The sequence below is a fragment of the Amphibalanus amphitrite genome, unplaced genomic scaffold (assembly GCF_019059575.1).
Source record: "Amphibalanus amphitrite isolate SeventyFive unplaced genomic scaffold, NRLGWU_Aamphi_draft 000134F_arrow, whole genome shotgun sequence".
In the NCBI taxonomy this organism is placed as follows: domain Eukaryota; kingdom Metazoa; phylum Arthropoda; class Thecostraca; order Balanomorpha; family Balanidae; genus Amphibalanus; species Amphibalanus amphitrite.
Window position 1 is genome coordinate 359,611 of NW_024881629.1, and position 234,376 is coordinate 593,986.

Genomic DNA, 234,376 nt, shown 5'->3' on the forward strand with positions numbered 1-234,376 from the left:
TGACATTTATGGGCCTCCTGACAGGTATGGTTGCGGGGTATCGGTAACCCTGGCGTCACCGGTAGCGTTTTCGTTCAAAATTAAGGTTTCCTGTATTAGGCCGCCGTGCCAAGCCGAAGCATGCTGTGACGTCACTGGGTAAGAGAAGATAACTTACCACGCTATCAGTATCGACTGAGACTCAGATAGACTCAGACCGACTCAGGCAGACTCAAACTGACTCGACCGACTCAAACCGATTCAGATTGACTCAGTCCGACTCAGAACGACTCAAATTGACTCAGGCCGACTCAACCGACTTAAATCGATTCCGATCGACTCGGACAGACTCAGAACGACTCAGGCAGACTCAAACTGACTCGACCGACTCAAACCGATTCAGATCGAATCAGACCGACCCAAACTAAGTCAGACTGACTCAACCGACTCAAATCGATTCCGATCGACTCAGACAGACTCATAACGACTCAGACAGACTCAGGCAGACTCAGACCGATTCAGATCGACTCAGACCGACTGAGACAAACTCAGAACGACTCAAACTGACTAAGAACGACTCAACCGACTAAAATCGTTCCGATCGACTCAGACAGACTCAGAACGACTCAGAGAGACTCAGGCAGACTCAAACCAACTCGGGCAGACTCAAATCGACGCAGCAGACTCAGACCGATTCAGATCGACTCAGACCGACTCAGATAGACTCAGAACGACTCAAACTGACTCAGAGCGACTCAACCGACTCAAATTGATTCCGATCGACTCAGACAGACTCAGGCAGACTCAGACACACTCAGGCAGACTCATGCAGACTCAAACCGACTCGGCACACTCAAACTGACTCGACCGACTCAAACCGATTCAGGTCTGATGATTTAGGTCACTGCTGGGTCTGTCTGAGTGGGTCTAAATCGGTTTGAGTCGGTTGAGTCGGTTAGAGTCTGACTGAGTCTGTCTGAGTCTGAATCGTTCTGAGTCTGTCTGAGTCGATCGGAATCGATTTGAGTCGGTTGATTCGGTCTGAGTCAGGTTGAGTCGTTCTGAGTCTAGCTGAGTCGGATTGAGTCGATATGAATCGGTTTGAGTCGGTCGAGTCAGTTTGAGTGTGCCTGAGTCGGTTTGAGTCTGCCTGAGTATTTCCGAGTCTGTCTGAGTCGATCGGAATCGATTTGAGTCTATCTGAGTCGATCTGAATCGGTTTGAGTCGGTCGAGTCAGTGAGAGTCTGCCTGAGTCGGTTTGAGTCGTTCTGAGTCTGTCTGAGTCGATTGGAATCTATTTGAGTTAGTTGAGTCGGTCTGAGTCATTTTGAGGCGTTCTGAGTCTATCTGAGTCTGTCTGAGTCTACCTGAATCGGTTTGAGTTGGTCGAGTCAGTGAGTCTGCCTGAGTCGGTTTGAATAGTTCTGAGCCTTACTGAGTCGATCGGAATCGATTTGAGTCGGCTGAGTCGGTCTGAGTCAGTTTGAGTCGTTCTGAGTCTATCTGAGTCGGCCTGAATCGATCTGAATCGGTCTGAGTCTGCCTAAGTCGGTTTGAGTCGTTCTGAGTCTGACTGAGTCGATCGGAATCGATTTGAGTCAATCGGAATCGATTTGAGTCAATCGGAATCGATTTAAGTCGGTTGAGTCGGTCTGAGTTAGTTTGAGTCGGTCTGAGTCGATCTGAATCGGTTTGAGTCTGTCGAGTCATCTTGAGTCTGCCTGAGTCGTTTAGAGTCTGCCTGAATCGTTTTGAGTCTGTCCGAGTCGATCGGAATCGATTTAAGTCGGTTGAGTCGGTGTGAGTCAGTTTGAGTCGTTCTGAGTCGGTCGATACTGAGCGTGGCACGTTATCATCTCTTACCCAGTGACGTCACAGCATGCTTCGGCTTGGCACGACGGCCTAATACAGGAAACCTTAGCCTTGCACGAAAACACTACCGGTGACGCCAGGGTTACCGATACCGGTTGCGGTTGGTGGCAGGCCGTAGCCAGGTGAAGTCAGTGAGGGGACCGGCCGTGCGCGGCTATGTGCGCACGTTAAACTTTGGACTCTAAATTCTGCCATAGAACTGGAATTGCGCGATCGGAGGGTAGAGGGCAGGGTCACCGCAACAAGCTTCGCTTAGCGGTGGCTCTGTCCTTGTGAATCCTTCCCATCAAAAGGTTCGGACTAAATTTATAAAAAAAAAAACTAAGGGCCTTTCAAGACAGGCATCAGCGTGAGAGCCAGAGGGCTGGAGGAAAGCTTAGCCCGTCCCACTTCTTGGCACTTGGGGCTTGGCACGTCCCGTCCCGTAGGGGGGGGGGGGGGGGCATAGGCGGCGGAACGGGGAGGGCACCGGGGCACCGTGCAGTAGCGGCGGAACACCTTCAATTAAGGATGGGGGGGGGGCACTGCCAACTTTTGGTCCCATTCTTCCCATGCAACGCCCATAGGGCTAATGTTAAAATGCCAAAATCAAAGGGGGGCACGGTGCCCCGGTGCCCTCCCCGTTCCGCCGCCTATGGCACCGTGCCCCCCCCCCCCTTTTGATTTTGGCATTTTAACATTAGCCCCATAGCCCTATGGGCGTTGCATGGAAAGAATGAGAGTTGGGACCAAAAGTCGGCAGTGCCCCCCCCCCCCTTAATTGAAGGTGTTCCGCCGCTACTGGGGGCGGGGGAGGGGGGAGAAGGTGAAACGGCTCATGTTCTTTTCCGTGGATATCTCCTAAAATACTGCAGATATCGCCGCTTAACTTTCAGGAAACCTCTGGGCATCAATTTAACATGCCGTGGCCTAATTTTTTTCTAAAGGTTTGTTTGATAGGTTGGCCACAAATGACGTCAGTGGCGGATCCAGAGGGAGGCCATGGGGGCCATGCCCCCCCCCCCGGGCCTCCGGGGGGCACCATCACGGAGGTTTTTTTAATTCACGGAGATCACCGACAGGAGCTTCAGCCTTCAACCCAGAGGTCTCCTAAGGGGGCACCATCCAGAAGGTCTATCGGAATAGGGTACCGTAATTTCGGGGTCTCCCGGAGGCCCATTTCTGTCCCTCGCCTCGGGTGGGGCTATTTCCATCCCGAGGTCCGCGGGGACACCATCTCTAGTTCTCCGGGGTCACTATCCTGAGTTCTGCGTGGGCACCATCCCAAGGTCGGAGGGGGCACTATCTCGAGGGTCCGGGGGCACCATCTCGAGGTGGCTCTGAGGGCCTTACACCGGTGATTCTGAGGGTCCTACCGAAGGGTCCACACAGGTCCTTTATAGTCTCGCTGAGCATAAATCCCAAACCGGCCTTCTGAGGGCTCCACGCCAGTGCTCTCATTGCCCCATGCAGCGGCTTCACTTTGACTTCTCTAAGAAGAGTCTCACACTGGTGCCTTTCTCTGAGGGTCTCATACCGGCTCATTGGCCACGACCACTGATTTGTGACGCTGACGGTCCTCACCGGCGACTCTGGGGGTCCTACACCTATACACTGGCGACTCTGGAAGCGCCCACAGACCTCTAAGACGCCGGCATCTGATGGGCCCTATACACTGAAAGAAAAAATGACACCCTGTACGGGGTATTGACGGTCATGTCAAAAATAACACCCGAGTGGGGTGTTTTGAGGGGAGTCGCTGAGCTATTAAAAATGGGGTGTTTGGCGTACACCCCAGGAGGGTTTCGACGCATAGTGGGGAGTCGCAGCCGCTAAAGGGGGTCAGCGCCGGCCCACATGGGGTTCCGTTAGACTGCAGGTGACACCCCTCAAATATCAGCCGAACACCCCTTTTTGGTCCCTAAGCACCCGACAGGGTGTCAAACTACCAAATTAGGGTGTAAAATTTACCAGCTCGACTCCCCTGTTCTTCTGATACATCTCCCCATATTGTTCCTGACCCCCACGCGGGGAACCCCGTGCCTTCAGCAGGGAATCGCTCAGAGCATCTCTACTCCCCTATTCTTCCGAAAATTTCCCGTCGAGAGTTAAATGTCTTTCGGAATTTTTACATTTAGTTGAGTAGGTGCTTCGGCCCTTACAGGCCATTGCGCACCGTGTGTGTTCATATTATATTAGAAGTAGAGAGAGAAAGAGTGAATCAAAATAAGAAGACCAGCCTACAATCGATGGAGTAGACCTATTTGAACGAGAAAAGAGAAGAGAAGTTGAAGTAACCCAGGATGATCGTCGCCTAAGACAACGTGTAATGACAATGTGATATCATGTGTTTGACAGTAATCTTGTATGTGTTGACGTTCTGTGATATATTTCCTACAATCTAGCAAGATGTGTTTGATGTCCAATACCACTCTGCATTGATGGCAAGTAGGTCTTGGTTGGTGAGCAAATATAAAGTTATGAGTGAGATGGGTGTGTCCGATACGCATCCTTGTTAATACCTTTTCTTCTTTTCTGGAATGACGATTTGATGATGACCAATTACTTATGAGTGGCTTAATTCTATGTAATTGTGTACCAGCTCCGTCTATGTCCCAAATGCGTTGCCAGTAGCTGTAGCAATGGTACGTAATGGAGGCACGAATGGAACAGTAGTCATATGGAGTTTCAGTTATGTGTTGCAGTGCTAGGGCCTGCTTGGCAAAGCGGTCTGCTGTCTCATTGCCGCTAATTCCACTATGTCCAGGCACCCATAAAAATCTAATTTCGGCTTCTCTCTCGATGAGTTGTTGATGTATATCCAGTATTTTTAGGTGTATGTGCTGTGTGATATCTGGTCGTTGAAGACTTAATATTGCTGACTTTGAGTCAGAGCAAATACATGCTTTTTGAATATTGTGCTGCTTAACAAGCTGAAGAGCATGGGATATTCCGTACAACTCTGCATAGTGTACGGTTAAATCGTTCTGTAGTCTCAACTTTGTTTCTGGAAGTGTGGAAGCAAAAATGCCGACGCCGACCGTGTTGTTTAACTTGGAGCCGTCCGTAAAAACAAACTGGAAGTGAGGAAAAGCCGCCTGGTACTCGAGAAATGTTTGCTGTATCTCATCTGCAGAAAAGGTGTGTTTTTTATTTGCGAGCAGAAAAGAAGTACTAAGAGGCCGAGCCGTCCAGGGGGATATGAAGAATTGGGGGAGGGGTGTAATGCTGGGTAACACATATCCAATGTCATCCTGGTACTTTTTAACCCTGGAGGCGATGGTGAGTCCCGTTCGTCTTTCGCATCTGCCAAGATAACTAAAGTGCAGCCTTGGCAGAACAGATGTTGATGCATAAGCGGCATGAGCTGGATGTTGTTTGATCTTTGTGTAATATCTGAGTGTAAGTTCTATCCTTCTGATGTGTAGTGGAAGAATGTGTGCCTCAACTTGCAATGAGTGGATGGGTGAGGTTCTCATTGCACCTAACGCTAATCTAATAAAGTTGTTTTGGACTGTCTCTAATTTGAGCAGGTTCGTTCGACTTCCTCCGGCGTAAACGACGGACCCGTACTCTATTATTGGTAAGACTATTGCTTTGTATAGGCGGAGCAGCGTAGACCGGTCGGCACCAGAAGCCGCACCGGTAAGACAGCGAAAAAGATTAAGTCTTTTCTTGCATTTTATTTGTATGTGTTTTATGTGGTGAGTCATAGACAGCCTCCTGTCTAGAACTACTCCTAAAAACTTGAAGCTCGAGACAAGCGGGATAGGCACATCATTGAGCTGTGGATGATGCGTGAGTTCGAGTCTATTGTTTTTTGTGAATATCATAAACGCCGATTTTGGTGCAGAAAATTCTAGGCCATTTGTTCTGGACCAGCGTTCGATTACATTTAGGGCACCCTGCAGCCGCTCCACGCCTATATCAGGGTCCCTAGATGTGCACCAAATAGCGCTATCGTCTGCAAATAAAGAGAAAGAAATATCGGAAGGAATGCCATCAAATAAATCGTCGATCATGATGTTGAATAGCGTTGGTGAGAGGCAACTGCCTTGAGGGAGGCCGTTTTCTAATTCGTGGTAAGTAGAAAAAATGGAACGGTGCTTGACTTGAAATCGCCTGTTTTGAGAAAGAAAGTTAAACAAGTAATGTGCCAGATGGCCCTTGATGCCAAGTCTTTGAAGTTTGGACAACAAAGCTGGCTTGTGGACCATATCAAAAGCATTCTTGATATCGAGAAATATTGCTGTGGTGTGTTCCTTATTTTTATATCCTTTTCGAATAGCACTTTCGAGTCGAACTAAATGATCTACTGGAGAATGTTGTTTACGAAAACCGCATTGGTACTTGGAGAGTTTGCTGTGCTTTTCGAGGAAGTACATGAGTCGTTTGGAAACCATTCTTTCTAACAGTTTTCCCAAACAACTACTCATGGCGATCGGACGATAACTATTAGGATCATAGCGAGCCTTTCCTGGTTTCAAGAGAGCGACAATTATACTGTTCTTCCAATCTTCTGGAAATAAGTGGCCAGAGAAGAGGTCATTAAATGTTTGAAGAATATAAAGCCTTGAATGTTCTGAAAGATGGCGAAAAAATGAGTAGTGTAGTTTGTCGGGTCCAACAGACGTGTTCCCGGCTGAGTGTATCGCATCATTGAATTCATGCATTGTGAAAGGAGCATTATACTCTTCGTTGTTTTGAGAATTAAACATAGTAGGGTCAACTTCGAAAAGTTGACGTGCAGTGTTAAGAAAATCAGGACGGTATTTTGCGTTAGAACTGGTATGTGCAATGGTTTCTGCTAGACAATTAACCACATCTTGAGGATCACTAATCGTATGCCCAGTTCCCGGTAGCCTGAGCATAGGGAATGTTGCACTGGAATGTTTTCCGGAGAGGCGACGAACTAAAGTCCAAATCCTACTCAGTGGAGTAGAAGAAGTAAAAGACGAAAGAAAACGTTGCCAGGAGTCTCGCTTTGCTGTTTTAATAACTCTCTTTGCGTTTGCGCGTTCCCGATTTCGTCTTATCAATGCATCATCTGTGCGATGTCGCAGATAGGCGCGAAAAGCTCTTTTCCTTTTAGCTATGGCTTGACGGACAGCAGAGGTCCACCACGGCACAGCTTTACCTGTAGTGGGTGGTTTCGTAAGAGGAATGCATTGTTGTGCAGCTGATATGAGAGTTTCTGTTATATATGAAATTCCATCCTCCGGATGAGCAAAGCGTTCTTGGTGTTGGAACTCGCATAACTCAGTGAATTTGAGCCAGTCTGCTCTGTCCAAATTCCACCGAGGAACGAACGAACCTATTCCAGGAACTGGAAAACAGAATCGAAGAGAAATGGGATAGTGATCACTATCATGTATGTCACTATCAACAGTCCATTCGAACCAAGTGGCCAGGGACGGAGAAGAAATGGTCAAGTCAATGGCAGATTCGGTGTTGTGTGATAAGTGAAAGTGTGTTGGCTGATTGCAGTTTAACGTTACTAATCTATTCATGTCCAAGAAGTCTTCGACTATTTTCCCTCTGTGATCTAATGCCTGTTCATCCCACCATTCTGGACTGTGGGCATTAAAATCACCAAGTAGAAGAAATGGATTCTGAAACTGGTTGATGAGATGGTTAAGCTGTCTAAGAAGATCCGTGTCATCCAGATCCGGAGGAAGATAAAGACTACAAATATCGATGTTCCTGTCGTTGATATACATGGTACATGCAACGGCCTGTAAATCTGTTTGGATATCAAGTAAACTGTGTGTGTAATCATTTTGAATGTAAAGCGCCACACCACCGTGTCGGCGCTCTCCATAGAGCTCATCGTGTCTGTATAATGTGTAATTAGAAAGTTGAAAATTATACTGATCGGTTGGTAAAAACCAAGTTTCTTGGAGAGCAATAAGTACCGGAGTAAGTACCGAGAAGAAGTTTTTTATTTCGGCCCACTTAGAAAGCAGGCCACGACAATTCCATTGCAGCATGGTGTGCGGATTCATGATTGTGGACGCGAAGATCTTCCACGGCTGGGCGAGGCCCAGCTCGACGCGCGGTTACGCCCCATCGCCATCCGAACCGGTGGTCGTGGCTGGCGATCTTTGGACTGTTCATCCGTGTGATGGGAGGGTTTTGGGCGAGCGCCATTCGACCTCTGGACTTTTATCCAGCCAGTGGAGCGGCTTGCTCCAACAGACTTTGGCTTCTGCGCAATCTCGGGAGAGACAGCTGGCTGAGAGTCAGGAGGGGGCGGCATCTGTTCATCAGGGACCTCAGACGTCTGAGTCGTGCTCGTGGTGGCGATCGGTTCGGGGCTCAGAGGCCGCAGCAGCTCCAGAGGAGGTAGCGCGGCGATCGGCTCGGTCTGTGTGCTGGAAGAGGTTGTCTGGGTGCTGGCAGCCTTAGCGTAAGTCCTACCGGGTGTTGGTGTTGTGGTTTGGGCTTCCACACGACGGCGGGCCTCGGGGTAGGAGATGTCAGCTTTGGCTTTGAGTTCACAAATGCTTTTTTCTTTTTTCCAGGTCGGGCATTGAGAGGATGAGACTGTGTGGTCTGGGCTTCCGCAGTTGAGGCACGAGACAGGGGAAGTGCAGGGAGAACCCTCGTGAGGAGCCTCACCACACTTGGGGCAGCGAGCAGTCTGCCGGCAGGAGGAGCTACCGTGTCCAAAGCGTTGGCATTTGTAGCAGCGAAGCGGGTTTGGGACGAAAACTCGGACATCCTTTTTCAGCCAGCCAATCACGATACTTTCCGGCAGAGTGGTGAAGTCGAAAGTAAGGACTAAGAGACTCGTGTCACGCCGTTGGCCATCACGGAACGTGGTCAGACGTCGGATGTGGGTCACTCCGTCCCCTCTGAGTTCGGCCAGGATCTCGTCTTCGGTCATGTGGCGGAGTTCGGGAGCGAAAATAGTTCCTTTGCAGGAGTTGCGAGCGTGGTGGAGTGAAACGGTGACTTTCTTGCCGCAGAAAGTTGTAGTCTTCAGGAGTGCCTTTGTGTGTTTGCGTGAGTTCGTTTTGATGATCAGAGTGCCGTTCGCCGGTGCCTCTATGTCTACAGAGCATGGACCGCATATGGCGTCTACCTGTTTTTGTGGCCAGAACACGTTGATCTTCCGGAAAGAAACTTCACTATCGCAAGGCTTTACGACCAGGTAAGAACCGTTCGAAGCTAAGTAAGGCTCGTCAGAAGAGCGATCAGCGGTGGCACAGGCAGGTGCGTAATCAAAGTTCGTGCGCGGGTCAGAGCTCCGGGAGTGGTCGGTGGACGGGCGAGGGTCAGAGATCCGGGCGTGGTCGGCAGACAAGCGAGGGTCGGAGTCCAGGGCGGGGTCAGAGGTCGAGCAAAGGTCAGAGGTCCGGGCGTGGTCGGAGGACGAGCGAGGGTCAGTACCAGGTAGGGCAGCCGAGGGGTGGGTAGAGGAGGGAGGGGTAACGGTTGGGCGGGAGTCGGTTTCCATGGAGGCAGGAGCAGGGTCAGGAGAAGGATTCGAGATGGGAGGAGAGTCGGAGTCAGAGTCGGAGCAGGAATCAGAAAGCGGGCGCTGACGGCGCCGCTTCCCCATGTTGGGGCAAACGGAAGTTGGGTGTAGGCAGTGAAGGGTCAAGGGTGGGGACGGTTGGTATCAACGGGGAAGATGGGAGTGCGTGCGCGAGGAAAGAGCTCAAACAGTACCCGTGAAATGCCAGCAATAGCAATATGCTAACGATCACCTTAGCCTGTGTCTTTCGGAATTTGTTTGTTTTGTTTTGTTGGGTTAGGCCCTTTCGGTCCAATTAGACCATTTCAGAGCCGGAAGGATATTAGGAATTAGGGGGAGACATTGGTCTGGGCAGGCACCCTAGTGAGTCACCGGGGCTGAGCCCATCCCGTAGGACAGGCCGACCAGCCCCAAGGTACTCACTGCACCCGGCTACGGGGTGCGCTCCCTCGGGAGCAGCGGTGCCGCTCCAAGGGAGCAGCCCGCATGAGATAAAGTTGCCTGTCCAGCCCGGAAGGGGGTTGCGGCGTGGAGGAGAAGGATTTCTGTATCCTGAGGATAGAAGCACGGAACGGTGTTGTCTTTCGGATTTTTTTTTTTTTTTTTTTTTTTTTTTTTTTGTTGGGTTAGGCCCTTTCGGTCGACAAGACCATTGCAGAGCCGGAAGGATGATAGGAATTAGGGGGAGACATTGGTCTGGGCAGGCACCCTAGTGAGTCGCCGGGGCTGAGCCCGTCCAGAGGACAGGCCACCCAGCCCCAAGGCACTCACTGCACCCGGCTACGGGGTGCGCTCCCTCAGGAGCAGCGGTGCCGCTCCAAGGGAGCAGCCCGCATGAGATAAAGTTGCCTGTCCAGCCCGGAGGGGGGTTGCGGCTTGGAGGAGAAGGATTTCAGTATCCTGAGGATAGAAGCACGGATAGGTGTCTTTCGGAACTTTTTTGTTTGTTTTGTTGGGTTAGGCCCTTTCGGTCGTCAAGACCATTGCAGAGCCGGAAGGATGGTAGGAATTAGGGGGAGACATTGGTCTGGGCAGGCACCCTAGTGAGTCGCCGGGGCTGAGCCCGTCCAGAGGACAGGCCACCCAGCCCCAAGGCACTCACTGCACCCGGCTACGGGGTGCGCTCCCTCGGGAGCAGCGGTGCCGCTCCAAGGGAGCAGCCCGCATGAGATAAAGTTGCCTGTCCAGCCCGGAGGGGGGTTGCGGCGTGGAGGAGAAGGATTTCCGTTTCCTGAGGATAGAAGCACGGATAGGTCTCTTTCGGAATTGATTGATTGATTGTTGAGTAGGTGCTTCGGTCCGCGTGGACCATTTCGCACCATAATAAGTTACCTATTTAAGATGGGAACGTGAAGATAGTTATTTCTAGAGTCTGTCGAGGAGGTCTATTGTGGAGAGAAAAGAGAAAAGAAGCTTGAGCAAAGCGGAATGTTCGTCTCCTAAAATAACAGACATTGTCATTGGTACGCCTTGTGCCCGACAGTAGTCTTCCATTGGTTTCCTTTTTCTAGCGTGATTTAAACAGTGTAAGACAATGTGTTCGATGGTGAGTGTTGTCCTGCATCGTAAACATACAGGTCTTGGTTGTCGAGAAAAAATGAATGCATGAGTGAGATATGTATGACCTATGCGCAACCTTGTCAAGACCTTTTCTTCTCTTCGGGACGGACGAGTTGATGATTCCCAGCGAGCTATAAGTGGTTTAATGCGATGAAGGTGTGTACCTGGACCATCCGTGTCCCAGATGCGCTGCCAAAGTTGATGACAATGACGTTTTATTGAAGACTGAATACTACTAATATCAATGGAAGTTTCAGTTACGATAGGGAGATCCAGAGATTGCTTAGCATATCTATCTGCTTCCTCATTTCCGTTGATACCACAGTGGCCTGGTACCCATAAGAAATGTAGTTGTACCCCTTTTTTCCTTAATGCTTCATGAAGGTTTAGAATGTTGATTTTGATGTGCTGGGTCAATTCTGGATTTTTTAAGTATTGAATGACTGATTTTGAATCGGTGCAAATGCATGCATGCTGAATACTGTTTTGCTCAATGAGTTTAAGTGCATGCAAAACCGCATGCATTTCCGCCGCGAATACTGATGACTCATCAGGTAGCCTCAGCTTTGCATGTGGGAGGCCTGGAGAATAAATGCCAAAGCCTACCTTATTGTTTTGTTTCGATCCATCCGTATACAGAAAATGGAAGCGAGTGTGTGCTGCTCGGAATTTCATAAACGTTTGCTGTATTTCAGTCGGAGAGTATGAGTCCTTTTTCTCGGTGATCAAAAACGAAATAACTAATGGTTGCATCATCCATGGCGCCACTCCCAAGGGCGGTAGTGGAGTAACTTCAGGTAAGTTATATTCTATATCTTGCTGGTATTTTGTAACTCTGGAAGCGATTGTGAGGCCAGTTCTTCGTTCACATCTCCCAATGTAGCTAAAGTGTAACCGAGGAAGAATCGATATTGCTTGGTAAGCTGCGTGAGATGGGAACTGTTTTATTTTTGTATAATATCGTAAGTTCAAGTTTATTCGTCTAATATGCAGGGGAGGTATATTCGCCTCCACCTGTAGGGACAGTACTGGCGATGTCCTCATGGCACCCAAAGCTAGACGAATAAAGTTGTTTTGTATGACCTCTAGCTTCTGTAAGGAGCAACGGCTTCCTCCAGAATACATAATTGATCCATATTCTATTACTGGTAATACTATGCTTCGGTATAAACGGAGTAAAGTTGAACGATCAGCACCAGCTGGAGTACTTGTGAGGCATCGGAAAAGGTTCAGTCTTCTTTTGCATTTTGTTTGTACATGTTTGATGTGCCTATTCATTGTTAGCTGGGAGTCCAAAACGACCCCCAGAAACTTGAAACTTGAAACCCGTGGAATATCGGAACCATGTAATCCTGGAAGCTTCAAGGGTGAAATCCTGGTGTTTCTGGAAAAAATCATAAGTGCCGATTTCGCTGCCGAAAATTCTAAGCCGTATGTTTCTGACCACCTTTCTACTTTATGGAGAGCGAATTGCAAGCGTTGAATACCATAATCATAATCAGAGTCGGTACACCAAAGTGCGCTGTCATCCGCAAACAAAGAGAAGGAAATGCCGTCTGGGATGTTGCTGAACAAATCATTAATCATAATATTGAAAAGAATTGGAGAGAGGCAGCTACCCTGAGGAAGACCATTCTGTGTCTCGTGAACATTTGAAAAAATAGAGCGAATCTTCAAGCGGAAACGTCTGGTTCCAGACAGAAAGTTGTAGAGATAGAATGCCATATGTCCTCTGATGCCAAGTTGTGCTATTTTGTGTATTAATGCAGGCTTATGGACCATATCAAAAGCGTTTTTGATGTCCAAAAAAATTGCTAAAGTGTGATGTTTCTTTTTGTATCCTTTCCTTATATCACTTTCAAGGCGAACTATGTGGTCAATCGCAGAATGATTGTTTCGAAAACCACATTGAAACTTGGAAAGCATATCCTGTTGTTGACTTATAAATGAAAGACGTGATGCAACCATCCTTTCAAGCAGTTTTCCCAAACAGCTTGACATTGCGATAGGTCGATAACTTTTCGGGTCGTATCGGGCTTTACCAGGTTTCAATAATGCCACTACTATGCTTTCTTTCCAATCTTCAGGAAAAAGATGTCCGCTGAAGAGATCGTTGAATGTTTGTAGAATTAAGTGCTTGGAGTGATCTGAAATATGGCGAAAGAAGGAATAATGCAGTTTGTCTGGTCCTGTTGATGTGTTACCAGAAGAGTTTATGGCCTTGTTAAATTCTTGCATCGTAAAAGGAACGTTGTGGTCTTCACTGTTATCAGAGATAAAAACATTGTGATCGAAAACAAATTGCTGACGGGCAGTGTCGATAAACCCGGGACGATATCTTGCGTTTGAGCTTGTGTGGGAGATTGTCTCAGCCAGACAGTTCGCGACGTCGTTCGGCTCGCTCACTGTTTCCCCCGTTCCTGGGAGCTTCAGAATAGGGAAGGTTGCGCTCACACGTTTCCCTGACAACCGTCGAACTAAATCCCAAATCTTAGAAAGTGGTGTTGAAGAAGTGAAAGACGATAAGAAATGTTGCCAGGATTGACGCTTAGCCGTTCTTATAGTACGTTGTGCATTTGCACGTTCTCTATTTCGGATGATTAATGCGTCATCTGTACGGTGTCGTAAATATGCTCGAAAAGCTCGCTTTCTCTTTGCCACAGCTTGTCGGACAGCAGGAGTCCACCATGGTACAGGGTTTGCTTTCCGGCATGGCTTGGTTAATGGGATACAGCGGTTTGCCACTGAGATAATTGTTTCAGTAATGTAAGAAATATTGTCTACTGGATGATCTAGGTGTTCATTGAGCTCAAGTTCACACAACTCAGTAAACTTGACCCAATCCGCTTTATTCAGATTCCACCTAGGTGAAAAGGAAGAGACCCCGGCGACTGGAAAATTAAAACGAAGAGAAATCGGATAATGGTCGCTGTCGTGGATGTCGCCGTCTACCGACCACTGGAACCAAGTGGCTAAGCATGGAGAAGAAATAGATAAGTCGATGGAAGACTCAGTATTATGTGACAAATTGAAATGTGTGGGCTGGCTAAGATTAAGTGTCACCAGCCTATGAATGTCAAGAAAGTCTTCGATTATTTTGCCTCTACCATCCAACAGTTGTTCATCCCACCAAGCTGGACTGTGGGCGTTAAAGTCACCGAGAAGAAGAAATGGATGTTCGAATTGCTGAACAAGATGGTTGAGCTGCCGAAGGAGTTCGGAGTTATCGAAATCTGGAGGAATGTAAATACTGCATACGTCTACGTCCCTGCCATTGATATACATCGTACATGCGACGGCTTGTAATTCTGTTTGGATATCAAGTAAACTATGTGTGTAATCATTTTGTATGTAAAGCGCCACACCACCGTGTCGGCGCTCTCCGTAGAGTTCATCGTGTCTGTATAATGTGTAATTAGAAAGTTGAAAATTATACTGGTCGGTTGGTAAAAACCAAGTTTCTTGGAGAGCAATCAGTACCGGAGTAAGTACCGAGAAGAAGTTTTTTATTTCGGCCCACTTAGAAAGCAGGCCACGACAATTCCATTGCAGCATGGTGTGCGGATTCATGATTGTGGACGCGAAGATCTTCCACGGCTGGGCGAGGCCCAGCTCGACGCGCGGTTACGCCCCATCGCCACCCGAATCGGTGGTCGTGGCTGGCGATCTTTGGACTGTTCATCCGTGTGATGGGAGGGTTTTGGGCGAGCGCCACTCGACCTCTGGACTTTTATCCAGCCAGTGGAGCGGCTTGCTCCAACAGACTTGGGCTTCTGCGCAATCTCGGGAGAGACAGCTGGCTGGGAGTCAGGAGGGGACGGCATCTGTTCATCAGGGACTTCAGACGTCTGAGTCGTGCTCGTGGTGGCGATCGGTTCGGGGCTCAGAGGCCGCAGCAGCTCCAGAGGAGGTAGCGCGGCGATCGGCTCAGTCTGTGTGCTGGAAGAGGTTGTCTGGGTGCTGGCAGCCTTAGCGTAAGTCCTACCTGGTGTTGGTGTTGTGGTTTGGGCTTCCACGCGACGGCGGGCCTCGGGGTAAGAGATGTCAGCTTTGGCTTTGAGTTCACAGATGCTTTTTTCTTTTTTCCAGGTCGGGCACAGAGAGGATGAGACGGTGTGGTCTGTGCTTCCGCAGTTGAGGCACGAGACAGGGGAAGTGCAGGGAGAACCCTCGTGGGGAGCCTCACCACACTTGGGGCAGCGAGCAGTCTGCCGGCAGGAGGAGCTACCGTGTCCAAAGCGTTGACATTTGTAGCAGCGAAGCGGGTTCGGAACAAAGACTCTGACATCCTTTTTTAACCAGCCAATCACGATGCTTTCCGGCAGAGTGGTGAAGTCGAAAGTGAGGACTAACAGACTCGTGTCGCGTCGTTGGCCATCACGGAACGTGGTCAGACGTCGGATGTGGGTCACCCCATCCCCTCTGAGTTCGGACAGGATCTCGTCTTCGGTCATGTGGCGGAGTTCGGGAGCGAAAATAGTTCCTTTGCAAGAGTTCCGAGCGTGGTGGAGCGAAACGGTGACCTTCTTGCCGCAGAAAGAAGTTGTCTTCAGGAGGGCCTTTGTGTGTTTGCGTGAGTTCGTTTTAATGATCAAAGTACCGTTCGCCGGTGCCTCGATGTCTACATCGCATGGACCGCATATGGCGTCTACCTGTTTTTGTGGCCAGAACACGTTGATCTTTCGGAAAGAAACTTCACTATCGCAAGGCTTTACGACCAGGTAAGAACCGTTCGAAGCTAAGTAAGGCTCGTCAGAAGAGCGATCAGCGGTGGCACAGGCAGGTGAGTAATCAAAGTTCGTGCGCGGGTCAGAGCTCCGGGAGTGGTCAGTGGACGGGCGAGGGTCAGAGATCCGGGCGTGGTCGGCAGACAAGCGAGGGTCGGAGTCCAGGGCGGGGTCAGAGGTCGAGCAAAGGTCAGAGGTCCGGGCGTGGTCGGAGGACGAGCGAGGGTCAGTACCAGGTAGGGCAGCCGAGGGGTGGGTAGAGGAGGGAGGGGTAACGGTTGGGCGGGAGTCGGTTTCCATGGAGGCAGGAGCAGGGTCAGGAGAAGGATTCGAGATGGGAGGAGAGTCGGAGTCAGAGTCGGAGCAGGAATCAGAAAGCGGGCGCTGACGGCGCCGCTTCCCCATGTTGGGGCAAACGGAAGTTGGGTGTAGGCAGTGAAGGGTCAAGGGTGGGGACGGTTGGTATCAACGGGGAAGATGGGAGTGCGTGCGCGAGGAAAGAGCTCAAACAGTACCCGTGAAATGCCAGCAATAGCAATATGCTAACGATCACCTTAGCCTGTGTCTTTCGGAATTTGTTTGTTTTGTTTTGTTGGGTTAGGCCCTTTCGGTCCAATTAGACCATTTCAGAGCCGGAAGGATATTAGGAATTAGGGGGAGACATTGGTCTGGGCAGGCACCCTAGTGAGTCACCGGGGCTGAGCCCATCCCGTAGGACAGGCCGACCAGCCCCAAGGTACTCACTGCACCCGGCTACGGGGTGCGCTCCCTCGGGAGCAGCGGTGCCGCTCCAAGGGAGCAGCCCGCATGAGATAAAGTTGCCTGTCCAGCCCGGAAGGGGGTTGCGGCGTGGAGGAGAAGGATTTCTGTATCCTGAGGATAGAAGCACGGAACGGTGTTGTCTTTCGGATTTTTTTTTTTTTTTTTTTTTTTGTTGGGTTAGGCCCTTTCGGTCGACAAGACCATTGCAGAGCCGGAAGGATGATAGGAATTAGGGGGAGACATTGGTCTGGGCAGGCACCCTAGTGAGTCGCCGGGGCTGAGCCCGTCCAGAGGACAGGCCACCCAGCCCCAAGGCACTCACTGCACCCGGCTACGGGGTGCGCTCCCTCAGGAGCAGCGGTGCCGCTCCAAGGGAGCAGCCCGCATGAGATAAAGTTGCCTGTCCAGCCCGGAGGGGGGTTGCGGCTTGGAGGAGAAGGATTTCAGTATCCTGAGGATAGAAGCACGGATAGGTGTCTTTCGGAACTTTTTTGTTTGTTTTGTTGGGTTAGGCCCTTTCGGTCGTCAAGACCATTGCAGAGCCGGAAGGATGGTAGGAATTAGGGGGAGACATTGGTCTGGGCAGGCACCCAAGTGAGTCGCCGGGGCTGAGCCCGTCCAGAGGACAGGCCACCCAGCCCCAAGGCACTCACTGCACCCGGCTACGGGGTGCGCTCCCTCGGGAGCAGCGGTGCCGCTCCAAGGGAGCAGCCCGCATGAGATAAAGTTGCCTGTCCAGCCCGGAGGGGGGTTGCGGCGTGGAGGAGAAGGATTTCCGTTTCCTGAGGATAGAAGCACGGATAGGTCTCTTTCGGAACGAGAATCTCAGACTATATTTATAACCGGGTGAGGAGTTACTCTTTCCGTTCGCGGCCTTGCGGCGCCCTGTAGTGTGCACGACCAACGTATGACACGGTAATCAGTCTAGATATCATCGTGATATAGTTGGCCACTCTACGCTATGCACGCTTTTGCCTTAGCTCCAAACATGCACCAGCCATTCGCGAAAAACAGGTCCCGATTTTACCAACTTTAGTTTGCGCCATCTATCGGTAGGATTTGAAGCTCTACCTTCGGCCTACCGATATTATCCTTCGATACGGCGCACACAAAGCACGTTAATGAACACGAATGATGCTGCGAGAAAGGGCGTCTTCAACACCTTCGGTGAGGCTAAAAAACATTCGCAGTTTACGCGTCCCGAAAGAAATATAGCCGAGAACTCAAATATCAGCCGAGCACCCCTTTTTGGTCCCTAAGCACCCGACAGGGTGTCAAACTCCCAAATTAGGGTGTAAAATACAGCAGCTCGACTCCCCTGTTCTTCTGATATAACTCCCCACATTGTTCCTGACCCCCACGCGGGGAACCGCGGGCCTTCAGCAGGGAGTCGCTCAGAGCAGCTCTACTCCCCATACTTCCGAAAACCTCCCGTCGAGGGTTTAATGTCTTTCGGAATTGATTGATTGATTGATTGTTGTTTAGGTGCTTCGGTCCGCTTGGACCATTGCGCACCATGGGTATTTAGCTACTTAAGTGTATCGAAGATATATGTATAATGACAATGTTTATATGCGATGGAGTCTTTCGGAACGAGAATCTCAGACTATATTTATAACCGGGTGAGGAGTTACTCTTTCCGTTCGCGGCCTTGCGGCGCCCTGTGTGCACGACCAACGTATGACACGGTAGCTTTTTTAACCAAGAACTTTTGTAGGTTGGAACAGATTTTTTGCGTATATCTCAACTTCTAGACGTCCAATCGGCTCAGGCAAAACACCACGCGAATTCAAGTTTTTTCGCCAACCATATATATCATTTCGATGCGTAGCGATAGCGAGCAAAGATTCCCTAGCGGGCCTTCGGCCCGCGAGGGCACTTTCCATGTTTTTATTTTTGCCCAAGGGGGCCCCCTGGGCACGTCGCCGCCAGCCATACCGCATTTGCGGTATTTGCGGTATGGGCGGTACGCCCCTGACTGAGGGTCGCAGCGACACTTTGGAATGCAACACGGGGTGTCACTCCAGGATAATGACACCCCAGAGGGGTTTCAACGGGGGTGTCTCAACGACACTCCAATTTTTTGGCCTGCAATTTTTGGGGAGTTCGCTAGCCGAACCTCTCCCAAGGGGGTCATGTACATTTTTGGGGCGTCAAAAGGTAATGGGGCTCCCGTGTCGGGTGTCACAACACCCATGACATCCTAAAATCATGAAAACGGAGCCTAATTTAGGAGTATTTTGGAGTATGGGGTGTCAGATTGTAAGTAATGGGGTTCCCCGATTTTTTTCAGTGTAACAGTGGCGTAGCCAGAGTTCAGCGAAAGGGGTGCCATGGTGCTCGAGGGGGCGACTTTTTCCCTTGAGAGGGGCGCCATTGTCAGCTAGTGACAGGGGCGTCAGTCTAAAATGTAACGTCATGTTCATGCATGATTTATTAGGTGTTGCAAAATACGAGTATAAGAACCAGCTTTCGCCGATTTTTCATAAAATCCAATTAATGCAATTTGCAGCACAGTGTTGTCTTATCAAAAAACCTTGATCTTGATGAATTTTAAGCATGATATACATAGGAAGTGAGCTCAGGCTACAGACATTTTATTCTCAAAATACGCATCCATGCGAATTCGAAGCGGTACCTAAAATATACGTTGATCGATAGGCACAATCTATATTCTTTGCAAAAAAAAAAATACAGGCTTACTCACTGATCCAAAGTGACCTGTGGGCTGCAGCCTGTGGTCGACCGGGATGGCCGTGCTTAGGCTGGGGGGATCCGTGCTATCGTAAGTTATATCGGACGTGGCTGCGAAACTTCTCTCGGTACGAAACTTCTCTTGATCGGAAGAAAATCGGAGGGATGAAAAAGAAAGAGCGGCCCATCGGAGCTACGTTGTACGTAAGTTGTTTCGCAGCGTTTAAATGCCAGTTTTACTACGATTTAAATGCCAAGCAGCTCAGCTGACCTCGTAGTACCATGTCGATAAGGTCGAATTCCCCATACGTCTATAGTGTAAAAGTGACCCCTATTGCAAATGGGCTGTCAGGGACATCTCCTCCTCTGTAAATTTGGAGGGATCATGTGTCGGCATTCCCACGTCCGTTTCGGAGTCCATCTGTTCCATTTGGAGCCCGTCAGTTGGCGTCAAGAGTTGGCGCAGCGAGCGCCCCGAAGACTGCGTCTGCGCACGAGGCTTCGCGATGGAGGAGTATTTTGACGAAATCGCCCTCGCTGCAGAAGAAATAGAGGGACTTGTTGAGAAAGAGGAGGCCGCAGTGTGCCGACGATTTAAACTGTACGCCAACGCCAAGACCAAGGCAATCAGGGGGCGCTCAGATGATCGGGAGGTTTCAATTGATCAGGGACCCACCAGGTGACCAGGGAACCCTCTGATAACCAGGGGCCCTTCCAGGAACCAGGGACTCCTTCAATAACCAGGGGCCCCTCAGTAAACGTGGGCCACTCAGGTTACTGCAAGAGACAGGAGTCCCTTATAACCAGGGACCGGCAAGGTCTCTCAGGTCCGTTTTTGACAAAGCTGTTATTGAATGGTTCTGGGCGGCGCGCTAGACGGGCGACCCCCACCTCGCTCCTCAATTTTTTTTCGTTTCTCTCCGGGTTTTTATACCTTTGCCAGTGATTTTTACCACCGACGCGATCGCAAACTTGAAGTGCATATCTTGGAAGTGTTCTTTGAACAGAAGTCGCAAGTATTAACGAGAAAATCAACGAAAAGCGTAAGCAACATTTCTAGCAGCGCCTACCGTGCCGGCCGCGAGCTTGGGCCCACCATCAACTAAATCTCGGAGTAAACTAAAGATACTAGTCCAGTGTATATAGATTTCCAGTGGTGTGTTGGTGATGAATGTTTTTTTCGAAATAACAAACACTATACTGAAGTTCTGCTCGATTTTACAAGAACTACTTTCTCGCCCACGAATATTTCCAAGACGACGCGGAGGAATTCGTCACCTCTCCCCTTCGTCGCCATGACAACGAAACTGGACGGCCGAGCTCCCCCTCTCCCGGGGCCGCTCGAGGGCTCACCGTCCGGCTAAAGTCAACAATGCCGGACGGTGAAACGGTCGCCGGGGCACGTCCCCGGCGGCCGGCCAGGCGGGGGTGCCGAGGCGGGTGGCGGGTACGCCGCGCCAAGGCACGAGGGAGCGGCGACCAGCCGACCGCTCCCGGCGTTGGGGTCCCAGCCGGACCTCTCCGTGTAGGGCGCCACTCATCCCCACCCCGACCGCACCCGGACCGGCCTGCAGCTCGCTGTCTGCTGGAACCACCCCGTCTGACCACGCACCAAACCCGCCAGCTGCTACAGCAACAGACGGAGACATACTATCAACATAAAGTTACCAACATAACGCTGGAACTACTCAACATTCAGTCTCTTCTCCCCAAAATTACCAGATGTTCGACAAGAGCTCACCCGGAGAAACGCTGACATTCTATGCTTTACCGAAACAAACCTGAAAAGTGGCACGCCCGACCGTCTTGTCAGCCTCCCCGGCTATAATATCTTCCGACGGGACCGGATTGTCGGGCGGAAGAAATCTGGTGGAGGAGTCGCCGTCTTCACCAGAGAATCGATACAGGCAACCAGAGTGGAATCCCGTCTATCTACCTGCTCAAAATCACACGCCGAAACCTTATGGCTCAATGTCAAACTCAACAAAAAACGATCAATCATCTTAGGCGTTATATATCGGCTCCCTTCCTCCAAAGTATCGCAGACCAACAGCGACTTCGACCACATCGAGGACCAGCTGCAGTCCATCATCGCGGCTAATCCCTCCAAAAGGATTATGCTAGCAGGGGACCTTAACGCAGACGCCCACAACGAACCCAGCGGCTCATCAGCGCATGGCGGAACTACAAAAATACGGACTGCGAAACCTAGTCAAAGAGCCCACCTTCTACCGAGGCGACACCAGGTCCATACTGGATGTCGTTATGGTGTCCGACCAGTCGATTGAAGGACCCAACCCACCCAAGTGCACTGTACAACCATGTGACTACTCGTCTCATCACCATCGGGTGACAGTCACCACCGACATGCCACGCATCAGGGCACAATCCACATACAGAACAGGGCGGGCATGGCACCGTATGGACAAGGTGGCATTTATGGCCGATGTTTCCAATGTGGACTGGAGAGTGCTAATTCCGAGATCAGACACGTGCGAACAACAGTGGAACCTGTTCATTCAAGAAATGAGCCAGATTATCGATCGCCACGCCCCCCGCCCGCAGATATCGTGTTCGCAATCCGTCTCCACCGGTGGTTAGCGACGACACACTGCATCTCATGAGGCAACGCAGAGCTGCCAGCAACCAAAAGGACGAGACTTACCACCGTCTCAATGCTCAAGTGAAGCGAGCCATCAGGAGAGACACACGTCAAAGCATAGCCGAACGGATCGCAAACACACCGCCCTCCGCACTTTATCGACAGCTGCAGCCTGTGATCGCGCCGAAACGCGGGCCGCCCGTTCAGCCCGAGGGACTAACACCGGACCAGCTCAATTCGTATTTCACCAGAGTGGGAACTGAAACTAGGGATGAAGTTATTGATCGATTTGAAACGTCTAACCGAGAAAAATTAGGAGTGCGTCAACCTCGTGTGCACACAGGGAAACTGAACATTGTACCGGTAACTATGGATCAGCTAAAACGAATATTGTTCTCAATGCCTAACAAAGATTCTAAAATGGAGGGCGACATTCCCGTGCACATTCTCAAGCTCTGCTTCGATTTTATCGGGCCAGTATTGCTACAAATTATTAATACTAGCATTGTTACAGAGACCGTGCCTTCCAGCTGGAAGTGTGCAACTGTCATCCCCATTCACAAAAAGGGTGATCCGTCAAACGCTTCAAATTTCAGACCAGTCACGACGGTTCCAGCGATCTGTAAAATAGTCGAGAAATTGGTTCATGATCAAATAATCAATTATCTCAAGCATTATCATCTTTTTAGTACAGACCAACATGGATTCAGAGAAAATCACTCTACCCGTACGGCGCTCATATCAATCACTGATGAAATATTAAAAGGAATGGACCGATCTGAAGTAACTTTATTAACATTGATTGATCTTAGTCGCTGTTTTGATGTTATTGACCACAGCATGCTGATAACAAAATTGAAACAGCTTCAAATTTCGACCGGATGGATCCAGAGTTACCTTGAGGGGCACACACAACGCGTCAGAATAGACCAAACACTGTCTTCATCTCAAAATATCGGTATTGGAACGTTCCAGGGATCATGCTTGGGACCGCTTCTGTTCAATATTTTCAGCAACGATTTCTCATGTTTTATCCCAACGCACATGAATGGCTTTTGTGTCACTTTAGTTCGATACGCTGACGATGCCCAGATAGCTATCACAGGACCCTCGCAACAAACTGTCTGAGATGCGGGCTTCACTTGAAACAGTGCTTGATATCGCTTGTACATGGTTTATGCAACATGGTATGAAGGTGAACGCAGGCAAAACCGAGATGATTCTGTGTGGAGACAGTCGACAGCTTCGGCAGGTTGACTCTCCATCAATAGAGTTTATGGGCGAAACGCTGAGATGTTCGCAAACAGTGAAAAACCTAGGAGTTGTTATGGACCCGTTACTGTCTTACAATTGTCACATCGATCGAATTGTTAAAAAGTGCATCGGCATCCTTATCGGTATACTAAATGTTAAATATGCCCTACCTCAAGCATTGCTTCCGAAAATAATCGACGCCCTCGTTTCTCTCATGTAAGGTACTGTGCACAAGTGTATGGCAGCGCAAATCAGTCAAATGTGTCCAAAATCCAAAAAATATTTAACTTCGCTGCAAGGGTGATTTCAGGCCGTAGAAAATATGATCATATTAGTAGCGTTTTAAGCGAATTAGGCTGGCTATCCGCCCACCAGTTAGTTATTTATTCAGATATCTGTTTGATCCATGACATTATCAGAACCGGCAGACCTCACATGATCCGATCATCACTGGTGTTTAACCGCGAGAGAGCTGCCCGCGACACCAGACAGTCAACTCAACTTAGCTTACCGCGCGTTAAAACAAACTATGGAAAGAGGCAATTCAGGTACCGTGCAGCTCAAAAGTATAACAAATTTATAATTTCGAAGGGCTTGTCCAGTACATCCAGGCGAACGGTGCGCAGAAACGCACGTATATCGATTCAGGCAGATGCAAGGTGATCGGTCCGCATGTTGTGATCTGGCAGGCTTACGTGTGTACCTAATTGAGTGTGCTTTATGACCTGAGTGTGAATACTCTTATTTTACTGTATCTTGTCTAGGAACTGTGCCTCGACTGAAAAGCCCTCTTTGAGTGGATGTCGTTGTATGTTTAAATAAATAAATAAATAAATAAATATGCGAGCCCTTTGCCACCAGCAGAGGGCCCTTTCAAGCCTTTTTAGGGCCGTTTAACGTCTCTTGAGTTTCCTTTGAGGCTAAGGGCCTCTTCAGCAGCCGAGGGGTCTTTGAGGCCTTTTGAGGGCCTCTTAACGTCAGCTGAGGACCGTTGGACGCCATCTGAGGACCGTTTGGGGCCTTCTGATGGCCAGTAGATGCCAACTGAGGGCTCTCTGACACCAGCTGAGGGCACGCTGACACCAACTGGGGGGCCTCCTGACACCAGCTAAGGGCGCTTTTATATTTGACACGAGCTCAGGGCCCTTTGACGCCCTTCTGACCTGACCTTCTGAGGTCCGTTTGACGCCAGCAGAGGACCCTTTGGGGTCATATGAGGGCCCTTTGCTGCCTTCTAAGCGGCCTTTGAGGCTTTTTGAGGGCCGCTTGACGCCACCTGAGGACCGTTGCGGTTGGACTCCAGTTACGGACCGTTTGAGGCCTTCTGATGGCCATTTTGCGCCAACTGAGGGCCCTCTGACACTAGCGACACCAGATAAGGGCCCTTTGAGGCCTTCTGAAGTCCGGTTAACGCTAGCGGAGGGCCTTTTGAGGTCAAATGAGGGCCCTTTGAGACCTTATAAGGGCTCCTTGAGGCTTTTGAGGGCCGCGTGACGGCATCTGAGGACCGTTGTACTCCAGCTGACGACCGTTTGATGCCTTCAGATGGACTTTTGGCGCCAGCTGAGGAGGGCTCACTGACACCAGCTGGGGGCCCTCTGACACAAGCTAAGGACTCTTTAAGGCCTTCGGAGGGTCGTTTGACGCGAGCTCAGGGCCCTCTGACGCAGGTTTAGGGCCCTTTGACGCCCTTTAAGGTCTTCTGAGGTAGGTTTAACGTTGGCTGAGAGCCCTTTGAACCCATCTGAGGGCCCTTTGAGCCCATCTTGTGGCCCTTCATTTGGCCATCTGAGGGCCCTTTGACACCAGATGAGGGCCATTTGACGCTAACCGAGGGCCCTTCGAGACCATCTGAGGACCCGGTGACCCCATCTGTGGGCCCTTTGAGGTCTTTTGAGGGCCATTGAAATTTCACCACAATACCCCTGGCTGCGCTACTGGGCATTTATGGACTCGTATGGGCCTGCTGGGGAACGAGATGGGCCCTCCCGGTCTTTTCAATCATTATTTCAGTTCATTTTACATGGTCTTCGGCGGTCTAAAGATTAGGGGCCCCAACTCGAATGGGGGGGGGGGCGTGTGCCCTCTCCTGTGTGCGGCCTTGCCGACACTACACCGCTTCCCCTCCCTTCGCCATACACGCACCGCTGCACTGTTAGGCGCCGACAAATACGGACCGGCGCCGCAACCGGCTCCCCCGCGGCCTGCCTCGCGTTGACATAGCCCTTCCCGAACACCAATGTAACTCCCACGCGGCCTAGGTATCGCCGCGCCCACCTGTCCGCGGCGCGGCCTCTGATGGCGTATCGGATCATTGATGGTGCGATACATGTTTTGGTCAGATTTTCGCAATTAACGCGAAAAAATTGCCCAAAACACTTTTTAAATTTCAAAATTGAAAAAAAAATTACAAAAATGACGTGAAAGTGACCGTTTTCAACGTGTAAATTTAAAACGCTCTAGCGCAGCCATTTTTGAAGAAATCGACTTCAAATTTTGCACACGTGTTCATCAACCATATTTGTTTAACATATATTTCGGTTTTGTGAAAATTTTGAAAATTTCTTATATTTTTCTCTTGAGAAAGAGGTAAAGCTTCGCTACGATCGGCCTTCCGATCGACCGAGAAGATTCGTAAAGTTAGTTCGTATCTTCACCATTTGCGATACAACTTGCGTATCTACTTAGCCTACGATGTGATGGATCCCTCCAATATCTGTTCCGATTCAACTTACGTTTGATCGCAACTGCGAGGTGCCTTGCGATCACATGGATCCCCCCAGCTTAGAATCTCAAACCGCACATGTAGGATTCACGCTGCAACTCATTGCCTAAATTGGGATCAAGGAAAGACTTGAACATTTAAGACCATGAGATCCACCATGAGATCCCAACTCATTGTCATACCAGCAGCGACTGCAGTCAGAGGCGACCGAACGCTGACATACGTTTTGGATTTTTTTCTCCACAAATCACCTTTACAATTCGATGTCTAGTGCGTGCAGCCCCTACTTGTGGACATGCATGACTGCCTCCAGTGACTGACTCACTAGCCTCCAGAGGGCAAAAACTAAAAAAATGCAGTTTTAATTAAAAACATTTTTCTGAAATAACTTTTGACTCAAGACAGTGGCGACATTTATTTTGCAAGCATCGTCTTCCTCTCGTCGAAACGCGTCGAATGAACTATTCGTTGACCTTGAAAGATCATTTTGAAAATTTGACCTCAGGTCAAGGTCATGACCTGACCGGAAACGGTCATGCTGTATTATATCAGTCGATCCGTATCGTCGAACTGAACACATCTGACGTGTTTTCACCGCTCTAGCACGTCTCTATCAAAATTTATAGCCAAAGAACTGCTGGTGACCGTTCATGACCTGAGATGACCTCAGAGGCACACAGAAGGGTCACAGGTGCATTTTTACGATTCAGTGTGTTGTGTTTACCTGTGAACCGATGTTTGAGAGGGATTTGAACCACATTCGTTCAAAAGAGGCGCATTTCAATTTTCTCCAATTGACTTATGATGGCGAGGTTGCAAAATTGACCTGACCTTATGTCATAGATATCAAAAGTCCGAGATAAACATTTTATACATATTTTTGTTCTTATCAATCTCTGAAAGTTTGAAAAGTGATCGTTCAGTCGGTGTAGCTATAGCGAGCCTTTAAACTTTTTCTGAGGTAAGGTCACTTGACGTGACCTGACCTTGAACGATCCGGGTCTGAAATTTTCACAAGATGTGTGGAAAAGATGTATAAACAGGTGTACCAAAAACGGCGGCGCTGCGCGACGCCGTTTTGGAGATATTCGCAAAAAACCTAAGGGGGGGGGGCGTAAAAACGCCCCCCTCCCCCAGCATGGCGCGGGTTAATGGGAGAAAATTGAAATGCTCTTCTTTTGAACGAAAACACCCTCACACATCTGGGTACAGGTAAATATGACACATGTAATCGGAAAATTTCACTCGTGATGTGACCCCTTTTATGTTACTGAGGTCATATCAGGCCATGAAAGGTCTCCAGTAGTTTTTGGACAATAACTTTTGATATAAGAGATATGGTAGAGCAATGAAAGACCTTATATAATTATTTTCCTTCTCAACAATACGGATCGACTAATATGCAATATGACCATTCCCGGTTAGGTGATGACCTTCACCTTTGGTCAAATTCTCAAAATGCCCTTTTAATGTCAAATACTAATTCATTTGATTCGTGTCGAAAATGAAACACGATGCCGGTTAAACTATTCTCGTGCAGGTCTGAGTCAAAAGGTATTACAGATAAACGTCCTCCGCGAAAACGTACCTATATTTTGAGGCTAAAACGTTTAGGTACCTTAGGTCAAATCTGAGATAATTAATAAGAAAGAGCTATCGAATGCGCTTTGCTGCGGGGCATGTAGCTCAATCTCTTTCTGAATCCTGACTTACGCGCCGCTTTGTTGAAAAATGTCAAAATCGGCGAAATTTGATTTTCGGTTGTCTCTGGTGACCTGACCTTCGACCAGTTCGACCTAACCTTAAAAATGGTTTAAGTAGTTTTGCAAAAGTTTTTGACGCTCTTTCGAACACCGCCTATTGCGGGTCTCAACGTGGCCCACAAGCTGAGTTAGAAGTGGGTGTTCAAACACCCCCAGCAGGTTCAATTTAAAAAAAACGCATACGCTGGAGGCGGCACCGCACTGCTAGGCGGGGGTGGTATCGCAATAATGGGCGGCACTGTGCTGAGACGCACCACTTGCATTGAGGGGTGGCATTGTACGGTGAAGGGGCGGCGTCGCATTGAGGGGCGATATCGCAACGAGGGGTGGCACTAGAGGCTGCCTTATAAGAAACGCTTGGCACATCCTAGCCCAGCTCGGCGCCGCCTGGCTGCTGCATCTTCAAAAGGGCCCTTGGTGTCGATGAGAGAGCCCCACTGTCAAATAATTACCTAGCGTCAGTGGTTTCTGAGCGGGGGGGGGGGGGCGCTAAGATCTTGAATGGGGCGGGGCGACTGAAGTCTCCATTCAGATGGGCGTCAGTGACTACTGGAGGGCGTCAACGAACTCGGATAGGGCGAATGTGATCTTCAGAAGGCCACCGGGTGATCTAGAGGGGTGTAATGCTTGGATGGGGTCACTGCTGCCTTCAGTAGGGCGTCGGACGCTCTGAAGGGGCGCCATTGATCTCGGATGGTCCGACTGTTATTTTCAAAGGGACACCAGTGGTTTCAGAGGGGCACCATTGATCTAGGATGGGGCGAATGAAGTCCCGGTTCCGGTGGGCGCCAGTGGCTATTGAGGGGCGCCAGCGACCATGGATTGATGGGGCGATTGTGATCTTTAGAAGAGCGTTGATGGGCGCCATTGGGCATGGATGGGCATGGACTGTAGTCTCAAGGGGCGTTGTCTCGGATGGGGCGAATATGATTTTCAGAGGGGCGCCGGGTACGAAGGGCGCCATTGGTTTCAGAGGGTTGCCATCGATCTTAAGATGGGGCAGCTGTGATCTCCGTTTAGATGGGCGCCAGTGACTTTTGAGGGGCGCCAGCAACCTCGGATGAGGACGACTGTGATCTTCAGAAGCGCACCGGACGCTCTGGAGGGGCGTCATTGGGCTTGAATGGGGCGACTTCAGTCTCAAGGGGGGGGGGGGGCGCTAGTGGCTCTCTTGAGGGCGCTATTGATCTTGGATAGGGCGACTGTGATCTTGAGAAGAATGTAGGTGCTTTAGAGGGGCGCCAGTGGTTTCAGGGGGCGCCATCGATCTTGGATGGGGCCGAATGGGGCAACTGTGATATTCAGAGGGGCGCCATCAACCTTTAATGGGGCGACTGTTCCGTTCAGGTGCTGCTCCCTTCAGGGGCGCCATTGACCCTGGGGGTTCGGAATATTCTTGTTTCCGGAGGGGCGCCCTTCAACATTGGGGGGGGGCTCAGGTCCTATTTGGGGGTGCCCTGGAGGACATAGGGGTGTCCAGGCACCCCCAAAGAGATATTGAGTTTGATCCCTGCCTGCACATCACTTTTTAATTTATGTTCCCTCTGTAAAACAGCATCAGCCTAGTCGGCACTAATTGTATGTATGTATTGTATGCATGTATTTACGATCATGGGCGATCCACACATGGCGTGGCGATTACTGCCCAGGCGCCATCTGGGCGGCTGGGCGGAAAGGGGGGGCCATGGCCCCCATGCCCCCCCCCCTGAATACGCCACTGGGCCCTAAGCTTTCGACTTTCGAACGTGCCTAAAGAGGGCCCATTCCAGGCGTGAGCCTGCAAGACGGGATCCAGCCAGAGGCCTCTCATCCACTCAAGGGCCCTACAGTAAACCAATGACTCTTTCAAGTCACTCAGTTTCAGATTTTGCGCGTTCAGGGTACTACTCGTTGTCTCGGTACGCTCACATCAAGCGGTCGCACAGGGCCATTTCGGGGCTTCGATGGTCGTTTGCGATCAGAGCGTCTCACCTGGCGCTCTCATTGGCTGAATTCGCTAGGCGAGTCCCTTTGACTTATCGAGCCCAAAATGTAACACTTTGTGTTGGGCAGCGTACAAAGTCCGCCAAAACATGCGCACGTCCCCTTCACTTTCGCACATTCAGAGTAGCAACCAAACTATGATGGCCATGACAATGCATCCCCCCGTCCACACGATGTTCACCTATCGGACACGTTTCAGCGCATGATTCGCCACGTCAATGCGTAGTTATTGTAAGTGCAACAATTTAAGCAGTAAGCACCCCTTACTTGACACACGGCTTGTGTCGTGTCGGTCACACACATGCATCAACGGTAGTTTATTAGATCATGATTGAAGAGTGTGCACACTCCTCAGGCAAAAACATCAAATTTGTACAACCAATTTTCCACTTGTTCAAACTCAATTTTTTGCTGTTGTAGACCAAGTGGCGCAAAACAATGACCACCATTAGATTCCCCGTGACGAGCTGCATCGAATAGATACCCTTTTTATGCAAAAATATAAACTTCAAAATTTGACCCTTTTGACCTGACCTTGACCTGACCTGCATCAGAACGTAACATATACTGGCCCTGATGGTCTCCTTACCTGCATAATCGCATTTGCCGTGTAAAATGGACCATAAAACATCACACGACCGTAGTTCATATGACCCTCAATGACCTGATCTCTGTGACCTGACCTGGTCATGGTAGGTATCAGTGACCTCATTTAGCAAGATATGTGTTAGACAAAGTACAAACATTTCTCTATCGACGATTTTCAATAAAATGCCGTTTACTTGATTTTACAACATGCCTGGTGGGTCAGGCAGTTTGCAAACTGCCTAGGCATTTTGCAAAATGCCTGGCCGGTCAGGCATTTTGCAAACTGCCTGGGCATTTTGCAAAATGCCTAGCCGGTCAGGCATTTTGCAAATTGCCTAGGCATTTTGCAAAATGCCCGAGTTTTCACTTTGCCTGTAACATACACATCGAAAAACCGATAAACTTTTAGGCAAAAAAGGCACTATTACAGGTCCATTTTTGATTTTTTTTTTGCGATATTAGGTAAAAACAGAAGCTTCTTATCCTAGGAAAAATAAAATGGGAAATCATTGGAAGGTGGCACACTACCTTTAAAAAACGAATGCGTGTTAAAACACTTGAGGCTGACCGGCCGCGAGCCAGCCACCTTTAGATTACGAGGTGGGTACACTCGGCACACTAACTACTAATCCACGAAGATAGCTGGTCATCGCGGAGATGTAAGCCAGTTTTTGTAATGATGCAATGGGGCATTCTCCGGGCAGCGCCTCTCTTTGGTTGGAAAAAGGAAATACGCCTGACTCTCCCAGCGCTAGGAGGTTTAGCCAAAAAAGGTATTAAAAAACGGAATTTGAGTTGTAGGTGGGGCGGTGGGAAACTTCACCGTGTGCCTATTTCATGGCCCTAGATCAATATCTTCAAGATCAAATGAGGTTAAACGTGATCAAATTTGCTATAGTGACTATTTTGCGTTTATACGCCCATAGCTCTAAGAGCTACCGGTCGATTTTCCTATTTCTTCCTTTATACGACATTTGTAGTGTTATGGGAATCTCTAGTTAATCTAACCATAAATTTGGCAGTTAGTGGCAGAGGCGGATCCAGCTCAGAGTTTTTTTTTTGGGGGGGGGGCAAACCATAACAATTTATCGATTCTTTACATGCCTCGTCCATAGGCGTAATGTTAAAATTATGCCGTTTGGGAGGGGCAAATGCCCATTTTGCCCCCCCCCCTGGATCCGCCACTGGTTAGTGGCCTGCCAAGAGTAAGATGTCACCGGCAGAGGCGGGGATCGGCCGACGCGGAAAACGTTTCAGCAGGGGCCCGGAAACAATTTTCAAGTTGGGGGGGGGGGGGGGCGAGCCAAAAATACCTGACATGATGCATATGAAACAGTGGCGTAGCTAGAGGTCTAAGGGGACACGTACCCCCCCCCCCCCCCCACCGGGTTCAAAGGGACCCTCGGGTCCGAGAGGCCCTGCGGCGCCATTTGACCGCTGAGGGTTAACGATGGCCATATTTCGACTCAGAAGGGCCCCATGGGGCTCGTTAGAGCACCTCATGGGCCCTAAATAGCCACAATAAGATCTCCACATGGGCCCCACGCCGGCTTCTGAGGGCCTCTTGCGGCTTTTAAGGGCCCCTCGGTGGTCTCCAAAGGCCCGTTACTGGCCTCTGAGAGTTCTTACCCGCCTATGAGGGGCCAGTTCTAGGGGCATTTCCCGCCTGTGATGGTCCCACACTTACTTTTCTGAGGGCGTCATAACGGCAACTGTGGGACCCTCATCGGCGCCTATGAGGGCCCACACCGGTGTCTCTGAGGGTTTCACACCCCAACTCTGAGTGCCTACACCAGTGGCCAGTGCCTAGCCCTATATCGGCGGCCCTGAGGACCCTACCAACACCTGTGCATCTAAAGGCCACCCACTGGTGACTTTTGAGGGCCCCACACCGGTGACTCTGAGGGCCCCACCGGCGTCTGACAGTAGGTACCATGCCGGTCTCTAAGGACCTCACAGGACTTTTTCTGCCGGCCTAAGGGCCCCTTGCTGGTCACTGAGACCTCCTGCCGGCTTATAGAGGGTTCGCGTCAGCAGCTCTAAGGGCCCCACATCCGTCTGCAACGGCTCCACAGCAGCGTCTATGAGGGCCCACAGCAACGCCTGTAAGGACCCTCACCGGCGCCTCTGAGGGAATCACACTAGCACCTCTGAGCGCCCACACCGGCACCTGCATGCGCGGCCCCACACCAGTGCCTCTAAAGGATATTTGCCGGCGGCTCTGAGGGCCCTACGCTGGTGATTCTGAGGGTGCTACCGATAACCGAAGGCACCACACAAGCCCTTAGTGTCGCTGTGCTTTAAACCCATACCGGCCCTCCAAGGGCGCCACGTCAGTGCACTCATTGCCCCACACCCCTCCCTCACACCCGGAGAACTGTGACATACCATAGCAACGATTTTACCACCGTTGTGCGTTACGTATTTCTCAAAGTTGACTCAAAATGGTCGAGTATAACTAATCTGGGCTGCCAAACTTATGGCCAAGGTCAGGCCCAAACCAAAGCGGGATGACAATAGCATGTGTCAAATCGATACTGTATCAGCAGAAACCATTCAGATGGCAAGGTAAAATGCCGTGTGTTGGTGTTTAGATGTATAAAGGAAACAAGAAGGAAAGAAGTCCGGAAAAGGGAGGAAAGATCCTTTCTCGCTGCCTCAATGTTGAGGGGGCGCCACCCCTCGGCTCTCAAGTTGGGGGGGGGGGGCAAGCGCCCCCGCTGCCCCCCCCCCTGTTCCCGGGTCTATGCGTTTCAGTCACAGATTGCGTTTGCACCCTAATAATTCAATTTTTACTAGTTGATTTTCATATTTATTCGACCATTGGATTGCCTGTAAATTTTTGAGCCTTCACACAAAATTTGACACGAATCGATGATAATCAGCAGTAAGAAGCGCAGTGCAAAGATGGAACCGTCCCGCGCCGACACAGTCTACCATTCAGGCGGCAACGGCCGGCGCCGGCCGCCGCGCCGCTCCGGCAAGATGTTTGACTTTACACCGCTATTACTAGAAAAGTTGTGGACCGATTTACCTATTGTTTGCACGGGAGGATTTGAAATTCAATTCTGGACAGATTCTGAAAGTTTGACGTTAATATAATAATTATGGCGTGAGTTATTGGCGAAAAACAGGTGGGGTTGGCGAAATCCGCCACATCCACCACCCGTGCTACGTTGCACTACTTGTTGCTATATCATCCAAAGTTATCGTTGGCCCACTCTAATTTTCTCAGCACGTGTGCCTTACGTGTAGTGGAGGACAATATCTAAATTTGAGCAAAATCGAAGGGTACCCGTTTTTTACAAATTAGATTTTAAGAAATTAATTCAAAATAAAATAAATTCAAAATCACCAAAAAATGTAAAAATTGCCAAATTTAACTAGCAAAACTCTTTATGTACACGTTTCAGTTTGTTTGAAATTAATAGCTTCAAAAATGTTGAAGCTATAGATCTTTCAAGATTGCAATACACGTCCAATTCTGCTAAAAAAGCAGAAGTTTAGCGGCTTATATCTCTGTAGCCCGAGGGTATATGACAAAACCCTTTCACCCTTAGAGGTTTCGCCCAATAGCCAATAAGTATACCAAGTTTGAACAAAATCGCAGAGGTGGCCGATTTTGGCTGTCCCGGTTGACATGGAATGCCCCGGATGCTCCCAAAGCGACAAGTAGTACCTAAATGTCCTCAAAACGTTCAAAAGTCATATGAAAGCTAAGAAATTTTTTCATTTCTATTTATCACTAAGCACGACACTTCACGACACGACACGTCACGCTATCAGCCGACGTCAAATCACCGAACGTCACATCATTCGGCTACCGTCAAAGTGTCACATCATCAGTCAGACGACATAGCTGGCAACGTCACATGAGCCGACCTCACATCATCAGAAGCCAACCATATTATTAGCCGACCTTACATATGTACTGTATGTGACATTAGCCCCGTTTACATAGGGATTGTTGCAAACTTAGGGCTCCGCCCGTTATGTTGCTTGCAAAAGATGCCAATGATACTTTACGATTTACAAAATTGTCTCCTCTAAATATGCAAAGATCACTGCATCGAAAATATCGCAAAATAGATTAGCTAAAACCTCGTCAAAAATGCTACGTAAACGCGACTATAAAAGGAAATAGTTCACTTTTAACCCTTGCCGGACCTATTGGTTTTCTACATACGCGCCGGCCGAGGGGGGGGGGGGGCGGGTACGACCCCCCCCCCCCTCGCCGTTTCGCCCCTGGTGGAGCTAGCGCGTCGCGGAAAAACGAACGTGTGCGCATTTACGAGACGCAGAGATTGGTACCCGATTTTAAGGTCCTAGGTCAACCGGTGACCTCTGAGGTCAGGTCAAGTGCCCCAAGGTACGGTTCCGTTTTTGGTGAATAACTTCACCAAAAACGGCCGCAGAGCCGCGATTTTGGCAGCGTCGTGTTCGCCTCGCTCAGGCGCGTCGAATGATATACTTTTTGTTTGGGTCAGGTCAACTTAGGGTGTTGACCTCAGGTCAAGGTCAGGTCAGCACCCCCAGGTCACGAAGTTGGTGGAAAGAGGTCATGTCGCATATCATTCGATTCAGCAGGTCTTCCTGAGTCCATTAGTGGCTTTCCCGACTCGCTAGCTTAATTTGATCGGGAGTTATTGACGAAAAACTAATATGACCTTGATGACGTCATAAATGACGTCACGCAAGGTCAACATTGTAAAAGTGACGCATCTAACCTTGCAAGGAGTGCATCAAATCACGATTCTGTGTGCTTGAGATAGTTGGAGATCGTTCCCGGCGCCAGAATAGCAGTTTTCATTTTTCCCCATTGACTTATAATGGTGAGGTCACGAAAATGACCTGACCTCATATGACCTTTAGGAAAAATCCGAGATATACAAATTGTGAGACTCATAATGGATACTAGATCCTGCAAGTTTCATTTCCCTGTGACATCTCCTCTGGCAGTGAGGGCGTTGCGAAGTTGCGACATCTGACGACCGTGCAGAGGTTCACTTATGACGTCATAGGTCAGTGACCTGACCTGACCTGAAAATGCGGTTGGTGTCAAAAGATCCGGCTTGAATCAAAAGTCAGGTATGCCAAGTTTCAGCTCTCTATCACCAGCGTCTTCGGAGCTATCGCGAAAAAACCCTTTGGGGGCGGCACTCCTCGGCCGGCGAGGGTTAACATAGGGTTTTGAACTGGAATAGCAGTTCCGTAGCTTGAGCTGAGACAAGCACAAGTCAGGAGCTTTTACGGCCCAACGATCGCCCTAGGCAAACATATTCCATTTCTGGTCCCGAAAAAGTTCCTTGCTGAGGAATGTGTGCCTTGCAGGGGGGTCATTTCCCTATTTAAAAACTGAAAAGTTCTTCCAATATAAAAATATAGAAAATAATATTTTTTATAAAGAGCTTTTATTCTCTTCGCTGATCATTTTGAGCAAAAAAGTCATAAATTCATTGCAAAAAAACTAATATCGTGAAAGTGAACTATTCCCTTTAACCCTCGCCAGTATAGGGGGGGGGGGGGGGGGTCAAACGGACCCCCCTCGGTTTTTCGCGGATAACTCGCGTAAAAAGCGGCCGATCGCGACGAAACTTTCAGTACCCTCGCGTTAATCAATTTTACACCTACTCTGAAATTATCATGACCCTGACCCTAATGACCTATGACCTGTGACCTACTTTTCGAGACCATGTTTGGCCGGAATCGCGATTCGGCGTATGTCGGCTCGCATTAGCCGCGCGTTTGCAGTCTTTTCGTGGTTTTAAGCGTTCAAACATGGGATATGATGTTGCTCCCATGCATTAGGGTGGGTGTCAAGGTCACCGGAAGGTCAGGTCAGGTCATTGACCTTTGATGACCTCGGTTCACTTTTTCGAGTTTTACATGTTTCTAGGCCAGTTTTTGGAGCTAAATTCGAATTTAGCAACCATATGAACATTTACGTAGTAGTTTTGGCACCTTCGTAACATGTTACGAAGCTGTCAGAGGCAGTTGCCACCTACTACGAATACCCTTACTGGCTGACCTGACCTGACCTGACCCGACCCGGCCTAAATGCATGAAGACATCATCTGTGATCAAAACTAACATGATACTCGTGATCAGCACCCCGAAAAACCCCATAGCAGCCACGCTTTACGACTTTCTAACAGGTCCCGATTTTCCCGACTTTTGGTTCATTGACCTGACCTGGAAGGTCAACCGATGACCTAGGACCTTAAAATTGGGTATCATCGGCTTCCTCTCGTGACGGGCAACACGCTCGTTTTTTCCGCGAAGCTCTAGCTCGATCAGGGGCGAAACGGCAAAGGGGGGTCCAACGGACCCCCCCCCCCCCCCTTATACGTTCGCGGCTGGAAAAACACCAATACGGGCGAGGGTTAAGCGCCGCCGGTCGCAACGTTTAAAACCACCCAGACCGAGCGATAGAGTGATAGACCCGTGAGCTGTCTCGCCTGACTGCTCCTGCACCGCCGCAACGGCGCACAGGCGCGGCGGTATGCATGCGCGCGTGCGTTGATTGGCTGCCGCTTAGCACGCACTAGGAGCAGGTCGTCGAGATAACATCCGTGCTGGTGAGTAGGGTCACATGAGTGTTTGTTGTCAGAAATACACGGACGCCGCAGAGACGGGTGTGTTAGTGCAGTAGCGAGTTGACGGGGACGGGCAGTAACTACTATTATATCATCAGCCGACGTGGAACCATGAGCCGACGTCGCGTCAGCCGACGACGCTGGTCAGTCCTCAGCGTCGGTCACGCATAAAAGACGCCGGCCACCGGACATGCGGTGGAGATACGGCGACGATTGCAGCTGGCGGCCGTCGTCCTCCACCTGCTCCGCTAAACATCGGTCCGCGGCGCATTAGCGTAGTAACTATATCAACTCGTCACTGAAAACTGAACAACGAGGGATTAAAATGTGAGTATACCCGTTGGTCGTCATTTTAAGTGTTTTCGCCGAGTTTCGCTGAGTTACGCGCCGTCGATTTTATACACAATTTAAAAGAGAGATTGTGACCCATTACGCCCCCCCCCCCCCCACACACACACGCTGCCAGAGGCTTCTCTAGGCAGGCACCTATAAGCCAGGATTTTGCTCAGGGAGGGGCCACAGATTGCGGCCTAGTTTCGTATCCCCTCCAAAAAAGGAAAACTCAGAAGATTTTGCCCACTATTTTTGGGAAGTGGTGCAGCTGTTGCTATTCATTTTTTTGTTAATTTTTTTTATTTTTCGCCTTCAGGGGGGGGGGGGCATGGCTCCCATGACCACCCACCCTTGGCTACGTATACTTGTATCTAGGTATGCATTATGATATCGTTCTTAATTATCGTGTTAAGACGATTCGGACTTCAGATGTGTTGATACATACCTACCGTGTAGGCATTCGGTCTATTGTCCTGATAGACATGATATGGATTATATGCAATACGGCGACTTGAAAGCAAAATCGATTCCAATAGCCGTTTTCACGACGGGCTATCCGGCGAATGTACCTGATTTGACCAAATCTGCACTTAATTTCTTTTGCAGCAAATATCTTCATTTTATGAATTTATTTCAGTGTTTTAATCGATGATGCTCTCTGAAAATATGACAAAGCAGGCATATAAGCAATTAGTGCAACCCTAGCTGATAGCTGCTAAGAGACACACTGAACCTGATTTGACCAAATCTGCACCTGATCTGTACCAGATGTGCACCAAATGTGTACCAGATGGCCAGCCGTTTTCACGACGGCCATCTGGTACACATTTGGTACACATCTGGTGCAGATCAGGTGCAGATTTGGTCAAATCAGGTTCAGTGCGTCTGTTAGCTAACCCGCGCCCCGTAGGGCTACCGGCGGACCCTACCACCCGTAGGGGGGGGGGGGGGGGACCGTTTCGGCCCCCCCTAAGATCTCGGAAAGTTACCGGCCGATTTTCAAAATTCAAACGGCGTTCGATAGCCCTACCCGGGAACTACCTTGTGACCAAATTTCATTGACCTAGGTCAAACCGATGACGTCACAGGTCAGGTCAAAGGTGAGATTTTCACCGTTCACAGGCATTTCAAGAAATGTGTTGTGAAATCGAGCAAATTGGTAATTTATTGAAAACCATCGATGGTACATTGTTCGACAAACACATACTTTGCTATCTGAGGTCACTGATACCAGGTCAGGTCACAGCGAGGTCAGGTCACCGGGGGTCACATTATGAAAGTGTCGTGTGATACATGTTTTATGGTCCATTTTACATGACAAATGCGATTATGTGGGTCAGGCAGCCTTTGGGGCCAGCCTAGGTCACGTTTTGGTGAAGGTCAGGTCAAGGTCAGGTCATATCAGGTCAAATTTCAAAGTTGATATTTTTGCATAAAATGGGTATCGATTCGATGCAGCTCGTCACGGGGAGTCCGATGGTGGTCTTTGTTTTGCCCTACGTGGTCTAAAATTGCCAAAAATTGAGTTTGAAAATTTGACGTCATCATTTTTTAACAGTTTTTTCGCTATAACTTGGCCAAAAAACAAGGTATCGATCTGAAATTTGGTATGTAGATAGAAGATGGTAGGTACTATCACATATATTCCGGTTTTTTTGGAACTCAAAAAACCTTTTGGATTTTTTTTGCTAATATATCCAAAAAAATGCTTTTTTGATTTTTGGGGGTCAAAACTCAAAAATTTCAAAAATCCGAGATGGCAGTTTTGTAGCCCTGTTAATTCTACACCTTTTATGTCTGATCATTTTTCTGTATCTTCAAAGCTGTAGGCCTGACAGGTCTTCTCGCGAAGGTCTTTTTTCGGTCGAAAATGACAGAACATGACGTCATTCTGACGTCATTTGTGGCCAACCTATCATAGCCTCTGCAAAATTTTTTGGTCACAATGTGTAAAATTGATGCCCAGAGGGGTCCTGAAAGTTTGGTGGCGATATCTCCAGCCGTTTAGGAGATATCGACCGAAAAGGACAGGGGGGGCCGTTTCGGCCCCCCCCCCTACGGGGCGCGGGCTTTAGTAGCTATCAGCTAGAATTGCACTAACTGCTTATATGCCTGCTTAGTGCTTTGTCATATTATCAGAGAGCATCATCGATTAAAACACTGAAATAAATTCATAAAATAAAGATATTTGCTGTAAAAGAGATTAGGTGCAGATTTGGTCAAATCAGGTGCACTCGCCGGAAAGCCCGTCGTGAAAACGGCTAATACCTACTTTTTTTTAATCGGCTGATGCGTCCCCCATTTTAAAAATCCACGGCGACACCCCCGTCTGGATATTTCATGACCCTGACCCCAATGACCTTTGACCTCAGGCCTACGACTTCCTTCTAGAGACCATGTCATGCCATATTCCAAAATGCTGAATCGGCGCGCGCACATTATCCGTGATCCGTCCGTTTCCAGTCATATGAAAATATGTCTGTCACATGCATTATGGTGCTTGTTAAAATCACTGCCTTTTGGGTGACCTCGGGTGAATTTTCTAGGTGTTCGACTTTTTAGGACAATCTTCTAGAGCTCTTTCTGAATTTAATGCCCATTTGAACGTTTGGGAACTATAATTTAATTTCAGTCCTTATGTAACATATTTCGAAGCTTTCACTCGTGTTTAAAACCTTAGGTACGTATTACACTATGCAACAAAAAATGAAACATTTTCTGTTCCTGGAAAGCGACCGAATTTTTCTTATTCATTGGGTCCTATTATAACCGAAATGGGCATTAGTTTTGATCTGAAAATGTTTTTCCGGTTTTCAGAGACGATTTTCGATTTTTGGCCCCGAAATTCGGTTTTTGGCCCACCGTGTCCGATGTAATTGAGTAATCGACTCGTGGTAACTTTCATCGCCTTTCCTATGCCACAAGCTTTCGAATGATATCTGGTTTTGCATATTTGCGTGCAAAAATAACGGCATAAATCTATGTTAAAGTAAGAAAATGTTGAAATTTTGTAAAAATTTGACTTTTTTTCGATTTCATTTCAAAATAGAGGAAAAACTAAAGGCCCTATCCAAATTCTGAGCCCAGTTCCTTGAAGAGCATTCCATTTCCGTTCGGAAGGTACCTTTTTAGTGCATTTTATCGGATTCCTGTGGCGTCCAGATTGAGTTAACCTAAACACATATCCTATGTCATATCACATAGCATTAACCTGATAACGTATGTTAACGCCATAGGATCAACGAGGGGTCAACTGAGGTCATGTTGTTGACCCCTTGTGACCTCGGGTCACACGCAGGAACTTACTTTTGAGCAGTCCTGTCGCTCAGAATCTTGATCTGTACCTCCATTTGTTAGAATGATCAGGGGCGGATCCAGGAAAACTCCAAGGGGAGGGTCATGAATCGAAGTGGTGCCCCTACCTATACCCAAAATTAAAAACTCATCGGATTTCGGCCACTTCATTTTGGTGGTGCCCTATTTTCGTTTTTTTGTTTTTTTATATATTATATTTTGTGTGTGTTGCCCCTGGCGGGCCTGTGGTGCCCCTGCTAGGCCTCTGGTGTCCCTGACAGGCCTGTGGTGCCCCTGGAAGGACTGTGGTGCCCCCTGACAAGCCTGAAGTGCCAACGACAGGCCCGTGGTATCCCCGACAAGCCTGTGGTGCCCCTGACAGGCCTGTGGTGCCCCTGGCGGGCCTGTGGTGCCCCTGCTAGGCCACTGCTGCCCCTGGGCCCTGACAGGACTGTGGTGCCCCTGACAAGCATGAAGTGCCCCCACAGGCCCGTGGTGCCCCTGACAGGCCCAAGGTGCCCCTGCGAGATCGGTGGTGCCCCTGGCAGGCCTGCGGTGCCCCTGGCGGGCCTGTGGTGCCTCTGCTTGGCCGCTGGTGCCCCTGGGCTCTTACGGGACTGTGGTGCCCCTGACAACCCTGAAGTGCCTCCGACAGGCCCGTGGTGCCCCTGACAGACTCAAGGTGCCCCTGCGAGGCCTGTGGTGCCCCTGACAGGCCTGTGGTGCCCCTGCAAGGCCTCTGGTGCCCCTGGAAAGACTGTGGTGCCCCTGGGTCCTGACAAGCCTGACGTGTCCCTGCCAGGCCTTTGGTGCCCCCGACAGACCCGTGGTGCCCTTGCTAGGCCTTTGGTGCCCCTGACAGGCCTGTGGTGCCCCTGGCGGGCCTGTGGTGCCCCTGCTACGCCACTGCTGCCCCTGGGCCCTGACAGGACTGTGGTGCCCCTGACAAGCCTGAAGTGCCCCCACAGGCCCAAGGTGCTCCTGCGAGGCCGGCGGTGCCCCTGGCAGGCCTCTGGTGCCCCTGGCAGGTCTGTGGTGGTCCTGGCAGACCTGTGGTGCTTTTGCTAGGCCGATGGTGCTCCTGACAGGCCTGTGGTGCCCCTGACAGGTCCGTGGTGCCCCTGCTAGGCCTGTGGTGCCCCTGGTGGGCCTGTGGTGCCCCCGAGCCCCAAGGAGGGGGTCATGACCCATGTGACCCCCCCTTGGATCCGCCACTGAGAATGATTCTTCATGCACTGAACACATATTGTCATGGAAATGGCTGGGGGCCCGTTTTTCAAGTGACTCAATCTGGACGTCACAGTAAACCGATAAAATGCACTAAAATAGCACCTTCCGAACGGAAATTGAATGCTCTTCAAGGAACTGGGCTCAGAATTTGGATAGGGCCTTAAGTTTTTTCTCTATTTTGAAATGAAATCGAAAAAAATGTCAAATTTTTACAAAGTTTCAATATTTTCTTACTTTAACATAGATTTATGACGTTATTTTTACACGCAAATATGCAAAACCGGATATCATTCGAAAGCTTGTGGCATAGGAAGGGCGATGAAAGTTACCGCGAGTCGATTACTCAATTACACCGGACACAGTGGGCCAAAAACCGAATTTCGGGGCCAAAAATCGAAAATCGTCTCTGAAAACCGGAAAAACATTTTCAGATCAAAACAAATGCCCATTTCGGTTATAATGGGACCCAATGAGTCCAAAAAAATCGGTCGTTACTCAGGAACAAAATGACTGTTGCATAGTGTTATTGATAGCCGATGGAACGCAAAATGGTTTACTTGACCTGACCTGACCTGACCTACCTCAAGTACATGATACATTGTCTTTGAACAAAACAACGACAATACTAGAAATCAGGAGCCCCAAATCAGCACATCGCTTCGTGAAGCTCTAGCAGTTCCCGTTTTCCCCGACATTTGGGTCATTGACCTGCCGTGGAAAGTCAGCCAATGGCCTTGATGACCTTAGAATTGGGTACATCGGCCATTTTGGTCGTGGGCAAAACGCTCGTGTTTTTGCAAAGCTTGATCGCTGATCAGGGGCCAAACGGCTGGGGGGGGGGGGGTCCTATAGATAGATATCGACCCCATACGCATTTGTCGTTAGACACTGTACCTAAAAAGGCCAGGGCGGGGCCTAATTCTGATGCTCATTAACTGATCACTTAGCACCCACAGTGGCTGGATGAGTCGTTTTACGGTTCTCAAGGATTTTCGAGAATACATTGCACCAGTCACCACCGTTTTCGTTTTGGCACTCGTGATATTTTCCGCAAAGGTTGCGAAATTTTCAAATCTAGGTCATCCAAGGTCAGAGCAAAAGGTTACAATCAGAGACCTTTCCCCAAGGTAGCTATACCAACTGAATGATTGCTATGCAACTTTCAACCAGTGATTATGGCGACAGGATGCACAAGTTTACTTATCGGATATTTTTGATGTTTGCCTAGGGTCAGCTCATTTTGTGATCTATCCACTGCTGCTAATTCACTGGGGTAAAATTAAACTGCACCTCTTTGAACAAAAGTTGTGTTCAAAATGCATGTTTTTTGCGATTTTCGGCGCTCTTTGGAACGCCTCTTACCGGGTGTCGCCCCGCCCGATGTCGCCCCGAATCCCCAACGGTGTATCAGTCCGATTGGGCCATCCAAGCCTAAATTAAAAACTTATAATTGCCGTAGAAAGGAATTGGCAGTAGCGGCTAAATTCAGTTAAAGAAAACTGTTATAAAACGTAACGTTGTCTTGAAGCGTTTCGGTCCATCGTATGTCTATGTATTGACGTTCCCCGGAATCGTTTCGTTGAATCGGATACGAACCCCGTTATCGTGATGCATGTTACCAAAGCCGTAAATATATAGAATAGTCCGGCAATTTATAGGTTGAGCTCTAAACAGGTCGCACAGGGACCGGCACAATGACCTTCCTGGAGAGCTTAGTCATGTATTAGATTGTTTCCGCATTCGGGTTAAGGCGTGCACATTTTATGTTTATACTTATTTAGCAGCCATGATGGACCAAAATACGGCTTGCTTAAAGTGACCATCCTACCTTAACATAAGTTTTGAGTTGAGATAGCCAAAATGGGGTCCCTGGCTTGCACTTACCGGTTTGAGCAGTCACAACATCGGAAATGCCTCAAATCGAATATATCTAATTTCAAAGCTGCAGGACTTTGGATTCAGAGGAGCTAAATGCATTTGAATGCCTCCTCTGAATGTGTGACGTCAGCGCGGATCTAACGATTTTAAATATTTTATTAAAACGTTTGGTAGCACGCGGTGGTATATGCGGTAGGCAGACAACTGAACCAGGGACAACTGAACCAGTAAAACTGAACCAGGGACAACTGAACCCCCAGTAAACATGCCGACGTCGGCCCGACGTCGGGCCGAGGCTAGGCCCGACGTCGGCCCAACGTCGGTTCAACCTCGGCCCGACATCGGCTGGACGTCGGATATGCCCGCATGTTCCGACGTCCAGCCGAAGTCCAGCCGACGTCGAGCCGACGTCGGGCCGAGGTCGTTTGCCGAGGTTGACGAGATCGTTTGTCGTTGGACCGACGGGGCCGACGTCGGCATGTTTATTGGGACAACGTGCCAAAAATATCAACCGGCGGCGGGATTCGAGCCCCCCAGTCGCCGACGTCGGCATGTTTACTGGGACAACACGCCAAAAACATCATCCGGCCATGGGATTCGAACCCCGTGTCATTTGAACGCGAGGTTAGTGCGCTAACCACTACACCACGCATCCAGATAGCGAATTTAGTTTGTTTTGTTGGGTTATGCCCTTTCGGTCTAACAAGACCATTTCAGAGCCGGAAGGATGATGGGATGGAGCCATTGGTCTTCTTGGCGAGCACCCTGGGTCCAGTTCATATAGAGTCCCTGGTCCCATTGCTGTTCCGTGACACTTATTGGAAAGGGCGACCCCACAATGGATTCATATAGCCACTCTTACACACCTGCACCAACGTTTCCCAAAGTGTCCCTTTGATAAGTGGCACTTTGGCAAAGTGACACTTGCCGACTGGCCTTTCTATATGAACTGGGCCCGGCCCTGGTGAGTTGCCGGGGCTGAGCCTGACCAAAGGATAGGCCGAGCAGCCCCCAAGCACTCACCGCACCCGGCTACGGGCGAGCTCGGCTTACGGGCAATCCCAAATGGGATGAAGTTTCCCGTCCAGTCCGGATCAGGGGGTTGCGGCGTGGAGGAAGATTTGAGTTTCCTGAGGATATTTTGAATACAGAAGCTCTTTATGAAACATGAAACATGTATTTTATATTATTTTAACGGTCAAAACAGCGGCCGATGTCGGTCCGACGTCGCCCCGACGTCGGCCCGACGTCGGCTGGCCCTCAGCAATTGATCTCGGTCCGACGTCGGCCCGACGTCGGCTGGACCTCGGCTGGACGTCGGTACATGCGGGCATATCCGACATCCAGCCGACGTCGTGCCGATGTTGGACCGACGTCGGGCCGACGTCGGCATGCCGATGCCGAGTTGCCGACGTCACCCCGACGTCGGCCGTCGGCCCCGACGTCGGCATGTTTACTGGGCCAGTGACAACTGAGCCAGTGACAACTGAACCAGCGACAACTGAACCAGTGACAACTGAACCAGCGACAACTGAACCAGCGACAACTGAACCAGTGACAACTGAACCAGGGACAACTGAACCAGTGACAACTGAACCAGTGGACAACTGAACCAGTGGACAACTGAACCAGTGGACAACTGAACCAGTAGACAACTGAACCAGTGACAACTGAACCAGTGACAACTGAACCAGTGACAACTGAGTCAGTGACAACTGAACCAGTGACAACTGAACCAGTGACAACTGAACCAGTGTCCAGTGGACAACTGAACCAGTATGGCAACTGAACCAGTGGACGGCCAAACCAGTGGACAACTGAACCAGCGGACAACTGAACCAGCGGACAACTGAGCCAGCGGACAACTGAACCAGTGGACAACTAATGTCGTACTGCGCGCGCTGTATACGTATAAGGTAGCGCGTGGCTGGACGGACTATCTGTGCCAATCTGCCGGTCTGCCAATTGATCTGTGTCCGATCTATTAGAGTGTCCGTCCGAGAGCCGTACGACGGCTGACAGGGCTGACAGCTAGCCTGGTGGTCGCGAACTGGTGTGGCAAGGCAACCGTTACGCCCACCTGGGACGCCCGAATAGTTAGCAACGTATAAATGATATTCACTTTGATGGCCTAACTCGGGACAGACAGGGCACGCAACGTGGGCTTGGCAGAGTTCAGCTCGCCTGGGCCCAGAGGAATCTCCGGTATATAAATGGATTCACTGCTCGGGCTTACATCGGGCTTACGCCAAACGTCGCACAACTAGGGCTAAACAACGGCTGTCCTGAGCTCGCCGAGAGGCCCAGAGGGCATACCTCCGGCAGAGCATGGGCTTTAGTCGGCGTTTTTGTGTCATACGCCGACTTTAGTCTTTAGCCCCAAGCGCTAGCCGACTTTAGTCCAAGCGCTAGCCGACTTTAGCCCGACTAAAAATCTCGGGCAAGCCGCACTTCAGCCTGCTTGGGCCCGGAGTAAAATTGCTTGCTGGGCTGCTGGTTAGTGGTTCAGTTGTCACTGGTTCAGTTGTCACTGGAGTCAGTTGTCACTGGTTCAGTTGTCACTGGTTCAGTTGTCACTGGTTCAGTTGTCATACTGGTTCACTTGTCACTGGTTCAGTTGTCACTGGTTCAGCTGTCACTGGTTCAGTTGTCACTGGTTCAGTTGTCCCTGGTTCAGTTGTCACTGGTTCAGTTGTCCTGGTTCAGTTGTCACTGGTTCAGTTGTCATGGAACCGGTATATGCTGCTTTGCGCGCAACAAGTGCCGCACTTTCAGCTGCCAGACTATTGCTTCCAAATAAAGTCGCTGGGAACAGCGGAGATCCCAAAAAGTAAACAAATGTAAAAGTCTAATATCTCAAAAACCAGTGAATATTTTTCGGTTAAATTTGATAGATATTCACTTTTGCTTTTTCTGAACCGAGCGACATCACTTTCATGCCAATTCATTAACTTTTTGGAAGGTGGGAGGGTCCCTTTAAAGGGGCTATCCCACCTTTACATTAGGTTTGAGTTGAGGTAGCCAAGTTTGCGGCGAGGTCCAGAAACCACTATCTATCTTGGTTGCAACCCCCGCGGCCTCGTGGTGTTGAAGAAATTCGTTCCCTTCATTTGAAAATGAGCCCTGCGCAAGGCCCAATCTCTTAACCATTAACGGTAATCTGATGACGTCATTTGCCTTTTGAACGCCTGTTCAAGTGAAGTATCACTTGATTTACGAATAAGCCAATCAGAGACACTTTTGTTATTGTATGAGCCGAGTCATATTTGAGAGCAAATACCTATATTTGCTGCCAATTTTCCCCCACACTGACATGAAGTAAATCCTTCATTACGTCACAGATCCGATCTAAATGACGTCACGATGAAATATAAAAATCGCAATATCTCAAAAAGTATACGATGAAAACGCGTAAAAACTTGCAGAATTCGTCACAATATCATGAGTAACATTTCCGAATCCTAAACGGGACTTTTTTGAAGGTGGGATAGTCCCTTTAATACAACTTCTTCTTATCACAACAGCAGTAGGAATGTGCTCTAAATCATTGTTTGACCATCTGTCAAGTGATGTAACCGCCAGTCTGTCCAAACTTCATTCACGGTTTTGGAGTAGCTTCTGCTTCGAAAAAGATCCTCGAAGACCTCGAATAGGTATACCTTTTATCAAGTATAGTTTATGAGTATAGTTTACCTGAAAACGTCAAAAAACTTTTTATGCGATTGTGCGACTTACTTCGATTTAGCCAATGCACACGTGGGTTAAGGTCAGAAATACAATTTGACAGCCTCCCGGGTGTCGCCAGCTCTGCCGTCCAGCCATCGCCAGCATGCTGAACGTCTCGTGCCCCGACACGTCCTCCGCGGATGTTGTGAACGTCAGCTGCGAGCCGGCCGAGCCGCCGGCCGACTGGGCCTCCAGCCTGGAGCGCCAGGAGATCTCGCGCATACTCAGCGGCCTCGTGCTCTCGGTGGTGATCGTGGCGTTCTCGGCGCCACCGGCGGCCGTCATCTGGCGCACGCCGTCGCTGCACCGGGTCTCCTACCTGTACGTGATGGTGCTGAGCCTGCTGGACTGCCTGCTGGGCGCCTTCTCGCTCAGCATGGCCTGCGCCGCGCTGCTGCTGGGCCTGCTGGTCGGCGGCATCCCCTGCTGGCTCTGCGTCGTCCTGGAGGCGGCCACCAACGGCTGCATGAACGCCGTCAACGTGGTGATGCTGGCGCTGGGCCGCGACCGCTACCTGTCGGTAGCGCACGCGCTCAGCTACCCACTGCTGGCCACATCGGCCGACGTCAGGAGACACGTCAAGATGGCGGCCGCCTACGGCGCGCTGCACGCCGCCATCTTTATCGGGGCTCGAGTGTACTATGGCTGCGTGAACGCCGTGCAGAAGAGCTGTCTGCCGCTCAATTGGCTACTGATGCCCGAGTACCGCTTTGTTGCCGCCTTCACGGTCTCTTTCAATATCTTCCTGGATGTCGGCACTATCACCTACAACGGCTTCGTCATGTACTGCGCCTGGAAGGTAAGACTGCCAGTCTATGCTCGGTCGCCGAATGTCTGGCATGATGTGCAGTCACCAGCGCCTGTGCTGTCCCTCTTATGACCAACGCATCCATTGCCATGTTAACCCGCGCCGGGCCGGGGGGGTGTTTGAACACCCCCCTGCGGTTTTTCGCAGATATCTCAAAAACGGCGGCGCGGAGCGCCGCCGTTTTTGGCACACCTGTTCGTGCATCTTTTCCGCACATATTGTGAAAATTTCAGACCCAGGTCACCTTAGGTCAGGTCACCAGGTCACGCCAAGTGACCTCACCTCAGAAAAAATAAGAATGCTCGTCATAGCTACACCGATTGATCGATTGCCTTGAAACCTTCAGCGATTGATTAGAGCAACATTATCTATTAAATGTATATCTCGGAATTTTTTATATCGGTGACCTAAGGTCAGGTCAATTTTGCGACCTCTCCATTATAAGTCAATGGGAGAAAATTGAAAAGCGTTTGTTTTGCACGAACGCTATTCTAGACACTCTCAAACATCGAGATGTAGGTAAAATGGACACACTGAACCAGAAAATGGCAACTGTGACCCCTCATTATGTCCCCGAGGTCATCTCAGGTCACGAACAGAATCTAACAGTTTTTCGCTAATAACTTCTGATAGAGACGTGCTAGAGCGCTGAAAACGCCTTGGATGTGTTCGGCTCGACGTTGCGGATCGACTGATATGCAACATGACCTTTTCCGGTCAGGTCATGACCTTGACCTGAGGTCAAATTTTCAAGTTGACCTTTCAAGGTCAAATTATAGTTCATTCGACGCGTCTCGACGAGAGGAACACGATGGTGGCAAAAGTAATGTCATGGCTCTTTTGAGTCAAAAGTTATTGCCGAAAAAACGTCTTTCGTAAAAACGGCTATTTTTGGAGTTTTTGCCCTCTGGAGGATAAACCGTTGACCTGAGGTCAAATCTGAGAACATTACTCAGAAAGGTCTGTAAAAGGGCTATCGAATGCGCTTTTCTGCGGCGCTGTAGCTCTATCGGTTCCCGAGATAGCCGTTGGCAGTTTCCAAAATGTTGAAATAGTGAACATTTGACCTTTGGTGACCTCTGGTGACCTGACCTTTGACCTGACCCAAAAAATGACCGAAGTGTTTTCGTCCTTATTTTGGACGTTCTTTCGATTGCCGCTTACCGCGTGTCGCTACGTGGCCCAGGAGCCGAGTTAGAAGGGGGGGGGGTGTTCAGACACCCCCCCCCCCGGCCCGGCGCGGAATCTCAGAGCACCGGCCCGGCGCGGGTTAACTTACTTTTGGGGTCCCAAAAGCCGCTCCGTAGGTATAAGCCGTTCCGAATCACTGGTCTTGCCGTTATTAGTTCGTGCCACCTCAGACCCATAGGGAACTTTGCGCACTGTCAGCGTCCATGCTACGCTGACGTCCCACTGGCCTATGTGACGGGCACCTGACAGGCCCTCCCGTTTGGTTTCAGCTGAGGAGAAAACAGGTTCATCCCCAGTGTCTGGACCAGGAGCAGGGCCAGCCGAATCAGCGCTCCACCACGAACGCTGTTCGCCACCACATGCGCATATTCGTCTTCACGTTCAAGCTGGCCTGCCTGTTCCTGGTGTGCTCGCTGCCTTACAAGCTGGCCATTGTGCTCTTCTGCCTGGGAGCACACTCGTCCGTAAACCTGATCCGTGTGCTCGCCCTGATCCGAATGATGTACTTCATCCTGGACGGATGGACGTTCTGTTCCAACAGAGAGCTCCTCGATGCCGTCAAAGCTATGTTCAAAATTAAAAACTCTGGTGAATGTCTGTCCGACCGAAACATTGTGCTGACAACAAACTCTGGTCCTGGATAAGGCTAGATGGGACCCGAAGTCTTGAAAACCTAGTGGCGAATGATGCTTAGCAAAACCAAACCAAAGAAATAGAAACCTCCGGCAATAAAATGCCGTGCTGTTATTGCCGAGTTCACTTATCCTAGATTAGAAACTGAACGGCCCTGGCGATGAGGTTGGAGATATTCGATGCCTTGTTACTATTGACGGGACATAAAAACAGTACGAGCACTAGTTCCTTGTAACTGTGACTGTACTTAGCTCAAAGATAGACCCGATCAAGATACGCATAGACAGCATAGGCGGCGGAACGGGGAGGGCACCGGGGCACCGTGCCCCCTTTGATTTTGGCATTTTAACATGAGCCCTATGGGCGTTGCATGGAAAGAATGGGACCAAAAGTCGGCAATGATTAACTGAAGGTGTTCCGCCGCTACTGATAGACAGGACAGGGACCCTAACAGCTAGTTTGTAGTATTGGCTCCTTGAAACCTGATGCGACCATAGGTACATAAAACAAATGATCTCAAGTATCCGTCCGATAGAAATAATGTACTTTATTATGATGTGGAGTGTTTAAAATGGGAAGCCTCCAGCTTCTGATGATGGTACACTGTAGAACGCTTCAACATCTCGTGCAGATGTTACAGATGACATTTGGCTTGAAGCTAAATGTTTATATAGGTTATGGTACCGAGTAATTCACTCAATTTCGGGGACACCTGAATTGATTTACCCATACATTGTGCACTTCAAAAAAAAACTTTGTCAATATATGTATTCTCAGGTAAGGCGTCCGGTCACGTCAACTGTGCGAGTTTTGTGTGAAAAAAGTTCGTGTCATATAGTGGATAGGTATAGGTGAACACAGATCACAGTAGGCGGATGAAGGTCTTAGTTCAGGAATGTCTGGAATTCTGGAATGTGTTTTATGTGCTTGATATTCTGGAAAGTGTTGTCTTATGAAATGTCATAAAATCCGAATATCATATTATCATATCATATCATGATCATCAATGTTCCTGACCTGTTTGCTCACTTGGCGTGTGTGTGACCCTTGTCACATGGATGTCATAAGCTGATATAACTGCACGGCACGCCTCACTTGCTGTCTGTTCACTGTGCTGTTGGCAGGCCGTGGTTTGCCGATTAACTCCGTGCTGTTATCAACAACCGGTATGTCAATGTAAAGAGGCCCATTGACAGCATTGTGTTCTGTTGTGGGAGACTTCTGTGTGTGATTGCAGATTCCTGTCATTGAGGCAGGCAGAGATGGTTTGCATATGTGATTTGGCGCGAATGCATAGTGATTATTTGCTTTCCATTATTTATAAGCTGGATGATATGCTGAGCAGACGTACTCACCAGAAATGTCTGCATTAGCACACACGCAAATAACACAGTGTTCCCAAATCCCATATATGTAGCCAGGTAACGCACATTTTTCATTGAAGTACCCAACTTATATTTGGAAACACTTATTTGGAAACACAAATAATTTTAGAATCTGAAAGCGTCTACGTGTCTAACCAGCAGGAGCTAAAAGTTATGAGACGTCTCGCCCGTCGCCTTCAGGTCGACGCTGCCTGCAGACGTTGTAACAAGTCGTCCTAAATAGGTAGCAACCAGTCCGCAGGTCAATAAAACATAACGGATTTGAACACAAGTATGTTTTTTGCTCACAAATGTCAACTTCTAGCGTATCATTTTGGGTGATGACAGAGTGTCGACGACACTGGCAGATCCAGAAAGGCAGTCTTGGACGTTGAGGGGGGTGGGGAACTACCTCCCCGAAGAAGTTTCCCCAAATTCCAAAAACTCATCGGATTTCGATTCCTTACGAATTGCTTTGCAGTTAAAACAAACGAACTTTTCCTAATAAAAGTTTAGTTTTTGTTTTATATTCTTGTAAAAAACGCAAATTTGTGTCACTTTTGGGCGCTCTGGTGAGGGACATTTTCCCCAAATGCCTCCCCGCCGGATTCGCCAGTGATCGACGATTTATCCAAGTGGATTTATATAGCTAGTGTGCATATCGCTAAGATTATTGGCTATGTTACGCTATATTATTGTTCTGCTTTATATTATATTATAAATATTTATATTGGTAGTGTGCACTGTGCGTATCAACGATTATTAGGTATGTGCATACCTATGTTAGTACCACACATAAGATCTTTGCGGTGTTTCTCTATCTGAAGCGTTTCTTACAATCGAAGTTGATTTACGGGATGCCAAACGTTTCTGTCGATTACAATCCTTACAGCTTAACACGCGCACCGACGGGGGGCAGATATCCGCCCCCCCCCTGAGGTTTTTCGCGAATAGCGGGAAAACCGGCGGCGCTGCGCCACGAAATTTGGTACGACTATTCTCTCATCAATTTTACACATGGTGTGCAAGTTTGAACCTCCTAACTTTTTTAGGTCAGGTCACCAGGTCACTTTGAATGACCCAGCCTCAAGTCACTTTTTTGCAACTTTGTCACCGTGCCAGAGCTACAGTAGATGTCGGAGGCCTTTGAAATTCGCAGGATGTTATTAGGTCATTAGTAGCTACAATTTGTTTACCTCGGAATTTTGATATCGGTGACCTAAGGTCAGGTCAATTTCGCGACCTCCCCATTATAAGTCAATGGGGGAAAAATCCACTCCCTGTTTTTACCACTAAAACGGGTCGGAATGGCCCCATATACCATACATGATTTCATATACGATCAACCTTCACTACCTTGAGGACTGTTTTGCTGTTGGGCGGCTGTAAGGTCATGTGACGTCATCAAAGGTCACAAAAGGTTTTTGCCAATAACTCCGTACAGGAACAAGATACAGCCGCGCGGATGGTCTCATTGTGTTCAGCTCGTCAAGACGCATCGAATGATATACATGATGACCTCGAGGTCACGTGACCTGAGGTCAACCTTTGACCTTGACCTTTCGAGGCCAACATATATATATCATTCGATGCGGATTGACAAGAGGATCACGATGATGCACTTAGTTTGTTTCTATCTTGACTAATTCGAAAGTTATTCGAGAAAAAAATCTCTCCATATCTAGCGCCGCCATTTTGACTTTTTCGACCCCTGTGACGTCATCTTTGACCTGACCTGAAAATGACCTAAGTAAAATTTTTTAGACCTTGTCCGTGCGTATCCGATGCTTTTTACCGCTTGTCGCTATCTTGCTTCGTTATCGAGATTTCAGGGGGGCGGTCATCCGCCCCCCCCCCGTCAGTACTAAGTTGGCGCAGACCCCCGTCGGTGCGCGTGTTAAAGGCTAATGGGCACTATTGAGAAGAGAACCGCTAATAAGTCCCAAATCATAGAAGAACAAAAATAATTCGTTTTTCTCTGCACATTATATAGGGAAAAATTTGCATTGGTCAAATTTAATAGGTATATGAGTAAGTTGATCGAAACATCTATTTTTTGAACTACCAATCAATATCAATGGTGATTGACAACTTTTCGTAAGCGTAAGAGTTCCATGCATGCAAGACTTCAAGGTGAGGAGTTATACTATTGATTGCGTGCGGGTAGGTAGGTACTCATTTCCGTGAATTGCTATATATCTACATAATTTTTCCGACGGAAGGCACTTATTACCGAAAATCGAAGATGTCCAGTGAGGTAGACAGAATCACAACAAAAATTCGTGTCTTCGTAAAAATATGTATTTCGGTATTGTGAAAACCATTTGTCTGGTTACAAAGACAAATCACCTATAAAATACGAAACATACTCGTATCGATCCATTCACCATACTTTCAGTAATGAAACAATGAAATTCTATGAATGCATAAAGATGAGGGATATGGACGACCCACACCGTTTTGCAAATAATGAGAAACGCTCGTACCTGCGTAGTCAGAGTATAGGTAGCTTCAACCGCTTACCAGCGACTACATAAATAACAACAGGCACTCTGGTGAAGTGGTCCCGCCACGCACACTATTTGCGCATAACACCCCGACCTAGCCCAGTGCTGTTCACGCAGCACTTACATTCACACATTCACACACTGCACTTCGCGCACATACTCGTCGTTTATTTTTTTATTCTGGCTTATTTCTGAGTGGGCTGTTTTGAGCAATAACAACGCGGCGTCAGCCAGTGGCCGGGAGCCGCCGCCCCGCCACCGGCAGACGCCATAACAAGCTTATGGAGACGCTGGCGGTGAGCCGTTTCTCCCTGCGCCATCCCCGGGGGGCGGTGTGCTGGTGGTGGTGCCCGTGCGGCAGCGGCCCGGCGCGGGGGCAGTCCGCTCCGGTCCGCCGCCGGCGGCCGCACGGGCACGGGTCGGCAGCGCCGTGCACGCTGCCGATCCTGGTAAACATTAACAACAGTCAGCCGGTTGAAGGCTGAACAGGAGCGGCTGGGCGGCCGCGCGGTGGTGATGCTGGTATCCGGCGGGCTCGGAGTCTGGGATCGGCTCGCTGTTAGGTGCCGTGTCACAGCTCGGGTGCGGCACCGCGGCTCCGTCGGCGGTGGTCGGTCGAGCGGTGTCGAGCGCCATCTGTGGCTGCCGTGGTCGGTGCTGCCTCCACTCGTCAGCCTGGTGGGGACCTCAGGTGGGAATCGGCCGCGCGGCGGGAGACTGCACCGAAGCGGTGGTGTCTGACCGGCCGGACACCAGGCCCAGTTAAAGCTTCGGATGTGTCTCCTGTTGTAGCTTAGTGGTGCCCGGATGGCCTGCCTGCCCATCAGGACATCCAGACTGTCCTCATTCAAATCTGAAACAATAGAGACCTGTGTTAATCGTTAGACATGAAGCTAAGTTGAAAATAAATGCTTTTCTGACCGAACCTTTTTTTACACACGGAGCAGGGAGACATTGTGAAACAAAACAGGGTATCTATTTAAATTAATGCTCGTTCAGTTGCAAAACCTGTCTGTCCCTACAGCGAACATTTCCCGAGAAATAAAACCGTTTCGACAGCGATAGGAAACCGAAACGGCACGCAGTACGCACACCAGTTGCATTCCAATACGACGGAGAAACAGAGCAAATTACCGATCAGCACGACGATGTCTCGAATGTAGAGCACTCTGCACACCAGCGCAGAGCGCTGCGGCCCGAGATACCGATCGAGCTGCGCCACCTGTGCACCGGGTGGCGTGCACGGTGCACCGCTCGGCGTGCACGGCGCACCCTGGGGGCGGCCCCGTCCGCTGCGCCCGCCCGGAGACGGCAGTTAGGAAGGGGAGGGGAATAATGAGGGTTGCTGGGACCGGCACTGACGCTCCTCCATTCGCCGGGTACACGGCGGTAGGGGGAGGGTGGACCGGTGTCATTATGTTGTGCGAACCGACGTGCATTGAGAACGAAGCTGCAGCCGCCATGACAGTGGCGGATAGCCTTCGGAAGGCGTTGGATTTGGAAGTGCGTGACTTTCAATATTTCAAGACAAACCTGTTGCCCACGCAAAGCATCCTGCTGCAGGCTTTGACAAGGGTCGATCGATGACCTTTGATCCGAGACAGGGCTTATCAGGTTTGCCATTGGGTGTATGAAACGCACAGCGAAGCCAACGCAAGGTTATCGCAAGCGGGCTTATTTTGGTGTTGACATTGAATGACATCTATTCATCAGTCTACGAAAGGCTTTGACCTTTACCTAGGTGCAGTATCCAACGATAGTCATCGTCCTTTTGTAAAGGCTATTGCCAATCTTTCACGCTGGGTCATAGTCTTGAAGACGGTAGGTACTGCGTAGCACAAGTGTATTGTATACCGCTACCAATTTCGGCATTTTGTTGACACGACTGCTGTGTGACGATTTACGTCAACACGGTAACCTTTGTGATGCTTTCATCGAAAAACATGCCCGGAAGTAAAAAAAAAAAAATACTCACCATTATCATAAAGCTGAAGGCGAGGAGGACTTCAGTTGAACTCCAGATAATATTTTCATCGCCGTTTTTTTTTTCTTCAAAGAGCGGCGATCAGTTGAGGAGTGCCCCCTCCCCAGAAGGGGGAGGGGGCACAGCAACCGCAACAGTCGCCGAGCAGACCAGTCTGGAAATAGACGAAGCAGGGTTAGTATTCATCTTTATCATCCTACGTATATCTAGCTGATATCTACAAGTGATGAACATATGCACTTCACAGACATGGTAGGAGGAATACTTGCTATGAGTACTGCAAAAGTAGGGAAGGTGAATGGCAATTTATTGCATAGCAGTGTGCATATTGCATAGTCAGGGTTGTCTGGTATTTAATGTCTTTGGGCGTTGATGCCGCAAACGTAATAATAATGTTTCCCACTCTGACCCAATAAAATGTTCAGTTGGAGACAATGTCCCCAATAAACCCGTCCCATCGCCCTCGCGAGAGATTTAGAGCCCTTCAGTCCCCGCTCCAAAGTGGGGCATTTACACCGTGCGGTAATCCCCCTCCCCCCTCCGTCCCGTCCGGCCCGATCCCTTCTGTCCCGTTACCGGGTGGTTTATCCCCTCCCCACTGTACCACGGCGCCGCCCTGTAATGGATTACCACGGGCCGTCCCCATGGGTACCTGTCAATCTGTCGATGATAGCAGGGCGAAAACAGAGCTGGGGCGAAAACAGGGCCGCTTGTTATGATGGTAAGGTAAGTTGTTCGCATATGGGAAAGAGGGAAAGTTTTTACAAGAACGAGGGCTGAATGGAATTATAAATAGAAGAATGGGCTTTAAATGGTAATTATTTTTTTTGTTACTTGTTAGCTGTCAAAATGTAAAGAGAGGTAAAATCCGTGCACAACTCAACAACTTCACATATCTAACCATTAAACTCCGGCAGACTCATGGCAGATTCACTGGCAGATTGCGAGCTACCGCCCTTTTTTACCAACGTTGCGACTAAATCATTAGTTTTTGTGCCCAATGAATCAGTGCCCAAAGAATATGAAACCAACTAAAGCAGGATTGTGTTTAATGACTTCATAAGGGTAGGCCCAGTGCCTATAGGCAATGGCCGGAAACCGACAATTTTGACTCGATATTGAAATTGCAACCAAATTTGTGTAGTAGGTACCTAATGCGTTTGATATAATAAATCGGGCATCAAATTCAAATGCACAAGGAAGAACTTCATTCAAGTTCCGCTTTAGAAATTGATGATTTAGTTCGCTTCATATCGTAAAAAAATACAGTTCTTTATGACACCGCTCGCAAGTCATGCGCGGAGTTCATGATTTCGCTGGTCTCTGCCCCGCCCCGCCCTGGCCGACGCCATGCCGCGAGTCATCATCGGCCGCTCATCTGTATTCTGTTGTGCGGTGGCGCCGACCTCGTCCGGCGCCACGGAGCGGTCCTCGGGCAAAAACGGCCCATCGCGGCCACTGACCTCACGAAGTGGCCGACCCGGCCGCCGCGCGCCGACCCAGACTCGGCCGACGCGGAAGTTATCAAAACGCCGGGCCAGGAGCAGCCAGCGTGATGCTGTTTTTTATACATAGTTTTAAGCGTTCGTAACAAGAATTTAGCTCAATTTTGATTTCAGCTCAGTAACAAATAAGTAAATACAATAAATCTCACTTTGCCAGAAGAAGAAGTATTTGAAATATTGCTTATAGCGTACATTAGGTATCAAAAATTTAGAGCAACTAAACTAACTTCTTCATTTCTATCAACGCCACGCGAAATGAAACATTGCATTTGACATGCATTAAATGTTGCCATGAAATGCAGTAAAACATTGTGGGCCATTCTAAATTTTATAAGCTGTGAACGACAACATCTACACTACACTACACTATACATCGATCACTACACTATAGTGATCCCTAAACGTCATTTTAAATACCTATTCGAATTCGAGCTTTTGTAGAAAAACATTTGATGATTTTGATGCATCAAATCGATGTGCTGGGATATTTGAATTGGACAATAAGCGGTACATGGAAAATGATTTTTTTCTCGTTTCATCCAATAACATTTACGTTGAAACGTGCGCTATAGGTATACCTTAAAAAATAAAGACACTATTAAAAACGTAGCTATACCTACACGTAAGCGCTCTGACTTTATGAAACATAACTTAAAAAATGAACTTACTTAATGGCATTTAACATAGCAAGGATTCTATCAGATTATCTATTGAATACCGAAACATGCGCGCAACCGAAACGATCAAAATATCCATTACGCGATCGTGACCTGACTTCAAATTAAAAGTGTCCCCTTAATAGAGAAGAGGAAGTCTATAACAGTGAATGATGGACACCTAATAATCCACCATATAATAAAACACAGTACATTTACAACCTAACCGTCTATGTCGGAAGTAAAATACTGTGAAAAATAAAGCATTGTATGATGATTGGGCCAGCTTAACAAAACATTACGTCTAGTAACGCTTACTCACACTTCTTTTGCATAACAATTTCATTTTGATTAATTTGCCAATGTTCTAAGGATCATAAAAAGTAGGACGGTCGTTACCTGTCCCAAATCTCGGCAGTGGTAACACCCGTCTCGGCCCTATACTGGCGGTCACCGGTCAGCGGTCCGGTCCGTTCGCTCACCTGTCGTCGGCGGATGTTGTGTCCGAGGCGTCGGCAGGTGTAGTGGCCGCCGCTCGGGCCCGGACGACGGCCGCACCAGCCGCCCTCCAGTGCACCGCCGCTGTGCAGGAGGTGCGCACGGTCCGGCGCACCCGCCCGACGCTGGCCGTCACCCCCGGCGGAATCGGGTAGGAGGATACCTCGAGAGAGCGTGAATAGTCATAAGGTATCAAATATCAGAGCAAGGGATTGGATGTAGATTCGTTTGCTGACATCTCGGCAGTCGCACTGTTCTCATATAGCTCCGCCGCTAAGTGTTGGGGAGCGCGTCGTTGTCGGGCGGGTTGGTGGCGGCCCGTGCGCGGCTCGTCGTTTCCACCTGCGGCCAGGCCACGCCGCAGCGTTCGCTCCGGAGTCATGGACCCCAACAGGTGTCTGACCTTTAAACTCGTCTCTGGAGGCCGACGCCGCCGGCAACAGCGTCGAGCCGGCTCCCAGATGGCCGGCCGGTGGGGGGTTCGTTTGGACCATGCGGAAGCGATGGGACCGTGACGCCACGACTCTGCGCTTCGGTACACAGGGAAGGGAAGGGCCGGTGCTAGGGAGACGGGAGTCAGCCGGCTGTTGGCTAACGGTCGGCGCCACGGTACACAGACACAAACAACACCACAGACAGGCAAGGGTGTCGGCTGGTGGATCATGGTACCGAATTTCTTCGTAAGAAATGGCTCTTTCCAAACATTTCAAACCTCATCTCGTGGGGCAGATAAAGATGCAAATAAGGACAAAGATCAAAGCTGACAGAAGTCTTCTCGGACTCGGCTTCCCTCCATGAACGCAAATATCTTGAACCTCGACTAGGATATTTGAGTGCGTCAACGGAGACTGCATTGACGCACACGAACGTATCACCAGAAGACTTCAATAGGCAGCTTGCTTCTAACACACACGGCTAGACGGCGAAACACCCACAGAGTTGTCGAACTGTGCTCAGTGCTGGTGAAGTGCACGCAAGATAGAATGCTTCAAGATAAATCATGCATGAATATTGGCAGCATGTTTGTGTACTGCTCGCTATCAGTAATCGATATTTCTGCCATAGGTCCGTAGGACTACGCCTCCTTTATCAACTGCCGTTCATCACGGGCTAGGTTACATTCATGTGAGCAGCTGCAGTCTCCAGCGAAGGGCCTGACTACGCCGCAGCGAGAGAGTTATGACGTTTATGTTATTCACTTTTCTGTTGCGTACTTCCACATTTCAACATGTCCGATTGATTTGTCCATGTCATCGGCATGAATGCGTCCGTCCTAGCCCTCGGGGCATTCCACGATAGATCGTACCACTTTTTTTCCAATTTGACACCCTCATCTCTCGGAATTTGACGAGAATTGGTCTCAGGGGTAATCAGGGGCTCTGAATCCACCTGTAACAATTTCAGGCTTATCAGATAAGTATTTTTTTAGTTATGGTGTATAAAAAATTTTGGATCCTGCTTTGCAGCGCTAAGTTTGGCGGGCTATAACTCTAAGATGGATTATTCAAATGCCAAATGTTATATAACATTGAACTTGCAATGAAACAGAGATTAATATGTATTTTTGAAATTTCAAAAAATACACTATTTTTGATATATGACATATCGAGTTTTCTTTCATTTGAAGAAAACTCGATATATAAAAAAAATCAATTTTTGTTTTGGACTTTGGGACCAAATTTTTTTGAATTTTTATTTCTTTAAAAAAAATATTTGGGTCATTGTTAAGATGTATGCAAAAAATTAGGAAGGTGTTCTTTCTATAAATGTATTTATTTTACGTCACGATAACGGTTCCGAATAGTGATTTCGGGAGGGGAGCTTACAAATGGCGTGGTAAAGCTGCCTAGTGACATCACGGGTTACTGAAATTTCAGTTGAAGTCTGAGTCATCTGAAAAAATGAAAAGAGGGCTCATCCAACCCTCTTTCTTATAAGCGCGAGAGTGAAAAAGGCTGTTTGGTTCTGACATTGTTTTGGACGCCAATGACCATAGCCGTCCGAGATGAAAGTTACAGGACGCATACATGGTGTCCTCCAGAGGTCTCACAACTTGTATATCTGGGAATTTTTGAAGGTCACATGAGATCAGGTCGGTCACGTGACATCACTGTTATAAGTCAATGGGCAAATATAAAAACTGTTATTTTGGCGCCGAGAATGATCTAAAACTATCTCACGTACATGGTATCGTGATTTCATGCACTCCTTGCAAAGTCCAGTACTTCACTTTTGCATTGTTGACCTTGCGTGACGTCATTTATGACGTCACTAGGGTCGTACGAGTTTTTCGTCAATAACTCCCAATCAAATTGAGCTAGAGAGTCGGGAAATCCACCAATGGACTCGGGAAGACCTTCCGAATCGAATGATATGCCATATGATACCCCTTGCCCAGCTTCGTAACCTGAGAGGCTCTGACCTGACCTTGTCCCGAGGTCAATTACTTAAGTTGACCTCACCCTAACAAAAAGTATACCATTCGACGCACCTGAGCTAGGCGAGCACAATGATGCCAAAATCGCGGTTCTTCGGCCATTTTTGCGAAGTTATTTACTAAAAACCGAACCCGTAACTTCAGTCACTTGACCTGACCTCAGACGCTACCGGTTAACCTGAGACCTTAAAATCGGGTACCAATCGCTGAGACTTGTAACGGCACACAAGGCTCGTTTTTTCCGCGAGGCTCTAGCTCTATTAGAAGCAAAACGGCGTGCTGGGGTCGTATCAACCCCCCCGAAACCCATTTTGTTTGCGGGAAAATGAGGAACTTATAGAAAGAACACCTTTCTAATTTTTTGCATGTCGATTTGCAATGACATGAAGTCTATTTTGAAAAAATGAAAATGTGAAAAATTTTGGCCCCAAAAGTCATTAGAGGCAAATGAAAAAAGATTAAGGTTTTTGTTCAACAATCAAAATTTTTCTTTGGAACTTTTAAAAAATAATATTAATTTTTAATTCATCGCAAGCTTAGTGTTGTTTACCGTTTGTTGGTTGCTTAACCCGTTCTTGAGTTATAGGCCATCAAACTCACCGTTACAAACCGAAGTTAAAAAAATGTAATGCAATATAACTCCAAAAGTTTTGATTTGAGAAGTCTGATGTTTTGCCAGGCGTCTTTGGGGCCTATGATTACCCCTAGGACCGATTTTCATTAAAATCTGAAAGATGAGGGTGACGGGCCTGGTACGATCTATCGTGGGCCCCCCTTATCAACCGCTAAACTTTATGATCGTCAAACATCGTCATACAACTGCCCGCGTTTCACAATTCCACAGACGCTGCAAAACGCGCAGTATCTTCGCATCAGTGGCATATTCGTTGACCTCCGAGGCTTCGGGCCATTGTGACAGATGCAATTGCGTGGTCAAGACTAGGCAGAACAATAGCAGAACAATAGACTAGGAGCTGTGCACAAGAGTAGCTAGAGATAGATTTGTTCTTAAAGTCCAAGACATTTCGCAAAACGTATGACCTTAACCCGCGCCCCACTGGGGTCTGCGTATAACGCGCCCTCCTGGAGGGAGGGGGGGGGGGGGCTCTTCGTCTCCATATCCCCCCTCCTAACTCCGAAACTATTGGGCCGATCGTCAAAATTCAAACGGCGTCTGATAGCCCTGGAAAAATGTCGGTGAAACCTAGTTTCATTGACCTTGAGATCACCGATGACGTTACAGGTCAGGTCAAAGTAAACATTATTAGCATTTTGGCTTCTTCACATTTTGGGCTGTGGCCGCCGTCTTACAAGTCAGATCAGGCTCATTTTTTGTTTACATACTCGTGAACAGATGCTTTAGATATCCTGAGGGTACCAAACTTGTACTTTAATTTTCAGGTCAGGGTCAGGTCATCACAGGTCACGGAAATATCATATCATGCGACGGTCACGTGACACATGTTTTATGGCCGATTTAGGCCATAGATTTCGAATTTGATGTCGTTTATGCCATTTGAGGTCATTTCGAGTTGAATTCAGCTTAGTTCAGGTCACTTTCAGGTCAAATAGGTCAATTTTGAAGCTAAATTTTTTCCAACAAAAAGATGCGCATTGGATTTAGTTTGAGCTCAGAAACACGATAGTGCTATTTATATTGGTGCACGATGTCAAATACGTACTGAAAAACTGATTTGAAAAATTAATCATTGTGATTTTTTTTTGCAATAATGCGTATAACTTAGCCATTTTTGACGATATTTAGCTAAAACTTGCTAAAGTAAGTTATAAGCATGTGTTCTATATTCTGTTTTTTTTTCTTTCGAAAAGTCAAAAAGTTCTTGAAAAAAATAAGAATAAATATTTTGAGTTTTGTTATATATAATTTTCAAAATTTCGAACATTTTGAAAATACGAGATAGCAGTTTCACAGCGCAGTCTGTTCTGAGTCCTCTCATGCAAAGAAATTGGATCCAGCTTAAAAACTGAGCTCTTGGGAGCGATTTCCGTAGTTCAATGTTTTGCGTCTATGGTAGCTACGAAGTTCATATTTTGACACAAGGTGTCAAATTGATGCAGCCAAAGGCACTAAGAGTTTGGCGTCGATACGTCAAGCGGTTAAGAAGTTATTGCAGAAAAACGGGAGGAGGGCTATGAATAGCACCCCCCCCCCCCCTCAGTGGGGCGCGGGTTAACCCGCGCCGGGCCGGGGGTGTTTGAACACCCCCCCCCCTGCGGTTTTTGTTCGTGCATCTTTTCCGCACATGTTGTGAAAATTTCAGACCCAGGTCGCCTTAGGTCAGGTCACCAGGTCACGCCAAGTGACCTCACCTCAGAAAAAAATAAGAATGCTCGTCATAGCTACACCGACTGAACGATTGCCTTGAAACTTTGGAATCTCGGAGCACCGGCCCGGCGTGGGTTAATAGTGACTTGAGCTTTCATGTAATCGTTCAATAATACACTGAAACACGGGACAAACATGCAAAACTGTGTAGGAACAGTATGTACCATCGGCACGAACAGTTTTGAGGATATGGTTTTAACTAACATCTTTTTTCTCGATCCGTTGGTAAGAGGCTCCTTGAACGGAGCACCAATCTTTCACCTCACGGCATCTGAGAAGCACATAACGCCCTAGAAGCACGGTAGGCTTTCACTAAAATAAAACAATCAATCGTGGACTTATGAGAGCGCGACCTATTCGGGCCGGTGAATATGGAAACAGAAACGTCTCACCAAGTTACCGTCTTCTTTCACTCGGCCATTATTTCATCTTTTAATTTAGCTTCTCTATCAAGACATTAAACAAAACCACATACACCCTTCGAACCAGTTGTTTTTTGGTAATCTTATATTTCAAATTTCAAATTTCAAAATTCAAAATGAAAGAAATCGAACCATTTTCCACGTAATTGATGGCAAATGTAGGTAACCAAAGGGTTGTGTTAAATAGTCAAAACACATTGGCGTGAGAATTGTATTTTTCTATCGAGAAAGCAAGCCTGAATTCTTCGATTTATTTTGGCAAAAATGCCCGAGATTATATGTGTGTACAAAAATACGGCCAATTGCACATAACACATGTCGGCGCAATGCATACGCAACACCTACGACCGACGAGATTAACGGTTATCGATGGACTTCTTTTCCCCCGAGCAATACTTGACAAACTTCGCAGGCTTTTCTTTCATCAAGCATAATTTGGCTACCATTACTTTAACATTTAGTTTAAAAGCTTAAGCCTTAAATATCTAGGAACATCCCTATACCACCTACTTCAGTTTGAAACCACGATGACCCGATTGTTATTTGGAAATCATCGCCAAACTATTAACCCGGCAGGCGGTGGGCCTACCAGCCACCTTCCGCGCGGTGGGGGGGGGGGGGCACTTTTTTGCCCCCCCCCCCCGTATCTCCGAAACTACTGGACGGATCCGGAAAATTCAAACGGCGTTCGATAGCCCTGTCAAATTTGTCGAGGGAAACCAAATTTCATTGACCTCGGGGTCACCGATGACGTCACAGGTCAGGTCAAAGATAAAATGTTTCACCGTTCACGGGGCTTCTAGGGAAAGCGCTATAACACCGAGTAAAACGCATTTTGTCGAAAATCAGCGATAAGGCGTCAGTTGCCTAGTACATATGTTGCTATTAGAGGTCACTGGTCATACCAGGTCAGGTCACAGGTCAGGTCACCAAAGGTCACCAAGGGTCACCACATGAGCCCAACTTTACTAAGGTTATGCGATGCATGTTCTATGGCCAGTTTTTCATTTCCAACTCAATGGTGTTGGTTATAAGACCATCAGGTACGGTTTAGGTCACTTTCTGGTGGAGGTCAGGTCAAGGTCAGGTCAAAAAAGGTCAAATTTCAAAGTTGATATTTTTGCATAAAATGGGTATCGATTCGATGCAGCTCGTCACGGGGAGTCTAATGGTGGTCTTTGTTTTGCGCTACGAGGTCTAGAGTTGCTAAAAATTGAGTTTGAACATTTGACGTCATCAATTTTGAACAGTTTTTTCGCTATAACTTGGCCAAAAAAAGAGGTATCGATCTCAAATTTGGTATGTAGATAGAAGGCGGTAGGGACTATCACATATATTCCGGTTTTTTTCGAAGTTCAAAAAACTTTTTGGATTTTTAGGCTATTATATTCAAAAAATCTATTTTTTGATTTTTGGGGGTCAAAATCCAAAAATCGAAAAACCGAAATAGCAGTTTTGTAGTCCTCTTAATTCCACACCTTTTATGTCTGAAACATTTTTCTGTATCTCTAAAGCTGTAGGCCTGACAGCTCTTCCCGCGAAACCTTATTTTGGGTCGAAAATGGCAAAAATGACGTCACTCTGACGTCATAAGCGGTCAACCTATCATAGCCTTTGGAAAAATGTTTGGTCACCATGTGCGCTAGCTGCTCCCGGGAGGGTACTGAAAGTTTGGTGACGATCGGCGCAGCGGTTCTCGAGATATGTCGAAAAAACTAAAGGGGGGGCAAAAAAATGCCCCCCCCCACCGCCTGGAAGGTTAATACCTAAATTGTGGCTGATGCCCACTGTTGAACCTAAGTATTGATTTGAGCTGAAATATCGCTGTCAAATAGTATTCTTTATATATCCTGTGATAATTATCTAATATGTGTGGGAGGCAGACCTTCACAGGATCGCAGCTCAGCCCGGAGACAGGTGGCGTCCCCTGGCGTGAGGCTGGTGAGCTGCCGGCGCCACCTGGGTCCAGGCAGGCGGTAAATAAATACCGAGGACCGGTATCGGCCTGGGGTGCTGGCGAGACCAAGATTGGGCGAGACCATCACCTGGGCCGGCTGCCATTTACCAACGCATATGCGAATAACTATAGAAAGTATGATAGTCTTAGCGATTCAAGTGATTTATTTAACATGTGTGTACAATGTAGGTCTATGTACGCTTCGCTCGCTTGGAGATAGGTAATGACGTTTTTCATGAAATATCTGAAAATGACGTTCATGACATCTCAACCGCACCAAGTACAGATAACACTATGCAACAAAAAAGGAAACATTTTCTGTTCCTGGAAAGCGACCGAATTTTTCTTATTCATTGGGTCCTATTATAACCGAAATTGGCATTAGTTTTGATCTGAAAATGTTTTTCCGGTTTTCAGAGACGATTTTCGATTTTTGGCCCCGAAATTCGGTTTTTGGCCCACCGTGTCCGATGTAATTGAGTAATCGACTCGTGGTAACTTTCATCGCCTTTCCTATGCCACAAGCTTTCGAATGATATCTGGTTTTGCATATTTGCGTGCAAAAATAACGGCATAAATCTATGTTAAAGTAAGAAAATGTTGAAATTTTGTAAAAATTTGATTTTTTTTTCGATTTCATTTCAAAATAGAGGAAAAACTAAAGGCCCTATCCAAATTCTGAGCCCAGTTCCTCGAAGAGCATTCCATTTCCGTTCGGAAGGTACCTTTTTAGTGCATTTTATCGGATTCCTGTGGCGTCCAGATTGAGTTAACCTAAACACATATCCTATGTCATATCACATAGCATTAACCTGATAACGTATGTTAACGCCATAGGATCAACGAGGGGTCAACTGAGGTCATGTTGTTGACCCCTTGTGACCTCGGGTCACACGCAGGAACTTACTTTTGAGCAGTCCTGTCGCTCAGAATCTTGATCTGTACCTCCATTTGTTAGAATGATTCTTCATGCACTGAACACATATTGTCATGGAAATGGCTGGGGGCCCGTTTTTCAAGTGACTCAATCTGGACGTCACAGTAAACCGATAAAATGCACTAAAATAGTACCTTCCGAACGGAAATTGAATGCTCTTCAAGGAACTGGGCTCAGAATTTGGATAGGGCCTTTAGTTTTTTCTCTATTTTGAAATGAAATCGAAAAAAATGTCAAATTTTTACAAAGTTTCAATATTTTCTTACTTTAACATAGATTTATGACGTTATTTTTACACGCAAATATGCAAAACCGGATATCATTCGAAAGCTTGTGGCATAGGAAGGGCGATGAAAGTTACCGCGAGTCGATTACTCAATTACACCGGACACAGTGGGCCAAAAACCGAATTTCGGGGCCAAAAATCGAAAATCGTCTCTGAAAACCGGAAAAACATTTTCAGATCAAAACAAATGCCCATTTCGGTTATAATGGGACCCAATGAGTCCAAAAAAATCGGTCGTTACTCAGGAACAAAATGACTGTTGCATAGTGTAATTAAAACCTTCATTCCCTCATTTCCATCCTCAGGACATTCAAATCCTTCTCCTCCACACCCCAGATCCCTACTCCGGGCTGGAGGAGGGGCAACTCCATCACATGCGGGAATGCCCGGCAGAGAACGTCCGTAGCCGGGTGCGGTGCAGGGCCTCGTCTAAGGAATTTTCACTGGGGGGGGGGGGCAGAGACTGAAGGAGCCAAACCTAGGGTACCCCCAAATCCTGTTTTCTCGCCGGATTTAGGCCACTTGTTTTTCGTCACAGCCCTGAGACCATGATTTTTCTTTTTAACAAAAGAAAAACAAAAACAAAAACAGGCGATCTGAGCCATACCGTAACCCTCGCCCGTACACATAGCGGAGGGGTGCGCGGGGGAGGGTCGAACGGACTCCTCTCGGTTTTTCGCAAATAAGTCGCGCAAATAGCGACCGATTGCGACACAACTTTCAGTACCCTCGCGTTTATCAATTTCACACCAACTCTGAAAATTTCATGACCCTGACCCTAATGACCTTTGACCTGTGAGTTACTTTTCGAGACCAGGTTTAGCCGGAATCGCAATTCGGCCTACGTCGGCTCGCATTAGCCGAGCGTTTGCAGTCTTTTCGTGGTTTCAAGCGTTTAAACATGGGATATGATGTTGCTCCCATGCATTAGGGTGGGTGTCAAGGTCTCCAAAAGGTCATGTCAGGTCATTGACCTTTGATGACCTCGGTTCACTTCTTAGAGTTTTACACGCTTCAAGACTAGTTTTTGGAGCTGATTTCGAATTTAGCAACCATTTGAACAATTACGAAGAAGTTTTGGCGCCTTCGCAACATGTTACGAAGCTGTCAGAGGTAGTTGCCACTTACTACGAATACCCGGCAAAACCCTTACTGGTTGATCTGACCTGATCTGACCCGACCTGGCCTAAATGCATGGAGACATTATCTATGATCATAACGAACATGATATTCGTGATCAGCACCCCGAAAAACCCATAACAGCCAACCTTTACGACGTTCTAACAGGTCCCGATTTCCCCGACTTTTGGGTCATTGACCTGACCTGGAAGGTCAACTGATGACTAAGGATCTTGAAATTGGGTATCATCGTTTTCCACTCGTCACGGGCAACACGGTCGTTTGTTCCGCGAAGCTCTAGCTCGATCAGGGGTGAAACGGCAAGGGGCCGTCCAACGGACCCCCCCCCCCCCCTTATACGTTCGCGACTGGAAAACACCAATACGGGCGAGGGTTAACATTAGTGTGCTACCCCTTCACATTGACCCACCAGACAGTGATAAACATACTATCTGTGTTGGGCGTTTCATTGAGTTTGTGTGTTTGTGGGGGGGGGGGGGGGGGGCAAACACGAGCTGGGTCGCTGGCCAGCTGCCATTTTACAATTTGCTACTCGGCGCTCTCTGGGCCCTGTTTCACGGCACGCCGCTTCACATCGCTTCAGCGCGTTTCACTGAAGCGGTGAGGTAAACGGAACCTCCGATGCTAAGGTAAGACGTCATCACTAAACGCCAGCGCGCTGTATTAGGTATATTGCTTGCAGTGTTGCTTCGCATTGAGATAGGGTGAATAGGTCAAAAACGCCCCCCTTAACCCGCGACCTGGTGGGGGGGGGGCTATTTTTTGCCCCCCCTCCAGACTTTTCGATATATCTCCAGAACCGCTGCGCCGATCGTCACCAAACTTTCAGTACCCTCCCGGACATCAATTTTACACATTGTGACCAAAAATTTTTCCAAAGGCTATGATAGGTTGGCCGGAAATGACGTCAGAGTGACGTCATGTTCTGCCGTTTTCGACCCAAAAAAGGGTTTCGCGGGAAGAGCTGTCAGGCCTATAGCTTTGCAAATACAGAAAAATGATTACGACATAAAAGCTGTAGAATCAACAGGGCTACAAAACTGCTATCTCGGATTTTTGAAATGTTTGGATTTTGACCCCCAAAAATCAAAAAATAATTTTTTTGGATATAATAATCGAAAAATCAAAAAAGTTTTTTGAATTTCGCAAAAACCGGAATATATGTGATAGTCCTTACCGCCTTCCATCCACATACCAAATTTGAGATTGATACCTCTTTTTTTGGCGAAGTTATAGCGAAAAAACTGTTCAAAATTGATGACGTCAAATTTTCAAACTCAATTTTTAGCAATTCTAGACCCCGTAGCGCAAAACAAAGACCACCATTAGACTCTCCGTGACGAGCTGCATCGAATCAATACCCATTTAATGCAAAACTATCAACTTTAAAATTTGACCTTTTTTGGCCTGACCTTGACCTGACCTTGACCTGAACTTCACCAGAAAGTGACCTAAGCCGTACCTGATAGTCTTATAACCAACACCATTGAGTTGGAAATGAAAAATTGGCCATAAAACATGCATCACACAACCCTAGTAAAGTTGGGCTCATGTGACCTGACCTGTGACCCTTGGTGACCTGACCTGTGACCTGACCTGGTATTGTCAGTGACCTCTAATAGCAACATATCTACTAGGCAACTGACGCCCTATCGCTGATTCTCGACAAAATGCGTTTTCCTCGGTGTTATAGCGCATTCCCTAGAAGACCCGTGAACGGTGAAACATTTCATCTTTGACCTGACCTGTGACGTCATCGGTGACCCCGAGGTCAATGAAATTTGGTTTCCTTCGACAAATTTGACAGGCCTTTCGAACGCCGTTTGAATTTTGTGGATCCGTCCAGTAGTTTCGGAGATATGAGGGGGGGCAAAAAATAGCCCCCCCCCACCAGGTCGCGTTATAAACAGACCCCACCAGGGCGCGGGTTAAGCGCGAAACCTTCTGACAATCAACCCAACACAGATTACTTAAACCTTTGGGCACCATCATGTAGCTCATTCTTTTTACTACGCTTTGAGACCAAGAAAAGACACCTGCGTGTGGTATTTAACCCCCCCAAAAGGTTTTCGCATACCCTTACAAAAGGGCGTTTTGCCCCATACCCTGGGTAATACGCCCACACCCATGTGCAAAGCGCCCCCACCCCATCCATTAACAGAAAATGATGAACATGGCAGAACTTGACGTCATTCTGACGTCATTTGTGGTCAACCTATCATAGCCTTTGGAATAAAATTTTGTTGCAATGTGTAAAATGGATGCCCGGAGGAGTCCTGAAAGTTTGGTGACGATATCTGCAGTCGTTTAGGATATATCAGCAAAAAAGGACAGGGAGAGGCCTTTTCGGCCCCGACCTACAGGGCGCTACCCTGCACTCTCACCACCGTGCAAAACGCCCCCCTTTCAGAAAACTGGGGGCGTCTTGCCCCATGCATCGAGTAGGCGTCTTGCCCCATCCACTCCATTTCCGGTCAACAAAATATTGACAAAAAACGCGCCACTAACGCCGCAGCATAATACATTCAACAGAATGACAATAAAACGCAGTTTTGAGTGATGTGCACAATAGCAAGTTTTGTGATATAAAGAGGGCATCAAAATATTAGGAATCTTCTGTAAAAACAACAAAAACCACACCAAAACCAACATCAGGACCTACCCACGCTGCTCCTCAAGACGCAGAACCGGAAATAGAGACCTACGTAAACAAGCAGCTGACTGTTCTGAAAGACAGGATAAAACACCTATCCGTCGATAAGAAATACGATTTTTTTAGGGGAGGCGTTTAAATGCCAGTTAATGGTAACGCCGCATCCTTGCTCAAACGCGTATCCGCGGTTGGCCTCTAGAGCCGCGCCGGCCGGCACTGTCGAGCGGTGTTCCGACCTGACCTCGCCGGAGGGTTCGTGACGTCACCGCGGGCCGCCGTGAGCGGGACGGCTGAGGTCCACTCAACGCGGCCCGGGCGAGTGAAGCGGACCAGCAGCGGTCGCTGCCGAGCACGTTTTCTTGCAGTGCAGTGATTATCAACGCCGGAGGTGACGGGACGATGGATAGAATCTGCTGCCGTCACAGGTATCGTGCGTGCTTCACCTATCGCACCGCTACGGGTGTCTGGAGCGAGGAAACGGCTGATGGACTCTGCTGCCATAAAGGTACCGTCCCCGGCTGGCCGATCCGCCGGCCCGACCGTTAGTGTTGCTATGCTGTGAGTCAACCTGGCGACCCGGTTGACTGCAGCGTGTTGAACAGCTGCAGATGCTACGATCGAGCATGAGGTACTCATATGCAGGGTTGTGCTTGACTCATGAGTCGAGTCAGAGATTTGACTCAACTCTGACTCAGATGAGTCAGGTTTGAGTCAAGTCGGATAAAATGTTGAGCTGTTGAGTTGAGTCAGAGTTGAGTCAGACAAAAATATTAAGGTGTTGAGTTGAGTCAGAGTTGAGTCAGTAAAATAATTTTTGACATTGAGTTGAGTCAAAAACATTTAGGAACATGAGTCAGCTGACTCATCTTTCTAGAAACAATATATAAGCTTTTCATTCTCCCCCCGCTTAACCCGCGCCCCACTGGGGTCTGTGTATAACACGCCCTACTGGGGGGGGGCTATTCATAGCCCCCCCTCCTAACTCCGAAACTACTGGGCCGATCGTCAAAATTCAAACGGCGTCTGATAGCCCCGGAAAAACTGTCGAGCGAAACCTAATTTCATTGACCTCGAGGTCACCGATGACGTCACAGGTCAGGTCAAAGTAAAAATTATTAGCACTTTGGTTTGTTCACATTTTGGGCTCTGGCCGCCGTCTTACAAGTCAGATCAGGCTCATTTTTGGTTTCCACACTCGTGAACAGATGCTCTAGATACCTTGAGGGTACCAAACTTGTACTTTGATTTTCAGGTCAGGGTCAGGTCATCACAGGTCACGAAAATATTATATCATGCGTCGGTCACGTGACACATGTTTTATGGTCCATTTAGGCCATAGATTTCGAATTTGATGTCGTCTGTGTCATTCAAGGTCATTTTGAGTCGAAATTAGCTTAGGTCAGGTCACTTTCAGGTCAAAAAAGGTCAAATTTTGAAGTTGAAATTTTTCAAGGAAAAAGGTGTCTATTGGATGCAGTTTGAGCTCAGGAACACGATGGTGCCATTTATATTGGTGTACGATGCCAAATACGTACTGAAAAATTGATTTGAAAAATTAATAATTGTGAATTTTTTGCAATAATGCGTATAACTTGGCCATTTTTGAAGATATTTAGCTAAAACTTGCTAGAGTTAGTCATAATCATGCGTTCTGTCACATATATTCCGGTTTTTTTGAAAAGTCAAAAACTTTTTGAAAAAATATAAAAATATAAATTTTGAATATTATTATATAAAATTTTCGAAATTTTCAAAATTTTGAAAATCCGAGATAGCAGTTTGATAGCGCGGTCAATTCTGAGTTCTTTCATGCAAAGAAATTGGATCTAGCTTAAAAACTGAGCTCTTGGGAGCGATTGCCGTGGTTCAATGTTTTGCGTCGAAATCGGACGAACATGACGTCACTCTGACGTCATTTCCGGCCGACCTATAGTAGCTACGAAGTTCAAATTTTGACACAAGGTGTCAAATTGATGCAGCCGAAGGTACTGAAAGTTTGGCGTCGATTCGTCAAGCGGTTTGGAAGTTATTGCAGAAAAACGGGAGGGGGGGCTATAAATAGCCCCCCCCCAGTGGGGCGCGGGTTAACACCTTAGGCCTGGCCCTGCTGCCGGAATTTTTTTTCACCCCCCCCCCCCGCTCAACAACTTTTTTATCTGAGTCAATTTTGAGTCAACACACTTGACTCAACAAAAAATTGGAGTCAAGTTTGAGTCAACCCATATTTTCATTGGGCCGCTTGAGTCATGAGTCGAGTCAAGGGAAAAAAATCAGCTCCGTGTTTGAGTCAGAGTTGAGTCAGGGCTTTCTGAAGTTGAATGATGAGTCGAGTCGGCAAATTTTTTTGAGTCGAGCACAACCCTGCTCATATGTATCGTGGGATGCCCCTTAACGCACCGACTTGCGAACCGTACGAACGCTGCTACACGATGACTACACGATCAGGATGGTACCGCCTTTAGGCAGCGCCAAGGGTCCAGCGCACCGCGGTGGCAAGCGTCATTCTTTATTACGAGCGAGTGCGAAACGAGTCTTTCAACATGACGGAAATCTCAGTATGAGCGATCCGGCTGGCCCGGCCCGGCCTGTAACGATTCTGAGAGGCCTATCTCGGCAGCCGCTGGGGCGATTGACATGCGGTAATTCTGTCAGGAAGTTCCGTACTTTCTGCCAAAGATCGGACACTCTCGATGCGTGTGGGTCCCCCACTGCACGTGCAAAATGCAAAGAACAAGTGTCAGATTTGTTCCCATACAATAACTCGGAATCACCGGCGCGGTCTCGCTTAAACTTGGCATGTAGGTAGGCAGTAGGCACCCACCAGGCAATGTTTTCCCATGGGTTCCGGACCGGTCGGTAGGGTGCCGCTTCCAGATCTCTAGAACACGGCTGAGCCGATTGCCAACAAATTTGGCACACTGCTAGTGACTGGTTAGTAGGGTGCAGTGCACAAGCCAGGTAGAAGTACCCGCTCGCCATTCCGCACGTGCAGGGCTCACTCTCTCATACGCTCGTTATTCGCCCAAAAAGGCGTTTTGGTGATAATGGGCTAAGTTGTACCTTGTACCTATCTCGGCCGGCACTTTGTCTGCCGTATCACTAATGATCACACGGTATTCACAGCAGCAATCGTCTATCTCGATAGTTCGGTTGCTGAATCGGTGCGTGTTTCAGTAAGTGACGGTGGTTCCTTACTCGTCGGTAATGCCGCTCGGGAGACCTTTAGTCCGTAACTGATCCCATGTGCATGATCCTGCTGTCGGGCAGCTTTTGGACGGCGAACGCGATCGCGACTACCCGGACAGCAGAGGCGATGCTGGAAGTTGGATCCATTTTCCAGTTCGGCGTCTTAGATGGCTAGGCCAACGCGTCTTAGCTGCTTGAACGCTTAGGCCGAGTGTCGCCCGCACGGGTCAGTCGGATGCCTCGCATCGTACTTTCGCGCGTGTATTTGTATTTGTATTTGTATTTAACATCTGGGGGGCATCCACAGGTAGTTGTGGCTATTACGCTCCCGCGTCATATGAGAAGGGAACAAAAAGACATCACACTCAACATATCACACAAAACTCACCAAAACGCATGGCTATGCCTGAATATATACAGCTGATATACATGTAACCAATATGCATAAGCCTAAATCAGTGTTGAAAGCGACGTTTGAGCGATGATTTGAACTTGTTTGTTGACATGTCCGGAAAATCACTGGGCAGAGCGTTGTACTGCATGGCTGCACGGTAGCTGAACCTTCGCCGCCCCGCCTCTGTGTGGATGCCAGGTAGCCACAGCCTGCTATCCCGTCTAGTCGCTCGCTCGCGCATCTCCTCATTTCGGCGAAACATAGCGGCAATGTCTGCTGGCTCGCCCGTTCGGATAACCTTGTGCAGTAGCACCAGCGTATCGTACGACGATAGGTCACCAGTCGAGAGCCACCCCAGCGCGTCCCTTACATCAGCCACGTGTTCATACTTGCGACGGCCAGACACAACCCTTGCGGCAAAATTAATGACCTTATCAAGTCGTGCGAGGTTCCCTTTCGAGCAGTTCCCGTAAACGGGCAGGCAGTACCGCACATGTGAGAGAACAAGGGCAGTCACAAGCGTCACAATCGTATCCTCGGGTATGTAGTGGCGCACCTGGCTCAATCCTATCAGCGCTCCGAAACATTTACCCACAATGGCAGCAACATGGTCATCCCAGGTGAGGTAAGAATCGAAGGTCACGCCCAGATTCTTGACCTTTTGACACGGTTTCAAGACGGCATCTCTAAATCTTACATTTATGTCAGGCAGGTTACGCATGCTCTGCCGGCTGCCAAACGCAATCAATTCAGTCTTGGTGGCATTGACTTTCAACCCATTGGCCGCAAACCAGTCACTGAGGGTTGCCAGGGTCGTCTCCATTCTAGTCACTGTGTCGCTCACCGCTGTCCTACGTCCACTGACGAGCACCTGCGTATCGTCAGCGTACTGAACGATACGCGCATCAAGGGCATGCAGGCTCATGTCGTTCGCAAAGCAAGTGAACAACAAAGGCCCGAGGGCCGAGCCTTGGAACACACCAACATGGTTTGGCAGTGACTTGGAGAGTACGCGGTGACCCCTACCATCACTGATACATACACTCTGTGTGTGGCCCTCAAGATATGAGCGGAACCACCCAGCGTCAATCCCAAGTAGTTGGAGCTTGTCAAGTAATTTAGAATGGTTGATGATATCAAAGCATTTACTTAGGTCAATGAGACACAGGAGAGAAATTTCGCTGTTGTCCATGGCTGAGAGTATACTATCGGAGACGTTAATAAGAGCGGAAGCAGTCGAATGGTTGGGCCGAAATCCATGTTGACTGTCCGAGAGAAGAAAGTTGCTAGAGAGGTAATAATGGAGCTGACGCTGGACGATCCGCTCAGTGATCTTGGCGATGACGGGCACAAGCGATATCGGCCTATAATTGGCCGGCAAAGTCGGGTCACCTGACTTGAAAATGGGTCGCACCACAGAATGCTTCCAAGAGCCAGGGAAGTCGTTTCGGGTCAGACAGTTGTTAATAACATGTTGTAAGATCGGACCAATCACATCAAAACACAGCTTAACTATCTTGATCGACACCCCGTCGAGTCCACATGCAGAGGTGCCTCGCATGGAGAACACCACCCTGCGCAGCATATCGATGTCCACAGGCCGGACCGCGAACCCGCACGAGCCCACACGCGGCAGCCGGCACGGTACTACGCGGTCACCGTCTCGCTCCCGCACCTCACGCGCCACCCGCGGCCCGACCTGGACAAAGTACGAGTTCATCTCGTCTGCCCCAACAGACGGGAGCACTGCCTGTGATTTCTTGCCAGCGACCACTGACCGTAAGTTGCGCCACGTAGAGCGGGGGCCTTGTTCCCTGATCTTGTTGTTCCCTGATCTTGTGTAGGGCTTAATGTACGTTCGCTCGTTGTCATTCAAATCGGCCGTTTACTGGCTTGGTATCTTGCGCTTCTAAGAGTACATGAAAGGAATGCCGTAATGATGTCAAGTCTCATTCTCGTCAACGCGGATATCCGGCTGAATGCGGCCTGGCCACCCAACCGCTGCCGTTCCAAATCGCCGTCCGTATTGTGACTGCTATACTAACGTTTCCATCACCGTCCGGGCGTACTTAATCGTTTCCCACAGTCTGGCTCCCGACCCATGCCGTTTAGCGACAAGACTATGATCGTTTCACCGTCTGGGTGAGCTCAATCGTCGTCGTCTCATCAGGCTATGCCACGGGGTGCAGTCTTGCGACGCGGCCGCTTACGTTTCCGATCGACCGCTTCGACGTGTTTAATTACGGAGCGAGCGAAGCGAGCGTAGTCTTTCCTTAGATTAACGGAAATTTCTGAGTATGAGCGGCCGGCCGGCCGGCCGTGCGGACGCTTTTGCGAGGCTTATATCTCAGCAACCACTTGACCGATTTACACGCGGCAATTTTTGTAGGGTAGCTTCATTCCTTCTACCAAGTATTGGACTATTCCCGATGCATGTGGGTGACCCCTTATGCACGTGTCACGTGCAAAACGAAGAGGTGTCAGTTTTGTAATTGTTGCAATATCTCGGTAACTACTTGGCCGATTGCGCTGAAAGTTGGCATGTAGGTAGGCACCTACTAGGCACTGCATATCCATGTGCCAGAGTTGGGGTGCTGCTGCACGTGCGCACGTGCAGGGGTCGGTTCCAGATCTGGAGAACGGCTGGACCGATGGCGCTCAAATTTGGTACACGGTTAGGGACCAGTTAGTAGGGTGCCGTGCACAAGTCAGTTGGGACCCATTTTGCACGTGCGCACGTGCAGGGTGCCGCTTCCAGATCTCGAGAACGGCTGGGCCGATTGTGCTCAAATTTGGCACATCGCTAGAGACCAGTTAGTAATGTGCCGTGCACAAGTCAGTTGGAGGTACCCCCTCGAAATTTCGCACGTGCAAGGCCCACCCTCTCGCTCGCTCCGTTAGTCGCCCCAAAAGGCGTTATACTGGTGTAGTCTAGTTTAGTTTATTGATAAAACATCTACGGGCATGGTCACACAATGACGGACACAGTCTTAATTAAAGATGGTAGGCATGGTACGGATGAAATCATGGGCTAAGGCAAACCAAGGTTTATAAGTACAATAAAGGTGACACAGATATGGATATATGTGTTGTGACACAGGTATAAAAAGGAGGATTTAATTATACGACGGACCAAGTGACGTTCGAGTGGATATACGCAGCTACCCGGTTTCGTCAATCTGCACAGCAACTGAGGCGGTCTGCTAGCCCCACTGCTAAGTTTCTAGCGCCCGCAAAACGCTTATCGTTTAGTCAGTCTGGCTGTTCGACTGGTAAACTCTGTCCATCCGATTGTTAGCGTTTTCGACCACCGCCTCTGGCTGCGTCTCATTGTCCTCGGTAGTCCAGCTATGCCACGGGATGGCCGAACCAGCGCGGGCTGGCGGCCCGGCGGCGCTGCCGGAAGCGGGTTTTGTCTGAGTGCGTGGACGGAGGTGACAACAATGGATTCAGCAGCAATCCCCATGCTGCCATAACAGGTGCCGTTTCCGTCAGGGTATTCCGGACGTACCGTGAGTATCAGACTGGCTACTCCGCTTCGCAGTCCTGGCGAACCGGCTGTCGACGTTTCTAACCGGCCAGAATGTATATCCGACCGACAGCACTGCGCCCCAATCGTGAGTCTTGTCAGACCGGCTACTCAGCATTGCAGTCCTAGCGAACCGGCTGCCGACGTTTCTTACAGACCACACTGTTTATCCGACAGACAGAACTGTCTCAATCGTGAGTCTATCAGACTGGCTACCCAGCATTGCAGTCCTGGCGAACCGGCTGCCGACGTTTCTTACCGACCACATTGTATATCCGACCGACAGCACTGCGCCTCAATCGCGATTATCAGACCGGCTACTCAGCATTGCAGTCCTAGCGAACCGGCTGCCGACGTTTCTTACAGACCACACTGGTTCCGACCGACAGAACTGCGCCTCAATCATGAGTATCAGACTGGCTACCCAGCATTGCAGTCCTGGCGAACCGGCTGCCGACGTTTCTTACCGACCACATTGTATATCCGACCGACAGAACTGTGCCTCAATCATGAGTATCAGACTGGCTACCCAGCATTGCAGTCCTGGCGACCCGGCTGCCGACGTTTTCTTACCGACCACATTGTATATCCGACCGACAGAACTGCGCCTCAATCGTGAGTATCAGACTGGCTACTCAGTGTTGCAGTCCTGGCGACCCGGCTGCCGACGTTTTTACCGACCACACTGTTTATCCGACCGACAGTACTGCGCCTCAATCATGAGCATCAGACTGGCTACCCAGCATTGCAGTCTTGGCGAACCGGCTGCCGACGTTTCTTACCGACCACATTGTATATCCGACCGACAGAACTGCGCCTCGTGAGTCGATCAGAATGGCTACCCAGCATTGGGTCGTGGCGAACCGGCTGCTGATGTTTCCGATCGAACCCATTGCGTACGACCGGCCGCACTGTGTGTCAACTAGTACGGTCAGCCGTTGGGGTGGTGGCTGTCTTGTAAGCCGTTATGACCGATCGTAGACGGTCGTTCCTGTAACCGCATTTGGCTCAGACCTCCATCGTTCATCTTCCCGATGGACCGGCAGCACCAGACTGCCGTTTCCATGATGCTGGTAGTGGTCGAACAGAGTGGTCCAGTCAGCTGCGCTGCAGTGACTGGCGATAGATCGTGGCCCGTCCCTACAGGCGTTTATCAGTAGAGCCGGTGGTGGCGACATCTCGTTCTCTACGATGCGTTCCGACCGCCTACCCTGCACATACTTAATCGCTCCGTTAGTCTGGCTATGTGGCTGATTACGCTCTCGGATGACCTGACTGCACGTTCCCGGAGCGTACATGCATGTTTTCTGGGTGTTCACAATGTATGTGCAGGTGTCCCGACGAATACGCAACAATGTGATCCAGCTGTCGCGTCCACAAATGCGTGGCTGTTGTTTTGATAGTGCCTAATAGTTTTACCACCCAAATACTAGCATTTTGTCTCGACCGCCCGTGCTGGTAGTTGGATGCTCCGACGACTAATATTATGGACCGACCGCCGAGTCCGACCGATAATCCGGCCTTCGCATGACCACTACCTATCGTTATATACAGCTTACGATACCTGTGTGCAACTGCGCGGGGGATGTTTAACCATCCAATGCAGTCCAGATCTCTTACTGACTACAGTTTCTTTAGTCGCTGTTGTCAGTCCGGCTCCAACTAGCCCAGTCCGGCACCGAGACCTGGCTACTCTTCCGACCACTCCCATGGAGTGTTTCACAGACTGTTTCATCGGTCTCGACAGGCGGAATCTTCGACTCAACAGTTTGGCTATTTGACTGCTAATGTTGGCCCGACCGACGTGTTTACTCGCCCAGTATTTTAGCCTTCCGGCTGCTATACGATCCCCGCCGACCGCTGAGTGCGTCAAACTGTCCCCCCTGGCTCTCCGTGTGGTCGCAGCCTGGTTTGCCCACTTCTGTTCTGTTTCCAACAGACCAGAACAAATATGCATTAATCGTTCATGCAGTCTGGCTCTGCTACTATCACGTGTAGGCCGCCCACATTGTGCGTTTCATTGGTTTCAGACGTTTGAGAACAACGACTGACGACGCCGTCGATCGACTACGGTGTGATCAACTGTATCATTGTCCGGCTCGCAGCGGCTTGTGCTTCCCCCTATGATTATTTTACGATCGATCGTGGTGGATTCACAGTTGCCGGCACCCTGCATCCATCTCACTGCAGTCTGGCTCATCATCGACCACTGATGCCGGTGTACCTTAACCGGTCTTCAACGCCTGAACCTCAGACTGCCCACAGTTTTGCGTTTGTCTGCTCGTGCCTGACACCTGCACGGCTTCGAATTGTCGGCTCGTCTGTCTGCAATCTAGTAACCCACTGCACCGTTATTGACCGATCGTTGTGTGTTGCACCGTTCTCGGCAAGCTGGTTTCGACCGATCGCAGTGTAGCCAGCCGACTTCTAGGCCGGACGACCGTAACTGGTGTTAATTCAGTCTATGCAGTTGTGTGATCTTGACTGACGAACAGTCTGCTCTCCGACTGCTAACGTTCCCGACTAACCACAATGGGTGGTGACCGTTCCCGGCCGCCCAGCTCTTCAACTTAAAACAGTCTGACCATCCCACAGCCACCACAGCGGAGTAACACAAATCGACGCGCCACTACGACGCCATCTGCTTGTACCCGCGCGGCAATGTGACATGCGTATCTATGACAGAAATGTTCCCGACTTCGTCACGCGGCGACTCGCGTTGGTTCCACCTCCTGCAACTGAGCACTCAGGTCTGATGGCCAATATCCGGCGTGGTTTCTTCTACCATGTTTCGTCGTGAAACAGGCGGCCCCAATCGGGTCCGAAGAAGAATGTGGAACGGACGAAATGGCTTATACGGTACGTACCATTGGCTTATAACATACGCGTTTATATGCCTACATATATACCCGCACACAGTCTCGCAAACATTCTGTCCTGTCGGGTGTCATTGGCGCCTGGAAGGTGAATAGGATATAAGGGAGAGAGAGACGGCCGGCCGATAAACAGCCAACACATGAGTATGCTATGGAGCATACGATGCCGAAGCGTTACGGGATTAACTAAAGATAACGCCAGTTATATGCCAGTTAATGGTAACGCCGCATCCTTGCTCAAACGCGTATCCGCGGTTGGCCTCTAGAGCCGCGCCGGCCGGCACTGTCGAGCGGTGTTCCGACCTGACCTCGCCGGAGGGTTCGTGACGTCACCGCGGGCCGCCGTGAGCGGGACGGCTGAGGTCCACTCAACGCGGCCCGGGCGAGTGAAGCGGACCAGCAGCGGTCGCTGCCGAGCACGTTTTCCTCCACCCACCCCTCCAACCATCTGCGTTGGTTTTACTTACCTTCATTTCCTTACCTCGTCGACCGTCTCCTCTCTCTCTTAACGATCGCCTGGAAGGTGAATAGGATATAAGGGAGAGAGAGACGGCCGGCCGATAAACAGCCAACACATGAGTATGCTATGGAGCATACGATGCCGAAGCGTTACGGGATTAACTAAAGATAACGCCAGTTATCCCAGGGGTGCGTTTTCCCCACAGTTACCCTATGCCGCGGAATACAAACAGAAAATGTAGCGGCCATATTTCTGATTTCAATGCGAAACAATACTGCAAGCACTATAATATAGCGCGCTGGCGTTTAGTGATGACGTCTTACCTTAGCATCGGAGATTCCGTTTAACTCGCCGCTTCAGTGAAGCGCGCTGAAGCGGAGTGAAGGGCGTAGGTACCGTGAAACAGGGCCCAGCTCTGAAAAGCACAAAACCCTGTCTTTTCCCGTAGCCATGAACACTGAACAGTTATTGAACAAATTATTTAATGTTTCTCGTTAAATCCATGTAAGATTCCTAACAAAAACGTATTGCGGAGAAGGTAATTTTGTGAGAAGTTCACGTTTTGACTGGGTGGCAAATGTTGGCCACGGGGGGCAATCCGCTCCACTGGGGAGGCAATTGCCCCCCCCCCCCCAGTTAACATGTTAGACGAGGCCCTGGTGCGGTGAGTGCTTGGGGGGGGGGGCTGGTTGGCCTGTCCTACGGACGGGCTCAGCCTCGGTGACTCACCAGGGTGCTCGCCCAGACCAATGTCTCCCCCCCCCCCTAATTCCTATCATCCGTCTGGCCCTGAAATGGTTTCGTCAGACCGAAAGGGCCTTACCCAACAAAACAAACAAATAAATCAGTAAAAAGAAGAAAAAAACAAAGAAATGAGTTCCGATTTCGCTTACAATTCATATTTATGACTTATCGGTTATGCCTACCTAATACATCTACCAGACCAGACGCAGATAGATACCAACAAATCTAACAAGAATATCAAATCGTTTAAATCATAACTTAGCTTATTGCTGAAAAGAGCCTATTGCGAATGAAATCCGGTAATCAGTGTCCGATCCTGTTCGCGCCCGGTTCCCGGTTTTTAATATACTCGCTCCAAGGCGGTAGTATGATTGTGTCCCTCGAGGGGCGGAGGGGAGGGGGCGATTTCATGCCCTCTAACCCCTCTAATTCGGCTCGTAGTTTTAGAGTAGTGACACGGCACGAAGTGACACGCCGTGAGCGTTCATGAAGAACATGCCTATCAGTCAATTTGTTAGACAAAGTCAAATACCAGGTCATTAAAGGTCATTAAAAGTCACACCATCAGAGACCATTAAAAATAAGGTCATCAGAGGTAATCAAAGGTAATCAAAGGTCAAATTTTCCCGCTAGGTATTGACGTCTGGGATAAGAGGGCTCATAGCTGATGAAATAATTATGAAGCTAGAGCATCGACGGAAAAAGTATTCGTCCCTGGACTTCACCTAAGGTCGACGGCTCAGCCTCCAGAGAACAAAAACTGTCCAAATTGACGTTTTTAAAAATGTTTTTCTGCAATAACTTTGGCACAAAAATTGTTTGATATTGATCTTTGCGGCATCGTGCTTCTATCGCTGTGATGCGATGAATGAACTATGAGTTGACCTTAAGAGGTCAACTCTAATACTTAACCTGAGAAAAAAGTCAAATATTTAGCCAGACAAGATCTTGTTGCGCAACAGACCTCTTTTCACCGCGTTTCGATAAAAATATTGTCATAAATTTTGGTGAACTTTCATGACCTAAGATGACTTTAGAGGTGTAAGGTTGTCTCCCAGGTGCAATTACTCGAATTATGCAGAATTAAATACCTATTAATGCTTTGCACGACGTTTGAGAGTGTTGAGTGTGACTAGGTCGCTCCGTCCGTAAACGACGCAGTCTAACTTCTTCCATTGACTAACAATGGAGAGGCTGCAATAATTGACATGTTCTTAGGTTCCCGTGAAGATCTGAGATGGACATTTTAGGTATTACACCCAGTGCCGCTGGGCGGCTGAAAATTTCAAAGAACCAACATTTTTTATACCTATTTGTTAGAGAACAACAAAATAGTGGAAGACGTGAAAACCCTTCGCCCCAGTGCAGGTTTATTACAAAGTTTAGCGTTAAGTTACACAAATGGAGATCACCTCTTCTTCCTCTTTCCTGCCATGCATAGTAACTCTTTTTCAAACAGCGTTCTACATTTGGCGATATATTTGCAACATAAATACACCATACAATACAAATAATTTTGAAATACGGCACACCGGTGCATTCATATTCATGTGTGCCGTCTTTATCACAACTCGTAGTTAACTAAATGTCGAAGAATGGTGCACATGGCCAAAATACGACCCAAACGGAAAATATACATTATTAAATTACTTCATGCTGCCGTGTGGCTTTAAGTACCTTTTGAATGACGCTATAGTTGTGACATCAGACTTGCTTACATTGTCATAAAAAACTGCTGTAGCTAAGCAGCTTCACTTAATCTAAGAAGTTCTTATCTAAACCAAGCAGCACCCATGCATCACTATCTCGCAAAAAAACTTATGATTAAGCTAAAACCCTTCGCTTTGTCGGGTTCGATTGAATTGCGCTCTTGGACGCTTGGTCACAAATAATTGTAGCCAGATTCACATGTATTTCCACTACATATACATGCAACTATCAAAATGCCTCCATTGTCGCCAGATGAACACCGAGCTGAAACTCGTATCCGCGAAATAGCCATAACAAAGCTTGCTATGGCCAAGCACACAACTAGCGAGGCTGATCCCCGTACTTTGGGTAATGCCGCAGAACTATCAGTAGTAAAACAGGTGAGCCATGCTGCCGGCAGGTGCTATAAATAGTCTCTCGATGGCCTCAACATGGCAATGTGACGCGTCCTAACCCCTTAGGCTCGAATAAATCCGAGAAGTGCCGCAGCACACACTCATACACCGAACTGCCCGTCCCCGAGCACAGCATTATATCAAACGCCAAGTCCCAGTGAGGACTACCGGCAATGCTCGTAAGTGGTTGGATCACCAATTATAAAACTACCTCACACAAGGCCATGGAAAGTCGCATGTCAAAAATAAAACGTCTGAAGAAAATGACACCACGACACCGTCAATGCCAATCAAGCCAACAGTTGATTTTTGTGATTGTTGGCTAGTCCTTCAAACATTTTAGCATTACCGTGTCTCAGTGGCACGATGACACGCTTGCAATCCCCTGGCTCAGAGTTCCTGCGCTAGTTACACCAGAACGTCTCTCCCTCCTCGCACTCCGAGCCTCCTCACAGGGAGAGCCTGAGCGCCGTGAAACTCAGCCAGGAGGAGAGTAGTACAGTCAGCACGGAAACCACCACCGACTGGGCGCCGGAGCGAACCGGCAGCAGCACCTCACCCCGCGCCGCGCCCGACTCCTGCTCGCTCTCGCTGCCCAGAGTCAGCTTTTCGGCGTGTCGCTCGTCGTCGATGCCATTGAAGCCGTCGAAGGGCCGCGCGGGCTCCGGTCGACGCGTGGGCCGACGCGACGGCTTCCGGGTGGTGGTCGGAGGGGCCTCTGTCAGACTGACTGAGTTGTCCTGTTTGGGGCCGAACCGAGTGTCAGGACGCACACTCTCGAGGATGTCGTCGAGCGTCCACTGGCCCCTGCTTGTGGTGGGCTCTGTGACTGGTGCACGAGTGGTCGGCTGGCGGTAAGTCGTCGGGATAGGACTCAGAGGATCGGTGTCCTGTGCCATTTTCTGGTCATGACGTTCTCCGTCGTCAGCTGAGATGCTGGGACGGTGGGGCGGGGTTGGAACCTGGGTCAGGTCAAGGCCAGGCTGTTGGGTGCCGCCGAGTCGCGCTGAATCGTCAGATACCGTGACTTCCGAGAGAGGACCGGGAGTGGTCGGCTGGGGCAGGTAGCTAACCGCGTGCAAGCCATCGTGATCTCCGCCACCTGCGCTCATGGTGGGCGTTGCACCAACACGGTTCACCGAGGACTTGAAGCTCGCAATGACCGCCGGCGTCGGCACGGTGGTGCCGAGGCTCTGGACGTGTAGAGCAAACAGTTTCTGCAGGTCGGCAGCGCTGGTGGTCGAGCTCGGGTCGGCCGTGGTCGTGGCCTTGGTGTACTGGGCGAACAGAGCCTGCAGCTTGGCTTCCCGGCTGCTGGGGTCCAGGGTGGTCGGCTGAGGGAACGGAGGATCGGTGGTGGTGGACGTCGAGGGTGGCTGGGTCGCCTTCGTGTACTGCGCAAACAGGGCCTTAATCCTGGCCTCCCGGCTTGCCGCATCGTCGAGAGAATCGTGGGCAGCATCGTCATTGACAGTCATAGGTGCCTTAGTGGTAGTTGGCGGAGCAGCGTCGGCAGAGCTCAGCCTTTCCTCCAGCCGGCGATTGAACAAGGATCGGAAGTCTTCGTCGGTCAGATTATCTTCGGAGGTTTGCTCCTTGCTTGCTGCCAGGTTGCGATCGAACTGAGCTCGGAGCCAGTCCTCGCGGGCCTGTGCGACGCTGAGACGATCCTCCTTGTAGCGGTCCATCAGTGACCGCGGGCGAGCTGTGGTGGGTACGGTGGTCACGCCTGGCTCCGTGCTCGGCAGGTAGGCCGGACCCTGCGCGGTGCTGATGCCGTACTCCTGGCCAGACCCGGTGGTCGGCAGGTAGCCCGGAGACTGCGAGGTGCTGGTTGGGTAGTCGTCTGCTGTGGTGGGGAGATAACCCTGCACACTGCTTGTCCGGTAGGCATCTTCCGAGGGCGTAGTTGGCAGGTAGCCTTGGTCAGAAGCCGTCGTTGGCTCGCTAGGCTGGCTCGGCGAAGTGCTGGGCTCAACCTGATCCTCACTTTCGTCATTGTTCGTCCTCAAGCGGCGCCCTCCAGGCCGTCCGGGCCGCCGCAGTCGGGACGCGCCGCGACGTCTGGCCGGCTCCTCGGTTGGCGCAGCCGCTACCGTCGCGAAGGGTGTCTCGCCGTCGTCAGATACACCCGACGACGTGGTGACATCCAACTCTGGGATCTCCGGGGCCGGCGTTGTGTAGCGACTAGGCCTGACTATCCCAGGACCACGCTGGGGTCGCCCACGGCGCAAGGGGCGTGGCCGTCTCCCCCGACTTGCTTCTGAAGGGCCTTGCTCCTCGTTGTCATCTAGAGGACCGTTTTCAACTTCGACATTCTCATTGTTCCTGCCTGGAAATCCGCGTCGGTTCGATGGTCTGCGACGATTAGCGATTCGTGCGGCCTTACGTTGTTCTAGAAGGGAAATTCTGTCCGTGGGAGGACGAGCCAGTACAGAGTCTGAGTCGCTTCCTTCTCCGATCGCGACCGGCGTCTCCTCACCCTCAGACTGCTGGCCACTTAACACGTCGTCCTCTCGTATCTGAGAACGCTCCTTCTCCAGGCGCGATCTCGGTCTGTACCGTCTTGTAGGAGGCGCCTCTACTGGATGGACATCTTTGAGAGTATCATCGGTACCTGGTGTCTCCGTGGTCGTCGCATCATTTCTCCTTGGTTGCAGCCTGTGCCGCCTGCGCCCGACAGCCAGAACTCGAGGTCGAGGGCCTTGGTGGCGATCCGGGATGAAGGACAGACTGTCGCCGCCCGCAATGTCTCCATCATCTATGACTTTGTCATCCAGAGACGCTTCCGATGCAGTCGGTGCTATCGTGTCGCCCTCACTGGTCGCGGATGGCTCAGTGGTGTCATCTTTCGACACTCGCGGGACCTTCTTCAGTCTCCTCCGAATGACAATACGGGTACCGTTCAGAGGATCAATGAACTCTCCCACAGGTGTCCTGATGAGATCCTGACGTGACGGCGCATCGTCCTGGTACACGCTGGCCGCCGTCAGGAGGATAGCCTTCGAGGGCCGTCTGCGGAATCCTGCTCCGGACTCCGTCTCGTCATTGGTTGCGGGCGATTCCGGGGCGGCAAACACCTTGTCGTCGGCGTTGTCTGGGGTTTGACTGGCGCTCAGAAGAGGGTCTGGCTCAGGCGTCGGCCGCTGCCTCCTCCGGTGACCAGGACGCCGACCGCCGCTGCGAATGCGCTTACGTCTGGTGGTCGACTGGGTGCCTCCGAGCCGACCTCGGTCGCCGTCTCGGTAGCGCCGACGCTCGTCGTCCGGATGGGTCTGCGACTCGGTAGTAGGAGAAGAGGCTTCATTGGTTTCCGAGGGCACTTCGGAATTCGACGAGGGGTTTGGGCTTGCTTCCTTGTCATCCTGGCGGAGAGGAGAAGGCGTAGGGGATGGGACATCTGGGATTTGTTGAAGACCGTCAAACTGATCTTCGGGAAATCTTTCATTGGGCTGGAACTGGTTGGATGTGCGGAAGTTGTCATTATTGCCCAGCTGAGCGCTGTTTCCGCTTGCGAAGCTTGGGTGAGGGGTGCCGGTGAAGTCGTTACTAAAGAACCTGTTGTTCTGGGGTACTTGATTTACATTTCCAAAGAAGTCATTTCCGGGGAAGCCGTTAAACACAGGCGTTGGGCCGACTGGGAAATTCCCACCGAACGCGGGGGCCTGCTGTCCGAATCCGAAGGGCGCGCCACCACCAGACGGGAACACGCCAGGGAAAGGAGGTCCGGAAGGGAACGGCCCAGGCTGGAACCGTGGGTCAGGCCCAGGCAGGGCGCCGCGGAACTCTGAGACAGGCTGCGCGGCTGCCGCCACCTGCGTCACGTGGATGGGGGCCGAGGGTGCGCTCTGGTCGGCGCCGGGAGCACTGGCCGGCTCCTCCAGCGTCGCCGTGGCAGCCAGCGTGGGCCGCACGCTGGGCCGGTAGGTGGTGACCGGAGGGTCCTCCTGCTGTCCAGAGGGGAACACCTCCGGCTCCGGCTGCTGCTCAGACGGGAACAGAGCCGGCTGCTGCTGCTCCGGCTGCCGCGGGCGGATCACCTGGCGCCGTCGGAAGCCGCCGCTCGGCAGCTGAGCTCTCCAGCGCGGCACAGACTCGTCCGGCCGCAGTCGACGGGACAGCCGAGCGCCAAAGTCACCGTGGAACGGCACCACCTGCTGGATCTTCTCCGAGCCGAGCAGCAGGTGGCCGTCCAGCGGGTCAAACTGCGGCGGCGCCGGCTCGCCGCGGCGCACGTACACCGGCCGCAGACCACCGGACGCCTGGAACAGCCCCGGTCGGACGGCCGGCAGCTGCTCCTGACTGTGGGCCGCCTCCCTGGGACCGCTCGGACGCACCGTCAGGACCGACCGCTCGGCGGAGGGGGCAGCAGAAGGTGAAGCTGAGCGAGCCGAGTCCTGCACGCTCGGCCCAGACTCCTGGAGCGCCGAGGCCGGCAGGGGGCCGCTGCCGATGGCGTAACCCCAGCTCTGTGAGCCGTCGTCGTGCCGGTGGTGGCGCACGCCGAACGACATGCCCGTAGAGAGGTCCTGCGCCTTGGGCTTGTTCATCGGTTCCACCTCGAACCCGTATGAAAACATGCCTGTAACATAAGGACATGACGGTTAGGTCGTTGGCGTGAAAAGAGAATGGATACAGGGTCATCTGCTCTGGCATATTATCCATCATTGAGCAGGGAACGGTTCAAGAACCAAACCGACTGATGAACCGACGACGGACATCAGGCGTCTGACAGTGCGGCGTAGTGAGTAACACCGGCATCCGACGCGACGTTGCACACTGCACAGAGCACAGTCAGTCTCGTGGTATGTCAGGCGGCTGCGGTCAGTGTGTGTCCAACACCGCCTGATCGCATTGGCACGACTGAGCCGATAATTCGCCACTTCCGGATCATGTGTAAGACATTTTCTGATCCTTCTCAAGGCCAGATGTGTAAGATACGGCATAGAACTGAGTTAAATGAGTCGAAGTGATTGGGTCGCTGGAGTAATTTTGAATAGTTTCGAAATTCTTGGTCCTACCCAGGCCAATTTGTAGAAAATGTATAGCTCGACAAAATACCGTCGAATGGCTGATTACCCGGTTGGTAACGCCATGAATATAGAATACAAAGACATGACATTTAATCGTGGAACAATTGTATTACTCGTGTACGGAACGCAGCTGATTTAACGTGCTCATTTTGGATATTTTGGCTAGAAGCACGGATTGGGAAATGTCCCAATAATCAGGCATCGCCACAAAATTCCTTAAGAACTGTTAATTGTTATTACATCACCATTCAAATGGACAAGATCACAACATCCACGCATCGAGGGTGAGGTCCGCTCCAAGTTTGGTCGTTTTACTACGATGAGCACGCACTGTGTGTACGTCATTATCGAATTAGCCGACACCGCACGGCCGTTCGAGAGATTAGTGAACAGATTATTCCGACTGGGTGCACGGCCTGTCTCTACACATCTGACAGTTTCATGGAACGCTGGGAGCAGGGACACGCCCAGCGCCAGTTCGGACGGCATTTCCAGAGCCACTTTCCTGTCCCTGTCTAGCTCTCGAGTTCGACTCACACGACCAACACGAGATCGTGCAGCGCCGCGGAGGTGAAGGTTATCAGCAGAGTTTATCGGAGTTCTGTACGCAGGATATGTGATCCGGACGGACGTGACGAATAACATCCGTGGAATATCATGAGACGTTAAGTTACTACTAGCTCAGAATGATGCAGACCAGGAAGAATATTGGGATTAACGTTAATGTCAAATGTAAACGTTCAAAAAGCTCTGGATAAAGCTCTTAAAAAATTAATTGGGAATTTGGGTGCTGATAAGATAAGCCACACCTGCTTACACAATTGTGCACCAATTTTATAGCGCATTACGCCAGTGTTTTGATATTTACGGTAATTCTTGGTCGGTGATAATTTTGCAGGGCTGTAAAACAACGCCTAGCACATCATGTACTGGACATAGCTAAACTAAGCCAGCACTCAAACCAGACAAAACAGATTCCTTTGAACTAAGTATTTACTCTCTCTTTTCTGCAGATACGTACTATGCAGGCGTGACGTAACTATTCGTGAGAAAATCCTATTTGCAGCAATGTTGCATGTCGACTAGTCTGCTCCGATGGCGTGTTAGAGACCACGGTAGCGCCACTTCTCCCTCTCAGAAGGATGTTCCTCTGGGCTTCCAGTCCGGAAGCTGTGCTCTGTACCTAAATCAGGAACACCCAATATGTTGGGAGGTGAAAAGATTCACAACTTTCTAAATGCCTGGTCGGCCTGAGAGCAGTGGCAGAAATACTTGGTGTTATTTAGGGCGATAGCAGCGTGAGCACACTGCCCACATAATCGTTGTTCCTTTAGGTATGAGAGCCTCCTGAGAAGCATTGTTCACTGGTCTTCGCGACTGCCGAAAACGTTTTCGCTTCACGACTCCACGAATCCACGAGAACGTCACCGTCCCTTTGTGATCCTTTGGGCTAGCAACGATCCACGGAGGGATGGAAAAAGAGCCGATGAGAGGGAGAGAGAGAGAGAGAGAGAGAGAGAGAGAGAGAGAGAGAGAGAGAGAGAGAGAGAGAGAGAGAGAGAGAGAGAGAGAGGGAAGGGAGATAGATAGCATGCGCACCGGTCGAGAGGAAAATTAGCCAGCAGCAGTGAACAGTGAGCTTAAGGTTCCCAAACCAACAGATCAAGGCAAGAATGTCAGGCTCAGGGCAGTGCACACCAGAACAGAAAGGAAAATGATATAATAGTGCAGCGAATAGAACAAGCGCATTGACAAACTACAGGACGTGCATATTACTGAGAGGACAGCGTTATTGATCAGATTAGACAGGACAAGGCTGATCAGAGGAATCAGGACAGGACCGACCAGTTCCACTCGGAACAGTGCAAACCGTTTGGACAGAATTCTACACAGGAGGAAACTCCGCTGCAGCTGGCACGGTTCTGTCGCCAAGAACAGGTCTCGTGTCCCAGAGCCATTCCGGCCAGATGCCCGCGACTCCCACCGCCCCAGTCACGTCTCCGGCGACCCCGACGGAAAATCAGTACTTTCCTGTCTGAGACTGATTATAAATTATTAACGAAGTTATCTGGTTCACACTCGCATACGATCTTTCAGATTTGGAAATGATGGTTTGCTGGACTACGCAGTTTATAACGCCGTTGAAACTTAGCGCTAAAATTTACGGTAGTTCCCATTTGTGTAGGGGAGAGTGGGGCAAAGCGGCCACACGGGGCAAAGCGGCCACCCATCGTTTTAGCCCTTCATAGCTGGCGTCAGTTCCAATTTATGGTTTCCAATTATACTTCTCTTCACGGTCGTTCGAATGAGCCAGACTGGGGTTTCAGGCCCATCACCATTGTTCTGTGAAACACGGAAAAGCATTTCTTGCCAGGTTACCAACTATGTTTACAATTTTTAAATGTTATGTTATTCCATAACCGTTTGGAATTTTTATAAGCGTTCTTGTCCATGCATTGCATGGTTATCGTACATGCATTCTACCAATTTTAATGTTTTTTACCCCACTAATAGCTAAGCTGGAATATTTTTGTCTCGGACGGTATGCGCGGGGCAAAGTGGCCGGGGCAAAGTGGCCACCCCCCAATTGGCCATAAGTTGCTTCCATCTGGATAAAAAACATTATTTATATTCAAATGTGTCGTCATGCATTCATCTTGGCCACTTTTCAGTTGCATGAGTTACCAAATAATGCAATTAAATGTTTATTTTCATGAAAATCCTTTCTTTGTTTACCTACAGGTGGAAGATGATAAAGTAAACATCCATCCTCGCCATCAAATTGTCACCATCACCATTGTCACCATCAAATACCCTAGTCGTACAAGAGGCAACTATTTTGTTTCTCACATCGGGACTTGAGAAGACGCCGGTGGCCGCTTTGCCCCAGGGTATGGGGCAAAGTGGCCAATATGCATAGGTTTAAAGTTTTGTCAATATCTTTCATATGTGAACCCCTTTGGAAATAAAACGCAGTTGAAATAAAAGGCAACTTAATAGGGATCACATTGGTATAGAAAGAATCTTTCCAAGTTTAAAAATCAAGCGTTGGCATCGTGAGAAGCGTTAGGGTGGCCGCTTTGCCCCACTCTCCTCTACTATTGTTTGTAGGTTCTGGAGTTTATTTGAGTGTTTAAAGAAGTTTCTGGAGTTAATTTCGAGTGTTAGTTGGGCACATCCGCTCGGCTCAGCGCTGCTTGATTCAATACTTTTAAACAAGGCGTCAAACAGAGTTGGTGTTATTGTGATGTGTTGAGTTGAAGTTTGCCTTTCACCAGTACGCAGTGAACAACTACTTCTACTTTTGACTGCTCCAGAATGAAATTAATCGAACGCCTAGACGGTCAGTGGCTTTGTTGAAGACAGTTAGCTTTATTGTTTTCGTCGGTTGACTTTCATGAGTTTCCGATACGTTTCCAAATAGAATGGCTCGGGATGGCAGAATTTACACATCGGAGCAGCATGCTCATAAAATGCTACATATTTCACCGAGTGTTTGGTATGCCAGACCGCGCCGGTTGCAATAGTAACTTATCTGTTTACGGCAGTCTTATGTTCCGCACCGTCCCTGTGGTTCAATACCGTGTCGTACCGTCTCCGGGAACAACAATGGTGTGGCGCGGCTGTGAGGTCGCCGTGTTGTGCTGCAGACCGGCTTCCGGTCACGGCATGTCACGACAATTGACCTGTCTCGGCCTATCACGAAACGTCGCTGGGTGTTTCAGCGGCGAAGAGAATGGTTACCGGTGAAGGTGGGTTGTTTAATTGAGAATTGATACTGATATGGGATATCTTATGTTTGCAAATAGTGGGAGATCATGTGTGTTTTCAAACATCAACAAATCACAGCTTAAGGCGTTCCTGGTCTTGTGGAATTTGTCTCATAACATTATCAATAACAGGGCAAGTTTGTATTGCCTGAAAAGGTTGCCATGAAATTTCCACCCTTCACATTTCAGAAGTCGGTTTTCTATGCATTATTTTGACAAAAGGTTAGATAAATCATACTCGGTATGGAACACACACGATGTTGGTTCGAAATCCGTAAATTTAGTAGGCAGCCTCCGCGTATAGGCCCGCTTCGACGCACCGTCAGGACCGAGGGCTCGGCGGAGTGGGAGACGGCCGGCCGGACAAGACGAGTCCTCATCTCCCGTGCTGCACTCATCTCCCGTGCTGCACTCATCTCCCGTGCTGCACTCTTACTCCATTGATGGATCGGTTCTGGAGCGCGTTTCCGAAGTGCGTGATTTAGGAGTGATTGTAGATTCAAAATTAACGTTTTCGGCCCACATCAACCAAACAGTTGCTAAAGCGATTCTCATCACTCTCGGCATTCTCATCAGGTCATTTCAAACTGGCCTTAGACGTCAAAATTTCTGCCAGAAAACCTTGCAGGCCACGTACTTCGCGAACGTCCGGTCTATTCTGGAGTATGGGTGTGTCATTTGGGGCGGCGCGGCGAAGTCACACGTGGAGCGGCTAGAACGTGTGCAGCACAAGTTCCTCATGTGGATGGCATCTAAATCCAACAGCACTGTGACCCATTCCCTCACCTACGAGCACCTGCGGCAAGCGTTTCGGTTTCCCACTTTAAAGGCAAGACGTCTGCAATATGACATCATGTTTGTGCGCAATGTTTACCGCGGTCAGGTGGATTCGCCATACCTGCTTGGCTGTTTCCCGCTCCACATACCTGGACGCGTCACCCGCAGGCTTTCGCTTTTCGAGACGGCATTAGCTCGTGTGAACACTGTGAAGTGTGGGATTTTTAGCCGGCTCCCTGAGGAGACCAACTGTTTTTTACGTCAGGTTCCGGAGGCCGATGTGTTTAGCATGACCCTATGTTCTTTTAAAAGCCATGTGAAGAAGTATATCAACGCGTCGTCATAGTCTTTTATCCATTTTATGTTTACATGCCGTTTTCGGTCTCGTTTTCTGATGTGTTAATAGTGTTTACCTTTAACGCGCATTCATCATTGTATTGTATTCATACATTTTATTATACTTGTTCATTTTGTATACTTTTACCGCACTTTTACCATTTTATATTTCCATCTTGTGCACATTTGTATTTATTGCGTATTTTCTTATTAAGTGTTTTTATTTTATTCATAGTGTGTATGTATGTGTCATTGGACTTCGCCTATCAATGGGCATTGCCTGTTGGCGATTATATGAATAAATAAATAAATAAATAAATAAATAAATAAATAAATAAATAAATAAATAAATAAATAAATAGAAGAAATATGCAAATTGAGGATTGCTGAATAGCGGAAAAGACACAAATGAGCACACCAAAGGAACCAAAGCGTTCACACACGGTTAAGCCCGGCTAGAGCAGCGCCACGCAAACCCACCTTTCTCCATATCCTTGTCGTAGTAGAAGTTCTCCAATCGCCCGTCGTGAACTGACGTAACTAGTGGTGCCAAAAGGCACACCACTAGGCATGTGAGGCAGTGCATTCGCGTCATCTGAAACAGGGAAATGTCATCATCATCATCATTTATTTCGTTTGGAACTCCATATTCACGGCTATTCTGTCCAAGTGTCAATACATATGTAAATACATAGGTATACGATGAATGGTAAAGATGTTAAACGAAAAAAAGTACAGCACGTATGACGTGGTATCACACAATATAAGCGCCTAAAGCGCCTTCCTAAAATGATACAATTATATAATTATATGGCCCCGTAAACCGTTAAAATTGAGTATTGACCGGCACAGCTGACTCGAATAACAGCGTTCTTAACCTCCTAGTTCAATGAGTTTATGAGTTACATTGCCAAATAGCGTCACGAGTCACGACGGCATTTAGATAAGAAAGTTTAGCCTTATCTAAGCGGAAGGAGGGTTCTTCCTAATTTGACATAAACTAAAATGTGAGCAAGTTGTCAAACGCAAGTCAAGCACGTTTTGGTGCATTGTTGTCATCATTCGATAGAAATGCCTTTTTTTTTTGCTGCGAGAAGCAAACCCGGCGTTATATCGAGAAGACAAAATTTCACACTCGTGCAAAGCCGGCAAGAGCTCGGTCTGCCCCGGTCACGCGTCAGGCGCTAGAGACTTAGAGAGGTCTTGCAAAATTCAAAGCCCATCTTGCGTTTCATTCCAGATCGATTGACTGAAGGAACGGGAAAAAATATCGATTGAAAGCGACAGTTTTCGCTTCTACCGATGGAACGTAGTGGAATAATGGTTTTGCTGTTTGGACTTCTGGTCAATACCAACTTTATTTCGCTCAAGTTTGAATTGAACAAGAGATAATGAGCTACCCCAACATTGCATGGGTGACATAAATATTCAGCAGAATTCCGTATGATAACAGATCACTGATATTTAAACGGACAGATTGACGATGCCGGAGCCCAAGCCGTGTGCACGGGTACAGAACTCTATAGCCCGATTGGCCTATTCCGGGAAATTTGGTGAATTACGATGCTAAAGTTTAACGTACTTATCAGAGCCGGACACGGTCCGTCGCATCCATTGACTTCAACCGGCTAGTGGCTACAGCTGCTCCCACCAAACGCGGGTCAAAGGATACGCATAATAATTGATCTTTCTTCTCCTAATTACTTGCACCGAAAAATGAGTTCACCATGCATAACCTCACCCTTGTTGTACACAATAACACATGCCAACAAATAAACACGGATAAACCAAGGATTAGCAAATGCACGGATAAGATAGTGAATAACCTAAGCGCAAAGTCCCGACTCTGACAACTCACCTTTGTGTTATTGGACGCAGAGCTGACGTCACTCCATGAAGTCGTGTCACGGGTAAACCGAAACGTTCTCGTCCCCCGCAGAGGACGCTCCCGACGAACCGTTTCTGGTCCGAGCACGGTCCAAGTGCTCGGTGTCTGGCGGACAGACAGTGGTCTTCGTTTGTCCCCGGAGGACCGGATGTGGTCCTCAGATCACCAGGGGATCGTATCTGTCCAAAGTACGACACCAGCAGTGGTGCGTCTCGGGCACCAGCCGTGGTCACCAGTGGTGTAAGGCAATCCCTCAGCCTGGACTGTGCTGCCAGTCGCAGCCGCAGTGGGCTCCTCGCCCTGGGAGCAGTTCACCTCTTTGCACGGTTCGGGTCGCTGCTGACGGGGGTGACACGACCTCGGAGGCGGCGCGGGAGATACTGGCCGGGCGGGGCCGGCCGCCGGCCTCTCCAGCTTCACTTTCCTGCCAGCCACCCGGGGGGGGGGGGAGGGGGACAGGCCCTCCCCCCCCCCCCCCACCGGCACGGAGAGGCACGGAAGCTGAGACTGCTCCGGCGGGAGGAAGGAAATCGGCAGTTCTCACCGGTCGTGACCATCAGATGACGACCAACGCTTGGTCATTGGTCTGGCAGCTGATGATTGGTCAACACCTCTTGGCACTGAGCGTGGCTTTACACGCGTTTTACGGATCGAGCACACAAGCGTGATCATAAGATGGAAAAAGAAGGGAAGCAAAAGTATGCAACAACGCTGTGTTGCATGGAGTTCCGAGAGGTCTTGCGTTTGGCTCATTAGTCACGTCGGCTGTAAATACCTATGTGACTGATTTATCATGAATTCAATATAATTGCTCATGACACGCCACGCATTCGAACTAAGTTCGAGAATGAGAAGAAGCCTAAAAATTAAAGCAAATAATGTTTGTGTTGTATCAGAGATTATGCAAAATACCTAGCACCGCCATTTTATTTATCACATTTTCAATTCCAGAATCAAGATCATCTGCAGTGGTGAGCCTAGTCGATCGACAATAGCTGAAGGGAGAAGGAACATCGAAATTATTATTTTTTAATCCACGCATTTAGTCAGTTTTGGGGGTCAGGTCAAATGCGAGTATGTACCTACACCAGAGGTGACCAAAAGCAAACAATTTCCCGAGTTTGACGCCGATTTCCCGAAAATCGTCCATAATTCGTGAACTACTATAAGAATTAGAATTATATCTAGAATTATAGAATTATATCTCGTTAAACATTCCGGTGGCTTTTCTAAGACGTTCGGCAAATATACAATCGGATTTGACCGGTCAACGGTTTATCTTCCAGTGCGCAAACTCATCCAGGTATACAGAACTTTTGCAAAACGCTTTTTAGCTAAAAAATAGAGATATATAAGATTTCACGAAATCCATTTTACCAGCGACCCATTTCAGACGCATCGAATGGTTTATAATCTAAGTTCTGACCTTGTATGGTCAACTCGAAAATCCCTATGCAAAATGATACCTGACCGGTAAAGGTCATGCTGCAAGTAGCATAGGTATCTCTCAATAACTTACCTGTATAACGGAGAGGTCACAATATTGCCCCTTGGTTACCAACATCAAAAATGAAAAATACCAAACATAGTTTTCTTAACCCGCGCCCCAGTGCGGTCTCAGCCAACTTCGCCCTAGTGGGGGGGGGGGGGGGGGCATATGTTACCACCCACCTCTAACTCAAAAACTAAGAGGGCTAGAAAGACGCGGTAAACAGCAGTCGATAGCTCTCAATGCGTACGTTTGAAAGTATTTCGGTAATTTTTCATCTTAGAGCAATATTGGGGTCACTGGAGGTCATCAAAGGTCAAAATTTGCCAAATGTCATTATATTTTTCAGAAAACATGCATTTATCTCAGGAACTATGATAGCTAGAAAAACGCACGGAAAAGCAATCGATAGCTTTTGAACTCTTTTTTTGATAAGGTTACTATCAAAATTGACCTCATGTCAACGGTTAAGCCTCCAGAGGGCAAAAACTCCAAAAATAGCTGTTTTTACGAAAAGTGTTTTTCGACAATAACTTTTGACTGAAAAAAGCCACGACATTTCTATTGCCAGAATCGTGTTCCTCTCGCCGAGACGCGTCGAATGAACTATAATTTGACCTTGAAAGGTCAACTTGAAAATTTGACCTCAGGTCAAGGTCATGACCTGAACGGAAAAGGTCATGTTGCATATCAGTCGATGCATCTCGACAAGACAAACACAATGAAGCCATCCCCAGCGTCCTACCTCTTTCCAATCGAGAGTTATTGGCAAAAATCTGTTTGTAGCCTCAAATGACCTCGGATGACCTTTCTAGAGGCTATCAGCAAAAAAGACACCTTGGTCGTCACGGATGGTACAAATCATTGTGATTATGAGATATTTGGACTGTTCCTATGCGTACACACGGATCTAGAGACATTTTCATTTTTCTCTGTTGACTTATAATGGTAAGGTCACGCCACTGACCTAACCTCAGGTCACGGATATAAAAAATCCGAGATATACAAATTATAGGTGCCCATATCATCATGCAATCCACCAAGTTTAAAACCTTTCTGACAAACACTGTAGGCTGGACATGATTGCAAACTTTTTTAGGCATGGTCAGTTAACTTGACCTGGTGACCTGACCTGACATGACCTGGGGTTAAAAATTTCACACATTGTCCAAAATTGATGTACAAAAAGCTACCCCAAGCGGCGCGGCGCTATGCGCCGCGGTTTTTTATTCACACGCAAAAAACGCGACAGGGTGGTAACATATGCCCCCCCCCCCCCACTGCCTGGGGCGAAGGTTAAAGTAGGTTTGCTCGATGCGAAATGGTGACCTGACCTAAGACTGCATTTTAATGTGTGTGAAAGATGCCTTTGTAAGTTCTTAATAAACAATGCAAAAACGGGGAGGGGCGTAAAGCCACCCTCCCTCAGCCACGGTACCTACGGATAAAAACTTCTTAACCCTCGACAGGCGAGGGCCTTTTCCATAACACGGACGGCGAGGGTGGTTGGTTGGTACGACCCTCTCCCCCCATAGAGATCTTATAATATTATAAGATCTCTATGTCTATATTATAAGATCTCTATGCTCCCCCGCCCACTGGCGATTGGCTCCTATGGCACTTAGAAACGCCAAATTTACAAGGTAGGTAAGTCCATAGGAGATCTCGCCCCCGTGAAAATTTGCTGAATCTAAGTTTATACTTAGGGGGTTGGGGAGGGGGGGGGGGTATAAGTGCAAAAATTTCGCTAAAACATGTCAAAAGTTTTTCGGTGATAGCTTTTTACATAGTAAAGATAGAGCAAAAATCAAAGCAACAGTGAGCTCAACACGTCCGTGCGCATCAAATGATGTAGGTACCTTGTTACCAATTTAAGTGAACTTAAATTTTTTTTTTTAAATAAGTGGAATAAGTAAAAAATGACCACCGCAGTCAACGCGCCCGTAAACCCTAATAAACAAGCAGTATTAAGTAATTAAGTTAACTTAATCAAAATGTATCATATCACATATCATTCGAACCGTCTATTCACAAGGAACATAATGACATCATTGTTGAAGCTCTAGCCTCTTTCCGTGCCAAATTATTAATAAAAACGTAGCTTGATCTTAGTTGACCTAAGTTGACCCGACCCTAGCGTTCTTGCAGCTTGGAAACACCAAGCAGATGTAAATCAATGTAGTACAACGCAAAAACGCTACAATAGAGCACAAATCCCTTATCTTTATACATTCGGGCAAATTTCCTTAAAAATTGTCATGATCTCTAGATGACCTCAGGTCAACTGAATTTGAAAAAATTGGCTGCATATGATAGCACTCGGTGACCTAAGCATATCCTGCAAGATTGAATCAAATCGATGGATAACTCTAGTTTCCATGAACAAAATAGTGCATTTTTAGTGCCATTTTTATAACGTACCGGTTTTTGTGACCTTGTGACCTGACCTCAGGTCACTAGAATCTAAAACTCCCAGGTCATGTGACGAATAGATGCCTCAAGTCGTTTCTGAAATTTGGTAGCGCTACGTGCCATAACACCCACGCTATCAACGAAGAACTCTGGCATTCAGTTGCCGCTAAATTAGTCCAACTTTCCCCTGACCTTGTACCGGTTTTTGTGCCCTGGTGACCTGACCTGAAAAAACTGGGACCTGAAACTTTCAGTTTAGGTGCAAAAAGGTTACCCTAGAGGGTATGCCAAATTTAGCGGCGCTGTGCGCCGCCGTTTTTACGTTATTTGCGAAAAACCTTAAGGGGGTTGCATCAACCCCCCTCGCCGGGCGAGGGTTAACCCTCGCCGGCCGAGGGGGGGGGGGCGGGTGCCGCCCCCCCCCCATAGGTTTTTTTCGCAATAGCTCCGAACACGCTGGCGATAGAGAGCTGAAACTTGGCATACCTGACCTTTGATTCAAGCCGGATCTTATGACACCAACCGCATTTTTGGGTCAGGTCAGGTCACTGACCTATGACGTCATAAGTGAACCTCTGCACGGTCTTCAGATGTCGCAACTTCGCAACGCCCTCACTGCCAGAGGAGATGTCACAGGGAAATGAAACTTGCAGGATCTAGTATCCATTATGAGTCTCACAATTTGTATATCTCGGATTTTTCCTAAAGGTCATATGAGGTCAGGTCATTTTCGTGACCTCACCATTATAAGTCAATGGGGAAAAATGAAAACTGCTATCCTGGCGCCGGAAACGATCTCCAACTATCTCAAGCACACAGAATCGTGATTTGATGCACTCCTTGCAAGGTTAGATGCGTCACTTTTGCAATGTTGACCCTGCGTGACGTCATTTATGACGTCATCAAGGTCATATTAGTTTTTCGTCAATAACTCTTGATCAAATTGAGCTAGCGAGTCGCGGAAGCCACCAATGGACTCAGGAAGACCTGCCGAATCGAATGATATGCGACATGACCTCTTTCAACCAACTTCGTGACCTGGGGTGCTGACCTGACCTTGACCTGAGGTCAACACCCCGAGTTGACCTGACCCGAACAAAAAGTATATCATTCGACGCGCCTGAGCGAGGCGAACACGATGCTGCCAAAATCGCGGCTCTGCGGCCGTTTTTTGCGAAGTTATTCACCAAAAACTGAACCGTACCTTGGGGCACTTGACCTGACCTCAGAGGTCACCAGTTGACCTAGGACCTTAAAATCGGGTACCAATCTCTGCGTCTCGTAACGGCGCACACGCTCGTTTTTTCCGCGACGCGCTAGCTCGACCAGGGGCGAAACGGCGGGGGGGGTCGTACCCGCCCCCCCCCCCCCCTCGGCCGGCGCGTATGTAGAAAACCAATACGTCCGGCGAGGGTTAAAACGCCTCAGTGACAAATCTGACAATACAGGGCTGATCCGGAAGCGGATTTCCTTGATGTGTGTCATACACTGCATTACTCTCCTGTCGTTCCCGCGTGGGCAGCGTCGTGCTCATGTTTCAGCATTGCAAAACGTGTAAAGTGTGTCACACACATCATTGCCCAACATATACCTAGGCAAATTCCGTTATATAACTTTTTGAATACGTGCCACTAGCCAGCAAACATCACGCATAACTTTGTCACATGGATGTTTTCATGAGAACCGTGCCTGTCCTAATTAGTCAGATTCGATGGATAAACATTAGTGGTGTCATTTTCCAAAAAATGGCTGACCGATACCGACCGAAACCGAATTTTGGGAAACATTTCCGACCGAATACCGACCGATAACATCCCAAGCCAAAATTTGACCGAAATTTGACCGAAATTCTATTTGCTATTATTTTAACCCCAAATTAAATAATTTGGTAAATTCTGATGGAAAATAATGGGAAATAGCATTTCAGTCCAAGTTCAGTCAATTCTTAGCCACTGCAAAATACATTTTTTTGTGGTAGAAGTTACATTGCTAAGGGTAGATTGCATGGTAAATTGGCTAAGGGTACATTGCATTTAACTAGGTAAAAATGGAATGCTTTCTCTTTTTGAAAATGGTTTTACTGACAGGGTGACCGAAAATGTCCGATATTTGGGGGGCCTGACCGACCGATTACCGAATCGGTCAGCACATCTTTTCGGTAACCGAATTTTTCGGTAACCGATTGACAGCACTAATAAACATACAAAGGGATAAATAAGGATAAACATACAAAGGGAAAATGTTCACAATAAAGTGTGTCAGATTTGTAATTGGAGCCATCAGTTTTACGCTATATTTGCGAAAAACTTAGGGCCTGAAACCAACACAAACCTATGCTCCAACTGGACTGCCATATCGAGATCTTTGGTTCCATATTGTTCGACGGCCGACGAAACCGTCAAGTGAATCTCAATCCTCAAACTTCTCCAGAGGCCTGTTTCACTAAAAACTTGCAATTGCAAGTGTTTGAACTTTACAATTCATAAGTATTTTTGCAAACTATGTAAAATCGGATTTCACTAAACTTCATCACCAGCGGCACCTCCGATAAAAAGAGTTTGCAAATAAACTTGTAAACAGTAAAAATGTTTTTAATCAAGAACTATAACATGTTACAGATATTGCTTCTTTTTATCGGATTATGTCTAGTAGCCATGTCAAAAAATGCATGAATAAATTATAAATACTGATGCTGTTTCTGAATGGTATAAATGATAGTTCACAATATCTTATTATTGAAAGGAAACAACATGTAAAACATGTGACAGCAGAAGACTGTTGAATGCAATTATGGCGCGCGAATGACAAAACATGACGATATTTATTTATTGCTCGTAGCTGGTTCGTAGGGATTGTGCAAAGTTAAAAAGAGCATATAATGACTCAGCATAGCATACTTGTTTAAAATAATTGATTGCTTTGCATCATTGCACAAAAAGCAAGGGCGCACACAAGGGGGGGCACACGGGCCCGTGCCCCCCCCCCCATTCGAGTTGGGGGGCCCAGCTCGAAGGAAGAGGGGCCCATTTGAGGCGGCCGAAGGCCGCCTCAAATGGGCCTCTAACTAATCCTTAGACCACCGAAGACCGTGTACAAAGGGCCCTCAAATGGCCTTAAAGGGTCCTCAGATAGTCTCAAAAGGCCCTCAGATGGCCTCGAAGGGCCCTCAGATTACCTCAAAGGGCCCTCAGTTAGCGTCATAGGGCCCTCATCTGGTGTCAAAGGGCCCTTAGATGGTGTCAAAGGGCCCTCAGATAGCCTCGAAGGGCCCCAGATGGCCTTAAGGGGCCCTCAGATGACTTCAAAGGGCTCTCAGATGGCCTTAAAGGGCCCTTAGATGGCCTCAAAGGGCCCTCAGCTAACGTCAAACGCCAGATGGTGCCAAATGGCCCTCAGCTGGCGCCAAATGGCCATCAGAAGGCCTCAAACGGTCCTCAGCTGGAGTCCAGCGGTCCTCAGTTGGCGTCAAGCGGCCCTCAAAAAGCCTCAAGGGGCCCTCAGAAGGCCTTAAAGAGCATCAAAGGGTCTTGAGCTAGCGTCAGAGGGCCCCCAGCTGATGTCAGAGGGCCCTGAGCTAGCGTCAAACTTAAAGGGCCCTTAGCTGGTGTCAGAGGGCCCCAGTTGGTGTCAGGTGGTCATCCATTGGCGTCTAATGGCCATCAGAAGGCCCAAAAACGGTCCTCAGCTGGCGTCCAACGGTCCTCAGCTGACGTCAAGAGGCCCTCAAAAGGCCTCAAAGACCCCTCGACTGCTCAAAGGGCCCTTAGAAGGCCTCAATGGGAGCTCAAGAGACGTTAAACGGCCCTCAAAAAGGCTTGAAAGGGCCCTCTGCTGATGGCAAAGGGCTCGCACCTGAGTCAATAAGAGCCTTGTCAAAAAACGGACCTGAGAAACCTTGCCGCCCCTGGTTATCTGCGGGACTCCTACAGTTACCTGAGTGGCCCCCGTTTACTGAGGGACCCTGGTTATTGATGGGGTCCCTGGTTACTTGAGGCCATCTGAGGGCCCTTTAAGGCCATTTGAGAGCCCTTTGAGGTCATCTGAGGGCCCCTTAAGGCCTGGTTACCAGAGGGGCCCATGGTCACCTGGTGGCCCCTGATCAATTGAAACCCCTGGTCATCTGAAACGCCCCTGATTACCTAAAGGATCCCTGATCACTTGAATTCAGTGACATAGCAAGGGAGCGAGGGGGTACGTGCCCGTTCTCGGGTTTAGGGTTTCTTCGAAACCGAGGGGCCCTGCGGCGCCAGTTGGCAGCAGAGGGTTCGCGCTGGCCGCACTTCAACTCGGAAGGACACCACAGGCTTGTGGGGGCACGTTATTGGCTCCTATGTAGCCACAATTATCTTCATAAAGGCCCAATGCCGGTTTCTGAGAGACCTCGCCGGCCGCTCAGGGCCCTAGTAACGGCCAACGAGGGATTGGCTGCTATGGCTCCACATCCGTATGTGATAGACACACGGCCCACACCAGTGTTTCTAAAGGCACCCACAACGGCAACTGCGAGGCCCCTCGCGCCACCTCCAAGGGACCCCCCACCAGCGCATCTTAAGGGCCTACATCGGCGGCTCTGAGAGTCCCCACACCGGCGCCTCTGAGGGCCACGTACCAGTGACTCTGAGGGCCTCTTACTAGCCTCTGAGTGTCCTTGCCAGCCTATGAAGGGCCACTTTCCACTTGCAGGCCATTTTGCAGGGCCACACACATGCCAATGATGGCCCCACCAGTGTCTCTAAACCCTAAGACCCCACAACGGCGCCTGTGACGACCAAACACCAGCGCATCTGACGGCCTTTCACTGGCACCTCTGAGCGCGCCACACACCGGTGACTCTGAGGAGCTCGCTCGCTTCGCTCGCTCGTAAAATACCATGTACATTAGGCATTAGTGTACATTAGGCACACTCCTCGGGCATAAATGATACTTTTACTTGCCAATTTTCCACATTTTCTCATGCAAAGACCGTTTTAAAGAGACCCGTCTGCCACTGAGACTGGACCCACCGTGCCTCCCTCCTCCCATCGAAAGGTCCTGGATACATCCTTGCCTGAGCTGACCCCCGGGCGACTCGCGGGCCCGGGGTCAGGTGACCAGCAGGTGACCCCCTCTTGGGCGAAATTCTGGGTACGTGTCCGACATGCATCGTACATAGTCCTGTTGATTTGATTCATCGGTTAAACATTAAATATAAGTTATAAGCTGGCATGGGCGTAGGAACCTCACGAAAAGTGGGGGGGCCAGCGAAACTTCAATGTCACTTTGTGGGAGCCCCAATACCCCTATGAAGAAATTCTTTGCAGTTTTGTGCTCATCTCACCTTGCTGAATCATTTCCTGCTCTTAGTTTTGTATTTAAATAAAAAATAAAGATTTTACTTTAAAAAATGGCTAAAAAGTGGGGGGGGGGGCCATGGCCCCCCCGGCCCCCCCTGTTCCTACGCCTGTGTAAGCTGGATCTCTAGTCTGTGATCCCACATCGTATCAGATACCTAATGACATTTCATGTCGATGTGCCTAAAAAAATATGCGAATATACGTGAAAAAGGAGTGTTGCTACCGCTCCTACACATCCGGGCCAAACAGTGACCGGCCCCTGCTTCCAGCCACCCGGGGCCGGTCGGCCGGCCGGCAGTTATAGTCGCTGCCCGGGGCTGATTTCTGAGGGACTTGCAACAATGTTTATTAATGAAATGTTTGACTTTACGGAATAAATTAGATGATTAGGTATACCTATGTACCGGCTCTGAGTCGCATTTGAGAAAAAAAAAAACATGCTAGCGTAAAAATATAAATGTTTTGAAAATTAAGCTGGTTCCGAAATAATTGTTTTACCATGCATTGACAAAAGCTCGAGCCTCAAACCAACCGAAATATAACCCCATGGGCCGTATTTTTTTTTTTTGGGGGGGGGCCCTTCGGCATGGGGGGCCCAGTTCGAAGGTCGTGCCCCCCCCCCCCCATTCAAAAATCCTGTGTGCGCGCCTGACAAAAAGTAATAAAATTCCGAACGTAAGAGCCACTGGAATTTCGGGTTTGTAAGTACAACGTTTTCTTTCAAGTTTTTGGTCTTCGTGAAACAGAAAGTTTGCGATTTCGATGTTTCTTACAAACTTTTTTCTTGTAAAAAAGTTGGTAAATTTTAAACTCAAAATTCATGCTCGGAGGTTTCGTGAAATCCAAATTTCAAATGTTGGTAATTATTTCTTTTAAACTCAAGTTTTTTCTTTGTAATTACACACTTTATTTGTTAGTGAAACAGGCCTCAGACTTGAAACAGCTGTTTTATAATAATCAAAGTTTCTCAGCTGGGAAGCTCACACGAATCTAGCAGCTTTGTAAGGAAGCATTATGCCTACTGCCTATGTCAGTTACGGTACCGTAATACCTTCGACCAGGTGTGATCGCAACATCTTGGTCGCAACCGCCCAATGTTTTTGAGCCGGAAATTGTACGGCTATTGGACGAAAAAAGCTCAGCTCAGCCCAACTACCTGTTTTTCTCATGGAGTTACCGGCCATGCCCATAGCAGGCATTCCTCATGCAGGTCGGTTAGTTATGCTTTGCCTCCGGTTGTGTACCACCGTTACACAGTTACAGTTGTCCTCAGGTCTAGCAAACCCGCGAGGAATGTGGCGCCGCACGTGTGCACGTGCCCAACTGAGAGGACATGCCTGGTGCCACAATGCGCTCCGAGCGGGCAGACAGACCCAGCTGAGAGGAAAGAGGCTGCGAGGGACGAGGAAACTCGCACAGGCGTGGTCCGGCCGGCATGCGTGTTGAGATACCAATACACACCAAACACGATCAATAACCGCAGACAAAGGCAGGCGATGTGATCACCGATTGGTCTGCAGAGGCGCATAGGTGCGCTCGGCCGGCAGCAGCCGTATCGTGTCCGACACCATCCCGAAATATTTCAATATCGGCAGATCAGAACGGTCCCCGGCCGATGGGGGCCGTTTTCCGCCGGCGGGTGTCGCGGCCGGTCACGGCGCAGACGGGGGACCGGACCCCCGGCGGCCGAGCGGCGGTTCACACCCTGTCAGAGGCGGGTGCGCAGAAATCACGCCTTTTAGTGTCCGTTAGCAAGGAGTCATTTTTGCTCGAGTCGCTACTCGCTGGGCTTGGCGAGCAGGAAGTAGGCACGGTAGGTGCTTAATCACAGTGTCGTGACACCGCTCCACATATTTCGAGAATGAACGGAACAGCGGTTTTGAATTTTGAGCATCTTCCAAATTGGGCTGCGGGTCTCAGAGAGTCAAAAATGTATACATTTATCAATCCATGATAAAATCATTATTGTTTTCACAATCCGTGAATGTTCCTTTGTTATATGAAATTTATAACCACCAATAACATCAGCTTTGATCAAGTGGCGAAATAGGACAGACATTTTTTTCGAAAGCATTTGTTGAGGATATTGTCGAGTGCCTTTTTGGCGGCTTTCCTGCTTTCGTAGTTTCGAATTAAGGTCTGGCTACACTATGCGTTTTCTGCGTGCGTTTTTTGCGGGTTTGCGGGTTTTGCGTGATGTCGTTCTAGAAGAATAAACGATATTACGTTTTTGTGATGTTTTTTATCTTAAATTTTTGTTAAAATAAGAGTTAAATTAACTTTTGTTTGTAAATAATGTAAAACTTGTATTATTTATAACTTCTTTCTAGAACGATATGACGCAAAAAACGCAAACCCGCAAAAAAAAACGCACGCAGAAAACGCGTAGTGTAGCCAGGCCTTAGAAGGTCCTTTCTAGTTTCCCATCGTTGAAGAAGTTGGTTGGGATCCCATCCCCCCCCCCCCACTTGAAGGTTAGTATATATCCGCGAGTAGGTAGAACAAATCTTTTAAACGTCGAGCCGATAAGCAAGACGTTAAAAAAAAATCTGCCTACCAGCGGCTCAACAATTTGATCCCGTACCGCCGATATTTTCCGGGCGCTTAAAGGTGAAAAAATACATTATATATATATATATATATATATATATATATATATATATATATATATATATATATATATATATATATAATATTTTAAGCGCTTCGCCTACCGGCTCGACGCTTAAAAGATTTGTTCTACCTACTCGCGGTTTAATATGCCTATAATAAACCAAACGGATGTGATGCACTATGCATTCATGAGACAGCATTCACCCGTTGTACTCCGTTCCTGACTACTTCCGTCGACAGTAAAGTCGTGCTACGCCGAAGAGGCAGCGGCGAATGATACAATGCTTGTGAGTTACACCATTTATAGTTCATGTTATATCTATTATCTACATCTATATCTATCTATGGTTTTATGTATATAGCAGTGGAACCTGGAAGATACGAATTGAGCTAAATGTTTTGGAGAAAAATAATACCTCCAAAAACATTTACCTGTGACAATTCGAATGATATCCATTCAGCAAACGGCAGTGGGATATCAAATGTCTAGTAACCAATGTAAAATTGAGACCTTCGCAAATGCAGATAAAAATAGGCTACCAGCACCCACATCTTTTTTCATCGATAAAGCAGCATCAGTGAACGTTTTATTGGAAAGCAATGAACAAATGCCATGAACTTCAGAAACGAAAATTATCTGACAAAACAATGAATATTCTGAGTTAACAAACAACAAACGAAGCAACATGGAAGCGAAGGAAGTGGAAAAAACTACGAACAAAACACAACTTTTCACTATCCAGACGGCTTCATGCTCCTCACCGTCGGGTTCACGTGACATGATTGGACTATCACTGAGATCATAACACTTTTCATACTAATATTACAATCACAGCCAATATTAGCAGATCACATCACACTATTTGCAGTAACTCTTAGCACATACGAGTAGGCCATGATCAATACTAACTTCCTACGCAAGAAACAACGAATGACAGACAAGTACGTGAAACAAGTTACACGTAAAACAAAATAAGACTTCATTCAAATAACAATGACTAGCTTCCGAATGAAATAATTTGATGCGGTAACTATAATCTGGAGCTATCTTCATGATCTTTACCGGTCTATTCGGTTCAGAGACATTGCTGGACTCCCATCGCATTCAGGCTCCGCATGAGCAGCGCATTGCGAGTACCGACTTAGGTGCACTAATTAGTTCACTCGATCCTTACTGGCCTTATTTCAACTGGCCTAGTGCAGTACCTAAAGCCCGGCTTCCGTGGCCTCAACAAATCGCACATTAGAGCAATGTAAGCGCAAACATTCTCCCCTGTCATTTAAGAACAGCCTTACTTTCTAAGCTAGTTCGTTCTTCCAACGATGGTTCAGCACAGCCGCTCACCCTACGCCAGTTCAATAAAGCCGTTCTACTCTGCGCCCATACACTACATACAGCCGTTCTTGCACCGGTTCACAGCCAGCCAGTCGCGCTGACGGCCGCGGTGCGCTGATTGCGCTGATCTTCGCCAGACAGTTGCACTAGCTGCGGCGGCTCATAGACAGTTGCACTAGCTGCGCCGGCTCACAGCTCGTCGCGTTAGCTGCGCCGGCTCACAGCCAGTTGCACTAGCTGCGCCGGCTCACAGCTCGTCGCGCTAGCTGCGGCAGCTCGCGTCAGCTGCGCCAGTTCACAGCCAGTGGCGCTCTCTGCGCTCCGGCGCCGGCCCGGCGCTGGGCACGCGGCACGGCCGGCTCACGCTGCGTCGGATCGTCTCGGGGGAGAATCCGGCCGGCAGTGCCGCCGCCAGGGGTGTCCGCTGCGGGGTGCGGCTGTAGGTTCGGACGGCCGGCTGACGCGGCCACGGCAGCGCCTCTGTAACGCGCCGAGACGCGGTCAGAGCGACCGACTGCGGCACCGATTTGCAATCACCTTACTAGTCTGTGCAGCAAAAACATGATGAATATATCTAACTTGACTTCACTTTGAGCCCCCAGCTCCAAAGCGCTGCTGCAGCACTGGCCACTGATATCATAGGCAGAATTTTTGCGCGTTATGTGAACGAGCGGTGACCGACTAGTCTGGATTGCGGTGGAGCCACGCCCGTTTTCTCTCCGGAGCCGACCCCCTCAGAGCAATGCGCAGGCCATTCCTATTCCTGGGAATCCGGGCCGCCTTCCGGACTCAGTGGTCTAGCGTGCACGGTGAACAATGAACATACGTCGCATGCCTCCGGGAAGGGTCGCACGCCAGCGCGCGCACAACAACATACCTAACTTTTATTCGGGTTAATGCTGCAACACACAGCTCCCTGTCTATGAGATAATTGACTCATGCTTATCCCAGGATGCACGGGTTATATTGAAAGTGCATTCCCGTGAACAGATTACACGAATGCATTGCTCATTGCTTTCTCAGCTAGGCGTGCTAGAGATTTTGTTAAACTAAACTAAACCATCAAAGCATCTAAAGCGTCTTTGTTCAAACATCTACCGAGGTATGAGCCGACTAGTACATACATACCAAAAGAACACCATTAGTCCTTCCCATAGTTTGCACCACAAAGGACCACGTAACTTTATTATTGAGGTCACGCCGATTTTAGCATTACCCTGAAATACGATTAGGCAGTTTGGTTAGTAAACAATGCAGGAAAATTTTGAAGCGTGCGGAGGAGATCAAAGTACTATAGCCCACTCACCGTCCGTTTCCCATGTGAAGTTGTACAGGCTCGAGCCGGCCTCGGCGGCAGCGCTGTGCCGACCCGTCAGTTGAGACAGGGAAGTCACCTCACTCTCTGGTGAGTACACGGTCTTCCGCCGAGCCGCTGCTCGCTCCGGTCTTTGGGGGGCGACCGGAGGCGGCGGGGGCGGCGGCGGCGGCGGGGGCGGCGGCGGAGGCGGGGGCGGGGGCGGAGGGTCGCGCTGTCTGCGGCCCGCCGAGCCCGGCCGGCGCCTGCCGTGATTAGGTGTGGAGCGGACGGTGCGGGCTGGGTACCGGGGTAGGGCCGCCACCGCCGCCTGCCGCACGCACACACAGAAGCACACACCCAGAAATACGAGCACGGTCAGATCGTGTGGCGTGGGAAATCACATGGACTTCTGCAGCTACAATTGGTTTGGCCTGATTCAACGTGATACTTTCTCACTTCTCAGCTTTCATGAATAGGATATGGGGGTCATGCTTTTTACGCTTAACGTTACGTGTTTGATACGCTTCGACGCTATGTGTAGTCTACAAGAATTGGCGAGAGTGTAAAGCAGGGAAAAAATCGACACAGTCAGGATTCAGAAGTTTGGACACCGGAACCAGGAGGCCCGCACAAGCCCCTGTCTCCCCGATAGGACTAACCTGTTTGGGCGGCACGGGGGCGGCTCGCGCGGTCTGTCGCGGGGTAGCACCCACTGGAGGTGGCGGCGGGAGGTCTCCCGCTCGAGGCTGCTTGGAAGGTGGGGACGCACCGTCAGTGGCGCAGTTCTGAAAGAGACAACACGCTCGTCTGAGGTGGAACAGGATGCCGCACCGGCCGCTACCATCTGTATGAGGCTCACATGTAAGTTCAAGTCAAAAGTAACCATCGCGGGCCTCCATTATCGCATTTATGCCTCAAAGATGCACAGGAGGGGAATCCTCGTAAACCACACCGAAACTAATAAGTTAAATGCATAAAATTCGTCAGTGATAGAGGCATTTTTAGCATTTTTAGCATTTGTAGCATTTTTAATATGATCTTTACGCGACCCTCAATGTATAATACCGGGGTAAGGGCCAGCTTTACTGACCTGTCTGCGCTGCGCCTGTGCCGCCGGAGTCGCGCACGGCTGCGGTCGTACTGTCCCCACAGGTGAGGTCAGACGGTTGGCCCGGGCAGCCAGGGGCGGCACACAGGGAGCCGCCAGAGCCGGCGGCCGGCTCGCCTGTCCGCACACACACACACACAGACTCGGTTCACCGGAATGAGGATCAGCCGGGACAAAGGCGGATCACAGTGGCTCATCACTCACATCAGTGAGGAAGACAGGCTGATAACCATCTAGGGAGTCTCAGATAAAAAGTGTTTGATGATCAGCCTAGCAGATATCAATTCATGGCTAATTGTGTAAATATTCAAATTGAGCGTGAACTAGCTCAAAATAAATGTATATAAATATGGCATACCAAATTAAACGGATTGACGGTTACGGATGTTTCTTTCTAGAAAGTTTCATGCCTTCTGGGACATGATCCTTTCATTTCAGGTCAGCTGGGCGATTCGCAACACATTGCCAATTGCTATCAAATACCGGGAAGTGGGTGGCACCGTTCACCGTAAAACTCCCACGCTTAATAATAACCACCGCCTTATCAGCGCCACCGCTACTGTATCACACGTAGGATCGCTAAACTCCATCGGCACCTACTATTCACTGATAGCAACGACAAGGGACGCGGAAATCGGCCGCGGTAGAACTCCAGACGGCACGACACAGACGAGTTCCCACCCAGCCGCCATCGGAAGGCGCACAACCTCTCATATCCTATTGCAGCGTAAAAAATGACAGATATTTCCAGTGGGTGAGATACACGCCAATGACTATAATAGGCCCGACGGTATCCCGTAGTAGGTAGTGAGTCGTGACGCCCGACACATGAAATCACGACCGTGCCCGCACACTGGCCACGATATGCGTTGTCAAAATGCCAACAAATAACATGGGAGCTACAAAATATGCTGAGCGCCGTTCAAAGTGTATCATGACCAGTCAGCGTCACCCCCGCGCCGGCGACCGAGTGTTATTACTATACACACATTTTTGAAACGATCTCATTTTTCCATATCGCACGAGAAAAGCTCAATCACCTGCCTATGCAATGAAATAACATGACATTTCCGGCGAGCCCTATCCCGCTAATCCCACGGAACCCCTCCACCCTCCCCCCCCCCCCCCCACCCCCTCCCGTGATAAAAAAATCATGGACGCATCTGTAGCCTTTATCACACGTAATTCAATCACTCTCCTATGCCACCCAATCATCTAGGTTTACAGTTATCCTCCTCTAAAATTCCCAAAACAAATAAAAATCATGCACTCACTATAACAAACACTTCAGCAAACAGCTGCGATTCGATGAAAGGTGAGTGGGGACGGGTACATCTTTTCGCAAGTTACAAGCAAACAATTATGACGAAGAGAATTAGGCGACACATCGGGTGAATCATGTCACATAACACGACATAGAACGGTTGCGGGTGCCCGCTGTGCCGGCGGGCGTTCTGACTGACCTGCTGGTCGAGCTGACGCTGATGGCTGCTGAGCTGCTCCGTCAGCCGGTCACCGAGCCGGCGCACCTCGCTGACCGCGGCGCTGACCTGAGCGGCCGCCGAGCTCAGCTGGAGCGCCGCCTCCCGGTCAGCCGGGTCACCGGCCGCCGGCGCCGCCACCGACCTGTCGCGCCGGCCGGGGGCCGGGTCACCACAGGAGGGGTGCCCGAGTGCCGCGGGGAGGGGGGAGAGCAGTCTGACAGCTCTGCGACTGGCGGCTTTTATAGCATTTACTGATGGCTGTTATAGCATGGACTGTGGAGGTGATCAAGTGGAGCAGTGTCCGGTATCGGATATCTGAGCCTCCCGCCGGTATTCGTTCGAGCCGCAGCGTCGTATTGAGTCAGGTCGTTTCGGGTGTCAAGTTTACCGAACCAGCCGCATTAATTGTCTGTCTGTCTGTCTGTCTGTCTGCCTGTCTGTCTCTGTGTCTGTCTGTCTGTCTGCCTGTCTGTTCGTCCTCTGACGCTCTGTCCTCACCTCTCGATGTCATACAGCTGACCCCGCAGCTGGTGAATGCTCTCGGCGCTGTGTCTGTCTGTCTGTCTGTCTGTCTGTCTGTCTGTCTGTCTGTTCGCCCCGTCCGTTGCTCTGTCCTCACCTCTCGATGTCGTCCAGTTGACCCCGCAGCTGGTGGATGCTCTCGGCCGTGTCTCCGGCGCGGTGGTTGGCCGCCGATACGGCCTCGCGCAGTCCGTTCAGCGCTAACAGCACCTCTTGACCCGACTGGAGCACGAATCGTTACAGTCAGATAGGGCGAAATCGCTGCCTTTTTGGCATTACAATCGAGAATCCTGAGATGGAGGGAGCACTCCTGGTCATCTGATAATGGCGGCATACAAAACAATAAAAAAAGCACAATACGAATATGATGAATGCGTAATCGGGAACCAGAACTTGTGATATTTTTACTTTTGGTGATCTCCAGTGACCTCAGCGATGACCTGATCGAAAAATGACCTTTGTAGCGCGCAATTGTTTTGCTCGTGCCTGTTAGGAGGGTACCTGCCTACTGTTAACGCCAGACGCCTTGAGACCCTAATTTTTCGCGATTATTTTTAAATGCGTGGAAGAATTTCAACCAAGCTCAGGACATGGCCGTTTCAAGACCTGCCGAAACTTTTACAATTAAGATATTTTATCGCCATTTCAATATTTCAGGCACTTCTCATTGACTCGTAATGTTAAATTTCGAGCAAGATTTTCACCCGGTGTGTAGAGGCTATCACCAGTCAGTCTGTGATACGTTATGACGTCACAGCTAAGCCCCGCCTCTGTGGTCTTGGCCTGCGGCGGTTTCGGGCCGGCGCGCGGTCACTCTCGCTGTGGCGGGGAGCAGGGACGGTCGAGCGGTGCCGAAAGCCGGCGGAGTTGTGCGTAACGTCTTGGCTGACAGTGCCCAAAGAGCGACATGATGACTGAGGAGCCATAAATGCTCAATGCGCATTGTTTGTACAATGCTGATATGTTCGCTGATATTTGCTTCATTTTTTTTTTTTTTATAAGCTGCAAATGACAGGCAGATGGCATATAACTGACATAAGGTTAGGAAATATTCACCTGTATTTAAAGCCTATGGCGTTGCAGATAATGCGATAATGGGATGTCGGATGTTACCAAGTAGCTGCCGATTTGTACACGCTATGCAACCATCGAACAACGCAATAATAAGTTATTGCCTTCGCTTCACATCATAAGGCTCGCTCGTATTTCAAACAGATATCCTACATCGAAAATCGTATTTGTTAGGAATCGTTAACGTTTGTTCGAAGCACGTGTGAGTAGTAGGTTGAGGAGTGATTGTCCTCTTGGTCCTATATACAAGAGTCAACAAGAACCTAACATTTACTTGACCGTCTGCTGCAATTGATTCATAGCACGTGAAGCGTCAGCGAAATTCATAGTCCTTTACAGATGGCAGGGGTGTCGTTTGTACAGAGGTCGCTGATGGGCACGGGTCAATGCCGCAGTCGTGGGCGGAGCCTAATGTCATATGACGTATGAAAGCCTCTATCCAGGATGGAAAAAGTTAACATTACGAGTCAATGACAAGTGCCACAAACATTTAAGTGACAACAAAATGTATTTTAAGAAAAAGTTTCGGCAGGTCTTGAAACAGCTATTTCCTAAACATGGTTGAAATTATTCCACGCATTTAAAAATAATCGCGAAAAATTAGGGTCTCAAGGGGTCTGGCGTTAACAGTAGTCTAATGATAGTGGCCTCCTCTATATTGGAGCAGGTCCCTAGAATGTTATTTCGTGCTTCGTGAAACATTCAGGGGAAAACCGATGACAGAAAAACGAACTGTGCTACATCGAAATATCGTCCTCGACCCGGCTCAGTATTTCTACATATGTATATCCCGAGGATAACAGCGACTACGATAGGCGTTTGAGTTTGTCGCAAGGGGCGTGACTGTATCCCGCTGTGAGCAGCATATGGTGCAAGTCCGGCCTCAGTCACAAAGCCACTTTCTCAGACGTCGTGTGCGACTTAAGTGGCTAAGAATGTGGCTGCATGATACAATGCTTAACGAACTTTGAGTACATTTTCCCCATCACCGATTCATGACTGGCCACAAGGGTTTACAGTCGACGCATGCGCGATCGGCCGGATATCCCGCTATCAGAGATGGGGAACACGGTTAATTGAACGTTTCCATTGTGAAACGACGATAAATGTCTGGAGGAAGCCTAGCGCGACTGTTGCAGTACTTAAAACGGGACCTACGCGACCTTCAGAATGCTACCACTTGCACTGCTGGAAATACATCTCTCTGAGAGCCGGAGTTCGCAAACCACTCGGTTTCGGTAGACAATTACGAGTATTGCCGTTGTCATCCATGACCGGTAAAGGATCCGTATAACGTCTGTCTGGCAGTCTCCTGGTCAGTAACAGCATTTCTAATAGCGGTACATTGGGATAAGCCAGTGCCTAAATTCAGGTAAAAAGGAAAATATACCGATCTTTGCGAAGCATTAAGCTTTTTAGATCAGCAGGGTTAAAATACCAGCAACCGTTAATGATTTGAAACTGAAGTTTTGCAAGAGGCGTTTACCTACAGGACCAAATAAATTTCTGACATTCTTTCCACCGAACGTTTATAAATCCAGCGGCCTTTTTCCTGGCTACGAGGGAAAATTTCTAAAAAAATGTCCCTGTGCATTGACAGCGGTAGAGCCTTGTACCGGGTGGGCGGCACTGACCTGTCGACAGCCGTCCTGCACGGCCCGCCTCAGCGCCGCGTCCAGGCCGTCGAGCCGCTCCTCGACGCGGCGCACCCGCTCGCCGGCCTGTCGGTGCGCGCGCTCGGCCTCCGCCTGGACGGCGCGCTCAACGCCGGCCAGCAGGCGCGGCAGCAGCGCGTGCCACAGCTCGGGTAGCGCCTGCACGTGCGCGGCCACCACGGTGACCGCCTCGCGCACGTCTCGCTCCAGCTGGCGGCGCTGCTGGCGCTCGTGGTCGATGCGCTGCTCGAGCGCGGCGCTCTTGGTGCGCAGTGCGCCGCCGGCCGGGCCCGGCGCCGACTCCTGGCTCAGTCCCGACACGGCAGAGTCCTGGCTGGGCTCGGCGGTGCCCGAGGCGCGCGCCGCCGCCCCGCTCGGCGGGTCCGTCAGCCATCGACTCATCGGGTGGGGTGACACCTGGGGGGACACGGTGACAGCGGATATTGTCCGAGTCCGACATAGAAATGATAAAATTTTGATGGAAACTGAAAAGACGAGACGTGGTCTGACACAGTTGAAATGAATATTTGCGGAACTCACTCGCCTCAACGTGATGCTGAAATTGAAAGATTAGCCTTAACATATGAGAATTTGCATTATGCACGCCGAGTGAGCTGGCGTTTTTTCGACAATAGGCTGGTGCCGAGCCGGCTGTGCACGTCCATCCGTTTTACCTGCGACGGTGGCGCCTGTGAGAAATAGGTGCTCTGGGTGTCCTGGGAGGGCGGCGGCGGGTCACCGTGCTGTACCCGCTGCAGCAGCATGGCCAGCGGCGGCTCCGGCGGCGGCGGCTGGCCGTACAGAGGCGCGCCGCCCAGCCGCCCGGCCGCCATCGGCCTATCCATCGCCGCTGCCGGCCGCGCCAACACGCTGCCAGGCAGTGCAGCACGCGACGACTCCTGTGCGCTCTGCAACGACACACATAAATAGTACCCAATCAGCGTGCAAACTTATGCAATCATGCATGCTCTGTGTACGCTTGTGTGTACGTGCATGCATTCTACAATGTAAGTACAACCCTCGACTCACTGCGTGGAAGCCATCAGGCATTTAACCCTCGCCGGCCGAGGGGGGGCGGACGGGTGCCGCCCCCCATAGGGTTTTTTCGCGATAGCTCCGAACACGTTGGCGATAGAGAGCTGAAACTTGGCATATCTGACTTTTGATCCAAGCCGCATCTTTTGACACCAACCGCATTTTTGGGTCAGGTCAGGTCACTGACCTATGGCGTCATAAGTGAACCTCTGCACGGTCTTCAGATGTCGCAACTTCGCAACGCCCTCACTGCCAGAGGGGATGTCACAGGGAAATGAAACTTGCAGGATCTAGTATCCATTATGAGTCTCACAACTTGTATATCTCGGATTTTTCCTAAAGGTCATATGAGGTCAGGTCATTTTCGTGACCTCTCCAATCACCATTATAAGTCAATGGGGAAAAATGAAAACTGCTATTCTGGCGCCGGGAACGATCTCCAACTATCTCAAGCACACAGAATCGTGATTTGATGCACTCCTTGCAAGGTTAGATGCGTCACTTTTGCAATGTTGACCTTCCGTGACGTCATTTATGACGTCATCAAGGTCATATTAGTTTTTCGTCAATAACTCCCGATCAAATTGAGCTAGCGAGTCGAGAAAGCCACCAATGGACTCAGGAAGACCTGCCGAATCGAATGATATGCGACATGACCTCTTTCGACCAGCTTCGTGACCTTGGGGTGCTGACCTGACCTTGACCTGAGGTCAACACCCTAAATTGACCTGACTCGAACAAAAATTATATCATTCGACGCGCCTGAGCGAGGCGAACACGATGCTGCCAAAATCGCGGCTCTGCGGCCGTTTTTTGCGAAGTTATTCACCAAAAACTAAACCGTACCCTGGGGCACTTGACCTGACCTCAGAGGTCACCGGTTGACCTAGGACCTTAAAGTCGGGTACCAATCTCTGCGTCTCGTAACGGCGCACACGCTCGTTTTTTCCGCGACGCGCTAGCTCCACCAGGGGCGAAACGGCGAGGGGGGGGGGTCGTACCCGCCCCCCCCCCCCCCTCGGCCGGCGCGTATGTAGAAAACCAATAGGTCCGGCGAGGGTTAAGATAGACCTGAGAATTGTAAAATGCTATCAATGTTATCATTTTCAAGGAGGCCATACTACACTGGAACAACGGATAAATTGCTGCCCGGAGGGAAGAAACGGAAAAATTGAGGTGTAGCGCCGTAGGTATCATTTGTTCAAAATGCTTTTCTTAATAACTTTTGACAAAAAACTTGTATGATATTGATTTTACCAGCATCGTATTCCGAAACGCGATGCACGCGCCGATGCACTTTTCCGAGGTCAAAGTGTAGCTTTATTTGCTCCTGAGTGAGTCCTAAGCTTATTTGTCAAAGCGCTGGAATAGGTGAAATTTGACCTTTCACGACGTTTTGTGTCTGTCGGCCTGACCTTTGAATTTTAACCGTGCCTAAAAAGTGACAAAATCGAATTTATGCATGATTTCTTTCTCTCTCGAATGTCACCACGTACCGCTACGTGGCCCAGTGGCCAGTAGGCAGTAGGTATACCTAAATTTGAGTTAGGCGGGGCCCGGGGGGTGTTTTGGTCATGCACCCTCGTCTGTCCCTCGGGCCCTCGGCCAGGCGAAGGTGGCGTGTAGCCAGGCCAGAGTATATTGAGGGTACATAATACATATATTGCAGGGGCGGCGGATTCGAGGGGGCAGGGGGGGGGGGGCAGCTGCCTCCCCTGGCAAACTCGTGGGGGGTGGGGCAAAAGTATCTTTTTGCCCCCCCCCCAAAAAAAAATTGTGACATAACTTAGACAAGAAACCATATAGGTACCTGATTATTCTGTTCGATCATCTGAAGATGTAACCAGATGAGCTATACCTTATCATACACAAGCGTTCGCGTTCAATTAAAGTTTTCCTCTCTTCAACCTAGTTTTGGAGGCATTATAAGCGTCAACGTGACGCAGCGCGGCAACCCAAGCCTTCAGTGACCGCTTACACGGGCGACGGATACGGGGCGGCAGAGGCATCGTTCCCTAAGAAACTTTTGGAGGAGGGGCAAACGTAGTATTCTTGCCCCTCCATAATTTGTGCCCTAAACATGAAAATTTCCATAGCCTGATATTGCAGCTGCCAGCTATGCGCTCCTACAGTTTGTCCAACGGTGCCTTTTGAATATCTGTAAATGCTAACCATTTCCGCTTTATAGCTTTTTTTTTGTCTTTTCAGATTCGATTTAGAGATATTTTAAGTGTGCAAGAGACGCAACTCATACCTTCAGTGGTCGTTAGCCGCTATTTTGTACCTATGTAAGTACATAAATGCCAAATCGCAAGCGAGCGGAGACGGAAGGGCTAGCCATTCGCTTGCGGGTGGTTGACTGATGAGTGATGAGCGCTCGTAATAAGCCACTTCCCTGATTTTTTTTCGAGCGCAACAGTTTCCAGTGCATAAAATGGTAAACGCCGAGGTCGTACGCATTGACCACATTGACCAATGCACGGTATGACACCCAAAGGCCAGTCATCAGAGATCTGCTTTGGGCATTCGGAGGCTTGTGTGGGGCCAGTGTAAAAACTGGATGTTCACAGTTCGGTATCCGCTTTATTTCAGTTTTCACTATTAAATAAGTAAAAATTAATGTTGGAAACTTTTGAGGGTTAGGGCACTGATCATTAGTGGGCCCCCTCTGGCTAAAGGCTGGCTAAAGAATACAGAGCATCGAACACGAAAGCAAAATCTAAGGCATTTTGGAAAAATGAGTATGCCCCGCAGCGTCCGATAACTACCACCTTCCAGTGGATCAAGCCAGCGTAACGATAGCATAACGATCAAGCTTAACGATAGCACTAACCTTGTCTCACTTTTCGTTGAAGTCTGTTCCGAATGGTTTCGGCTACAGACTGGCTGCACTGAGGTCGTCTGGTATGTGCATGCTGTAATTAAAGCCACCTGAGGCGCCCTGACACCATGGCTGAAGCTGGTTTGGAAATGCTTCGTCTTTGCAGATATCACTGGCCGCTGATTCTCGAGTGCCTGAACCGGTAGATGTCGTGGCAAAATTTGGTGTGATAATTTGGACCTTACCGCAGTCAGCGCACCCTAAAGCCCTAATAAAGAAACGCCCCAGCCAGAGCTTCTGGATTCTCGTTCCAGTCCACCGTTCCTTCACCCTAGCCCGCCGCCGCGCTCCCTCACCTCAGCCCTCCGTTCCCAGCTTGACGAGCGTTTGGCCCTTAGTTAATAGGCTTACTGCATAAACCCATCGAGACAGCCCGTCTTGGTGAGCTTAGTTGGCGAACTACTGCCTTGGGGTGGGTTTCTGTCGGATCGCTGTCCCAATAGGTTTAGATGCGACCGACTGTCTCTGAATGTTTGAGCGGTCTCCTCCTGCTGTGAGCTAGTTTCAGTTGATATCTGTCTCAGAAATACTTTTTAAAGGAAGGTTAAACGGAAATCGAACGTAAAATGAACAGAGGAAATGGTAACGAGTTACCTCATTGAAGAATAGCGCTCGCCTACTTCAAAAGGTTTGGCACCGTTCTTCAACATCTGATATGCGATCGGGTTATGGCACAATTTTTCCCATTGGAGCTTTTTTCTAATACAGCAATACGAAAATCGTTACATCGTCCACTGGCGGATCCAGGGAGCGGACATTTAAAGCAAATATTTACTCCCCCTCCCCCTCCATCGCCCGAAATAGACAAAACGTACCTTATATTTCCTAATAATAAAACTTTTATCAGGAATTTTTTGCTTTATACTGCACAGCAGTATAAAGGAATCGAAATCCGAGGATTTTTTTTATTACGGAGCGAGCGAAGCGAGCGGAGTCTTTCCTTAGATTAACGGAAATTTCTGAGTATGAGCGGCCGGCCGCTTTTGCGAGGCTTATATCTCAGCAACCACTTGACCGATTTACATGCGGTAATTTTTGTAGGGTAGCTTCATTCCTTCTACCAAGTATTGGACTATTCCCGATGCATGTGGGTGACCCCTTATGCACGTGCCACGTGCAAAACGAATAGGTGTCAGTTTTGTAATTGTTGCAATATCTCGGTAACTACTTGGCCGATTGCGCTGAAAGTTGGCATGTAGGTAGGCACCCACTAAGCACTGCATATCCATGTGCCAGAGTTGGGGTGCTGCTGCACGTGCGCACGTGCAGGGGTCGTTTCCAGATCTCGAGAACGGCTCGACCGATTGCGCTCAAATTTGGTACACAGGTAGGGACCGGTTAGTAGGGTGCCGTGCATAAGTCAGTTGGGACCCATTTTGCACGTGCGCACGTGCAGGTTGCCGCTTCCAGATCTCGAGAACGGCTGGGCCGATTGTACTCAAATTTGGCACATCGCTAGAGACCGGTTAGTAGGGTGCCGTGCGCAAGTCATTTGGAGGTACCCCCTCGAAATTTCGCACGTGCAAGGCTCACCCTCTCGCCCGCTCCGTTAGTCGCCACAAAAGGCGTTATACTGGTTTTAGATACTTGGGGGGGGGGGGTATACCCCCTGGCCCCTACAGCGTCGAAAACGCCTTTCTGGATCCGTCTATGACATTATCTCGACTGGGATCTTGCCCCCCCCCCCCCCCCACGCCAAAATCGAATCCGCCGCCACTGATATATTGAGTATGTAGCCAGGCGCCACGGCTTTCTCCTCGCAGTCACGCTCAGAGACCAGTGTGGCAGCGACATATGGCCTTGGCGACAGCCACGGTCCCCGGCCACGGACGTCGGACCGTAGGTCTCCAGCCTGGTCACTGGTGTCTAACCAAAATGCATGCTTTATCCATACGTAGCCTTGCCCATGCGGTATTTATCGCCCTGCTATATGCACATAGGGGAAAGAGGGTGAATTGCGCCACCTTAAGGAAAAACGCTAATTGTAAGAAAACCGCTGGAGATATAAGCATGCACTAGTAACCATTTCAAAGAGGAACTCATTGGCTACGATTTAAGAGCCTCCCGATCAATTAAGAATGTTTCGTTTGCTTCTGATAGCTGCTTTTTCAGAAACATGCAAAAGGGCGCATTTGCCAACAACTGCTGTAAATTGCGCCAGGGGAATGGCGCAATTAGAACCCAATTGCGCCCTATACTTTAACATGGCTAAGCGAATGAGACGGAATGCATACAACCCCGGCAGTCTAATGTCATTGCGGCTTACTTAAACATTTATAATGTTATTCAGGCTGGATAAATAATAAATGTAGATATAAATCGCGATGTTTTTTGCCCAGGTAGATAACTTTACATGTGTCCGTACGCTTGTAAAAGTGCAACGAAAACGTTTACTGTAACCGACTAGATACAGGGTGGAAAGTAATTACGCGAACATGTATTTTCTTACAATTTTGACCGTCAGTGGAGCATTTTTATGAGTACGGGCTGTCATGGAACATAATTGGTCGTGTTTGTTGTCGCCTCATCTACCAAAAGTGACCTAACTTTGAACAATGACCTGGAAGGTCTTAAACAACCTCTCGACTTAAAATGGTGCAGACACCATACGCTGCACAAGACCGAAATGGGCAAAGAGCTCAATTTGGAGCTGCCAGGGAAAGCGTTTGTGATTATTTTCGCTGGACTGGCGGAGAAGGGATTCGTAGCGGTCTCAGCACCAGCATTGCACAATTATACGTTTTTCTTTTTAACATAATAACACTTGAGAGGACTTAAAAAGCAAAGCCGTCCGCGGCAGCAACCCCTCGGCGAATTCTGTCGCCGGATGGGTGGTCACCATGTCGGCGACAAAACGACGCCAGTCGACCCGAAAACTGGCAAAATAGCTTACTCTGGCCAGGTACCCGATCTAGGATATCACGATTCGCACATTAATACGCAAAAATTCGAAAATTAAGTCGTACAAGCCCTCGGGATGACCAAAATTCACGAATTAACAGCAGAATTGTTAATTAAAGCTTTTCAAAGACCATCAAAGATGGACAGAGGACAGGCAGCTGGATTTGTGGTTGGGTGAGACATCTGTGAAACTGTTTCATCCGTCAAACCTGCAGAACAACTGCTCTGAGGGCAGCTGTTGCGTCCTATGTCCCGTCCGTCCCAACCTTCAAACATCCGGCAAAGGTTGTTAATAAACTCCAATAAACTCCATCCGGCAAAGGAACACATCAGTGGGTCACGAGCCCCCGGGTGGTGTCAGAATTGCGTGTAGCGCTAAAAAAGGTCACTAAAAATAAAGTATACAACCGGTGGAACATCCTCCAAGACGAGTGTCTCTGTCTAATCCACCGTGCAACGAAAGGGGCAAAATGATTGAGCGCACTTTTGTGCCCGACGCAAAGAAACTGCTCTTCGTGATTGGTGAAATCCTTACTTTCACGGCCAACAAAACGCAATACTGGTGCTGTGAGAACCTGTTTTTCTTCAGGACATACAAAAGCTGATCTGGGAAACGCCTGGGCCTCAATTCGACTAAAAATCTCCAGATGACTCCTCAGGAGACCGTCTAAAAGCTGCAAGGAGCCACCAATACCGATTACCTCACTGGACAGCTCTATAAGGTGTGGGCTGAGCTTTGGCCGACAGATCTTCACAGTTCACATGCTGATGTAAATCATGCCGGAACGCCTATGTCAATGCATCGCAACTAGATAAGGATAAAATAAAGTAAAACATATATTGTTTATGTCACCGCCGTTTTTTTCATTACTAGAAGACGAAAAAGTATGTTCGCGTACCTAATTACTTTCCACCCTGTATATGTGAACGTATGCGCCTATACGGTTAAATTTTCAATCGTTTCTATCAAAATCAATAATTTTTTATCGTTTCGACAACTTTATGACATCAGTTTTTACTTTTTTTATCATAGCTGTCACCTCTCACGCCTGATTCCATGTTGAAAATGTCGTATTTTGTCAATTACACCACAAGTTCGTAGCCTAAATGCACGGAATATATAGTCTACGACATATATACTGTCGAATATATATACTGAATATACTGTCGTAGACTATATATTCCGTGCTAAATGGCTGCTGCATTATAAGTTTGACGAGAGAAATAATTTGCGGACTGACGACAGCGGGTTGCTCCCCTGCCTGACATTAAACTCCTTCTTATAATTGCAATCAGTTACTGATGCATTCATTCATATGGTTATATAGCCTTGATTCATACTATAGCTACACCATTATTACATTTGCGCCCCCCTGGCGCAATTGCCATGGGCGCAATTAAAATTGAGGTACTTTTTATAAAAGCGTAGAAGTTATCATAAAGATGCTGAAGGAAGTTTACTGTTTCAGTGAAATATAATGAAAAAAAGGTTTTTCTTTCTAAATATCACTCTGAAAATCACACAAATATCGCAAATTTCTATAGCCAACGGTTTAAAATGCTGCAAAAAAACTAAGAAAATGCCGTAACATCTTTGATGGCGTAATGAGCCTTGCTGATTGGCTTCATCGGAGAGCTTGGACCATAAAATGAACTATCCAGTGGTGAAAATAATGTTTTTGAACACAAAATTCTAAACATGCCATTGATTCCGTGGGAATGTTGGTGGGCGCAATCGGCGCAATTGGTTAGGAGGGCGCAATACACCCACTTTCCCCTACCTATATTGTAAATTGCCAGACTGGCCGAAGAGTTAAATAATAAATGTGCTCCATCAAATTTCTCAATGGGGCATGGATTTCATTCCTAGTCTGAGTCCTACATACAGGTCCTATATCAATATCAATATGCTACTGATTTACTGGTCGATAAAATATTAGACGAAACACTCCCAATCCATACCTTTCTCCACGGCTCCGCCGAGAAGGTATTCACAATCAATAGCAAAATCGTACGCAATTTTTTGATATTTTGTAAAAATAAGACAATTCAGTGAAAGCACGAACCAACGAACTGCTAAACGCTTACATTTTGATTTTGCCAATCACTTCGCAATTTTGCACAAATTTTGCACAAGTTTTCAAGCTGTCTTCTGCTTGAGTTCTCGGATTATAATAACTATTTTTCATTTTGTGTTATTTATTTACACTGTGAGAGAACCAAAGTTATTTTGTTGTAAATGATGCTTAAAAACAAAAGATTTGCAAGGTAAAAAAATTTAAACAAGTAACAAAAAGTTATAAAATTCAATTATATTGGATCAAGTAATCAAAGTTCTAGAAATTGCGTCTGTTTCGTCGATAAGGAATTTAATATACACAGTCTGTATAGCGTATTTGGAATTTCCGACCTCGACGAGCGTCTGTGGTAGAAAACCACCACTTTGGTAGGGGAAATTACTGCTGTCTGCTACCGTTTGCACTGCATGTCTCGCTGTAGTTGCGACCGATTGCGACATCTATGCAAGTCAGCAAGGGTACGTACCTTAGCGATATACGTACTTTATAATTTACGTACTTTTTCGATGCGTATTTTCTTCTTTGACGTACTTTTGTCTAGGTAGGGTAGGGTGGGGCAAAGCGCCCACCCTAACTTTCCAGCCCCAGTATCTCTTTATCTTACAAATTTGAAAGACAACTAGGTAGCTGATCTGGTAGCTCATTACCTTGGCTTTCTTCGAATAACACATCAGAAACAAGTGGCATGCATGGTTTTTGAGATATGCCATCCGAATTGAGAGGACTACAAATCGGGCGTTTTGCCCCACCCATGGGGCATAACGCCCATATGAGTGGGGCATAACGCCCAGTCCTGAACGTTTCATTACACGCTCGGTACTCTGACAAAAGAATGCAGTATTTATCCATTCTCATTTCGTTTGACTTTAAATCGATAGATTACACCACTAAACACATCTTGAACACTGTTGTTACCACCCCACTCCTCATTCAGTCAACGGGCTGTCACCGCCTTGGAGAGCGGAGATTAGTTCGTGCGAATAAATTGTTCCAGGCGATACTAACCAGTATATTGCATATTTCATAAGAATCCTGAGCATTAGAAACGTATCCCGACACTCACTTTCAGCCAAAAATGTTCGCAAATACCCGTACTGTATAACTCCCATTAGGGGTAAAACGCCCATGATGGGCGTTTTGCCCCACACCAAAGTGGGCGTATTACCCCAACAGCACATTCAAAACGAAGTCCACCAAAATTAAGCGTGTGACGATTGTGTTGCAAACCAGTAAATGCTCAAAACATAGCTTAAATCCGCAGGTTCTGCGTAGCTAAATTTCATTGCCTACTTTAATCTCTATCAGACAAAGTTTTAGTAGTATGAAAACATGTAGGGTAGCCTGGGGCAAGACGCCCCAGATAATTTATTTTGCTACATAACTTTTGTCTCACATCACCTGGAAGGCCAAATTTGTGCTCAATGCGTTCTTTGGACATTTTACTTTAAATTCCATCCCTCAAATTCATTCACTTATGATCGGACTCCTAGCTAGGAAGTGATTTGTGAAGCAACTGCAAATGGGGCATTTTGCCCCAACCCCAGGGCAAAACGCCCCACGGCCTGGGGCAAGAAGCCCCACACTCTAGATTAAAGATTAAACATGCTAGCTGACTAAATCTTATATGAGAGGTCGGTTAGACCTTGGGAAGCACGGCACTGAAGTTAGCACCTTCCATCCTGTCATGTGTTCAGCTATGGCACTATTGAATGTACAGGTTTTTCACCTGCCTCATAAGGCCAAATAATAAATTATTGCAATGGAAATGTTAACAAAATACTTCCTTTGCCATCCAGTTACTGAGAAAAGTGCATATAAATGCATAGAAACTTACTGTTAGCAAGCTACCGAACATTAGGAAGTGGGTAGTCCGAACAACACATGAGGTAAAACGCCCCATGGGGCGTTTTGCCCCGCGACCTACTGGGGCGTTTTACCCCATCACGTAGTTCGGTCAGAGAACAACGCCTTGCACTCCAGCAAGGCATAATTTAACACGAACCAACCCGGCATTATAAGCGTTAGATAAAGTTGTTCAAAATACATAAAAGTCGTTAACCTGATGTGGACCATAAAAGAACGCCATGATGCATAAGCTGACAACAAAACATAAAAATCACTCCAAAAACACATTTTTAGCTATATCTCCCTAAAGAGTCATCACAATTTATTTCCAGTCTGCTGATATAATGATCGTATAGTGCACGTTTTATAGAAGAGATGATGTTTCTCCAGAACCTTGCCAGTTCCGAGAAACATCGGTGAGGCGTTTTACCTCGGCGGGGCGACTTGCCCCGGTCTACCCTAATTTCTAAAAATTGTCTGAAATAAACTAATCTTTATCTTACGTCCAGAACAACCCACTTGTAGAACCGAAAAAGGGGGCAAAAGTAGATTCCTGCTCGTTCTTGAAAATGGCTATCGAGGATTCTTCGAAAAGTCGAGCACTTCATAAAAAAGAGGGGTGGGCGTTTGACCCGCCCTGGGCGCTTTGCCCCACTCTACCAAACTCTACCCCCCACTCTACCTATGCGTACTTTGTACTGTACGTACCTACCTCTGCGATACGCCTACTTCTGTCCTTGACGTACTTATTCCATACGTACTTTATACTCGACGTAGGTACTTTTGCGATACGTACTTTTGCCCTTGACGTACTCTTGTCCATACGTACTTTATGCTGTACGCACTTTTACGATATGTGCTTTTGTCCTTGACGTACTTTTGTCCATGCGTACTTAATAATGCACCTATATACGTACTTCTTCGATACGTACTTTTGTCCTTGACGTACTTTTATCCATTCGTGCTTTATACTGTACGTACTTTTGCCACTATGCGTACTTTTGTCCTTGACGTAGTTTTGTCCATGCATACTTTATACTGTACGAACATTTGCGATACGTACTTTTGTCCTACGTGCCAGGGGCGTCGCCACATATTTTCGACAGGGGGGACGCGGATCGGCCGACTAAAAACCCAAAATAAGGTATCGTTACCGTACTTTTTCAGGCCGATGCACTATCAGTTCAACGATACTGGGCTGAATTCCTTATTCCTACGCGGTACGCGTCTGAAGTATTCATTTTTACACGGGTAACCATAGCCTCCGGTCTTCTATCAGGGTATAATTGTTGACACATGCCGTCAATCTGATAGTTAACTGTTAATGTATACATCATACGTGGTGGTTGCTTTAGGTATTTGTCACAACTCTGAACTCATAATCTCTTTTGGTCTCCAGTATGAATGGGCGGCGCGGGTCGGCGCGAAGCGCCGCGAGATTTTCGTCGAGGTCGGAAATGTATATGCATAGATGTCGCTACAATAGCTTGACATGCAGTGCAAATTGTAGCAGACAGCAGTAGTTTCCCCTACCAAAGTGGTGGTTTTCTACCACAGACGCTCGTCGAGGTCGGAAATTCCAAATACGCGTCTGTATATCTATGGTTGGCCTCATATTGCGTAATCGTTTTGCGTCTTTTTCCCTTTTTTCGTTGGTGCATAAATCCTTACTGGAAAATAAATTATTAAGCAAGTATTTTAATCGATATAAATGTGTTCTCTATGATATGTAGAATAAAAAATATACGGACAAAATTTCGGTTCTGTGACCGATTTTTCTTTCTGTTTTCTTTAAAACTATAGTAAAAACTAAACCTTGAATATCTTGACAAATGTGCTATACACGTAAATTCAAAACAACACAGCACGGTCGCCACTGTCGCGATTTTACATTATATTGAACAATTTAGAGGAGAAGTCTAACATCTCTCACTAGACTCCATAATAAGGTAAGAGGACCATAAATCAGCAATTCCAATTCACAGGTAGTGCACTGTGCTTGTCAGCGATGCTGTTGTTGAAGTCTTCATGTCAATTTAGCGTAAAAAGTGCTGTGAGTATTCAGCTCTTGTGTCACTTTTCCAGGCTATAAATAGGACGACGGTGAAAACAGGGCGCCTGGGGCGATTTGATCAAGGTTCGTGAAATTCACAGGTGACGTTTAGCATGTAGAAGGCCCACCCAGAGGGGGAGAAGTTCCAAATATCACGTGACTAATATGCCCTCCGGCGCCCTGTTTTCACCGGCGTCCTATAAATAGTGTTTTCTTACCTTTCATGTTTTTATTTTGCAAATCCCTGCAGTCCTTAGAGTGTGCTGAAGGCTTGTGCTACTAGCAGGTCTTAGTAGGTAACCCAGGCTGCAAACCAGAATTCAGAATGGAAAAATCCATGTTACTGTTGACATGCCCGGCGTAACGGTAGATTACAGCAAAACTTCAGTGTGGCGTCGAGCGTAACTGTGCATGCCAAAATTAACATTAAATCAGTTGGGCAAACTGCAGGGAGGTAATCTAAATATAGATTGATCAGAATTTAGATTATTCTATGCCCATATTTGGGCATTTGTGCAGTCCTCTGCAGAAACAGCTGTGTAGTGGCCAAGGAGTAACAGAATCACACCACTCTTTCACAAAGCACAGTTAACATCTCAAACTGCCTCTGAAGCACCAAAACAGCTCTGAGAAAAAAATTGGGGTTCCTGAAATATGATGGGGAACATGATCTAAATTAAGATTAAAAATCCAGCCTCAATGGGCGAATAATCTATATTCAGATTATGTCATCAGCTGACTAATCTTTATTTAGATTACACAATCAGCTGACTAATCTTAAATTAGATTACATTCAGCTGGCCTAATCTAAATTAAGATTACATATCTAGCATCCAAGAGGGTAGGCATAAAGGTTAAACCCTAGCATTATAATCTGACAGTGTAAGGCACTGGAATGTCACGTCCTGTGCAGGGAAATAGAGCCAGTCTAACGTAGAATAGAAAAATACAGCACATTACCTGGCTTTCTGTAAGTATATTTAAGCTATTTTAGAAAATAAAACACAGAAATATGCAATCAATATTTGTTTTTATTTAAGCTCAAAAGTCTACTCAAGGTATATAATGCCATGTGAATGTGGAATACCAATGACCTGGCCTAACAATGATATCATCTCACAACTTTTCCTGTAACACTTCCCGTAACTACGGAGGGACCTACGGCACTTTATAAAGATAAAACTACCTAACTTGTTTGATTTCCGCAATGATGTCATGTATTGCAGCCCTGTTGGGCTCTGACTGGGGTTCCGGGCATGCAACTTTGAATAATTCATACTTCTGAGTTTCGGGTTAAAATACCCATATAGCATTAAAGGCATTGAAAATATAAGCCAAAACTGCACCCCAAACCACAAACACACAGACTGTCATTTCAAGGAAAAATATAAATAATCAAAATTCAGAATTATTTCTGGAAATATGACACCATAATACAATGTTTACATTTTCAGAGAAGTGTCCCAGCAACTCATTTCAACTCTCTCAGACAAAGGTTTATAATGAATTGGCACCAACTATTCAGGATGTGTTGATTGATGTCCTAAGTTGTCAAAATTAACAAAAACATGCCATGCCTGACAATATTTTGTCAAAAAAACTAGGTTGAAATGAATGGGGGTGCAGCTGAGTCACCTTCATAACAACACACTCACCGGTTTTGTACGCCAATAACGCATTAACGCCACACTTCTACCACCAAAATTTAATTTTGCTGGGTAAATAAGATGTTACCATTATTTTGGTACCACTTTGGCACCATTCCATCGAAAAATACGGGCGGGAAAAAATTATTACCGAGAGGATACACAACGCCACGGACAGAGCTAGATCGCGGCCGTAAATCGCCGTAGCCGAAATGAAATAAATGCGTTGTATTATACGCATTTTTTCATAGTGAGATTGAATAATTGAATATTTCATATCTCAGAACTGCCGAAAAACCTTTCTTAACTTTTAATGACTACGATAAAAAGGAGTAAAAATAGATTAATGTATTTGCCCGTTCAGCGGTGACCTTGACTATTCACCACAGTATATAGGGCCTTGCTATTCACGTCATAACTCCCAAAGTCCAATCTCAAATGTGCTGGCCAGTTCGCAATCTGTAGGATCGAGTTTTGTCTGTCACTCAACAAAAAAGATATCGTGGTTATGAGCAGTTCTTCGATGGTTATGGGGGGTTTGAATGAGGACATGTCGGAAATATAATCTAAATATTGATTATCGCTCCTTATATGGTCATCGCTCCGCCCATTTTGGTGACGTCATAATCTCAAATTAGATTAATCTTAGTTTAGATTACCTCCCTGCAGTTTGCCCGACTGAAATGATAAAGACGAAGAAGTTTCGGTGCAAACTCTAAACGGACAATTTCAGGAATTTTAATGCAAGATGGCAAGACCAATCTTAGCTACCATCACTCACCACTTACTGCACAGTGCTCTCTGCATTCAAATCATAAACCGTTGGGCACACTGTGGTATATGTGGTTCGTTTATTGAAATGCTTCCGTTTTTGGAATGTTTTTCCAAAAATAGAAATGCTGGAAACCAATTACTATCAAAAATAAAAACACTCAGTTTCCATTTTTGGAAACACAACTTTACAGTAACCTGAGGGGTGTTCACGGGCACCGCACACTGCTGCGTGCGGTGTGTGCGGTGCGTCCAGCAGGCGTGGGGGTAGGGGATGGGTAGGCGGTTCTGACGTCACGGCTGCATGCGGTGGACGGTCCGCTGTGGCCAGTCCCGACCGGCCACAGCGGTCGCTGTGTGCGGTGACGGAAGGCTGACGTAGGGACGAAGTGGGCGGAGCTTCGAGGCTGTGTGCGGTCCGACCGCACACAGGGCCCGTGAACAGCCCTCTGTTTGGCATTGTGCACACTTTGCTGCTTAAATGAGCAGAAAAGAAAGCCCAAAAATATTCAAATGAGATCTTTCACTCTAGAGTATCTAATATATTTACAAATGCTAATGGAAATGTGGTAGCAATGGGTGGTGACTGGTGACACTGTGCAATATGTGAAATCCTGGGACATCAATGCTGGCAAAAATAGCAAATTTTAATGCCAAAGCTTTATTTGATTTGATTTTCATGTCTGCTGACACCCACAACAAAAGTTTGTTGCAATCTGCGTTGAAAGTGCCGCTCATGCAAATTGCAAGCATGAATAGAAAAGAATAAAAAATAAGGAAGAGCTTATTAAAAACTATAGCTCAGAATGTCTTACCAAAATTATTCTATCATATTCATAAGTGTTGGCAATTACATTTGATGGTGATGACCGCTATGCTTATTGCTTATTAGTCCCACCGTGCTGCAGTTACCCCAAGGCCCAAGGGTTGAGGGGGCGGGGGCAGAATGACATCTGTCACGTGATCGACACCGGCACGTGATGGACCCGTGTTCTTTGAGTCCACTCCGTGGTCGTGTCGGCTACCGCGCTGACAGACCGACGTAAAGGTCACTCAGGCTAGAGACGGCTTCTATTAGCAATCGCTATCGATAGATTACCTGCATGAAGTGTGGTGTGGGGGCGAATGGTATTTTAGAGGTGTCGAACTGTAAAACCAACGAAGATCATTAGTAAGAATAGGATAGATAGCAAGCAAGCTAGCATTTGTGCTTGCTCCCAAAAACGATAATGCCTGTGATTTTTAGCAGTGTTGACACTTCAACCAAACAGTACTGATTCGCTTTCACTGTGTTTGAAAGGAACATAAACCTGTGACGCTCTTCCCAATCTCGGAACTCGGAGGCTCCCTAGTAGTGTAGAAGTTATCGGAACAACATCCCATTTATAGTCGCATTCCTGAGCAATAAAATATGCAGCGTCATTTTATTTCGGACTGCATCAGCTCCCTATGTAAATAACGCCCGCAGGGCGTGACACGCTGACACATTCCTCGAACCCCAGGCCCTCGAATCTCCGCCGCCGCTGACCTGTGCCCATTTTCTTCGGCAGAACTCCGCCCGCCGCGCGCCGCGCCAGCTGGTCGTGGCAGCGATGGAGGTGTCGGCGCCCTCCTCACTCACCTACCGGGTGTTTTTCGCGGCGCGAGACGGCCTCACGATCACGCTGTACGCCCTGCTGGCCGATAAGCCGCCGGACGCGGTGCGACGCGCGCTGAGTCAGGCCGTGGAGGACGGCGGCCAGCGCTGCGCCGCCCTCCTGATCGCCGCTCGCAACGGACACAACAAGACGGTGAAGATGCTGCTGGAGAAGTTCCGGGCCGACTTGGAGCAGGAGGGGCGCGTCAAGTTTGACGACTTCACCATTGATGGTGCCAGCCCGCTGTGGTGTGCGGCCGGTAAGTAGGAGAGCTGTACCGGAGGGGGGAGGGGAGATGCGGCATAAGGTTGTCAATGGTCAGTGATAGGTCGAATAGTCTGAAGCGCTTCGGTATTTGATATAGATTGAACCCGAGCGCTATAAAACAGCATTGTCATTATCGAAAAAAAAAATAATGGTGGGTTGAAGAAGATAATTCTTGCATGTCAAGTTTACAAAGAGGCTTCCAGCCTCTCCAATGTCTTGTTGTGTGATATATTGCTGTGCTGTGTTTCTGTCTGTCTGCTGTGTGCTGTGACCGCCTCAATAATGACGTCGGTGGGGTTGACCTCTCCTCCCGTTCCCTTCCCCGCCGCTCTGTCAGGCGCCGGTCATTTCGCCGTGGTGCAGACGCTGGTATCGGCCGGCGCGGACGTCAACCACCCGACGGCCACGTTATCGACGCCGCTGCGGGCCGCCTGTTTCGACGGCCGGCTGGACATTGTCCAGTACCTGGTGGAGCACGGCGCCGACATCCACCTGGCCAACAAGTACAACAACACCTGTCTGGTGAGGGGCTGCACAGGGCGGGGCTGGGGGCTCGCCACCGTTGGGTACTAAAATGATCGCAGTGTTGGCGATGAAAAAATGTTTGTTTCGACGGGTTCGTTTCTTACATCATGTCACATTTCGGCATATTGTTACGGAGCGAGCGAAGCGAGCGTAGTCTTTCCTTAGATTAACGGAAATTTCTGAGTATGAGCGGCCGGCCGGCCGTGGTCACGCTTTTGCGAAGCTTATATCTCAGCAACCACTTGACCGATTTACATGCGGTAATTTTTGTAGGGTAGCTTCATTCCTTCTACCAAGTATTGGACTATTCCCGATGCATGTGGGTGACCCCTTATGCACGTGCCACGTGCAAAACCAAGAGGTGTCACTTTTGTAATTGTTGCAATATCTCGGTAACTACTGGACCGATTGCGCTGAGAGTTGGCATGTAGGTAGGCACCCACTAGGCAATGCATATCCATGTGCCAGAGTTGGGGTGCTGCTGCACGTGCGCACGTGCAGGGGTCGATTCCAGATCTCGAGAACGGCTGGACCGATTGCGCTCAAATTTGGTACACGGTTACGGAGCAGTTAGTAGGGTGCCGTGCACAAGTCAGTTGGGACCCATTTTGCACGTGCGCACGTGCAGGGTGCCGCTTCCAGATCTCGAGAACGGCTGGGCCGATTGTGCTCAAATTTGGCACATCGCTAGAGACCGGTTAGTAAGGTGCCGTGCACAAGTCAGTTGGAGGTACCCCCTCGCAATTTCGCACGTGCAAGGCTCACCCTCTCGCTCGCTCCGTTAGTCGCCACAAAAGGCGTTATACTGGTAATATTGGATCGATTTAATGCAACCTTCTTACATATACCAGGATTGTGTGATTTCTAAATAAGTCACTGAAATATCGACCCAGCTCAGGCACTCAGTCACGCGTTGTGTGCTGGACCTATTTCACACAGTTTCCGGTATTGCGACGCACCCCTGTTCCTCCGTCAGATGATATCGGCTTTCAAGGGTCACGACGACATCGTCGAGTACCTGGTGTCGCGCGGCGCCGAGCTGGACCGTCGGACCAACTGCGGCGCCACGGCGCTGCACTTTGCCGCCGAGAGCGGGCACGTGTCTATCGTGCGCCTGCTACTGGCGCGCGGCGCCTCGCTGCTGCCCAACGAGCTGGGCCTGACGCCGCCGCTGGCAGCCGCCGAGCGCACCCAGGAGGCCGCCGTCCGGCTGCTGCTCGAACACTGCCCGCTCACCGTCGCCGAGCGCATCGACGTGCTCGAGCTGATGGGAGCCACGTTCGCCAACGACAAGGACAACTACAGTCTGGAGCGGTCCTACGAGCTGCTGCGGGAAGCGATGGTGCTGCGCGAGGCGCACGGCGTGCCCAAGCGGCCCGGCTCGCCGGTGGCCGCCTACCAGAACCACCGCGAGTGCACCAGTCTGACGGAGCTGGAGGCGGCACGCGCCCAGCCCGACCTCCTGCACATGGAGAGCCTGGTGATCCGCGAGCGCGTGCTGGGCACCGCCAACCCGGAGATCCCGCACTCGATCATATACCGCGGCGCCGTGTTCGCTGACAGCGCGCGATTCGACCGCTGCCTGGAGCTGTGGCAGCGAGCGCTCACGCTCAAACAGGCCACACGCACCTCGGCTGCTAAAGATCTGCTTCGGTTCGCACAGGTGAGCGTTACAGGGACTGTGGAGTCACTGGGCAGGAATGCTAGCCTACCAGCCTGGAATAACTGATTTTCTTGCGTGTTTTTAGATAAACATTTTCCGTTGGTGTATTTTATCAACGTGTGAATGTGAAGGCTGTTTTCGAAATCGTGTTTCTTGTTTTGGACATTTTTCGTCGTTCTTAGGTATTTGTGTTGCACGTGTTTTCCTAACCCCGTGTTTGTGTTGTTGCAGGTGTTCTCTCAAATGGTGTTTGTGGGCGTGTCGTTTTCGTTCAGCTGTCTGGTGCAGGTGCTGGCCTCCTGTGTCCAAGAGATCGAGTTGAATCTCAGCAAGATCGCCAGTCCCGGACCCAAGGATGATCCCGCCGCGCTGCAGGTGGGTCCCGATAGATCATCAAGGCTTCAGCTTTGTTTGCCTGGTCTCACGTTACTTAGTTTGTGCTCAAACAGCTCTCATTTAATTGCTCTAGAATTCCGGACTCTTAATCGTCTTAAGTGTCGTTTCGTTTCTGCCCCTCACGGTCTGCCGTCTCCCCCATATTCTCAGGACGAGCTGGAGGGCAACATGACCACGGTGTTGTACATGCTGATGATTGCCAACCGGCTGCTGCCGTCCGCCACCGCCGACCAGGAGCTGGACGTGTGCCGAGCAGGATACAGGTCAGTCTGCGCTGGGACAGGGAATCAGAATGACCCTGGCGGTTGAAACTCCCTGAAATCTATAAAAAAAAAAACAGGTGCCGCTGACAGTGCTTGGCGAGCCAAATCAGGTCTTTGACGGTAACCGAAGGTTTGTTGTCAATAGTTAAAACACTATTCTTTAGAATTGTGTTTTTCTATTGAAAAACAAATCTGAGTTCCCTGACAATTTGGCAAAAGCTGCCTGAGATCAGTACAACTTGATGCTCTAGAAAACGGCTGCTCCAAAAATTCTGATTTTTTTCAGGATTTCTAGTGGGCCAGGTGATCTACGTTCTGGTATGGGTCTCCCCTCCGCGGACCATCTGGTGCACGTGTGTTAAGCCAATGGGCAAAATGAAAAAATGCGTTCCACGGCAGATTGCTCGAAAACGATCCAAACGACCCCCCATTTTCTTCCATGCGGATCAACCACCATTCGGTGCACTACCCATGGGTATGTCGCAAAGTGGCCGGAAAAGTCCAGAACCACGTGCCACGTGCCTTTGAAAATGACCCTGCACACCGGAAATTGGGACTTTTGGTCATTTCGGCGCACCCATGATGCATAGTATGGCGTGGGTGACCAAACAATGGGTGTCATCCGGTCGGCAACTGTTTAAAGGGACAGTATCACCATTTTGATGAAATTTGACATTGCATAGGCCCCACCTTTCTGGTCCTTGAACTGAAGACCGATCCTCGAAGCTCCACACCGTTATCCCGCTATCGCCGCTCAAAGTACGAAAGGTGTACCACACTTTGAATCGTGCTTCACTATCTTCACTGTTTAAATGTTTGCGCCGTTTTGAATTGACCGCCAGTAATAAAACTTTTACCCTGGTCATTTCATCAAATTTTATAAAGCCAAAACGTTTTTCGCACTTATTCATCACCGTTAAATTCATTAAATAGTCGTAGGCAATTTCCGCTGTTTCCTTCGGATTCTAGCGGCTCAACAAAGGAATTCCTCCAGCTTGAATCACAATCTCCCTCCAATGTATGACGTTTATCACGTGATTGTCACGTGATATTTTCTCCCATTGTCAATTGTCACGTCCAATTGTCACTCCCTCCAATTTTCACGTTATATTTTTATAGGCAATACCTAAGGCTACCTCTCCCTAAGGACAACTCAATCAGAAGAACGACCGCGTAAGCGTAGCGTCAATAATGTATTATCTGCGCCAGTTCTGTAGTAATTTTGCATGCTTCCAACCTGGCGGCCATGCTTGTATAGTGGTGGTTCGCTCATGAAAATGAATCATGAAAATGAAATGTGGTTGCAATATTTTTCACCGAGTTCGGTCCTCAAACTATGTTTTTCTGATTCAGAAAAATAAAAATGCTAGTAAAAAAAAATCAGCTCCATACATGGATTTTTTTTTCGATGATACTGTCCCTTGGTGTCGTCCAGTGGGTCAAAGTGGTAGTTTCAAACTTTTGGGATCCACCATTCTGGGGATTCTTTTTGACAATATACTTACGTTTCTTGGCGCAATGTTCATTCCACCCAGCCGGTCGTCAATGCGTTAGGTGACCCAAATGACGATTGACCTGAAGGAAGTTGGGGGCGAGGAACACGCACGTGCCATCCGTTTTTTACTCGGGCGCTTTCATCTAGGAGATTTTTGCAGATATCTTTTTGATTTGCGAAAATGACCAACCTAACGGTATGCCAGTCGTTGATAAATTATCTTGCTGCGGCCGGGCGCTTATTTGCGGTGTTTGCGTTTGGCGGCTGGCGGGCGACTTTTAGTCGTTTTCGGTTAGCAGTTAGCGTCGGTGCGGTGCGGGCGGTTTTATTTTTTTCGGCGTTTCGGCGTTTTTTTTTTGTGTGGTTTGCGGCGGTCGGGCGATTTTTTTCGCCGTTTGCGTTGGCGTTTCGGGCGTGCGTTTAGCACGTTTTGCGGTGTTTACGTTTTGCGGCGGGCGGGCGTTTTGTGTTTTTTTTTGCGGTGTTTGTCTTTGGCGGCGGGTGGGCGGGCGGTTGATGCGGGCGGTTTTCTTTTTTTTTGCGTCGTTTGCGGTGTTTAATTTGTTTGCGGTTGGCGGCCGCTTTTTCGTTTTTTGCGGTGTTTGCTTTTGGCGGCGGGCGGGCGATTTTTAGGCGTTTTCGGTTGGCGGTTAGCGGGCGTGCGATGCGGGCGATTTTATTGTTTTGCGGCGTTTTTTTTATTTGCGGTTTGCGGCGGGCGGGCGTTTGTTTATTTTTTGCGACCTTTGCGTTGGCGTTTCGGGCGTGCGTTTTGCGCGTTTTGCGGTGTTTGCGTTTTGCGGCGGGCGGGCGTTTTTCACAATTCAAAGTCCAAACCTTCGGGCCACAGTGCTCCTCGAAAAGCGCTGCCCTCGAGTATTTGACTTTCATCTCAGCGAGAACTTGTGTTGCCTATTTTATCGATTGTGTCCCATGGTGGCTCATTGTGTTCATGTGTTGTGACCAGATGTGACCGCAGGCTGTGTCAGATGGGCCAGGTGACACGGCGCGGTCGTAGCGTGCCTGTGACCTATTGTGACCCGGTGTGACCTGTTGTGACCCGTTGTGACCTGTTGTGACCCGATCTGGCCGCAGGCTGTGTCAGATGGGCCAGGTGACGCGGCGCGGTCGCAGCCTGCTCCACATGGCCACGTTTGCTGATACGCCGGTGGACGACTTCCACACCAGCAACATCTGCAAGTGAGTTACCACCGGCTGCCCGCTCGGTGGTGGCAACGGTACCGCGGGATGGATCGGGGAGATGAATCTCGCTGAATTGGCTAATACCACGGTGTGAAAGTTTCACAATGACTGTTAGAAACACTGAACATTTCGTCTATCAGGAACATTGTATGTTTTATCCATCCCTGATACAACTTTCCCATCACATACGAATGTGTGCTACTTATTTCTTCCTCCATTTTTTTTCACATGGTCCAGTTTCCTCCAGCGGTCTTTCGTCAGCGTTTTCCTCCTGCTTGTCTTCCCTCCGACGCCGCCACCGTTCTAGCCGCCCCTCTGACCACCCCGTCCCCCTGCCTGACCAGGTTCCCGTGCGCGGCCACTGCGCGTCTGCTGATCCGGTGTGGCGCCGACGTCAACTGCCGGGACGCCGACGGTAACACGCCGCTCCACCTGATTGTCGGCTACCAGAAGCCCATCAGCGACTTCCTCACACTGCACAGCATCATCGTGGCGCTGGTGGAGGCCGGAGCGCACATCGACGCCTGCAACGTGTCGGGGCGGACTCCGTTCGAGTCGGCCACCACCGGTCAGTTGGTGGCCGGGGGAGGGTTAGGGGACAAGAGGTGGTGCGTGGCTGCCCGGAGCTAGAACGGGATCAAATAGACTACTGGCCTGTTAGGTGGAGCTTTGTAATTGTGGGACCTTGCCAGTACATTTGCATGCGCTTTTTTTAATTATCTGCCGTTATTTCTGTAATAGTAGAAAGTGAATCATCTAGCTGGTCTCGGTCTACCATCAGTTTTGTCTCCTATAACTGAGTTTTTCTGCGTCTATCCGGCAGGTGTCGCTGAGATCATCCTGCGCACCCAGTCGAAGCTGTCACTCAAGTGTCTGGCTGCCCGCGTGGTGGCGCGCCACCGTATCCCTTACACCGGCTGCGTGCCGCGCGACCTCGAGTCGTTCATTGAACTGCACGGACCGGCCGGGCACGCGGACCGCGTGGACGGCGGCCGCGGCGGCCGCGACAGCCAGCTCAAAACCATCTGAGTCGGGAGAGGGGGCTGAAGTTATATTATACGGACAGGCAGCTGAAACCCATCTGAGGCAGGACAGCCAGCTCAAAATCATATGGGTGCCGGAAAGTCGGCTGAAGCTAGGTATCTACGGGACAGGCAGGCTGCAAAGCAGTGTACGAGGCCGCCCGTCCACCGGCCGACGAACACAGAGTGATGTATTGCGGCCAGAGTCCTAGCTTTTCGGCTGGCTGGCGAGGGCTGATGCATTTTGACAGCTATAAGGGTCCCAGATTCAAGCCTGGCTGGCGAGGCTGTCACAAGGTTCCAGCTTTCCAGCTGGCTGGTGAGGCTGACGGTCACAGGGTATCAGCGTCACTTGCTTGCGGTCGAATGATCTGATGGGGTATTGGTTTCGCTCGGTACACAGGTGAGGCCCGGACTCGGGGCGAGATAAAGCCACTGGCAGTCGCCGCGAGTGGGACGAACCCTGTGCCCTGTGGGTGCTCTCTGATGGATGGGTGTGTGTATCACCCGGGTAAACAATAGTTCCGTGATCGACCTCTGCTCTCCGGGAGCTGTGGCCGGCCGTTTTGTTTTTATGCGCTGCCACCCATGACATATTGCCGGCGCAGGCGTTGTGTTTAGTGTTTATCAGCCATGACAGATGCCGGTGTGGGTTGGAGGCGGTCGGCCGGCGCCGCCGTTTGTGATATATGCGCCACGGTTGGCTCTCAGCTGGTAACTGTCGCCGAGAGACGTGCTAGGTTTTACTGCGAGCTTCTGCGCGGGTTGTGTGTGGCTGGTTTCGGTCGGTCTGGCCGTGCGGTCAGTGTGCTGCGGGTTGTGCCGAGTCGGGTGGAAGTGCCACCAGTCCGAGGACAGCTCCGTTCTCCGATGGATCGTCTCTGTGCTCAGTTCAGGCTGGGAGCGCCGTGTACCGCCGGATGTAGACCGGTGAGACGGTGACTGAGGATTGTTGTTGTTAACGCCGTCCAGTGAGGTCGGTAATGGAGGAATGTTGGTGCACGGAGACGCTTTGCCGCCGACCCTGGGGTGGGCGATGCGAGGTACGGGCTGCTGCGTGCCCCCGGCGGGCAGGGCCTACCCGGCCGGCGGCTGCTCGGAGTATGCAAACTGGTTGTGTTCCTGAACTATCTGATGAATATAAGACAGCTATCGATTTATCTGAGTGCGCTACCCCTGCTATGTGCGAAATATTTGATTATCTGATTGCCTCATGCCTCATCACTGTTTAAAAAACATTCGTATTGCTCACATTTGCTGCCCACCTCTCCTACAAATATCGTTTGCAACCGGACGGGTTTTTCTCTAGCCACTAAATGAATTCTAATGTTCCACTTATTACGATAGTGAAAGTCCTCATTGCCTCGCATTGTATCACGAAAGTTTGTACATGTTAACTTCTTAAGCATTCGTGATGACCCCAAGGTTTAATGAATCATCACTAGCGGCACTAATTTAGAGCAGTCCTCGTGTAATTCGCACGCGCTATTAGCTTGCACCCTCGGTCGTTAGCCGCATTAGCGGGATCCAATGAGAGCAGCGCCCATTTGTTCTTTCCCACGACTCCCTGGTCCACCAGCGCCGTCGGTTGTTACGGAAAAAGTCTTAATGAAGCCTGTGACCGGCGGTATACCACACTCGTCGGACCCCTCGAACAGGCGCAAACCGTGTCGGTGCTGTGTGGGACACTGAAACGCATGACGCAAAAAACAACGTAATATTTAAAATCACATTTTCTCCAAATTACGCGTTTCTTATTGCAAGCTCGTAAACTAAATGATGAAATAATAGCTTCGCGATATGCCATTAGGTGCATCAGCATTTAACAAAGAAAACAGAGAATAAACGAGGCAACACCTATATCAATACGTTTCGAACCTTTGAGACATCAGAATTGCACAACTTCGCAACCGGACAGCGAATTGAATGAAGAGCGGGAACTGGTGCGGTTTTGGCCGACTCTTCCTGACGGATGCGGGCCGCGGGGTAATACTGTGTGTAATGTGTAGGACAATAATGCATGGCCAGAGGGAGAACATTCATAGCCATAGACGTGCGCGCTACTATGCCGACAAAAACCGCTCATAGACACCTCAGACCACTCACTGATGGTGCCTTCACACACCTCAGACCGCCCACTGACACCGTCTATAGTCACCTCAGACCGCCCACTGACACCGCCTAGAGTCACCTCAGACCGCCCACTGACACCGTCTATAGTCACCTCAGACCGCCCACTGACACCGCCTAGAGTCACCTCAGACCGCTCGGCTCTGCGCGGGTCGGTGTCGCGCGGACGCTGTTATCTCCCATAAGGAGCATCCTCTGACCGTCCTGGAGCTGGTCCGGGACAGGCAGCAGGCCGGCTGGGACGGTGGGCGGCGGCACGGGACGCCTCAGCAGCAGTGAGGGCAGCAGCAGGGCCGTCGGCCGGCTGAGCACCCGACCCAGCCCGGCGGCCATCACCAACGCAGACCACGGCGACGCGGCTGGAACGGCCGAGTGGAACGGTCACGGACCGACACAGCATAACTGATACGGCCATATCGTAACTGCTACCTGCTTCATCGACACACAATGGATAGCATAGCCACAAGACACGGGCAACGGGACAAGCGTACCCCTCTAAAACGTTCGATATGTGATGGCCCATTTTGTAAGGTCTGCGATCATTTTACCTATATGTATGTATTGTCTTGTCTTGACCTTGCTGGCGCCGAGTCTCTGGCATGCCATGCCTGCCCAATAACGCTGTGTCTCTAAAATATCACGCCTGGATGATGTTGTGCCGCAGCGTCGGGTAATTCCTATTACTTACCACAGATGCCGCTCTACAAAACGCCTGAGAGATGCTGCGCCGCAGTACTCTGTAGTTCCTATTCCTGACCACAGATGTCTCTCTACGAAGCGCCTGAATGATGCTGTGCCGCATTACCCCGTAGTTCTTATTCCTGACCATAGATGTCTCTCTACATAGCGCCTGAATGATGCTGTGCCGCGTCGCCCAGTAGTTCTCATTCCTGACCATAGATGTCTCTCTACGTAGCGCCTGAATGATGCTGTGCCGCATCACCCAGTAGTTCTCATTCCTGATCCTGACCATAGATGTCTCTCTACGTAGCGCCTGAATGATGCTGTGCCGCAGTGCCTAGTAGGGGGTATCTAATGGCTACTCTTCCTCATATGAATATTTGGTAATCCTACCTAATATGCACCGCAATGCGTGATCGTGAAATGTAATGCAATTAATGCTGAACTGCTGAATGATGCGAGTCTTTCTTGAAAGTGCCGCAACACAGGGACATTGAGCGAATAAGTCTTTCCATTCTTCTGACTAGTAGTACTTCGAACACAATGCATGAAGGCCGAAAGACTGTGATGTTAGCTAGTATACATTCCATTTTTTTCAAGTCACACCCAAGATAGACAGCCCGCATCCCCAAATAATCTGTTCATGCGTGGTAACAGACAATTCATGCGTTGTGGTTCTTGCGTTAACCTATCGACCAATATCATTGTAGATAAGATCGACCGCCCCAATTCACGTTTATATGGGTTGAGTATACTTGCGGAGCGTCTGTTGACGATGTCCCATACGCACACTGCAATACCTACACATTGCACAATGCACAAATGTTGGTGGTTGATAATGTAATAGGCAGGACAAGTGAACACAAACTGGGCACATTGGACCAACGAGAAACCATGCCGCATACTCACTCGAGATGAAGCTCTTGTCCGAAATCCTTTCGCAATTGTTTTGTTCGGTGTACTTCTCATGTTTTCTCCACTTCGCCCTTCTATTTTGAAACCATACCTATTGGCGAAAAACAGTAAGGAATATTTCACTTTCATTTCGATCGTGGATCAGGGTACAGAAAAGGAAACAATCGGCATAAAAGAGCACTTTCTGCAACTCGTCGAAAAAGTTAACATTTTGCTGAACAAAACGTTGGTAAATTGTAGGTAAAGTGGGTTCGAACGGCATGACTCGAATGGCATTGACGGCATGACTCAATATAAACATATTTTCAATTGACTGCGACTTACGAGTAGTGTGACGGACAAGTGACTGGGAGTCATGATGCAGGAGGAGCAGATGAATGTATTGTAACAGGCACTATCTATGTGACAGGGCCTTCAATATGCTTGATACTCAACTCAATAGCCATAAAGCATTGGGGATTGTGATGAGCACGACCATATATCGTCACCGGTCACAGGCGGTGGGCCTCCCGGCCACCTTCCGCGCGGTGGGGGGGGGGGGGCATTTTTTTTGCCCCCCCCCCCCCGTATCTCCGAAACTACTGGACGGATCCGGAAAGTTCAAACAGCGTTCGATAGCCCAGTCAAATTTGTCGAAGGAAACCAAATTTCATTGACCTCGGGGTCACCGATGACGTGACCGGTCAGGTCAAAGATAAAATGTTTCAATGTTCACGGGGCTTCTAGGGAAAGCGCTATAACACCGAGTAAAACGCATTTTGTCGAAAATCAGCGATAGGGCGTCAGTTGTCTAGTACATATGTTGCTATTAGAGGTCACTGGTCATACCAGGTCAGGTCACAGGTCAGGTCACCAAAGGTCACCAAGGGTCACCACATGAACCCAACTTTACTAAGGTTGTGCGATGCATGTTTTATGGCCAGTTTTTCATTTCCAACTCAATGGTGTTGGTTATAAGACCATCAGGTACGGTTTAGGTCACTTTCTGGTGGAGGTCAGGTCAAGGTCAGGTCAAAAAAGGTAAAATTTCAAAGTTGATATTTTGCATAAAATGGGTATTGATTCGATGCAGCTCGTCACGGCGAGTCTAATGGTGGTCTTTGCTTTGCGCTACGAGGTCTAGAATTGCAAAAAATTGAGTTTGAAAATTTGACGTCATCAATTTTGAACATTTTTTTTCGCTATAACTTAGCCAAAAAAAGAGGTATCGATCTCAAATTTGGTATGTAGATGGAAGGCGATAGGGACTATCACATATATTCCGGTTTTTTCGAAATTCAAAAAACTTTATGGATTTTTCGGCTATTATATTCAATTTTATTTTATTTTTTGGGGTCAAAATCCAAAAATTTCAAAAATCCGAGATAGCAGTTTTGTAGCCCTTTAAATTCTACACCTTTTATGTCTGAAACATTTTTCTGTTTCTCTAAAGCTGTAGGCCTGACAGCTCATCTCGCGAAACCTTTTTTGGGTCGAAAATGGCAGAAATGACGTCACTCTGACGTCATTAGCGTCCAACCTATCATAGCCTTTGAAAAAATTGGTCACATGTGCAATAGCTATTCACGGGAGGGTACTGAAAGTTTGGTGACGATCGGCGCAGCGGTTCTCGAGATATATCGAAAAAACTAAAGGGGGGGGGGCAAAAAAATGCCCCCCCCCCCCCACCGCCTGGAAGGTTAATGTTTCGGTGTTCAGATTAACATTTCAGGGTGTTGGCAAGACGACTAGGGCACAGGTAAATGACGAAATATATAAGTACCGCCAATGTTGAACGAACCACATCACTAGCATTCGTTCAAATGGTTTCGAGTGTTTCCAAAGAATTTAGTCTTAGTCACTGAATCTGAATCAAACGTTTATCGTGCTAGGGAGACTCGACTTCGCCTTCTGAGCGTCTCGACAACTATGCAGCCAGTCGTCTCCGATTTTATCGAGTCGCCGCGCTTCACTGGATATCAATTGGACTGGCAAATGGCTTAGGTCTGCCGCTTTTTAGGCAATTTGAAGCAATTTAAACCTTTTCAGTGTTTTCCACTTAGAAAATCTCACAATACAACTGATTTGGTCGAATTAGTCGTCTTTTGAGCTCCTGCGACAGCGGGCGGCATAAAGACGGACCAATCGCCGGCGCCGGGACCCAGGACGCCGCTCGGCGGTAACCGGCGATGAATGAGGCCGCTAATTGGACCTCTCATTTTAAATCGATCAATATTGAGCGAAAGGGAGCATAATAAAAAGCAGAGAAGGGCAGGAACTTCGAAGCATATTGACAATGGAATAGCGAGCTATTCTAAAAATCAATCTGGAGGGATTTGCAGCATCAAATATTTACCGTATTTTTGAAGCGACGTTTGCTTTACACTGATAAGGTAGGACAGCGCCACCAATTATAACAAGGTGAAGTGGCTACAAAGCATCAAGCCATCGTGGTTATCATTCGCGGCATTTCCGTTCACAGACAAAGCATTCTCAAGCAAACACAATCGACGGGTGGCGCGATAGGCGGGGTTGATAGTCGGCACGCGTGTCATGTATTGACAATTCATGCTGGATGACCCGAGTGCACTAGCCGGTTCACTCGGCAGTTTACAGCAAATGCGGCAAATGTCATGACACAATACAAATGACACAAAGCATTCTTTTTAATGAGTTAGCTCCAATGGGATGATAGACATTCGGAAAACCTGTCTGCACTCCAGATACACCTCCAATAAAGCAATTAACAGTTTACAGTAGGTACAGGTCTCGCGGGTTTTAGCGGTAGGTTTTGCACCTAGAAAATTTAGTGTACTTCAGGCTATATCTTTGTCGTCTTAAGCTTTTAAGTGTTGAAGATGCGATCGACTTGTTGGGTAACAAGCCGGCCATGATCGTGTAAAATGGCTTCATCGTAGATCGATTAGTTTCTAAGATATAACCCGAAATGTAAAAGTGCAAAACCTACCGCTTAATCTCGCGAGACCTGTACGTACTTATCACATACATATCTCATGAGTCATGTTCCATGAAAATGTTCCTATGGATAAGATCCAGACAAGCTACGGGGCATGGGTCACTGTCCTGAAACCCAAGGTCTAGCAGTCATTTCCCTTAGGCGGCCCAAACTGTGACAAACATGGTAGGTATAACTCTATTCGTTGTAGTTTCTCATACCAATGCACATCTAATTTTGTCGGCATAATAAAACCAAATCTAGGTTATTGTACCGCTGAATGAAATGGGCTTCCCGCTCCTTTGGATGAGGATTTCAGTCCTGATTTTCTGCCGGTTCGCTCTGTGAATCCCGATCTCGCTGCTCATGATTTTCATGAAGCGCTTCGTTCCACTCTAGATCTAGCTCGTCATGCTCCTGCTGATGCCGCTCCACTATTTTCCACAACCCGAGCGCGTGTCTGAACCCCTGACTCGGTATCATCTGCTCCCGCCGACTGGGGAGCGGCTCCTCGCCGACTGGAGTCTGCTGCAGCGACTGTGAGTCATACACATTCACCCAGAGACGATGGTCCTGCAACTCGTCCTCGCCATGTTCGTCATGGTCGTGAGCTGCTTGTGCTTCCCTCAGTTCCAGCGTCTGCCGACTGGCCAGCTCGGTAACCTTCAGCAGGTAACTCTCAAAGCGCTGCTCCTCCTCGTCGTGGTCCGGCTCCAGACTCTGCTCCCGACTCTGGTGGCTCTGTGTCTGGTTTTCAGCGGCCGTGCCCAGCACATGCTGCCGCAGCCGCCATCTACCCACCGAACCTCTTACGGCGGCCCGCAACTGCCTCTCAAACCGGTCACCGGAGAGCAGGTGGCGGATGCGAAGCTGCCACACGTGGATCGTTATCAGCGCACTGTCCTCGTCCATACCGGGCAGATGCTTGACGAGGTGTGGAACCAAGTGATCAGCGTAATCAAGCATTTCTTCAAGGTGCTGACGGTGCTCGTTGCATGTTGGCAGAGGCTTACAGTGCACCAGAGTCATTTCTCGGTCGCTTTCCTCTAACCACGCCTTCCTTTCCGGCATGATCTCGGTGAGAAACTGCACCACGAGCTCCGGCTGCAGCAGCAGCTCGGCGCGGCCCCGCGGCGAGTCCAGCTCGGCGGTCAGGCCCGCCTGCGGCCGCTCCTCTGGGGGCACGCTCAGCTGGCGGTGGCACCAGGCGGCCGCCACTGACGGATCTCCCGTGAGGTAGCGCATATCTCGGTCTATGAGGGTGGCCATCAGCGGCGCGGCGTCCCAGGTGTACCGCTCCCCGTCGACGGCCGTGAGCCGCACCGCGCACACGACGTCATCGGGAGCCACCATCAGGGCCTGGAGCAGGTAGCACTGCTGGTGGTACGCCCCCGTGCGACAGCGGTAATACCACTGGAGGAGCTGGTGCTCCGACGCTAGAAGCAGAGGCGGTACGCAACGTTCCGCCCAGGACTGCCAGTTGGGTAGCGTCGTTCTTTTGGTCAAACCGTCCATAACAGCCCGGCAGATCAGCACTCTTGTCAGGACTAGGCGCAGTCGCCGCGGCGGGAGAGGCCTCCAGACTGAGCCCTCCTCGAATAGCAGACGCACTTCGTAAAACTCGTCCGCACACCAGGCCATCAGCAGAGCGGTGGTCCGTCGTTTCATTGCAGCGATGGTCTTGAGCATGTCCTTCCTCTCTTCAATGGTGACGAGGGACAGCAGGTCGATGTCATGCCAGAAGAAGCAGGGCAGACTACCGGCGGCGATGTGCTGTTGCAGCCAGTCGAGGATCGTGGCCACGCCGTCCACCACACCCGTCCAGCTGTCGGCGGGGCGGTCCTGCGCCAGCCACAGCATCGCTGTCTTGATGTAGTAGGATTTCAGCGATGGGCTCGCCCCACCTTCCTTCATGTAGCTTTTCATTCTCTTCACGGACTTAACAACGGCTCGCTGTGTGGCCGTCAGCTGGTGAATGGCGACCACTTCGGCTCGGGAGAAGGAGAGGCGCCACTCGTACAGCTCTGTGGCGCTGCCCTCCCGGCCGGTGGGCACCATGTGCACGCCAAACTGGCAGAGCTCCTGACGCGCCGCCGCAGAGGGGAACCCGTGCACTCGGCGGCGCGAGAGGAACGCCTCCCTCCCCGGCCACACGGGCAGTCTCAGACACGGAACGTGGTCCTTTCCGCCGTGATTGTCTTCTGGCCGTTGCGTGTTGACGGCCGGTCCAGGTGTGCTGATGGTGCTGTCAGGTCTCATGGCGCGACAGAACTCGAACATCAGTCGGCGCACCTGCTGGGCGGGGAGCGCCAGCAGCGTCGACTCGTGCTCGCACTCAGTCGTGCGGGCCCAGTGCAGCGTGACAAAGGCCGGACTGTCGGTGGGCCGGGCCCACAGCTGCGGCGCGTCCTGCGCACTGATGCAGTCCGGCTCCTCGCCCGGCCGCGCCAGCGGTCTGTCCATCCATCGGAAATCGCCTACCAGCTCAAACATGAGATCATAATCGGACAAGCTCGGCACATCCTGAAATATATCGGCCAGTCCCTCGGCGCTGCTGCCCGACCGTCCGACGTGCCGCACGCGGAGCGGGGTGGCCGGTGTGCAGCGGGGACACCTGTCCGCCGACTCCAGGACCGCGGCGCTCCTAGTGGCCTGCAGGGCGGCCAACAGAGGTTGCTCAGTGAGCCGCACATGCGCGTCACGCACCGCAAACTGGGCGATCTCGGCCACTTTGGCGGCCGGGTGCCCCGTCACCAGTTCGTTGGCGATACTCAGAGAGTCGATGGCCAGACGAGCGCCGACGCCGCACTTGACTAACAGACGGTGCACCGTCCACTGGCGGGCCACGCGCCTCCGCGCGCGCCGCAGCCACTCCATGCCGCCGAGTACAGAACTTCCACGGTCCCAGCCGCGGCCCGCAGCGCGCCGACACCATAACCGCACTGTCGGCTGGCTGAGGCGAGCCGACGCCCGGCTGGCCGACTACCCGGCTTCTGTCCGACCGACTGTCTCGACGTTCACTCTCAGCTTGTTTATCTTGTGAGCGATCTCAATTCTCAGGGGCGACACCCTTATCACGTCAAGATATGGAGGGAGACAATAACGATTGCTGTTTGTCTGGAGGAGCGTATCAATAATCCTCTGATACATTCAGTCCACAGGCTTCCTTTGTCGAGCCGACACTTCAAATACGGACGGCTCCCGCTGTCAGAGGCTGTACAGTGACACCGCACCGGGCGCGTGACTCATTGTTTGGGGGTTCACAGTTCCGGCAGCCGCCGGGAGCCGGGAGGTTCGCGACCTTGACCACAGCCACCAGCATGCTTCCAGATAACCGCGTCACTTTTCGGAATTTATTAGTAGGACTGGGCTGTAATGACTAATTTTGGGGATAGGAACCAAAGCAATTCTTGCCATGCAACGTCTAATGCTAAAATACCGAAACTATGGGTAGGATTCGAACTGTATAAAACAACACCCGTGTTTTCAGGTTTTCAACCGTTCAATGGTAGGAAGCAAATAATAATAATAATAATAATAATAATAATAATAATAATAATAATAATAATAATAATAATAATAATAATAATAACAATAATAATACCTTTAAAACAAGCACAACAATCCCCACAATACGCACCCGCTTGGTGAGAAGCGCGAAGAGGGCTAGGTAGACTGTCGGGTTCGGGGGATTAGGAAATGTGTACATAATTCAAGAGAATGAGAGTAGGAGGAAAATATAAATAGTGTTTAATCCTCGCCGGACCTATTGGTTTTCTACATACGCGCCGGCCGAGGGGGGGGGGAGGGGAGGGTACGACCTCCCCCCCTCTCGCCGTTTCGCCCCTGGTGGAGCTAGCGCGTCGAGGAAAAAACAAGTGTGTGCGCCGTTACGAGACGCAGAGATTGATATCCGATTTTAAGGTCCTAGGTCAGCCGGTGACCTCTGAGGTCAGGTCAAGTGCCCCAAGGTACGGTTCCGTTTTTGGTGAATAACTTCGCAAAAAACGGCCGCAGAGCCGCGATGAAGCGTCGAATAATATACTTTTTCTTTGGATGCGCTCAGCTTAGGGTGTTGACCTCGGGTCACGGTCAGGTCAGCGCTCCCAGGTCACGAAATTGGTTGAAGAAGGTCATGTCGCATATTATTCGATTCGGCAGATCTTCCTGAGTCCATTGGTGGCTTTCCCGACTCGCTAGCTCAATTTGATCGGGAGTTATTGATGAAAAACTAATATGACCCTAATGACGTCATAACTTACCTCACGCAAGGTCAACATTGCAAAAGTAACGCATCGAACCTTGCAAGGAACACATGAAATCACGATTCTGTGTGTTTGAGATAGCTGGAGGTCGTTCCCGGCGCCAAAATAGCAGTTTTCATTTTCCCCATTGACTTATAATGGTGAGGTCACGAAAATGACGACCTGACCTCATATGACCTTAAGGAAAAATTCGAGAGATACAAGTTGTGAGACTCCTAATGGATACTGGGTCCTGCAAGTTTCATTTTACTGTGAAAGCTCCTCTGGCAGTGAGGGCGTTGCGAAGTTGCGACATCTGAAGATCGTGCAGAGGTTCACTTATGACGTCATAGGTCAGTGACCTGACCTGATCCGAAAATGCGGTTGGTGTCAGAAGATCCGGCTTGATGGGGGGCGGCACCCGCTCCCCCCCCCCTCGGCCGGCGAGGGTTAATTAAAAACCATAATGAAATGAGAATAGAGAAATGAAGAATTAATCTTAAAATTGATTTTGAACGAATTTGCAGATCATTTCCAATGAGTCAGTGTTTTGACCTGTGCCGTGCATGCAGTCTCTTACTGTGGTATGAGCTCAGCCCAGTGTGGTCTGTCATACATACCTGAACTCTGGCCTCGGTCAGCTGCAGTCTGCCGGCCACCTCTTCCCGAGTCAACACGTCCGGATACTGGCACTTCTCGAAGGTTCGCTCCAGCGCGTGCAGCTGGTACGTGGTGAACGTGGTACGCGAGCGCCGAGACTTTCGCCTGGCGACGGGAACGAGATAAGATTAATTTGGCAGATGGATATCTACATGTGCCCCATGCGGTAAAAGCACAGGACGTTGCAAGAAGGTTTTCATCATATGCTTTGAGCATGAGTAATAAGCATAGTCCTAATAATTATAAGTCCATTAAAAAAATCGAAACAGGTGCATCTCCACTACTTAGACTGAAGGAGCATCGGTAACGGATATTTACCAATTTTAGCACATACGAGTAGCCATGTACATTTAGCCTTCGAACACCAAACAAACTTACTCGTGTTTTTCGGGTCGCTCAGTGTTCGCGTTTTCTGGAGAGTCGTCCTCGACCACGAGCGATTCCGAACCGTATGAAGCTGGCTGATCCTCGTCATCCCCTGAAAAAACGAAAACATTCCTGTCCCCGCCACTGTCCAATACAAGAACTGAACAAGGCGCTTAGGTGCCGCGAACAGTCGTGGCAGGCCGTGACGCACACAGGATTGTTTCGCTGTAGGACCTAACGTAGATTTCAGATAAAATTCACACAAACGCATTGAGTGAATTATGAGTTTAAGTCCTGCCCTAAACAATCATTTCGCATGGGGCCTGGGGGTTATATTTCTCAGGCCACAGATGGCCGTAGCAGGGTGATCATTGATGGGCAGAGGGCTAACCTGCAGGATGGTGCCGAGGCTGACGATCCTGTCCCAGGATCCGGTCAATGCTGTGCGCCGTCGGAGGTACCTGTTGTCGAGACATTGTCCCCGCCTGTGACACACCGCAGGGTGCCTGCGACCCACAGCCGACCCGCCAGAATCCGGAGAACAGAGGTGCCCTAAACGTAAACAGTGATCCATTTACAAGCTACGAGAGCTGTCAAAGACCGATCTGTCGCCCCTCCTCCAGCACCGACCGCCGTCAGCCAATCGGAGGCGACTTACAACTGCCGTCGACCAATCACAGCGCTGTAGTGATGCGGAGGCGGGGCCTCAGGTCAAGAGGGAAGTGTTAGCTTGGTTGGTAGACGGACTTTCGTTATCACAAGGTTATCAGCAAACCCCGAACCAAGTGCCAAATCTGCTGATCCGTAGCTTGCCTCTATTGCTCAGCTTCCCGACAGGACCGGTTTTGGCCTGACTTCGACCATAGGTCAGCCTCAGCACTAAGGTAAATTTTTCCCGGGCAAAAAGTAGATGAATCATTTGATGACGATGGACGCAACAAACACAATATTGACAAAAACAAAACCAGTCCTTCACCTCTGCGCATTAAACCCGACCTTGGATGTGCCCAGAATTAGATCCTAAAATTGGGTATAAATCGTTGTCTCGATTTTTGGCGAACACGCCCATTTTCGCGAAGCTCGAGCTCAATTAGGGACGAAAAGTAGAGTGAATAGTTATACCTTGATCCTCCCCAACCCCTTGGTCTGTAAATTAAAAAAAAAATATAGGTCCTAAAAATGCGACCTCGAACGACCTCGACAATGAACACCGCAAAGAAAGACTATACCTATAAAAAACTATCACAGGTCAGGCGACTGGCAACTGACACTGAATGCTGATGCACGATTTCACTTCGATATTGTATTTCTATGAATGGAGCGCCCGATTGAGGGCCAGAAGGCAGCCGTGTTTTATTCCGCCGTCGGTGGCGGCCTGTAGGGGACATTGTCAGTAGAGAGTGTCGCCGGCCAGCGGCCCATAGGTAGGTGGCGCTGGCGGCGGCCGCGAAGGACAGCTCGCCGTCATCAGTCGGGCGCTGGCTAGTACACTACCTACGCAGCGTGAGACCCAGAAACGACGAGATAAAAATGCAAATATATAATTCGATTTCCAATCACAAGTCAACAACAACCAGCATACAAGCGTAGGGGAGAGTGGGGCACATTCGTGCATGGGGCACATTCGTTTTCAGCAGTTTATGGGAACACGAGTGACTGCACGAGCTCAAGGTAAATTATGGAAATATGTCTATCATTGCCGCCCTTCGTTCACCGTAGAAGACAACACTGTACCTGCTGTCATGCTTGATAAAAACGCAAATTTGTAATATTCGTGAGCTTTCCAAACTTTTCTCATATCATCCATTTTCGTGATCCTGACTCGGAAATGTGGTTCAGCTTTTCAAAATTGGGGGTGAAGAAGCTCACTCTATTCACGGAACTGCTGCAAACTTGTTTGTTGAAAAAGTGTCATTTTTTCAAAAAGAAATTTTGAAATATATTACTAATAACGTTGTGGGGCAGGTTCGTGTACGCACTGCCTGGGGGCACATTCGTGCATATTTTTTTTAGTTTTGCGATTTATGACTTTATCTGTAGTAGGTTTCTCTAATGACGCTCGCCTGACTCAGTCTCGACTGCTTGCGACGTCGTGACGAGCAATTCACGCGAACTTGGCGAGGTCACGGAGGCCGGCAGTTGGCACATTCTTGTTGGCCAGCCCATTCTGTCTACATATGTTGTGCAATGCATTCTTGTCGAAAGGAATCGAGTAAAATGACCCCCTGCCAATTTCCTTTGGTAAATTTCTGGTAATGCCCGGTAATTTCTCGAACTTTGCAGGGTGAACGGAAGTGCCCCACCTCTTGAACGAATGTGCCCCATAGGTGGGGCAGTTTCGTGCAAATGTTCAGAGTTATTAAAAGTCATTTTTTCTAATGGAAGCAATAATTTTAGAGGATAACTTTTAAAGAGGAAAACTATCTGCAATAGTTCCTTTCCATACTACAATCAACAATTTTGCCATTGCACTAACCAAAGAATAGATATATGGGTTTATCCATTTTTTGCACGAATGTGCCCCACTCTCCCCTACTGCACCACAATGGTGCCCACCAGCTTAAAAACGACACACACCAGCTGCGTATCCCAAACAAGTCTCACCCGCTCGTAACAGCCCTTCGTCAACAACTAGCGATTCTATTTGTATTGCAGACCTCCAAGAGGTCCATGTCAGTGAAATTGAGCTAGGACCGCCACATCCACCTAACCGCCTTGAATCCCACCGCCCCAGAAGTCAGCCACTAATAAATACCACCTTTACCCGTCCCGGATCACATCTGGACCGAATGCCACGAGCTAAAGCTGGCGAATCGATTTCAGCGAGCTCCAAGCATACTAGCGTGCTCTGACAGTAGTCCCCTGAAGCCGGCGCGGGTCCCACTGTCCCAGTTGGAGTGGACTGACTTCGGTGGGTGGCTCGGTGTGACTCTCGGCGGGCGGCGGAGCGGCGGCGGCCGACATCAGGCTGCGGTCTGCTCCCAGCGTGACCAGTAGTCGGCCGTCTGCATCTCAGCCAGGCGCGACACGGTACGCTCGAACGCAAACAACTCCTCCTCGCCGGTGAAGATGCTGGCCTCGGTGAGCTGACGGTGAGCGGGACGGGACGTCGAGGGCGGTCAGAGTCACGAATAGAGCACGGGACGTCAGCCGCAGACAACGGGGAGGTGTATGAATGGAGGAGTACAAACTCAAAGACCCAACTAGAGCAATGCACTCTAGAAAAATAGTTGGTTTCTTCATGTGGCATAAGCAATCAGCGCTAGGGATTTCAATTAAGCTCGCAAGTCACTCGAAGGTGAAGTTTCTTTCCAATTAAATTACACTTCAATTTTATTATCAGTCTAGTACCTTCCACCTAAACTGCATTTTGATGGTCCATCACCATCCCGACCATAAGATACCCGATTTCAGCCTCGTGTCCTCACCGAGTCATTGGTCAGCTTCAGGTCGTCCATGAGTGCCCGCTTGTCGTCGTCCACGTCCATGTCTTTATCGGCGGTGAATAGTTCCTTGAGCGGCACGTCTGCGCTGATGACGACACGCACCTGTCGATGAGACCGCTTACCATCAGAGACGGTCGGATATTGATCCCCCTCCGGCTGGGGGAGGGGGGGGGGCGGTAACAGCGCCAAAAGACCGGCGGTTATTGGAGCCAATCACGCTCGACGCGCCGGCAGAGCGCTGCGACACTGGATGTAATTGCGATCGCTTCCGCTGCTAGGGAATGGATCGGCAAGGAGCAGACTGAGCATCGGGTGTCCCGTGACAGAAGGTCCGCTGCTGATCTATGTGATATGCTTTATTGGACGTTATTAACACAAAGTCCACGTATTGCGCTTAACATTGTCGGAACAGTCTCATCCGACTGGTATCAGCTTCACTGTACGGAGACGCCAAGTGAATGAATGATCGCCGCATTGGCTTCATGACTTCCGACTTACATGGTGGTCATACAGCGTGTCGATCAGCGTGATAAAGCGTCGCGCCTGCGCCCGCTTCTTGGTGTTGAGCTGCGGAACGTCTCTGATGATGACCGTGTGGAAGAACTGCGCCATTGTCAGGTAGTCGGCGGCTCCCAGCGGCTGACGGGCGGGGCAGAGAGACGAAACAACGTCAGGACAACGCTATAGAAGTTTGTAATACACCAGACATCTGTCAAATTTGAATGCAAGCATCGACCGGTGCTGCCGCCACACTAACATAAAACGTCACAATCAGGACACCGTAGAGCGAAATATCATTAAATTGATCATTTTATTCCTAGTATCTCACAAATTTAGTCTCTTGAAAAGCTAGAAATGTCATCAGCAAAATTCATCATAAACCATAAACATGATGGTATGTATGGACTCGTATGCAACCAGGTGAGATCCTGAACCGCTGTCATCATACAGAGAGGGTCATTGGGTACCTAATACACACGCGTCCGATCTCATTTCCCTTAATACGTGTAAAGCCGTCTCCCCACGTGACGAACGACACGCACCCCGCTGACCGGAGAAGTGACGGAAATGAGAGATCGGGAGCCGAACCATTTAGAGCGGGGCACGAAAGACTCGCCACATCTTGGGGATCGTCACCAACTGATACTTCCTTCGTTTTTCTTTATTCAATCATCCCTCCAACAGGCTTTTTGCCCCCACTTACAGGAGGGCTCCTACTCCTCCATGTCCCTCCCCCCACCCCCCCCCCCCCCCACCCCCGAAAACGGCTGACGTGTGAGCCCACCTAACTCCTGGTGACGCAGCTGGGGACGACGCCCGCGGAACGGACAGCACTGGGAATATTTTACTACAAGAAAACATATACTGAACACAGCACAACACAATGTTCTACACACCAGCATCCTGTCACCCCAAATAACCCAGCTGATCGTGTAGGTACTAAGCACACTGCACAGTGCATACATTACCGACACCTTCCACTGACCCGATCACAGAGCTCGGAGAAGGTGCAGTCGGCCACCTGGCCGCACGTGCGCTCAAACTGCACGTCTCGGCCGCGCACGTGCAGCAGCCGGGGCCGCACCACGTCCGTCTCGCGGGCGCAGAGCACCTTGAAGAGCCGGCGCAGGCCAGAGTCGGCGTCACCGTCACTCTTTCTGGCCGGCAAAGGAGGGCGCGTCAGTGCGCACATTTCCACAGACTTACATAGACTTATATATATAGAGACTTGTATAGAGGAGGAGAAATGACGGAGAGGAGAAAGAGAAATGACGGAGAGGAGGAGCAATGACGATACCCGCGAATCTATTGGTCAATGGCTTATTGGGGAATGACGGTAGGCGGTCGCTAGTACGGCATGAAATTCAAACGCTATTGACAGGATGGATTGACTCAGCCTATCTAAATCAGTCACACCCGAAGCGGCGCCACAAATAAAACAAGTCCTCGTAATGCTAGAAATAATGTTTGTGACATTTCGTCGAAGGAAAAGAAATGCAAACAAAGCGTCCAAAACAACTAAATCTTCGCAAATAATAACCAATCGACCCACTCAGCGGTCGGAGGATGGGACTCACAGGAAATAGGTCTTCTCCTGGCTAGCAGCTCCCATGAGTCGATAGTCGATTCCCGAGTCGAGGCACTCCACGAAGCAGTGCCCCTTGAGCACGGGGATGAAGGGCAGGAAGTTGCCGCGCTGCAGACCGTTCTTGTAGAGGTCGTCCGGCGGTCGGTTGCTCGTCGCCACCACGATCACGCCGTTGTAGAAGAGGGAGGTGAACAGTCGCTTCAGGATCATGGCGTCGGCAATGTCGGTCACCTGTTCTGGCACAACGGAAGAAAAGGTGTCGTCAGTCAGGTGAGGTGACGTAGGAAGTGTTCGCATACTGTGTATAGTAAAAGACCATTGTTTGTCTACCGAAAAACCAATACATATCAGTCATTCACAAATACAAACTCACTCAAGAAAATCACAGCAAAAAAAATCATGAAATGTCAGTCAGCACACATCAAAGGTCATTTATTCTAGTTTCTCCGTCGTAAAGGCCGCACAAATTGACTTTCTACCCATCACCAAGCTGAGAATTATGAATCATTCCTTTCGCCGCCACTGACCTGAAACTCGTCGAAGCAGATGAGCCACACCTCATCGGCGATGGCCTCGGCGACCGGCCGGATCGGGTCGAACGCGCGCGGCTTGGTGTCGCTGCTCTGAATCGCCGCGCGCTGTTTGGCCTCGTGGATCCGCCGGTGCACGTCCAGCATAAAGGCATTAAAGTGCACGCGCCGCTTGTGTGGCGTGTCCACACAGTCGTGGAACAGGTCCATCAGCATCGTCTTGCCGGTGCCAACGGTGCCCCAGAGGTAGAGGCCGCGTGGCCGCCGACTGGAAGACGCGCCCAGCGAGAAGAGCCGCGACAGAAGCGAGCGGCGCGGCGGCGAGTAGCCGTCCAGGCTGCGGTGGATCTGGTCGAGCCGCTGCACGATGGCCGCCTGGTACTCGTCGGCGTACAGAGAGCCGTCGGCCAGCCGGCGCTGGTACACGGCCAGGGGTCCGCCGGGCGCCGCCGCCGACAGCAGTCGCGTCCCCAGCCGGCGGGAGGCCACTGCCGCCGCAGTGCCGCACACTGCCCGCTGCAGGGTCATTGCTGCAGTACGCTGCCTCTCCCTGAATAGGAAACCGACCCATGTCAGGGGCAGCAGATGGCATCAAAGTGCAGCAGACAGCACTTTGAAGCATGTAAACATTTCAGTGCTGGTTTTCATAAAAATAACTCATTAGATGGCAAATCATTAGAGTCCAAAATTCATTTGAATAGGTCTAATGCTAGGTCAAGGATAGGTCAAGCTAAAAGCTACTATTACATCACATTCACTAGGCACTGCTTTTACACTTAGACAGAGAAGAGTTTTGGGCAGAGACCAGAGTTTTACCAGAATATACTCAGAATGATAGACTAGAAAAAAAAATCCATACATTAGGTATGCTAGATGCCTGTGAAACTTATGTGCTCAAATTTGGCACAAGTGAATTAGCATTGAAATTCTAATATTTGTGCCTAAAGCTTGATGCTTATTTGAGCCAGAATTGGGTCACTTTTACATAAAGCATAAGTGCATACCTACCAACAAAGGCTATTCAACCATAAAGAGTGTTCCTGGGCAGAACAATTCCTGCCTCAAAAACAGGTGGAACAGTGTTTTGGGGTGTCTTGTGACCTTGAAGGCTAGGATCCACCATATTTGTTTGAAATCAGTGACTGCTCACTTCTCATTGAACTAAGCAGTACCATACCACACGCTTTCAAAAATAATGGTAATGTATATCCATGGATTAGGTATTCCTGGATCGGACACTCCGCCGATTTTCCGACCACCCGGCGGCGGCGGCGGATTTCCCGACGGCGAGGGCGCTGGCGCCATTTTAGCATTGCGGGCTATGGGCGGAGCGTGTGTTTTTGTATACTTTTGTCGTTTATTACTTACCTGTAACCGATTTTGATGAAAAATTTTGTGAACCTGGTAGAACAGGAATTGAGGAATGTCATGAAAATATTATTTTCCCAGTTTTGATTTAAGAAGCTGCTTAAATTCTGCTGAAAAGTGAGGGTTCGTGATTACAGCCGAAGAGCCAATGTTAGAATAAAGTTAAGTTTTATGCGATAACATGAAAATAAGTTGATATTTGTATCAAATCATCAATAGGAACTTGTTTGACCGCCGAGGAACGATGATATTTGATGATAAATTGCATCGGCAAGTCAAGAATACGGGCTCAGTTTATGGGCATCAGGTAATGATTCCGTATGTGATAGTGACTAAATGGAGCCATAATAATTATAAGAAAGAACTTGAAATATGTGTTAAGTCTCTGAAATCGTGTCTTATGAGCTAAAGTTCGCTAATTTCGCCCTCCATTACCGCGTTTTTAGCACGCAAGCCGGTGCGGCGGCCGCCGGCGCACTCGCCGCCGATGTTTCGGAGCTCCGCCACCAGGGCGGCCGCTTGGTCGCCGGCGCTAGTGTTGGGGAATAGGGAGTGTCCTATCCAGGTATACTTCATCCATGGTATATCTTTAGATGACCAAGTGATGTTTTGGGGTTCATTTGGATGCATGGAACACATATTGATATGCTGATGCATTCCATTGAGCATTGGTTGAATGTATAACATTGTTGGGCAGATGTGTTGTATTTAGTATGCTTATATTGGATGTTATAACCAGGCTAGGGCTTCGGACTGGCCTTGACGCTATTGCGTCAAAAAATTAGTTGGCTGCTATGCACCATACCTTATCAGGGCATGTGGTTACGCCAAATGTGGGCCAAAATTTTCAGCACAATCCACTAGACATATTCGACACAGTATGCATTTTTCCAGTCCAGTTTCAGAACACTTACAATTTAAAGAAAGTGGAAAAATGACATTTCAATTTCCTTAGCTTCAGCCGCACACTATACGCTTACCTGATTTATCGTCTATTATCTAATCAAGTATCTCCCTAAAAATAATGTCATTGTTCTAGAGAATTATCTTTCATTTCTATTTGAATAAACACACTGAAATCATCATCACTCTTTGATTGTGACTTCTTTATCGTTTCGATCGTTTCCACAAACTTGCAAAAGAAATCACCAAGCGTCATGATTGAATTAGTGGCTTCAGAATTGTCTCCATTGTTTGCTTCCAAATTTGCAGCTTGAATGAAATCCTTTCCTTTGGTAAAATACCGTGTGCATAGAGCAGGCATCAAATCCCATCAAATCCCAGCTCCGAAGTCCCAACAGCAACTATAATTTTATTTGAGACCCTTTCACTCATTGTCACATTTTCCCGTGTTTTTGAGAATGGACAATAAGCTATCACAAGCGCCACCTCAGTCAGGGCCCTGGCTCTGTTTGGACGAAACAGTTCAGGGATAAGGACGTGACTAGAGCTATTTGAAATATCACCACCCACCAGCTACTATCTCTCCTCCCAAAGCTGGTATAGCATCTCTCGGATATGAGCATAAGAAAACCGAGCCAGACAGTTACGATTGTATTGTATGCATTCAGGCAAATCGGTCAGTGGATATTCGGGCTTTGACGAGCAGGTGGGCGGCAAACCATGCAATCAAAGTGGGATGAAAAAGAAAAGTTGGCCGGCAATTTCGGAATTCTTGGCCAATGAAAAAGTCACAATGATTCAGGATCAGCGCCGGAACACTTGGGTGCGCCGGCCCGTTGCTTGCACTGAACATTGTACAGACCAGCCCCGGGTCCCGGCTCGAACAAGAAGCACGCCGCGTATACTTACACAGACCTCAAGGCAATTAGGAGAGCGCCCGGGACCGGCGGGCACCCGGCGGTGACAGCCCACCGGGGGCCAAGGCAAAACAAGGTCCAAACGACGCACCGCGCTAACTTAGAGTACACAACAGACTGGTTCTACGAGGTATAAAGACACAGTTTCAAAATACGATGATCGGTGACCAGATTCGATAGGGCTATCTCACTGATCTTTCTCTCTCTCACACACACTCGCGCTGCTCGGCTCACAGTCACACGGCGTCCGGCCGGCCCGCCACCAGCGCGGCCCGGCGGCCGGCCGCGGCGGCGGGCCCTCGGCTGAGATCAGCTGTGTCCCGGCCGGCGGCGTCCCGGGTCGCCCTGGCACCCCGTATACAGCCAATGGAAAGTGATAACACGCGTGTGCAGAGGAGCCGAGGCCGGTCGGCCGTGTCGGACGTCCGGCTCGCTCGGCGCGCGATTGTACTGGTGCAAGTCTTGAGGCCGGCCGGCCGCTCAGAGCAGCTTCTCGCCCATCCAGCCGCCGTCGCTGGGACTGCCCAGGCGGAGGTCACAGAGTGAGGCGGCGGCGGCGGCCAGCGCTGCCGGCCGCTCGGCCTGCAACAGGCGGCAGCCGGGTCAGCGCGAGCGCCCGCTGGCCGCCAAAGGCACCGAGACACGCAGTCGGACCCACACTCGCGGCGCCGCTCCCTCTCACACGCAGCTCGTCATCGTATGTACACAACAGCGGCGGCCGTGGCGCCGACCGCGCCCCTCCGGCTCTGCAGCACCCAGCCCGGCTCCGGAACAGTGGCCGTCCCCGGCGGCCCCGAGCACACAGACTCCACACAGCGGTCCCCGCTCGCGGGACGGAATCATGACCCAACCAGGCACGTGCCGCATGCAACGACTACACCGAAAGGGAGAATGGTCCGACGCACCAGGACAGCAAATAGGCTACATCAGGCACACCCCAGCCAGTACAACGAGGAATTACGAAGGGGTGGCAGCTAGGCACGTGACAAAAGATCGAAGGGAGTCAACAACGCAACCTTTGACAGATAGATTGCAGATATTCTGTAGATCAAGTTGACATAAAACTAAGCATTCGTCTACGCTGTGGATACAGCAAATATGGAGACGGTTCAGCTATGTAACTCATGCAGTCGCGACCTCCAATAAATAAGTGGTAAAGGAAGCAGACCCAATTCAGTCATGCAAACATGAAATAATCTACGAAAAAGAAAGATACATTACAGAAGAGAAAAACAATTTCTCAAGTCTGCTTTCCCACCAACAGCTGATCCCGAAAATACTCCCATTCCGAGCGATCTACGCATCTCCCAAGGGCTGGTCGACGTCCCTCGGTGTCTTTTCCCACGGGCCGAACAAGCACCCCGGACATAGAAAGACTGCCACTACGCCCGCTAGCGGCAGCGCCGGACCCAGTCCGGCTTGGTCGGTCGGCCGCCGCGCGGCGCGCGCAAGCAGGGTCTCGGGCACACTCAGCAGGCGCCGTACACACGTGCTACACCCTGCGGCTGCTCCCTTACGGCCGAGAGCTCTGTCGGCGGCTGTTCCGGCGCACCGGGCGGCACTCTGCAACACAACGCCGGCACCGGTCAGTCGTCAGTCGGCGGAGGGGAGTGGGACGCAGGTACGCAGGGGCGCCGGTCAGTCGTCAGTCGGCGGAGGGGAGCAGGGCGCAGGAACGCAGGGCGACAGCCGGGAGACGGCACCGCCCAGTGGATGTTGAACACTCGGTAAAATGCATGGTACACACAGCCATAACGACACAACTATGAATGCAGATGCTTTAGCGGCAGCTACACAAAAACAATAAAATATCGGAAAACTATCTCGTTTTGAATTCTTAATCAGGCCAGAATCCCGAGTAATGGTGTTTGGAGCACAACGTAATATGTTTCACAGCCAATGTTGGAAATAAGACCCTTTGCTGGTCCCAGTCGGGTCCATATGATTCTGTTCTCCTTTACAAATTTATACTCTGGCACCTAAAATCTCTTAAATTTCCAGCCTATGTAAAGAAAACTGCTATAATTACCTATGCCTAAAACATGCAGTTATATGCATTGAAAGAACACATTGTATCAACTGTCACATTTAGTAGGCCGAACATATGATTTTCCTGTTGAGTGTTCTAAAAGCTGGGCGGTTCTCCGGACGGATTTTATCCTCCGGGACCAGGACCAACATTCACAAGTCCAACATGGTTCACAGCTGAGTAATCCTTCGAAACTTCTGAATTCTGTTCTATTTGGTAGTGCAATATAGTACGATACTAAGCACTAGCAGCCTACCCACGGATCGGTCTCAGTGCAACCTTTATGGCTAGCATGTCAGGATAATATCGTCGCCGGTTGCTATGCCTCCAATAATCACCTAAAAAGCTACGCTAACTATTCAAAACCGGCGCAGAGCTGATAGCGTCCTCTCCAGTACAGTAACGTCAGAGCAGCAAGAAAATACTCGAACGGCCGCTATCGCATCCCACGGGATTCCCTTGGAGACGAATAACGACATCATTGTATGGAGTGTACCAACTGAACCGTGCGCACTTCACACTCGACACTCAACAGTCAAGCGCATGAGTCACGGAGATCACAAGATCTCCCTCTCAGCCACTAGAAACACCCAGTCCTTTGACCACCCGCGTCTCCGCCCGACCCTCCCCGTCCCGACTATGCGGCCCGGAACTCACGGTTGCCGGCCGACGTGCGCCGGCACTGAGCGTCAGTTGGGCAGGTCGTCGGACACAAACTTCTTCAGCCGCTCCAGGTACTGGCCGTGTACCTCGATATCATTGTGGCCGGCCCCCTGACGACGGGTGGTGGGGTCAGTACGGGTCAGCAGACGGTCAGCCCCGTACGGGTCAGCGGGTGGTCAGCACATACGGGTCACACGGACAGCTGGGAGCGTATGCCAGCACGTCAGACCCGGACGGCGGACCTGGTGCCAATGGGGATACACATATGACATAATGCATGAGGTAGTTATTTATGCACCATGCAATTTTATACACACGGAGGCCAGAGAAGGCGTGGTGCGAAGATGACGTCCGTCGAATATAAGGGCTACACACGATCGTCCGTCGAACATAAGGGCTTCATAGATCGAGAGAGCATTCATTGTTATCGACTAGTCATTTAACAATCGAATGTTTGCTGAGATAGGCTCCCAATCTGACTCAGACAGAGTTGCCTCTATAGTAGTCTATCTCACGGCCGATATCAGAGATATGGCGCCCGTCTCCGCCCTTTGACATGTCGGCAATCTGCCGTCGGGGGTCAGAGTGCCGTCTGGGGCAGACCGGAATCTCACCTCGACCCAGAGCGGCTCGACGGCGCGCGGACACTTGGCGTGGATGGCCAGGCCGTGTGAAAAGTCGATCACCTCGTCTTCCGTACCGTGAATCACCAGCACTGGAGACTTGATCTTCGGCGCCTTGTCGATACTGAAACGCCAAAAGGAACGTCGTCACGGTGCAAGGATTTACGGGAAGTTTGCGCGTTGTCATAGCAACGCTGATAGGCGCAGCTACAAACAACACAGAAATACAGATCCAGCTTGCTGGAGTTCCAATTATTGCAGAACGGTCGACACAACAAAACGGTGCACATGTTTGCACCGTTGTGTTTATGTGAAAGCCGACTGGTTTTCCTACCCGAAAAATCATGCCCCGGTCATTGAATCACGGCCAGTCGTGCAGTTTTGGTGTGCACCGCTCGGTTTGGGGAAGACGGAAAGAGACACATACAGCTAACGGTGCCCCGAAACCGGCCCGGCGGCAAACTTCCGCGAGCGGCGCCCGGCGCCGCGCCGAGCGCCGCGCCTGCAGACCACCCCCGGCCCCACACGATGGAAACCAGTTGACAAGCGGTCAGATCAGAGCCGGCCGCGGCGCTGAGGCGCTGGCCGGATCGGACCGGCCGCAGCGCTCAGGCACCGGCCAGATCAGACCGGGTAACACATGCAATGCTCGACTTACCGTCGCTACGTCAAGAGATGCAGCTTATCTCTCGAAACCGGATGAAGTCGACACGGAATGAGGAGATTTACTATCGCCGCAAACCAAAAGTAAGATGAAATATCATAGATCACTCGGCACAATATTGTCCGATAAATATGGTAGGTACCTCACTACGCTAATTGTGTAATCCTTCAACATCAGCTCGTCTTTCAAACAGTGTAACCAAGAGGATAACTTTACAGTAACCTAACTCAGAAATATGTGTCGAGAACGTCCTGTTAACACCGCGCTGTGCTTCAAAAGCACCCTCACTCACTTGGGGAAGGCGTCGAAGAACCAGGTGCGCTGCGTCTTGAACGCCACGCGCATGCCGGACATGAGCGGTGAGTGGAGCACCACGCCGCCGAACTCGTGTCGCGACGCCAGGTCGACGGTGGGCACGGTGCCGATGCTCTGACCGTAGAGGATCACCGACTCGGGCGGCACGCCGTACCGACTGTGCAGCGCCAGCCACGCCGCCTCGATGTCGGCGTACAGGTTCTTCTCGGACGGACGGCCGGTGCCGTCACCGTAGCCCGAGTAGTCGTAGCTGAACACGTTACAGTTGATGCGTGAGCCCAGCCCAAGGTAGAAACTGCTCATCTGGCCCAGGTCCACGGCGTTCCCGTGTGAGAACAGCACCGTGTACTTGGCGTTGGGGCAGCACTTGATGTACATGCAGGCGATGCGGTTGCCCTTGCTGGTGCGCGTGTAGAACGCCTCCATGGCCTCCTTCTCCTTGTCGGTGTAGAGCCAGTCGGCTCGCTCTGTGAGGATGATGTTGTGCTTGTCGCCCGTCTCGTCGGCCATCAGACTGTATGTGGCCTCGGGCGGCAGGAACGCCAGCTTCCCGGCGATCCGTGACGGGCATGGTGGACAGCAGAACAGGCAGCACAGCTCGGTCAGACTGAGACCGTTCATGGCTGGGGCGGGGCCGGCCAGACTGGGCCGAGCTGCGGACACAGAGAGGAGAGGCCCGTCAGCTAAGACACAGGGCGAACAGGCTGAACACATCAGCACAACAGAGGCGGTGCCTGTCACCGGAGACATAGAAAGGTGAGCTACATACAGCAATAACCTATGAAGATACCACAAAAACGAGGTAAACTTGCCTTTGGGCATTTAGGCGTCATACACCCAGACAAACGCTTGATATCTGACACTGGGTATCCTTACACTCACATAAGTTGATTCCAGTATTGGGCCATGATTTAGGGGTTGTAAAAAATTAAGAATACTATATTGATGTAGGTATAGCTTACATAATTTAATAATTAACAATCTAAAATAATTTTAAATATTAGGCCTGGTCGGAATCGGCTGCTGTGCTGTTGTCAGCTGAGATCCAAGCCCCTGATTGGTCGAGGTATTGATGACGTATCACACCTTCCCGCGCTGTGACGTCATACCTCTGCTGACAGCTGGCTTTTCGGCTGCTGGGAGAGGGCAGCAGCACGTCAGCCGAAATTCAAAGTGGCTCAAAAGTGGCACATGTAAGTCAAAGCGCAGCTTTATAGTGCAGGTGGTTAGTTTTTTTTATACAATGTTTTTTACTTATTTTGTATTTAATATTTTCGTGAAAGAAAGCAATCATTTTTTTCATGGCGCAATGTGCGAGTCAGCCTGAAAACAGTACCTACAAATCAAAATGCCAGCACCGGCTCAATTATCAATCCTGTAATTTTTTCTATAGCCTCAGCAAATAAACCTCAGAAATATAATGTAACGGAAGATAGTCGTTGAAAAAAGCGCGAAAATGCTACCTGTCCTCAAGTCTCAACCCTATCTGTCGAGCTCCATCTTTGGCTGACGTTTCCTGTCAACCGACTATGAACAAGCCCATCAGCAGCGTGATGTGGGCGGGGCTTATTCTCGGCTGACAAAGTTCTGTCAGCCGATTCCGACCAGGCCTATTATAAAGTGCCACAATTTGTGTTGCAATCTCAAAATACATGCCCTCCGTATACTTCCCCTGAAGTCCACCCTTAAAAGATGAAATCAAAGGCTGAGATAAAAACAAAAACATAAAAACTCACCTAGCTTACCGAGCAGATGAATTTAATACACTAATGACGAAATATAACACCTACAAGCAAAGTGTGAAAACTACAGTGCAACTCTTGAATTCAATGACAAAACTGAAGCATGGGACTTAATCACTTTAATAAAGAGTATCCACAAGCATTTTGACCGGGTATTATACCCAAAACTCAACAAAAATCGCCAACAGAACCTTCACACAAACGCGAATAATTTTTTTACAGGCCCTCCAACTTCCGAGGAAATAATTGCTTGCTGTAACTCCAGTCACCCTTGTGACGTCATTACAATCTTGAGATTCAATTGGCTAACTTCTGTATACGCTTGCTTCGATTTTCGAGCATTCACCGCAGAAACTGACAATATACCCACCATTTCTTGAACTTGATAACTTCTATGATATTTTCACATATAAATCAAGTAAAACTTGATTTCATTATTTGAAAAAAGGCAGAAAGTTTCAAAACTTGCAATTATTTTTAAACCTACAACGTCATCAATTCGAACAAATGAGCAGGATGCGCTCTGCTCTTTAACATTATCTTTGTGTTATGCGAATTTCGTTACAAAGTTGGCGCACTCAAGAACTGCCTGAGGCGGTATGAGTAAAAATAGAGCTGCAGGATTTCTGCATGATCCAGGCCGCACGGCACATTGAGCATTGGGCCGCACGGGCCGCACATATTCTATTTCTCACGGTGACTATAATCTATGGCCGCACACCAGTCGGAATTCGTCATTCGACATTCCAATAAAGAACAAAATGAAGGACCATCGGTGCTGCAAGACAACTTAAATCATATTTTATCTCGAGAAGTCTCAAATCTGATCATTTGTACAACGGTCGTTTCGCAGTACCTATACCTACCTAGCTAGGTAGGTACCCTTTTCCAGAAGGGGTCAGAAGCCGGGCCGCTCTGACTTCCTGCGGGTCCAAAGGGTCAAGCGTGGGACGGATAGCACCTACAAGCCCCGCGTTCGATGTCTCTCGGACGGCTAAGATTCTACGCCGTTTGTTTGTTTGTTTTGTTGGGTTAGGCCCTTTCGGTCCAATTAGACCATTTCAGAGTCGGGAGGATGATAGGATATAGGGGGAGACATTGGTCTGGGCAGGCACCCTAGTGAGTCACCGGGGCTGAGCCCGTCCAGAGGACAGGCCACCCAGCCCCTAGGTACTCACGGCACCCGGCTACGGGGTGCGCTCCCTCGGGAGCAGCAGTGCCGCTCCAAGGGAGCAGCCCGCATGGGATAAAGTTGCCTGTCCAGCCCGGAGAGGTTTGCGGCGTGGAGGAGAAGGATTTCTGTATCCTGAGGATAGAAGCACGGAACGGTGTCTACGCCGTCCAGTGGCGTATCTAGGATTTCTCTCAGGGGGGATCCGCAGTCAAAAGGGCCCTTGACTGACTGGGTTGAAAGGGCCCTTAAGTGGCAAAAGGGCTCTTGTAGCCTGAGTTGAAAGGGCGTTCAACCCGCGTCCCGTGGGGGGGGGGGGCGAAACGGCCCCCTGCCCTCTTCCGTAGCTATCTCCTAAATGACTGCAGACATCCCCACCAAACTTTCAGAACCTCTACGGGCATCCATTTTACACATTGTGACCATTGTTTTTTTCCAGAGGCTATGATAGGTTGGCCGCAAATGACGTCATGTTCTGCCATTTTCGACCCAAAAAAGGTTTCGCAGGAAGAGCTGTCAGCCCTACAGAGCTGTAGAAATATAAAAATGTTCCGAGATAAAAGGTGTACAATTAACAGGCCTAGGTCAAATCTGAGCACAGTTTAGCCCCGCCTTGGGTTGGGCCCAGGCTGGAAGGTTGACCCTAGGTCAAATCTGAGCACAAATTACAGAAAGAGTGTCAAAAGAGTTTTGTTTGTTTTGTTGGGCTATACCCTTTCGGTCTGACCAGACCATTTCAGGGCCGGAAGGATGATAGGAATTGAGGGAGACATTGGTCTGGGTGGGCACCTTGGTGAGTCACCGGGGCTGAGCCTGTCCAACAGGACAGGCCGACCAGCCCCCCAAAGTGCTCACTGCACCCGGTTACGAGTGTGCTTCCTTAGGAGCTGCAGTGCGCTCCAATGGGAGCCGCCCGCATGGTATAAAGTTGCCCGTCCAGGTCCAGCCTGGATCATGGGTTGCGGCATGGAGGAGAAGGATTTGAATGTCCTGAGGATGGAAACGGCGAAACGGGTGTTAACCCGCGCCGGGCCGGGGGGGGGGGGGGTGTTTGAACACCCCCTGCGGTTTTTCGCAGATATCTCAAAAACGGCGGCGCTCCACACCTGTTTGTGCATATTTTCCGCACATGTTGTGAAAATTTCAGACCCAGGTCGCCTTAGGTCAGGTCACCAGGTCACGCCAAGTGACCTCACCTCAGAAAAAAATAAGAATGCTCGTCATAGCTACACCGATTGATCGATTGCCTTGAAACTTTCAGCGATTGATAAGAGCAACATAATCTATAAAATGTTTATCTCGGAATTTCGATATCGGTGACCTAAGGTCAGGTCAGTATCGCGGCCTCTCCATTAGGTACCTATCAGTCAATGGGAGAAAATTGAAAAGCGTCTGTTTTGCACGAACGCTATTCTAGACACTCTCTAACATCGAGATGTAAGTAAAATTGGCACACTGAATCGGAAAATGGCAACTGTGACCCCTCGTTATGTCCCCGAGGTCATCTCAGGTCACGAACAGAATCTAACAGTTTTTCGCCAATAACTTCTGATAGAGGCGTGCTAGAGCGCTGAAAACGCCTTAGATGTGTTCGAATCGACGTTGCGGATCGAATGATATGTAACATGACCTTTTCCGGTCAGGTCATGACCTTGACCTGAGGTCAAATTTTCAAGTTGACCTTTCAAGGTCCAATTATAGTTCATTCAACGCGTCTCGACGAGAGGAACACGATGCTGGCAAAATTAATGTCATGACTCTTTTGAGTCAAAAGTTATTGTCGAAAAAAAACGCTTTTCGTAAAAACGGCTATTTTTGGAGTTTTTGCCCTCTGGAGGCTAAACCGTTGACCTGAGGTCAAATCTGAGAACATCACTCAGAAAGGTCTGTAAAAGGGCTATTGAATGCCCTTTTCTCTGGCGCTGTAGCTCTATCGGTTCCCGAGATAGTCGTTGGCAGTTTCCAAAATGTTGAAATAGTCAACATTTTACCTTTGGTGACCCCTTGTGACCTGACCTTTGACCTGACCCAAAAAATGACCTTAGTTTTTTCGTCCTTATTTTGGACGTTCTTTCGATTGCCGCTTTTCGCGTGTCGCTACGTGGCCCAGGAGCCGAGTTAGAAGGGGGTGTTCAGACACACCCCCCCTTCCGGCCCGGCGCGGAATCTCAGAGCACCGGCCCGGCGCGGGTTAAAAGAGCTATTAACTACGCTTTTCCCCGGCACAGCATTCATTTCCGAGTGATGCGGTGGTTTGTTGAAAGTTGTCGAAATTGGACCAGAAAATTGGCGAAATTTAGCCTTGGATGACCTATGTGAACTGACCTTTGACCTGATCTAAAAATGACCAGAGTAATTTCGTCATTATTGTTTGCGTCCTTTCGAACGCTGCCTTTGGCGTGCTGGTATGTACGTGGCTCAGAAGCCGAGTTAGAAGCAGGGGTGTGGAGCCGGAGCTGGAGCCGGAGCCGCCGGAGCCGGCATATTTTGCCCGGAGCCGGAACCGGAGCCGGAGCCGTCCAAAAGGCGGCGACTCCGGCTGCTTTTTTGAAGAGGAAAAAATTATTGACCTACATAGTTCGGTTTGACAGTACAAGGCAGTAAAACATGTGGTATTCAAAATAGCCTTGTTATGCAAATACAGAAGCAACGTGAACCAATCCTTCATCTTTTCTCTTCCACCCGTATTTAATTGTATAGAGGATGTACTGAGTATTGGAGTCGAAGCCGGAGCCGGAGCCGAAGCCGATTTTTTCTCCAGAGCTGGAGCCGGAGACGTCTGAAATTTCCACGGCTCCGCATCCCTGGTTAGAAGGACCCTGGCCGGCCGAGTGGGAGGGTGGGTGCCACCACATCGTTTTTTTTTTGCGACAGCTCGGAACACGTCGGCAACAGAGAGCCAAAACTGGGCATAGCTACCTGACCTTTGATGCAAACCGGACCTTGTGACACCTGCATTTTCAAGGGGGGCCTCTGGTCGTCTTAAGGACCCTCTGTTACCCTCAGAGGGACCCTCTGAGGGCCTCTGCAGACTATCACTGGCCTCAAAGGGCACTCTAGTGGCCTCCATGGACCTTCTAGGTACCTGAAAGGGCCCTTTGTTTTCTCTCCAGGGGCCCTTGTTTACCTCAAAAGGTCCTCTTTTACTTCAGATGGTCGTATGTTTGTCTAATACATGAGGCCCCTGGTGGCCTGAGAGGCCCTGTTTGTGTCCCAAAGGGCCCTTTGTTGACCTCTTAACCCTATTAGTGGCAGGGGGGGTTGTTTTCATCCACCCCTCAGGTTTTTCGGAAATATCTCCGAAACCGCTGAAGCTACGATGCTGAAATTTTCTGACTTTTCCTAAAACTAAATTGGGCACATTCCCTGAACATTTCAAGTTCATAACTTTACCAGGGGCGGCTCCAGAGCACTGGGAATTGGGGGGTCCTATTCGTGAAGCGAGTCATTTGGGCGAAGATCACGATGCTGCACCAGTTTTACGAACAGTGAATGAAAGGTATCATGTGATAACATATAAAGTTATTGTGCATCCTCTTTGGACACGTTTTTGCTATAATAGGCGGATCCAGGCGTCCAAAAAGGGGGGTTATGTTTTACCTCCCAACATAGGTGCCCTGACACCGCCTATGCATGACCAATACAATTGTAGTCGTTCTCTCATAAGAAAATTGTAACATAACAAGACCATTACCACCCTTTTTAGAAACAGTACCAACAAAAACCTTATTTACTATACTTTTTGTGTACCCCAATCTCAATTACCTGTATCCGCCTATGATTTTTGAAAATGCATATTTTTAGGATCCATGTGAATTCCTAGTTCATTCTCTATCGATCGGCAAAAGTTGCGTTAAGATTGGTTCAGAAACCTGGCCGTGATAAACAGTCTAAAATGTATCTGCAATTTGCCCGTTTTTACCCCCCTCTACCCCCCCCCCCTATTGACATTTTTTAATTTTTATTTTTTAGAAATGTAGATCACGTTGAGCGAAATCGAATGCCGTTTGAATTTTGAAAATCGGCCCGTTAGATCTCGAGATATCAAGGGGGGGTCGTAAACAGCCCCCCCCCCCTGCCACTAATAGGGGTAGCCAGGAGCCTGCCACTAATAGGGTTAAGGCCCCTAGTTGGCCTAAAAAGTCCTCTGATTGTTCTAAAGGGCCCTCTGTTCCCCTCAGAGGGCCAGTCTTTTCCTCAGAGTGCCTGCTGACCTCATAGAGCCCATAGTGGCCTGACATAGCCTTCATATCACCTCAGAGGGCCCTCTGTTGTAAGGCTCAAGTGACCTTCTCAGAGGGCTCCGGCTGCCCTGTGACTGACAATTGTCCACTCTTATCCCCCTTTTGGGTGACCTATTTCCCCCTCTGACACCCAAGCCAAAATACAATTTTGGGACACTGACTCCGAGGGCCAGTTGATTTTCAGAGGGCCCTCTTTGAAGTGGATGTGAGGACCCGCTATTCGCCTCAGAGGGCCCTCTGGTGGCTTCAGACTTCAGAGGACCCTATTTTGGTATCAGCGGGCGCCTCTCTGTGGCATCAGAGGGCCCTCAGAGGCCTCAAATGGCCTTATTAATCTCAGAGAGCTGTCTTTGAACTCAGAGGGATCTTTTTTACTTCTTTGTGGTGTCTAAGGGGGGCCCTCTGGCCTTTGTTCGCCTCAAGGGGCCTCAAGGGGTCCTCCGATGACTTCCAAGGACCCTCTTTGATCTCAGAGGGCCTGATGACCTCATAGGGCTCATGGTGGTCTGACATAGCATCATATCACCTCAGAAGGCCCTCCAGTGGCCTGAGAGGGCACTTTGTGGCCTTTGAAGGCCCTCCATTCGCCTAAGAGGGCCCTCTTTGATCTCTTTGATCTCTTCGATCTCAGAGGGCCCTCTTTGAGGTGGCTGTGAGGGCCCTTTGTTCACCTCAGAGGGCCCTCTGGTGACCTCCAGGGACCATCTTTAATCTAAGAGGGCCGTCTGGTGGCCTCATAGGATACCTTGTGGCCTGAAATTGACCCTCGCACCTCAGAGGCCCTTCTGTTCGTCTTAACAGGCCCTCTGCTGGTCTTAGCGGACCTTTTGTGTGCCTGGGAGGGCCCCCTGAGTACCTGAGAGGGCCCTCTGTGTGTTTGAGAGGGCCCTCTGTGTGCCTGAAAGGGCCCTCTGTATAGTTTGCCTGAGAGGGCCCTCTGTGTGCCTGAGGGGGCCCTATGTGTACCTGAGAGGGTCCTCTGTGTGGCTGAGAGGGCCCTCTGTGTGTCTCAGAGGACCATATGTGTACCTGAGAGGGCCCTCTGTGTGTCTGAGAGGGCCCTTTGTGTGTCTCAGAGGGCCTTTGTGTGCCTGAGAGGGCCCTCTGTGTGTTTGAGAGGGCCCTCTATGTGCCTGAAAGGGCCCTCTGTGTACCTGAGAGGGCCCTCCGTGTGTTTTAGAGGGCCCTCTGTGTGCCTGAAAGGGCCCTCTGTGTACCTGAGAGGGCCCTCTGTTTGCCTGAGAGGGCCCTCTGTTTGCCTGAGAGGGCCCTCTGTGTGCCTGAGGGGGCCCTATGTGTGCCTGAGGGGGCCCTATGTGTGCCTGAGAGGGCCCTCTGTGAGCCTGAGAGGCCCCTCTGTGTACCTGAGAGGGCCCTCTGTGTACCTGAGAGGGCCCTCTGTGTGTCTCAGAGGACCATATGTGTACCTGAGAGGGCCCTCTGTGTGTCTGAGGGGCCCTATGTGTGCCTGAGAGGGCCCTCTGTGAGCCTGAGAGGGCCCTCTGTGTGCCTGATAGGGCCCTCTGTGTACCTGAGAGGGCCCTCTGAGTGCCTTAGAGGGCCCTCTGAGTGCCTGAGAGGGCCCTCTGAGTGCCTGAGAGGGCCCTCTGGGCTCTGGCCCCCGTTCGTCTCAGAGGGTCCCTTTATTCGCCCCTTTAGAGGGCCCTCTGTTTGCCTCAAATGGCCCTCCGTTTGCCTAAAAGGACCCCCTATTCGCCTCAGAGGGCCCTTTGGTGACCACACGGGGCTCTATTGTTGCATTGGAGGGCCCTCTGCTGCCTCCGAGGGCCCTTTTTTCTCAGAGGACCCTCTTTGACCTCAGAGGGCTCTTTTCGACCTATTCGAGATGTCTGAGAGGGCCCTCTGAGTGCTTGAGAGGGCCCTCTGAGTGCCTGAGAGGGCCCTCTGAGTGCCTGAGAGGGCCCTCTGAGTGCCTGAGAGGGCCCTCTGTGTGTCTGAGAGGGCCCTCTGAGTGCCTGAGAGGGCCCTCTGAGTGCCTGAGAGGGCCCTCTGTGTGTCTGAGAGGGCCCTCTGTGTGCCTGAGAAGGTCCTGTTCGTTGTAAAGGGCCCTTAATTTACTCTACAAGGTCCCTCGTTGGCCTAAAGGGGTCCTCTGATAGTCCTAAAAGGGTCCCTAAAAATGTAATTGATACTTTTCATTATGTAAAAAAAAATGTAAGTGGTGAAAAGGGCCCTCAAAGTGTTTTCAATTTTTTTTCGAGTAAAAAAAAAAATTTTTTTTTTGCTCCAGGGGGGACCCTAGGACCCCCAGGGTCCCCCCTTGGATACGCCACTGACGCCGTCCAGCCCAAGTCCAGCCAATCACGTTCCATAAGGCATAACCGCAGCCGAGCCCCCGCTGACCTTGGACGGGATTGGCAGGACGAGTGACGACGTAGAATCTTCGTCGTCCGAGATACATCGAACGCGGGGCTAGTGTTTGTCCCACCAGCGTCTTCTGTGACCTGTGTTGTTGTTGTCGTTCTCAGTGACTTTTGAATAAAGGCCTAATAGGGTCAGGACTCAGGGGCGCCGGAACTACTTTCAGACTGGGGGGCCACACCAATAAAGATCAACATAGGGTACCCCAAAATCTAGTTTTCTCACCAGTTTTAGGCCACTTATTTTTCATCCCTTGGCCTTTTCAACAAAAAAAGAAGAAAACATTTGCAAAAAAAGTGCGGTATTCCGTCTCAAAGTTGTGGAGGCAACGCCCCCACGGCCCCAGAGTTGGGGGGGGGGGGGGGAGCTGCCCCCACTGCCCCCATGTCCGTGAAGTTAGCGTCAGCAACAGCAACGAATACAGCGTCGGATTCAGAATAGCTTGAAAAACTCATATTAGGTCAATTGGGGGACGAGGAGCAAGAATATGACATTTATATGGCCCTAGCTCTTACCCCTTACCCCTTAATCGGCCCTTAAAGGAAGGGGCGCGTCAAAAGTGCCTCAAGGGTTCGTCTGATCGCCAAAATAAGGGTCGCAATCGATTCCTCGGGTCAATATCTAGCCGCAGCCTCGAGTTCCAGATGTGTGCAACTTACCTCTTACCCCTTAATCGGCCCTTAAAGGAAGGGGCACGTCAAAAGTGCCTCAAGGGTTCGTCTGATCGCCAAAATAAGGGTCGCAATCGATTCCTCGGGTCAATATCTAGCCGCAGCCTTGGGTTTCAGATGTGTGCAACTTACCCCTTACCCCTTAATCGGCCCTTAAAGGAAGGGGCGCGTCAAAAGTGCCTCAAGGGTTCGTCTGATCGCCATAATAAGGGTCGCAATCGATTCCTCGGGTCAATATCTAGCCGCAGCCTCGGGTTCCATATGTGTGCAACTTACCCCTTACCCCTTAATCGGCCCTTAAAGGAAGGGGCGCGTCAAAAGTGCCTCAAGGGTTCGTCTGATCGCCAAAATAAGGGTCGCAATCGATTCCTCGGGTCAATATCTAGCCGCAGCCTCGGGTTCCAGATGTGTGCAACTTACCTCTTACCCCTTAATCGGCCCTTAAAGGAAGGGGCGCGTCAAAAGTGCCTCAAGGGTTCGTCTGATCGCCAAAATAAGGGTCGCAATCGATTCCTCGGGTCAATATCTAGCCGCAGCTTCGGGTTCTAGATGTGTGTAACTTACCCCTTACCCCTTAATCGGCCCTTAAAGGAAGGGGCGCGTCAAAAGTGCCTCAAGGGTTCGTCTGATCGCCAAAATAAGGGTCGAAATCGATTCCTCGGGTCAATATCTAGCCGCAGCCTCGGGTTCCAGATGTGTGCAACTTACCCCTTACCCTTAATCGGCCCTTAAAGGAAGGGACGCGTCAAAAGTGCCTCAAGGGTTCGTCTGATCGCCAAAATAAGGGTCGCAATCGATTCCTCGGGTCAATATCTATCCGCAGCCTCGGGTTCCAGATGTGTGCAACTTACCCCTTACCCCTTAATCGGCCCTTAAAGGAAGGGGCGCGTCAAAAGTGCCTCAACGGTTCGTCTGATCGCCAAAATAAGGGTCGCAATCGATTCCTCGGGTCAATATCTAGCCGCAGCCTCGGGTTCCAGATGTGTGCAACTTACCCCTTACCACTTAATCGGCCCTTAAAGGAAGGGGCGCGTCAAAAGTGCCTCAAGGGTTCGTCTGATCGCCAAAATAAGGGTTGCAATCGATTCCTCGGGTCAGTATCTAGCCGCAGCCTCGGGTTCCAGATGTGTGCAACTTACCCCTTACCCCTTAATCGGCCCTTAAAGGAAGGGGCGCGTCAAAAGTGCCTCAAGGGTTCGTCTGATCGCCAAAATAAGGGTCGCAATCGATTCCTCGGGTCAATATCTAGCCGCAGCCTCGGATTCCAGATGTTACCCCTTAATCGGCCCTTAAAGGAAGGGGCGCGTCAAAAGTGCCTCAAGGGTTCGTCTGATCGCCAAAATAAGGGTCGCAATCGATTCCTCGGGTCAATATCTAGCCGCAGCCTCGGGTTCCAGATGTGTGCAACTTACCCCTTACCCCTTAATCGGCCCTTAAAGGAAGGGGCGCGTCAAAAGTGCCTCAAGGGTTCGTCTGATCGCCATAATAAGGGTCGCAATCGATTCCTCGGGTCAATATCTAGCCGCAGCCTCGGGTTCCATATGTGTGCAACTTACCCCTTACCCCTTAATCGGCCCTTAATGGAAGGGGCGCGTCAAAAGTGCCTCAAGGGTTCGTCTGATCGCCAAAATAAGGGTCGAAATCGATTCCTCGGGTCAATATCTAGCCGCAGCCTCGGGTTCCAGATGTGTGCAACTTACCCCTTAATCGGCCCTTAAAGGAAAGGGCGCGTCAAAAGTGCCTCAAGGGTTCGTCTGATCGCCAAAATAAGGGTCGCAATCGATTCCTCGGGTCAATATCTAGCCGCAGCCTCGGGTTCCAGATGTGTGCAACTTACCCCTTACCCCTTAATCGGCCCTTGAGGCACTTTTGACGCGCAACTTCCTTTAAGGGCCGATTAAGGGGTAAGGGGTAAGTTGCACACATCTGGAACCCGAGGCTGCGGCTAGATATTGACCCGAGGAATCGATTGCGACCCTTATTTTGGCGATCAGACGAACCCTTGAGGCACTTTTGACGCGCCCCTTCCTTTAAGGGCCGATTAAGGGGTAAGGGGTAAGAGCTAGGGCCATATAAATGTCATATTCTTGCTCCCCGTCCCCCAATTGACCTAATATGAGTTTTTCAAGCGATTCTGAATCCGTCGCTGTATTCGTTGCTGTTGCTGACGCTAACTCCACGGACATACTGCCCCCCCCCCCCCCCGTTCCCGCGGTTGGGCCCGGTTGTTGCCAAGATTAGTACGAATGTATCAGTAGGTATAGGACAAGGACTACCTACCTCTTTAGCAGGCCCGGTTCTTGAGTAAACTTCAGAAATCGTACTTAAATCTGGCACAGGCAGGGGGTGGCCACTGGGCAGGCCTGGCGTTTTGATCAGTGCCAGTTTTGGGTCGTCAACCGCAGAGCGAGTTTCGCCCGTAATTGAGCTACATAGCGCCTCGCGAAATAAACGAGTGTGTGCGCTGGTTATACGAGACGCAGCGATTGGTATCCCTGTTTAAGGTCTTCTGTCAACCGGCGACCTCTGAGGTAAGGCCAAGTGCCCAAAAGCTCGTTTTAGGGGAAGCCGGGGGAAGCCCGGGCGCGGGGGAAGCCCGGCCACCCCGTTTCCGGCTAAATTATTCACAATAAAATGCTCAACTGTTTGTCCTTTCAGCGTGGCAGCTAAGGTAACGCCAGCAAAAAAGTTAAGGCTAACAAAAATTGCATATTGTTAAAGTTATAGAGCAAAAATGATATTTTAAGGGTTTTTAGCTAAAAAGTGAGATATGTTGCACTGTTAATGTTATACCATACAGTACTAATATTTATACGAATGTTATGTAAGGACCGTTTAAGTGTTTGTAGTGAGGGGTGACGAGGCAGGCTGGCTTAAGTATGACATTTTTTCGAACATCGCTGTTCTAAAATAAAAATTAGCACATTGGGGTAACCCCGGGCGAGTGGCCAAGCTTACCCCAAACCGAGAGCAATGCCACTAAACCACTGTTTTCCATGAGATAATAGGTACTGAGCAGGTTTGGTTTACACCTAGATCAAAGATAAATTTCGAAAATAAACATGTTATCATAGACAAAGCCAGTCATGTCACTTAAGGTCAACTAGGGTCAAACTACGTTTTTGCAGATAACGCGACAGACAATGAAGCTAGAGCTTCAAAAATGGTGTCGTTGTGTTCTTCTTCATCAGCCGAGTCGAATGATATGCAATATGATGCATTAAGGTAAAAAGAAAAATAAATTTTAAGGAATTTTGAAATACACATTTTTTTGCCAATTTTGCATCACGATTTTCATCGACCTGTACTGTATATGTGGTAGACGCTATGCTAAAATACCAGTAGTGACATAAACTCTAAGATGTCCAGAGCTAATCAGTACCTTAATATTTCACTTTCCGTTAATATTTTGAAGGCACATAATGGTTTCATCAACTCGTTGTAAAGCGCTGGGGAGGTGGCCGGCGTTACCCCTATGCCGGGCTTACCCCAGAAAAATCAACACTTTTTTAAAACTCGATTTTCTCAACCTTATACTTATTCCACGAAACCGAATTTTTGGAAAGATACGGCCAATGAAGCTAGCTAACAGGATATCAACATTTTATACAGCACGTATGGTATGTAATAAAAATGAAAAAGAGCTTACTATGCCGGGCTTCCCCCGGTTTCCCCTACTGTGTCAATAGCTTCCAAAAAATCAGTAGCGGCGGAACACCTTCAATTAAGGGGGGGGAGGCACTGCCGACTTATGTTCCCATTCTTTCCATGCAACGCCCATAGGGCTAATGTTAAAATGCCAAAATCAAAGGGGGGCACGGTGCCCCGGTACCCTCCCCGTTCCGCCGCCTATGCAAAAAAAAAATGGTCGCAGAGTCGCAACTTTGACACTATCGTGTTTGTTTTGCTCAAGCGCGTCGAATGGTATACTTTTTGTTCGGGTAACAGGCAACATACTGTGTTGACCAGGGCTGCGGAGTCGGAGTCGGTCGGAGTCGACAGTTGTGACCGGAGTCGGAGTCGGAGTCGGAGTCGATTTTAGAAACCCGAGCCGGAGTCGGAGTCGGAGTCACCGAAAATCTGTCGACTCCGCAGCCCTGCTAGGTCTGCGGAGTCGGAGTCGGGAGTTGGAGTCGGTCGGAGTCGACAATTCTGCCCGGAGTCGGAGTCGGAGTCGGAGCTGGTTTTTGAAAGCCGGAGTCGGAGTCGGAGTCGGAGTCGCCGAAAATCCATCGACTCCGCAGCCCTGGTGTTGACCTCGGGTCAAAGTAAAGGCCAGAGCTAATAAGGTCAATATGCTGGTCAAAAGAGGTCACATAGCATATAATTCGATTCGACATGTCTTCCCGAATCAATTGGTGACTTTCGGCGACTCGCTAACTCACTGTGATCGGCATTCGGGAGTTATTGACGAAAAACTCTTATTGCCTTAGTGAACTCATAAATGGCGTCACGCAAGGTCAACGATGCAAAAGTCAAACGTCGAACCTTGCTAGGAAAGCATTAGCCCTCGCCGGACCTATTGGTTTTCTACATACGCGCCGGCCGAGGGGGGGGGGGGGGGAGCGGATACGACCCCCCCTCGCCGTTTCGCCCCTGGTGGAGCTAGCGCGTCGCGAAAAAAGGAGCGTGTGCTTCGTTACGAGACGCAGAGGTTGATACCCGATTTTAAAGTCCTAGGTCAACCGGTGACCTCTGAGGTCAGGTCAAGTGCCCCAAGGTACGGTTCCGTGTTTGGTGAATACCTAACTTCGCAAAAAAACGGCCGCAGAGCCGCAATTTAAGCAGCATCGTGTTCGCTTCGCTCACGCGCGTCGAATGATATACTTTTTGTTTGGGTGAGGTCAACTTAGGGTGTTGACCTCGGGTGACGGTCAGGTCAGCGCCCCCAGGTCGCGAAATTGGTCGAAGGAGGTCATGTCTCATAGCATTCGATTCGGCAGGCCTTTTTGAGTCCATTGGTGGCTTTCCCAACTCGCTAGCTCAATTTGATCGGGAGTAATTGACGAAAAACTAATATGAGTCTAATGACGTCATAAATAACGTCACGCAAGGTCAACATTGCAAAAGTGACGCATCGAACCTTGCGAGAAGTGCATGAAATCACGATTATGTGTGCTTGAGATAGTTAGAGATCGTTCCTGGCGCCAGGATAGCAGTTTTCATTTTTTCCCCATTGACTTAATAGGTATAGGTAGGTAGGTAATGGTGAGGTCACGAAAATGCCCGGACCTCATATGACCTTTAGGGAAAATCCGAGATATACAAGTTGTGAGACTCCTAATGGATACTAGGTCCTACAAGTTTCATTTTACTGTGAAAGCTCCTCTGGCAGTGAGGACGTTGCGAAGTTGCGACATCTGAAGACTGTGCAGAGGTTCACTTATGAAGTCATAGCATAGGCGGCGGAACGGCGAGGGCACCGGGGCACCGTGCCCCCTTTCATTTTGGCACAATTATTATGTCAATAGGTAGGTGTCTAGAGGATAATTTGAATTCCGGATGAACTGGGAGAACGTTTGTTTGTTTTTGTTTGCTTTGCTGCGTAAGGCTCTTTTCGCTATGACGAGACCATTGCAGAGCCGGAGGGATGATAAGAGTTAGGGGTGACATTGGTCTGGGCGGACGCCTTCGTGACCCAACGGGGCTGAGCCCATCTCCATCACGTGGACAGGCCCCCCAGCCCCGCATAACCCGCTAGCAGTCACCGCACCCGGCCTGCTCTTGTGGAGGAGCTATCCATGTGGCATAAAGTTAAACGTCCAGCCCGGAACACGACGTTCTAGGTATGGAAAAGAATGATTTCGTTAACTATCCTGGGGATGGAAAGGTTAACACGCAGGATGGAAAAGGTCAATTTTTATCGTACAGTTTACCTACAGTTAGGCAGAAGTATTTATGAATACCTAATAACTGGCCATTCAGCAAAAATATTCCTAAATAAACGGCAAATTGATAATTCATTTAAACAGGTAGCGCGAGAGGTAACCTGTTTACATCTAAGCTTTTGATAAATTATAACAATAACACGCCAAATGTATATTTAAACACACGAAGCTTCCGGTATGAAAATACCCTGATCACTGTGTTAAACAGAAATTACAATTACTGTCCTCATTTCTAATTTCTGTTTAACACAGTGATGAGGGTATTTTCATACCGAAAGCTTTGTGTGTTTAAATATACATTTGCCGTGTTATTGTTATCATTTATCCTAACTGTCTTGGATATTCTACATTAGCTTTTGATATTATCAAGAGCTAAGTTGTGTATTTCAAAATTCAATTGATAAGAAATTTCAATACCAAGGTGCTGAACTCTCGTCGGTTTGTTCCGTGATTGAAAAAGTACCGTCCTAGCCCCATGCTCCACTGCGCCGGTTACATAACCGGGTCGGTGCGCAGGTCGCCGCGGCCGGCTACTCCCACCGTGTCGCGCCGCTGTGTGTATGTGTGGGTGGACTGGGGGCAGCTCAGGTGTCGGTCGGACGCCGGTGACGCCCCCCGGTGCCGGCCGGCGCCGTGCCGGGCTCACACGGCGGACCGCCCGCGGCGCTCCAGGCCCGCAGCGCCGGTCAGAGTCGGCCCGTGCTCCGCTGGTGTCCGCGGGCACACCGACGGCAGCGACCGACGGCCGTGATCAGATCACCTGGACTGAGCACACAGCGAGACTCCCTGAGGGAACCGACCGCACCCGCGGCCGGGAAACAGACTACAGGTCAGGTCAGGACAGGTCACGGCAGGAAAGGCGAGGGATGACCACACCGACGGCGGCCCGAAACGGATACAGGTCAGGTCAGAACAATTATTAGGTCATGGCAGCAAAGTGGGCCGACCGCATCCAAGGCCAGGAAACGGACATCAGGTCAGGTCAGGGCAGGTCACGACAGGAAAGGGGTGGGACGACCGTGCCGGTTGCCGGCAAACGGACTACAGGTCAGGTCAGAACCATCATCAGGTCAAAGCAACAAAGGGGCCCCGACCGCACCCGCGGCCGGAAAACGGATATCACATCGGGTCAGGTCAGATCTTGGCCGTCGGCACGTTACAGCAGCGAGAGTAAGGAGACGTGGCGAATTAACAAGAGACGCTTTTATTGTTCCTAAGAGTTTTGTAATTTTGATTTTGAAAAAGGCACCAAAGGAGATAATTTTTCAATTATAAATTGCAACAACTATGCAACTGATACGACATATAGGTAATGCAACTATTAATACCATAAGCTACAGCCGTAGCATAATAAATTCGATAGAAAATAAACTTTTTTACTTCGGTAATCATAGGCAATCGCAGGGCACTCGTACCTAAAACTCGGGAGAAAAAAGAAGGGTGACCGACGATCGGCAGGGTGACCGAGTTGGCAAATACAAAAAGCACAAGGGTAAGCACAAAATGAGCGTTAATGATAAATCGGCGCTAAAACAGCCTTCCTAAAGTAAAAAAGTAGCAGGAAACTTTACGTTATACATATTCGAGAAACCAGGTGACAGGCACACCAGCGCATGTCGCCTCCGAAAACCGTCTGTTACCCAAAAACGGACAGGCACTAACGCACTATATGCTGGTCAACTGCAGACATCGGAAGTGTACCACAGACACGCGGTCCGCATCGCCTCCTCTCATCCTCGGCTAAGTTTAACGCATTATTTTCACGTCACTTGATAATGCAAAATCTATATTACTATTTGAGGAGGGTGCGTCTGTCCGTTACCGAGGTCCCGACTTGGTCGTGCTTTGCGTGGACTACAGGCCAGACCGTTGCACTTAGCGCGGTGAAATTTGCACAACTTATAGATCAAGGATGCGCGACGTGCCTTTGAGGGGTCTCAGCTCGATCGGATTGATAGGGAGCGCGTGGCGCGTGCCCAAAAAGTGCAAATTCGCGTCATAGACTTAACATGTATAAATCGGCGTGCGAATTCGGGCGAAAACAGCCAAATTTGCCCGACACGGGTCCGGTCCCGGTGCAATATCTTGGTGACCAGGGGTCCGACCGGCACGGGGAAAACAGCATCGTGTAGATAATTGAAAGGGCTATCGAATGGTGTGCGATGCAGGGGATGGCACGCGCCACGTGCACCGTGGAGGGCACTTTTGTCGGAAAAATTGCGTTTTTTGACGGATTTTGGGATTAATTTAATTTTTAGGTGACTGTTAAACGGAGCGAGTTGGAACGACGCCTGTTGGCAAGAGAAATGTACCGCCTCTCATGGGAAAATTGTGAATAGCTAATTGATCGACGCCAAGGTTTTACAAATCGCTGGAGAAAATGGTGTTTGTCGATTATGTGCAACTTTATTATTCACACGGGTTTTGCTGCATAACCTGATACGTTTGGCAATTGAAAATGGTACAGTTGGAAAGAGCCTTCAATTCTGTCCAAGGTTCAATCTTTGTTTTTGCATGATGAGCAGCAGTATTCTTAAAAATGTAAATGTTCCAAACCATTACATTGTCATTTTTAGCGAAATTCCTCGATGGCCCTCAAAAGACTTCACACCAGTTTCGAATCATTCTATAGCAGAACGCATGATAATACGACACGGGCACCTCGATGCGATGTATCCTTTTTTGTTTTATTACAAAATGCTTGGCCGTCAAAAAGCAATCGAACGAAATGGACACCAACCAAATCGACACAGACCAACCCAATACCCACGGGTCAGAAATAACCCTCCTTCGCGTTGCGGAGCACGCGGGTAACCCTAGTGTTCTCTATTGAACGCCGATCAATGATAAGCATCGTTTTAAGTACTGGGTAAATGATGACTTGAATGTGTTTGGCTCGAAGATCTAAAAAAATGTCATTAAGCATTTGTAAAGTTGATAGGCTTTAAGTTTGATAGGCTTAATTCCCAGACCTATGCTTATTGACCTTTAAAAAGTAGTTCATTTGACTTTAACGTCACGGTGTCCAGAAAAAAAGATACTACGGAAATTAAGTCGCATTCATTAACGCACGAGCCGATTTTGTTTCAACTTCATGTGCTTATAGTGCAAGATTTGGCAAAACTCATGAGCACTGTAATGCGTCGTTGGAAAGTTGTCTGCCTGCCCTCCGAGATAGTCAACATGACCATCAGTCACCTGCAGACTGTGCTAGTGCTGGAGCTGATCCGCCATAAGGCCGCTCACATTGAGTATCTGCTTTGAGGAGCTGCCGCGACTAACCAAAGAGTTTACATGCCATGTGGCACCTGCTGTCTGTTTTGCCATATTTTTGCGAATACAAGCATGTGCCATTTTAAAATGTAAGGTGTTTATTTTCGGAATTACAGCAAAAAATAATAGTATCCGTTTTTTCTGGACACCCTGTAGGATAACCGTTTATAAACAATATGAAGTCTATGAGAAGCCGTGCTTTTCATGCAATATCAAATAGTATCTGTCCATTCAACGTTAGTTTAGAGCCTTGGCAACACTAATAACTTTCGCTCAAAGCATTTAGACCAATTAGAAACACTGGCTTAGGTGGAGGATCATGCTGATTTTATAAAACACCGCTTCATTTCCGTTCCTTGGCAGGATGGGGATTGCAACCAAGCTGTTGGTCTTCTACGTACTTATGGCGACATCGACATGCCAAGACCCATACATCAATCAGTAAGTATCCCATATTCAGTTCACCTCAATCTGATTTCGAACTTATGGGAAATACGCCATTTTTCATGTTAACACGAATGGGTGACAGTCAATCAACTATTAGGTGGTACCTACCGTCCAGCTTAGACCAATGCGATGGCTGGGTGGCTTGACGAACGTCTTTAGGTGGACGAAACGATCAAACGGTGTCCTAGAATTGAATATAATGGTCATTATATTCAAACCAATAAATTCTAGCTGACGCTCGTGCTAATTAACTTCAAATGTATTAGCGTTGCTTGCCATGGTGCCTGGGCGAAAGAACCTGTTTCACCACCGCGAGTCTCTGTGTGGCTGGGCAGGCCGCGGCTGATCAGCCGGGACGGTCACCTGGAGATCCGTCCGGCACTGCACCGGAACGTCAGCATCGTCACCTCCGGCTCCGGCCGGATCAACCTCAACCAGGTCGACCTCAACGAGCTCGTCGACAGGGTACGAGGCAGGCCACACCGGGAGCCGCTCAGATTCACACACGAAGTGAATTTTTTTATTCGCTGCTTTCAACTAAAAGGAAAACAGTGGCTAGGCTTAGTTTTGCATAATGCCGATATTTTGAAAGAGAGCTACCGAAATATCTGCAATTTTTAGGCGTCGATTTTTTGTATAACAGCTAATTTGCGCTGTGCCGGCGAGGGTTAAAAAATGCGCCATGTCAGCCGCCTTTGCACAGAGTTGTGTCGACAAGTACGTATTTGTTGAACGTTACTGTGGACGTTCACCATCCCTGCCATTTCGCCCACCCCGCCCCGGGAGCAGACGTACCGCAGCCTGCAGCTGGCAGGCGGCGGCGGCGGCGGCGGCTGGAGCGGCGGCAGCCTCCCGGCGAACCTGCAGCTGCGTCTGGAGCAGCTTGAACAGGCCGTGCAGCAGATGCACGGCTCAGACACAGCCGCCACGCAGCAACCCATCCTGCCCGGATCACTCGCAGCCAGGGTCAGTGGCGCGGAGCAGTAACGGGTCATATCCCGTCACTGTACATGGTGTAATATGGTGTAATATGGTGATATCGCGGCGTAATAATATCTGATATGTCTACCAAAATTAACAAGAGGATAATGCATCCAATGCAGAATTCAAAACGAGCTACTTTCTTATCTAGTCCTGTTGGGAAGCCGTGTTACAGTTGCATAGGTATTGTTCAGTAATTAGAGTCTGTCCTCGGTTTCGTTGATGTGACCAAGAGCCCGCTGTCTCGTGCAGGTGTCTCGTCTGGAGCAGACTGTACGGCAGATGGAGCAGCAGCTTCAGACTGACGAGTGTGCTAGTAACCCGTGCCAACACGGCGGCACATGCGTGGACCGCTACGGAGGCTACCAGTGCCGCTGTCCGCCCAACTGGCAGGTAGTTATACGCACGGCCGAACTCAGAACTGAATGGCACATATTACCGACTGCATGCATGTGAAAGCTTGTGCCGTTAGTCGTCGCTCTTGCGATACAAAAAGTGATGAAAAAACAATCAAATATAAAGAAGTGTGTTATATGCCTAAATTAAATATAAAGGTGGAAAGGTAAAAACATTCACGACCGCCAATGCAATGTTCATTCACAATGCGAGGTCAATTACTCACATAACAAGCAATAAAAAATATAATGTACGCAGAGATTTGACTGTCTATTTAATGTACATAATACATATGTATCGGGCCAGCATCCAGCCGTCATTGAATTACCGTTTACAGGGCTCGAACTGTGAGCTGGATGTGAACGAGTGCACGCAACTGGCCGGTACGGATCTGGGCTGTCAGAACGGCGCCACGTGCACCAACACGGCCGGAGGCTACAGGTACGGTCCGGCAGGGGTGTGGGTTTTACCGTGCGGATTGCTCGAGATTGATACAGCAGAGTGCACGAATAAGTCAACTTGTGAACATGCGAGCATGCAGTGATGATAATGTATGTTGTATAATATAAGGCCGAAAAAAGTTTTCCATAACACAGGGCTTTAGCCTGCGTAGCACCAGCAACTTTCCGAGTGGCCAGCCTTCCTAGCGATGCGGCAAAGTGAAAATGGGTAGTTGAACAGGTCCGTTTGAGAACATCATCTTCATATAGCTATAGTACTGCTGTTAAGCCAAAATCAACGCAAAGAACGCTCACATCTCTCTCTCTCTCTCTCGCTCTCTCTCTCGCTCTCGCTCTCGCTCTCGCTCTCGCTCTCGCTCTCGCTCTCTCTCTCTCTCTCTCTCTCTCTCTCTCTCTCTCTCTCTCTCTCTCTCTCTCTCTCTCTCTCTCTCTCTCTCTCTCTCTCTCTCTCTCTCTCTCTCTCTCTCTCTCTCTCTCCTTCCCTCTCCCGCGGAGACAGTTGTCAGTGCACGTCCGGCTGGTACGGCACCGACTGCACGGAACGGACCGGCAACTGCACGCGCTCCAACGAATGGCAACTGTGCGGACACGGCACCTGCGTCAACCAGGCTGACGGACACAAGTGCATCTGCCAGCAGGTATTCACATACCCACGCAGGTATTTACACATACCCTCGCAAACATCAGTCGGAATTTATAGTTTTCGGCACAGACCACTACATTTCGATATTGGTCAATCGTTTCGGGTACCTACCTAAATATGCTAAGTTTTAGACGAGGCCGTACATTCCATCTACAGGGAGTCGTTTTTTTTTCTTTGGCAGGGCTGGAAGCAGCCGGCGGGCGCCGACCCCAGCGCTCCCTGTTCTGAGGACGTGGACGAGTGCCAGGCCAGCCGACCGGCGTGCTCCCACGACCCGCCGGTGCCCTGCATCAACACCCCGGGCTCCTTCCGCTGCGGAAACTGTCCCGCAGGTCAGTGCAGGATGTAAAATGTAAATGTAACGCTGGTCAGTGGGATGCAACCGTCTCTCAGGTCTGTCCCAGATCAGTGAGACGTGGCCGCCCCGAAGGGCAGTTTCCCTCACTAAAACTTTCACTTCTTGTCACAGACTGTCAACTATGGCCGAGTGTTGGACGGTGAGACTGTTCGCCTGTTACAGGGTGCATTGGGTATTGTCTGTTGCAGGATACATCGGGAACGGTTTCTACTGCACCGATATTGACGAGTGTCTGCAGATGAATGGTGGCTGCAGCATGAACCCCATGGTGGACTGCATCAACACCAGGGTGAGCCGCGCCGTCTATAGCTGCATGTATACATTATTACATACGGACCACTCTTACCACGACAAAATGTCAATGTAATGAGGGATACTTAAAAGCAAGCTAAAAAACGTCAACAAATTGAAGTCGCAAATTGAAATTACAACATGTCAAAGTGCTTACTTTCTCGCGACGTCAAACTCCTGCTTGAAGTGCACCGCGTCAATGTCGTATGACATCCTAACCCTTCTAACGTCGTTACATGATTTGTGCGTCAGGGCGGCCGTCGGTGCGGGCCCTGCCCACCCGGTTACCAGGGTAACGGTCAGTACTGTCAGCTGGCCTCCGGGGGACTGTGCAGCGTCAATAACGGCGGCTGTCACCCGCTGGCCACCTGCTACCACAACCCAGGTCAGTTATTTAATATGGCATAATCAAGTCAAAACCTTAGCACATCTCAAATTTGTAAAGAGCAACGGCTATACGTTACACACCGAAAATGTACACATAATGATAAATTCCCCTGCAGACAAATATGCGATGCAAATTGGTATCAGATAAGAAATGCGAAATTACATTTTCCGGTCATTGTGACCGATCCGTCCTCCGGCAGCCATCTCCAGCAGTCACGTGCAGTGCACGTGTCCAGCCGGCTACTCGGGCTCCGGAGTCGGTCCGGCCGGCTGCTATCAGATGGCCGGTAGCGCTGGCATCACGTGCGCCAGCCGGCCGTGTGTGCGCGGCACGTGCACGGACGGCGCCGCCGGCCGGGGCTTCACCTGCAGCTGCCCAGCTGGATACACGGGTAAGCGGGCGGCGCTATACTAAGTGGGTGAAGTACACGGGAATATGGGGATTCGCAGCAGCGTAACGTTTCAGCACAAGTTACTTGGGATGGGGATATCCAGCGGGTAATGAGTGGGGGATGCATGTGATAGCGCTACTGTGACCGGTGACGTCAAGAGCGGTGCTGCTGTGACCGTTCGTGAAGGACCCACCGTGATGACCCCCTGTAACCACTTCACTGTGAAAGTCAATGACGGGCCCACCGTGCCGTCAGGTCTGCGCTGTGAGGCCGACATAGACGAGTGCGTCGCCAGCCCGTGTCAGAACGGCGGCACGTGCACCAACACGGTGGGCTCCTTCAGCTGCAGCTGCACGGGCGACTTCACAGGCAACGTCTGCCAGACCAGGCAGCAAGGTAACTCGGCCGCCCGGGCTGATTAAACCCGGACAGATAACGCAGTTCGATGTTTGATAGAAACGTCCGGCTTTGCATTCCGTTTTAATTAAGGATAGGGTAAAATATTAATTTGATCACGTTTGTACATAGCTACCCCTTATGTAGAAAGTAGCTAATGTAGACACTAGATGTAGGTGCAATTAGTTAGAATGGTCACTAGACAGCCTCCAAGGAGTCACAGAACACGGACTCGCTCCGAACACTGACGCGTATGTGCCGTTCTCCGTCAGCCTGCGGCGGGGTGCTGGGCTCGCCTGGGGCGATAACGTTCCCCCACACGGGTGCCATCTACACCCACAACACGGACTGTGGGTGGCTGCTGCGCGCGCCGCACGGCAAGGTCATCAACGTCACCTTCACCCGCTTCCACCTGGAGAATGCGCCCAGCTGCACCTTCGACTGGCTTCAGGTGAGGGGCCAGCGGGCGAGACCTGGGCAAAGTGGGACCTGAGACGGTGGTTGAGACTTGAGAGGGAGAACTGAGACTGGCCAAAGGCATTGCTCGACGAATTCAAAATACGTGTTAATGTCACGTCGCAGTGACCTGTCTCTTTTTCCGTCACGGTGCCTCAATCACTTACTCTCCACTTTTTCGGTCACTTTATGTTGACCCACTCATGCATTCCCCACTGACAGATCGCGGTATATCTTGTTACAAGGTTGTTATCCCATTACCTAACCCCTCCCCCTCCTCCCACCGTTGTACCAACAGCTCCACGACGGCGCCACCAGCCCGGCCAGGGTTGCTATTTCGTTACCGTACTCCTGCCCTCTTCCCCCGTGCCGACAGTTCCATAACGGTGCCAAAAGCCTGGCCAGTGTTGTTATCCTATTACTTTACCCGTCCCCCGCCTCCCCCCTGCCGACAGCTCCATGACGGCGCCAACAGCCTAGCGCCGGTGATCGGCGGCGGCCGGTTCTGTGGCACGCGCGCCCCCGGCGGCGGCAGCATCGTCACCACGCACAACCTGCTCTACATGTGGTTCCACTCGGACCACAGCGAGGCGCACAGCGGCTTCGCCATGCACTGGAACGCCACCGACCCACGTCAGTGATTGGACTGCCCAGTCACACTACAAACGTTTAGATAAATGACTGAAAAAAACATGTGAAATAGCTGTATCATTTTATTATTATATTAATTATTATCACATCGTTCCGCACATTTATTGCGATCACTAATGGGTCCGATATCGACAAATACGAAGCACAAAAAGTATACGTTACTTGCGCGATGAAAAATCAGTGAATATTCTCATTTGACTGTCAGCCTCATCTCTCGCCTTTCACCTCTCACCTGCTGTTCCTTACAGAGTGCGGAGGCGAGCTGACCGATCCGTACGGCAGTATCAACTCGCCGGGCTACCCGGGTCAGTACCCGCACAGCCGGGACTGCGTCTGGACCGTGGAGGCGCCACTCGGCCGCCGACTGCAGTTCCAGTTCGCCGTACTGCGGCTGGAGCACCACGAGAACTGCAGCTACGATTACTTGGAGGTCAGTCAGTCGGTGAGATAGGTCCAAAGGATACGTTAACAATCACTTTTCAAATGTGGGCATAGACTGCAGACTGAGAGAAAAGGAGAGTGGGGGGGGGGAGGGAGAGACAGATAAAGACGGACAGCGATACAGAGGTGGGTAAGAAGACGAAGACTGACGGAAGAAGAGAAAACAAATATAACTACAACATTAACCACTGTGCATTGCGCGCACCTTCTTTGAGCGGTTGCCATTAAAGGGACTATCCCACCTTTACATTAGGTTTGAGTTGAGATAGCCAAGTTTGCGGCGAGGTTCAGAAACCACTATCTATCTTGGTCTCAACCTCCGCAGCCACGTGGTGTTGAAGAAATTCGTTCCCTTCATTTGAAAATGTTCCCTGTACAAGTCCCAATCACCCTCCCACCTTCAAAAAAGTTAATGAATTGGCATGAAAGTGATGTCGCTCGGTTCAGAAAGAGCAAAAACGAATATCTACCAAATTTCATCGAAAAATATTCACCGATTTTCAAGATATTAGACTTTTACCTTTGTTTACTTTTTGGGATCTCCGCTGTTCCTAGCGACTTTATTTGAAAGTGCGGCATTTGTTGCGCGCAAAGTTGCATATACCACCGCGTGCTACAAAACGTTTTAGTCAAACATTTAACGGACGTTCGAAAGCCTGATGACGTCATCAGATTCCCGTAATGGTTAAGAGATAGGGACCACGCTGGTCCCACCCTGCAAGTAAAGGGAAGAAATTTCTTGAACACCATAAAGCTGCGGGGGTTGCGACCAGGATAAATGGTGGTTTCTGAGCATGGCCGCAAACTTGGCTATCTCAACTCAAAACTAATGTTAAGGTGGGAGGGTCCCTTTAACCATTAACGGCAATCTGATGACGTCATTTGCCTTTTGAACGCCTGTCACGCATTCAATTGAAGTATCACTTGATTTACGAATAAGCCAATCAGAGACACTTTTGTTGCTGTATGAGCCGCGTCATATTTGAGAGCAAATATATTTGCTGCCAAATTTTCCCCCACATTGACATGAAGTAATTCCTTCATTACGTCACAGATTCGATCTAAATGACGTCACTATGAAATATAAAAGTCGCAATATCTCAAAAAGTTTACGATGAAAACGCGTAAAAACTTGCAGAATTCGTCACGATATCATGAGTAACATTTCCGAATCACAAACGGTGTTTTTTAAGGTGGGATAGTCCCTTTAAACTGCTGCCACTGAGAAGCTATCATTGAGTAGCTGTTGTTTTGTCGCGCAGGTCCGCGACGGTTACACGGAGGGCGCGCCGCTGCTGCAGCGCTACTGCAGCACCACCCTGCCGGCGCCCATCACCACCTCCGGCCCGTACGCCTGGTTCCGCTTCCACACAGACGCCAGCGCCTCCGACCAGGGCTTCCACATCACCTACTCGCAGATACCCGGTGAGAGCGGCAATACAGACATCCATCTGTCCACGATATACCGACCAGAATACGCAGGAGTCACTTTTAGCGACTAGCGCGGAGCTTGATTCGTAAACCGAACGGTGTCTGATGAAGAATTTGACAGTTGATACGTTTTTTTCTTAACGTTTTAGAAAAAAAAACTTAAAATGATATCTTTTGAGTGACTTATATCCATACGTAACTGGCGCATGTGTGAAGAATAGATGAACGAAAGAGTGCCTACAGCCGCGCCGCGCCGGTCCGGAATCTGCGATTCAGATGGTAGGTAGACTGTACCGCATTACACCGGTGCGCCGCGGCACAGCCTACCCGGAGCCGTTCGGCGGCCGCCGTGGCTGTCTGCCGCTGTGGCTGACGCTGCGGCTCTCTGGGGCAGGGATCCCTGGCTGTGGCGGTGACCTGGTCGGCGAGCGGGGCACCCTGTCGACCCCGACCCACGCCGAGCGCTACCACCACAACATGGACTGCGAGTGGAGGATCCGCGTCCCCGCCGGAGAGAGGGTGCAGCTGGTCGTGGACCACTTCGAACTGGAATTCAGCCGTAACTGCATCTTTGACTTCGTGGAGGTAGGTGGTGTTGTCTCATCGGAAGACTCGTTTTCCAGTGATTCAGAAAGGGATGAAACATTTAACGCATTCGGGTCTCCACTCTTCAGTAAACTCAACGTAAGCCGAATAGCTCAAATGTGATTACCGGAATGCAAACCTTACCCCCAGTCCTCAACATCACTTCATACATTATATAGCAAGCAATGAAGAGCCCAGAAGGATGCCCCATTCAACATTTTATCACATAGAGTGGCACTATCCCACCCCCTTCCCACCCGTGACGGGCTATTTCGATCGGTGTCAGATCCGGGACGGACCGGACCCGGACAGTCCGCTGGTTGGCCGGTACTGCGGCAGAGAGTCCGTGCCGCCGCCGGTGGTCGGCACCTCCAACCAGCTCTACGTCCGCTTCTTCTCCGACATCAGCATCGCCCACGGCGGCTTCTCGGCCACCTACGACATACGTGAGTGTTCCGGCTCGGGGCAAAGGCGACGTCTAATGGACAAAGACCTGTTGCATTTGACATGCACAAACAATGCAGAACTCACTAAATAATTACTAAATATATCATCATCTACCGATAAGTTTTAACAGCGATATCATGCATGCGACAGTGCGATTGCACATGGAATGGAACTTGCCAGTGTAATAATCCGTGGCATTAATACACCATCTTTAAAACTCAAAAGTGGGATTCTTATTTAAACCTATTGTGGTACCTATGAAAGGTTATGTAATACGAGTATGTATTGTGGAGCTATTGAAGCGACCGCAGCGCATTTTGCCCGGCAGTGTGTGGTGGTATTTACGCGGAGCCTACTGGATCGTTCCACTCACCAAACTACCCGCAGCCGTACCCGCACAACAAGCAGTGCGGCTACCTGATCAGCCAGCCGGTGGGCAGCATCGTGTCACTGCAGTTCACAGACTTTCGGATCGAGAACCACTTCAGATGCGCTTACGACTACGTGGAGGCAAGTGCTGCTGATCAACTGCGACTACGAGAAAAGAGATTTACAAGTTTTCTACGGAACCATTTCAAGTTTAAACGCTATGACCATTATACATATATCGCTGAATTACAACGGTCGAAATAGCCAATATCCTCCGCAGTGTCAGGTTTCAGGAGATTGAGAGCATAACAAGTATATGCAAGTTCAATCTTTGAGCTCTGTCAGTCAGAAATCGTATCTGTGTTTAGTGCTGACTGCCGAGTAGTTCATATTTTCTTCTGTCTACTCTCAGGTGTTTGACGGAAAGGACGCCACATTCCCATCACTGGGGAAGTTTTGCGACGAGCCGCCGCCAAACCTTGTGTCGACTCACAACCAGATGTATGTCGTCTTCTCTACCGACGCCTCTGTGACCAACTACGGATTCGTGGCCAACTATACTGCCATCGACATCGGTGAGAAGCCAGGGCAGTGTCTTCCATCAGTTCCATCACAATGACAAACTTTTAACCGGGTGGGTAGGCTGCGCCGCAGCGCCTCTGTGCTATCCGGCACAGCATACCTTCTACGCTGACGCCGAGCTGTCATAGCATTAGCGTAAAAGAGACGCTCCCACCCCACCGACGCGACGGTCGTTAGCCCGGTACTATTTCATGGTCAATTTATGTAGCAGTGGACTGAAAAGAATCAAATGATGGCTAAATTATATTTCTAAGATTTCAAGGCTTTGGGGATAAAATCTAGGATAACTTAAAAAAAGACATCGATTACTGTATTGCCTTAGCGATTTACTTCACGCGATGGTCACATTTTCCCATTTGCAGGCTGCGGCGGGATTCTGGAGGAGGAGCACGGCACGTTCACGTCTCCGACACACCCGGAGCAGTACCCGAACGGCGTGGAGTGCAGCTGGGTCATCCACCGGCCGCCCGGTGAGTCCTGCCGCCCGACCATGGCCTCTCCGAGCTGGGCCCATGCGCGTAACTGCATGGCCCTGGAAATCACTGATCAACTCTTGTAGACCGATCCAGTGGACAGATCTGGCAAATACTTGCCGTATGCGAGTAGTCGAATGGTCCTCTAACAGCCACGAAACGCCTGAGAAGTCGTCTCACTATTGCGCTCCCCCGGTAGGTTAGGTGATTCGGCTCACGTGGCTGGCGTTCTCCCCTGACGTGGCTGGCGTTCTCCCCGGTAGGTCAGGTGATTCGGCTCACGTGGCTGGCGTTCTCCCTGGAGCGGCCCACCCGCGACGGCCACTGCTACGACACGGTGACGGTGTACGACAACAGCTCGGCGGCGGCCCTCTCCAGCAACAACGTGATCGGCCACAGACCGTGAGTGACCGCCGCACAAACAATAGCCTGATCGGCCACAGACCGTGAGTGGCCGCCGCTGACCGCACAAACAACAACGTGATCGGCCACAGACCGTGAGTGGCCGCCGCACAAACAATATCTGTCAAAAATACTTCCCGTATACGAGTAGTCGAATAGTCCTCTAACAGTCACGAATCTATGGCCTGTGGCCGTCACAGTCTGTGGCCTTAAGGCCACAGCCCACAGACCGTGATTGGCCGCCGTACAAAGCCCTTAGGCCGCACGAACAACAACCTGATCGCCACAGACCGTAAGTGGCCGCACAAACATAACTAAAAGGTCGCGCAAACAACAAGCTGATTGGTCACAGAACGCGAATGGCCGCCGCATACACTAATTAAGTCGCACTGAACTTGCAATGCAAACCGTTTGGGATTAACTCTGAACATGACATAAATTGTCACACTGTGGACATAATTTCAATTATAATTTAAAATCAAACAAAAATTCTAAAAAGGGTTTATTTCACTGCGGATTGTCCAACTGGTTGAAAGAAACCAATGCATACATTTTCAGATCAACTCTACATATGAAGTAACAGGGGAAGGGTAGTTACTGGCTGCTGCCTATTATCTTGACTTCTTGCCTGACATACAGAACTGACCTAACCTTTGTTTGTTTCGCACGTCCCCAGATACTGCGGTTCTCAGCTTCCGCCGACAATGACCACGATGGGTAACATCATGACGATCAAGTTCCGCGCGGACGAGTCAATCACCGGCGAAGGCTTCTCGGCCTCATACGCATCCATCAACGCCAGCACCAGTGAGTGACGTCGTCTGCGGGGCATTATCCTAAAAAAGGACGGTTAGCGTGAACGGTTGAATGTTTGCGGATATCGTCGAAGAGTGAACGCCTAGCGCAGGCTGCTCGCAATGCATGGTTGAACCAGATATTATATCCCTAGTGTAGGTATTACCAAGGTATTACCTTATACGCTTCTACATGTCGGTTCATAAGATTTGAATGAAAATTTCTTGCAATATTTGCAAGTTTTAATGACAAATATTGAACTCCGTCAACGGTTAAAATTGCATTGCCATAGAATCATAATTATAAGCTTTATGTTGAAAAAGAGTGAGCTGCTCAATGACGGATGCATGCAGGGTATCCATATTGGTGCAAACTTTTACCAATTGCCAGCAGTCCTGCACTTTGGCATGCCGTTTGTCACCTGCCTGGTATCACGGAACCTCGCCGTGCCAAGTAAGCGGCGGATCGCACCCCTCCCCACTGTAGACGGACGCGCAGACGTCGCGTCAGTCCGCGTGTCGCTCTGTCCCCAGTGTGCGGCGGATCGTACCACACCGCGTACGGCGAGATCACCTCTCCCAATTTCCCCTACAACTACCCGCCGAGCAAGGATTGCGTCTGGACCATCGAGGCGCCGGCTAACCAGCAGATCATGCTGAACTTCTCCCATTTCCACCTGGAGGAACACCCGAACTGCCGCTACGACTACTTGGAAATACGGTTAGTGCGATGTGTTCACGCATTAACCCATTACGCTGCTTGAGGCTCACTTTGAAGAAGCTATAGTTTGCTAATGTGTTCCGTTCGTCGCCGAATGTGACTAACTATCAATGTTTGTGACGCCAGGAACGGAGCCGCTGAGTCGGCGCCCCTGGTCGGCCGGTTCTGCGGCGTCACCGTGCCGCCCCGGATCACCTCCCACGCGCACAGCCTGTTCCTGCGGTTACACACCGACTCGTCCATGGCCGGTGCCGGCTTCCGGGTTACCTGGGACGCCACCGCCACAGGTGCGAGAAGTGGGGCCAAGGCTGAGGGCTTGTGTCCTGGTGCATTTTGAGCTTTAACTGATATTTTGATTTTTGTGTCGTCAATTGCTGAGATGTATCAGAGGAAAGTGAATATAAAAGTACCTACACTCCAATTAATTACTAAGACATTCAAAATGTAACAGCATATTGACAAAATGTAATGGAAAACTTTGTTCCAATCAAAGATAACTAAATAAACATTTACGTTTCAATTCAGGTGGTGCATCTTTATTTTGACAAACAACAATAACTCATACCAGCCTAAGTGACCGATGGAACGTTTAGCGACACTTGTCCTTCGGCAGGGTGCGGCGGTCAGCTGACAGGGCCCGAGGGCAGCTTCACGTCGCCCGGCTACCCGCAGCCGTATGCCCATAACGCCGAGTGCACCTGGGTCATCGCCGGGAACGCCGGCAGCAAGGTCCGACTCTCCATCCTCGACCTGGACCTGGAGACCGCCACCAACTGTCGGTTCGACTTCCTCGAGGTGAGCTTGTCCCAAAGAAGGCAAGAAACCCGTCAAAATATAGGATGGGAGTCTTTCATGCCAACTTGCGGTTATTCCGCCATCCAGAATGAGTCACCTTCCCACCACTCACGCCTGCCTCCGCAGTGGCTCTTCTCACCTTTGACACTTGCCAGACACGCACGGACCGTAGTATTTTATGCCAGCTTGAGGTCACCCCGCCAACCAGCCCGAGTCGCCTTCATACCACTCACACTTGCCTGACTCGCCGCCGCTAGGTGTACGATGGCGTCGGTCGGTCGGCGGTGCTGAAGCACCGACTCTGTGACACGGCCCCGCTGGATGTCATAGAGAGCACGACCAACCTGATGACCATCCGAATGGTCACCGACATCTCTCTCAACGGCCGCGGCTTCCACGCCCGCTACAGAGTCGGTGAGTCGACTACACAACCAGGCATAAGAGTGCATGTCTTAACACGCGCAGTGGAAGGGGGCGGATTTCGCCCACCCCTCCTGTTTTTCGCCAATAACTCGCGCTGCAAGCATAATATCAATGTGAAATTTCGGCTACCTGTCCAGAATTGAATTGCGGATCTTCTCGTGCAAGAAGTAAGAAAATCGGTTCACAACTTTTCTAGTAATAGCGGTGTAAAGTCAAACATCCTGCCGCCGCGGCGGCGCGGCGGCGCGGCGGCCGGCGCTAGCCGTTACGCGCCGCCTGAATTGTAGACTGTGCCGGGGCGGGACGGTTCCGTCTTTACATCGCGCTCCTTACCGCTGATTATATTAGATTCGCGTCAAATTCGGTGAGAAGACTGAGAAATGTACAGGCAATCATATGGTCAAAGAATTTTGAAAATCGGCCGGTAACAACTTGAGTTATGAGTGTGTAAACACAAAATTGTGATTGCCGCGTTTCCCGCGTCGGCCGACGCCGCTTCAGCCGGCGACATCTTACCCTTAGCAGGCTTCTAACTGCCACATTTATTGTTGGATTATCTAGAAATTCACCATACATACTCACAAATGTTTGCTCTTTCGTATAGTGAAAGTTTTTAAAAAATCGGCCGGTAACTTTTTGAGTTATCGGCGTGTAAACGCAAAAAAGTCGCTAATATGGCAGATTTGACCACATTTGACCTCATTTGACCTTGAAGATATTGACCTAGGGTCATGAAATTCACACACAACAGAGTTCCCCATGGCCCCCACCTACCCTCGAAATTTCGTCTTTCTAGCTCCAGTGGGAGCTGAGATCTTAGGGGGGGGCGACATCCGCCCCCCCCCCCTTCCACTGGGCGTAGTACTCGCAACCCTTCCACTGCGCGTGTTAAATCGGAATTTTGAGGTGCCTACAAAACAAACTGACAATGCCACCCTAATAGTCACTGAAATTTGTAAGCTATCGGCTTTGCGTGTAAAATCACCACCTTGATAGTCCCTATTATCGGTGAGCTTCTGGCGATGTATGTAAAATAAACGTTCATTTTTATTGTTGCAGATTGCAACAACGTGGTGACGGGTCATCGGGGAGTCATCGAGTCCCCGAACTTCCCGAACCGGTACCCGCACGACCGAGACTGCACATGGACCATCAAGGCGCCGCGCGGTAACGCGCTCAACATCTCCTTCTCTCACTTTGACGTGGAAGATCCGATCTCGTCCGGATGCGAGTACGACTTTCTGGAGGTATGAGTGTGCCTGGCGCCTGGCGCTGCGACCCAGATGCGGTGTTTTAGTTGCCACATTATTTTTGCTGATATGCTTATGACGGAGTAGAAGATAAAAGGGCGAATGAAATACCTTGTACTTAAATATGTTCGCATGCCGCGTCGACAGATGGCTACAGACTACCTCCTGCAGGATGCCATGCTTGTCGTCAAACACATGCTAAATAGGCTTGAGAATTTAGCGAATCTGAAAACGTTCCCAGATCAAGGAGGGGGATGACGACGAGGTTCCGACGCCGATTGGCTCCCACATGTGCGGCACTGGCTACCTGCCGGAGCCCATATCGACCAACAAGAGCATCGCCTACGTGAGGTTCAAGTCGGACGCCTCCGTGGCCCACAACGGCTTCAGACTGGAGTGGATGGTGAATGGTGCGTCAGAAATACCTCTTCCCCTTTACTCTAATGTGGTTTACTGCTTTATTTCAGACTGAATTATCCAGTGATCTGAAATTTTCCTTGCCTAATCTCTTATAAGGTGAACTACTAAGCAGTGTTGACTCAATCGTGCTTACCTAAGCGTATCGTCCTGTGGATACAGTCGCTCGTTTGAGTAACTTCTGATTCTCTGGTGGCCAGTGGATGTAAGTTTCGACAGGCACCTCGCACACAGATAGGCTAGACGCTAGACACATCGTGCGCATCAGAAGTGACGTTGTTCCTTCAGGTTGTGGCGGCCTTCTAACGGAGAAGCGAGGCTTCTTCCAGTCTCCCAATTATCCTGGCCAGTACCCGAGCAACACGGACTGTGAGTGGCGGATTCGGGTGCCACCAGGCAACAGCATCCAGCTCACCATCGACCGGTATGACATCGAGGCCATCCACGACTGCATCTTCGACTCTCTGAAGGTAAGCTGCCGAGCATCTGGGAATATAAGCAATGAATTTTCTGGTGAGGGATGTCGCAACAATATGCTTGTAGGACGATTTTGTCGTAACTTCACTGAAAACAATTTTACCCGAAGCTGGCGAATTAACCCGCGCCCCACTGGGGGGGGGGCTATTTATAGCCCCCCCTCCCGTTTTTCTGCAATAACTTCCAAACCGCTTGACGGATCGACGCCAAACTTTCAGTACCTTCGGCTGCATCAATTTGACACCTTGTGTCAAAATTTGAACTTCGTAGATACCATAGGTCGGCCGGAAATGACGTCAGAGTGACGTCATGTTCGTCCGATTTCGACGCAAAACATTGAACCACGGCAATCGCTCCCAAGAGCTCAGTTTTTAAGCTAGATCCAATTTCTTTGCATGAAAGGACTCAGAATTGACCGCGCTATCAAACTGCTATCTCGGATTTTCAAAATTTTGAAAGTTTCGAAAATTTTATATAATAATATTCAAAATTTATATTTTTATATTTTTTTCAAAAAGTTTTTGACTTTTCGAAAAAACCGGAATATATGTGACAGAACGCATGATTATGACTAACTCTAGCAAGTTTTAGCTAAACATCTTCAAAAATGGCCAAGTTATACGCATTATTGCAAAAAATTCACAATTATTAATTTTTCAAATCAATTTTTCAGTACGTATTTGACATCGTACACCAATATAAATGGCACCATCGTGTTCCTGAGCTCAAACTGCATCCAATAGACACCTTTTTTGTTGAAAAATTTTAACTTCAAAATTTGACCTTTTTTGACCTGAAAGTGACCTGACCTAAGCTAAACTCGACTCAAAATGACCTCGAATGACACACACGACATCAAATTCGAAATCTATGGCCTAAATGGACCATAAAACATGTGTCACGTGACCGACGCATGGTATAATATTTTCGTGACCTGTGATGACCTGACCCTGACCTGAAAATCAAAGTACAAGTTTGGTACCCTCAAGGTATCTAGACAATCTGTTCACGAGTGTGGAAACCAAAAATGAGCCTGATCTGACTTGTAAGACGGCGGCCAGAGCCCAAAATGTGAACAAGCCAAAATGCCAATAATTTTTACTTTGACCTGACCTGTGACGTCATCGGTGACCTCGAGGTCAATGAAATTAGGTTTCGCTCGACAGTTTTTCCGGGGCTATCAGACGCCGTTTGAATTTTGACGATCGGCCCAGTAGTTTCGGAGTTAGGAGGGGGGGCTATGAATAGCCCCCCCCCCAGTAGGGCGTGTTATACACAGACCCCAGTGGGGCGCGGGTTAAGCGTTGCTCTGCGGGTGGTATATGTGTATTAACTCGCCATGTCCAGATTCTAGCTAGAGGGTTAGCAGACTTGCCTGCCTTATTACTCGTAAATATGCACCGTACCCACAGTCTGCAGTAAGGTAGCTACTCAGCACCGGATATTGTCCCCGCGGGTGTCGAGTCATTGGCATAGCCCTCACTGAAAGAGTTGGAACTACTCGAGATATCGTAAACGCGTATCCGTGGATGGCGAACCTTTACATAACCTGCCCTGAAGGAGTTGGAGCTACTGGCACAACTAGATGGCGTTGTCTCATACAGTTTTGAATTACAGCAATTTTTTAACTTTTTTTTGCACCAATGATATATTGGCACATTGTTTGGCGGTTTCAAGTTGGGGGGAAAGTACAATTGTTAGGATGCATCTTTAAAACCTCTGCAATATTCATCACGGGACGATTGGCAACGCCTTTTCTTCCGAAACTACCTAGTGAGACCATTTTGATTCTTATATAGGTCACGAAAGCAGTCGCGAGACATCTTCTTGATCTCGGGCGGTATGTACGACTACCGGTGACTGGATAATGTCGAATTTTCTATGGGAATTCGTTTTGACCGTTCCCACCGACGTGAATCTTTCTCACCGATGTTTTCTAGGTGTGAGATTGTCACAATATAGATAATTTCCCTTAAAGGTAGTGTGCCACCTTTGAAAGATTTCCCATTTTATTTTTCCTAGGATAAGAAACTTCTGTTTTTACCTAATATCGCAAAGGAAATCAAAAATGGGCCTGGAATAGTGCCTTTTTCGCCTAAAAGTTTATCGGTTTTTCGATATGTATAACAACTGTAGTGGGCTGACCTGCAAACAGGCGTCGGCAACAATCGCGAATGCGGCGCACATGTGACAATAAGCAAAGGTCATTATAGAGTTACGACGTACGGGAATGAGTTATCAGCTGTCTAATCGTAGACAACACAATGTCGAGCCTTAAACTGTAAGCCTGTATTGGTATTGTTTCTTTTATTTGGCTGTCGAACATTATTTATGGTTTGAAATATGATTTTATGTAAAATAATTGATATGAAAAAGCCGTCTCTTAAGTTATGACCCCATTTCACCACACGCAAGTGGCAGAAATGACAATGATCAGCTGACGCATTTTTCTTGGACGAAGTCAGAGCGCGCGGCCCGACGCACCACCACCGCACCACAAAGTATGAGCAGAAGCCGCGCCCAAAGCCAGGGCCCCGGTAACGTGAGTTAGCCGAGTCGGGGCAGCGTGCGCTGACCCAAGCCGGGGCCGCAGCTTTGGGCGCGGTCTACCGCATCCCCGCGGGCAGCCCCGGGCTATCACATGACACCGGGAGGACGCGCGGCCCCGGCTTGGGTCAGCGCACGCTGCCCCGACTCGGCTACCTCACGTTACCGGGGCCCTGGCTTTGGGCGCGGTCTACCGCACCACCTAACAGGCGTGTTCGAAACCGCAGGAGATGATGATGAACGGGTTTATCGAAACTTGATTGGATGAGCATATCGGTAATAGCGATTTCAGTGTGTGCATTTATTGTTCATAGTGGTGTGAAATGTGGTTGGGGTACGACCGACAACCCGTCGGGGCGAATTTCGCACTGGGGTACTCAAAATTTGAAGAATTTAAGACGTATCCATGAGTTTTGAAGGTATGGATAAGTTCTAAAAATCCGGTTCTCCTTATCTGGGCCATTAACTCCATACGGTCCAGGAAAGCTGGCACACTACCTTTAAATATGGGCAAGCGTGGGAGTTTTTTTGGCCCTCGTGACTTGGTCGGCGAAGGGTAGGCGTGGAGGGTAACCCCTTTTAGTCATACCTGCTCTGAGCGGATATAACCGCTGAGGCAGATACGGCCACACTGCAATGGGACCTTACTGTACTCCTGGGAGGGTGGTTAAAAATGGTTGCGGATAGGGGTACCCGCGAAACACCGGTTTACTCGCCGGCCCTGGGTTAAACTGTTTTCAGTGTTCGAACCCCTGACGTCCTGTCGCGTTGGGTCAGGTGTACGGAGGTCCCGACGTCACAGCGCCGCTGCTGGTCAGCCTGTGCCACCACCAGGCCTCCAGCACCGTGGTCACGTCACAGGGGAACACCATGCTGGTCCGGTTCAGCAGCGACAGCTCCGTCACCGGCTCCGGCTTCCACGCCCGCTACCGGAGACGCAGAAACGGTACGACTGCTCAGCGAGCCGCTTCCAGCGTTCACGGCGAAGGCTTGCGAGATCTCTTGTCATGAGTTTTCGGCCGCGCGGTGTGCACAAACCTAGTTCTGCGCTTTCTCTGTGTGAATAGAGTTCGCTCGAGGCTTTTTCATACAAGCAGTCATCCCTTTCGCTGCCCACAGGCTGCGGCGGTCGCTTCACGGCCATGAGTGGCTCAATTCACTCGCCAAACTACCCGCAAGTGTATGACGACCACGCCGACTGCGTGTGGCGTATCCGGGTCAAACCTCACCACAACATCAAACTGACCTTCGAGGACTTCGACGTGGAACCGCACAACAACTGCTCGTACGACCACGTGGAGGTTCGTGATTGGTAGAGCAGCTTTTGGATGAAGCGTGCGTGATAAATTACATAAAGGAATCACGTTTCTTGGCAAACCAATTATTTTATATCCTAATCAATAATCGACGATCACTTGTCATTTATTTTATTTATCGCCACATAACGATTTTCACTGATTATTTTATCATTGTACCGCAATGCCAATCTTACACTAGTCTGTAAGTTGCGCTGAGCGGTCTAACTAAAGCTAGACCACTCAGCGTCTTACGCTAGTCTGTATTTAGGTTGCGCTGAGCGGTCTAATCACAGCTAGGCTTACGTTAGTATGTGAGCCCCACTGCGCCGTCTGACCGCTCCGATCGTCTCCAGGTGCGGGACGGCTACTCACGCCGCTCGCCCCTGCTGCTCCAACACTGCGGAAACGAGGTCCCCCAACCGCCTACCATCGTCTCCACCAGTAACTGGATGTACATCCGACTCAAGGCAGACGGATCGCGAACGGCCAAGGGCTTCCTGGCAAAGTACACCATGGTAGGAGCTCGGGGAAGAGTGTGTCAAAAGATGGCATCAAGGGGTGGAATGAGAAGCGGATGAAATGCTTTTTTATTTCAATGTTATTCGTGTCAATTGTGCTGTGACGCTATTTAAACGATACCGAGACGTTCTGAGCAAATAGGCGCGCACAAATAACTACTTAGGTGCCAAAAGCAATGCCTCGGTATATGTCACGGATCGTTTCAACACCGTTCGCAGGGCTGCGGCGGAATCATAAACGTCACGTCTTACTCTCAAGTGATCAGTTCGCCCCACTACCCTGTGGAGCTCACGGGCGGCCTGAACTGCAGCTGGACTCTGCAGACCATGGATCCCGGTGAGACGGTGTCAAATCACACACCGATTTGGTGTGAATTATTGAGACAGTGCACATCCTGGCCAGCCAATTTAATGCCGTCTAATCGCCGCTGAATCGGCCCCCTTCTTGCTTTCAGTAACAGACCAAAAAGTGAGAACTCAAAGTTTCTTATGAAAGTGCTTAGGAACAAATCGACAAATTAATGATTGACAGCATTTGAAATACATTTACAGACATGCCCGTTGACGAAGGATCACCATTCCCCTCCGGCAGGGAGTCACGTGTGGCTGCAGTTCACGGCACTGTCCATGTACGGCCAGCTGGGGCCCGTCAACTGCTCCACCGACTACCTGGAGGTCCGCGAGGGCGCCGGCCCGGACGCGCCGCTGAAGCACCGCTACTGCGCCGGCGCGCGGGTCCCCCCGGCTCTCACCTCGCGCGGCAGGGCGCTCCAGCTGCGACTGCAGGTCTCCGAGACGGTGGTGGTTCGCTTCAGCGCCACATTCAACAACATCTCCACGGGTGCGTTATAATGACTCTCTGTTTTGTGAGCAGATACAATTAACTGTTCTATCTTCTATATCTTGTGGATGGTAACTAGGTATGTGCAGCTTTACTTTTAATCAGTTTTGAAGTCCCAGCATCTTATGTGCTTCATGTGTTGAATTGAAACAGATGTAATTGAATTGTGCTCCCGTATAACGTTTCGAAGTACCTGCCGCCTGTGCCAGATAAATAGCGAGTTCATCAGGAACCGGTCGACCTCCGCTGACGCTCTTTGCGCGGCACTCCGTCAGGTTGCGGCGGCACGCTGTTCTCACAGACGGGCATGCTGGCCTCGCCGGGCTACCCGGACAGCTACCCCAACGACGTGGACTGCTGGTGGCGGATCGGCGCCGCCCGCGGCAACGGCATCCAGCTCAGCTTCCACGCCTTCGACCTGGAGGCCACCGACAACTGCAACGGCGACTACCTGGAGGTCGGTACTTTCAGCCTGTCTTACCGGCTTCAAGGGTCCGAGTTTATGAAAATGAAATGTGATTGGAAAGCGTATTTCTCCATCCGATCAGGGAGTGTCAAGTCAGCACACAAATCTGGACTCTGGATATTTATACCGAAATTATAGGACAAGGTCGATGCTCGCATGCATCCTCGTGACTCGTCACCCCTCCCATTTGCTCTCTTCTCCTGTCCTCTCCCTCTCCTCCCTTCTTTTCTGCTCTCCCCTCCCTCACTCCCTCTGTTGGCCATTCACCACCCGGTCTCCGTCTGCCTATCTGACAGATCCGTGAGGCGCGCAGGACGGGCCCTCTGCTCGGCCACGTCTGCGGCTCCACAGCACCCACCAACATCAGCTCCAACAGCACCATGTACGTGCGCTTCCACACCAACGGCGCCGGCACCAGCTCCGGCTTCCTCGCCGAGTTCTCACTAGGTGAGCTGTGCACATGGACAGAAAGAGGTCGATAACTAATCAATCTGCCATGTTTTAGAAAAGTTTGTTTTGAATTTTCCAGGGAAAGTGCGCATATCTGTCGACTTCTTTCAGGAATAGTGATTTATCTCAATGATGCCAGTTTGGCTCTGTGTGAGCGTGTGGTTTGATGCTCATTTCAAAAACATGATTCTTTGTGACGATTCTTCCCTAATAACCGCAGGCTGTTTGAAATAGACAAACACTATTCGTTAGCATTGTATAACGCCGTTCGAATCGTTTCCAGCCCACTACATGGAGCTGACTGGCAATTCCGGTATCATCCGGTCGCCTCTGTACCCCATGAAATACATGCAGCGGGATCGGTTCAGCTGGCGAATCAGCGTCGACATCGGAAACTTCATCCAGCTGAACTTCATACGACAGGCGATAGATTTCGCACCGTTCGGCGGCGGCTGTCGCTCGTACCTCAAGGTAATCCTGTGTATCTCTCACACACGCTTCAGTCAAAATTTGTTCGCTGGATGATAAGACACAAAGATGACAACTCGAAACCACTGTCATTCCACCTATGTTCTTATGTCAATATTCCGCTGCGGCGCATTACATTCGCCGTCGACGTTCCTCAGATATACGACGGCTCGGACAGCACGGCCGAGCCGCTGACGGGCAGCGTTTGCGGCGTGGAGGCCCACGAGCCGGTGGTGTCCACCACCAACGAGCTGTTTGTCGAGTTCGTAAGCAACCCGCGCTACGCCGGCTCCCTGTTCACACTGTTCTGGCGGCGGCTGAGCGAGGCGCCCGCGCCCGGACAACTATCGGGCATAGGTATGTACTGTTTCTGTTTGAAAATGCGATGAAATTATGGCTTTGGTGAGAGCATAATGCAATTGATTCATCAATATTTAGGTACACGTAAGAAGGTTTATTTTGTATTTTATGTTCAGTAATAAATGGTCCTTGAGAAAAGCTTCTTCACACTGAGTGCCGTGACCACCTTTGTGCGCAGACGGCGAGGACTGCTCGTACTCGCTGTACCTGGAGGAGGGGAACCGGACCTTGGTGACGTCCCCCGGCTTCCCGGGCGGTTACGAGAGCGGTCCCACCTGCCGGTGGACGGTCACCTCGGACCCGCACCGGCGCGTCCGGCTCACCGTCAACACGATGGAGCTCTACAACTACTACCAGTGCTCAGCCGACAATCTCACCGTCTACGACGGTACTTGCAGCCAGGCGGGGCAGGGTGATGACATTTAGCAAGCTGTATTATTAGAACGAAGGGACTGAACCAAGGATGATGCTCCCGGCCTGGAGCTGTTTCTTTTAAAATGATTCGAAGCATTGAAATTTGTCAGTGGCCGCTTATAAAGATAAAGCATAATGGCTCGTTAGAGATAAGTTTGAGCGCATTGCAAGATCACTCACACGCCCCTTCACGGGCCTGGAAGCTGTCAACTGTCTGACGTAATTTGTTCGCCACAGGCTACAGCACCTGGCCCGGTGGCTGCCGCCGTTCCTCCTGACGAGCAACACTCTCCGGTGTGTCCGCAGGGTACCAGGGCCTGGCCGACTGGAGGCCGCTCTCCACGCTGTGCCACCGCTCCGACAGGAACACTGTTCTGACGTCCAGCGGCAGTCAGATGCAGCTGGCCTTCTTCAGGGAGCGCTTCTACCACCGCAGGAGCACGGCCGGATTCAACGTCACGCTCGACACCGGTCAGTCCTCGCTCCAGATCGCTACGGAAGCATTCGATGTGCTTCGTTGAGCTTTTGAGACCTTAAAGACATACGTATTCTCCAAATACTGAAGGGCGGAGTCTTTACAACATTGATTGCATAATTGGAGCTGCGATATGTTTTGTATGTGCTTATGGGATTAGAGATGGTATTAGTAAGATCAATATTTTGGTGCACCGTAAACACTACACTGCCGTCTAGGAGAATTTGCTTGATTTAAAAAAAAATGCTTAACGATTGACTTAATTATGAGAAGCAGTGCGCTGGCTTGTTACATTAACATCAACCTGTACCTAACTCGGCAGTTTGCGGCGGCTTCCTGCGCGCTCCGAACGGTGTCATCCAGAGTCCGGGGTACCCGGCGCGCGCCAACGGCACACTGACCTGCGAGTGGACGGTGCTGGTGCCGATCGGCAACCAGATCCAGGTCCGGCTGACCCAGCTCGACATCCCCGGAGATCCGAGCACCTGCGAACACGGATACGTCGTGGTGAGCAGTCCGGCGCGACAGCGTCGCCTTAGCATAATTACATCGTAATATTATAGACGCACTTATGTAATGGCAGGAATAGTTCATCATCACAGCAAGGCTTCTCCAGTGTTCCAATGACCGGCCGCGGGGTCAGACGCGCCCGGCCTCGCTCCGCCCGACCGCTGTGACCCCGTGACCTTGACCGGTGTCAGTGCGCCCAGAGCCCGGCTCAGGGATAGGTGCCGAGTAGTTTGTGCGGCGCAGCAGTGGGTGTGTTAGTGTCGTTCCTGTCCAGTCCAGTAAGGCGAAAGTGAGAGAATATGTCTGTTTTGGGAGAAATGAAGACGACGCTACTTGCAATGCTGGAAGACAGCGAAGTAAGAGCGACGCTGCGAGGCTTGTTCGGGATTGAAGAGAAGGAGAAGGAGATCAAGGAACTGAAGCAAGAGGTAGCGGCCCAAAAAGTTCTGATCACTGAGCAGAACGACAGGCTGGCCGAGCTCGAGCAGTACTCGCGGCGTAACTGCTTAAACTTCACCGGCATCCCCGAAGCCCGCGACGAGAATGCGGTTCAGCTGGCGATCGACGTCGCCAAGATGGCCAACGTCAAGCTGGACAGGGTCGACATCGACCGAGCTCATCGTGTGGGCAGGCCCCGGGCGTCCGCCCCGGGCCAGGCTCCCCACCTCCTCGTCCACTGATCGTGAAGTACGTGTCGTACCTGAAACGGGAGGCCGTCTGGTTTGGACGGAAGGAGCTCAGAGGCGCAAAACCGCCACGGGGCTCCAGCTTGACGGAGGGGGTCATGAAAAACGTATTTATTCAAGAGAATCTGACGAAGAGGAACCAAGAAATAATGTACCAGGCAAGGCAGCTGAAGCGTCAAGGTAAACTGTGGGCCGTCTGGTCTGATGGATGTGTCCTCAAGGTCAAAAAGTCCCAGCAGTCGGCGACGGTTCGTCTCAGCTCCAAGGAGGACCTGCGTCAGTTCGAGTAGAGCCGGCACTATCTGGCTTGGCCCGGTGCTGTGTGCTCCCGTGCCTGCCGGTGCTGCCGCCGTCGCCGCCGATCGGACCGTCCACCGCTGCATCGTCTGGTGGTGACCGGACTGTCGGCTGCTGCTGCTGCTGCTGGGATCGGTGCGCCCGCTGTTGCCGCGTCTATGGTATGTACAGTGACTACAGTGTAGGCGGGGCCATCGACTGTTTAGGACCAGATGGAGCCTATAAGCGGCAAGTTTTGGCGCATGATCATGCACACCCTACCTGTCCTTCCCTGAAAAGTCATCTTTTCCTTCTGTCTTCCTGAGGTGAATGAGGGGGGCGGCCGAGGGTCTCGCCATCGAGACACTTGGTTTGAACTCGCTTCCCGTGTCTCGCCATCGAGATGCGGGTGCGAAACTCCTCTCATTCAAAGGGTGCCAACAGTCGGCTCCGGCTAACCTTGCCATCAAGGCGCCGGAGTACCACAAATCATAGATATGTCTGTATTCAGTGTCCTCGCCATCGAGGGGCTGAATCGGACAGCGGCTGGCACCTTCCTCACCATCCTTATCCTTTCCCATTCCTATGGCTCTTTTTGGCAGTGACCGAACCGTCGGTTACGGGCGGGTGCGAGCTCGTGCCTTCGTTACTGCCGGGACCATCGCCGACGCTTCCGACCGGGGCTACTTAGTGGATGTATTGCTATTACTTTTATTGCTGTTATCATTATTATTATTGTGTGTGTGCTTGTGTGTTCTGAGGAATACTCTCTACATTTCCCTCCTCACCTCGTTTACTACTGTTTGTCTTGTTTGACCAGGCCTCCTTGCTGGGTTATGATATACTTACCCCGTTTACATGAGTCATTCAGCCTAAACGGAAATATCCGATTAGCCAGGGAACGGAAAAATGCGTTTCGGTGGCCCCGTTTACATGAGCCTTATCGGAAAAATCCGTTCCGGAACGGATAATTCCCTTTACGCCGGCAGCCCGAAAAATACGGATATTTTGCGCATTTTTACATGTCTGGCGCAGCTCCTATCAAGCATTATTTGTGCTTGTTTTAGGCTTAATTTACTTGATTCTTTTAAGTTTTGTATGTAGAATTGGAAATAATCATGGCACAAGCCATTATTTTACTTGTGTGCTGTAAAAGAAGCGTGATTAACTGTCAGAAAGCAAGAAAACAATTGAGGTCTTGGACAACATTGAAGAGCACATCTATATTGAAAGTCTTTTTGGTTTCAGAAAAAGGCTAAGACAGCTCATAATAGTCATAGCTAATCATGATGGACCTCCTGTAAGTTGACAAAATGAAAATGCATGAAAGGATGTGAAGGATGGTGCCACACTTCAGAAAACATTGGTATGAAAGTGGGTGGTGCGGGATTGTGTATACATTTTTGGTTGACACATTTGAAGCACTTGAATATTCCAGCATTTTATTTTCATTTTTTGCTTTTAGCTGCTCAGTTCTTCAAAGACAGGGGTCAGATCAGTACTAGGTGAATTGTGTAGTAGATGTAACCTGTGCTGTGCATTGCTTGACTGTCGGGTGCAACACAGTATCCATCAGTTCCATGTGTTTTAGTCATAACAGAAATTACATCTACTCACCACCAAACTTTGAGACACTATCAGTGCAATTTTCAAAATGCATAGAATAATCCACTCTCAATCACACCAGGTAAGATGTGAAGATGAAGTCCGAGTGGTACCTATGTGGTTTGGTAGGTTGGTTGACCTTGTAGATTGGTAGGAAGTAGTTTGGTATAATAGGTTGTAGGCATGTAGGTGTGTTTGTAGGATGGTAGGTTGAAAGTTAGGTTGGTAGGTAAGGTTAGGTATGATTCTACAAATTCCACCAAACTTGCCAGCTACCTGCTTCCACCATCCGAGATTAACCAAACTTTCAGAGACCTTCCCACCACTGAAGAATCTACTTCTTTGGAACAATTATTTAAGAACATTTAAATATTGGTGGGGGGGGGGGGGGGCAGATGGCAGTGTCACTGAGTAAATTTGGCTGTGTGTCTTGTGTATATTTTGGCATGCAGCCAAGTTCCTGTCCCAACCAGCCTGCGTGCCCTGCCGTCTGGTGGCTGTTCGCTGAAGCATAAGTTATCTGAATCACTGCTAGGAAGTTTGAAGTACCTAGGTAGAGAAAATTTTTGGGAGCATGTACTAAAGCAAAATAAATCAAGCATCATATCCAGTGTACCAAGCACTAAATGGCACTACCATGCTGTTCCAAGTGGCTATAGGGAGCGACTGGCTGGGAAGGCTATGTTGGTTGCCCTGGAATTGAACCCTGATTGTTGAATCTAAGAAATAAGGAAATTACCCCTAAACTAGAATGCTTCCCTTTTGAAGCATAGGACGTTCCTCTCAACAATTATGTAGGTACTTCATGAATCTGCCACAATGGCGCGAAATCAGGGGCAAAAAGTGGATTTCATTGTCATTAGACCTACCATTCAACTTAAATATATATTTTGATGTGTAAACTAAAAAATTTCATCTGTAAAACATGCATATTCATGTCATTTTCTGCTAGATGCGCAAAAAATCCGTTTAGGCCTGACGTCCTAAACGGATATTTCCCATTAATTCATCGGATATTTCCGTTCCGCGTAATCGTCATTTTTGCGCGCCCAAACCAGTTTACATGAGTCGAAACTTGCGCACTTTTCGCTAAACGGAAATATCCGTTCTAAACGTCATTTTCGCTGACTCATGTAAACGGGGTAACTATCTTGGCAAATTATCTTTGCTTGTTTAGTTCTGTACCCGACAACCTACTTAACCGTATTGTACAGTGTTGAATATTTTGCACGGATTTCATCATGCCAGATTTACGATTATCTGATTTTGTGGTCAACTGCTGGTTGCTCTTTTATCGTTTTTATTTAATTACTCTTGATTTACGTCTATCGCGTTTTCTGAACACTTATCGTCTATAACAGGACACCCACTGCTGTGCCGCCGCCGACACCTAACGAGCTCCCCTTCTGTGTCTTCCTTGGGCTCCGTCCACGGGGCGGCCTCTGTCGGCTCAGCCACGTCGCCATCACGCCAGTCCACATCACCCAAAGTGCAGGGCTCAGACAACACTCAGCTTAACATCTGTCACGTGAATATAAACTCTGTCACATCTCGCTGCCGACTTGACGAACTTTCCCATTTTTCCTCACTTAACGACATTGACATATTATGCCTATCAGAGACAAAACTAGACGATCAAGTTCATCCTTCCCTCTTCACTCTTGACAATTTCCACGACCCATTGACGAGACACAGAGACAGGAAGGGAGGGGGTGTCGCCATCTATGTGCGTAATAATATAGCTGTTAAACGACTTAACCACTTAGAACTTGAAGGCATCGAGTGGATATGGTGCCTAATCAAAACAAAAACATGTACATTAATAATATGCGCTGTTTACATACCACCAAAATTTACATCAAATCAACATTCCGCATTTCTTGAAAAATTGGGCGAAAGCTTTGCGCTCGCGCAAGTATATTCCCCCGACAATACACTTATTTTGGGAGACTTTAACGCCGGAAACACTTTCCTCAATCCTATATTCAAAAATCACAGCCCAGTCACCCCTTTCGAAACTGCTCTCCACGATGAAATTTTTTCATTGAATCTCAAGCAGCTCATAAGTGAACCAACACGATATACAGAAGACAACAAGGTTGCAAACCTAAGAGATATTTTACTTGTTTCAAACGATAGTCTGGTTCGCGAGAGCGGTACTCTTTCTAGTTTTTCAAACATAGATCACCTACCAATATTTGCATCGATTGAGATAGGCAAGGCCGCGACGACTAGACAAACAACACAAATATGGGACTACAGACACATGGATTCGGACAAACTTGTCGCATTGCTAATGGAGACGGACTGGGACAGCCTAATGAACTGTGACGTAGACGAAGCAACAGACAATTTCACACAGACCTTGCTCACTGCCGCCATGGAATCAATTCCTATCCGAACAATAACAAAGAAAAACAGTGACAAACCATGGCTCACATCTGAACTAAAACGGCAGATACGTAAAAGAGACAGACTATTTCACGCAGCCAAGAAGAGTAACACCGAACTGGATTGGAAGCGTTGGAAACAACAACGAAACTGTACCACATACACTAACCAAAAACTAAAAGATGCTTACATTCAAACACAGGTCATGAAACTGCTGAAATCGAAAAAAGACCCACATATCTATCACGCAATTCTTAAAGATCTAATGGGAAGGAGAAACAATCGAAGCATGCCTCCACTCATCGAACAAGACGGTACACCACTGACTGACGACATTGACAAAGCGACTACACTCAACAAACATTTTGCCGCTCAGACACGACTCGACATACATGACAAACCAATGCCTCCTATTAGCCCCCCGGGACCTCACGTCCCCACGCTAGCAGAGGTCCGAGTTACTGAGCCTGAAGTTCTTAACATTCTTAATCGCCTGGACTCAAACAAATCCTCGGGTCCAGATAAAATTCCAGCTAAACTGTTGAAAATGTGTGCCATGATAATCGCCAAACCACTAACAATCCTCTTCAACAAATCATTACAATCAGGGGTATTTCCGGAATCTTGGAAAAAAGCATGTGTCATACCCATTTTCAAGAAAAAAGGATCTAGCTCAGACCCGGGAAACTATCGTCCAATAAGCCTCCTTCCAAATGTATCCAAAATCTTAGAAAAATTGGTATTTAACAAAATCTACAAACATATAACTGAAAATGAACTTATATCCGATAAGCAAAGCGGATATCGTCCAAATCACAGTACAGATATACAACTTGTATACCTTACCCACCAATTATTTTCAGCACTAAACAAAAAAGAAAATTTCACAGCCGTCTTTCTCGATATTTCAAAATATTTTGATAAAATATGGCACAAAGGTTTACTTAAAAAATGTGAAATACAATACAACATAACAGGAAACGTCTTGGAATGGACAAAGTCATACTTGAGCAAACGGACGCAAGTAGTAAGAGTAGGAGACAGTTTTTCTCCGCCGGAACAAATTTCGTCAGGCTGCCCACAAGGTTCAGTGCTCGGGCCTCTGCTGGCTATTATGTATCTTAACGACCTGTCAAAAGTCACGCAGCACGAAGCACTTTTTTACGCCGACGACACTTCCTTATATTCATCACATCCACATGACAGCCAGGACCATAGAACGACGATACAAAAAGACTTGGACGACATAGGACGTTACGGAGACGACTGGGCAATCACCTTCAATGCACAGAAAACTATACAATTGACATTTTCCAACGTACATGACAACCAAGACTTCAAGCTACATTTTAAAGGGCAAGACATTCCCACTACGAGTTGCCACAAGCATCTCGGACTCACTCTTTCGACTGATCTTTGTTTTCACCAACATGTTAATAGCATTGTCCGTACAATTAATTCATTACTTGGACCTATCTACCCTATAGCCAAATTTCTCACTAGGCCTATGCTCAGCGACATCTACACAACATACATAAGACCTTATTTTGACTACTGTGACATCATTTACGACGGCAACTTGACAATCAAAGACAAAATCCGCCTCCAGAGACTTCAAAATCGATGTGCAAGACTCGTTACTGGAGCACTATACAGATCACCGACAGACGCACTTTTGAATGACTTAGGGTGGGAAAGACTGGAAACGAGACGACTCATTCACAGACTCATTTTCTTTCATAGACTTTATAATAACAATCCTCCCTTACCTACATATATCACCAACATTTTGACTGACACAAGACAGGGTGCTACAGGACTTCAACTTAGAAACGCCACCCTACTATCGCTTCCCCCGATTAGACTCACATCCTTCCACCGATCCTTTATCCCAGCAACTATCAGGCAGTGGAATCTTCTTCCTGCTGCTATGCGTGCCATTCAATCCCGCTCTGATTTCTCTCGTGAAGTCTGGCAGCGATTTGGGACAACAGAACCTCCACTGTCACATTCAGTCGGCACAAAGACAGCAAACACACACCACACTAGACTGCGCATCGGACAAACATTTCTGAACGCACATCAATTCCGAACGCAACACCCAAACGTCCTTACTCCAGCGTGCATTTGCGGTCACCCAAATGAAACAACCACTCACTACATAATGGACTGTCCTCTGTACCAAACAGCCCGATCGCAACTGTTCGGTGTCATGCGGGCTATCGTTCCAAACTTTGATAATCTCTCAGGAAAAAGTAAGCTTGACATCCTTTTATTTAATAGAAACGTCACAAGCATGGTGGGTGTGCATGTGGCTCACCACTTACAAACATACATTCAAAACACCAGGCGATTTACTAACACAACGTAACATTGACACAAGTACGAGTATACACACTCACAGCCACACACCACCTTCCAGCACACAAACTCACATCACTCATCTGAGCCGGCGGTGGCCGCCCTGTGCGCGGGACCGAGCGGGCTTTCCCTATTCCAGTTGGATGCTTCGTGGGTAGTTGGCGGGGTCGGCGTGGTTCTGTCCCGTGCTGGCTGTGTTAGTGGATCCATGATTTATTATCTTGTTAAATTCTGTTGCAATTGTTTAGCTTTGGAGAGGCGCCTCGACTTAAGCGTTAGCTTTTGCGCCGATCCGCCATGTAAACGTGTTTGCATTTGTCAATGAGACAATAAAAATACTTGTGTGTGTGTGTGTTCAACCTTATTGTCACAGGCTGTGAAGTACCAAACGTTGAACATTTTTCTTTTATTCGTCATCCTTCCAACGGGCCGATGTGCCCATTTACAGGAAGGCTCCTGCTCCACCAACCAGCTGACCTTATTCCGCCGCCCCGCTGACCTCCCTCCGACCCGCCCGGCTGGCCGCTCTGACCTCGCCTCGCCGTCCAGCTAACCTCCCTCTGACCCCGACCCCGCTCGCCGCCTGCAGATCCGCAACGGCGACCAGGTGGACTCGCCGTACCTGGGCTCGGGCCGGTTCTGCGGCACCAGCCGGCCGTCGCTGCCCGACACGTCCAGTCACCGGCTGCACGTGAAGCTGGTGCTGACGCCCGGCTCGGACGGCACTGGCGGCCTGCTGCGGCTCACCTACCGCTCGGCGGCTACGTGCGGCGGCCAGCTGGTGCTCAGCGACCAACAGCCGGCGCTCACCATCAGTACGCCCAACTACCCCAACATCCCGCCGGCCTACTCGGCGTGCCAGTGGTCGGCCGTGGCGCCCGCCTCCAGGGCCGTCCAGGTCGACTTCATCGACTCGTTCGACATCACTACGTCGTTCAGGTGGGAGGCCGGGAAGGCGAACGGATGATAGGGGACACAATTATCTCGTGAGAGGCTAGCGGGGAAGGAGGAAAACGAGCGTACAGGCGGAAGGATCCTTGTAGAGTTAAAAAAGGAGCGCTTGTAGAGTTAAACAGTAAGCACCATATCCAGTGAACCAAGCGCTAACCGGAGCTCTCACGCTGTTCCAAGCGGCCATGGATCGACAAGGCTACGTGTCTTGCCCAAGAGGCAAGATGGCTGAATCTAGAGGTATGGAGTTAACCCTGACCGGACTGCTCCCGTTCATTAGCTCGGGCTTGACGCGTGGTGAATGATGTAGTGACAGGCGACAGCCCTTCGCAAGTACAAGGCAGTTACGAGTGCTACATTAGAATACCTTTTGGGCTTTTAGCATGGTACGGCGGTTGATTGGGACTGATTTTTAGTATAATTTTTAACCGGAGCTTGTGAACGATTCGCGAGCGCCGAGCATGCTCATCGACTAGAAGAGCTATGACTAGAGTGACTTTAACTAGCATGCCTTAGACTGGCTGTTGACTAGATTATGTGTACCCTATATTTAGCATAGCTTTAGCCATCGACTAACGACGACGAGTTAGGTCGGGTGCCTCGCCATGGGTTTCGATTTAAATGTCTCATATCCTGATTAACTGTGTCTGTAATTTCTATTTCGGCATTACTGTTCATATATTTATAGAACTGCGCTTCATAGAAATTCATAGCTCATATGTTCATACCTTCATCGATGTTCGCAGAACTGTGTTCATAGGAGATTATGTCCTGCACTGAAGCTGTTGACGAAGAGCATTTTCCCTGAGTTTATTGTAAGTGGAGCTCCCCGTGCACCCATCAGATGTCGACAGGCCTATGTGGAGGTGCGGGACGGCGGCACCATGATGGCCGAGCGTATCGGTCGGCGCTACTGCTCCGACCGGCTGCCGCCCACCATCGTCACCACCGGCAACGCGGCGCTCATCAACTATTACACCAACACCAGCGAGCCGCGCGGCGGCTTCCGCGCCCGCGTCGCCATCGGTGGGTAACTACTGGCTGGAGGACCCCGCGAACGAGTCAACGAAAGAGTCACAGGAAGGATCGGGGAGGAAATGAAACATCATGCAACAAAGAGACCTAACGTATATTACTTGTCCAGTCAGCCCGGACTCAGAGGAGTAGGTCGTGTAGGTTTGTATTTGCCGACAGCTGCAGCCTATGTGACAGCATGTAGGCTTACATTCGCGACATTCACATGTTCAGCACTTGCTACGCAGTGAAAGGTGTGCTGTAGATGTCGCATCACGACCTTTTGCCACAGCCACATGTGGCGGTACGTTCCGCGGCCGGAGGGGCACCCTGAACGTGCTGAACGGTCAGTACGAGACCAACATGAACTGCAGCTACCACATCCTGGGACCGGAGGGCCACTCGATGCGCGTCTGGTTCCCCACCATGGACATGGAAGAGAGTCCCAACTGCACCAGCGACTACGTGCAAGTGCGCGACTTCAACAGCACAGGTAGTGTAGTGAGTGAGTGAGTGAGTGAGTGAGTGAGTGAGTGAGTGAGTGAGTGAGTGAGTGAGTGAGGTGAGGTGAGGTTAGGTGAGTGAGTGAGTGAGTGAGTGAGTGAGTGAGGGAGTGAGTGAGTGAGTGAGGGAGTGGTGAGTGAGTCAGTGGGTGAGTGAGTGAGTGAGTGAGTGAGCAAAGAACAACGAGAGAAGAGAGATATATAGGGAGGGGAGGGATAGAGTGAGAGTGAAATATTCCCACTCCCTACAGATGTTCTAACCAGCACTGACGTTCCACCGGTACCGCCGGGGTCCTGACTCGCTGACGACTATCTCTCAGGAGAGGTGCTGGCGCGGTACTGCGGCAGCCGCAGGGTCCGCGCCGTCACCAGTTCGGCCAACTCTGTGTTCATCACCGTGGTCACTGACGGACAGCGCACGCAGAATCGCGGCTTCGTGCTCAAGTTCCGCGCCAGTCTGGACGGTCAGTGCTCCAAGATCCAATTCAGTTTGTTAATGAAACAAACCGGTCGCGCCTGGTTACTCATCTCGGACTAATATATCAGAAATAACATCTGCAATGAAAGTCATAGAACGATTCCTAAATTATCTACCAACCTACATGCTCTCTTCAGTAAACCTAAAACATTCACACGTCTACAAAAACTGTAGAAGATTTTGGACTGCAGCAAGTCCGGAGCCGAGGGCCTCTGATAGCTGACCTCAGCGCCTCTGACTGTGCAGCCCAAGTGCTGCAGCTGACCTCTCATGGCTACACCCTCAGGCTGCGGTGGCTGGTTGCAGGCCTCTTCCGGCGTGATCGAGAGCCCGGGCTACCCCCACGGGGTGCCGCGCCGTCGCCGGTGCATCTGGCGAATCTACGCTCCGGCCGGCCGCCGAATCAAGCTCTCCACCACCGACTGGCAGCTGCCAGCGAACGCGCGCAACAGAGTCGGCAACTGCCGCACAGGGCTCTTCGTGAGTGATGGTGCTGAGGCGGACACCGGGCAGGGTCGCTCGGAGGACAGGACACTCGGAGGCACGCAGTGGCCTGAGGAAGGCCACCTAGTGGCAACACGACCAAGAGCATTGCTTATTGACTTGGAGAAGTATCCTTGTTCGATGAGCACGTTGTTCTTGTGTATTCATGTTGTTCATGTTGTTCTTGTTCTTCACGTTTTCTCTTCTGTCCCTCCCAGGCTGTTGACGGCTTTTCGAACGGTTCTCCCCACCTGAATTTCACCGACACGGACTATGTCTACTGCGGCGACTCGGCGCCGCCAGCCATCAGCTCCAGCGGCAACCAGCTGGCGCTGGTGTTCATTTCACGCGTGGGCAGCGGCGCAGCGCGCGGATTCCAGATTCAGTACACCACCGACGAGCCGGCACGTGAGTTGGGGGCGGGGACTGGCCGTCAGTGAGTCGAGAGAGACAGGGCTGACTGTCTTTGAGCCGGGAGAGTTAGCAGCTGTTCGTGGGTCGGGGGGGGGGAGACTGGCGGCTGTCTATCCGTGAGTCGGGGGAGACTGTCGACTGTCTATCCGTGAGTCGGGGGAGACTGACGACTGTCTATCCGTGAGTCGGGGGAGACTGACGACTGTCTATCCGTGAGTCGGCGGAGACTGACGGCTGTCCTTGAGTCGGAGAGAACTGGATTGCAGCTGCCTCTGAGTCGGGGAGATTGGTGGCTGTTCGTGAGTCCGGGGAGACTGGTGGACCCAGCTGTTTCTGCTAATCTGTCGGTATAGCCTGCTCCATTCGTGTGACCGCCCATCTCCGTTCCGTGCTTCTATCCTCAGGATTCTGAAATCCTTCTCCTCCACGCCGCAACCCCCTTCCGGGCTGGACAGGCAACTTTATCTCATGCGGGCTGCTCCCTTGGAGCGGCACCGCTGCTCCCGAGGGAGCGCACCCCGTAGCCGGGTGCAGTGAGTGCCTTGGGGCTGGGTGGCCTGTCCTCTGGACGGGCTCAGCCCCGGCGACTCACTAGGGTGCCTGCCCAGACCAATGTCTCCCCCTATATCCTATTATCCTCCCGGCTCTGAAATGGTCTCATTGGACCGAAAGGGCCTAACCCAACAAAACAAACAAAAGTGTGACCGCTCCCCCTTCCGTCAGTGTGCGGCGGCGAGGTGACGAGCGCTGCCGGCTGGCTGGCGTCGCCCCTGTTCCCGCGGCCGTTCGCCGGCTCGGCCGAGTGCCGGTGGCACCTGACGCTCTCGGACGCCGCCAACGCCACCGCTCTCGTCACGTTCAACGCCTTCTCTCTTAATGACTGTTCCGCGTCGCGCATCACGGCCGAGCCAGGTGAGCAGTCAGCACAGGGCGACTCAGGCGAGAAAGGTGTACCAAGGCGGGCGCATTGTAAATCCTGACGAAATAATGTGAAAACGGCCTTAAACTTTTAATAATGAACACTTAACACATAATGCTTGTAAAAAGATAATAAATATGTACTGATGACAGTAATATGAGTGACTGCTTTCTTTCAGACTATCTTCAATATGAAACGGAAAAGGTGTGCGGAAATGCAACCATTCCTCCGCCTCTGCATATTCCATTCACCGACTTCACGCTAACGTATCGGGTAAGTTGAACTACGACTCATCGGACTATGGATAGATGCTTTGCATCAGCTCTGTCTTACGAAGGACAAATATATTTTCTGTGATAACGCTGCGGTAGCTTTGCGCCTGAATCGTTCCTGTGCACTGTGTTTTCATGTTGAATGGACACGAGTACCGCGCCACTGATGCCTGCTATTATGGCGCCATTCTCAGACGCAGGGTGGTTACTGGCCGACGCACTTTAACCTGACGTACTCGGTGAGGCCGTGCGGCGGCGTGGTGACTGGTCCCGGAGTTCAGCTCTTCTCGCCTGGCTACCCGGACAACTATCCCAACAGCATGGACTGCGCCTGGCTGGTCACCTTCGAGGACGGCTCCGCCCGGGTGGGTCCTCACTTCTCTGCTCTCTGCTATCACTGAATAGGTATTAGCATTCGCAGGATATATGTTCAGATGAAAAGGTGATAAAATTGGTGGTCGATTAGGTCGATATAAGCAAAACCACTCCGTAAACCCAGGAAAGGACTGATCTGTGTACGGAGAGTTCACATGCACCATCGCCGATCCTTTAGCGAAATGCGCTGTCGCAATTGTTTTCTATCAATTATTGCGACAGTGTCGCATAGTTTATCTGAGAACTGCATTATGACACATATGCTACCAGTACCACGCGGCCACTTCACTCCGGTACAGCCTACCAACACTCACCGTACTGCGGCACAGCCTACCAACAGTCACTGTTCTGCGGCACAGCCTACCAGCAGTCACTGCATGACTGCGGCACAGCATACCAACGCAGGCACTGTACTGCAGCACAGCCTACCAGCAGTCACTGTGCTGCGGCACAGCCTACCAACGCAGGTACTGTACTGCGGCACAGCCTACCAGCAGGCACTGCACAGCGGTACAGCCAGGCATCGGTAGGATTGTGATTGCAGGATTGCAAAATCCTGATTGCATTCCTTTTTGGTGGATTGCACCTGGATTTGAAATCCATTCCAAAAAACAGGATTTGATTGCGGATTGGATTGCATCATACTTCCAATTTTTGCAATCCAATCCGGATTGTGTTTGATTAGTGCTTTGAAATGGTTTGTTGTGATTGAAAATTATGAGATCGGCTTCATCGGCTTAATGTACTTTGCTATCAAGGGCTTTACATCGAAACTTGAAATAATTTAAACGCTTTTAATTTAAACGCTCAAAATAATATATGCTGATGTAGGTACTACATAGGAAGGGCAAAATTACGTATTTGAGGGCGAGTTTTAAAAATATAAAACACTGGTTGGGTAGAGGTTTAAATGTGGGGGTGTTTGAGGCAAAAAATATTTCCCATAAAATACCTGTGCCTTAGATAGCAATTACTCGCAAGACACTCCAGAAGTTTTGAGACTTTTTCAGTAGAGACAGTTGTCTGTTTCAGAGAAGCATGAAACTTGTATGACTCTCGAAATGGAACCTCCCGAGTCCAATGCACCTGCTTTAGCGCTCCTGTCACTGCCTGAAGGCCTGCTGATAGGCCTTCAAAGTGAAGGTGCCCAGGGCCTCTGTCACAGCCTCACTCATCTCCTCCACATCCTCCGAAAGACGGCCCCTGAGCTTCCCTGTCAGTCTGTGGAACATCCAGAAGTCACGGGGGCCAGATCAGGACAGTGGGAAGGGTTACGGACGGTTTTGACGCACATCTGTGTCAGATAGTTCGTCTCCATGGTGGACTTGTGGGTGTGTGCGCTGTCCTGGTGCATGAGCCCCTGGCCACAGTTGAAGAGTTGCGACCTCTTGCGGTGAAATCTCTTTCTCAACTCCCTCAGAACCTTTACGAATCATTCCTTGTTGACCATCTGGCCGTGTAGGGGACCCAGGTTATGAAGTTCTTGCCTTTTTGTTCTAAGTAAGGGATTAATTTGAGCTTCCCAGTGGACCTGCGCCGCTGTCTTTATTGGGTCTGAAGGAGTCAGTGTGCTTTCATTGGACCTTCTGTCTCTTGGTCTCGTGATGGTAAAAATACATCCAGCTTTCGTCTCAAGTCACTTGAAAGTCAATTTGCTATGTTTCTCGGGCATTTTTGCCAAGCTAATCCCAAAATTTTATTTCACAGCGACCCTCCAAGTTGTCTTCACATGAACAACCTGACTGTGCTCTACACTGGTCACTGTGACAAGCCGCGTGCGACTTGCCATGTTCAGGGTGACACCGTTGCCGTCTTTTGCAACGTAGAAAAACAAAATTACGCAAGTACGTTTATAACAACTGTGGTAAGGACTTGTGAGAACAACAAGTATCTAGCACTGTTCATATGGATTTTACGAGGCCAGTCTCAAAACTTCTGGAGTGGACGACGCCTACTAGAAATGGGTGATTTGGGGATGGAGGCACGGCCCTTGCCCTCCTCCCTCCCCCAGATCCACTAGTGCATATAATAATACAACAGGATTGCAAAAAAGGATTGCGGATTTGATCACAATCCAAGTGAAAAAAGGGGATTGCGGGTAGGAATGCAATCCACTTCGGCACTAGGAATGTGGATTGGGAATGCAATCCTTTCAAAAAGGATTTTACCGATGCCTGGGTACAGCCTACCAGCGCAGGCACTGTACTGCAGCACAGCCTACCAGCAGTCACTGCACTGCGGCACAGCATACCAACGCAGGCACTGTACTGCAGCACAGCCTACCAGCAGTCACTGTGCTGCGGCACAGCATACCAACGCAGGCACTGTACTGCAGCACAGCCTACCAGCAGTCACTGCACTGCGGCACAGCATACCAACGCAGGCACTGTACTGCAGCACAGCCCACCAGCAGTCACTGCACTGCGGCACAGCATACCAACGCAGGCACTGTACTGCAGCACAGCCTACCAGCAGTCACTGTGCTGCGGCACAGCCTACCAACGCAGGTACTGTACTGCGGCACAGCCTACCAGCAGGCACTGCACAGCGGTACAGCCTACCAGCGCAGGCACTGTACTGCAGCACAGCCTACCAGCGCAGGCACTGTACTGCGGCACAGCCTACCAGCGCAGTCACTGCACTGCGGCACAGCCTACCAACACTCACCGTACTGCGGCACAGCCTACCAGCGCAGTCACTGCACTGCGGCACAGTCTACCAACGCAGGCACTGTACTGCGGCACAGCCTACCAGCGCAGTCACTGCACTGCGGCACAGTCTGCCAACGCAGTATCTGTACAGCGGTACAGCCTACCAGTGCAGGCATTTTCCACCGGTCGCCGTCACACATCCCATTCATCACAAACACCCTGCCTAATTTGTATCTGTATGCGCTGCCGTGCCTTTCTTTGTGCGTACCGTCTGAGCCGTGTCTGTGCACGCCGGCAGGTGCGGTTCTCGTGGTATGAGCTGGGCCCCGGTGATTACATCTCAGTGCTGAACGGGCCGGGTTCGACGGCGCCGCAGCTGGCCCGGCTGACGGGCAGCCACCCGGCTGGTGGTGAGCCGGTGGTGATGCACGGCCAGAGCCGCTACATGCTGGTGGTGTTCCACAGCGACGGCTCCGGCCAGCACCGCGGCTTCCTGGCCGAGACCGAGTCAGGTCAGTGGCGCCGCAGACGGCAGACGGGGCGGCGACGGAGCTGATGTCTCGGGGTCGCATCCTGTCGGATGTTGAAGTTGTATAGTACTAACGGCACATTGCTGCCAGTTTCATTACGAGACGAGGCCAGTTCGCGTTGCTCCGGTGTTCCGTTTGTCCCTTGCTGACGAGCTGTCCTCTCGGTGGTTGCGCAGGCTGCGGCGGCGTGTACCACACCACGCACGGTGCGGTGACGTCGCCCGGTTTTCCGTCCGACTACTTACCCTCGTCCGAGTGCGAGTGGGAGGTGCGCGCCCAGCCCGGGTTCCGGCTGCAGCTCACCTTCACAAACACCTTCGACATGGAGACCAGCGACGACTGCCAGAACGACTTTGTGGAGGTCAGCCGCGCCCTTTATAGGCGACTAGGACACCAGTTATATTACAGAACATATAACATTCCACTTATTTTACTTTTACTTCAGTTTCTCTTTCGTAAAAGAGGAATAACTTTCTGGATTCTGCGGTCTACCCGTTTCTTTTGCAATTTAACTCGTATGGCATTTGTGGACTGTTTCCATTTTAACATGCTTTCCTCACACGTCGGCTTGGATTTGTTTGTATTTTGCTGCTGTTGTTGTCAAGCATGTGCCTGGCGCCCGGTGTCTTACACGAGCTCCAATTGTCATTGGCAGATATGGGAGAAGGTTGATGGTCAGTACCTCAGCATCGGAAAGTTCTGTGGAAAGACCGTGCCTCCTCCGATTCTCAGCACCAGAAACGAAGTCAAAATAAGGTTCAAGTCCGACGCCAATGAACATAACGGAAACGGATTCCGGGTTAGTATATCGATAACGACGGCAGTTAGAATGATCAGAGCTGGAGGAAAACCAGACCGATCTTGTACGGTTGGAAGGTCTAGTGCGTGGGGAGCACTGGGACTATTGTGTGTACAAATAAATGTCCTTATCTGCGTTCTCACCTTCTCATCAGTCAGATTTGTTTTCCAGTTGGGCTGGAGCACCTTGTGCGGAGAGGACTTCAACTCCACCAGCGGGTCCTTCCGCTCGCCCAACTACCCGCAAAACTACCCAGACTACCTCAACTGTGTGTACCGTATCATGGCCCGGCCCGGGGACTACGTCGATCTGAGCTTCGTCGACCAGTTCATGATCGAAGGTAGGCGAGCGTCCACAAGGCAACATCTGATTAAAACGATTAATTTATTTCGTGAGTTGAGAGTTCCATACATTTTTGTTTCTTCTAAATTGTGAAAATAGCTGGCACCATTCTGCTGGAGTTGACTCCCTTCTAACTCGTCCTTTGTCATGTGTACGTTTCCAGACGAGAGCGAGTGTCGCTACGACCGGCTGTCGGTGTTCGCCGGTAACAGCACGGACGGCACGGCTCTGGTCAGCACGTGTGGCGACCGCAGGCCGAGCGGTCTGACCGTGCGCGGTCCCGTCACCGTTCTCTTCACCACCGACCACTCCATAGGAGCCGCCGGCTGGCAGGCCGAGTTCTCCGTGTCAGGTGAGCACGGACCCTGGATTCTCCCTCTCGGGTCAGCACTGTCCCTTGGGGTTTACGTCTCAGGTCAGCACGGTCCCCTGGGGCTTATATCTCAGATCAGCACGGACCCAGGCAGGTTTTTCCCATCTCAGGTTAGCATAATCCCGTGGGTTCTCCGTATCAGGTCAGAACGGTCAGGTCAGAACGGTCTCCTAGGTTCTCGGTGTCATGTCAGCACGGTTCCTTAGCTGCCATAAGTTAAAGACAACTTCAAAAATGCGTACCATTCACGTATTTCGGGTAACCTACCTCTCTGTTACACAAGTGGCCGGGTGTCTGACAACTACTGCGCCGGGAGCAGATACCTTACCCTTTCTGTCGCTCCTGCACCGGGAGCCGTTACCCCTCACGTCTGTCTCCGCTGCACTGTGAACTGTTACCTTAGCCCTTCTATCGGCCGTGCTGTCGCAGAGTGCGGCGGGACGGTGACCGAGCCGGGCGTGATCCAGTCGCAGAACCACCCGGACACCTACCACCACGACACCAACTGCAGCTGGCTGGTCACAGCGCCGCCCGGGAAGGTGGTCCTCGTCAGGTCAGTGGTGCGCGCACACACACAGCACAGGAACCAATAGGACGCCTTTTGGGCGACCAACGAAAGGGCATGCAACAACTGCAACAGGATGAAAGTAAAACGATAGTAACACCTTTCAGCTATCATATTCAGGGCTTGTCTGGGTGGTGTACCTTCTCCTTTCGCTAACAAACAGCTATTTTTCCGTCGCAGGTTCATGTACCTCGACCTGGAACTTGCGTACGACTGCCGGTATGATTCGGTGTCCGTCTTTGAAGACACTTGGCCGAACCCGACCAAACTGGTTGACAAGTACTGCGGAGACATGAACCAAAATCCGCCGCATGTCGTGAGTTCGAAGGGGGTGACAGGGACGGCTTTCTTTCGTGTTCCTATTGTTGCGTTCATTATGACGCCTTTGGATTTAAGTGCTGTGTATGATGCGCTTGAAAAAGAATTATGCTCGTCTTCGTATCCGTAGTACATTTTATAACACCATTGTGTGATTTTGATTACGATTGAAGTAACCGGTTGTGAAGTAGCCAGTGTGAAGTGAAGTAACGATTGAAGTAACCGTTCTGTGTCTGCGCCGCGCGGACAGATCACCTCCTCCAGACAGGCGCTCATCCAGTTCGTCACGGACAGGAGCGTGGCACGAGGAGGCTTCCGGGCGGCGGTTCTCTTCTCCATCGGTACGAAAATGCTCCACTCCATTAGCGCATGAATAAACAGCATAAAATCCAGTAACAATGCTGGCCTTCTGAAATGACTTGATATAGGCGTATATGCTCATGCCGTTTGTGCTCATCAGTGTCCGTTGATTACACTATGCAACAATCATTTTGTTCCTGAGTAACGACCGATTTTTTTGAACTCATTGGGTGTCATTATAACCGAAATGGGCATTTGTTTTGATCTGAAAATGCTTTTCCGGTTTTCAGAGACGATTTTCGATTTTTGGCCCCGAAATTCGGTTTTTGGCCCACCGTGTCCGGTGTAATTGAGAAATCGACTCGTGGTAACTTTCATCGCCTTTCCTATGCCACAAGCTTTCGAATGATATCCGGTTTTGCATATTTGCGTGTAAAAATAACCTCATAAATCTATGTTGAAGTAAGGAAATGTTGAAATTTTGTAAAATTTGGACATTTTTTTCGATTTCATTTCAAAATAGAGAAAAAACTAAAGACGCTATCCAAATTCTGAGCCCAGTTCCTTGAAGAGCATTCAATTTCCGTTCGGAAGGTACTATTTTAGTGCATTTTATCGGTTTACTGTGGCGTCCAGATTGAGTCACTGGAAAAACGGGCCCCAGCCATTTCCATGACAACCTATGTGTTCAGTGCATGAAGAACTATTCTAACAAATGGAGGTACAGATCAAGATTCTGAACAACAGGACTGCTCAAAAGTAAGTTCCTGCGTGTGAAGGTCACAAGGGGTCAACAACATGACCTCAGTTGACCCCTCGTTGACCCTATGGCGTTAACATACCTTATCAGGTTTTAATGCTATGTGATGTGACCTAGGACATGTGTTTAGGTTAACTCAATCTGGACGCCACAGGAAACCGATAAAATGCACTAAAAAAAGTACATTCCGAACGGAAATTGAATGCTCTTTAAGGAACTGGGCTCAGAATTTGGATAGGGTCTTTAGTTTTTTCTCTATTTTGAAATGAAATAAAAAAAATGCCAAATTTTTGCAAAATTTCAACATTAACTTACTTTAACATAGATTTATGACGTTATTTTTACACGCAAATATGCAAAACCGGATATCATTCGAAAGCTTGTGGCATAGGAAAGGCGATGAAAGTTACACCGAATCGATTACTCAATTACACCGGACACGGTGGGCCAAAAACCGAATTTCGGGGCCAAAAATCGAAAATCGTCTCTGAAAACCGGAAAAGCATTTTCAGATCAAAACAAATGCCCATTTCGGTTATGATAGGACCCAATGAATAAGAAAAATTCGGTCGCTTTCCAGGAACAGAAAATCTTTCATTTTTTGTTGCATAGTGTTATTAGTGCCCGTAAAAAAAAAATCTGCTCGTCTGTCAGTCTGTCTGCGCGTCTGTCTGCCCGTCTGTTTACCAGTCTGTCTCTGCACGTCCGCCCAATTCTGCCGCAGGTCCCGACCAGAACTGCGGTGGCGACAAGACGGTCAGCGGCTCGTCGACACTCACACTGCGCTCCCCAGACACGGACAGTGACGGCGCGTACGACGACAACCTCGACTGTCGCTGGGTGGTGCGCGGGGACGCGGGCCGCGTGCTCCGGCTGACCCTACAGCAGCCCTTCAACATCGAGGTCAACGGCTCCAGCTCCGTCTCCTGTCCGTACGACTACCTCGAGGTGAGGTGGATGGAACGGACGGAGAAAATAAGATGCCATTAACATGCGCTTCTGCTACTCACACTTGTTTTCACACGCCGATACAGAATGGTGTCAAGTCAATGATCATGGGGTCGCTCGTTCAGCCATAATGCATGCAATGCGTCAACCGGCATGGTATAGCGTATGATCTGTCATGACTTGTCCACCGGTGCGACATGACTCTTGTGAGTTGAGACGATCACGGTGCTCTCGCTCGGCAGGTCCGCGACGGCTCCAGCCCCGTGTCTCCGCTGATCGACCGCTACTGCGGCTCCCAGCTGCCGCCGGCCATCACTGCCTCCTCCAACGAGCTCTTCATCAAGTTCTACTCGGACGGAGAGGTGCACCGCTCCGGCTTCTCCGCACAAATCACAAACGTCGACTGTGAGTGCAGTGAAGCGTCATTGGAAACACAGCAGTAGCACTGCATTGCCCATTTACAGTTCATGTCATTGCATACTGTCGTTGCTTGAGGTCTGTCTTTGACTTTGAAGCCATTAACCAAAGCAGCACTTCCGTCTTATTTTGAATGTTCCATCGCTGTAGAGCGCAGAATAGCCTAGGCGTGCATGCCGTGCGGATCTCTGACCCTGTCACCTTTCTGGCGACGACCAGCGGTGTGCGGCCGGACCCAGTTGGAGGCGACGGACACGCCACAGACCCTGCAGTCGCCCAACCACCCGGCCAACTACCCGTCCAACGTGCGCTGCGTGTGGTACCTGACGGCCGGCAGCCACTCGTCCGTGCTGGTGCACTTCACGGCGCTGCAGATCGCCGGCGGACAGGACTGCACCGGCGACAAACTCACCGTCCAGCAGGTCGGAAAACGTGGGGAACAGCGACGGTGCGGGGCGGACGGTAAAACGTTCCGTGCACTTGGTGAACAATAGCTGACGGCAGAGGTTGGACGCTAGGGCGTCACAGCTTTGTGGCCAAAGTAACGACAACATCGAGAGCCCTGGCAGCTGCATAGTCAGTTGGGAGATTCATTAGATTACCATTGTCAACACGGGAACATTTATGCCGAATCCGGTACAATCGAAGAGCTTACAGGTATGTTAGTTGAAGAACGGAACCGTATTAAATCTAGCCCCGCGTTCGATATCTCTCGGACGACGTAGAATCTTCGTCGTCCGAGAGACATCGAACGCAGGGTAAATATGGTGCTTTTTTATTGCGTGACCTTTTTGTTTACTTCCCTAGATGCTGTCGGAGAGAACCACATATGGAGACGCACCTATATGGGTAAGTCCATTTTCTCATTTACATTTTGGGACGATATCTACTTGCCTTCATAAATACAACATCTTCAAACTCCTAGTAAATGACTGGTCATGGAGATAACGGAGGACCAGCGCCATTCAATTCGCGATGGAATAAGAAATAAATACCGTTTGAGTTTAGCGAAAACTATTTCCATGCACCCGGTTACCTCAGCGCCGTTGCTTATGCAGTTTCATTGACTACTTTCCTTTGTGTCGTCTATCGAATCACTACATCATCCCATCCCGACCCTGTACCACCCCACGCCGGCCTAACCATGACACCCCTCGGCCGTTCCCCGCGGCGCCGACAGCACAACCACTGGTACGTGGACAGCACGTATTGCGGTTCGACAGTACCGGCCGACATCTACACCACGCGCGGCGGGCTGCGGCTTCAGTTCACCTCGGACGCCGACACGCAGATGGCCGGCTTCAGGGTCCAGTACTCCCTCGCTCGTGAGTGAATACCGCGGTATCAGCGGAGTGGAGCATGGCTAGGAGTCAAACGGAGAGCACGGTAGAGGAGTGGCTGGCAGCCGAGGTAGAATTTGGAAACGGTTAGGTCTGGTTGAAGCATAAAAAATGCAACCCAGTGCTAAGGCTTCACCTGAATAGTACCTACCTGAACTAAATATTTTGATACGTGCGGGTAAAACCTGCTGGATTTGTTTGCTTTTCATGCAGAAGCATGACGGTGCTTTGGAATTTGCATGGGCACCCGTGTATAAGCCTGCGACAACTACGGTTACAGTGATGCAAGAAGGCTTGCCACTAAATCACAGGAGCATTTGGACGAACAGTACAATTCAAAAGCCGCTGGTAGTCGACCGAGGAGTTATCTGTCGGCCGTCTCGGGAGGCCGTGTACTGCGGTACAGCATCGCACAGGCGTAACGACCGCAGCACCATCTGTTGACCGGCTCAGAAAGCTGCGCATAACTACAGCAGAGATCTCTCACGGACGTTTCAACGCAAATAGGTTGAGTGGGAATATTGACGGTTACTCGAGTGAACTTTTTTCCATCTTAGGGACATAACTAAATACCGCGGGGCTTCAGAACTTACACTGACCGGCTATTGACCGGCGCAAAGTAAAAATAATGCGGCACAATAGCTCATAGGAAATAATTCCGAATCGTCATAAGACTGATTTTAAGGGAAGCGTTTACACGCCTTGCATTATTGCATAATGCTCCATCCCTGACGCTAACCCTCCACAGCGTGTAACCGGTCGGTGTCGGCGCCCTACGGTACCCTGGTATCCGCCTGGGAGAGCTCGGGCACGGGCACGTCCGTATGCCAGCAGCGCGTGGACGCGCCCGCCGGCACCGTCATCACAGCCGTGGTGTACTCGACCTCCGTGCAGTCCACACAGCGGAACATCGCGGGAGGCAACTGTGGCCGGCTCCGGGCCAAGGTCAGTCGCGCGCTGCCGCAGAGGGAGGGGGAGTGGACTCGGAGATGAGGACTGTTGGTCAAATAGCCACTGGCCGACTGAATTTAAATAAAAATAGAATACAGTGTATGTCCAACTTGAAGAGGAGTGAGGTTTTGTTCAATATTTCCATGCATCTCATTCAATGGTGAAGGGCTAAACAGTTGCGCAGAAGTATCGACTCGGACGGTCACAAGAGACCAACTGGCATGATTTATTTTGTCCCAAATGTAAATGAAAACTTGCTAAAGCCATACACGGACCGTGTGATTTCAGTTTTTGGACGGCAGCTCCAGCAGCTCCCCTCTGCTGGCGGAGGAGTGCGGCAACATCTACCAGAAGATGGGCGTCATCTCCACCGGAAACCACCTGACGCTGCGGGTCGAGGCCGCCGAAACCTACCGGCTACTCGCCAACTACTTCATTTCGGAAGTCGGTACGCCGAACTGTCAACCTGTGATTGTGTACTTGGAGTGCCGATTGAATTACAGTCAATTACCATCGGTATTACAATAGGTATGATATTAAAAGATGAACTTTGGTACATAAATGTCTGCCACTTATTTAAACGTCTACCGTAATTGAATGACGAAAAAGCTTATACCGAGACGATATAACCTAGCTTGTGCCATGTCAGGCCTCCAAAGTTACAATCAATGTTTATACTTGAATGGATAAAATACGTCCTTTGAACTTCTGTCAACCTATTTATTCAGAAATCATCTCCACTTCCTCTTGCAAACGTTAATGACAGAAGCCCCAACTTCTCCGTTTGTTGCCAATCGTATGTATGCGACACATCTACGTTTCATGGAGAAGAGCGGCATTATCTAGAACACGCATCAATATCAGCCTTTCGTCCTACAGGGGCTCACTGCGGAGGCACCTACCACGGAATGCACGTGCATCTGTTCAGTCCCGGCTACCCGGGCAACTACTCTCGTGACAGTGTCTGCGAGTGGACCTTCTCAGTGCCCAGCCCGTACAAGATCGGCATCTCATTCGCCAACGGTATGCTTGTGAATGCAGACGCAGGCTGATGGAACTAATGTAAAACAGATGTGCCCAAACAGGCTCTTGTTGAATCTGTACGTTTTAACGGTTGTCGAGAAAATGTCGTAACTTCGCTACGTCAACCCCATTATCGAAAAGGAGATTATAATCACCAGTATAACGCCTTTTGGGGCGACTAACGGAGCGAGCGAGAGGGTGGGCCTTGCACGTGCGAAATTGCGAGGGGGTACCTCCAACTGACTTGTGCACGGCACCCTACTAACCGGTCTCTAGCGATGTGCCAAATTTGAGCACAATCGGCCCAGCCGTTCTCGAGATATGAAAGCGACACCCTGCACGTGCGCACGTGCAAAATGAGTCCCGACTGACTTGTGCACGGCACCCTACTAACCGGTCCCTAACCATGTACCAAATTTGAGCGCCATCGGTCCAGCCGTTCTCGAGATCTGGAAACGACCCCTGCACGTGCGCACGTGCAGCAGCACCCCAACTCTGACACATGGATATGCAGTGCCTAGTGGGTGCCTACCTACATGCCAACTTTCAGCGCAATCGGCCAAGTAGTTACCGAGATATTGCAACAATTACAAAACTGACACCTCTTCGTTTTGCACGTGGCACGTGCATAAGGGGTCACCCACATGCATCCAGCATCGGGAATAGTCCAATACTTGGTAGAAGGAATGAAGCTACCCTACAAAAATTACCGCGTGTAAATCGGTCAAGTGGTTGCTGAGATATAAGCCTCGCAAAAGCGTCCGCACGGCCGGCCGGCCGCTCATACTCAGAAATTTCCGTTAATCTAAGGAAAGACTCCGCTCGCTTCGCTCGCTCCGTAAAAAGAACACGATGTTGCTGCTTCATTGATAAGACATTCAATTCTTGTTGTAGACACGTCTCATTATGCCGACTGCCGAGCCAGACGCGCTATGCAATATGCATGCTGCTTTATACGACACCTCCCGCTAATATATAGCTTATTCCGAGCTTGTATCTGTCGGTCCAGTCGGACGCACATGTAGCTTCACATACCTTTGACAGGCTGTCTACTTCTCCCACAGGGGTAGACTTTTCGTCATCGCTGGGCGGCTGCAACAGTACCTACCTGGCCATGTACTCTGTCTCCGATAGTGGCACGCGCACCCTGATGACCACCATGTGCGGAGAGGTGAGGTGACAGGCGCGCACTATCGAGGGAGGATGGGGAGAGCCAGATGGAGGGAGACGGACGGAAGGGACGGACTGGCCGACAGGCTGACAGGCAGATAGACAGTTACAAAAACAAACGACATTCAGAAGCGGCGGGAGGAAGCCTGTCTTTGTGTTTCTCTCACTGAGACCGATCTCCGAGTGCATTCCCGACCCGCTCGTCTGACGAAGCCCGACCTATTTCAGTCCGGCCGAATGGCCAATCGAGTGACGACAACCAGCAAGATTCTGCTCCAGTACCACACGGACACTTCCACCACCGGCAACGGCTGGTTCATGTACCTCCGAGCCGTCCAGCGTGAGTGGAGACCGATTCGGCATTCGTTTATGATCTTCGCCTCCGTAGGATGTTACCGAAATGTTTTTAGAAGTCCAAACAACCCTTGGCAGCAATCTTGCTATCTTCCCTGTGCTATCTAGCAATCTTGCCTGTGCTATAAAGCATTGTGAATTTTGACACACCATCTACCGCTATTCCTCTGAAATGAATTCATGTCTCACGTCTGCGAACACATAATCCAAAATATTGAGCCAGATCGTCGGAGCGAACATCTTCCATACTGCGTCAGTCGTTAAAAAAAAACGTTAAAAATGTTTACTCATGGCTGCTTATCTTCCTTTTCAGAGACCTCACAAGGGAACACCGTTCTCCATGCGAGAGACCGTCCCACCTGACGTCACCCTGCACGGACAACAGCAGCCTGGGGATGAAATCATGCATCTGTTCCGCCACCACGCTTAACACATTTGTTCCGATGTTATGTAATGCCAATATACGCTTGTCATAGTCTGAAGTGACTTGTTGTTTACGGCCGATTCGGACAAACCATTTGACTCGAAATATTATGCGCAGACGATATTCGATGCTCACAGGAGGGGAGGCAAGTACCTACATCAGAATGGCACCAAATAGCATCCGGTATGAAAATTAAACATTCGGCGACAGAGCGAACACAACATCCAGTGTGCAAAGTCACCGACGTGACCAATCACTAATATCACAC

At 49.6% G+C, this 234,376-nt stretch overlaps 6 protein-coding genes and 2 long non-coding RNA genes across 11 annotated transcripts; 2 read left to right on the plus strand and 6 right to left on the minus strand.

Moving 5' to 3' along the window:
• Positions 1–53,312: 53,312 nt before the first annotated feature.
• Positions 53,313–58,249, minus strand: LOC122382131. The gene is made up of 3 exons (XR_006256629.1): positions 58,160–58,249; positions 55,508–55,670; positions 53,313–54,385 (listed from the first exon to the last, which is right to left on the minus strand). It is a non-coding gene; the product is annotated as an uncharacterized LOC122382131 (long non-coding RNA).
• A 12,254-nt stretch (positions 58,250–70,503) lies between these two features.
• On the plus strand, positions 70,504–140,613 carry LOC122382133 (protein fem-1 homolog B-like). 3 transcript variants are annotated; one of them, XM_043367078.1, is made up of 9 exons: positions 70,504–70,859; positions 132,533–132,878; positions 133,224–133,408; positions 134,388–135,074; positions 135,306–135,449; positions 135,621–135,733; positions 138,324–138,428; positions 138,776–138,999; positions 139,255–140,613. In XM_043367078.1, exons 1-9 carry the CDS (start codon positions 70,839–70,841, stop codon positions 139,458–139,460), a joined length of 2,031 nt encoding a protein of 676 aa, XP_043223013.1. In that variant the 5' UTR covers positions 70,504–70,838; the 3' UTR covers positions 139,461–140,613. The 3 variants fall into 3 exon arrangements, with proteins under 3 accessions (XP_043223013.1, XP_043223015.1, XP_043223014.1); XM_043367080.1 differs by lacking the exon at positions 70,504–70,859 and adding an exon at positions 119,020–119,095; XM_043367079.1 differs by lacking the exon at positions 70,504–70,859 and adding an exon at positions 128,072–128,461.
• Positions 83,104–94,153, minus strand: LOC122382132 (proteoglycan 4-like). The gene is made up of 2 exons (XM_043367077.1): positions 94,045–94,153; positions 83,104–88,230 (listed from the first exon to the last, which is right to left on the minus strand). The coding sequence occupies exons 1-2, from the start codon at positions 94,148–94,150 to the stop codon at positions 84,098–84,100; spliced, it is 4,239 nt and encodes a 1,412-aa protein (XP_043223012.1). The 5' UTR covers positions 94,151–94,153; the 3' UTR covers positions 83,104–84,097.
• LOC122382135 lies at positions 116,480–124,654 on the minus strand. The gene is made up of 3 exons (XR_006256630.1): positions 124,562–124,654; positions 119,641–119,645; positions 116,480–116,680 (listed from the first exon to the last, which is right to left on the minus strand). It is a non-coding gene; the product is annotated as an uncharacterized LOC122382135 (long non-coding RNA).
• Positions 140,614–141,295: 682 nt separating the features above from the next.
• On the minus strand, positions 141,296–152,633 carry LOC122382137 (retinal homeobox protein Rx-like). Its single transcript, XM_043367082.1, has 5 exons — positions 151,776–152,633; positions 151,397–151,496; positions 150,979–151,123; positions 143,174–143,270; positions 141,296–141,942 (listed from the first exon to the last, which is right to left on the minus strand). The coding sequence occupies exons 1-5, from the start codon at positions 151,858–151,860 to the stop codon at positions 141,707–141,709; spliced, it is 663 nt and encodes a 220-aa protein (XP_043223017.1). The 5' UTR covers positions 151,861–152,633; the 3' UTR covers positions 141,296–141,706.
• Positions 152,634–153,923: 1,290 nt separating this feature from the next.
• Positions 153,924–159,957, minus strand: LOC122382136 (putative ATPase N2B). The gene is made up of 7 exons (XM_043367081.1): positions 159,798–159,957; positions 157,447–157,999; positions 156,909–157,150; positions 156,317–156,488; positions 155,329–155,469; positions 154,813–154,932; positions 153,924–154,470 (listed from the first exon to the last, which is right to left on the minus strand). The coding sequence occupies exons 2-7, from the start codon at positions 157,975–157,977 to the stop codon at positions 154,348–154,350; spliced, it is 1,329 nt and encodes a 442-aa protein (XP_043223016.1). The 5' UTR covers positions 157,978–157,999; positions 159,798–159,957; the 3' UTR covers positions 153,924–154,347.
• Positions 159,958–160,358: 401 nt separating this feature from the next.
• LOC122382138 (alpha/beta hydrolase domain-containing protein 17B-like) lies at positions 160,359–167,018 on the minus strand. Of its 2 annotated transcripts, XR_006256631.1 has the most exons (6): positions 166,668–166,929; positions 164,909–165,584; positions 163,944–164,076; positions 163,324–163,439; positions 162,155–162,200; positions 160,359–161,219 (listed from the first exon to the last, which is right to left on the minus strand). XR_006256631.1 is itself a non-coding variant. In XM_043367084.1 (5 exons), exons 2-4 carry the CDS (start codon positions 165,550–165,552, stop codon positions 163,356–163,358), a joined length of 861 nt encoding a protein of 286 aa, XP_043223019.1. In that variant the 5' UTR covers positions 165,553–165,584; positions 166,668–167,018; the 3' UTR covers positions 160,359–162,200; positions 163,324–163,355. The 2 variants fall into 2 exon arrangements, 1 of the variants encoding a protein (XP_043223019.1); XM_043367084.1 differs by having other exon boundaries at positions 160,359–162,200; positions 166,668–167,018.
• Positions 167,019–181,711: 14,693 nt separating this feature from the next.
• Positions 181,712–234,166, plus strand: LOC122382168 (cubilin-like). Its single transcript, XM_043367146.1, has 70 exons — positions 181,712–181,858; positions 184,666–184,743; positions 185,085–185,214; positions 185,539–185,715; positions 185,983–186,123; positions 186,464–186,567; positions 187,087–187,225; positions 187,412–187,562; positions 187,777–187,877; positions 188,132–188,264; positions 188,467–188,658; positions 188,914–189,054; positions 189,327–189,505; positions 189,966–190,143; positions 190,410–190,603; positions 191,865–192,027; positions 192,428–192,618; positions 192,905–193,064; positions 193,394–193,575; positions 193,847–194,009; positions 194,379–194,486; positions 194,753–194,891; positions 195,568–195,698; positions 196,220–196,406; positions 196,533–196,693; positions 197,020–197,201; positions 197,459–197,615; positions 198,684–198,871; positions 199,116–199,284; positions 199,580–199,761; positions 203,093–203,261; positions 203,435–203,616; positions 203,967–204,128; positions 204,351–204,468; positions 204,724–204,972; positions 205,248–205,429; positions 205,735–205,885; positions 206,172–206,359; positions 206,515–206,713; positions 206,895–207,104; positions 207,437–207,601; positions 207,928–208,112; positions 216,024–216,373; positions 217,230–217,411; positions 217,692–217,892; positions 218,223–218,366; positions 218,667–218,860; positions 219,082–219,271; positions 220,001–220,189; positions 220,375–220,469; positions 220,663–220,833; positions 223,793–224,006; positions 224,201–224,385; positions 224,680–224,823; positions 224,995–225,163; positions 225,329–225,517; positions 225,968–226,091; positions 226,284–226,419; positions 226,672–226,762; positions 228,206–228,429; positions 228,672–228,834; positions 229,066–229,268; positions 229,654–229,695; positions 230,027–230,171; positions 230,935–231,131; positions 231,426–231,585; positions 232,017–232,160; positions 233,225–233,331; positions 233,559–233,670; positions 233,998–234,166. The coding sequence occupies exons 2-70, from the start codon at positions 184,667–184,669 to the stop codon at positions 234,045–234,047; spliced, it is 11,175 nt and encodes a 3,724-aa protein (XP_043223081.1). The 5' UTR covers positions 181,712–181,858; position 184,666; the 3' UTR covers positions 234,048–234,166.
• The last annotated feature ends 210 nt before the right edge of the window (positions 234,167–234,376 follow it).

What these genes read in the sequence shown, in the direction of transcription:
- LOC122382133 (XM_043367078.1), top strand. Translation starts at nt 70,839, where the DNA reads ATGGACTCTGCTGCCATAAAG. An exon ending in AGTACAACAACACCTGTCTG is followed by an intron (nt 133,409 to 134,387) that starts GTGAGGGGCTGC and finishes TTCCTCCGTCAG; the next exon opens with ATGATATCGGCTTTCAAGGG. An exon ending in GTTCGAGTCGGCCACCACCG is followed by an intron (nt 139,000 to 139,254) that starts GTCAGTTGGTGG and finishes TCTATCCGGCAG; the next exon opens with GTGTCGCTGAGATCATCCTG.
- LOC122382132 (XM_043367077.1), bottom strand. Translation starts at nt 94,150, where the DNA reads ATGCACTGCCTCACATGCCTAGTGGTGTGCCTTTTGGCACCACTAGTT. An exon ending in CGACAAGGATATGGAGAAAG is followed by an intron (nt 88,231 to 94,044) that starts GTGGGTTTGCGT and finishes CTTATGTTACAG; the next exon opens with GCATGTTTTCATACGGGTTC.
- LOC122382137 (XM_043367082.1), bottom strand. Translation starts at nt 151,860, where the DNA reads ATGTCTCGACAACAGGTACCTCCGACGGCGCACAGCATTGACCGGATC. An exon ending in GCCTCGGCACCATCCTGCAG is followed by an intron (nt 151,497 to 151,775) that starts GTTAGCCCTCTG and finishes TCGTTTTTTCAG; the next exon opens with GGGATGACGAGGATCAGCCA. An exon ending in TGACCGAGGCCAGAGTTCAG is followed by an intron (nt 143,271 to 150,978) that starts GTATGTATGACA and finishes TTTCGCCAATAG; the next exon opens with GTATGGTTTCAAAATAGAAG.
- LOC122382136 (XM_043367081.1), bottom strand. Translation starts at nt 157,977, where the DNA reads ATGACCCTGCAGCGGGCAGTGTGCGGCACTGCGGCGGCAGTGGCCTCC. An exon ending in TCTGCTTCGACGAGTTTCAG is followed by an intron (nt 157,151 to 157,446) that starts GTCAGTGGCGGC and finishes GTGCCAGAACAG; the next exon opens with GTGACCGACATTGCCGACGC. An exon ending in CAGGAGAAGACCTATTTCCT is followed by an intron (nt 156,489 to 156,908) that starts GTGAGTCCCATC and finishes TTTGCCGGCCAG; the next exon opens with AAAGAGTGACGGTGACGCCG.
- LOC122382138 (XM_043367084.1), bottom strand. Translation starts at nt 165,552, where the DNA reads ATGAACGGTCTCAGTCTGACCGAGCTGTGCTGCCTGTTCTGCTGTCCA. An exon ending in TTCTTCGACGCCTTCCCCAA is followed by an intron (nt 164,077 to 164,908) that starts GTGAGTGAGGGT and finishes TTGGCGTTTCAG; the next exon opens with TATCGACAAGGCGCCGAAGA. An exon ending in TCGAGCCGCTCTGGGTCGAG is followed by an intron (nt 163,440 to 163,943) that starts GTGAGATTCCGG and finishes ACCCGTCGTCAG; the next exon opens with GGGGCCGGCCACAATGATAT.
- LOC122382168 (XM_043367146.1), top strand. Translation starts at nt 184,667, where the DNA reads ATGGGGATTGCAACCAAGCTGTTGGTCTTCTACGTACTTATGGCGACA. An exon ending in CTGCCAGACCAGGCAGCAAG is followed by an intron (nt 189,055 to 189,326) that starts GTAACTCGGCCG and finishes GTTCTCCGTCAG; the next exon opens with CCTGCGGCGGGGTGCTGGGC. An exon ending in ATGGAGACGCACCTATATGG is followed by an intron (nt 229,696 to 230,026) that starts GTAAGTCCATTT and finishes CGGCGCCGACAG; the next exon opens with CACAACCACTGGTACGTGGA.